General features: G+C 36.4%; 1 protein-coding gene across 1 annotated transcript; it reads right to left on the reverse strand.

Moving 5' to 3' along the window:
- Window positions 1–94,208: 94,208 nt before the first annotated feature.
- On the reverse strand, window positions 94,209–95,606 carry LOC307069327 (DDB1- and CUL4-associated factor 12-like protein 2; the record flags this gene model as incomplete). Its single annotated transcript, XM_079727616.1, has 1 exon — window positions 94,209–95,606. One exon carries the CDS (start codon window positions 95,604–95,606, stop codon window positions 94,209–94,211), a length of 1,398 nt encoding a protein of 465 aa, XP_079583742.1.
- Window positions 95,607–288,358: the final 192,752 nt, after the last annotated feature.

Here is a 288,358-nt window from a genome sequence, read left to right on the forward strand (position 1 = left end):
TGACTTTGCTACTTTGCTCAGAAAATAAGGTAGTTATCAGAACACTTGGTCACAACTCGTGGATTACTGATATTAGTATTTTGTAAATATTGTATAGTTTAGATATTTACAAAATAGAAAGAGAATTATCTGTTGCCTATAAAAGTCACAACTAGGGAAAAGACAGATGATACATATATGAAAGGTAGTTAGTAGGAAAGCCTTTAGTAAATTATAAGAACAATAACAATTTTATAGGTGGACTCCTTTCAAGTACAGATGTGCTCTGGAAAAGTGCTTAAAAACACTTTTTAAAAATCTCGCAGGATTCCTATTGGAAATTAAGAGGTAAAGAGGGTTTGGACAGATTATTATCTAAGGAAACTGTGTGGTAAGGTATTTTGAGAGTGAGTTAACCCATTGGAATGTGAAATATTACCGTTTTTAAATGAAGCTTTAGATTTTTTTTTTCACCAACTAGTATTAATGTTTGGGACTGTCATAATGTTAACATTTGAAAAGGGCTTTGTTCAAAAGGGAAAAAAATTAACAAGGCTTTGATGGTAAATATCCACAGTTCTCTATGCAGATTAGATTATTAGCAATAACATGCCACTCATGTTTTGCCTCACAAACTTTGCACTCACTCTTCCCACTGCTAGAAATAGTCTTCCCTCAAATATCGATATGAAGCTCCCTCTAATTTTATTCATGTCTCTGCTCAAATGTCCCGTTATCAGAGAAAACTTCTCAGACATCATACACATACATAAATATATACTATCCTCATCTCTCTACCTGTATTTATAGATATCTTTGACTCTAATTCAGCACCAAAGAATTTATTCTAGCCTTTCATCTTGCTTATTGGATCTTTCTCAGACTCTCATTATCTACAATATATTTGTTTATTTGTACATCCATAGTGTAGTTATAAGAAGTTTCATAATCATATGCTGATACCCCTGTGGGGTGAGGGGGACAGAGGACAACTAAAGCACATTATGTTTACAACTCCTTTTGTCTTTAGCTTTTTCATTATTCAATCAAAACTGAAGAGGCCATCTCTCCTGCAAGTTCCCTTGTGCAACCCTTTGTAATTAACTGCTCTTCCACCCTCAGACCATGGCTGCCACTGGTCTGTGCTCCATCAGTATAGGTCTACCTTTAAAAGAATGACATACAAATAGAATCATATAATAGGTAACTTTCTGAGTGACTTCTTTCATTAAGCGAAATGCATATGAGAGTCACTGATGTTGCTGTATCAACAATTCATTCCTGTTTATTGCTGAGTCGAATTCCATTGTATGGATGCCTGACAATATGCACATCTATTCAGAGTTTGAAGGACATTTGAGATGTTACAAGTTTTTGGCAAATATGAGTAAAACTGGCTATATGCAATTACATAAAACCTTCATGTGAACATAAATTTTCATTTCTCCTGTGTAATTGCTGAGGAGTGGGATGCTTGGGTCATATGGCAAATATATGATTACATTTATTAGAAACTGCCAAACTAGGATTGGAGCCAAGATGGCGGAGTAGAAGGACGTGCTCTCACTCCCTCTTGCGAGAGCACCAGGATTGCAACTAGATGCTGGACAATCATCAACAGGAGGACACTGGAACTCACCAGAAAAGATACCCCACGTCCAAGGACAAAGGAGAAGCCACAGTGAGACAGTAGGAGGGATGCAACCATAGTAAAATCAAGTCCCATAACTGCTGGGTGGGTGATTCACAGAATGGAGAACACTTATACCAGAGAAGTTCACCCACTGGAGTGAAGGTTCTGAGCGCCACGTCAGGCTTCCCAACCTCAGGGTCCGGCAACGAGAGGAGGAATTCCTAGAGAATCAGACTTGAAGGCTACTGGGATTTGATTGCAGGTCTTTGACAGAACTGGGAGAAACAGAGACTCCACTCTAGGAGGGCACACACAAAGTGGTGTGCGCATCGGGACCCAGGGGAAGGAGCAGTGACCCCAGGGGAAACTGAACGAGACCTACCTGCTAGTGTTGGAGGGTCTCCTGAGGAGGTGGGGGCTGGCTGTGTCTCACCGTGGGGACAAGGACACTGGCAGCAGAAGTTCTGGGAAGTACTCCTTGGCGTGAGCCCTCCCAGAGCCTGCCATTAGCCCCACCAGAGAGCCCAGGTAGGCTCCAATGTTGGGTTGCCTCAGGCCAAGCAACCAACAGGGAAGGAATCCAGCTCCACCCATCAGCAGTCAAGTGGATTAAAGTTTTACTGAGCTCCGCCCACCAGAGCAACAGTCAGCTCCAGGAACCACCAGTCACTCCCATCAGGAAACTTGCATAAGCCTCTTGGATAGCCTCATCCACCAGAGGGCAGACAGCAGAAGCAAGAAGAACTACAATCCTGTGGCCTGTGGAACAAAAACCACATTCACAGAAAGATAGACAAGATGAAAAGCAGAGGGCTGTGTACCAGGTGAAGGAACAAGATAAAACTCCAGAAAAACAACTAAATGAAGTGGAGATAGGCAACCTTCCAGAAAAAGAATTCAGAATAATGATAGTGAAGATGATCCAGGACCTTGGGAAAAGAATAGAGGTAAAGATCGAGAAAATGCAAGAAATGTTTAACAAAGACCTAGAAGAATTAAAGAACAAACAAACAGAGATGAACAATACAGTAATTGAAATGAAAACTACACTACAAGGAATCCATAGCAGAAAAACTGAGGCAGAAGAACAGGTAAGTGACCTGGAAGACAGAATGGTGGAATTCACTGCTGCGAACAGAATAAAGAAAAAAGAATGAAAAGAAATGAAGACAGCCTAAGAGACCTCTGGGACAACATTAAACACAACAACATTCTCATTATAGGGGCCCCAGAAGGAGAAGAGAGAGAGAAAAGACCCAAGAAAATATTTGAAGGGATTATAGTCGAAAACTTCGCTAACATGGGAAAGGAAATAGCCACCCAAGTCCAGGAAGCACAGAGAGTCCCATACAGGATAAACCCAAGGAGAAACATGCTGAGACACATAGTAATCTAATTGTGAAAAATTAAAGGCAAACAAAAATTATTAAAAACAGCAAGGGAAAAAAAACAACATACAAGGGAACTCCCATAAAGTTAACAGCTGATTTCTCAGCAGTAACTCTACAAGCCAGAAGGGAGTGGCATGATGTACTTAAAGTGAAGAAAGGAAAGAACCTACAACCAAGATTACTCTACCCGGCAAGGATCTCATTCAGATTCAATGGAGAAATTAAAAGCTTTACAGACAAGCAAAAGCTAAGAGAATTCAGCAGCACCAAACTAGCTCTACAACAAATGCTAAAGGAACTTCTCTAAGTGGGAAACACAAGAGAAGAAAAGGACCTACAAAAACAAACCCAAAACAATTAAGAAAATGGTAATAGGAACATACATATCAATAATTACCCTAAACATGAATGGATTAAATGCTCCAACCAAAAGACACAGGCTTGCTGAATGGATACAAAAACAAGACCCATATATATGCTGTCTACAAGAGACCCACTTCAGACCTAGGGACACATTCAGACTGAAAGTGAGGGCATGGAAAACCATATTCCATGCAAATGGAAATCAAAAGAAAACTGGAGTAGCTATACTCATATTAGATAAAATAGACTTTAAAATAAAGAATGTTACAAGAGACAAGGAAGGACACTACATAATGATCAAAGGATCAATCCAAGAAGAAGATATAACAATTATAAATATATATGCACCCAACATAGGAGCACCTCAATACATAAGGCAACTGGTAACAGCTCTAAAAGAGGAAATTGAAAGTAACAAAATAATAGTGGGGGACTTTAACACCTCACTTACACCAATGGACAGATCATCCAAAATTAAAATAAATAAGGAAACAGAAGCTTTAAATGATACAATAGACCAGATAGATTTAATTGATATTTATAGGACATTCCATCCAGAAACAGCAGATTACACTTTTTTCTCAAGTGCGCACAGAACATTCTCCAGGACAGATCACATCTTGGGTCACAAATCAAGCCTCAGTAAATTTAAGAAAATTGAAATCATATCAAGCATCTTTTATGACCACAACGCTAGGAGATTAGAAATGAATTACAAGGAAAAAAACGTAAAAAACACAAACACATGGAGGCTAAACAATACGTTACCAAATAACCAAGAGATCACTGAAGACATCAAAGAGGAAATCAAAAAATACCTAGAGACAAGTGACAATGAAAACACGACGATCCAAACCTATAGGATGCAGCAAAAGCAGTTCTAAGAGGGAAGTTTATAGCTATACAAGCCTACCTCAAGAAACAAGAAAATCTCAAACAATCTAACCTTACACCTAAAGGAACTAGAGAAAGAAGAACAAACAAAACCCAAAGTTAGCAGAAGGAAAGAAATCATAAAGATCAGAGCACAAATAAATGAAATAGAAACAAAGAAAACAATAGCAAAGATCAATAGAACTAAAAGCTGGTTCTTTGAGAAGATAAACAAAATTGATAAATCATTAGCCAGACTGATCAAGAAAAAGAGGGAGAGGACTGAAATCAATAAAATTAGAAATGAAAAAGAAGTTACAACAGACACTGCAGAAATACAAAGCATCCTAAGAGACTACTACAAGCAACTGTATGCCAATAAAATGGACAACCTGGAAGAAATGGACAAATTCTTAGAAAGGTATAAACTTCTAAGACTGAAAAGGGAAGAAATAGAAAATATGAACAGACAAAACAAAAGCAATGAAATTGAAACTGTGATTAAAAATCTTCCAACAAACAGAAGTCCAGGACCAGATGGCTTCACAGGCGAATTCTATCAAACATTTAGAGAAGGGCTAACACCCATCCTTCTCAAACTCTTGCAAAAAATTGCAGAGGAAGGAACACTCCCAAACTCATTGTATGTGGCCACCATCACCCTGATACCAAAACCAGACAAAGATACTACAAAAAAAGAAAATTACAGACCAATATCACTGATGAATATAGATGCAAAAATCCTCAACAAAATACTAGCAAACAGAATCCAACAACACATTAAAAGGATCATACACCATGACCAAGTGGGATTTATCCCAGGGATGCAAGGATTCTTCAATATATGTAAATCAATCAATGTGATACACCCTATTAACAAATTGAAGGATAAAAACCATATGATCATCTCAATAGATGCAGAAAAAGCTTTTGACAAAATTCAATAGCCATTTATAATAAAAACTCTCAAGAAAGTGGGCATAGACGGAACCTACCTCAACATAATAAAGGCCATATACAACAAACCCACAGCGAACATCATTCTCAATGGTGAAAAACTGAAAACATTTCCTCTAAGATCAGGAACAAGTCAAGGATGTCCACTCTCTCGACTATTATTCAACATAGTTTTGGAAGTCCTCGCCATGGCACTCAGAGAAGAAAAAGAAATAAAAGGAATACAAATTTGAAAAGAAGAAGTAAAACTGTCACTGTTTGCAGATGACATGATACTATACATAGAGAATCCTAAAAATGCCACCAGAAAAGTACTAGAGCTAATCAATGAACTTGGTAAAGTAGCAGGATACAAAAAGAATGCACAGAAATCTCTTGCATTCCTATACACTAATGATGAAAAATCTGAAAGAGAAATTAAGGAAACACTCCCACTTACCATTGCAACAAAAAGAATAAAATACCTAGGAATAAACCTACCTAAGGAGACAAAAGACCTGTATGCAGAAAACTATAAGACACTGATGAAAGAAATTAAAGATGATACCAACAGATGGAGAGATATACCATGTTCTTGGATTGGAAGAATCAATATTGTGAAAATGACTGTACTACCCAATGCAATCTACAGATTCAGTGTAATCCCTATCAAGTTACCAATGGCCTTTTTTATGGAACTACAACAAAAAATCTTAAAATTTGTATGGAGACACAAAGGAACCCGAATAGCCAAAGCAGCCTTGAGGGAAAAAAAACAGAGCTGGAGGAATCAGACTCCCTAAGCTCAGACTATACTATAAAGCTACAGTAATCAAGACAGTATGGTACTGGCACAAAAACAGAAACATAGATCAATGGAACAGGATAAAAAGCCCAGAGATAAACCCACGCACCTATGGTCAACTAATCTATGACAAAGGAGGAAAGTATATACAGTGGAGAAAAGGCAGTCTCTTTAATAAGTGGTTCTGGGAAAACTGGACAGCTACATGTAAAAGAATGAAATTAGAACACTCCCTAACACCATACACAAAAATAAACTCGAAATGGATTCAAGACCTAAATGTAAGACCGGACACTATAGAACTCTTAGAGGAAAGCATAGGGAGAACACTTTTTGACATAAATCACAGCAAGATCTTTTTTGATCCACCTCCTAGAGTAATGGAAATAAAAACAAAAATAAACAAATGGGACCTAATGAAACTTCAAAGCTTTTGCACAGCAAAGGAAACCATAAAGAAGATGAAAAGACAACCCTCAGAATGAGAGAAAATATTTGCAAATGAATCATCAGACAAAGGATTAATCTCCAAAGTATAGAAATAGCACATGCAGCTCAATATTACAAAAAGAAACAACCCAATCCAAAAATGGGCAGAAGACCTAAATAGACACTTCTCCAAAGAAGACATACAGATGGGCAAGATGCACATGAAAAGCTGCTCAACATCACTAATTATTAGAGAAATGCAAATCAAAACTACAATGAGGTATCACCTCACACCAGTTAGAATGGGCATCATCCAAAAATCTTCAAACAACAAATGCTGGAGAGGGTGTGGAGAAAAGGGAACCCTCTTGCACTGTTGGTGGGAATGTAAATTGATACAGCCACTATGGAGAACAGTATGGAGGTTCCTTAAAAAATAAAAATAGAATTACCATATTACTGCCAGACCCAGGAATCCCACTACTGGGCATATACCGAGAGAAAAGTATAATTCATAAAGACACATGCACCCCATTGTTCACTGCAGCACTATTTTCAATAGCCAGGTCATGGAAGCAACCTAAATGCCCATCGACAGACGAATGGATAAAGAAGATGTGGTATATATATACAATGGAATATTACTCAGCCATAAAAAGAAAAGAAATTGGGTCATTTATAGAGACATGGATGGATCTAGAGACTGTCATACAGAGTGAAGTAAGTCAGAAAGAGAAAAACAAATATAGTATATTAACACACATATGTGGGACCTAGAAAAATGGTACAGATGAAGTGGTTTGCAGGGCAGAAATTGAGACACAGATGTAGAGAACAAACGTATGGACACCAAGCGGGAAAGCGGCGGGGGTGGGGTGGTGGTGTGATGAATTGGGCGATTGGGATTGACATGTATACACTGATGTGTATAAAAATGATGACTAATAAGAACCCACTATATAAAAAATATATATATATTATTCAAGTCATCCAATGAATAATTAATTAAGTAAGTAAGTAATTAAAAAGAAAGAAACTGCCAAACTACCTTCCAAAGTAGCTGTACCATTTTGCATTCCCACGAGCAGATAAGAGAATTCCAGTTGCTAATAAATCTTGTAGTTTTCAGCATGCAGATAATGCATGCATCTTGTGAGATTCATACAGAAGCATTTCATCTTTGGTATTATTGTTAATGATGATGTTTTATTAATTTTGAATTCTAAGTTTTTTACTAATGTATAGAAATACATTTTATGCATATTAACCTTGTTCCTATGTCCTTGTTAAACTCACTGTTTGCTTTAGTATCTTTAGGGTAGACTTTTTGAGGATTTTCTATGTAAACATTTGTACCATCTGCAAACAGACACAATTATTTCCCTTTTCAATCTGTGTGCTTTCATTTCCTTTTCTTATTGCGTTGCAAGTACTTAGTACATAATGTTGAATAGCAGTGGTGATAGTGAACATCCTCGTCTTATTCCCAATATCATGGGGAAAGAATTCATATTTTCAGCATTTAATATGATGTTAACTGTCAGTATTTTGTTGATGCCTTTGGGTTAATCAAGCTACCTTCTATTCCTAGTTTGCAGGATTTGTTTGTTTGTTTTTAATCAGGACAGGTTATTGGATTTGTCCATTTTTTTTCTCTGCCTCTACTGAGGTGGTCTTATGGTTTTCCTTCTTTTGTGTGTTAACATTGTGATTTATATTGATTGATTTTAAGTACTGAACCAGCTTCACATTTGTCAAGATTTATTATCCTTTTTGTATGTTACTACATTTACTTTTCTAATATTAAGTTGAGGATTTTTCCATCTGTGTTCATTAGGGATATTAGTTGGTGATTTTTTTTTTCTTTTAATATCCTTGGTTAGTTTGCTACCAAGGTAATACTGGTCTCATAAAATGAGTTGGGAAATAGTCTCTCCTCTTCTATTTTCTGGAAGAATCATTTACAATTGGCATTATTTCTTAATTATTTGGTAGAGTTCAACTGGGTCTCTAGTTTTCTTTGTGGGAAGGTTTTAGACTACAAATTCAATTTATTTAATAAATACAAGTCTAAAAAGAGTATCTATGTCCACTTCCATGAACTTGGTATTATGGCTTTGAATGGATCCTTCCTTTCCATCTATCTTGTCAAACTTATGGGTATAGAACTGTTCTTAGTATATCCTTATTATCCTTTAAATGTTTGTATGTTTTGTAGTAAAGTTCTTCCCTAATTAATTCCTGATATTGGTAATTTGTGTCCTGTCTTACATGTGCTCTCTCTCTCTCTCTCTTTTTCTTGGTAAGTAAGGCAATTAAAACAAAAGGTTTTTTTCAAGGATCTAGCTTTAGGCTTCATTGCTTTTGTCTGTTTTTGTTTTCAATTTCACTGATTTCAGCTCTCATCTTGATTATTTCCTTTCTTTTGCTTGCTTTGGGTTTAAAATTATCTTTTTTTGGTTTCTAGTCTCTAAGTTGGGAGGTTAGATTACTGATATAAGGACTTTTACTCCTTTTAGTATAACCATTTAATTATATAAATTTCCTTCTTAGTACTGCTTCAGTTGCATCCCACAAGTTTGGATATGTTATGCTTTTGTTTTTATTTAGTTCAAAATAATTTTTTAATGTTCCTTGAGGCTTCCTTTTTGACACATGGGTTATTTAGAAGTGTTTTGTTTATTTTCAGTATATTTGTGGATTTTCAGATATCTTCCTTTTATTGATTTCTATTTTATTAATTTGTCAGAGAGCATACATTCATGATTCCTGTTCTTTTAAAATTTATGCTGTATTTTGTTCAATGTTACATGTGCCTTTGAAAGAAATATATTCTGCTCTTGCTGGAATGAGTGTTCTACAAATGTCCATTAGGTCATGTTGGTCAATAGTGTTTTTCAGATCTTCTCTATCCTGACTGATTTTCTACTTGTTCTATCATTTACTGAGAGAAGAGTGTTGATGGCTCCAACTACAACTGTAGATTTTTCTTTTTCTCCTTCCAGTTCTTTCAGTTTTTGCTTCATGTATTTTCAAACTTGTTGTTAGGTGCATGCACATTTAGAATTGTTATGTCTTCTTGGAGAATGGGCCTTTTTATTATTATATAATGCCCTTCTTTTCTCTGATAGTATTATTTGTTCTGAAGTCTACTTTGTCAGACATTAATAAGGATATTCCAGGTTTATTTTTTTATCAGTGTTTGAATTGTGTATATTTTTGTTCCTTTCTTTAAATCTGTCTATCTACTTATTTATCATCTATCTAGTGGTTTTCCCATAGACAGGATGTAGGTTGGTCTTGAATTTTTTATCCAAAATGGCAAACTCTGTCTTTTAATTCCCACATTTAGACAATTTTACCTTTAATGTGATTAATGATTTGGTTTGATTAAAATTGACCCCCTCCTTTGTTTCATCTTTTTCCTCTTTTTTGCCTTTATTTAGATTAATTGAGCATCTTTGTGATTCTATTTTATCTCCATTATTGACTTATTGTCTCTCTCTGTTAAAAAACAGTGGTTATCCTAGAGTTTAAAATATACATCTTCAATTAATTAGAGTCCACTTTAAATAATATACCACTTCATGTGTAGTGCAAGGTCCTTACAATTATATGCTCAAAATTCTTTCCTCCTATCTTCTGTGCTATTTTTGTGATAATTGTCACTTTACATATGTTTTAAAAACACAGTGCTAGGGTACTATTTTTGCTTTAGATAAGTAATGCAAAACATAGAAGTAATAAAGCAATTAGAATAAAGACAAAAATAATTTTTACCTACCTTTTTTTCAATTTCCAGTGGCCTTTATTTCTATATGTAGATTCAGACTTCTTCCTGATATCATATTCCTTCTGCTTGAAGAATGTCCTTTAACATTTCTTGTAATGTAGGTATGTAGCAATACATTCACTCAGATTTTGTTTTCAGGGAAATTATTTCTTCCTCGTTTTTGAAAGGTATTTTCACTAGGTATAGAACTATGGGTTGAATTCTTTTTAAATTCAGCACTTTTTAAGTGTCATTTCAATACTTTCTGTGTTATATGGTTTCTGACAAGAAATTTTCTGCAATTCTTATCATTGTTCTTCTGTATATAATGTGTCCTTTTTTTCTAAATGACTTAGATTTTCACCCGCTTGAACTTAAATCTAGTTTTGTGTGTGTATACCTGTGTACGTGCTTGTGTGTTAGTAATTATTCTACTTGGCTTAATCTGAGCTTCTTCACTCTGTCGTTTGTTGTGTGGCATTAATTTTGACAGATTGGTAAAGGCTGACTATGGCTGGAAAGATAATATAGAATCCCTGGGGGCACAGGTGTAAGGGTGTAATGAGTACACATTCATTACAGGCTCTTCTCCATGGGTGTCACTGGACACTCAAAACAAAGATTGGTGAGATCCTGACAAAGCATCCCTTGTAGTACAAAAGTCTGAGTGAGAGGAATAGCAGCAACAAATCCAATATTTCTCCAAATATCTTTTTTAACTCCCTGTTCTCTCTTTTCCTTTTTGGATTTTGGTTACACATATGATAGACCATTTGATATTGTCCTTCAAATTTTGACTGTTCTGTATTTTTATTTTCACCCTTTTTCTCTTTGTGTTTCTGTTTGGATAATTTCTGTGGGCATATGTTCAAGGTCACTGGTTCTTTCTTCAGCTGTGTCCAATCTACTGATGAGCCCATCAAAGGTATTGTGTATCACATTTACTGTGATTTTCATTTTTAACATTTTACTTGATTTTTTCATATACTTTGCATTTTTTTCTCCTGAAACTTGCCATCTGATTTTGAATGTTGTCAGTCTTATCTAGAAGAACCCCTAACATATTAATCATAGTTATTTTAAATCTTCTTTCAAATAGTTCCAACATTTCTTTCGTATCTAATTCTGGTTTTGTTGACTGCTTTGTCTCTTGACAGTATGTTGTTTTTTAATTGATTTTTAAAATATACCTGCTATTTTTGTTGTTGTTGTTGAAAGCTGGACATCTTATGTAAGACAATAGAGACTAAAGTGAATAGTTCTTATGTTGAGAAATTGGCATGCCTTTGTATTTACTAGGGTTTTAGCGTTTGTGTGTATGTGAGTGTATGTGTGTCATTCTAGTCAAGAGTAGATTGTGGAGTTTCTTGCTGCTGTTTTTAGTCTTGTTAAGAGGTGTGCCAGGCTTTAAATTCCTCAAGTGATACATTAGTTCAGGGTGGGTTCTGGTTGCCCAATGGTTTTTATCAATGTCTGCTCCACAGCTTTGGGTTTTCCTTTGGGCTGTGCCTCAGGAAGAGTCTTCTTTCAGGCTCTTATAACACTTTCATCATTATTTCACTGTCACTTATCACATGATTCTGATTAGCCTGATGATGGAGAGTGTTTTCTGTTGTTCTAATTAATCCTCTATCCTGGGCAAGAACTGTGTCCCTAGGTCTTGGAGGTGTGGCCTTCTCACTACTCTTGCCCCTCCCAGATATAGTTCTTGGCCCATCCTCTTGCTTTCCCCAAGGGTACAGTTTTGTTTTGTTTTTTTTCTTGTTCTCTTCTACCAGCTGCAGTACATTTTCACCAGTGCCCTAAGGGTGACAGTTTGTGTTGCCCTTTCCTCTCTCACAGTTTGCAGTTTTTGTTCCATAGATGAAATAAGAGAAACAGATCTGGGTAGGATTTGCTGCTGCTATTCCTCTCACCCAGACTTGTACTATGAGGGATGCTTTTTTTTTCTTTCATAGACTGAGGGATGCTTTCTCAGCATCTCACCAATATGTTTTCAGTGTCCAGTGACGCCCATGGAGAAGAGATTGCAGTGAGTATGTACTCCCCTTATACCTGTGCCCTCAAGGTTCTATATTCTCTTTCTAGCCATAGTCAGCTTTTACCAATCAGGCAATAATTTATAACAGTTTAAAAAAAAACTTTTAGTAACTTTTAACTTATAGAAAAATTGCAAAATAGTAGAGATTTCCTGTATATGTGCCATTCATCCAGCTTCCCTTTATGTTAACATCTTACATAACCATAGAACATTTATCAAAACTAAAAAATTATTCTATATAAAAAATTGTACTATACTATTCACTTAAAAATTGCTTAATTCTTCTTAGCAGTGTCTGGCTACATCCATCTTCACATAAGTGCTTGTATCTTATCTCTTATTGCCTGTCTTTCCTTAGATTTAAAGTTATTTGGTTGCCTTGTGACCTCAGCTTTCTGATAGGTTCAAGAAAATTATGAATTTGCAGGATATATGGCTTTGTTGTTTTTGTTGTAAAGGTAGAAGTGATGCTCTTTCCAGTTTTGTATATTCCAAGTAGAAATTGGGAGTTAACAAATATGTTTTAAATGAATAAATAACTGAATGAATGATCTGTTGTTCACAGGTAAATTTGATATACAATGGAAAACAAAACAACTTTTTAAGTATTAAGGTACATCAAGCAGACTGAGTATTTTCTAACTTAGTGTGTTTATGTACTAACGTAGTAATCCATTTGGGAATCCTTCATAGGCTAAATCTAAATGTAGTGTTTGCAAACTCTTTACAAAAACTGTTTCTTCATTTTTAAGTGGCCACCCTTTTTAGAGGATAGTTTTTTGTTTTATTTTTTTCAAATTTGAGATCGTCTTTTTTTTCAGTGGATACATCTACAGAGTGAAAATATAGAAAGCAATAGCTCTAGGTCCTTGAGCTCTGATTTGGAAATCTTTTGATAAAAGCTCAGATATGCTTCAGATTAGTCACAATATTTAAATGAGAAACTTCTCTCCTGACACAGAAAATAAATTACATAGATATGAACTGTGGTAATATATTGGTAAATCTGACCTTGTTACATGTCAATGTGCTGCAACCACAATGTGCATTTTTGAGTCTTTCTGTTTTGGCAAATAGACATTGGGTGTTTTAAGATATTGAAACACTTAATGTTGTCATTGTTATCACTTAAAACATTTTGGGGCACAACTATGGAACAGATGGATTATTTTTTTGAAGGCTCAAGAAATTGTACCCAAATTAAACATCTTTCATAATGTGAGCTATAATTCTAAAAAAATAGTTTCATGGTTTTTACAAATGAAAGGGATTTTAGAGATTACTTAATTCAATGTTGATGGAAAGGAGATCCACAAAAGCAAAATATCATAAAAGATCATATGTCCAATTAGGAAGGAATCTGTTCAAGTTTGAATATTGTCACAGCATGCCCAGGGTACTTTTTATCACATGCATTGCTCTTTTGTTTGAGTGCTTGCTTTAAAAAAGCCTACCAGAACTTTTATATAAAACATCTTTTAACATCTTTTGAAACTGTCTGTAGATTAATTTAGTAGTCACACAAGAATATCAGTCTCATTACTTTCAAGTCATGCCTCATACACTTAAATTGTTGGTAGAAAAAATATATAAGGAGAGATTTATATTAGCCAAATGCTCGCTTCTCTCTTTCTCTCTCTTTCTCTTTCATTTTCTTCCTCTCTCTCTCTTCTGTCTCTCTCTCTCTGCACTGTTGGCACAAATGACAAGCATCTACTGTGCATAGTTATTATACATTCCCTCAGATTCCTTGCTCATTAAACTTAAAGGGTATGTAGGATGGTAATTGCCACTTTATCTGCACTCTGTTTTGGAGGAAGGAAATTAACATATTTATTTTGCAAATACAGCAGTGGCTACAATCGAACTGATTTCACAAGACACTTTTCCTTATTTTAATGCAAACAACTGTGACAGATTTTAATATATCAAAAAACTCTTATAGAGAAAATATATTGCACAGTGATATTTTCCATTTTCTATCTTTTGTTTAAAGGAAACTATTCCTATTTCTTATGACACATTAGGCCTCAGATAATAGTATATATCTTTAAAATATTGAGTTTTTTTTAATGAAGACATACTATCTTTTGTTTACAAATAAAATATAAAAACCCAGTTGCTTCTAATGGTATAATTCTGTACAGTTTTATTCAACACATTTATTTTGCAAATAAAATCTACAAATCTACAGATCCAGGTAGGAGGTTCTAATAGTGAAAAAAAATGCAAAAATCCCTGCCATGCATTAATATGTCACTGGGCATTTGGTTGGATGTGGCTGAGTCATTCAATTAGAACAGAGTTTGAAAGGAGGACCTTGGTCAAGCTGCTGTGTAAAGCAGGCAGTGATCTTGTTGATGTAAACACTATACAGAGCATCTTCAGGAGGAGTGAGAACGGGTGTGGCTCTCCTACTACACAGTGATCAGGTGTAATAGCTGCCATGAGGGTGATATCAGGCATCTAATTAACCTCCCTACAACTATCTCATCACCCATGGTTAATGGGCAATGTTTCCCTTGGATGGATATCCTGTAGAGGTACACTCGCAATTGCAGTAGACTGCCAGAAGCATCTGCTTATTTGGAGAGATTTTAATGGGTGTGATTCCCACACTTACCTGCCCATTGGCATTGACCACCATGCCCTCCACTGGTGCCGACATACTGGCTAATCCTGCCCATTGGCATTGACCACCATGCCCTCCACTGGTGCCAACATACTGGCTAATCCTGCCCAGTCAAACCAGGTGTCAAATCCATAAGACATTAGTAAGGTTTCTTCTACCAGTAAGCCATAGACCATTGGTTAGACTGCTACAAAAGAAGAAAAACAATGTTAAATAACCCTTCTTCTGTTGCTTGGCAATATGATATCTTTATTTGAAAATTCTCAGTGGAATATGGCAGAAATCATATCCTCACAAAAAGAAAAGCCAATGGCACATTGTAATGCTTTTTGTTATCATTTCCATTCCCTTAATAGATTGGAGTAAAAGGTACTGGTTCTGTGAAGAGAGGAGAACCTGCATGCCCAACGTACAAGCTAGTCAGGATTTGGATAACATTGCAATTATTCAAGATGGAAAAGGAAAACATCAGCAAAACACTGATGTTGAAGGGGAAGTAAGGAAAACCCTGAATAGATTAAAAGGACACACAGAAGAAGAACCAAATGCAACACCATTGTAGGTACTTCAAAGAACTCTCCAACATGATGAAGAAGTCCTATTAATGCCACCAGAAAGAAACTCACTGAAGAGGTCATTGCATGGAAATGAAATTCCAGAGTAGTATAAAGTGACCAGACATGGAGAATGATTTCTTATGCACGATTCTGTTTCTCAAGATGAGGAAATAATTCTTATTTACACAACTTTGACAATATTCAATATTTAAGTAACAGTACATTATTCAGTGATAGCACCTTCAAGATGGCACTAATACAGTTCATTCAGTTATCTACTGTGCATGGTGTAGTATTAGGTTATACTATGTCATTGATTTATGCACTAAAAATGAAAAAGCAAGAGGACGCTTACATACATACATACATATATATATGAAAGTACTTGCATTTGCATGGAAAAGAAATCTCAACATTAATCTTTCATTGTGTATGATGGATTTCAAGGTTGCAAATATGAATGCGATTCAACTGTTCCTACCAAATGCCCAAGTAAAAGGATACTTATTTCACTTTTCATAGTCATTGTGGTGAAAAACATCTTCTTTGGGTCTAACACGTGAGTATACAACAATGAAGACTAACACCAGTACATGAGCATCCATGATGTTTGGACTTCCATTTATGCCTTTGGAAGATGTAAATGAAACTTTGAGTACATTGTGGAGAATGCAGAACAATATTTAGATGACCTAATGAATTATATCCTTGGAAGTCATGGCAGAAGCAGAGGAAGAGCAGAAGCTCCAAGATTTCTGCCAAAAACTTGGAATGTTTATATATCAGTACTGAATAGCAATCACAGGACAAATGATGCTGTGGAAGACTGGCATAGCAAATTTCAAAGCTAATGGTAGTGCATCATCCTTAAATTTGGAGATTTATTGGAGTGTTAAAAGATGAACAGCAAATGAACAAGTTATCACCCAGGTTCTTGGTGGTCACACTCAAATACAACCACCAACTTCACGATGATACCAACAAAATCAAATTCCTATAACTGAAATTGTTAACAAATATAACAAATATAAAGCTGATAATCAAGTTGATATATACTTGAGATCAGTTGCTCATTGACTTAAGACTAACCCTGCTAAACTTCATGATGAAGAAGAACAAAAATAATCATGAAATCCAAAATTCATCAGGAACTAACAATAAAAATAATGTAAATAAAACTCTAATGAAGTTAAATGTTTGTATTATTTAATGAATCATGGACCAAATATCTCATGGACGTTTTGGACAGGACCAAATTTTAAAGACCTTTTCATGTGGACCAGATGTCTCAATGGGCATTTTGGACAGGGCCAAATGTCCTACAAGCTTTCAAATAAATTATCTAAACCTACACATGGCTGTAGCTTAAGTACTATTATTATCATTACCAATGAGTAAAGTAAGGTTCATAAAATTTCAGTAGCTTGATAATAAGCTGCTAAGTATAGGTAATAAGTTGTATAAGCAAAATTAGAAACTAGTATTTGGTGTTTGACTTTCCAGCATGGGTATTGTGACACTGGGATCCCAGAGTTTCAGAGCCACATGGTTATGTGACTGGATAACAAGTTTTGAAGTTTCAAGTCTCTTTTTGTCTTACTTATACCAGATGCTAGCCAGACTCTGTGTTTGAAACTTTCTCAATAACTCTTGATTCTCAATTACTCAATCATACTTCTTGCCTTTCTTTCATTTAACTCGGAACCCAAGTTACCTAGGATAGGGAGGAACCTGAAACAGCAACTCCTGATGGCCAATAACAAAAGATGGTTTAAAGTATGTATGGGACTCCAGGCAGGGACACCTCATTGATTAATTTTGAAGATTACCTGTGGAAACACTTATGTTAAGGGCAAATGGAAACTTGTCTTCTCATTCCAAAGTAGCTTCTGATGTTTAGTACTATATAGAAATTTTTAGTACAGATATTTCAGAGACATTTTAGAGTATCAGTTTGTATTTCATTTGTTTTATCTCAGAACTACATGAAATTCAGGAGATAAATTTATACCTATATTGTTTCAGTCTATAGTCCTAACACCATTTTAATTGAAATATCAGTATTACAATAGCCCTATTATCCTATTTATTAACTATTCTCTAGAAGTTTATATTTTTTCACATATCCAATATATCATATTGAAAATAGTTAATTATATTCTCATCCAGTTATCTTTGCAGCCTCCTGTCATAAAAACCTGCTGTGATTTGCATGAATTTTGTTCCCTCTGGACTTTACTGTCAAGTTCTCTTGACAATTTGTATTTCTTATCTCATATAACCATACTGTTTGGTCGCTTTAGCATCTTCATTACTAAAACCTTTATCCTGTTTCTTTTCACCAGGCACTCTCATTGCATCCCCAAAGCCAATTCTCACTCCTTTGGTGTTACCTATGAGCCTGTGGCAGAGACTGGCTAACTACTGACCAAAATGATTGCTTTCCATTTAGACTGGATTTCTGCTAGATTGAATTTCTCAGCCTCTTGTGCAGTTAGGTCTAGCCAATGGAATGTGAGCAGAAGTAGTGTATGCCACCTCTCGGTTTGATCTATAGAATCCTCCATACAATCTTTCATTCTTTCCCTTTCTTTCCATCCAGAGACCCTGAGAACTTAGACAAACACATGAAGGAATGAACTTACACCCATGAATGACTATGAAAGCATAATTCTCATTCCCTCATAGTGCATATTGTCACAATGGCTAGTACTTATTAAGCATTCTACAAATGTTATCTATTTTGATCATTAAACCAGGCCGTATCTTTAAAGCATTTCCTTTTCTCTTCTACCTCTTAGGGCTACTGAAAGAGATAACTCATAGATAGGTAATGTTTAATTATTTCAGTTTTCATTAATTTTCTTTTTTGGTTCTCTACCACCATTACATTAAATTATATTGTCTTGGGGAAGATAGTTTTGTGTTGATATCTTGGGCTTACTTATAATCTTCATGAATGTGGATGTCCAAATCTCTCCCCAGATTTGTGAAGTTTTCAGCCATTATTTCTTTAAATAAGCTTCCTTCCCCTTTCTCCTTCTCCTCTCCTTCTGGGACTCCAATAATGCATAGATTATTTCTCTTAATGATATCTCATAGTTTATGTAGGCTTTCTTCACTCTCTTCCTTCTATCCTTCCTTCCTTCCTTCCTTCTCTGACTGGATAATTGCAAAGAACCTGTCTTCTACTTAACAGATCTTTTCTTCTGCTTGATTCAGTCTGCTGTTGATGCTCTCTATTGCTTTTTTGTTTTTTCATTTTATTCATTGTATTCTTCAGCTCCAGAATTTGTTTCTTTTTTTTAAGATTTCTGTGTCTTTATTGAACTTCTCAGTTTATTCATGTATTGTTTTCCTGATTTCACTGAACTGTCTTTGTGTTTTCTTGTAGTTCACTGAGTTTCCTTAAGACAATCATTTTGAATTCTTTATCAGGAAAATTACAGATTTCCATTTCTTTGTTTTGGTTACTGAGAAATCGTGTCCCTTTGGTGGTGTCAAGTTTCCTTGATTTTTCAGGTTTCTTGAATTCTTGCATTGCTGTGTTCACATTTGAAGAAAGCACTCACCTCCTCCATTCTTTACAGACTAGCTTTGGGAGTAAAATTCCTTCCATCAGCCCTGTTGGAATTCTGAGGGTCTTCTTAGACCTTTTCTGTGGGTGCTCTTGCTCCAGAGTTCTCGTTCCCTCTTGTGGCTGAATTATTAAGCTTGTATGCTTTCTCTCAATCCTGCAAACCCAGGCCAGGTACTGAGAGCATCCCTTTTTCTTTCCCTAGAGTGTTACTGAATGCTCAAGTTTGTGTAATTTCTCCCAGTCCAACGTACTTTGACCAGCTTTCTGTGCATGCTCACTACCCATTTGCAAAACCTTGCTCTTGCTGCCATTGGGCGTGTGCACAGAGATCCAGCTGTGGAGTGGGATATGTGTGCAGGTGAGCCGTATAGAGCTTTGAGTGTGTCCATGGGCCAGTGGAAGAATCTGCAGAGATTGCATACCCAGTAGCTTGTAGTCAGACTTCCTGATGGAGTCTGAAAACTGTTCAGCAAGATATGTGTCACTTTGATGACCCCTGAGAGCCCTATCTGCTGTTCTCCCACCTGCTTTCTGCTTTCTAGTCACACAGCACATGTCAGTATTCTGAATGGGGTGAGTCTCTCTGGTAGCATCCCACATAGCTGGAGAATCTGGGTGGTCATTCACATGCTTTCATTTCCCCCCCACAGGGAAATTGTGGGCTAAGTAGGTCTCTCTGGTCCTAAGCTGTACCACCTTGGAGGAGGGTGATGTGAGTAAAGTGAACCTTCCTCTTATTCTCTTCAGTGGTCTAATCTTGCTTTTTTTTTTCTTTTTGCTCCAGTGGTGTTCTTATACTTCTCTGCTGGACTCCTGGACTTTCAAAAAGACTCTCTTATCCATGGGTGATTGTCTAAATCACTGTTACTTGGGGAGAAGATTGTAGAAAACTCTTATTCTGCCATGATGATGACATAACTCTTAACTTTTTTTCCTGGTATTCCTTATACAGAAGTTTCTATCTGCAAGGTGAACTCTGTCCACATTTCTGTCTCCGTCTTACCTTATAAATATGAAAATAATATGTGCATGGATTATTTTCTTTTTCACTATTATTTATTTTTATAAACCTGACTTATTGATATATTTTATTTAATCACAAGTATTGGCAGACATTAACAGGGCTGATGATTCCAGTTAACACTTATCTCTCACTGCTTTGACTCTAATGCATCTATTGTTTCTGTTACTCAAATAGTACCTTATTAAGCAGCATTATTAATAACTGATATATTCTAAATAATTGGTGTACATGAAATCAGATTATAAACACATTAGATGGAGGTGCCTAATTTTTTGTTACTTTAGTTTAAGTTAGGATAGCACTATTATATTTCCAAAACACTTAGTGTACTGCTAAACGCATGGTAACAACTCAATTAATCATTGTTGATTGATTACAAAACAGATATTTAAGATCACCACAATGATGTAGGAAACAAGAGAGTTAATTATGTGTGTCTCCTTGAGAAAAATTTTTATATTTTCTAAGACAGCAAACATGTGTTGCTAAGATATCATGGAGTCTTCAAACATGGAAGAGTAAATAGGAAAAGAAAATGGTAAACGTTGCTAGTAAATCTTCCTGACCCAAGGCTTTAGTTAGTTATATGTAGTAGTTTTTCTTGCCAATATTGAAGAATGTTAGAGACCCTAAGTTAGAAACACATAGAAAAGTTAAAAAAAAAACTTGTGTTCAAATCAAGCTCTGCCACCTATTGTGAATGTGGACATTCTCTTAAGTTTCCTGAGCCTCAATTTTCTCATTTATAAAAAATGAAATGCCACCTACACCTACAATTAAGTGAGATGAGGAATGTTCCATTCAGGGTTAATATAGAAATATTTTCAAGTGGTTTTATGGTGCAAGTGTTGCTTACTTTCCACCAAAGATATAGGAAATTATTATTTATTTCATAAAATAATCATTAATTTTAAATATGGATTTCTAATAATATTTCTTTAAGTGCCTTTAAAAATCAGTGTGCTTTACTTTTTTGGTTTATGTAACCATTTGAGGAACATGGTTGTGTATATTTTGAATGTATGGAATTTTAAATACAAATTTACACATTTTATGAAATAAAGTAATAGCTGGTTCATAGTAACATTTCTTTTTCAGTTATTTAGGCATAATCTTAATAAAGTATACTTATAAAAAGAAATGTCTTTGAACTACAAAATAAATAGGCTTCTACGTACATCTATGGAAAACATTTTATAAATTAAATGTTATGATCTAACTAAGAGATAATCCAGGGAAGGTAAATCTAACCAACACATGAACCTTTTTGGGGGCAGAAAAGCCATCTCAGGTTCAATTCAATCAGAGGGCATAGGTAATTTCCCTAAGATTCCATCCAGAAATCATCTTGCCTCCAGTTTTACAAATTACTTTCAGAGACATTATGTGGAAAGCTTCACAGACTCCAAATTTGGATAGTAAGATAAGTAATTACCAAAATATTAATGTGCCACAGAGAAATGATTTAGGTTATTGATGTGGTCTGGCTATACACATTTGAATTTCTCCTTCCCACAAGAAAAGGAAATCACTGTGTAGCATTGATTCAAAATATACTTGAATGTATTATGTATAGTAAATTCAATTCAATTCAATTTAATGAAGACATACTATGCCAAAGTTGCATGTATTTAAAAAAAGTGTAAAATGAATCCCTGTCCTCAAGAAGCCTATAATTATACTAATAATTATAATACAAAGGAAATACTTTAGGTATAACAGGAGAAATAGAAATGCTGCAGTATCACTCTGGGAATTTAAAGGAGAAAAGAAGAGTGAGACCAAGAGAGAGAGAAAATTACTAATAAGATTAAAAAGGGCTTCATGAAAAAGGTCACAGAGAAAAGACTGTAAACCTACTAAACTTTTCCATCTTAGATATCTTAGATGTTTTCAAATGTAGGATAGACCAGTGTTATTCAAACCATTATATAGAACCTTGATTAAATTTCAATTTGAATTTTATCATTTAAAATATATTTTTACTATTTAAAAATAAGATACAAACTCAAATGTATTATAGATCTACATTTAGAATTCTGGAGACAACCAAAGTATTAATATGTGTTTTCAGATGAGGAATTTTTTTCATACATGAGAATAAAATCTATTGTAGCATCTTTGTGAATACATCTGAACTTCTTATGAATAGCATCAATTTAAACTTTTCTAATTCTTGTATCAATTTAGGAATTGTCTTTTTCATCTAAACTTTCAAATATGTTGGCATAAAGTTGTTTATAATATTCTTTTATGGTTTTTAAAAATATCTGTAAGTCCTATGTGAAGTTTCTTTTCTTTATTTGCTCTCTCTTTCTTTATCTCCCTCTGTGTGTGTGTGTCTCTCTCTCTCACATCACAGTGGATTTAAACTAAAAATAAAAAACAAGATAGCTGGAAATTCCCAAAATAATTGGAGATTAAACAACATAACACACTGCTAAATTGCTAAATAACACATGGATCAAGGAAGAAATATCAAGAGAAGTTTAAAAAACATTTTGAATTAAACGAAAATGAGAAAACAACTTATTGAAATTTGTGAGCTGCAGTGAAAGCAGTGCTTAGAGGGAAATTTTTAGCATTGAATGTACCTATTGGAAAAGAAGAAAGATCTAAAATGAATAATTTACCCTTCCACCTTAGGAAACTAGAAAAAGAAGATAAAATTAAATCCAAAGTAAGAAAAAAAAATATTAGAGCAGAAATCAATGAAATTTAAAACAGGAAATCAACAGAGAAGATCACAAAACCTAAAGCTGGTTCTTTGAAAACATCAATAAAATTGATAAGTCTCTAGCCAGATTAACCAATAAAAAGAGAAAATAGAAATTGTTAATATCAGAAATAAAAAAGGGACATCATTTCAGATTCATTGCAAAGTAAAAGGATAATAAAGGAATATTATGAATAACTCGATTCCCACAAATTTGAAAATGTAGATGAAATACCAGTTCCTTGAAAGAGACAACCTGCCAAAACTCACACAGGAAGATATAGACAGTGTGAAAAGGTCTATATCTATTGAAGAAATTGAATCAATAATTAATAACCTTCCAAAAACAGAAAGCAGTAGGCCCAGAAGTGTTATTTAAGTGTTTGGTAGCTGAAATCTACCAAACACTTAAAGAAAAAAATATACTAATTCTCTCCAAGCTCTTTCAGAAGACAGAAGCAGAGGGAATACTTCCTAATGCATTCCATGAGGCCAGCATTACCCTAATAGCAAAACCAGAAAAAGATGTTACAAAACATCTTTTATAACTACAAAAGGAAAACTACAGACCACTATCTCTCCTGAACACAGATGCAAAAATCCTCAACAAAATATCAGCAAATAAAATTCAATAATGAATAAAAATATTTATACACCACAAACAAGGTATCCAAGTATGCAAGATTGGTTAAAAACTTAAAAATCAACCAATGAAATTCATTGCATCAACGGACTAAAGAAGAAAAATAACATGTTTATATCAATAGATGCAGAAAAAGCATTTGGCAAAATCCAACACACATTTATGATAAAAAAAAATCTCAGCAAACTTGGAATAGAGGAGAACTTCTTTAACTTGATGTTAAAAAGCTACAAAAAACCCAACAGCTAACATACTTAATAATGAGAAATTTGAAGCTTCCTACTAGGATCAAGAACAAGACAAGGATATTCACTCTCACCAGTGCTTTTCACACCATACTGGAAGACATAGCAAATGCAATAAGAAAAGGAAATAAAAGGTACACAGATTGGGAAGGGAGAAATAAAACTGTCTTTTCTTGCAAATCACATGATTGTCTATGTAGAAAAGTATTCTACATACAAAATTCAACAGCTTTCTTATATACCAGAAATGAAAAAAATGGAATTTGAAATTAAAAACTCAGTACCATTTATTTTGGTGCCCCCAAAGATGAAATGCTTAGGTATAAATATTTAGGTATAGATAAAATATGTACAAGATATATGTGATGAAAACTACAAAACTGTGATGAAAGATATCAAAGAACTAAATATATGGAGCAATATTTCATGTTCATGGATAGGAAGACTCAGTGTTGTCAAAATGTCCGTTCTTGCCAACTTGATCTATAGATTCAATGCAATACCAATCAAAACCCCAGGAAGTTATTTTGTGGATATTGAATTATTGATTCTAAAGTTAACATGGAGAGGAAAAAGACCCAGAATAACCAACTCAATATTGAATGAGAAGAACAAAATCAGAAGGACACTACCAGACATTAAGACTTAGTATATGAGTCACTTTGCTGTACAGAAGAGATTGACACAACATTGTAAATCAACTATACTTCAATAAAAAAGCAAAATTAAAAATGACTTAATATAAAGCTACAGTAATCAAGACAGTGTAGTATTGGCAAAAGAAAAGACATATGGATCAAAGGAATAGAATAGAGAGCATATAAGTAGGCCCACATAAATAGTTATGTCATCTTAGATAAAGGAGAAAAGTCTTTTCATCAAATGGTGCTGGAAAAACTGGACATATGCATGCACACACACACACGCACACATACACACACATGAAAGAAACTAGACACAGACATTACACCCTTAATAAAAATTAACTCAAAATGGATCACAGACCTAAACGTAAAATGCAAAATTATAAAATTACTAGAAGATAACCTAGGAGAAAACCTAGATGACCTTGGGTATGATGTTGCCTTTTTAGACACAACATCAAAGTCATGACACATGAAAGAAATAATTGATAAGCTGGACTTCATTAAAATTTTTTTAAAAATGTGGTCTGTGATAGACAATGTCAAAGAAATTAGAAGACAAGCAACGGACTGGGAGAAAATATTTGCAGAAGATACATGTGATAAAGGACTGTTTTTGAAACTATACAAAGAACTCTTAAAACTCAATGGTAAGAAAATGAACAGCCAGTTTTTTTTAAATGGGCAAATGAACTAAACAGATACATCACCAAAGAAGATATACAGATAACAAGTAAACATATGAAAAAATGCTCAATATTATATGACATTAGTGAATTCCAAATTGAAACAACAATGAAATAGCATTACACATCTTTTAGAATGGCCTAATTCAAAACACTGACAACCTCAAATGCTGGCAAGGATTTGGAGAAACAAGAACTCTCATTAATTGATTCTGGGAATGCAGAATGTCACAGCCACTTTACAAGGCATTTTGATATTCTTTCAAAACTAAACATATTGTTACCACATGATCCAGCAATTGTACTCCTTGGTATTTACTCAAGTGAATTGAAAACTTATATCCATACAAAACATGTACATGTATATTTATAGCAGCTTTACTTGCCCAAACTTGGAAGCAACCGAGATTTCCCTTAGTAGGTGAATGGAAAATTAACTGTAGTACATCCAGACAGTAGAATATTACTCAGTGCTAAAAATAAATGAGCTATCAAGCCATGAAAAGACATGGAGGAAACTTAAACGCATATTACTAAGTGAAAGAAGCCAATCTAAAAAGGCTACCTACTGTATGATTCCAACTATATGACATTCTGAAAAAGACAAAACTCTGGAGACAGTAAAAAGATTAGTAGATGCCAGGTCTTAGTTGGTAGGGGAGATTGAAGAGACAGCACAGAGGATTGTTAGGGCAGTGAAATGATTCTGTATGATACTACATTGGGAGGGTGCATGTAGTTAGTTATACATTTATTCAAACCCATAGAATGTACAGCAAGAGTGAACCTGAATGTAAATTATGGACTTTGAGGGATAATGATGTATCAATGTAGGTTCATTGGTTCTAACAAATGTACCACTGTGAGGTGGGATGACCATATTGGGAAAGTTTGTGCATGTGTGGAGACAGGGAGTATATGGGAACTCTTTGTACTTTCTGCTCAATTTTGCTGTGAACCTAAAACTGTTCTAAAAAATAATGTTTATTAATTTTAAAAAAGAAACATATGGCAATCTTGGAACTGAGAAATAAAATATTTCAAAATAAGAACTCAATAGATGGGTTTAACAGCAGATTAGACACAATTAAGGAAATAATTTGTAGGTATGGATTAAATCATTGACAGAAACAAAAGAGAATGAAAACCCAGGGGAAAAAATAAAATGCATATAGGACAAGACAAAATGTTCTAAATACTTGTAATTAGTGTCCCAGAGGTGAGGAAAGACTGGGGAAGAAGCAATACTGGAAAACAAAATAGCTGATGGATTTCTATAACTGATGAAAGTTATCAAGCCACAGATTCAAGAAGTAACACAAACCCAAATAGGGTCACATAAAGAAAACTTTAACTAGCTGAATCATATTAAAACTCCTAAGTATCAAAGATAAAGAGAAAATGTTAAAAGCAGCTGGAGAAAAAAAGACAGTAATCTCAAAGGAGGGAAAATAATTCTGATAGTTGACTCAACAACACAGATTTTGAAAGCCAGTAGACAGTGGTCTGATCTCTTCACAATCCTGAAAGAAAATAACTGCCAATCTATAATCCCATATCCAGAAAAATATAGTCTTCAAAAAGGAAAGCAATTTAAATATATTTTCACACCTGCACCAAATGAAATACTGAAGTCTTTTTTGAAGGAAAGTGATCCCAGATGGAAGCATGTTAAGGTGTATTTTATGATCCAGAATGTGTTCTATCTTGAAAACTGCTCCACATGAGCTTGAGAAGAATGTGTAATCTGCTATTGCTGGGTGAAATAATCTATAAATCTCAATTGTATCCAGCTATATAATGTTGCTGTTAAGTTCCATTCTGTGCTTACTGATTTGATTTTCTGCCTGCTGGATCTGTCCATTTCGGATAGAGAGATGTTAATGTCTCCAACTATAATAATGAATTCATCTATTTCTCCTTGAAGCTCTCTAAGTTTTTGCCTCACATATTTTGATACGCTGCTGTTGCCACATATACATTAAAGATTGTTTGTCTTCTTGGAATTTTGGCCCCTTTATCATTATATAATGCCCCTCATTTTCTCTGATAATTTTCCTTGTTCTGAAGTCTGTTCTGTCTGAAATTAATATAGCTATTCCTGCTGTCTTTTGATTAATGTTAGTATGGTATATATTTCTCGAGCCTTTTACTTTTAATCTATATGTGTCCTTATACAGGCATACCTTATTTTATTGTGCTTTGCTTTATTCCACTTTGCAGATGCTGTGTTTTTTACAAATTGAAGTTTTGTGTCAACCCTGTGTCAAGCAAATCTATTGTCACCATTTTTCCAACAGCATTTCCTCACTCAATGTCTCTGTCACATTTTAGTAATTTTTGCAATATTTCAAACCTTTTCATGACTTATTTATTTATTTATTTATTTATTTATTTATTTATTTAATATTTATCCTGTTTTGTGTTCTCTAAGCTTCCTAGATTTGTGATTTGGTGTCTTAATATTAATTTGGGTAAATTTTCAATCATTATTGCTTCAAATATTTCTTCTGTTCCTTCCTTAATTTCTTCTAGTATTCCCATTACACATATGTTATACCTTGTGTAGTTATCCCACAGTTCTTTATTTTGTTCTTTTTTCCCTTTGCTTCTAAGTTTTGGAAATTTCTATTGTCATTTCCTTAATTCAAAGATTCTTTCCTCAGCTGTGTTCAGTCTACTAGTGAGCCCATCAAAGGAATTCTTTATCTTTGTTAGTGTTTTTGAACTCTAGTATTTCTTTTTGATTCTTAGACTTTCTCTCTGCTTATATTATCCTTCGTTTTTGCATGTTTTCTACTTTTTCCATGAAAGCCTTTAGAATATTATTCATAGTTTAAAAAAAATTCCTGGTCTGATAATTCAACATTCCTGCCACATCTGACTCTGGTTCTGATGCTTGGTTAATCTCTTCAGACTGTGTATTTGCCTTTTAGTGTGCCTTTTAATTTTTGTTGAAAGGGGACATTATGTAGTGGGTAAAAGGAATTGCAGTAAATCAGTCTTTAGTAATGCAGTGATAAGGTGTGGGGGGAGGGGAAGAATTTTATAGTCTCATGATTCTGTCTTAGTTTTTTGGTGAGCTGTGCTCCTGGGCTATGAACTTGACCAGTGCTTCTCAGTCTCCTCCCTTAGATGGGGCAGGATGGCTAAAGGGAGCTGAAGTTGGGCAACTCAGGTTGGTTTAGGCTCTAAAAAAACCTCAGTAAATTAGGCTCTGGCTAAATAGTTTTTCCTGAGGGCAGACTTTATTAAGAAGAACAGAATGATCTGGCATACTTCAAAATGGTTCCTTTTTCCCCTCCCCTGCCAGAAGCATGAGGAAAATTTTCTCCAGTATTCACTGTGAGGGGGTCCCTCTATGACTAGGTCCCCCTGGAGTTTTTATCTCTCAGACTTGTACAGACTGAGCCTTCAGCACTTCATTCATTACAGTTCAGGTTTTCCTATCCTGGCACTGGTTCCTGTGGAGATTTCTGCTCCTTGGTTTCTGTTCTGGTATGTAGTGATTCTCTGTATCTGCCTGTGTTTCCTTCCAGTTTTGGGGGCAGCGATTTGCTTGTGACCTCACTTTTCTGATCAACCTAAGAAGAGCTATTGATGTTTCAGTTTGTTAAGCTTTTTACTTGTTGGAATGGAGTGGTGACTTCTAAGTTCCTTATATGCTGAACTGGAAACCAGAAGTGCCCATATGCTTGTTATTTACAGCTTCCTATTCTGTACTGAAATTCTCATTTTAAAACTATTAATTACAGTTATTTAAAATTTTGTGTCTGGTAACCTCAACATTTAAATATCCTATACATCTATCGATAATTCTATTATCTAGTTTTCTGTTGATATTGGTCACCTGGTCTTATCTGCTAGTATGTTTATCGTTTTATTACATGCCAGAAATGGCATATGAAGTGTTTTAAAGATACTTTGAGGTTCAGAATTACAGTTCTTCCTCGACTTATGATGGGGTTATGTCCTGATAAATCCATCATAATTTGAAAATATCCTAAGTCGAAAATGCCTTTAATAACCTACCAAACACCATAGCTAGCCTACTTTAAACATGCTCAGAATACTTATATTAGTCTACAATTTGGCAAAATCATCTAACACAAAGCCTATTTTATTATAGTTGAATATGTCATGTAATTTGTTTAATACTGAACAAAAAGCGAAAAACAGACTGGTTGTATGGGTACAGAATGGTTGTAAGTGTATTGATTGTTGACCCAGCATCACAAGACAGTATTCTACCACATATCACTAGCCCAGGAAAAGGCCAAAATTCAAAATTCAAAGTATGGTTTCTACTGAATGCATATCACTTTTGAACCACAATAAGTCAAAAAATCATAAGTGAAACGATTGTTAAGTTTAGGAGTCTGTATAGTCTTTCTTAAGAGAGGATTTGCTTTTGCTTCTTACTTTCATTAGAATATGGACATAATACCTCCAGAAATTCAGTGACTGGTTACATTAGAAGCTGAATTTAATCCTTTATGTGGTCTTGTCTATGTCCAGTTCCCTGTTTTCCTGAAAGATGAGCCTTCAAAAGTCTAAAGTGAAAGCCAGGTGTGTTGAGAGATACTCCTCCTTATTGAGCTCTGAATTCTGGTTGTCTCCCTTTGACTCATGAGACTGCTCAAAGCACTGATGGTTTCTCAGCCTCTCAGAAGCCTTATAATAATTGGTTAATGCATTGAAGGGAAAATTGAATTGAAATCCCTTCCTTAAATTTTTTTTTTCCCTTTGTTTCTGGATTTTGGCCCTGCAGATTCTGGCTGCCTTGGCAGCTCACTCATGCCTTCAGAAATATTTTAAACGATATTTTCCACAGCTTTTCTAGTTGATTTTTGCAGAATGGCTTGTTTGAGTCAAGCTGATCTGTCACTTCTGGAAATGAAATTCTCCTGTATGTATGTATGTGTGTATATATATATATATATATATATATTTTTTTTTTTTTTTTTTTTTTTTTGCGGTACGCGGGCCTCTCACTGTTGTGGCCTCTCCCGTTGTGGAGCACAGGCTCCGGACGCACAGGCTCAGCGGCCATGGCTCACGGGCCCAGCCACTCCGCAGCACATGGGATCCTCCCGGACTGGGGCACGAACCCGTGTCCCCTGCATCGGCAGGCAGACTCTCAACCACTGCGCCACCAGGGAAGCCCCTCCTGTATATATTTTGATATGCTATTTGCTACATAAAGTTTCATGACTGAATCATTTAACCGTATTTGCAGTCTTCCTTCGTTGCAGGAGTTATTTATTTGTCTTGGGATTCAGGTTGGGAAGGAATATATTCTTGGTGTACTTTGTTGAGTATTTTACTCCCATGTCTTCTAATTTCCTCTTGCTCCTGTTAGCAATATCAAAGGGCCGATCAGTTCAAAAGGCTACTTTTTTTTCTACCTTCTAAAGATATAACACCAATACATAAAAAGCTTAAATTCGTATAATATTTTGAAATGGTAATAGATTTTTATTGATTTAAATTAGGTTTCATGGCTACAGTTGTTTTTTTTTTTTTTTTTAATGTATCACCTTGACTAGGCTACATTCCCTGTTTGTTCAAACATTAATCTGGGTGATGCTGTGAAGTTATGTTGCTAATGTAAACTCCCTAATCAGTTGACTTTAAGTAAAGGAGCTTGCTCTGGATAATCTGGGTGGGTCTGATTTAATCAGCTGGAAGGCCTGAAAAACAGTGCTGAAATTTTAGAGAGGTTGAGAGAGACGGAGAAAGACAGAGAGGTGAGTTCAGCCTGTGGACAACAGTATAGGCCCATGTCCGTGGGATCCATCCTGCCCTTACTTACAACCTGCCTATGGATTTTAGGTTTCCTTAGCCAGCCCCACAATTATGTGAGCCAAGTTATTTTAATAAGCCTGAAGATTTATTAGGAAAAAATCTGAAGCTTTCATATCTATATCTATACATCTTCTATTGATTCAGCTTCTCTTGTTGAATCCCAACTGATAATATGTCAATGAACATATTCTTCAGGAAAAAAATCAGGTCATATAGTGTAAATGAACACAAGAGTATGCCATAGCCATGAAATGGAATCTGTGGTATTATATTTAAATGGGTTTCTTTGTCCTGTATCTGACAGAAATGACTATAAGATACATAATTAAGTCAGACTTCTTTAATTAACTTTGGGAATAGACATGGAAATAGAAACACAATTAATGAATATGCAAATTTCACCCCATGAAATGTCAGGGGATAGGTGATCTTTATCAATGGCTTAAAAATGCATACCAGATTAAATTGATGATTCCCATAAATATATTTTTTCTAAAGAACAAAACATAAAAATGCTTTTTCAAGGTTAAACTTAAAACAATGGGAGACAGACATCAATTTATTATCATTGAGATTAATTAAATATGAGATATTATGAGAAAGTATTGACTAAATACCAGAAGGCTGTATTGATGCTATAAAAGGGTAGGCAGCTAATAATGATTCTTAATAATGCCCAGTGAGAATAGAATCCCACCACTCTCTATTAGTGAACACTGTTTGTTCTTTTTTTTGCAAAAAAGCTAGCATTACCATAATAAGCATGTAAAACATCATAAATAACTGTGTATGCAGGAATAAATTACTTCTGCTCTAAGAAACTATAACCGGAGGGAAAAAATATTCTTCTGGATTTGGGCAACCAAAGCTCTGTAGCAAAATGAAACATTAATTCCTTGGAAAGAATTTGAAGTTTTAAATTTGGAGTGATTCCCTTCAGAAGATTTTATAAATCTTCTTTTTTTTTTTGCGGTACGCGGGCCTCTCACTGCTGTGGCCTCTCCCATTGTGGAGTACAGGCTCCGGACGCGCAGGCTCAGCGGCCGTGGCTCACGGGCCTAGCCGCTCCGCGGCATGTGGAATCCTCCCGGACCGGGGCACGAACCCGTGTCCCCTGCATCGGCAGGTGGACTCTCAACCATTGCGCCACCAGGGAAGCTGAATAAATCTATTTTTAAGTGAATTATTTAAAAATAAATCGATCAGTAGTTATCTAAAACCTTCTTTTGAACTCAGTTAAAATGAAATCCAGTGTTCCTTAGTTGCTCAAATTGGCAGTTTTTGAAAAAGTGGGTTACTACTAAAGCTTTGGTTCACATAAAATTACTCTTTAAGCATATGCAAAAGACATCATTATCCATCTACCAAAATATATAAATAACATAATAAAATCATGTTTAAATAGTAATTTTAGCACATATGTCTGGGTTAGGCTTAGGTCCCATATTTTGTTAAGGGTTATAGTTCCAACTAAAATTTTCTTTTGACCTTCAAGTGTTTTAAACTAACCTCTACCTTCTGTAATGTCATTATTCATAGCTGTTAAGCAGTTTCATAATATTTAAGTGTATGTAGACTGATTTGACATCCTAACAATTTTACAAAAACAAAAAAGTAAAAGAGCCAAGTGAAAGTTGAAAAAAAATGTAACAATATGACAACCAACAGTCCACAGCATTTTTTTTTCTGGAGTTAACAGGACTTGAAGTATTATAACTTTGATGATTGCTATTATCATCATTTGCTCATTCAGTAGGAGGCCATGTATGGTACAATAGGAATTATCAAGAAAATACACTTCAAGTATGCTACACAAACTTGTTTAAAACAACATGGAATAAATGCCAGCTTGTATTTTACTATGATGGGGTTTTTATTAACAAGCACTGGTGAGACAGAGCCTTCTTTGAAAATAGAAATGCTACTGTACCTAGTTCAATTATTTAGGTCCAGGTTTCAATAATTTTTAATGTGTCTTAAAAGAAGAATTTCATGACAAAAGAGAATTTCAAATATCCTTTTTCTTTCTAAACTGCCCTTTGAAATAAAAGTAGTTATTTGATGTTTGAGAAATACTTCCTATCTTAGATAATAAGTTGGATTCTCTCCTACAAACATTTACCCTTGACTCACTGTTCATTTACTGATTTTAAAAGAAGACCCATTCCTGATTTATTTTGTATATTTGATTTCATTCTGGATTATATTTGATAATTAATGCAACCCCCCAAATCAACATACAATGTGTTGCCCCATCATGCTCCTAATTGAGGGGGCCAACTCTGTAGATTCTTAATAACACTCAGGGTATTGTGAGTATCTGAAGCATGTTGATTAATTTATCAAAAAAAGTAGCACTGTCTAAATGAATATTAGTATGTTGAAAATTTAGGAAACTAGGAGAACCAAGGCTCTATGTGTACAGTATGCTTTATTTCTCTCTAGAAAGTATGAAAGTCATCAACCTCAAAAAAGGTTGCCTATCTCCAGTATATACTATCTCCTCTCCAATACATACATATGTTCACAAGTCCTCACTTCCTTTGTTAAGTTTTCTAATTAAGTAACTTTGAGTTAACAACACCTTTCTAACATTATTTTCTAAATATCATAGATATACCACACAAAGATAACCCAATGCACCCAAAGTTTGTGTATTTTTAGTGCTCTATTATGTACTATTTTAATATAGCATAGGCATGTTTCTGCATGAACTATAAACCTGAGAACCATACCTTACCAATGTGTAAGCTGTTCTCTGGTAACAGAATGCTTCACTATCGCTTCTCTGGCACAATACTGGCAACTTAGGGATGCCAGACTTCAAAAGCCAGTTAACATGAAGTATTTCTCCTTTTATTAGGCATGATGAAAAAAAGAGAAATTCTATGTCAGTTTTGTCTTCGCTTATAGAAATAATAGAAAGGCCCAAGGTTGAGAGAGTGACTTTTTTTGGAAGAACGTCAAGGAAGACTGTGGCTAGAGCAAATATAATAAGGGAAAAATGGTAGGAAATGAAGTGAGAGAAAAGTAAGGGGGATGCAGAATATTGTTTAGTATTTAGATCATTGTAAGGATATTTGTTTACACTCTATTTGACATTGACAGCCATAGTAATGACAAGATCTGACTTAGATAAATGAATCTCTTTGTTGCTGTGTGAATACTAGACTGTGTGTATGGACAGAGGTGGGGAGTGGGAAGGGTGGGAGCAGATACAGCAGTTAGTAGGCTCTAAGTTGATCAAGAATGATGGTTTCTTGGATCATGGAGCTAGTAGTGGAAGTTGTGAGAACCTGTTATTCTCTAGATTTATATAGAAGTTGGAACCAAAAGAATTTGTTGATGGACAGGATATGGGGAGTGAGAAAGAGTTGCCACTGACTGAAATGGGAAAAGACTGTGGGTGTTATCTTTTTGGTAGGGAGAGGATAAGAAATTAGATTTTGGATATGTTAAATTTGAGTTGCCTATTAATAACATAGCTACTATGGAGAAACAATTTGAGGAGACCTATAGCATCTACAATCTTCATGTTTTCTGATACTTTATTATTAATATATCAGTCAAGATCTCATTGACAGTATTATAAATATTGGCAATCTTGATACTCATTATGTATTATATATGCTGTCTTATTGGGAAGTAAAATCTTGGGTTTAAAAAGAAGTCTCTCCTTGCTGTCATGGAACTGATCAGAAGTGACAAATGTTTTCTCCAACTAGAAACTAGTTTAACATTCAGAAAGGAATGGGTGGAAACATTTCTATCACAGGCATGCACCTCATCTTTCAAGTGGAAACTTAGAAACTCAAATAAAAAATTTTAAAATGGGAAAAACTTATGTGTCCATTTGTATTAAAGTACTGAAGGATGCAAAATCTTTGTGATACCCTGTCATCTAGCCTTATCCCTAACTCCCCAAACTTGCAAAAAGAATGTTACTAGCTGCTAGTGAGTGACACTAAATCTCCTATACCATGACAGGCATAATCCTTTGATAAAATAGGCTTCTTTATCTGTAATGTTATCAACTGTCAACCAAAGTGATGTGATGTCCCATCAAGGGCAGAATATAATATGATTTGGGTATGGATACCCTAAGTTTTCTTTTGCATGAAATAATCGGATTTAGAGATATCTGACAAGTACTGTAATTATTTAACGTACTTGTGACAAAGTAGCATAATTTGTCAATATTACAAACATACTTGCAATGTGAGTATTCAAAATAATTGTGATTAAACTACTCTTTAGACACTGTTTAGAAGAAGATAAAACAAGAATGACAAGCAACTATAGTTACTGTCATTTAGAACTCAGGGAGAATTTTCAACCTATCTATAGGGATTGCTTTCATGAAAAATGTTTTTCAGTCCTGATTCTGATGTTACAAAGGTATATGATAGCGGCTGTGCATTTATATGGGATTGTCAAATAAATTCTTTTCACATGATGTGGCATACAGCTTCTAATTACCATTCCATCACAATACATCACTCTAGAAGAACTTCATCAGTTGTCCTCTCAGATCTTCCTTTTGTTTTTCTTTAAAGAAACCTAGATTATAGGGCAAGTACATTTTCAAATATTTATGTTAATCTCCATTTGAGTCTACTTATGGATGTTTATTCTCAATCATTTTACTTAAACAATTGAACACTGATTTCAAATGAATATCATATTCTCATTTCTTATTTGCCTTATGCACTTTATCTGCAACATTCTATCAACTATGTCTCTATATTTACTTTGATTGTTTTGGCTGTTGCAAAGAAAAAGTTTTGTTTAGATGCATGGCTTGGATTGTTCCTCTTCTTGCCTTTAATTTTTAAGTTGTATCATACTAGCATAGGCTTGAAATTCATAAATACTGATTTATGAGTCCATGACCAAACACGTAAGGTCACTGAGTCTCCAAAAAATATATATAAATACGTATTTTTGTCATCTCAATGAACTATTGGCCTAGCAGACTGAACAATATGTAACATTAAAAATCAGTTAAATGCCTACTAGAAGAATCGTCTCCTTCTAATACTACACGAAAGTTGAGCATAAGCATTATTGTAGAAATATGAATATGAGCTTTAATAAAAGATCAGATCTCAAATTGTACAGCATCATTGACATAATCTTCCTTTGAGTAAAATGTATATATTTATTTATTACATATTTTTTTTATTGAATGTGTACCTTATAGGTACTCTAAAGATGGGACATACTCCACTGTGCTTCAAAAGGTAAATCATTCATGCCCAGGCCATCACATTCAGAAAATCATATTCACTGTTTCCTTCTTTTTAGAATTCTTGAAGCTCTAAAGTCTGATATTCGTTCACCTGAAGTTGTTTTTTAGATTATTGGTCTGACTCCTTTGTACTTTATAATCCTTGGTGCCTTCAATTAAGATCATGAATTACATTTAACTTACATTTCCATATTTTTACTTTCCTGTATAATATTATCATAAAACTTAGGTCATTGAATTCAGTGTTTCAAATTACATGTAACAATTGCATGACACTCTATAAGGTATTTCAAAATAAACTAAACAGTTCATAATAATTTGTGTAAATCCAATCCTGATTAGACACAAGCCCAAAGTCTATGGGAGTTCAATTTATGCCTAAAATTAAATATTGATATGGATAAGAACAAAATTTTTCAATCGAAGTCTTCATCTATACTAAAATTCATACATAATGGAAGCTTTAAAACTGGCTTGAATACATTATTTACATGTGGTACATTCCTTTCTTCATATTACTAATAACACTAATAGGTAAAATGGTATTCTTCTGGCACCTTAGTAGACATCCTTGTAAAATATAATAGACTGCTACTATTTGGAACACTTGTTCCACTTTAGCCAATTAGATCTAATTTAATAAATAAAATTGGATTTAAAATAAGTTTCAAGATATTTCTTCTATCTGACTCTACTACTCTTTACTGCAAATCAAGAAATTAGACTTGGAAAATAAGAGGATGGAATTCTCATATACCTTTTTTGGAACTTTATCCCAGTACTGTGCTAATTAAAACAAATACCTTGGAAAAGAGTCTTTAATTTAAAGCTATGCTTGATGTCATTCAATGGATTTGGCATCTTGTTTTTCTGTTCTCATTTCCATAAAATGATAGGGAATAGAATTTGGGAAGCTAAATAGCTTCACATGGCTGAGCTGATGGTCCAGACTTCAAAGACTGTTCTATGGTATTGCTGAATTACAGACTGCCCTTAAAAAATCCCCAACATTACGACCAGGATTCACTTGCAGTCTACTTGTTCATTCTATCGTGGGTATATATGAGGTTGTCCATACGTCCTGGATATTGACACTTTACTTTTTTAACCAGAGAGTGGAAAGAACTTGCTGGATATGGTGCTAAAATATAGCCGTGTCCATTTTTCAGAGAAAAAAGCTTGCAGAATACCACCTTACTTACCAGCTTCTCAAGGTAGAACTGATGATGAAATAGGAGATTATGCTTGACAGAGATGTTATTTAAACATGTCAAACATCTAACATCTAAATAAACATAGATGCGGCATTCTCAGACTACCTGAGTTGAGCTGATCAGATTAAATCTGATTTGCAAAATGGCTTTGGTAGAAATGTAGTCCCATCATATAGCAATTTTTAGGTCATTACATTCAGTTCTCTGGAGAGAGCCATATTTTCATCTGAATTTGCTGACAAGTTTGGACAGGCCTTTACAACTGTCATATGTTAATTAAATTGGTAATACTCATCATCATATAACCTTCCAAGTTGACTACATCACATGGTACCTGAGATCACTGGCTGCATAATTTCTAGTATGTTTGCTAAAAATGCCTTATTACTCCAGTTATACCTCAAGCTTCAGCACTTAAGCTTAAAGGATTGTTTCTAAGGAAGAATTGAGAAATCTCCATTCCTGATTTGTAGAAATAGTGTCATCATTTCTATTCAATTAATTAGTATATATTTCTATAATGCTAGTCCTTGTTTGATATACAAACCAAGCCAACTTAAAGTATTTTCAAGGTAAAGGAAGCTAGTTAAAAATGATTTAGTTACTTCTCTTAAATTATTGTAATACAGGTAAATAATAAGCCCAATATATCATTTTAGATGATATTAATGTAACCTTTGGAAACTACACATCCCCTCCAAACATGTTGAAACTTGATAGGAGCTATCCATCTGTCAAAAGTGAATAATTTTGCTTGTAATCTTTTAAAATATCTCATACTCTACAGTTTTAGATAACTGTAATTTTCAACACACAAATCTGCCCCCACTTGAAGAAAATCCTAACAGAACCTTAATAACACTTGTTATAATGACTGTTGTAATCTGTTTGGCATGAACGAGCCTAATAATACTCACGTTCTTTTCCTCTTACATCCCCCAATATATTTTAATTTCATTTTCCACTAGTGCTGCATTGTGTTTCGTTCAACAGGCGAGACTGTAAAAATAGCGTTCAGCAGTACTCTCTGGCAGGAAGTCAGAGGTTTTAGAGACATTGGACAAAGGATACATACTGTGTGCTATGTGGTTTAAAAATATGTATATTTAGAATGTTCAAAAAGCGTTAATAATGTAGTTCATATAATAGAACAGGGTGCGTGTTTTAGGAATTGCATATACAGCCTGTGACTTTTGCATTAGAAAGTTAGCCTTACTCTTGCTGAAAAGTAAGTCTTGGTCTTAATATATCACTAAATTAAAAGAACAACTATGTTCTACAAATTAGAAAGCATCAAGTAATAAATGTTAGGTTAAAATTGAATTTTTTTTAGGTTTTTAAATTCAAAAAAAGGAAAATTTCACTTTTGTGCAAAGAAATATGAAGAATACGTTACTTTAATAAACCATAATCACTATAAGAGAAAAAGCATGTACATTGGACTCAGACAAATCTGGTTTGAATTTGAGCTTTACAGTTTACTACCTGTGCGAGCTGGGACAAGTTACTCAATTTCTCTAAGCTTTGGGTTTCTAATCTGTAAATAGGTATGAGAAAATTTACCTCTCAGTTTGTATTGAAGATTAAGTGGGAAACTGAATATAGACTGATGTAACTCTGCATGTTTATTGTAATATGTAGTAGCTTATTAATATATGTTCTGTTAACTGATTTCATTCACTTATTGCAATGAGATTAGATGTCTGATAAAGCCCTATCCAGTTCAAGTTTCTTGTCCTTGTCCTGTTGCCTGCCTTTGCCAGATTTCACCCTTGACTACCTAATTTTACATTTTTTACATTGCGGTTTTCAGCTTATGAAAATTTATTTTGGAATTGAGTTTTCCTTCCATAATGTCCAGAAGTCACAGTGATTTAAGCTATTTATAATTTAGGGCATTCAAAATAAATATTTACCAACCTATGGTATGTTAAAATATGGACCCTCAAGTACTAGGTAACGAACAACAAAAACAACAAATCAGAAAGAACCTCTTTACCTTTTAATAAAGAGCCTGGAATCTTAGAGAACTAGACATAAGGTATGACATCAGGACCAGCTGGCCTACCATGCCTCTTGAAAATTAAAGAACAGAGTTAAATATGCAGGGATGAGGCAGCAGTGTGATGGAATGGATTGGGCGGGGATGAAACAGTAAAATAAATGCCTTGTAAATCAGAAAGTAGAAAATAAGGGATAGTAATGGGAAAATCTATAAAGCAGTGTCATGGGTGAGAATAGAAGGGCTGACCCAGCAGCGATCTCTTCAGCATCTGTAAGATGTCCACAGCATTTTTTGATCCATCAAAAATATGAAGCTCCTAATATTTTTTCTAACTATAGTATGCTCAGATTGTTATTTTTAACCCAGGTACAACCCAGTTACATGATTTTTATATAAAGGATTATTTGCTAGTTTTAAGCAGGTTCCCTCATAGTTTTTTCTTAGTTATATTACTTTCAAGTTAAAGATATGCATTTTGTAGAATATTGGCAGAAATCCCTAAAACTTCCCCAATACTGTGTGTATGTGTATTCAATTTCATTTAAATGTTGCTCCTTCTCATCCATTTTCTGCTCTGCATGGAATCTTTGAAATTTAGAACTTGCTAGGAAGACTTCATTTGGAATTGTGTGTGGAAATCATTAATACTTTCACCAATATTCCCATTCTCCTCTCCTTAGTGGCACAAGGCAGGATTGCATTTTCTGTACCACTTCCTTGTGGTTGGATGGAGCTATAACTAGTTCTGGCTTGAGTTGTGAGCCATTTACTTGCCAATGCAGAGCATTTAATTTGATATGAAAAACCTCCAGAGCTTCCTTTTTTCTTTGTCACAGTGACTGAAACTGTTCAAGCTGGTGGTGGTTCTATCTGCCTGGGTTTCAGAGTAAGGTGATTCGGAGCACAGCCCCCAGACAACTGTTAATAGACCGGTATTATGTGTGAGAAATACATCTCTGGTGTTCTAAACTACTGACATTTTGAAGTTGTTTATTACTGCAGTATAACTTAATTTATCATGAGGAAATTATGAAATTATTTTGAGCATCACATGTAAACATCAGAGGTATGCAGTCATGGTTATTCTAGAAAGAAATAATCAATACTATAGCCTCAATGATAAAATGCTTTTCATTTTTTCTCTAAATGGTATTCTTTCAGACAGGAGAGGGCTCCATGCATGAAGCTGTTTTAGATAAGCCCAGATTTTTAATGCTCAACATTTTATCAGATAAATACAAGAATTCATCAAGAGAATATAGATGTACAGTTCAGAAACAGACTTAAGTTCCTATATTGCCTGACACTGTATTTCTTTGGCTGAACAAAAATTATAATAGCTTCCAAACAACTTGCCTTCATTTTTTAAAAATCACCCAAGAACCCCAAAAGTCTACGAAAATAGAAAGAATCTCCTGACATAAAAGGTAGCTAATGACACTTAAAAGTATGTTTTCTCTCCCTTGGTGGGCAGGAGGGAACTCCTGAGTGCCTATCAAACAGCTCCAATATGAGACATCGAATTGTTACACAGAATCAAAAATTCCTTAGAGAGCCAAGAGTCACAATTAAGAGACATTAATTGCTACTACCTTTTCTTTTCTGCCTATTTTCTTTCCTCTCTCTGCCTTTACACATCTCCTTCACATGTGCTTATTCCCTACCATGGCTTTCTTTCAGTTTCCCCACATTTTCATTATATGTTGTAAATATTAAGTATTTAAGCATTTCTGGAAATAGTAACAGAAAGGTAATACTAATTTATTTGGGCTTATATGGGTTTTAAATTTCTGGTTTAAGGGATGTATGGAAATAATTAACTTAGACATTTTTTTACCTTCATCTGTATGGCTAGTTGGAGTTGATATGCTCTTTACCCAAGATTATTTGAAATACTCACCAGTGGCTTTCCTCAATGCCTGTTTGATATTTTGTTAAATGCAAGTTAACACACAAATTGGTAATACTGTTCAGAATAAGCATCATTTTTTAAAGTCTATAAAAGCCTGAGTAGGTACATCTTAAATTGCCTAAAATTCCCATTGCATTCACAAACAAGGAGACAATTAGAGAAAAGTCCTATTGAGAAGGCAGACCTTCTGAAAAGAGATCTGGCTTAGTGAGTTAAAAAGAACCAGGAGAATATATGGCTAGAGTTCAGAATTTTTTTAGTAGTTGTTTTTTATTTCCGATACAACTATCATGTAATTTCTGAAAAACCATAGAACAATCCTGATGTTTCACTTTTTTTTAACCAAGAAAATCTTTTCAAGTTACATTATTAAAATTTTTAGATTACTCTAGAACATAAATAGCATTGAAAACTACCTTACTCCACTGTTCTTTTCCCTCACACCTCACCAATAAACTTTGAAAGCAGATTTTCATTTAAGGGGAAGAATTGTAAATGCTATAGAATCACAGATGAGGAAAGGCTTCACTGTATTTAGGGAGGGCTTCAAAGAGGAGGCGGCATTTGAATGATAAAATGTAGTAGCTTCTCCTACGGTATGAAGTTTTACAGGCAAAAGGAATAGTACAAGCTGAGACACAGGCATTCAGATGGACAATGTGTTTAAGAACATGTGCTAGGGCAGAGCATATCACATTAGGGAGAAGTCATAGAAGATGAGGCTTGGAAGGAAAGCCTGAGCCAAGCTGGAAAACACCTTGTATATCAATATTAGTCAGGGTATAGTGCAGGAAGTACACTGCTTTAGGTATATTTTAAATTCCTTTCTCAAGAGCACACAGCTAAGAGTTAACCAGAATTGAGATTTGAATGTAGGCAGGCTTGTCTCCAGAGTTTGCGCTCTTAACCACTATGCTATAGATAAATGTACAGGTAACAGCTTTTATGAATAAAGTACAAGTTAAGGATCAGGAAGCAAGTGATAATTGTGTAGGGTGGCGTTCATTACAGTTGTCCTGGGGGAAGTAAACTTTAGATATTAATACTTGAAGTATGTTGTTTTCATGGTGAGCGGAGAGGAAACACAGGTAACAAAGAAGAGCAAATATTCTCATACCTCATTTCTCTCTTCTCTCTCTTTTTTTCCCTCCCCTAGCCTTCCTTCTCCTCTCTCTCTCTATCTCTCTCTTCTCTCTCTCTCTGTCTTTCTCATCAGGGGGCTGGGAGAGAGAGATCAGAATTCAAGTCACCAGGCCATTCTAACTTTGCTTATAGTTTAAAAGAATAAATAGTTGTTTCTGAGGTATATTTTGCAGTTAATAGACAAATAGAAACATACAATGTGCTTCTCGATCATATTTACAAGCAACAAGTGTGTGTGTCTTTATTTCTCTTTAGATTCCTCACTGTGTTGTTTTTATAACACATTGTGGATCTGCATTACAATTACATTAACGAAGAACTCCATTGCCATATCTACTTATTACACCCAATTATAAAACCTGAGCTGCTTGGCAAAGGTTTTCATTAACCTTTTCAGAGCTTATAATAGGAAAGCTAATCACATAGAGGTGGTAGACTGCATTCTGAGAATGAGTCTAGTTGTCATGTACAGTAAATTTTAATACCCAAATTCTCTGTGGATTGGGCAGTTTCATGAAATTGAATGAGGAGGATCTATTTAATCAGCTTAAAAGTATAAAATTTGAATTCATTTGCACTGTAAAAATAATAACTGTATCTGAGATAAATGCTAAAAGAACATTTTTACTTTTATTCTAATTAAAGTTCCTGTATTTTTTCATTTTACTTCCATTTAGATGTTTTAAGCCTTTTAAATTCTGATTGAAATTGTATATTCAGCAATAAACATTGTTAATTTGTGTCTCCTATTCCAACATTCTCTTAAAATGCAAAAAGAAAACTAAATATCTTGTTTTTAATAAACACCTTTACCTTAAGTCTCATATTGCTTCTGTAGTGTACAACATGGACCAGCTTTGGTGATTTACCATGTGTGGAGTAACTTTAATTCAAATTATTTGTTCTAAATTTTTAACATTGCTTGAATTGACACTACCACACTATACATAAAATTCCATATCTAAGAATGATTTAATAATCATAGTTAATTTCAGTATTCAAACTGCTTAGTTTCTCCACAACATTTGCCATTGTCAGTAAGTCCCAACTCCTAGGATGTTTCTTTTCCCTTGTTTTATAACTACTCTCTCTTTTTTCTTCTACCTCTTTGAACATCCTTTATTTGTTCCGATCGCTTACCCTTTCATTTAATTTTGGGCTTCCTTGAGCTCTATGCATGTCCATTTTTATATTCTCATTTTGACAGTCATTTCTGGAAAACATAATTTCTTCCCTTGTCCTCAGTTTTTATCTGTATGCTAATCAAATTTTTAATTTTTCATTTAACGGCTCTTTCATTTATTTAAGGAATATTTTGAGCAACTACTATGTGTTAACTATTTTGATGTGCATCGGGTTAAGCATAGTCCCTATCTTCTAAGAATTTAAAGATTAATGAAGGATTCAGGCAAATATATGTGGGGTCTTTTAGTCCAAGGCAAGGCTTTGGTAAGCACTTTTGTGGTTGGATCAAAGTGTATAGGGGTGGGTGTTGTGAGGTATAAAGTTCTTTTTAAACATTTGAAGAAATATTTTGCAATCAGGGGTTATTTTATTAAAACAATATTTAATCTGGATGTACATATACATATAAATATTTTATAATAGTGACAGAAATATCTTAATAGTAATATCCATTATTCACTTTAACAGCTTCTGAAAACCAAGTTCAGTAGCGCCTTATTAATTTATTCTCAGGATATTCAATATAGATATACGATTTCATGTGACAATGTTATTAAAAATCATGGACTTTAACATAGAGATGTAGTCACTGATTATCAGAGTGAGAGTTGTCTTGCTGTTAAGCATTTTAAAAATATGGGTTGGTGATAGATATAACATGTACTTATTCACTTGGCTCTTCACCTACTATATTCTTATTTTACCTATTACAGCTCATTTCATCATTAAATATTCTGAGAGTTAGTTCCAATGTAGAGATGCAGTTTGGGTTTAAGAATTCTTTGGGGAAAATGTTGGCATAGGAAAGACCCCACTAATATTATCTTGCTATAAAATACATTATTAAATGCCTGAAGCTATTGGTAATAAGTTCTAAAGGCCAATATGTGAACGGCAGAGACAACTACCTGCACATTTAAATATTCCTATTTCTTAATGGCAGTGCAAGAGAAGTTAAAAATCAGTCATCAAATGATGCTCTGAATCGTATCAGTAATTTCTCATGTAAGTGACATGGAAATTGGAGTATGGAGATGTGGATAATTTATGAATTTTAGCGCCACCTGTAAATGCAGTCATGATTTTTGCTATTTTATTCTATTTCACCTTTAGTTGACTAATGAAAGGATACAGATAACTAAAGGATTTCTTGTTAAAAGCAGAAGAGCAAGCCTATCTTTAAACATCAAGAAAACTAAGTGCTGAAGTACTAGCAATTGAGTTTTTAGCCCTGGATATTAATAAATGCCCCTGGAATAAATTTTGCTCATTATAGGGTTGAAAGAGATAATGTGGTCGAGAAGACAGACTCAGAAGCTAGACTGTATTAAATCAAAACTCAGCTCTCCCACTCATTGGCTGTGTTATCTTGAGCAAGTTATTTAACCTTTCAATGGCTCCATTTAGTCATCTACAAAATAAGGACAATAATTAGAATACCTACCTCATAAAGTTGTTGTGAGGATTAAAGAAGATTAACATAGGTAAAAGCAAGTATCTATCTATCATCTATCTATCTATCTATCTATCTATGGCATTCAGACTCTGCCTATATACAGATAAATATAATTGAATTCTTAAAACCACACTGAGTCAGGTACTAATATTATTCCATATGCCTCATAGGAATTTTTTATGGGTATAACGTTTTCCTTTATTTTATAGATGAGGAAACTGAAAAACTGAAGTACCAGTCACATACCTAGGGAATGGCTTAGTCAGGATTCAAACCCAAGTAACTTGGTTTCAGACTCTTGTTCTGTTATACATTATGGCATACAACTTCCCACAGGAACTTTTTAAAGAAAAACACCCTAATACAAATATATTGGAAATTTATTTATGATAAAACAATGAGAAATGGGATGGTAAGAAGAAGATGGACAAAGAGTAATATGGCCTGAACTTTCAGTAAGCTATTTAAGTCAATTCTTCTTTCTATACCTCCCAACTTTCTGCAGGGTGTCCATGAGAATCCATTAAAAAAATATAACCTATATATAGCTTTCATAGCTTTCCTTCATCCTCACTTGACCCTCTATCCATAGTATGTGATGCTGAGTAGGAGACTTATTTTCTTGAAGTAAAGTGAGATCTAAATTCATCGTCCTCAAAGTTACACTTATGGGAGGGTTATGTACAACTTGCCTTCACATATAATTGGTAACCGTGAGTAAACTCATATATAAAAATCACTGCATAGCGTTTGCAAGAATGATCTAGACAAGGCACATCTCCTTTCAAGATAATCTTTAGATTTTCAACCCCAAAGCTACACACATGTTTACAAAGATTGAATTCAACCTAATCTACCAAAGACCTGAATTCCAAAGTTCCAGTGGGAAATGTCAGTTGGGAGAATGGTAGAACATTTTCTTATGTCCCAATTTTAGGTTCTTCCTTATTTTCACATAATATTGGTAAAATTAGTTCCAACTCCTGAAGTACATGTAGCACTGGGTAATAGGTTTTATGTTTGTATTATTTTGTTTTACTAAGATAAATATTTGCCTTGTCAGTATTTTCTGATCAAAAATCTTCCCTTCATATATCATAAAGTCTATTATACAAGTCAGAGATTATCAGCAAAAATAAAAATGATCAGGGAATTGAGGACAATGGTAAGAGTGGAGTTGGAATGATTGGCTTTGTGCTGTGGCACGGGTATGGAGTGATTTAAATCCAGGAGATCGTTAAAGTAGTATGACGGTGGTCTGAATATTTCAATGTTTTTGAAGAAAAGGTTTACTAAGCGTGAGAAAGTGGAAAAGAGGTGATCGCCAGGCAAGGTTATCACAGATGTGTATCTAGGTTCCAGTAAAATCCTTTGTACACAGGAGTACTTCAATAAATATTTGTTAACTGAATAAATGAATAATGCTGTATATCTGAGTCATCAATATTGATCTTAGTGTAATTAAGGGTGTTGGTCAAAGTTAAGGTGGAAGATTCTGCATTTACTGTTTTTCTTTTCTCTTTTTTTACACAAGATTCCACATTCTAGTGCAAATGAGATGTTTTAGTGAATAAGATGCATCTCAAAATTCTCAAACCACCCCCATAACCTTAGTAATTACTCAATGCATTATCATGATCACACCTGAGTTTACATGTGGTAAATCACAAAGCATCAATCTATAGTAGCAATTAGTCAAGATAGTCAATGCATTTTAAAGATGCAGTAAATTGTTACTCAAGTTTCTTTATAATGAATAAGTCTGTTGTATTCCTTTAAGTAGGTATGATTTTGTAGAGAGTAAAAATTATTCAGTAATTCTCCTGGCACAATGTTCTGGTACAGTGATTATGTAAATTGTTTACCTATTGCTAACAAGTGCTGGAATGGTACACCACCAATAATTGTTGTAAGTTGTCATTAAACATGACAAGATTCCATCTGAACTCTGAGATAAAAGACACGGCTTGGAAAACACATTTCTTGGTACTAAAAAGAAGTGGAAATAAAAGAAGAATAGCATCTGAAGACAGGTTACAGAATCCACCTGAAAACATATAGTCTCACCATGATTCTTCAACGTGATGTTCAGAGTGATAAATATATATATATATCATAATTGGCTGTAATAAAGCCTAAAGTAAATTCTTTGAAAAGTCTAAATGGGTGGTATAGTATCTGAATCCTTTTGCATCTGAAGATTTACTTCTATTGCCTTCACACATGGAAGTCATCATGGCTGAATATAAAAGATGTCAAATCCTTTTGCCACCTCTAGATTTTGCCTCTTTAGATGTTGTTACATTGCCTTCAGGACTAAGATGTCACAGATAAATCCAGAGCCAGCTTTCTTTTTTCTAGATTATCTTTATTATATTTTCCCCTTCTCAGATGCCTGCAGGATTTTAAAATATATCCTTATAATGTAAGAAATTAACCAGAATACATTTAGATATGAGTTTCCGTTCATTATTTTTTCTAGAAATTTAGTAAGCCCTTTCAAAGTACATACATGGGTATTTTTTGAATTCATAAAAGTTGTCTTCCACTATATTTTTAATAACTTCTGTAACATTTGTTCCTCAGATACATCAATTATTCATAGGCTAGATCTCCATTTTCTTTCCTCCATAGCTCTCATTTTCCCTATCATTTTCCTCCCTTTTTCCTTTTCTCAGGACTCCAGTAAAGCTTCCTAAGTTTTTATTCTGCATTACTAATTTGATATTCTGCAGTATATTTCTTCTTTTTAGTAACTCCAATATGCATTTAATTTCCTAATCTTCTATTGCATTTTTAGTTACATTGAAACCCTTACTTATCTTGCCCATATCCCTTTTCACCTATTTTTGTTGCCTGCACATCTCAGAATGTTGTCCCTATGACTTTGTGCTTTTGTATCTCCAAGACATGTTTTTTCTCCCAACGTGTTTAGGATGGCAAAGAGTTTTAAGACATTTTCTTCTGGATCTTGTAGGGACTCATTTTCTCTTCTTTTGAAATTTATGTTCCATTTCCCCAGTCCTGTGTGATTTTTTTCATAACCAATGTGGTGAGTTTTTTCTCTTTACTCATTTTCAAATGAGGCAAGTTCTCTTCAGACAAAATATTTGGCAACAGAACCAGCGAGTTGTTTGCCTTTGGTCCCAGTCTTTCCCAACTCAGAGAATGGTTGAATAGCTTTTTTTGGTCCATAGTTAGAGGATAGGTTAATGCCCACAAATTTAAGTCCTATTTCCAGTTTTTAGCTACCATGTGCTTAACATAGCTTTGCTTTACTTCAGTAACTTTTTTCCTACCCTTAACCTTGTTCCATAATGTACAATAAACATTTACAATTTTTAGTCTCCAGTTATCGCAGTTTATTTGTGAGTCTTACATGTTCCCAGGATAAAATATACTACTATCAGTTCTGGGAGCTGCTGTCTTTCAATGAACATAGAAAAATGGATGAGGGTAGGCATACTCTTTTTGCCTCATAAAGTAGCAACTTCACAGTAGAGATATGGTTGTCCAGAGTTCTGGTTAGTATAGATCCTGGGACTCTGGGCCATCGGCCATAGTGTAGAATTGCAAAACCTCACGCATCTTACCCCTACCCCTCTTACTTTCATGAGGCAAACTTTTGCTCATAATTTAGTCTGGTCTCATTAACCCAGATACTGGCTTTTTTGTTTTGTTTTGTTTGTTTTAATCTTTCGATCTGTGTGTTCTCATCGTTTTCTATGGATTCATAATATTTCCATAGGAAGTTGGGAGAGACTTCAGCAGGGGCTAAAGTTCAGATACATTTTAACCAGAAATTGCCAATCAATTATTCAACATAGTATGTGTTACAGATGGATAAAAGAATTTGGCAGAATTGGTGGAAATTAATCATCACTACTGGGGGAAACATCTCAAAGCTCTGTTATTGGTTGTTTAATAGTTTCATCTTTTTAGATGGATAGGACATTACACTCACAAAAAGCTACCTTGATCAATAAATGAAAAAATAGTGTCTCCTTTCAAGTAGTTTCAGAGGAAAAATATAGCTTAGAAAATCTACTTACTACAGTTGTTTCAAGTGGTATGAGTATCTCATTTTTCTAACAAAATATAAAATATATAATTGGAGTTAATTTGCTTAACTCATGAAGGCTGTGATAAGATTTAAAGTTTAACCTTATAGTATTAACGAACAATTTATAAATTCATACTTTACCTTGACAATATGAAAGTATTGCTGAGTATATTAAAAATATATCCCTACACACATGAGTTTAGTTAACCAAAAACCTCAACACTTTGCTTACATTAGCTGCCTTTTCCTTACCATACCTAGAAAAAAATACCACTTTGTCTTCCATATGCCTCATTCTCACCATATCATCTGCTAAATCCAAGTTGGCATCATCATCAGATCGGAGTAGACTCCTTCAGTGCTTTCCTTGTACTTTGTGTTAGTAGCCAAACGCTCTTTTGCTTTGCCCAAATCATCAAGTCCATCTGCCATTAGCCTCTCCAGCTCATTATGCCATCTGCCAGGCAATGACCTATCACTCCCCTTGGTCTGGATGCCACATTGTATGTGTCTAGCATCTCCAAATAATCCCTACTGTCTCACATTCCTTCAGAATATAGAGAAATGACTCAAACTGACATTTCAAATCTAGCTAGAGCTGGAGCAAAAAGAACTGGTATTTTACCCTGTGAAGCATTCCAACTATTCAACGCAATAAGTATTTTCTCAAAATAGCAGTGGAGTGTTTCACTGTAGAATAAGATGGTCGGGATTTTTTCTAGGGAATACCAACCGAATGGGAGGCAAATATTCATTTACATTCAGTGACTTTTCTGAGTAAACATGAGAGCAGTTTTGAAAGGGGTATACATTTAAAAGCTTTAAGTTAAAATTTAGCCTTCTAAATACAGTGTTAACATTACTGGGAGACAGAACAGAGTAGAAAAGGAAACACAGGCTTTGAGGTAGGAGAGCAATGATGGAATCTCAGCTCTCTCTTACTAGCTCTAGGACCTTGGGCAATGTTTTTAGTCTTTCTGAGTTTTAGATTATTCATCTGCAAAATGGGGATAAAAACATATCTCACACGATTGCTGTAGGAATTAACTAAAGCTGTGAACCCCGATGCATTATGTTAATTTTAATACACTTAAAGTCACTCAGTTACCACTTGGTTGGTTTTTAGGGAGGCTCAACACTAAAAAACTTACTGACCTTACCTAAGTGACTAACTCCTAGAGAGTAACTTGGACACTGAGGAGAGAGCCCCCTACAGTGCAAATGAGCTTCCTTTTATTTTTCATATTGAGTTCTGGTGTTTAAATGGCCGTTAGGCAACAAAATATAATGATACCCCATCAAAACCATAAAACCCTTTATATATTGAAATGCCTGTTTCTTGGGCATTGGTATCTCTAGCTCAATTTAAAATTTGCATTCCTTCATTTTCTGATGGGTGGGGTATAAAAGAACCATTGAATTGAATGAGAGATCATTAACAGCTGTATCAAAGATAGCAGCAGAAAATCTTCAAATCAAAACACACACGCACACACAGACACACACACACATTTTAAAATGAGAAAATATACCAAAACGTTATTTTGAAACACACATTTATTAAAAAATAGCATTCATTATTTAAACATCATGAAAATCAATTCAATGAAGCTATGATGAACAAACTGTCATCCTGTTATGCTAGCATTCACTGAATAAAAAGATAAAAGAAGCATAAATCACCTACTACCACAAAACTCATTAAGATGAAAGTGATGTACAAACTTTTGCTTTTATATTGTAGCAGAGGAAAATTTTCCTGATGTGTAAAATGGCAGTTTGGTATTTTTATAAAATCATTGGGAAAATGATGACATATTTTAATGAACTGCATGCTAAACAGTCTCCAGTACAAGTAAAATGAATATACATGTCTAAGACCTACACAAAGACACATGCAACTGTATATAGATATGCGTAGACAGAACACTCCACTATTTTGTTTAAAATTTTTAATATTTTCCCTTTTATTTGAGCAAAGAAAATATTCAGTGTAATGTATATAGATCATATTCTATATATTCAACCTAAAATGACCAACACCAGCAAATATCTCTCACTGTCTTAGGTCCCATCTACCACAGCCAGAACTCTCAAAGACGCTACATTGAAGATGATTCCTAAAAATAGAAAACATTAGCTTGTGAGTACCAGAGATGAACAAGAAAAAAACAGTAAAAATTTAAAGGCAGCGTTTTAGACAGGCCTAGCCTGCCTGCCATAATATCTGCATATAGTTAACCCCTGTCCTGTACCTCCTTACATAATGCCTGAAAGTTTTGCTACATCTCTTGGCAATATTAAACACTATTATTAACTAGTTAAATCATATTGTTTTCTTAAAATTTCTTAACTCAGATCTTCGCACTAAGGGGATGAAAATATTTTTTAAATGATACGTTTTTCTGAGGGAAAAGAAAGTATTGATTAAAACTTTATTGAGACTTTTATGTTTTTAAATTACTTTATAACGTAAATATCCATATACCTACATATGAATATTATCATATATGTAGCTGCAACCTTTAATCTCCCCAGGATGTCCTATTTCTAATTTCCAAGTACTTTATAACCAATCTATATTTTTTTATTCAATGAAAGTATTTATTGAGCACCTACTGAATGTGGGACACTATACTTGGTGCTAGGAATACAAGAGAGAACAAAATGCTCACGGGTCCTGTCCTCATGGGGCTTGTAGAATTACTGTACCCACATTAAAATTCAAAGAAGAGACAAAATTGTGGTTTAGTGTGATTTTAAGGAAAATTTATATTAGAGTTTTCTGAATAATTGGCCCTAATACAGGGCCAATTGGTTTATAGTTGACTATGTGTTTTACAACATTCTCTGAGCACTTCATTGGGTTATCATACCTGACTATTTTTAGCCAGTCTGTCTCTTCTCATAAACAGAGCCAATGTGAATGTACAGATGTGACTTTATAAATAAAGCCCTAAGGGTTTATATTTGTCATCTGTCATTCTCAATGTCGAGAAGGAACCATATAAAGTATATTTGTGTAGGTAGCTATCTTTGTACCTATCACTCAATATAAACGCAGATGTCACCCCCATTTTAATGTTGTGTTTCCTAGGATCTCAAGGAGGGAGGCACCTTGAAGTTTTCTGATTCGATAATACAGAGATGTGTTCCTTTTTTGTGAAATTTTGAAGGCCTTTTTATCCTATTTACAGTATCATACAACTTTATACTTAGTAGTGCATATATATTTTGAAGCTTCAGGTTAATTATTGCTTCACTGTTATTGTGTTTATTGTTAGTATTTTATATTTCAAAGTAAGGAAGCATACTAAGAAACATAGAGAATGCTGCATTTAAATTTAACCCTATTAAGAACCTTCTACACAGTGTCTATTTTAAATCTTTCACAGATTCCCAAGATTGAGATCATATTTTAGACAGCTACAAATAATCACAGAATAACTATATAAAAAGATTTTCTCCAACTACATAGCATAGATACTTTATTCACTGAATGGTTGTTCAATTCTTTATAAATTATGTAGTATGATATATAGATTTATGAGAATAGATTGAAGTCTGTTATTTATAATTTAAGCATCCTTAATTTTTAATGTAAATATAATCATGAAACTAATTAAATATTTATTTAATTAAATTATAATACAATTACTTAGCAGTTACCTTAAAAGGTAGATAAAAAGGATATAGAAAATATGACTAGTAATTTGTATGTCTAGACATGAAGTGATATGAAAAATATAATCATGATATAATACTGATTTTAAAAGCAAGATAAGGGCTTCCGTGGTGGCGCAGTGGTTGAGAGTCCGCCTGCCGATGCAGGGGATGCGGGTTCGTGCCCTGGTCCGGGAGGATCCCACGTGCCGCGGAGCGACTGGGCCCGTGAGCCATGGCCGCTGAGCCTGCGCGTCCGGAGCCTGTGTCCGCAGCGGGGAGAGGCCACAACAGTGAGAGGCCCGCATACCGCAAAAATAAATAAATAAATAAATAAATAAATAATAAAAGCAAGATAAAACAGTATGTAAAGTGTAAGATTAATATGTAACTATATTTATACACATAGAAATATATTTCACTGTAGAAAGGCTGAAATCATACTGAAATATTAACAGTGTTTATCTTTGAATAAACACTGTAGGAATATGGAATTTTTTTTGTTTTCTTCTTCACACATTTCTGTATTTTCCAAATATTATAATGTGGTCCTGTATTTCTTTACAACTAAAATACATGTCAAACGTGACTTGTAAAAAGGAGATAAAAAGTTATATAGATTTTATAGTGATTCCTCTTAAAAGTGGTTATAATTAATCATCTTGGTGCTTTTAATGCTAAGTTGTATTTATCTGGAAAATCCACTTATGTAAACTACTCAATTCTCCACAAAGCCAAAATGAAAGAGACATTCGTATATTCAGAATTAGAGTCCAGATCGCCATATCCATAATGGTTCTAGTCAAGACTGTGGTGTATGGGAACACTCTATAAGCAAAACATTCCATTAAGTGTTCCTGTCCAAATATAATAGGCTACCAAATGAGACAAAACCTGCAAAAGCACTCTGTAGATTAGAGAGTGCTATACAATTGTTAGTCGTTATTAATTATTTTGACACATCAGTGTTCATTTAATTCAGTTAAAATTTATTCGAACAAAGGCACACTAGTAGAAGAGCATTTTCATGCAGAGTAGCTTTGCACAGCTTGTTTTATGTTTTACCTCCCTTCATATTCACAAGGTTGGATGCTTCTCATACCAGTTTTAAGAACTTCTTCATAAAGCTTAGAAACTGATTGGAGGATGGATGGAACAGGCAAGAGAGAGCTCTCACTTCAAATAAGTCAGAGCCTATTACTTTGTCAGCACTATGGCATTTGCTAGTTTGCTTTAAAATACTAAAATACAACATTAGCCTTAGGTTATGAACACTTGTAAAAGAATCTTTAAAAATATACAATATGGTCAAGTATGCATCCAAAAAAATAGTCCTCCATGATGCTACAGGCTTCAGAATTTATGAGATCAAGTTATTAAACTAGACTAATAATCAACTATCCTCCTACTGAGTGATCCTTAGAGAAATATTTTGCAGTCGGCCAAGCCAATAATAACTTTTATTTTAAAAGAGTTGTAAACATTTGTCCTGAGGTATCAGGAGCCCCATACCAACAGTGAAAGTGCAGCATAATTTTGATATATTTTAGAAATGAAAAATAATAATTAAAAAAGTAAAGCTCATAACAGCATATATTAGAGGAAAGGAATAATGAAAAACAAATATATATATATTTATATTTATATTCTCCCACCTCCCCACACGTAAACATTACTTACACATTGTAGAAGTCATCCTTTAATATTTTACTAGACATCTGCCTCCTTGTTGCTTTGTACTTTTGCATTTTCTATTGAAGTAGAATTTATATATAGCACAATGCATACTTTGTGAAGAAATTCTGTCTATGTATGGATACTCTTGTAATCTTATCTAGAGCAATATTGCATTTTCATCACCCCCAGAGATGCTGCTTTCCAGACAAGATCTCTCCCAGTAAATACTCCTCCAATGTTAACCACTATTCTGATTTCTGATACCATAATTAGTCCTTGTTTATTCCAGACCTCATATAATTTGAATCATATAACATATACTCTTTTGTACCTGGCTTCTTTTTTTGTTTGACATACTATTTTTTTTAGTTTCATCCACGATGTTCCATATATCAGTAGCTTGTACTTTTTATTGATGGATAGTATTCCATTTTGTGACTATACCACAATTTGTTTATCTATTCCAGCTTCGTGGATATTTGGGGTGCTTTTAGTGTTTATTAGTTGTTTTGACTATTATCAATAAAGTTGCTAAGAGCATGCTTGTAGAAATCTTTCCTTAGACACATGTACTCATTTTCATCTTTCTTCAGTATATACCTAGTAGTGAATTGCTGGGTCATGGAGTAGATATATTCTTAACTTATGAGATTGTCAAATAACTTCCCAAAGTGATCGTGTAACTGTTTTATACTCCAGTCAGCAATATATGAGTGCTGTCTCTGTTTTTAATTGCCTTAGTAAGGTTTTTAGCTAAAGTTATTAATGTAAGCATTACTTAAATGTCCAATTTTTAATTGTTTATTCACATATTTTGCCTACCAGATATCTTCTCAGAAATAAGGTAGAATATTAATAATAAGTAAATTAATATATAAGACTGCAAGTTCTTTGTAGTTGACTTTTAAGTGCTAACTTTCTGAACTCCTATATAATTTTCTCTGTACCATCCTTAAGGTACTTACCACTTTCTAACTTTATTCAGACTTTATGAAATCTAGACTAACTTTCTGAATATGCCTGCCTACAAGCATCAAAGTGGGTGAGGCCACATGGGACAAATGACCTCTCACCAAATCCCTAGGAATGCAGAACTGATTTCAGAAGGATAGAGGAAATGGGACAATGTAAACAACTGCTAGATTGGCCCACTAACAAGATTCAGCTAATAGAGTACACATGCAGTAGAGCAAATGTGCAAAGGGCAACAAGATTATGGAAGCTGTTGGTGAGAAACAAATCCTTTGAGGTCACTATTAATTTGATAGAATGGGCCATACTAATGCCGATAAACCTTCAATTACTGAGTGCTTACTATATGCTTATTTAATTTAATCTTCAGATTAAAGTTAGGAAGCAGCTACTGCTATGACCCCATTTTATATATGGAGTAATTAGCTAATGGAGGCTCAGAAATGTTAGGTGAATTACCAAAGGTCAAACCAATAGTAAGTGTTATAAACTAGGACTGGAACCTGGGCTATGACTCCAGGCCAGGGCCAGTGCTCTCTCTCTGACATAATATTGTCTCAGAGATGGCTTTGCTAGATTAATGTTTCTTAGAATTCCATAGAGAGACATACAAACCAGAGTGAAATCAGTTCATAATGAGTTACCAAAATAGACAACTGTGAAAATGTCAATCATAATGTATAATATAAATGTATAAATAAGTATTGATTATGTAGAGCAAGCTGTATGAATCAATGGTAGAGGGATACAAAATGTATACATATGATTTGTGCTAATTAAGGAAGAATTCTGCAATAGAATATTTTTTAAATCAAGATTTTAAAAGAAATCAAGTATAAATATGGCTAGGGAGAATAGTCATTGAACAATTAAGTGTAACCTGTGGAGGCAGATATAAGGAGTAAGAAAGTTTCAGTAGGGATGAGAAGTTACTTTTCTTGGCTGGAGAGCAGATCATGGTAGAGAGTATCTAAAAATAAAGTTGGTGAATTGTAGCATAATGAGATGGGAAAGTGAGAACTGATGGAGGCCACAGATACCTGATAAGAGAAATTTTACAAAAACCAGTGGTAAGGAACTACAGGCTTTTGAAAAGGGAAATGACATGGTCAAAATGGTTTTAAAGTAAGATGATTATTGTTTCACCGAGAAGCAGAGTTTTAGAAAAGGCAGAGGACAAGCAAACCAGCTACTCTTATTTTTCATAAAATTAAGTCTGAGGTTTTAATGTGCTTTAACTTCATCTATCAAATATATTTCCTATTACAAAATATATCTTGATCACAAAATGATTTAATGAAACCCAAAAGTTTAGAATGGCTAATTTTTAAAATCACAAATAGATAAAAGTCTACACATGTAAAAAGATAGTAGTCTTGTTATTGTAATTCTATATTTGATACATTTGCCCAACCCATAATGAGAAGGCTAAATTTAAGTATAATTTTAAAGTTTCAATTTAAGAAATTTAAAATATTTTTTTGGATATAAAAACCTCCAAAGGGAGGTTTTATTTATGTTATGTTATAGAACTGCTTTTAACTTTTGTGAAATATATAAATGCCTTCTAAGGAGGATACAGTTTGCAGGATCAGATGAGTGATGCTATGCTAAATAAAATCTGATGAAAATAAATTATATTGGTAGCCTGGAAATGCAATTAACTTTTTCCTAAAAAAATAAGATTACAATTTATTATATTTTCTGGATTAATACATTTCTTTATTTAAACAAAAGCCACTTATATTTCAGTAGCAAAATCGGAATAATGTAATTCACACAGCCAATATAACAGCAAAGCAAAGTTTTCATTTGGAAACTGATTCTTCGTTGGAAAACACTCTTCTAAAGTCATGGGTGACTTCACTGATGAAAAAAAATGAGAGAGTTAAAAGCACACAGTGCAGTACCAATTACGTTTGATTCTATAGATATTTTAAGCCTTCCATTTATAAACCTGAAAAGGAATGCAATAATGAGGCAGCTTGATCTGATTGGCAATAAGGGCCAGGTAATGACTACACAGAGAAGTGTATATCATGCCATTTATTTTGTAGATGGCATATAGAAACTACAGATGACTACAAAAATACTACTTTTGTCTCCTCAGCTTTTCATTATTTTTTTAAAATATAGTTTTTTTTCAAAACTGCTCACAAGTCAAATTTTGCAGGACTTAGAATTTAGTATCAAGGAAACTCTTGCCTCTCTAATCATCTTTTGTCTGACTTTTTTTCTTATTCTTTATATTAAATGTAGCTCTAATTTTTTTCATTCATTTAGTCAGCATTCATATACTGAGCAATTACAGATGCGAGGCATTATGCTAAGTGTTGCAATTATAAATATGAATAAGACCCCGAGCTATTTTCCAACATTATTTTCTTTCTTCTCTCTTTCTTCCTTGGCAATATGGCTCTGACCTTTCTCCCAAATTCCAGTCCTGTATTTCCAATTTCCTGATTGATATCTTTCTGGATGTCTCATTGATACCACAAGTTATACATATCCAAAACACAATTTATAATCTTTTTTAAAATTTTTATTTTATTTTTATTGGGGTATAGTTGTTTTACACTGTTGTGTTAGTTTCTACCATAGGGCAAAGTGAATCAGCCATATGTATACATATATCCCCTCTTTTGTGGATTTCCTTCGCATTTAGGCCACCACAGAGCACTAAGTAGAGTTCCCTGTGCTATACAGCAGTTTCTCATTAGTTATCTATTTTATACATATTAGTGTATATATGTCAATCCCAATCTTCCAATTCATCCCACCCTTCCTTTCCCCCCTTGGTGTCCATACATTTGTTCTCTACGTCTGTATCTCTATTTCTGCCTTGCTAACAGGTTTATCTGTAACATTTTTCTAGATTCCACATATTTACGTTAATATACGATATTTGTTTTTATCTTTCTGACTTACTTCACTCTGTATGACAGTCTCTAGGTCCATCCATGTCTCTACAAATGACCCAATTCCATTCCTTTTTATGGCTGCGTAATATTCCATTGTATATATGTGCCACATCTTCTTTATCCATTCATCTGTCGATGGACACTTAGGTTGCTTCCATGTCCTGGCTATTGTAAATAGTGCTGCAATGAACATTGTGGTATATGACTCTTTTTGAATTACGGTTTTCTCAACATATATGCCCAGTAGTGGGATTGTTGGGTCATATGGTAGTTCTATTTTTAGTTTTTTAGGAACCTCCATACTGTTCTCCATAGTGGCTGTATCATTTTACATTCCCACCAACAGTGCCAGAGGGTTCCCTTTTCTCCACACCTTCTCCAGCATTTATTGTTTCTAGATTTTTTGATGATGGCCATTCTGACCACTGTGAGGTGATACCTTATTGTAGTTTTGATTTGCATTTCTCTCGTAAGTAGTAATGTTGAGCATCTTTTCATATGCCTCTTGGCCATCTGTATGTCTTCTTTGGAAAAGTGTCTATTTAGGTCTTCTGCCCATTTTTTGATTGGGTTGTTTGTTAAAACACAATTTATCATCTATTGCATCATAATTGTAGTCTTTGTTAGTCATTTACTTGATTTCTATTTTTTATCTTCTTCACCTTTCTACTCATTCTATATATTCAATTATGACTCCTCTTAAAATATAACCCATCCTGCAAGCATATTCAAAATCACTGATGGGGACTTCCACTTCTGTCCATGATTCCTCTGTAAGTTAACAATGAGAAAACTGGGCAAAATATATGAAACATATGCTTTTCTATATTGAAATGTCAAAACCCAGAGGATTGGAACTCCTGCTTTGAGAAAAATGAAAATGGAAAAATAGGGAACAAATTTACCTTCCCACCTGGAACAAATAAAATTCTGGACAAAATGTATGAAACAACATTTTCTGGACATCAGACATTAGTCAACACAGGACAGTGATTCCTGAAAGGAAGGAAATAAATGAGGTGAGCCCTACAAGTGCCCCAGCTTACCTTCTGGAGAGAGGTTCCATGTTGCAATGCAGTGGCCAGAAGCTGAGAGGAACCTGACAGTCTCTCTGAGTTGAAAAGCTGAGTGGAGTGACCAAGCTGGTGAAAAAGGCTAGAGTTCACAGGATAGAGTAATGGAGAGGCAAAGGTTGCATTGAGAGAGTGCTCTGGATATCTGCAGAGGGTTCCTCTTGAGTCTTGAGCGAAGTATTGATCAGTTCCTGCATGTGCTAAAATCTACCTGAGGCCAAAAAAAAGCCACCCATAAGGAGCAGAGGGAACAATCGATGAAAACTGCATAGGGCCAAGAAAAGTACCTGTTCCCACCAGCCAGCAGAAATCCTTGTAATTCATAAGGAATTGGTACAGTACTCAGAAGAATATTGCCTCACTAGTGGGGCAAAAGTATCCCTAGACTAAAGGCTATTCTGGTCCCACCTAACAAACTTAAAAATAAGGCTTGAAAGAATCAAGCTGAATCTCAATAACTTAACTATGTCTCAGAATAAAGATCAAGAATATTCAGAGGAATACAAAAAATCTGGCACTCAGCAAGGTAAAATTTCACAATATGTGGCACACAATAAAAAATTACCCAGCAAGCAAAAAAGCAGGGAAATATAAGAAATAATAAGGTAAGAATGCAATCAATAGAAACAGATTTTTTAAAAGACAGACATGATAGGAGTCAAAGTCATTAAAAGAGTTACTATACACATATTTAAGAACGTAAAGGAAAGGTCAAGCATGTTAAGTAGAGACAACGAAAATATAAATATTCCAAATGAAATTCTGGAAATGTAAAACAAAATATCTGAGATAAAATATCCTGATAAGATTAAACAGATTAGACATTGTAGAAGAAAATATTAGCGAACTTGCATAACTAGTAGTAGAAAATATCCAAAATGAAACAGAAAGAGAAAAGAGTGGAGAATAAAATGAAAATAGCATTGGGGAGCTCTGGAACAACTTCAAGTAGCTTATTATATGTGTAATTGCAGTCCTCAAACGGGATGAGAAAGTGAGGGGCAGAAAAAAATATTTGAAGAAACTATGGCTGAAAAATATCCAAGTATGATGAAAACTATAATAAACCCAGTGATCGAGAAATTCAACGAAATCTAAATATATAACATCAATAGCATAATCCATAAAAGAAAAAATGATATATTGATTTTTATAAGAATTAAGATTCTCACTCTTCAAAGCTCATTAGAAGAATGAAAATACAGGTCAAATATTGGGAGAAAATATTTTGTAAATCTTACATCTGATAAAGCAGTGGTTCCCAACCTTTTTGGCACCAGAGACCAGTTTCGTGGAAGACAAGTTTTCTACGGACTGGGGTAGGGGTTGGGGGGGATTGTTCAGTCGGTAATGCGAGCAATGGGGAGTGGCAGAGGAAGCTTCACTTGCTCACCAGCTGCTCATTTCCTGCTGTGTGGCCCAGTTCCTAACAGGCCACAGACTGGTACCGGTCCACAGCCTGGGGATTGGAGACCCCTGTGATAAAGGACTTGTATACAGACTATAAAAGAAATCTCTCAAAATGCAATAATATGAAAGCACACCACACAATAAAAATTGCCTACATATTTAAACAGACATTTCATCACGTAACATATACAAGTGGTAGGTAAGCACATAAAAGATGTTCAGCATCATTATTCATTAGTGAAATGAAAATTAAAACCACAGTGTGATACCACTACACCCCAACCAGAATGTGTAAAGTTAAAAAGTCTAACCATATAAAGTCTTGGTGAGGATGTGGAACAACTTAGACCACTTAAAGGCTGCTGGTTGGAGTGTAAAATGTCACAACTGCTTTGAAAACACTGTTTGACAGTTCCTAGAAAAGTTCACCATAAGTCTTCCTACTGACCAAGGCATTCCACTCCTAGGTATATATCCAAGAAAACTGAAAGCACATGTCCACACAAAGACTTGTATGAGAATGTTCATAATGATTTTATTAGCAATACTCAAGAATTGAAAACAACCAAATGTCCATTAATATGAGAATGCATAAACAAAGTCTGGTGCATGTAGACAATGGAATATTACTCAGAAATAAAAATTAATTAATTATTAACATGTACCAATGTGGACGACTTTAAAAATAATTAGCCTGAATCAAAGAAGTCAAGCCAAAAAAAGAGTATATATGGTATCATCCCATTTATTTAAAGTTCTAGAAGTTGGAAACTATTCTGTAGTGACATAGAACATATCAGTGGTTTCCTAGGGTCTTGGGTAGGAGGAAGAGTGTGTGGAAGGGTTTCAAGGTATAAAAAGGAAACTTTTTCAGTTAGTGGAGAGTTTATTATCTTGATTGTGTTGGTAGTTTCATGGGTACATGCATATATCAAAACTTATCAAAGTTTACATTTTAAACATGTCAACCACATCTCAATAAAACTAGGGGGAAAAAACAACATTATCTATCATTATGTAGCAGACTGGACAGATGCCTCTGAGGCTATAGCCCCTTCAGCACCATCCAAAGTTCTTGTAAGCCTGAACTCTTCCCTCTGTAGTGCTGGTACGTGGGGCGAAAAGAAAATAAAAATGTAGTCCATAAAAGGACAACAAATGATGTGAGTCCTAAAAGTGTCCCTGGGTCACAGCAAGAGAGAGAAATCCCAAGCAGATAGCAGTGGTTTTACTTTGTTGGAAATTCAGAGAACAATGTTTAGTGAGATTGAGGCAGAAGACAAGAGAATAGAATAGCTATGCAGAGAAAAAGTTCTAAAAATCCACATAGGCATCCCTGAGTCTGCTGCTGAATACTATGTGACACATGCTTAAAATGAAATTCCACAAGGCTGGGTAAGAAACTACCAGTGAGTTGCAACCTGAGCAATTCCTAGAATTCACATAGGGCTGGGAATCATTCTAATTCCCACATTTTAGACTGCATAGTTTGCTTGAATATCCAGGGCATTTGGTAGAGACACCAGAAAGGTCACACCTTAGTAGTGAGGCTAAAATAACAGTAAATTTAAAGCTACTAGAGATATCACCATAACAAAGCTATAAAACAAGCCACAAAAGGATCAGTTTGACTCACAATTAACCTAACAACCTAAAAAACAATTTTCAATATCCCTTCAAGGGTGACAACAAAATCCAGAAATTGAACAACACAGCACTGCAATGTTTAACATCTAATCAGAAATTACTAGACATGTGAAGAAGAAGTACAGGAGAAAATATCATTCAATAGAATACATTATATTCAACACATGATATAGGTTGTATGGTTAACCAAATTTTAAAAAAAGGGTTTAAAGGAGCTATTAAATACGTTCAAGTTTTAAAGAAAAGTATGAACATAAGAGATAAATGAAAAATATAATAAACAAACAAAACACTGAGAACTAAAAATACAATATTTGAAAAAAGTATCACTGTATAAATCTAACAGCAAACTAGACATTGCAGAATAATGATCAGTGGACTTGAAGTTACAGCAATGGAAATTATCAAAAATGAAATGCACAGAGGGAAAAAAAAAGCTTTAAAATCCATGAACAGAGTGACAGTGACTTGTGTGATACTATCAAGCTGTCTACCATATATATAATTGAAGTCTAGAAAGAGGGAAAGAGGGTAGACAGTAAAAACTATTTGAAAAAATAAATGGCCCCTTTTCCAAATTTGATGAAAATAATAAACCCACATAACCACGAAACTCAACAAACACAAGTAGAATACATATGGACAACATGCCAAGTCACATCAAAATCAAATTGCTGAAAATCAGTGATACAGAGAAAATCTTAAAATCACCAGAGGAAAAAAGACATTATTATAAAGGAACAAAAGCAAGAATGAATGCAGACTTCTTGTCAGAAATAATGCAAGCCAGAAGACAACAAAACAATATCTAAACTGTTGACAGAAGAAACTGTCAACTTAGATTTCTATACAGAGGAAAGTATTCTTCAAAAATGAGAGTAAAATGAATAGTTTTTCAAATAGACAAAAGCAGAGAGAATTTTAGTGAACCTACATTATAAGAAATGTTAAAGGAACATTCTTCACTCTTTAGAGTGAAGAAAAATGATACTAACTGAAAATTTGACTATACATGAAAACATAAAGAATGATGGGAATGTTAAATATGTGGCCAAATATAAATTTTTTAATTTTTAAATAAATTTTAAACACATTGTTGACAATTTAAAGCTAAAAAAAAACACTGTATTGTGGAACTTATAAAATATGTAGCAGTGAAATTTTAAGTAACAGTAACACAAAAGAGTAAATGGAAATAGACTATTGTAAACTCCTAACGTTCTTAAATTAGATGTGAAATGCTGTATTATTTTAAGACATTATGATAAGTTAGAGATGCACATAACGATCCCAAAACAGACACTTACATGAAACAATGTGGAATAGCTATAAAGTAAAGAATGGAGATAAAATGGAATATTAAAAATGTAATAATTGCCCTCAATAAATGCAGGAAATGATGGAAATTTATGAACAAATAAGATACAGACAAATAGAAAAACATAGGAAAATGATAGATTTAAAGCCAACAGTATAAAAAATGGCATTAAGCGTAAAATTTCTAAACACTTGAATTAAAAGGCAGAGGTTATAAAACTGGTTTAAAAAGCAAGATCTAACTTTATGTTGTGCAGAGAAAACTCACTTTAAATATAAATACTGATGACTGGTTAGAAGTAAAATGATAGAATAAGACATACCATGCAAACTTTAATCATAACACAGCTAGATTGTGTAATGTCAGACAGAGTAAACTTCAGGACAATAAATATCACCGGAGGCTAAGAGGGGCATTTTATGAGTATAGCAGTTCAATTCATTAAAAAGATCTAACAGTCCTAAATGTGTATGTACTTAAAAACAGATCTTCATAATACACAAAATGGAAAAAAATGACAGAAAGAAAAGTAAAATAAACAAATCCCACTTACAGATGGATAATTTAACACTTGAAAAAACAGAAATCAGTAAGTATGTAGAAACATAGAAAACACTAGTGAAGAACTTGACCTAGTTGACATGTGTAGAACTCTCCAACTAAAAACAGCAGAATATGCATTCTTTTCAGGTGTACCTGGACATTCTCTAAGGTAGACCATGTTCAGAGCCACCTGGCAAGTCTCAATAAAGTTAAACAGATTGAAACCACGCTGTGTATCCCCATTCCCTCTGAACATGAATAAAACTAAATTAGAAACCAATAACTAAAAGTTATCTGAAACATACCCAAACATTTGGCAAGTAACCAGCACCGTCGGATCAAATAAGAAATCATAAGGGAAATTAGAAAATATCTTGAAGTGAATTATAATGTAAAAAGATATCAAAAGTGAAATATAGCTACTTTAGCTTTCAGAGGATGTTATATAGCATCATTAAATACTCATATTTAAAAAGAACTAAATCTAAGATAAATGATTTAGGATGCCACCTTATAAATGTATAAAATAAACAAGCAAAATAAACCTAAAATAGAAGGACAGAATAAAAATAAGAGACCCATGACAGAGAAAATGAATAAACATTAGAGGTAACCAAAAGCTGGTTCTTACAAAAATAATCAAAGGTAAGTAAAACTGAAAAGACTCTATTTAAATGAATTAAGAAATAAAGAGAGGAAACACAAATTAGCAATATCAGGAATGGAAAAGAGAAACTCACCAGTGATATAACATTTTAAAAGAATAAGGGAATATTATGAATAAATATAGTATTTATGCCAGTAAATTTGATAACTTTGATGAAACGGAAGAATTTCTTAAAAGTCTTAAAACTGATACAAGTAAACATAGGAAATACAAACACAAATACATCTATTAAAGAGAAGGAATTTGTAATGAAATATCTTCTCATAAAGAAAACTGTAGGCCAGACAGTGGTTTCAATGGTGAATTCTATCAAATACCAAGGAAGAAATAATATCAATCCTTTACAAACTCTTTTGGAAATATAAGAGGGGAGAATGAATTCCAGCTATTTTCATGAGACCAGAATTCACCTTACCAAATTTTTTGAAAATATAAACACCTTAAAAAAAAGAAAAATTAAGGAAGGCCTAAATAAGTGAAGTGTATCATGTTCATGATTTGGAGGACTCAATATAGTTATGATGCTAATTATCCCCAAATTTAACTTTAGATTCAATTCAATTATGAATGTATTGATAATCTGCATATAGAATTCATATGGAAATGCAAATGATCCTGCATAGCCAAAACAATTTTGGAAAAGAACAAATTGGATGATTGAACTACCAAATATCAAGACTTGCTATAAATCTACAGTAATCAAGACAGTGTGTTATTGGCATAGAATAGATGTATAGATCCATGAAACAAAATAGAGAGTTCAGAAATAGAAGCACACATATTTGGATAATTGGTTTTACTTACAAGGTGCCAAGGCAATTTGAAAGGGAAGTGTGGTAGGCAGGATTTTGGCCCTCATGACCTTTGCCCCTTCTTGTTACACCTGTGTATGTTATGTTTCATGGTAAAGGGACTTCACAGATGGAATTAAAATTATGGACCGTAAATAAGGAGATCGTCCTGGATAATCCACATGGGCCTAATGTAAACACATGGGTTCTTAAAAGTGAAGGCAGAAGTGTCAATCAGATAGATGAGACAGAAAAAGAGGCAGGAGATATTCAAAGTATAAGTGGTACTTGACCAACCATTGTTAGCACTGAATATAGAAAGAGGACACAGGAATGGGGGTGGCCTCTAGAAGTTGGTAACAACCCTCAGCTGACAACCAGCAAGGGAACAGGGGCCTCATACCTACAATCACAAGGAACTGGGCCCTGCCAACAACCTGAATGAACAAGGAAATGGATTCTCCCTTAGAGCCTCCGGAAAGGAACACAGGCCTGAGAATCCCTTGATTTTGGCCCGGTGAGACCCATGTCATGCTTCTGAACTACAGTAAGATAATAAATTTGTGTAGTTTCAAGCTCGTAAGTTTGTGGAAATTTATCACAGCAATAGAAAACTAACACAGGAAATAATATTATTTTCAACAAGTGGTGCTGGAACAACTGGTATCCTTATGTAAAAATTGTAGAAACCTCAAATTGTACCTCATGCCATACATAAAAATTAACATAAAATTAATCAGAAACCTAAAGATAAAACTATAATATTTATGGAAAAATAGCATATTTTCTGAAACTAGAAGTAGACAATGATTTCTTATATAGGACACAAAAGGCAGGAATTACTAAGAAACAAACACAAAAAAGTCAAAATGATAAATTGAGCTTCGTTAAAATAAAAAAAAATTCTGCTCTTTGAAAGACACTATTAGTAAAATAAAAAGACAAAATATGTACTGGGAGAAAATATTTGTAGAACATGTGTCTAACCAAGGACTTACATATAGACCACATAAAGGACACCTACAAACCAATAATGAAAAGGTAACTAACCCAATAAAAATGTACGTGACACAAAGATGTACAAGTGTTTAATAAGCACACAAATAGACACTCAACCTTACTAGTCACAAAGGAAATAAGGAGTTAGAATTTAAGTGCACAGGGGCATAAGGAGATGTTTAGGGCATTGGGGATGTTTCTTTTTTTTTTTTTTTTATTAGTTTCTGCTTTATAACAAAGAGAATCAGTCATACATATACATCTGTTCCCACATCCCTTCCCTCATGCATCTCCCTCCCTCCCACCCTCCCCATCCCACCCCTCCAGGCGGTCACAAAGCACCGAGCTGATCTCCCTGTGCTCTGCGGCTCCTTCCCACTATCTATCTACCTTACGTTTGGTAGTGTATATATGTCCATGCCTCTCTTTCGCTTTGTCACAGCTTACCCTTCCCCCTCCCCATATACTCAAGTCCATTCTCAAGTAGGTCTGTGTCTTTATTCCCGTTTTACCCCTAGGTTCTTCATGACATTTTTTTTTTTAATTCCATATATATGTGTTAGCATACGGTATTTGTCTTTCTCTTTCTGACTTACTTCACTCTGTATGACAGACTCTAGGTCTATCCACCTCATTACAAATAGCTCAGTTTCCTTTCTTTTTATGGCTGAGTAATATTCCATTGTATATATGTGCCACATCTTCTTTATCCATTCATCCGATGATGGACACTTAGGTTGTTTCCAGCTCCGGGCTATTGTGAATAGAGCTGCAATGAACATTTTGGTACATGTCTCTTTTTGAATTATGGTTTTCTCAGGGTATCTGCCTAGTAGTGGGATTGCTGGGTCATATGGTAGTTCTATTTTTAGTTTTTTAAGGAACCTCCATACTGTTCTCCATAGTGGCTGGACCAATTCACATTCCCACCAGCAGTGCAAGAGGGTTCCCTTTTCTCCACACCCTCTCCAGCATTTAATGTTTCTAGATTTCTTGATGATGACCATTCTGACTGGTGTGAGATGATATCTCATTGTAGTTTTGATTTGCATTTCTCTAATGATTAATGATGTTGAGCATTCTTTCATGTGTTTGTTGGCAGTCTGTATATCTTCTTTGGAGAAATGCCTATTTAAGTCTTCTGCCCATTTTTGGATTGGGTTGTTTGTTTTTTTGCTATTGAGCTGCATGAGCTGTTTATAAATTTTGGAGATTAATCCTTTGTCAGTTGCTTCATTTGCCAATATTTTCTCCCATTCTGAGGGTTGTCTTTTGGTCTTGTTTATGGTTTCCTTTGCTGTGCAAAAGCTTTGAAGTTTCATTAGGTCCCATTTCTTTATCTTTGTTTTTATTTCCATTTCTCTAGGAGGTGGGTCCAAAAGGATCTTGCTGTGATTTATGTCATAGAGTGTTCTACCTATGTTTTCCTCTAAGAGTTTGATAGTTTCTGGCCTTACATTTAGGTCTTTAATCCATTTTGAGCTTATTTTTGTGTATGGTGTTAGGGAATGATCTAAACTCAAACTTTTACATGTCCCTGTCCAGTTTTCCCAGCAACACTTATTGAAGAGGCTGTCCTTTCTCCACTGTACATTCCTGCCTCCTTTATCAAAGATAAGTTGGCCATATGTGCGTGGGTTTATCTCTGGGCTTTCTATCCTGATCCACTGATCTATCTTTCTGTTTTTATGCCAGTACCACACTGTCTTAATTACTGTAGCTTTGTAGTATAGTCTGAAGTCAGGGAGCCTGATTCCTCCAGTTCCATTTTTCGTTCTCAAGATTGCTTTGGCTATTCGGGGTCTTTTGTTTCTCCAAACAAATTGTGAAATTTTTTGTTCTAGTTCTGTGAAAAATGCCAGTGGTAGTTTGATAGGGATTGCATTGAATCTGTAGATTGCTTTGGGTGGTAGAGTCATTTTCACAATATTGATTCTTCCAATCCAGGAGCATGGTATATCTCTCCATCTATTTGTATCATCTTTAATTTCTTTCATCAGTGTCTTATAATTTTCTGCATACAGGTCTTTTGTCTCCTTAGGTAGGTTTATTCCTAGATATTTTATTCTTTTTGTTGCAATGGTAAATGGGAGTGTTTTCTTGATTTCATTTTCAGATTTTTCATCATTAGTGTACAGGAATGCCAGAGATTTCTGTGCATTAATTTTGTATCCTGCTACTTTACCAAATTCATTGATTAGCTCTAGTAGTTTTCTGGTAGCATCTTTAGGATTCTCTATGTATAGTATCATGTCATCTGCAAACAGTGACAGCTTTACTTCTTCTTTTCCAATTTCGATTCCTTTTATTTCCTTTTCTTCTCTGATTGCTGTGGCTAAAACTTCCAAAACTGTGTTGAATAAGAGTGGTGAGAGTGGGCAGCCTTGTCTTGTTCCTGATCTTAGTGGAAATGGTTTCAGTTTTTCACCATTGAGGACAATGTTGGCTGTGGGTTTGTCATATATGGCCTTTATTATGTTGAGGAAAGTTCCCTCTATGCCTACTTTCTGCAGGGTTTTTATCATAAATGGGTGTTGAATTTTGTCGAAAGCTTTCTCTGCATCTATTGAGATGATCATATGGTTTTTCTCCTTCAACTTGTTAATATGGTGTATCACATTGATTGATTTGCGTATATTGAAGAATCCTTGCCTTCCTGGAATAAACCCCACTTGATCATGGTGTATCATCCTTTTAATGTGCTGTTGGATTCTGTTTGCTAGTATTTTGTTGAGGATTTTTGCATCTATGTTCATCAGTGATATTGGCCTGTAGTTTTCTTTCTTTGTGACATCCTTGCCTGGTTTTGGTATCAAGGTGATGGTGGCCTCGTAGAATGAGTTTGGGAGTGTTCCTTCCTCTGAAATTGTTTGCAAGAGTTTGAGAAGGATGGGTGTTAGCTCTTCTCTAAATGTTTGATAGAATTCGCCTGTGAAGCCATCTGGTCCTGGGCTTTTGTTTGATGGAAGATTTTTAATCACAGTTTCAATTTCAGTGCTTGTGATTGGTCTATTCATATTTTCTATTTCTTCCTGGTTCAGTCTTGGCAGGTTGTGCATTTCTAAGAATTTGTCCATTTCTTCCACGTTGTCCATTTTATTGGCATAGAGTTGCTTATAGTAATCTCTCATGATCTTTTGTATTTCTGCAGTGTCAGTTGTTACTTCTCCTTTTTCATTTCTAATTCTATTGATTTGAGTCTTCTCCCTTTTTTTCTTGATGAGTCTGGCTAATGGTTTGTCAATTTTGTTTATCTTCTCAAAGAACCAGCTTTTAGTTTGGTTGATCTTTGCTGTCATTTCCTTCATTTCTTTTTCATTTACTTCTGATCTGTTCTTTATGATTTCTTTCCTTCTGCTAGCTTTGGGGTTTTTTTGTTCTTCTTTCTCTAATTGCTTTAGGTGCAGGGTCAGGTTGTTTACTCGAGATGTTTCCTGTTTCTTAAGGTGGGATTGTATTGCTATAAACTTCCCCCTTAGAACTGCTTTTGCTGCATCCCATAGGTTTTGGGTTGTCGTGTCTCCATTGTCATTTGTTTCTAGGTATTTTTTAATTTCCTCTTTGATTTCTTCAGTGATCACTTCGTTATTGAGTAGTGTATTGTTTAACCTCCATGTGTTTGTATTTTTTACAGATCTTTTCCTGTAATTGATGTCTAGTCTCATAGCATTGTGGTCGGAAAAGATACTTGATACAATTTCAATTTTCTTAAATTTACCAAGGCTTGATTTGTGACCCAAGATATGATCTATCCTGGAGAATGTTCCATGAGCACTTGAGAAAAATGTGTATTCTGTTGTTTTTGGATGGAATGTCCTATAAATATCAATTAAGTCCATCTTGTTTAATGTATCATTTAAAGCTTGTGTTTCCTTATTTATTTTCATTTTGGATGATCTGTCCATTGGTGAAAGTGGGGTGTTAAAGTCCCCTACTATGATTGTGTTACTGTCGATTTCCCCTTTTATGGCTGTTAGTATTTGCCTTATGTATTGAGGTGCTCCTATGTTGGGTGCATAAATATTTACAATTGTTATACCTTCTTCTTGGATCGATCCCTTTATCGTTATGTAGTGTCCTTCTTTGTCTCTTCTAATAGTCTTTATTTTAAAGTCTATTTTGTCTGATATAAGAATTGCTACTCCAGCTTTCTTTTGATTTCCATTTGCATGGAATATCTTTTTCCATCCCCTTACTTTCAATCTGTATGTGTCTCTAGGTCTGAAGTGGGTCTCTTGTAGACAGCATATATATGGGTCTTGTTTTTGTATCCATTCAGCCACTCTGTGTCTTTTGGTGGGAGCATTTAGTCCATTTACATTTAAGGTAATTATTGATATGTATGTTCCTATTCCCATTTCCTTAATTGCTTTGGGTTCGTTATTGTAGGTATATTCCTTCTGTTGTGTTTCTTGCCTAGAGAAGTTCCTTTAGCATTTGTTGTAAAGCTGGTTTGGTGGTGCTGAACTCTCTCAGCTTTTGCTTGTCTGTAAAGGTTTTAATTTCTCCATCAAATCTGAATGAGATCCTTGCTGGGTAGAGTAATCTTGGTTGCAGGTTTCTCTCCTTCATCACTTTAATTATGTCCTGCCACTCCCTTCTGGCTTGTAGAGTTTCTGCTGAGAGATCAGCTGTTAACCTGATGGGGATTCCCTTGTGTGTTATTTGTTGTTTTTGCCTTGCTGCTTTTAATATGATTTCTTTGTGTTTAATTTTTGACAGTTTGATTAATATGTGTCTTGGCGTATTTCTCCTTGGATTTATTCTGTATGGGACTCTCTGTGCCTCCTGGACTTGATTAACTATTTCCTTTCCCATATTAGGGAAGTTTTCAACTATAATCTCTTCAAATATTTTCTCAGTCCCTTTCTTTTTCTCTTCTTCTTCTGGAACCCCTATAATTCGAATGTTGGTGCGTTTAATGTTGTCCCAGAGGTCTCTGAGACTGTCCTCTGTTCTTTTCAGTCTTTTTTCTTTATTTTGCTCTGCATCAGTTATTTCCACTATTTTATCTTCCACCTCACTTATCCGTTCTTCTGCCTCAGTTATTCTGCTATTGATCCCATCTAGAGTATTTTTCATTTCATTTATTGTGTTTTTAATCGATGTTTGATTCATCTTTAGTTCTTCTAGGTCCTTGTTAACTGTTTCTTGCATTTTGTCTATTCTATTTCCAAGATTATGGATCTTGGAAATAGAATCTTGGATCAGCTTTACTATCATTATTCTGAATTCTTTTTCAGGTAGACTGCCTATTACCTCTTCATTTGTTATGTCTGGTAGGTTTTTATCTTGCTCCTTCACCTGCTGTGTGTTTTTCTATCTTCTCATTTTGCTTATGTTACTGTGTTTGGGGTCTCCTTTTTGCAGGCTGCAGGTTCGTAGATCCCATTGTTTTTGGTGTCTGTCCCCAGTGGCTAAGGTTGTTTCAGTAGGTTGTGTAGGCTTCCTGGTGGGGGGGACTAATGCCTGTGTTCTGGTGGTTGAGGCTCGATCTTGTCTTTCTGGTGGACAGGTCCACGTCTGGTGGTGTGTTTTGGGGTGCCTTTGGCCTTATTATGTTTTTAGGTAGCCTCTCTGCTAATGGGTGGGGTTGTGTTCCTGCCTTGCTAGTTGCTTGGCATAGGGTGACCAGCACTGTTGCTTGCTGGTCGTTGACTGAAGCTGGGTGCTGGTGTTGAGATGGAGATCTCTGGGAGATTTTCGCTGCTTGATATTATGTGGAGCTGGGAGGTCTCTTGTGGACCCGTGTCCTGAAGTTGGCTCTCCCACTTCAGAGGCACAGCACTGACTCCTGGCTGCAGCACCAAGAGCCTTTCATCCACCCGGCTCAGAATAACAAGGAGAAAGAGTAGAAAGAAAGAATTAGTAGAAGAAAGAAAGAGAGAGGGAAATAAAGGAAGAAGGGAAGAAAGGAAGGAAGGAAGGAAGAAAGAAAGAAAGGAGGGAGGGAGGGAGGAAGGATGGAAAGAAAGAAGGAAAGAAAGGGAGGGAGGGAGGAATGAAAGCAAAAGGAAGAGTGAATGGAAGAAGGGAGGGAGGGAGGGAGGAAGGAAAGAAAGAAAGAAAGGAGGGAGGGAGGGAGGAAGGAAAGAAAAAGAAAATGGAAAGAAGAAGGGTGGGAGGGAGGGAGGGAGGAAAGAAAAAGAAAGAAGGAAAGGAGGAGCGGAGGGAGGGAGGGAGGAAGGGAAGGTAGGAAAAAAAGAAAGAGCAGGTAAAGTAAAATAGAATAAAGTATGAAATATAGTAGCGTTATTAAAATTAAAAAGTAATTATTGAAAAAAAACACGGACCGATAGAACCCTGGGACATATGGTGGAAGCAAAGCTATACAGAGAGAATCTTACACAGAAGATTACACATACACATTCACAAAAAGAGAGCAGGGGGAAAAATCAAAATTCTTGCTCTCCAAGTCCACCTCCTCAATTTGGGATAATTCGTTGTAAAAAGAGGAAAAGGGCGAGAAGTCTGAAATCTTCCTAAGTCCACCTCCTTAATTTGGGATAATTCGTTGTAAAAAGAGGAAAAGGGGGGAAAGTCTTAAATCTTGTCCTCAAAGTCCACTTCCTCAATTTGGGATGATTCGCTGTCCATTCATGCACTCCACAGACGCAGGGCACATCAACTGGACCGTGGAGCTTTAATCCGCTGCCTCCGAGGCTGCACAGAGAGATTTCCCTGTCTCTTCTCTGCTCTCACAACTCCGGGGTCTCAGCCTTGGACCTGGCCCCGCCTCTGCGCGTAGGTCGCCGGAGGGCGTCCGTTCTTCGCTCAGACAGGACGGGTTTAAAGGAGCCGCTGATTCGGGGGCTCTGGCTCACTCAGGCAGAGGGGAGGGAGGGGCGCGCAGTGTGGGGCGGTCCTGCGGCGGCAGAGGCCGGCGTGACGTTGCAGCAGCCCGTGGCGCTCCGTGCGCTCTCCCGGGAAAGCCGTCCCCGGGTCCCGGGACCCCGGCAGTGGCGGGGTGCACAGGCCCCCCGGAAGGCGGGGCGGACAGTGACCCGCGCTCACACACAGGCCCCGCGGCGGCGGCGGCGGCGGTGGCGGCGGCGGCGGCAGCCCCAGCGTCCCACGCCCGTCTCCGAGGTCCGCGCCTTACCCGCGGCTCGCGCCTGTCCCCGGCGCTTCCCCAAGCAGCCCTCTTAATGCCCTCTCCTCGCGCACCAGGAAACAAAAGGGAAAAAAGTCTCTTGCCTCTTCGGTAGCTCCAGACCCTTTCCCCGGACTCCCTCCGGGCTAGCCGTGGTGCACTAACCGCTTCAGGCTCTCTTCCTGCCGCCAGCCCCAGTCCTCTCCCTGCCCTCCGACTGAAAGCTGATACCCGAGCCTCAGCTCCCAGCCCCGCCCGCCCCGGCGGCCGAGCAGACAAGCCTCTCGGGCTGGTGTGTGCCTGAGGGCATCGATCCTCTGTGCCAGAATCTCTCCGCTTTGCCCTCCGCACCCCTGTGGCTGTGCTCTCCTCCGCTACTCCGAAGCTTTCCCCCTCCGCCACCTGCAGTCTCCGCCCTCGAAGGGGCTTGTAGTGTGTAGAAACCTTCCCTCCTTCACGGCTCCCTCCCACTGGTGCAGGTCCCGTCCCTATCCTATTGTCTGTTTATTCTTTTTTTCTTTTGCCCTACCCAGGTATGTGGGGAGTTTCTTGCCTTTTGGGGGGTCTGAGGTCTTCTGTCAGCGTTCAGTAGGTGTTCTGTAGGAGTTGTTCCACGTGTAGATGAATTTCTGATGTATCTGTGGGGAGGAAGGTGATCTCCGTGTCTTACTCTTCCGCCATCTTCCTCCGGGTCCTGGGGATGTTTCTTGACGGTAGTAGTGGTTACATGGTTTTGGATATATGTCAAAATTCCTCAAATTATGGGTTTAAAATGAGTACATTTATGTATAAATTATGACTCCATGAAATTGATTTAAAATATGATTTACATGATAAAACAAACAATAACAATGACATCCTTAAATGATACTCAGAAGTTTAGCAGATTCTAAGTGTCTAATTTTGCCTTTCACGTCACTGCCCAGTTTCGCCCAAACCCACATTTCCATACTTCTCTCCTGCCACTGATCTGCATACACCGAAAGTGATTTCCAAGTGTCCAGGAAAACATGACTATTTATTGTTCTGATATTTTCTATCTTCTTTCCCTTTTTTTCAGACTCTTTATTTTTTCAACTTCTCTATGACACCCTTCCTGAATCCTCCCTTTATATGTACTTCTCTTGATCTGCCCAAAAGTTTTCTTATTGTATTTTCGTTATGTAAATCTTACTAGAACTAAGACATATATTTCTCTATCCATCACTGTACCTTGTCTGTTTTATTGCATATAATAGTCCCTATATAAATAATGAATACATGAACAAATGACTGAGTGAATATATGAATATAAAAAGGTATGAGAGGCAAAGAAAATTAGGGACAAAAGTGTTCACCGGGTCAACAAAATTTTCGGTTAAATATAATTTTTCTCTCCTATTTTTTGTCACGATTTGCAAGACGTAACTAAAAAATTCAGTCAAGTAGACACTAACATATCAAGTACAAATCGATAGTTGTCACAATCCAAAAGAATAGCTTTCAAATAATGAGCAAATCTCCTGGAAAATATGGTGGCACACTGACAACTATCTGCCTTGGAGAATTAAGTGGTCTTTTAAATATCCAAAATTCTTTATCTGTTTCATGCTGAAATGGGGAGCATTGCAAGATGCTATCATATATTATTACATTTTGGTCATTCTCCACTTTTCGGAGTTAAATACTATTACTATATTTCTTCTCTCACCCCGCATCCTCCTTTACAAATCCATTATGTTTGGAAGGTCTTTGACATTTTCAGTAAGTCTTTTTGCAAAGCTGAATGTGGAAACTATTTTATTGTTGCCATATCTTCCCTATTTCATTAAACATTAAGTGAAGACCCATGGGGTCTAAAGAAAATGTATTTCCATTTTTTCTCTTTGCTCTTGAGAATGATATATGAAGTACAAGTACATTCATAAACTGAGATACCATACCCTAGGGAAAATAGCTGGAATTTATTCCATTGTTAGTGGTTCACATTATAGTCTCTACCCAATTTACATGGTGAACTTAAATCATATTTAACCACGTCATGTCATCCCAGATGATGAGAAATAGGAAAAGCGATCTTCTATTTGTTATCCAGATCAAAAATTTTAGAGTAATTTAGAATCATGTGTCTATTTTACATGGTTGAATCTAAAATTATATCACCACAATGGAGTTCAGTTCATTAAAGGGTATTTATTCAGAGGAACAGCCTTCTTCCTGCTGTATTTTCATATGATTTGAGCTATTTATTCAGCTTATGTTTTCACAAAATGACACAGAAAATAACAGCATCACAGAATTGAGGTTGGTTTTTAATCTGTATTTATTGTACCAATCAGAAAAACCATAGCTTGGATTCTTTTTTAAACTTTTTAAATGTATGTGTATTAAGTTATGGTCATCCTGCCCTTGAATTTTCCATTGACTACAACATCATGATGCCCTAAATATTACAGGAGGGTAGGCATACTTTTTCACATCATCCAGAAGTAATTCAGCAATAATCTAAAATAGCTAGTACAATTCTCACTGTGATTACCAAAACTTTAGAGAAAACCTTTAACAAAAGCCGGGACCATTTAACAAATTGGTACAATTATCAGCATGAGCAGCCAAGGGGGAAACTGAATTTGAATAAAGTAGGCCTTTGATTTTCCAACCACCTTCTTTTATTCTATGCCCTTGTTCAAGGTCACTATCCAGATTAAAATCCTTCTTTGGTTTGTCATTGCCTATAAGTAGGGTTTGCTTGGGGCAATTCCAGTTTATACCTGTAGTCCTGTCATTATCATTAATAGTTCCACCATTCCATATCAAAAGTGTTCCAGCTTAGATGATATCAACCTATCCATAGGATAGAATCACTAACCCAATTTATGAACTTCTTTATAGTCTGGCCCCCGGCTGTACTTCCCACTCTATCTTTTCTACTTGTACTTTACCCTCCAGAAACAAGAAACTATTTACCCTGAAAATCCCGTGCATTGCTATACTTTTATATTCTTGCACAAATAGTTCTTTCTGCCTGAACTGTACTTCCTCTGCTTTTTTCACATAATGATCTTTTATCCATTCTTAGAGGCACAAACATTAAGTTCTCTGTGACAACTTACCTAATTACCCTAGGCTAAGAATCAGAAAGCAGTTTCAACTTGTTTTGTTACAAATGGATTGTTAAAGCATATTTCAGTTTAGTGAGAAATTGCCTGGAGCCATTAAGAAAGGAGTTCTGGCACAGGCAAGGGGGAATATGGCAGGTGAGCCTGCTACTTACTATTCCTTCCCTAAACAGTGTTTGATGCCCCCTGCTGTGTGGTTTGGGGTACTGAATTTATTTATATATTTTATATCACTGTGCTAAGCAGAATTCTCACCTGGACTCCAAGATTTCCACTCTCTGGTGTATATGCTCTGTATAATCCTCTTCCCTTGAGTGTGGACAGGGCCTGTGAATATGATGGGATGTTACTCCCATTATTAGGGCACTAACTAGTTAAACTTGAGTTCTTCAAAAGGAATATTATCCTGCACGGCCTGACCTAATCAGGAGAGCCTTTAAAAGGGACAACCTCTTCAATAAGTGGTGCTGGGAAAACTGGACAGGGACATGTAAAAGTATGAAATTAGATCACTCCCTAACACCATACACAAAAATAAGCTCAAAATGGATTAAAGACCTAAATGTAAGGCCAGAAACTATCAAACTCTTAGAGGAAAACATAGGCAGAACACTCTATGACATGAATTACAGCTAGATCCTTTTTGACCCACCCCCTAGAGAAATGGAAATAAAAAGACAACCCTCAGAATGGGAGAAAATATTTGCAAATGAAGCAACTGACAAAGGATTAATCTCCAAAATTTACAAGCAGCTCATGCAGCTCAATAACAAAAAAACAAACAACCCAATCCATAAATGGGCAGAAGACCTAAATAGACATTTCTCCAAAGAAGATATACAGATTGCCAACAAACACATGAAAGGATGCTCAACATCACTTATCATTAGAGAAATGCAAATCAAAACTACAATGAGGTATCACCTCTCACCAGTCAGAATGGCCATCATCAAAAAATCTACAAACAATAAATGCTGGAGAGGGTGTGGAGAAAAGGGAACACTCTTGCACTGCTGGTGGGAATGTGAATTGGTACAGCCACTATGGAGAACAGTATGGAGGTTCCTTAAAAACTACAAACAGAACTACCATATGACCCAACAATCCCACTACTGGACATATACCCTGAGAAAACCATAATTCAAAAAGAGTCATGTACCAAAATGTTCATTGCAGCTCTATTTACAATAGCCAGGAGATGGAAACAACCTAAGTGTCCATCATCAGATGAATAGATAAAGAAGATGTGGCAACATATATACGATGGAATATTACTCAGCCATAAAAAGAAGCAAAATTGAGCTATTTGTAATGAGGTGGATGGACCTAGAGTCTGTCATACAGAGTGAAGTAAGTCAGAAAGAGAAAGACAAATACTGTATGCTAACACATATATATGGAATTTAAGAAAAAGAAACGTCATGAAGAACCTAGGGGTAAGACAGGAATAAAAACACAGACCTACTAGAGAATGGACTTGAGGATATGGGGAGGGGGAAGGGTAAGCTGTGACAAAGCGAGAGAGTGGCATGGGCATATATACACTACCAAACGTAAAATAGGTAGCTAGTGGGAAGCAGCCGCATAGCACAGGGAGATCAGCTCGGTGCTTTGTGACCACCTAGAGGGGTGGGATAGGGAGGGTGGGAGGGAGGGAGACGCAAGATTGAAGAGATATGGAAACATATGTATATGTATAACTGATTCACTTTGTTATAAAGCAGAAACGAACACAGCATTGTAAAGCAATTATACTCCAATAAATATGTAAAAAAAAAAAAAAAAGGGACTGAGCCCTTCCTGAAGTCAGAGAGATTTGAAGTGTAAACCTGAATGATTTTTAGAATGAATCCTGAGCTCCAGATCCAAACATAGTTCCGCCAACACCTTGATTTCAGTCTGGTGAATTCCTGATCAGAGGACCCAGCTAACCTGTGCCTGGACTCCTGACTTACCGAACAGTGAAGTAAGAAATAGATGTGTGATTAAGTTGTTAGGTTTGTGGTGATTTGTGGTGTAGCAATAGAAAACAAATATAATCACTTAACACATTGATTAATATTTACTTTTATTTAGCATTATGTAGTTTAAAAAAAATAATTGCTTAGTAATAATTGCAGTGAGTTTCTTGAGGACAGGGACTATGTTTTATTTTCTTTATTATACTCAATGCCTATCAAAGTCTGTGTACTAAATGAATATTTGTTAAACAAATGAATGACAGTGCCCAATTTCCTCTTGTCACTTAGGGCCCCAAGATAGAGCTAACCACATATGTCCAATTAGTCGAGGAAATGCCCCACATCCTAGATCTCTCCCTCCTACATTCTCCCATATCCAAATTTACCTGCTGGCAGGGTCTGGTTATTAGAAACCTATTCTCTGCTTTTCATATCAATAGCTGCTACCCTTTCTCAATTGGGTCCTAGAGAGAGAATTAAAATTAAGCACAAATGCCCTAAGGCATTCCTTGTATGTAATGAAGTAACTCTACTTGTGCATCTAGAATAGTTCTAGTTCCATTCTATCTTTGGGGAAATCTAGAAAAGAATCACTCAGGTAGTTTTTTTTTTAATGTTCTGTGTTTTAGATGAGGAACCCATTCACTCTAAACATGAATGGCTTTATGTGTTATCCCTCCTAGTACCATTTTTTTAAATCAAGAATTCCTGTTTCCACTGTAATGAACATATTGAAATCATGTCAAGCACCATGCAAAGTCACCCATAAACTGTTTTGTAATAGCATTCAAATTCTTCAAATAATTGTACATAGTCCACTTCTAGGACCAGCAGAAAGTTCCAGACCTTTACATCCAAAATTAAATAATAATAAATTCAACAGCCCTTTCCACTTTGTGAATGATGATATTTGTACATATTTTTGCACAACTTTAATTACTTCTTTAAGATATAGAAGTAGACATGGTGTGATGTACATTGCAGAATTGTCCTCGAAAAAGGTGGCAAAAATTTAACTTAGCACCACACTGGGCCTAAGGTTTCTCCAGTGAGAAAAAGAGAGCCCAAGGTGAACATTCAGCTTTTCCAGCATTGCAGGACACTTCTGGGGAGAACCAACTTGGTTTTCATCTCACAGGGATCTTGGGGTAATCTGTGGAGCTGGACCATGTGGGATCAAATAGAAATAGGGATTACAGCAACCGTGCTCAGATCTTGGCAGACCATGTTCTGGCAGGTGGTGGCCCCCAAGTTGAGAACGCAGCCAGTGGCTTGGCCCATTTGCAGAGCTTAATTGGTGGCTTTGTCTGGCCAGGGAGCTCAGTAGGTGGTTCTGCCTAGTATGGGTCTCCAGCTAACATATCATACTGGCAATGGAGCCCATTCTATATACAGTCCTCCTCAGGCAGGAGAGCAAGTTCACTGCCCCATCCAACTGCTTAGCATAGCCTCTGGTTCACCCCAACAGGAAGCCTAGCCATAGATGTCTGGCAGTCGTGGAGCACATTCTGTGGCCCACCTGGACAGGGAAATGAGTTAGCAGCCCTTCTCGTGGAGCATAGTACCCAGTCCTGCTCTACCAAGAAGCTTAGCCAGAGTACCACGGCAGCTGCAGAGCTCTTCCTCCAGCCCTGCCTCACAACAGAGGACAGCCTACAGACTAGCACAATTTCTGAGCAAAGCCTGTGGCCTTGCCCAGACAGGGATACCAGCCCTGGTATCTCACTTTTTTTTTTCTTTTTAAAATAAATTTATTTATTTTTATTTATTTTAGTTTTGGCTGCACTGGGTCTTTGTTGCTGCACGCGGGCTTTCCCTAGCTGCAGCGAGCAGGAGCCACTCTTCACTGCGGTGCACAGACCTTTCACCACAGTGGCCCCTCTCTGTTTCAGAGCACGGGCCCCAGGCATGCGGGCCTCAGCAGTTGTGTCTCATGGGCTCTAGAGCTTAGGCTCAGTAGTTGTGGTGCACGGGCTTAGTTGCTCTGCAGCAAGTGGGATCTTCCCGGACCAGGGCTTGAACCCATGTCTGCACTGGCAGGCAGACTCTTAACCACTGCACCACCAGGGAAGCCCCTCACTTTTTTGAGAAATTGTAAGTAGTATTGTATTTTAAATTTCGGTGTCTACATGTTGATTGCTAGCATGTGGAAATACAATTAATTTTTGCATGTTTTCATATAGCCTATGATCTTGCTGAAATCGTGTGTTCTATGATTTCTTTTTGTAAATTCTCTGGGATTTTCTATACAGACAATCAGATGTCATCTCCAAATAAAGACAATTTTACTTCTTCCTTTATGATTCATATTTAATTAATTTATTTATTTACCTTGCAATGTCTAGGATTTTCATCACTATGGTAAGTGAGAATTGTGAGCGAGGACATCCTTGCATTGTCCATGAACTTAGGAGAAAGCTTTTTCACCATTACGTATAACGTTAGATGTGGTCTCTTTGTAGATAGTCCTAATTAAGATGAAGAAGTTTCCTTCTATTCCTATTTTTCTGTAATTATTTATCATGAACGAGTATTGAATTTTGTCAAGTGCTTTTTCTGCATTGATTGATATGCTCATGTGATTTTTTTCTTTAGGCTTTTAATATGAATTATACTAATTGATTTTCAAATATTTAAGCAGCCTTGCATACCTGGAAAAACCTTACTTATATGGTCATGGTGAATAATTTTTTGTATATATTGCTGAATTCTGTTTGTCAATATTAGTTAAGGATGTCTGCATGTATATTCATGAGGGATAATGGTCTGTAGTTTTCTTGTATTCTCTTTGTCTGGTTTCGGTATCAGGGTATTACTAACTTCAGAAAATGAATTGGGAATTGGTGTTAATTCTTCTTTAAACATTTGATAGATTTCTAGATTTTGGGGGGGGAGTTATTAAATTACCAATTAAAGTTCATTAATAATTATGCTTCTATTAAAATTGTATATTTCATATTAAGTAACTTGAGGTAGTTTTTGTTTTTCAAGGAATAGGTCCTTTTCACCTAATTTATCAAATTTATCTGTGAAGAGATTTTTGTAGTTTTCTCTTATTATCCTTTGATGTCTTTAGGGTCTGTATTGATATTCTTTGTTTTATTCCCAATGTTGATTATATGTATCTTTGCTCTTTGTCAGTCTTGCTAGACGTTTGTCAATTTTATTGAACTTTTCAAAGAATCAAATCTTTAGTTTCACTGATTTTCTCTATTGTTTTCCTGTTTTCAATTCCATTTAATTTTAAAATCTTTATTATATTCTTTCTTCTATTTTCTTTGGACCTATTTTGCTCTTCTTTTCCTAGGTTTTTGAGATGGGAGCTTGATTGTTGATTTGAGACTTTTCTTTTTTTCTAATGTACATGTTCAGTGCTATAAATTTCCATCTCAGTACTGCTTTAGCTGCTTCCTACAAATTTTGATAGTTTTTACTTTCATTTTCATTCATTTCAATGTACAGTTGACCCTTGAACAATACAGATTGGAACTGTGTGGTTCCCCTCATGCATAGATTTTTTTCAATTGTAAATACAACAGTACTATAGGATCTGCGGTTTGTTGAATCTGCAGATGCGGAACCGACATATGGAGGAACCATGTGTACAGAGGGCCGACTATAAGTTACATGTGGATTTTCGACTACTTGGAGAGTCAGTGTCCCTAACCCCCGTGTTGTTCAAGGGTCAACTGTATATTTTATTACCCTATGAGACTTCCTCTTTGACACATGCATTACTTAAATCTGTGTTGTTTAGTTTCAAAGTGCTTGGATTTCCCTAATATCATTATGTTATTTAATTTAGCTTGATTTCACTGTGTTTAAAGAATACACTCTGTATGATTTCAAATGTTTATATTTGTTGAATTCTCTTTTTTGTCTGCAGATATGGTCTATCTTGTACATATTGTATGGAAACATGTAAAGAATATGTATTCTGCTGTTGTTGGGTAGAGTATGCCATAAATGTCAATTAGATGCTGTTAGATGATGGTATTGTTTTGTTCTATGTCCTTGCTATATTCTACTTAGATATTTTATCAGTTGTCAGGAGAAGGGTGTTAAAGTATTGTGGATTTGTCTATTTCTTCTTTCAATTCTATGAGCTTTGTCTCCTATAATTTGCATTTCTGTTGTTTGATATATACACATTTAGAGTTTCTATGTGTCCTTGGGGTATTGACTCTTTTGTATAATATCCTTCTCTGTCTTTGGCAATTTTCTTTGCTCTGAAGTTGACTTTATCTGATATTAATATAGCCAGTCCTGCTTTCCTTTGATTAAATTTTGCATTTTATATATATATATATATGTATGTGTGTGTATATATATATATATATATATATATATATATATATACATATATATTTACATTCAACCTGACTATATTACTATATTTGAAGAAAGTTTCTTGTAGACAGAATACAGCTGGGCCAGGCTTTATAAATCCATTGTAATAATCTCTGAGTTTTAATTGGCATATTTAGATCATATACATTTAATATAATTATTGATATCTTAGGGCTTAAGTCTGCCATTGTATTCTTTTGCTTATGTCTTTGTTCTCTCCACTTTTGGTTGACTCTTTTACTTTTCCTACCTTGCTGTGGGTTATTTGAACATTTTTTACAATTCCATTTTGATTCATTTATAGTATTTTTGAGTATCAAAGGCTCAGTAAGACATGGTCCCTGCCCTTGAGGGAATCATAGCAAACAGCAGTAGTTCTCAACCCTGTATGAACATCAGGGTAACCTGTTGACATATATATATATATATATATATATATATATATATATATATATGTATATATATATATATATACATGATAGATGATAGGTAGATAGACATTATAGAGACATTATATATTATATCTCTAGCTCGCTCTATCTATCTATCTTCCTGTATCCTGCATAGTGATTCTAATTTTGTGGGACTGAGTTACGACCCAGGGTCTGATGTTTAAAACCTCCACAATTCAATTCTTTTTGTTGTTTATAACAGCTTTACTGAGATATAATTCACACATCATAAAATTCACAACTTTAAAAGTGTTTAATTCTTTGGTTTACAGTATATTTACAGAGTTTTGCAACAATCAGAACTATCTACTTTCTACCTCTATGGATTTGCTTATTCTGGACCTTTCATATAAATAGAGTAATAAAATAGGCGGTCTTTTGTGACTGGCTTCTTTCACTTGGCATTTTTTCAAGGGTCATCCATGTTATAGCATGTGTTATACTTTATTCCCATCTACTGTTGAATAATATACCATTGTATAGATATACCATAAGTTGTTTGTCCATTTTTCAGTTGATCACTATTTGGGTTATTTTTACCTAATGGCTATTATTAGTAATGTTGCTATAAGCATTCTCGTACAAATTCTGTGTGGATACAAAGTTTGATTCTGATATCCTACTAAAACTGTGAACCAATAATCTAGAGCATCACTGTCTATTATAATCTTCTGCAATAGTGGAAGTAGTGTGTATTGGCAACATCCAAAGCGGTAGCTGCTGGCCAGATGTTATTATTAACCACTTGTCGCAACTGTGGTGAAATTTTAATTTTATTTCATTTTAATTAGTTTTAATTTTATTAGCCACATGTCACTAGTGGCTACCATACTGGACAGCATAGAAGAAGACCTGGATTTAGGAAGGTAAATATTGACAATAAAATATGGATTGTAAAGAATGAGGATGTAGGACAATATAAGAAATTATTTAAAAATTCCATTTTGAGGAGACAAGGGTCAGAACTAGGCCAGTAGTAGCAGGAAATAACCTGAGGAGAAAAATCCAAGAGGCATCTTAGACTAGACATGAATAGGTTAATGATTTAGGGGAATGGAGAGGGAGGAGTCTAGCCTTAAGCCCTGCTATATGTCTAGGCCTCACCTTGATATGTGTACATCTGTTTAGGCTTGTTTGTTAATGTTTAGCAACATAGAGGCATTCCCTCTAAACTCTGCCATTATTCAATTGACTAAAATCTGGAACTCATTGGTAGAAAAAGTGTATTCACTACAGATGTGGACATGTTAACAGTTACCATTACAATTTTAAGGATTGCCATTCTTATTTTTTTATTTAATTAGAAGTTTCAATATTTATTTTTACATAGAAAAATACACTTAGCATGCAATGCTTGTGCTATTATTATACTGAATAAATAACCAAGGAAAAATCTGTGACTCTTAACTTCAGAGATGAATTTGTAATCTACAGAGGTTTTCCTATCACTATTGTCTAAAGATGGATATTCTTCTATTTTATATTTGCAAAGCATATGAGGAACTTGGGTAGCAGTTATGTAGTAGCTACTATAAAATAGTACTGAATTCACAGTACATGTTTATTCTTTCAGGTTCTATCATTATGTTATTTAATTGTTAATGGAAAGAGAATTAGGGAACAGTGCATGCTTGCTTTGACAGTGGCAGCTCTAATGATTAGTAAAAATGTAGTCAATAAGACACATTTTATGAAAAAGCAATGAAATACATAATTATCCCTTTCCTCATCTCAACCATGTTTTTCTCAGCTTGTCTCTCAGCTGTAGAATATACTTATAGTACAGTGATAAACAACGTACAGTGATGTAGATGTAAGACGTACATTCCCTTTATATTTATTGAATAACTAAGATAAAAGCTTTTTCAGTGGGTTTTCAGAAGAGTGATATATCTCATTTTATTAACTCAAACGTTTAATCCTTGTTCTGCTTCTTAATTAGCTGTATGACATGAGTAAACACATTCACTCTGGTTTAACTTTAATCCTCTATAAAATCATCTGGTTGCTAGTAAACAAGGATATTCAAATTACAAAAATAACATGTCATATTTTATCCACAAGACTGGAAAAAATGAAAATATTTAAAAATATCAAGTGTTGGTGAGGATATGAGACAAAAGAAAATTTTATACACCATTTACAAGAATAAAACTTGACACAGACAGTGTTAGTTTTCTATTGCTGCCCAACAAATTACCACAAACTGAGCAGCTTAAAACAATCTCCATTTATTACCTCACACTTCTGTAGGTTAGAAGTCCAGGCACAGCATAACTGGGTTATCTGCTTAGAATCTTACAAGGATGAAATCAAGATCTTGGTCTGCCTTGTTCTTGTCCAGAGACTCTGGGGAAGAACCTACTTCTAAGCTTGTTCATGTTGTTGTCAGAATTCAGTTTTTTGTTTATGTTTTTGTCCTTTTTTGTGTGTGTGGTTGAAGGACTGAAATTCCCATTTTCTTGCTGACTGTTGGCTGAGGGTCACTATCAGCTCCTATAAGCCACCCACAGATCCTATTAATGCCACTTCTCCATCTTCAAAGCCAGCAACAGAGAATATCTCTTGTGTCAAAAACCTCTTGTGGTTCAATTTTCTTCTCTCCAGGAAGAGCCCAGTCCCTTTTAAGAGTTCACCTGATTAAGTCCACCCCAGATAATCTCCCTATTTTAAAATCCACTGATTTGAGATTTTAATTATATCTGCAAAATCCCTTAACAGCATGATTATTTCTTGTATTGCTGGGAGAAGTTGTATGTATACCTGAGGCCAGCCATCCTTGGGGTCATCAGAATTACTCTTACCCCAGGAAGCTTAGAGTTCTGTTTTGGCAGCATGAAGCAAATTGAAAATGCACACACTCTGTAAAATGACAAGTCCTCTTCATTTAAGAAAAATCTAGAGTAGTTATCTCATGTGTGCATCACAATATTTTTTAAAATGTGTGTATTGCAACATAGTTTGAAACACAGAAAATTTGGTGGGAACCCAATTGTCCATTGATATAATACACCAATTGTGGTATATTCATATAATAGATGACCCAGTGGTGAAAATAAACTAAATAGATACATACACATATCATTAGAAGATTGTAATTACATAATATTGAGTGAAAAAAAGAACAAATTGCTGAATAAATTCAGTATATAATTTATGTAAATTTTGTAATGCACTCAAGATTAATAAAAGTCATTCTATATATTATAGATGGAAACATTTATATGTATGGACTGACTCTGGATATAACTCAGCATCTTATCGCCTCTTATGACCTTGGGCAAATTATTTAATTATTCCTTTGTAAAGTGATCATCCATAAAATGTGGATTACTATGAGGGTTAAGTTAGCAAATCTTTGGAAAGTGTTAACTGTCTAGCACATGCTAGGTACTTAAGAATTTGTTAAGTAAATATAAATAGATAACAGTATAAAACTTGAACTGGACAGATACTTGCTGAACTGTTATAGTGAGTGTTTACCTCTGGGGAAGTGAGAAGGTAATTTATAGCGTTCAAGGAGGGCTTCTACTTCATCCATGGTTTTACTTTCAGTTAATTCTAGAAGTTAAAGACATGAGTTTTTGTTACATTATGTGTACATTTTGTCATTTTAAAAATTATAAGTCAGGAAATACATTTAAAATGACCATTATAGAAATATCTTGATCCTTAAAAATCAGAGTGTTATACTATATGATCTTTAATGTATAGACCTACACCTACCTATTCTTGACCATATATTCTGTAGGTGCATACTCATAATAACAGATGAATAAATTGTCATATTTATTTACCATTTTCTTTATAAGAAGTGACCTTAGGAAAAGCTTAATTGGTAGTATAGATTCTGAAAGGTAGTCACTTCCGTCATCTGATTTCCCATAAGCACTGCATAATGAACAGTATACACTTTGTACCTTGATATTTGACATTTACAATGTCAGAACTAATTGCTGTTATCTGAGCAGCAACTCAAAATATTGAGGTAAAATGAAGACTTGGTTATTACTTAGATTTGAAGTTTTGAGATTTTTTAAAATGTTTATATATTCTCAAAGAATGGTGGTGCCAAGTTGTCATTCATTACTCAATGCTCATACCAGCAAATTGGAAAAAATACAACAACAGTAACAGACGCCGGGGGTGACTGCAGTGCTCTGCCATTAGTTTGACTTGTGTTTTTCATTTTGAGACTGGGTGGATCACCCACAGAGAGTTATAACGTAAAACAAAGAAGATTCAAGATTTTAATAAGACATTACCTTGAGCTCCTCACGTTGAAGATAGTTTATCTCTGTCTGGATGCAAGTGTTTATATATGTGAACACTCACACAAAGATAGAGACCCCAATAAACAGGCATAGTAATGAAATCCCGTTGCAAGTGAAGATGAAATACTGGCTACTACTTATGTATATAGATGTGACACAAGGATCATTATTCTACTGAGATCTTGAAGGTCAAATATCTGTCTCTATCTAATGCTCCTTCTCAGCAGAAGGTTCTGATCCTACTATGATGTCTCTGCTTCTTTGCTTATGGGAAGTTGCCTTTTAAAAAGGGAATTATTTAATGCATGATTTTAGTCTTTTATCTTCTTCTATAGAGAATATTTATTTGGTTTTCCAGAACAATATTGTATTCTCAGGTTGCCAAATTGAAAACAGCTAGATGGGCTGGCTGAGGAAGATTATTACTGTTAATAGTTGGTGATTTGACCCACATTAGTCTAAATCACTGGTTTGAATGATTCTCAATGAATCAACTCATCTATTTATAGTTACATCAATCAGCTATTATGTTGTGTGTCAATATCATGAGTAATTACTGGGTAAAACCTAGTGAAAAGCAAGACAAATGAGCAAATTTATGTATTATATCTCAGTTTTGCTTTATATTCCCAATGTTAAATATTTGTGATATTTAATCCTTTGTAAGTGAAAGTGTCTAGATTTCAGAAGACCTCTGATTAACCATAGAGAAGTATGTGCAGCAAATATGTTCCCACGTGTTAACAGTGCTCAAGTCCTAATATTGAGGAAAAAAAAGACTTTATGAATTATGTTTCTCCCCCATCTGTGACTATAGACTCAATACGCCTTTTAAAAGTTCTTAGCGATTATTTTTCTCCTAGCCTCCTATAAATAATAAAACCTCATCAGAGATTAGATGAATATAGTGTAGGACTGGCCTTATTATCAGTTAAGGTTATCAGAGATGGGAATGGATTTAAGTGTTACAGCATTTACTGAGAATATACCTTGGTCTATTCCAAAGCTAAAATTCACCTCTCCCCCATAATTATAGTTGGGAATGTGGAGCTAGAGAAGATTAACGGACATTTAGGTGTTAAGACTCAAACTAAAATTGTGGCATATAATAAGCAGGATGTTTTGGGGGAAAAAAATGAGTATCCAAAAAAACTGAAAGTCTCTAGTGTTAGAGGTTCTTCAAATTAGCTTCTGGCTATGAATTATATATACATATATATGTATATATAATTCATATATATATTACATTATAATTATTATTATAACATATTATAATTTTAACCAGGAAAGGCTAAAGTACAACACAGATTCTTGAAATTGGTAGGTGCTGGGTCATGTCTTCTCTTTGCTCCGCATCTGGATCAGGAACATTTAATCACTATTCTGCAGACACTGTGAGGTAGTGCCTATGTAACTCTCACCCTACTTGTCCGAAATCAACTGGTTTGAGGAGATGAGAAGAAGTAAATAGAAAACCAGTCTGTCAGGTATTAATGGGACCAAGGGTCCCATGGTCAATTTTGAAACACACTGAAATCTTTATCCTTCTTGGAGAGCATGCAGTTGATTACTATTGCAATTGCTCTGGCAAAAGGCCTCTGTGGACTTCCACACTACATGAAAACGAATTTGTCTCATCTTTAGTGTCTTGCTGCATTGAGCACCATTGATCATTTCCTCCTCCTCCCCTCTCCAACCAGGCCTTTTAAAATGTGTCTTCATTGTTTTTTTTCCCCTTATGTTTACTAAAGAAATACATGTCAGTACAGACTGTTCAAATATTACATAAATATATAAAATAAGAAAAAAGGCCCCTATTATACCATCTCTTAGAGACATACAGTTAACGCTTTTGTATATATTCTTATATATACTGTATGCTTATTCCTCTCATCTTCCTCCTCCTAGTCGAAACAAAAATGGGATTATAGTATGCCTCTGGTTTGCAATTTGCTTATTTCATCTAACATTATCAAGGCTACTTCTCCATGTCAGTGAATCATCAACTCCAGAATTGTCTAGTATTCCATCATTTGGAGAAGGGTCCAGCTAGCCAAGCCCATCCATGGACAGTTCTCCAACTGTGCTTGCCATTTCAAAAATCACTCCTGCTATTGATGCTCTTTTGGATTTCTTTTTTTTTTTTTTTTACAGTCATATCATCTGCAAATACTTATAACTTCTTTCTTTTCCAATATTTATACTTTTTATTTTCCTATCTTTTAAAACTGCCATATCTGGAATTTTTATAATAATATTAAATACTGATGATGATTTTTAGAATCCTTGTTTTGTTCCTTACTTTCATAGGAATTCCTCTGTGAGGAATTTTATTGTTCTATTTAATTCTATTCAATGTTGTACCATTAAAGAGGACTATGGTTCAGGTTTGAAACACAACACACGTACACACTCACCACGTGAAGATTATATTTCTTCATACTTTACTAAGGACTTTATCAGAATTGTAGTAGGGTTTTATTAAATTATTTGTTAGAATTTATTAACATGAGCATGTGTCTTATTTGACCTGTTAATATGATACATTGAAATAATAGATTTCTCAATAGTGAACACACTTTGCATTCAAGGAACTAGCTTCACTTTGCCAGGGTATGGTTTCCTTTTAATACACTGATGGATTATAGTCAGTGTTTTTAAAAGACACATTTCATTTATTTATCTATATATGTAAAACTGGTCTCTTCTCATTTTGCACAATTTTAGTCAGGTTTTTTATTAATACTATGCTGGCCTCACATAGAAAAGAGTAAACTTTTCTCTTTGGGCCCTGAAGTGGCTCAAAATGAAATATTCCTTGACAATGTGAAATAATTTATTGGTGAGACCATCAGGCTGAGCATGCCTATTATACGTTTATATATTTATGTGTGTGATTTTCTTGGAGGAAAGGGAAGATTAAACAAGATAGCATTCACAGTTTTCTGTTCTTGTTTCTCATTTCTTCTGGGAAAAAGTTTAGTTATTTGTATCTTCTGATAATTTCTTCACTCAGATTTTACAGTTACCTGCCTTATAAATAAATCTGTGCCTGTGGTTATTTTTTCTTTTTCACCTCTAATTCTCTGTATTTGTGCTTTTGTGATCCTGATGCTGAGGAAAAGAGCATCCTCTGCTGGACACCCCATTTGTCCTTTGGTAGAATGGGAAAAGTGGCAGAGACCTGCACCTGTGGGATTGAGGCAGGAACTCAAACACAGGCTAGTAGCAGCTGGTGATGAGGTGATACTCCACCTCTGTGAAGCTGCCAGGGCTTTGGCATGACTGCCAGGCATACCGGTGCCAGCAGTAAAACTGGCCTTTTGTGACTGAGGTGGAGACTCAGAAGTTATTATAATTATAAAATAATTAGAAATATTTGTTGTCTCATGCTGATGAGATCATGGCATTTGAGTAAAATAAGCCTCTTCTATTTTATATCCCACCCCCCTTTTAAAGGCTCTTCTATTCTGCTTGCTCCTAAAAGGGAGCGTTTCCCAGTGTTTCATATCACTCACCTTCCCAGCAGTGAGAAATTTCATTCTGGAATATAGAACCAGTTCTTCACTGGGTGTGTTCTCCTGATGCCACATAGGCACCGCAAATTCAACATGTCCCCATTTGAGTTAATCACCCTCCACGTGTATCATCTGTGGCTATATTTTCTATATTCATTTGTTGCCACTATTCATTTGCATTCAATCTCAGAGCCTTAGAGTCCACCTAAATTCTTTGGCTTTCTTCACCCTTCACGTGAAATACCAAATACTGCTTGTTCACTTAATTTTCCCCTCATTTTTCTAATACCTTCCTCCCTCTCCACACTTACCTCAAATATCCTAGTGCAGGCTCTCATCATCTCCTTCTTGGATTTTCTTCAGTGACATGTGATGCATTGAATACAAGTGAAACCAGGGTGCAATAAACCAGGAAACGCTACTAGCTCCAGCTAAGCATTTAAGAAATGTAGTCTTTTATAATCCACCTGCAGATAGGTGAACCTGAACTGTAGGTGTTCTCTGCCTTTGGTTTGACAGTATTTTTATTGCTTGCCCTCATTTCCTCATATTCTTGATCTTTGTTTCAGAACCTACTTGGTACTCTGACCACAAATCTAGTTAACTCAGCCACAGTGGCTTAGAAACAAAGGATCAAGATCAGGTGGATATCTGATTGGCAAAGAGCACAGAATTTGATGACACACTGTTGGCAACAGTGTGGTAAAGCAGGCTTGCATACATTACTTATGGGAGGTTAAGTTGATAGGACCTCTTTGGAGGGTAATTTGGCAATGGCTATTAAATATAAAATTGACCCAGCAATTTCATTTCTAGGAATTTATCCCTGCAGATACACTTACACATGTGCATGAAGATGTATGCACCTAAGTAATCACTGCAGAACAGTTCATAGTAACAGAAAATAAGAACCAATATAAATGCTCATCAAAAGTGTAATGAAGAAATAAAATATGTTCCAGCCATATTTTAGGGAATAATATACAATTAAAATGAATTAGGTAGATATGCATGAGAATGACTCTAAGGTTCTGTGATAAAAAAAAGGCACAGGTATGTAAAACATGTGCTACCATTTGTGTAAAAATTGCATACACACATACATATGTGTTTATATATGTATAGACTATCTCTAAATGGATAGACACACAAGATGTACTGCTTTTGAGCTATGGGCAGATCAGGGAACTTGGGGAATGAGACTCACTTTTCACTATACACCTTTTATAAAGTATGATTCTTTTTTCATGTGCAAGTATTACTTAAGTTAAAATAAAACAAAACAAAAATAGAGACCAAGTGGGAAGTCTTGATAGATGTAGTTTAAAATATATGAAATATCTGCATATGTAAAATGGCATACATCTATGCCTTTTCCTCATATGGGAAGTAACATATACATATACACAAATACACAGTATATGTGAGTAGGTGGTTATAAGCACAATATGTATGTTTGTGTAAATGAAAAACAGTGTGTTAAATCATCTTAAAAAGCACAAGACCCCTAACTGTCCTAACCTGTAGCAAGTATATTTAGATAAGGTATTGAAGATGTCATTTAATCTTTTAACCCATAATAGAATAAGTTTGCTGTTCAAAAGCAAACTTACAGAGTACTGTGTGCATAGGTGATATTTCAGCTTCAGTTTCTCCCCTGGAAGATTTTGACTTTGATAAATATATTCCTAGAAGGACAATTAAGAAAAAATAAAGTATATGTTTAAGCATTCAAAAACTTTAGCCTAGCACTTAATTACTAAAATGCTGAACATGTTTTATTTTTTTCCTGCAATACATCATATACTCAATCCAGATAGAAGACTTATCCAGGTATACAATAAAAAATTGTCAACACCTGCATTGAGCACAACAGTCAGCCTTTCTCTGTAAACGGCTGCCTGGATAGTGTTACCTGAAACGTAAAGAAATGTTTACCCCAGAAAGTACCTCCCTGATTGTCCTGCCACATATAGGCCAGTTTTGATTAGCTCTGAAAGTCTGTAGCATAAATGCTACCCAAGGAAGCAGGCCATAATATAGCAGATTTAAACAAGAAGGCTGAGGGCCTGGGGGTACCGATGCTAAATTTCTACTAAATAATCAAAACTGTGATTAATAGGATGAACATCATTGTAAGATTTCTTAACGAAGAGAACATATTTTAAGGTATTTTATATGCCAACAATATACAAACAACAAACACTGAGTTTCCAACCTCCAAATGAAACATACCCCAAATGGTGGCAATCTAGAACTTGAAATGCATTTTCTAATTGGAGCAGGCCTATAAACCTGCTCTGTTACATGATGGGTAGTTCCTCAGAACAGCCCAAAAGACACTTTTTAGCACACATTTTCCAGAAATACATCTGAAATGTGTAAAAGACCTGAACATACTGTTGAAATACTGATAAAACTAAAGTACTGAATTGTTGTCAGAACCATGACTACATCAGCCAAGAGAAAGAGCATATGTGAATCACTCAGAGAGAACACAGTTAAGGATTAGTCAAAATTCTTTGTAAGAGAGGCAAAAAAAAAAAAAAAAAAAAGGTGATATTGGAGGAGGTGCAGAAAACTCTGAAAGCCAAGTTTTGATTGCCCAAGAGACCACTTTTGCCTTCTGTTTCTTTCTCTCTCTTTGCCTAACACACTGAGCAGAGGTAAGTTGGGCCCTTTCCACCTGGAAGATAAAAGCCACACAGAGTAACAGCACAAACACAGAGTGAAGGAGGAAAGCGAGAGGGAACTGGAAGGTGTATCTGGGCACTTTGAGGACGCGGAGGCCATCCTTAGCTCCAGAGGCCGGCATAGTTCCCGTGGAGGCCGGAAGGGAGAGGCCCCCCAGCGACGAAGAGCTTCATCTCGGGCCAGTTGTAGCAGTGAGTGTAGAGCGCGTTGGGGAACTCGCCGATGCCACCGAAGTAGTTCACCCACAGGTCATCGTGGTTGAGCCAGCCTCTGCCACAGGTGAGCTTGAGCTTCCTCCCTGCGGGCCCCGGAGAGAAGTGCGGGCTGGCCGAGGCCCTCTCCTCCAGGAACTTCTGCGCGCGGACGTCATAGAAGAGCAGGGAGCCGTGGCCCGTGCCCACGGTGACGATGTGCTGGTAGAAGCTCAGCGAGCGCACACCCGTGCCGCCCTCTCGGGAGCACAGGGGCCGGATGTTCTGCTGGCGCTGCCGCGGATCCAGGAAGGAGACGTGGGACTGGGAGCCCACCGCGTACAGGGACAACTCGTCGCAGTAGGTCAGGCACACGTTCTCTCGGCAGTAGGGCAGCCTGATGGACAGCAGCCTGGACAGGTTGCTCCGGGCTTTCCACAGGTGGAAGTAGCCGTCCAGGGACACGGCTCCCAGCTCCTGGTTCTGGTCGCTGAAGGCCAGGGCCCGCACCTTGCGGTTACTGGGGTTGGTGCTGGCCCTGGGGATGGTCTCCACGTCCCTGGGACGGATGTGGGCGTACAGGGGGAGGCCCGCGTCGTTGTGCCAGGCGATGCTGCCGTGGAACATGTCGGGGTCCATCCTCCAGAGCGCCACGGTGCCGTCGCGGGAGCCGCTCACGGCCACCGTGTCGCTCATCCAGGCGATGGCGAAGATCCAGTCCTTGTGGCCGTGGCGGTCGCCCAGGCACACGGGGTCCAGCGTGGGCAGCTGGTAGACGGCCAGGCTGTTGGGGTTCTGGCCCCCGGTGGCCAGAAGCGTCTTGGAGGGATTCAGCTGGATGGCGTGGATGCCGCAGCTCGGCTGGGCGCGGGCCGACCCGGGCCCGCGGTCCCGCATCAGGGGGATGCGCGTGATCTGGCCCGACTGCACGTCCACCACGAAGAGCGTGTTGCACTTGGAGCCGCACACCACCTGCCTGGCGTTCAGCCACTGCGACGCGAACACCTTGTTGAGGGTGCCCAGCGCCAGCTCGCGCTCCCTCAGCAGCTCGGGCAGCTTCTGCACCGCGTAGCCGCGCAGCTCGCCCTCGAAGCCCGGGAGCCCGGCGCGGCCCCGCGCGCCCACCTCGCGGCCCTTCAGGTAGTGCAGCAGCGAGCGCCGCGCCGCCGGCCGCTTGGGCTTCTTGGGAGGCAGCTGCCCGTCCCCGTCCCCCGCCGCCACCGCCGAGCCCAGCGACGACGAGCCCGCGGCGGCCGCCTCGAGCGCCGGCGCTTTCCGCTTCCTGCTACCTGTTTGCCTCGGGGCCATGGTGGGCGGCGGGCGAGTGGCGGCGGCGGCGGGGGACTGGGGCGGCCGCGGGGCGCGGAGCCAACAGAGTCCGGCGCGCGGCGGCGACGGAGGCGAGGGCGGCCGGCCGGGCGAGGAGAGGTGGCCGGGGGGAGCGGAGCGCAGGCGGCGCGCGGCGGCGAGGGTGGCGGCGGCGCGAATCGAAGCGAGGGCGGGAATCGCGGCCGGCGGCGCGGCGGGAGCGAAGTCGGTGTGGGACGAGGACGACGCGGGGGGCGAGTGTGAGGGGGCGGAGGCGGCGGGAGGAGCGGGCCTCGGGTGCCGGATAGCACACGCCGGACTGGGAGGGGTGGGATAGGTGCGGGAGCGAGGGGGGGAAATGGAGCCCGCGAGGAGGGGGAGACTCACCCAGGACCAGCGCTTCGGGATTCCCAAGCCTTTTCCGTGTGGACACATCTGGTGCGCCTGCCCATGCCCCCTGATATCCTACTTGGGGTGTTTCACTACCCTCTGGACAGCAACCAAGTAGCCTTCTTAAAATCCTTACTTAAATAATTCTGAAAGCTAAAATACAGTCAAGTATGAGGCTAGAAGGAGCGCTGAAGTTATCTGTCGAAGAAACAAATGTGCCCTTGGTGCAATTTTGTGAGACTTTTTGCTGCAATTAGATAGTGAACTTGACCGGGGATGGTAGTGTTTGGCAGAGGCAAAGAGGCCCTCCCCATTAGGCCTCTCCTGCAGCCCCTCCTGTCTCAGCCCCTCTACTGGTGTCTTAAAAATTTTCAACCTAGTTTTTAAACCAGTTTTTCCCTGTATTTCTCAAAGTGAGTCCCCTGAGCTCCTGCACCAGAATCTTTGAGGGGTGCATTCCAAATGTAGTTCCCCAGGCTCCACTTCCCGCCGGGGTGGCGTTAGGACCCTGTGGTCAAGAGGGAAGCCTCAGGATCTGAGGGGACGGCACTGAGGATGGGCGTGGGTGTTCAGGCTGTTGACTTCTCTTGAACCTCAGAGCCCTCAGGCGGTGGAGCTGACTGGAAGAGGGCTAGGAGACGGAGGGATACCCCTTCCTCTGCTCCAGAGAGGGAAGGGTCAGTCCTGCTGTCAGTCTCAGGAGGAGCCCCGGGAGCCTGGGCAGAGCCCTGTCACGTGTGAGAGGCCCCCTGGGACACTGGCGCAGGGCCCTGAGGGGTGCACAGGATTTCCAGAATCACAGATAGTGAAGAACTTTCCAAAAGGATATAACCACATAAACACAGTGGTGAAGAGTAGGAATTCAGAGCATGCACTTAGCAGTCTAAGGATTTGGATGGTCCATACGCGGCTCTGCAGCTTCAGAGCAGCCGCAGTGGCAAGCCCATATCCAGGCATGCTCAGTTACGCAGAGTTACAAGTGGCTGGTGGCTGATACCAACTCTGCACACACCCCAATCTTCTGCTATAAAACCGTGTTTGCTCAGTGGGTGCATATGGGGAGGGGAGGTGGATTAACTTTTCTGATCCATCAGTGGAAAGCATGGGAGTTACTTTGTTGCTGCTTTTATGCCCCTTCACCAAGCCCTTTTTGCGACCCCCACCTCAAATGCACAAACTCCAAGTACGTAAACCGTGGGTCCTTCCCACCACTCCAGTCCAGCTGCGAAGTCCCAGTGCCCACTCCTCCCCCATATTCCTCCCCGTGTTTAATGCGATATCAAGAGATGGGTGAGGATGGTGGATAGGGAGTGACCTGACAATGAAAAGAGTGCTGACAACTTCATAATTAGAACTGATGTTACTCAAGAATAACTGACTGCAAATTCCTTTAACTTAACCTACCATGATGTTTTCCTTTTTTTTTTTAATTCAACCTTAGAAAAATGGATATTATACAGTAAGACTTCATGGCATATTTTTTACTGTTGTGGTAGAACAAATAGTCTGAACGTTTGGGGATATATATATTATATATATATATATATAATATGTATATATATGTAGATAGATACAGACATATTTCAATTGTAAAAATAATTCTTATAACAGCTATTATTTATTGAGAGCCTATTTGTGTCATGGGCTGGAGGGCTGTGCTAAACACTTCGAATGCTTTATGTGCATTCAGTCTCACAATAGCTTGGTGAGGTAGGTTCTATTTTTATAGCCATAATTTAAAATGAGAGAACTGAGGCCCAGAAAGAGTAATGATGACTCCCCCATGGTCACACAGCTAGTAAATGGTAAAGTCGGGTTGTGAATCCCGGTCTGACTCCAAAGTTTTTAAGACTAACGACTACTCTATATTATTCTATAAATACAATTTTTCTATTTCTGCCTCTTTAAAAACCATGTAAACTACCCCATCATGGAAATTTTACAGGTGTTGCATCTTGTGTATTTGAGAGAGAGAGCCACAGTTTCTAAAATACATGAATAAATACTGAATGCAAATTATGTATAACACTTTCCGTAGAGTATTTAAAGGCAAAAATACGATCTCTGAAGCACTTTTTTTTTTACAAATTCTTTTAAATTAATATTTATGAAATGTAATAATATATGCCTACTTTTTTTGTTTTTTGTTTGGTAAAAATAACACCCATATAAATTGTCCTGGTATGTCTCTCCACTCTTTTGATAATATACGTATGCAATATTTATGTATAGTAATGTGTTTGTAGTCAGTGTGCAGATTACTATTTTGTATTGATAAATGAAGTGTGTTAATTTCATCTGGAATACAATACATGAAACGCATTTCATTTCATTTATGTCTACACTTTCAAATTTCTCTGAGCTTTGTACTTAAAGATGTAAAACTTCCAGACCAGAGCCAAGTTATGTTGAGAGATTTACAGTTTTTTATATCAACTTACAAATTTGAACCTTTATTTACATTTTATTGCTTCCATTTTTAGGAAAACACAATGTCTGATAATATATAAAGTCATGCACAATACATTTATTATTAAAGCAGTAGATGTAATGGCCTGATGATAAAATTTCAGATGTCTGCATGGCCTTCTGAGTGTCAGGGTCTCCATTACTTTTTGTTACCTGTGAAGACCGCTGTGTGTATGAGTGTAAACATCTTGTCAGTCCTTACTAATCTATTTGTACATTCATTACTGCTTTGTGCTAGTAACATATACCCGGATAAATTTGTATTAGCCTCACCTATCTCCCCTACACGATATTCCCCTCCATTGGATAGGGGCTTTTATGTGTGGTTTCAGGGCACTGTCTTATCCTGTTCTCTAATCACTTAATATGTTTAAATGTTATTTTCTTAATCAGATTGTAAACTCCTCAAGGGGTTAGGTAATGTTTCCTACTTCTTTCACACCATCACATCCTTCTAGATATACACTAAATGGTTTGTAAAACTTGATTGTCCTGTTGATAAACTAATAGAAGAAAGGAGAGAAAACAAATTGAAATATCAAAAAATTACAAGTAAGATATTTTGAAATCAAATTACTTAAGGGAGAAAGTGAAGGATTTGAATTGATTTGTAATATTGCCACATAACTTGTTTGAAGTTATATATATATATATGTATATATATATAACTTCAATATAGGTATCTATATTGATCTATATATCTCTATATATTCAAACAAGTTATGTGGAATTATTATCTATATCAATTTATCTCTCTATATTTATGTGTGTTTCTTTTCAGCCTACTGGATAATTTTATCAACTGTGTCTACCTTTCTAATCTATGAATGAAGAAAAGGATCTGTCTAGCGAAAAAATGTTAGATTACCAGTTTAAAATTAGTTAAGGCCAAAGATTGGTTACTTTACTGTGATATAATGAACATAAACTTGGTTGTTAAATATGACTCAAATTATTTTGAAAATATTACTATTTTTCACTTCAAAACTAAAACAGTCTCAGGACAAAGGCACTGAAAGAGAAAGGCAGGGTAATAAGAAAATTGGAAGGTTAGCAACAAGTCTTTTTGAAGAAGTGTTCAATTCTGAAACTTTCTTTTCACATTCTTCTATTCAAAAATAGATCTTACAGATACACGCTTTAGAGATTGGAGCACATTCTCAGGTATAAATGCATTTGTCTTCAGAAATGGGGTTTATAATTGTTTCTGATACATTGTATATAGGTGTAAAGCAAGACTATCCTCAAGAATATTTTTGACATCTTGTCTATATTTGTATGTACAGCTTTTCCATTATCTCTATCAACAAGTATAAGGCACTAAATAAAAAAAGAAATATAGTTAATTAAGCTTGTTTGAAAATAATATATGATAATGATACCCTGTTGTTTGTAACAGACACAAGGCAAACTATGCTTGAATTATTAAATTGAATAAATTTTCACTTAATCTCTGATTATAATACAGCCATAGCATTTCAAGCTGTGACCTTGTCAAGCCTCCTAAGATAAGCAGCTGTGAACCTGGTTTGTAGTCAGATGGGAGGCTTCCTCCAAACCTCATGATGCAGAAACTGGTAGAGATGACTCAGCAGGCTATGTTTCCCCCAACAAAGGCACTATTAAAGGCATATGCTGTCAGATGGGGGAATAACGGAAAGATTTATCACATTATTTCATTTACTAGAAACAGAATTATAGGGAAAGAGGCAATTTTGACTCTATGACCTCTTCCTTGCCCTTTCTCTCTCTATCTTCTCTAAGAGGAAGGAATGTGTCAGAGCCCAAGCTTGGACTTTGTTTATTGAGAGGGTAGATTCGGTGCTGGTTATATGTTTTATGGGAGGCACAACAGCGTAGTGGTTAAGAGAGTAGACTTTGAAGCCACATAACATGGTTTGATTCTGTTTCTGTGGTTTTCTGGTCTTGGAACTGGGTCAGTTAGTATACCTTCTTTGGATTTATTCCCTTATCTATAACCATAGGATAATAACACCTATGTCCTGGGGTAGTTTTGATGATTGAATGAGTTAATACATAAAACCCACTAAGAACAGTGTCTGGAAGACTATAAGCTCTTAATAAATTTCTCTTAAACCCTAATGGCTTTCCCTCCTTTCCCTTATTTAAGTTTATGAAGACACCTTGGAAGCTGCAGAAAGGGTTTTTTTTTAGTGTGAACGGCAGTGCAACACACACTTATACACTAGTACACACAGGGATAAAATATTTGGAGAGCTAGCTACTTGTCTACTCACATACAGCTCATCAATCTCCATTATCTATCCAACCTATAGATAAACATTCTGTCCAATCTATAGGGTTAGTGTTAGGGTTAGGGTTATCTATAGAGTTATAGATAAATATTCATATGGGAAGAATGCATTGTAGGGACAACTTTATAGTATGCTAGTAGATGATCAAAGGATAGTTTGAAAGGTTTCATTCTATGAACCAGCCAGATTGGGGTTCCTACTGCTAATAGATGTGAAAATAAATATGAACCACTGTACAAAAAATAGATCTTTTCTTTGACTGGGGGCATTGCCCACTGATGATAGTAGTTAAATTGGACAGAAGTGACTGTAAAAATGTATATAGATCACACTCTAATATCACATGGGTACATAAAGGAAGCCCGTGAAGTTCATTGATAAACAATTCTATTCCATGTTCTATAGTGTCTTAACTGGATAGAGATACCCAGTTATTATTTTCCCTAACTTAGATACCCACTTACACCTAGCCTCAACTACACCATATATACCAATGCCTCCCAACTTTTTATCTTTGTCCCAAACTGACATGGCCAACTTTCTACTTGACATTTTGGACATCAAGAAAGGACTTCAAACTCAGCATGTATAAGCTCAAGATCTTGAATTTGACTCCCATGCACCTGATCTTTTATTGTTTCCTATCTTAATGAATAGCACCACCATCCGTCCAGCTGTGTAAACTTGAGTCCTAAGAATTATCCTTGAAACCCAATGCTCCTCATCTTCAGGTCCCATATCTATCTTCTAACATTTTTCAAATCCACTCAATTCTCTTCCTCTCCACTGCTACCACCCTTTCCTGAGCCACTGTTTCGTCTTGACTTGACAACTACAATAGCCTAACTGATTTTCCTGCAACCACTTTTGCTCTCCTCCATTAAACTCTCCACACTGCAGCCAGACTGATATTTTCAAAATGCAAATATGGCCATGCCACTGATCTGATTTAAGCAAACCAGTGTTTTCCTACTGTCTTAGAATAAAGACCAAAATCTCTAACACAGCCTACGAGACCCAGCATGATCTGACTTATGTTCTCCAGCTACATTTCTACCTTCTTTTCATTGCTTTTTCTGCTCCAAGACACACTGGCCCTTTTTAATTTCTTCAGTGACGTTACATAACTTCATGCCTCAGATCCTTTTTTGCATGCTGTTCTCTCTGCCTGGAAAGCTTTCTACCTGCAGGTCTTCCCACCTTTTACCCCCCAGAGATACCTGACCTTGTTAAGTTCTTATCCTTCAGATTTTAGGTAAGTTATCACTTTCTTATGGAAAATCTCCTTGACTACCCAGACTAGGTCTGATCTATTATACATTGAGATTCCCTTAACTTTATTTCATGGCATTCACCACAGGTGAAATGGCATGGCTATTTCTGTGACTCTTTGTTTAATGTCTGTATCTACCAAAATATTGAATGAAAACTTCGTGAGGACAGAGGCAGTATCCATTGTGCTCACTACTGTATCTCCAGTATTTAGCATGTCATAGAAATAATCGGTGTTTGTTGAATAATACTGACAGAAATTTTAGAGACCCTGGACCCCTGTTTAACTGGTACATCAGAACCCCAAAACTTCATGCTGTTTGATCAACCACTTCTAACTGAACACAGCTTGGAGGGAAGAACTTTTGCTACCATCAAGTCAGACATTACCTTCTCCACTATGATCACTTCTTTGACTCTACCAGATAGGCCAAAAAGCATCCTTTTTGTACAGTATGTACATACTTCCATTATAGCAATTAACTTACTTCATTACAGGCATTGACTCATCTAATTCTAAAATAAGTGCAAGCCCCTTTGAAGTAGAAATATTTTTAAAAATATATTTGGATCCCCAGAACCTAGCACACTGCCTGGCATATAGATGGCCCATGCACTTTTGCTGAATGAATGAACAAATGAATTCGGCCTCTATCCAAACCCTTGCTAATAAAATATAATAGGGGCTTCCCTGGTGGCGCAGTGGTTGAGAGTCCACCTGCCGATGCAGGGGGCACGGGTTCGTGCCCCAGTCCGGGAAGATCCCACATGCCGCAGAGCGGCTGGGCCCATGAGCCATGGCCGCTGGGCCTGCACGTCCGGAGCCTGTGCTCCGCAACGGGAGAGGCCACAACAGTGAGAGGCCCGCGTACTGAAAAAAAAAAATATATATATATATATATATATATATATATATATATATATATATAAAATAGCATTCTGAAGGCTGATTCACATACTTTCAGTTTTATTCTTGAATCACCTTAGGCCACCAGGAGACTGTATCATAGGATCATATTAGCTTAGTATTTGCTGAATCAGTTTCACTCGCTTGCACTTTAATGTTATGCTTTAGGCAGTTATCAAAGGTCATTAAAAAAAATAGCCAAACAGCTATACGGTTATTCATTCTGCATTTATTGTAAATCTGTTATGAAGGGCACTGTTCATCACATTGTTTAATGTCCCCTTTATACAATGTCACACAGAAAATTAATTTTATAATATAATGACAAAAGCCTTTATCTCTGGAATTATTATATTTCCTCCTTTCTGACCTTGAGAACTATATAAGACTGCAGACTATGAAGTCAGAGAGTCCTTGGATTTGAATCTTGGCTCCACTTAAGGGTTTAGTTTTGTGACACTGGGCCAGGTAATTTTTCCAACTTCAGTAACTTCATCTGTAAGATGAGGATTATAACACCTACTCTCCATGGCTGTAGTGAAGATAGATACAATGTCAGTGCACCTAGCAAAGTTCCTGGCACACAATATGTGTACAGTATATAGTAAAAATCATTTAATATTTTTCCCCTTGGCTGCTAGGAAGCACAGAGACAAACTTGATACTTAACTGTAGAAGCTATATCAACTTTTCCACTTTTTCTTGACCTGATTTTGATTTTCTTTGAATTTTATTTTTAAAAACCACTTCAATTAATTATGGAAAGGAGGCACATAAAATATATAAAAGGGTTATTACCTGTGAACTCTGAACTACAGCAACAACAAAAATCTCCATTAGTTAAAAACCCTAAAGTTATAATTATCATAGACTAATGTAGTATAGGAAATGTCGAGATTTAAGGGACAGAGAAGAAAACCCCAATATTTCTACAAGTGCCCCCCTTTAGGTGCCACAATGTATTACATCTCATCATTAGGGATTCCTCTCCCAGCAGGGCTCTTGAAATGTAAATACATAAATATACATTAAACTATTACTTACTTGTCATCAGAATCAGTAGGATCAAAGACAGGAAGGATTGCTTAGAGGAAAAGGACATGAGGACGAGAATAGAAGGGGAGAAAATGGTTAAAATATTTTGAAAAGAAAAAAAGCTGGAAATGAGGGAAGAATGCAGAATACTGACTTTGCTCATATCCTAATTTCCTTCAGGTAGACCATATCATACTGTTCTTTGGGATATAAATTAAAGAAGAAACAATTACTTTACAATATGTCCTCTAACTAAAGAGACCTATTATGGAATATGCATTTGAAATGATCACAGATATGCTTGTGAAAAAAATGGAAAAAAGTGGGCAAGATGCTAGGACAATAAGGTAGATTGCAGTGTGAATGATTAATGATTAATGGTTGTATTTATTCAACAGGATTTATTACATGCCTGTGATATGCTAGAAGGCATTAGATATTAGGAAATACAAAGATTAATGGGACATAAAGTCTTTCCCTTCAATGAATTGTCATTCTAGTGTGACAAAGAGACAGAATGGAAGGATAGGAGACCAAACTCATTCACCAAACACTTACATGGATAACTACTATGTATCGGGAACTTTGCCAGGACCTGTGTGTACATCACATATATTTTTTTAAATTAAAAATTATGATTCACATATATTTGCATCTATTTAAATAGATATATGATATATATATCGTACATATAAAATACGATATATATCGTACATATAAAATATGATATATATATCATATATGTATTTGTTTATAATAGCTTCCAGGTTTTGATAACCTGTGTTGCACTACAGATTTTACGTTTATTATCTCTATACTTCACAACGAATCTGTGTAACAGAGGGCATTCTTTCAATTTTATAGCTGAAGATACTCAGGTTTAGTGAAGTAAAATAGCTAGTAAGTGACAGAGGCGAGATTCCAACCAGGCCAGTGTCCTTTCCCCCATCACACTGTGTCCACTACAATATTCTTTTCTGGGCCTTTGCCAGTACCATAAAAGGGGTGAGTGTGGCATGAGGTAAGTCAATATGCTACAGTCTCGGTGCCTGGCCACTGAGTGATTTGGAAAACTACCCCAATCTGGGTGATCCCCAGCCTTCCTATTTTGCCCTGCCAGCATCTTGCTAGTTGTGGTACATAGCCTCTGAGATGGTCCCCAGTGAGCTCTGCCTCCTAGTTTCTATACCCTTATATAATCCCCACTAGGCATTCGACTGGCCTAGTGACTTGACTAGCCAATTTAATACGGCAAAGATGATGGGATGTCACTTCCATGAGTAAATTACAAACGACTGTGATGTCCATCTCCCCCCTTCTTCTCTCACTGGCTCACTGTGAGAGAGAAGCCAGCTGCCACGTTGTGAGTTGCCTTTTAGAGAGACTCACTTGGTAAAGGACTTAATGTCAGCCTGCCTACAGCCACATGAGTAGGAGTGGATTCCCCCTCCCCTGCCCCCAGGTGAGCTATGAGATGACTCCACAGCCCAGGCTGACATCTTGATTGCAGCCTGATGACACACTCTCAGCCATAGAAATGCACGTAAGCTGTGCCCAGATTTTTCTGATCTACAAAAACTGTGAGATAATAAATGTGTGTTGTTTTAAGTTATTATGTTTTGGGGTAATTTTTTGCATAGCAATAAATAATTTATTCATTGGGGGAAAATGTTTCCCAGATTTGTAAATAGTTGATTCAACCAGAACAATGGCTGGGCTAGTGACTCAACACGGTAACAAGTACATGACTTGAGCTCTTGAAACATTAGAACATTTACTGAGCATTTACCAAGCACCAGACCCATAGAAGATTATCTTAGTTCTTAAAACAAGTCTATGGAAGTACTGTATTCAACCCCATTTGGCTGATGAGGAAACTGAGGCACAGAGTTTTCCAAGTTTGCACAGCCAGTAAAGTAGCAATGCTTTGATTTGCACCCAGTACTGACTCTAGAGCAAGCATTCTTAAATAGATAGCCATGTTGTCTCAACTCTGCTATAATATTCTCAGTACATTTCCTAGAAGTTAGCTAAGTGGTTCTCTCTCCCAGTCTTTTTTTTTTTTTTTTTTTTTGATAAGGACATAAAAGGAATATTGATGAAATTTAGAGATGAAATTAAACTGGGAAGCAGAATGAATATGAAACATAACAAACATGATTCAAAAATCTCAATAGATTGGGGCAATGTTCCAAATCTAGCATGGTGACACTTAATGGGAATATGTGCTGAATTTGCATATTTAAAATTTTTAAGTATAAAAGCAAAATGACATGACTTCACACTTAGAAATCCATGTTAAAGGACTTTGGGATTTTATTTAATAATAATCCCAAAGAGTGAATAAGAAAGGTCCTCTGATTTTAGACTGCAATAATAGAAGTGCAGTATGTAGAAGAAGCAAAAGATAATTTTACTCTTTATGAGTACATTATATTACATACAAAGGGCTGCATTCAAAATTAGTCACCTTATTTTAAAAAACTTTAGACCCGCTGGAAAAGGGCATTGTGGGGGTGGCTGCTGACCCCCAGGGGACACTTTGAAAACTTGGAGTGATTTTTGTCTTAAAAAAGTTTTTAGTTGTAACTTACACATTGCAAAACATGTTATTTATTATAAATCTATTTCATTCAATTTCTCATTTATATTAAAGTTCAAGAGTTATATAGACTTTTATAGGTGATATGTGTAGGTAGGCTATATTACCTATGAGTTTAATTTCAGTAAAGGGAATGTAGCAAAATATGGTCATTAAATCTGATAAGCTTGATAAGAACAGCACTGGAACATATTTAGGGCAGAACAATCAGGGTGGTGAGGAGACTTGGAACCAAATCATTGGGAAACTGGAAAGAGTTGAAGTGTTGTGACAGAAGAGAAATATTACTGTAGGGTAGCATGAGAGTTATCTTAAATACTAATGGCTTGTCCTGCAGAACAGATACTAGGGATGTTTTATAGTGTTCTAATAACTAAAATGAGATAAACAAAGGAAATCCCAGAGAGCATATTTCAGTGAAATACAAGGGAGACCTCTCCAACAAGGCATTATCTGATAGAATGGGCGGCTTCACGCCATCGAGAGTTCCGAGTTACTACATGTAGTCAAGTACTATCTGCTTTAGTGACTAGTACATGTGAGGTGTTCAGTGACTATGTGTTGAATAAATGAATAACTTTCATATAAAAGATTCAAGCATTAGATTGGTCATTTGAATTAGATAAACTCTAAGGTTCTGTCCTACTCTGAAAGTTTGTGATTAAGACTGGAACTGAAAAATATAGGTATGTTATATATCTTTGTAAACTATGAATTTCAGAATGGGAGGCTACACATGTGATGATGAAAAGAAAAATAATAGCATGTCTGATCTGTATGCTATAGAAATGTCAACTACCACAGTGTAAAATAGATGATGACTGTCAATCTACACAATATACAGAATCTCAAAATTGCCAAAGTCTGTTTTTGTTTTGTTTTGGCTGTACATGGGCCTCTCACTGTTGTGGCCTCTCCCGTTGCGGAGCACAGGCTCCAGATGAGCAGGCTCAGCGGCCATGGCTCACGGGCCCAGCCGCTCCACGGCATGTGGGATCTTCCCGGACCGGGGCACGAACACGTGTCCCCTGCATCAGCAGGTGGACTCTCAACCACTGCGCCACCAGGGAAGCCCGCCAAAGTCTGTTTTTAAAGCATAAATTATTAGCTCAATTTTGGTAAAGTTTTATAAATTGACAGGCTATATTAAACAAGGAAACACTTGTGTTCTCCTGTTAAATTAAATGATGGAAGAAGGTGTACATGGCAAGTGTGCTCATTTGCTGGGTGGATGGTCTGATGGCAGTAAGTCAAAAAATCAGAAGTGAAATTTAACTCATTTAACTCTCCTTATCAATAAATATTGACAGTTTCTTTATCAATAGATATTCATTGAGGATCTAGTACGTATATAATGATATTCTCGGTTGTGTAGAACATCTGCAAGAAAACAAATAATGGCCCATGCCGTCCTACTTTGGTTAGGAAGATAAGATGAAAATAACGTAACATTTATAATAATTTTTAACATTCACGACTATAAAATTAAGTGCCAACACAAGGAGTCATAAAGGAGGGTTGTGAAGGAAATTACTCAGTACAGGCTGTGGCACAGAGGGAAGAATTCATGGAGGAGCTGTAACCTTCTTGAACCTTGAAGGTTATTTGGATAACATGAGCAGCACAGTGTAGAAAATAGCCTGATGAAAGCGGAGTAATTGTGTTATGGAAAAGTGGGAAATTGACTTGAACATTAAGCTAAGGGTCATCCAATTATAGAAGGTTTTGGAAGTCATGCAGAGTAGTACTGGTAAATAGGGAAACACCATAGGTTTTTGAGAAGATGAATGAGATGATGGGTGTATCATTTAAAGGAAATTAGATTAGCCATGGTTTACTGAGTGGGCTTAATCAGGGAGAAAAAAGACTGTAGAGACAAGTAGCCTGTAATAATCCATTCACAGGGGAATAGTGTTTTAGAATGACATATTTTCTCTGGAAATGAAAGTTAAGGTATAAACATGTCTAAATAATGCTAACAAGACTTGAGTATTGCCTGAGCATAAGAGATGGAGAAAAACTACTCAAGTGGCTACAAAATTCTAAGCTTAAGAATTGACAGGGAAAAGAAAATTTACAAAGAGAAGACAAAAGAAAGTGAAGATGTGGATTTCTAAATTGATTCAGTATTGAACAAATGAATTTAAGATGGCTCAGTTAAAGAAAAACAATGAAAGAAGCACATCCTCCTGACTTGAAAAGTTCCTTTGAGACATACCTATCTTCTGATTTCCTCATAATAGCAGTCACAAGTACAAAACCTTAGTATTCTTTGGTTTCTTGTACTGGAAGATATAAAGGATAAAGTAGACTGTAGAATTTGTAATTTAACAATGCTAAAAATCTTGTTAACAATTCCTAAACAAAATATGGTGGTAGGTATTAGGGAAGGCAGGAACTACTGTAGCACCATCATAACTCCCATTCTTTAGAAACTTCGTAAAAGATAAAAAATATAGAGGGATGGAGGATAGAGCATTGAGAAAGGTAGAGGATGGAATGCTGGTTGTAATTTCATCTCATCCAGATGCTTTTATTAACCATTTCTTATCTTGGCAAGGAAAACTGTTCTGCTTATAAAAACAACTGCCTTCAGCATCATTGCTTTTTGAAGGCAGATATATATAATCTCCACAGATATCGCTTGTGCTCAAGCGATAGTGGAAATATAAGGAGTTGACATGGTTTGCGAAAGCATCCTCTATGCATGTGGGAAACTTGAAGGGAAGTACCATATTCTTTCATATGCAAATGTTCTAGGAAATTGCTAATGGGACAAGAAAACCCCAAGAATAAATAAGAAAAACTCAAGAAATTTGAACTTCAAGAACTTAGTTCATGTCTATATTATGTCAAAACAACTGGTTAAAAATTCCAAGAAAATTGCATTCAGACCAATTTGATGTTATATTTGACTGGGGTGGATTCTAATGTACTGCACACAGTAGCTATTCAATAAATATGAATAATAATACTAATGATTTAATGAAATTTTAAACTTTTTATCCCATTGGGTTGGTAAGTAGCTAAAGTCTTACTCTGTTGTAAAAACACTAGGCAACTAAATTAACAACTCTAATTGATTATACTGGTCACCTCAACCCCTTTTAGTTGTACCCTTTGACCAGCATCTCATCCACTTCCCTGCCCTGGTATCCACTATTCTACTCTCTGCTGCTATGCATTTGACTTTTTTAGATTCCACGTATAAGTGAGATCATGCAGTTTTTCTTTTTCTGTGTTTGGCTTATTGCCCTTAGTGTAATGTCTTCCAAGTTCATCCATATTGTCAGAACCGGCAAGATCACCTTCTTCCTTAAGGCTGAATAATATTCCATTGCATATATATGCCACAAATTCTTTATTCATCAACGAATAGACACTTAGGTTGTTTCCATGTGTTGGCTATTGTGAATAATGCTGCAATGAATATAGTAGCAATCCTTTCACTATGCATATATATATCTAATCATCACGTTGCACATCTTAAACATATACAATCTTTATTAAAAAAATAACAGAAAAGAAAATTTTAAAGAAATTGAAAAAAAGAAAAAAACTGGGATGCCCTGCCTCCCCTTTGGACTATATTCTGGGTCACACAAAGGGAATTGGAGAAGAACTTTCAAGTTTTAAATATTTGGTTCAGTGTCTTTTTTCTTTGTACAAATTGGCATGTTCAAGAGGAGAAAGAATGAAAAAAAGGTAATAGATGGAAACATGTCATTGGTAACGAGAGAGATCTAATGATTTACTTTAAAACTTTCTGAGCTTTGAAACTAAGGAGAGCTTAATTTACATCTACAGAACTTATGTACTTAAATGAGCTATTTTTGTTCGCTTGCACGCAATCTCCCTCTTCTGTTCCTGCTGTGTTACAGAGACAAATGAAAATAAATTTACGGTAATAAAATTAAGAGCTTAAACATGCTGTTCTTGTGTATGTTCATAAAGTTGTTCCCCCACCACCACACCTATTGCGATTTGCCCTGGGGTTTCAAAACCTCTTTATTTGGTTGGTAGATAAGCTATTTTATCACAAAAGTACAAAATGTCATTTTGAAAGCCTACTAACTTATTTATTTATTTATTTATTTTAGTTTTGGCTGTGTTGGGTCTTTGTTTCTGTGCGAGGGCTTTCTCTAGTTGCGGCGAGCGGGGGCCACTCTTCATCGCGGTGCGCGGGCCTCTCACTGTCGCGGCCTCTCTTGTTGCGGAGCACAGGCTCCAGACACGCAGGCTCAGTAGTTGTGGCTCACGGGCCCAGTTGCTCCGCGGCATGTGGGATCCTCCCAGACCAGGGCTTGAACCCGTTTCCCCTGCATTGGCAGGCGGATTCTCAACCATTGCGCCACCAGGGAAGCCCAAGCCTACTAACTTTTAAAAAATTACATTGCCCACCATAGAGAATTCAAGAGTTTGTGGCTGTTAGAGGAATGTCACTGAAGGTATTGAGTTAACATATGCAAACAGCAACAACTTTCTTTTCTTCTTTAACTTTCCAGTCAAATAAAAACATTTTTGCAAGTTTTAGATGAAATCATGTTCTGCAATTTAAATCATATGCTTTCCTTGGCATGAGAAAGACTACTGACCTTCTTTAAGTACATAAAGCAGGGTGTCTCGTGTTGTTTGAAGATATTTTGAGTTTGCTTTTTAATGTGAGCCCTATGTGAACAAGGAGCTTTGCTTGAGCGTGTTTTGAAAGTGGAGGGAGTGCCAGATCCCAGTTCTCCAGTGGAGAGCTGGCAAGTTGCCCTACTCAATATTCATCCACTGAGCAGAAAAATATTGATGTTCACAGAATAAAAGAATTAAATATGCATTTTAAAAGTGTAAATAAAATGTGTCACTTTATAAGCATTGGAGGATTAGGAGGAATCAGACATTCTAACTTTTATTGACACATTGACACCAGCAATGGTAAAGAAAAATCATGAGATATTTCAAGACACTTATTGTGTCTTGAAATTCTCAAACTAGTAAAAGTATTATTACTGGAAGCATATAAAGGTAGGAATTATCTAATTTCACAATCTCTGCCAACAAAGCAGAGAACTAAGGTTAAAATATTATCCAGAGAGAGGGATATAAGAGGCATTTATTGGTTTTTTAGTCTTGTACTTTCCTTATGGATTAATTTCATCCCCTCTGAGCTATTGACTAATTGATTTACAAAACTCAGGACATGAAGGTAGGGAATTTCTTAGAATATTTTGTTTGCTTGACCAGATAAACAGAGGTTATTGGGATAAGTTAAAACGACCACATACGTATATTATCGTTAAGACTCATATTTCCTGTAATATGTAAATTGGTCCAAGATGTCACATTGAAGTTCAACTATCCAAAATCCTTTCTGATTTTGGTAATTAACAGTGTTGACAACACTTTGTCACTAAGCAAAACTGGGCAGATGGTGACTTTCAATATACATTCATTATACAGCATGAATGAGTGTAAATAACGTTGCTCTTTGTTTTGGAGCATTTGAAAGGGATTCTTTTAACTAATATTTTTAAGTTGACATAGAACTTTAAAGATGAAAACCTAGAATGCTTAAAGACTTTTAGAAAGTAAGTCCCTTCTATTTTATGAGCGACTGAACTTTTGAAGTAGATATACACCTTTTTTTCTTTGTTCCCATCTTTCTATTAGACACTCAATAAATACTTCTTGAATAAGAGAATGAATTAATTTCCTATTAGCTTCTAAAGGGAAGGAAACATGATTTAAACATCTCTGTGTCCTCAGAGTCCAGGAGAGTGTTTGACACAAATCCTCAGCAAAGGTTTATTCCACATTTACTCTAAAATATAGAATAAAAGTATGAATACATCTCAAGCTTATCATTAAATCCCTCCCTATAACCCTTAAGCTCTGCAAGATATCTCTGATCTTGAATTCTTTTTTTTTACATCTTTATTGGAGTATAATTGCTTTACAATGGTGTGTTAGTTTCTGCTTTATAACAAAGTGAATCAGTTATACATATACATATGTTCCCATATCTCTTCCCTCAGCTTTTCCTTGTCTGTAAAGGTTTTAATTTCTCCATCAAATCAGAATGAGTTCCTTGCTGGGTAGAGTAATCTTGGTTGCAGGTTTTTCTCCTTCATCACTTTAAATATATCCTGCCAGTCCCTTCTGGCTTGCAGAGTTTCTGCTGAAAGATCAGCTGTTAACCTTATGGGGATTCCCTTGTGTGTTATTTGTTGTTTTTCCCTTGCTGCTTTTAATATGTTTTCTTTGTATTTAATTTTTGATAGTTTGATTAATATGTGTCTTGGCGTGTTTCTCCTTGGATTTATCCTGTATGGGACTCTCTGTGCCTCCTGGACTTGATTAACTATTTCCTTTCCCATATTTGGGAAGTTTTCAACTATAATCTCTTCAAATATTTTCTCAGTCCCTTTCTTTTTCTCCTCTTCTTCTGCAACCCCTATAATTCGAATGTTGGTGCATTTAATGTTGTCCCAGAGGTCTCTGAGACTGTCCTCAGTTCTTTTCATTCTTTTTTATTTATTCTGCTCTGAAGTAGTTATTTCCACTCTTTTGTCTTCCAGGTCACTTATCCGTTCTTCTGCCTCAGTTATTCTGCTACTGATCCTATCTAGAGTATTTTTAATTTAATTTAATGTGTTGTTCATTGTTGCTTGTTTCCTCTTTAGTTATTCTAGGTCCTTGTTAAATGTTTCTTGCATTTTCTCTATTCTATTTCCAAGATTTTGGATCATCTTTACTATCATTATTCTGAATTCTTTTTCAGGTAGACTGCCTATTTCCTCTTCATTTGTTAGGTCTGGTGGGGTTTTGCCTTGCTCGTTCATCTGCTGTGTGTTATTCTGTCTTCTCATTTTGCTTATCTTACTGTGTTTGGGGTCTCCTTTTTGAAGGCTGCAGGTTCGTAGTTCCCGTTGTTTTTGGTGTCTGTCCCCAGTGGCTAAAGTTGGTTCAGTGGGTTGTGTAGGCTTCCTGGTGGACGGGACTAGTGCCTGTGTTCTGGTGGATGAGGCTGGATCTTGTCTTTCTGGTGGGCAGGTCCACGTCTGGTGGTGTGTTTTGGGGTGTCTGTGGACTTATTAGGATTTTAGGCAGCCTCTCTGCTAATGGGTGGGGTGGTGTTCCTCTCTTGCTAGTTGTTTGGCATAGGGTGTCCAGCACTGTAGCTTGCTGGTCATTGAGTGAAGCTGGGTGCTGGTGTTGAGATGGAGACCTCTGGGAGATTTTCGCAGTTTGATATTATGTGGAGCTGGGAGGTCTCTTGTGGACCAGTGTCCTGAAGTTGGCTCTTCCACCTCAGAGGCACAGCACTGACTCCTGGCTGCAGCACCAAGAGCCTTTCATCCACACGGCTCAGAATAAAAGGGAGAAAAAGTAGAAAGAAAGAAAAGAAAGAAAGAAAGAAAGAAAGAAAGAAAGAAAGAAAGAAAGTAAAATAAAATAAATATAAAATAAAATAGTTATTAAAATAAAAAATAATTATTAAGAAAAAAATTTTTTTAAAAAGAAAAACAAAACAAATCAAAACAAAGGACGGATAGAACCCTAGGACAAATGGTGGAAGCAAAGCTATACACACAAAATCTCACACAGAAGCATACACATACACACTCACAAAAAGAGGAAAAGGGGAAAAAATAATAAATCTTGCTCCCAAAGTCCACCTCTTCAATTTGGGATGATTCGTTGTCTATTCATGTATTCCACAGATGCAGGGTACATCAGGTTGATTGTGGAGCTTTAATCCGCTGCTCCTGAGGCTGCTGGGAGAGCTTTCCCTTTCTTCTTTGTTTGCACAGCTCCCGGGGTTCAGCTTTGGATTTGGCCCCGCTTCTGCGTGTAGGTCGCCTGAGGGTGTCTGTTCTTTGCTCAGCGAGGGAAGGGTTAAAGGAGCAGCTGATTCGCGGGCTCCGGCTCACTCAAGCCGGGGGGAGGGAGGGGTACGGAGTGCGGGGCGAGCCTGCGGCGGAAGAGGCCAGCGTGACGTTGCACCAGCCTGAGGCGCGCCGTGCGTTTTCCCGGGTAGGCTGTCCCTGGATCCTGGGACCCTGGCAGTGGCAGGCTGCACAGGCTCCCTGGAAGGGAGGTGTGGAGAGTGACCTGTGCTCGCACACAGGCTTCTTGGTGGCAGCAGCAGCAGCCTTAGCGTTCCAAGCCCGTCTCTGGGGTCCACGCTTTTAGCGGCGGCTCACACCTGTCTCTGGAGCTCCTTTAAGCAGCGCTCTTAATCCCCTCTCCTCGCGTACCAGGAAACAGAGAGGGAAGAAAAAGTCTCTTGCTTCTCGGCAGGTCCAGACTTTTCCCCGGACTCCCTCCCGGCCAGCCGTGGTGCACTAACCCCCTGCAGGCTGTGTTCACGCCGCCAACCCCAGTCCTCTCCCTGCGCTCAGACCGAAGCCCGAGCCTCAGCTCCCAGCCCCGCCCGCCCCGGTGGGTGAGCAGACAAGCCTCTCGGGCTGGTGAGTGCTGGTCGGCACCGATCCTCTGTGCGGGAATCGCTCCGCTTTGCCCTCCACACCCCTGTGGCTGTGCTCTCCTCCATGGCTCCGAAGTTTCCCCCCTCCGCCACCCCCATCTCCGTCCACGAAGGCCTTTCCTAGTGTGTGGAAACCTTTCCTCCTTCACAGCTCCCTCCCACTGGTGCAGGTCCCGTCCCTATCCTTTTGTCTCTGTTTATTCTTTTTTCTTTTGCCCTACCCAGGTACGTGGAGACTTTCTTGACCTTTGGGAGGTCTCAGGTCTTCTGCCAGCATTCAGTAGGTGTTCTGTAGGAGTTGTTCCACGTGTAGATGTATTTCTGGTGTATCTGTGGGGAGGAAGGTGATCTCCGTGTCTTACTCTTCCGCCATCTTCCCCTCGTCCCTTGATCTTGAATTCTTAATTATTTGAGGAATCCCAGTTAGAGTTAGCGATATATTTAACAAAAACATTTATATGCGAACTATACAAATAGTTCCTGTACAGGGAAGCCTACAATATCAAAGTAACTTTTTCCAATTTTTTTGAAGTATAGTTGACAAATAAAATTGCAATATTTGTAAAGTGTACAACATGATGGTTTGATATATGTATATGTTGAGAAAGGATTCCACCATCAATAAAATAACTCTTTTATTGACTGTTTACATGACTTAGGAAGAAAAAGCAAAGCCTTAGAGGACAAGACAGATATTCGTTTGAATACTGGCTCCACCAAGTTACAAACTGCAATCTGAGGTAAGTTATTAAAACTTTCTGAGTCTGTTTCTTCACATATAAAATGTGGTTAGTAATATTCATCTTAGATAACTAAATAACAGATATGACAATTCATTAAGATATAAATAATTGGATAGAACAGATACTCAGATACAACAGTTTCTCAAATCTATGTTTTCTGAATATTTTGTTTCTTAACATGCATAGTTTTGTGAATAAGGTACTTTTAACAAAAATGAAATTATCTGATAAATGATATTTGAGTTTTGACAAGTGTGCTTCGATATTTTTCTAGTTACAAATTATAAGTTTTTGGATGTGGCACTATATTTTAGTATTAAAATTGCAGTGTTTGGAGGCAAAAGATCTACATTAGAATCCTGGCTCTTCTACTTCCTAGCTCTGTGATTTTGGCTGAGTAATCTAACCTCTCTGAGTTTTACATTCCACACCTCTAAAATAAGGATAAAAATACCTACCTTACCTGCTTCTAAGGTGGTTCTAAAAAAAATGAGATAATGGGTGTGAAAATACTTTGTAGAGTGCCAAGCACCATGCATCTGCTAGGTATTTATTATTATTGCTTTCTCTGTGTTAGATTTGACTTGGTAGTTGCCTTCATTGATTTGTCAGAAGCGGTTATTCAGTGGTTAAGAGAATTGACTGAGAATAATGGCAGAAATTCCTTAAGAAACACATCGCACGGAACCTGCAATGATAAATTTTTGTTGCAGTCTCTATCGTAGATATAATACGTGACCTTGAAAAAAATTACTTTTTCATTTCCCAGTTCTAAAAATGGGAGCCAGAATTACCCCAATTAGTGCAGATTAATATAAGGATTGCTAGGGTAATAACACATACTGAGATACTGGATTAAGAGGAACACAGTAATTGCAAATGTAACAGGGTGTTTTCTATTGTCAGTAAGGATTTTTCATTATCCAATCTGTTTTTTTGGCTAAGAAGGGCATTGAGTCAGATTTTCCCCTGCCGTTAAACTACTATGTTAACATTTTACTAAATGGAACTGTGGTAGTTCCAAAATATCAGTATAAGTAGCTCACTCCCAGGCAGTAGCTTTTCCATTGTAAGAATCTGGTTTATTCATTCATGATAAGAACACCCCAAGTATGAACCTTAAAATTCTCTAAATGTATAACTATTTAGATTTAGAATTGACAGAATTGTCACATATAATGTCTTTAAACTTGAGTGATACGTTAAAAATCAAAGAATTAATTTAAAATAAGCTGACAGCCCCAATCCAAACAAAAATCTGAAATGGTGTTTTATTGTCAAGTAACAATTTTTCTGATGGCAGCTGGGTGAAGGGTGGTGGTGGAAGGGGTGGTAGAGGTCTTGAAAGGATGGAGCTCTCTTAGCAATAGAGACATTTAATCAAGAAACTATTGCAACTAATAATTGAAAAATAAATCTTTACCTATTGTAATCAGACTCTATATGTAGATACGGGATTTGTATGGGTGACAGAAAGATTGAAATCACTAGAAGCTTTCAGCCATGAAGGAGTTGTACGCTGTAAACACTCAAATCAAGATCTTTCATCCATGACAGAATGGCTTGTTACTTTGCACAAAGGACAATAAACTGGCTTATAAGCAAAGTGAGTAATTTTTTAAAACACTCTATTGCATGTATAACAATCCTTGTAACATATCTGTCAAGCACATCATTTGTAAATACAAAAGGAATTTGAAAGTAAATCTTAAAGCCAGAAAATCAGGGAGAAAGACTTTGGTGGAAATCAAATGGGTCCAAGAAATACATAATCACAAATCCTGACAAATTACCTTTCACAAATTACCTTCTTGGTGATGTACCTCCAAAATGGAAAATATTACTGAGAGATGGCTGTGTTTACTGAGAGGGAGAAGAAATCCAGGAGCTAGAATTTTTGTCTTTATTTTTTTTCCATCTTACTGATGAGCCCTTAGTGAAAATTAAAATGTAAGTCACAGGCTTTGATTTTATTTTCTGTAGATCCAAATGACTCACAGTTAATGGTACAAACAAAAACATGTTTGTTAGAGTAAGAGAATGCTCCCATAACACAATTTTGAATGAAGATGTAATTTTTGTTTTCCAGTGAAAGTTAATGTTCTTTTCTCTTTAATAAGATGCTGCAAAAGAATCTTTAGCTAACTCAAACCACCACCACCACCAACAATAATAATAGAAGCCAAAATAAGGGTTCTGAAATGGAATAAGAAGTCACAATAGGAAAAAACAACAACAAGAAAACTTGCACTCCTTAAGAATTGATTAACTTTTATTTGAATTATATCAAGCGTAATAAAGGCTGTTTTCCAAAAGTTGTTCCATATTTAAGGAATTCAGTTATGCTTGAAATAAACTATACTTTTAATAGGTCAATATATGTATTGTTTACTACAGAAATTTTTTTCAAACCTAGCCTCAAATTAAAATTTAAGGAAGTCTCACTAATTTATATATTGGTGGTTAGGCTAGGAATGAAGAGTTAATATACACTTCCCTTCCTTGAATTTTAGTATACCTTACTTATTTGACTTGAATTCTCTCCTCAATAAAAGTTAGTGTTTTTTCTCCCTCTCTCCCTCTTTCTCTCCTTCCCTCTATCATGTTTGCAGAAACACACATATACACACATACACATGGATATAGGCACAGACATACAGACACACACACATACACACACACACACTCACACATACCATTCTTTTTTTTAATTAATTAATTAATTTTTGGCTGTGCTGGGTCTTCGTTGCTGAGTGCGGGCTTTCTCTAGTTGCGGTGAATGGGGGGCTACTCTTCGTTGTGGTGCGCAGGCTTCTCAGTGCAGTGGCTTCTCTTTGTTGCAGAGCACGGGCTCTAGGCCCGTGGGCTTCAGTAGTTGTGGTTCTCAGACTCTAGAGCGCAGGCTCAGTGCATGGGCTTAGTTGCTCTGCAGTATGTGAGATCTTCCCAGGCCAGGGCTTGAACCCATGTCCCCTGCATTGGCAGGCGGATTCTTAACCGCTGTGCTACCAAGGAAGTCCCACACATACCATTCTTTCAAGGAAACCAGTCACTGTGAGGACAGTGTTTACAATCTATATAACACCATCATTTTTGGTCAAGACAAAGAAGTTTCATATGCAAACTTAAAAATTTGTGAAAGAATAACTTCAGGAGGATATTATAAAGTGATACAAAAGAAAGTGAAATCATAAATGATAGACATAGAAAATTAGCTGTCAATAGATTGTTTTGTAATTGATGCCTGACTTCTGATATGAAAATGCACATTTAAAACATCTTGAAGCATATTGAACTTAGTAAAATTTCAATTAATAAGAATTAATAAAAATGGTTGAGGAATGCAGGTTTTAGTTTTTGTTAGCTGCTGGTTTTTGATTTTGTTTTGATTGACCAAGTCTTAAGAAGAAAGTCTCTTGTTTCAATCTCAGATGTTGAAGACCTTTTTAAAAATTTAATTTAGTTTAATTTTTATGTATATTTTTAAGCTGAGAAGGTGAAATTTATTTTTTCCAGCTTTAATGAGGTACAATTGACAAATAAAAAATATAATAGATTTAAAGTGTACAACGTGATTTTATACACACACACACACACTGTGAAATAAATCGATAATGAGGAAAACTGGAAAATTCACAAATATGTGGAGATTAAATAGCATGCTCCTGAACAGCCAATGGGTCAAAGCAGAAATATATCTTGAGACAAATGAAAATGGAAACAAAACATACCTAAACTTACAGGCTGCAACAAAAGCAGTTCTGAGAGGGACAAACGCCTACATTAAGAAAAAAGAAAGATTTCTAATAAGCAATCTAATTTTACACCTCAAGGAACTAGAAAAGGAAAAAACTAAGCCCAGAGTTAGTAGAGTTGAAGAAAATAACAATCAGAATGGAAACAAAGGACCGAGAGACTAGAAAGACAATAGAAAAGATCAACAAAACTAAAAGCTGGTTTTTGAAAAGATAAACAAAATTGGCAAACCTTTATCTAGACTAAGAAAAAAAGAGAGAAGACTCAAATGAATAAAATCAGAAATGAAAGAGGAAACATTACACTGACACCACATAAACTAAGGATCATAAGAAACTACTATAAACAATTATACACAAACAAATTGGATAACCTAGAAAAAATGGATAAATTCCCCAAAACATACAACCTACCAAAACTGAATCATGGAGGAATAGAAAATCTGAACAGACAGTAAGGAGATTGAATGAGCAATCATAAATCTTCCAACAAAGAAAAGCCCAGGACCAGATGGTTTCACTGGTGGATTCTACCCCACATTTAATGAATGCCTTTCTAAATTGTATAGTCTCTATGCCTTTCTTGGTAACTTATTGTGGGCATAAAATAATCAGGTCATAAATGTAAACCATGGAGTACCTAGAAATTAGTTTTACATAGTAGTTCTCATAGTAGAACAGTGTGGAGAGAGAAAATATACTCTAGCTATTACCTGAAAGTGGGTTTTTAAAATAGATTCCTCCTTTGTCATAAATTAGGTGCCCATATGTGCATGGGTTTATCTCTGGGCATTCTATCCTGTACCATTGATCTATATTTCTGTTTTTGTGCCAGTACTGTACTGTCTTGATTACTGTAGCTTTGTGGTATAGTTTGAAGCCCAGGAGCCTGATTCCTCCAACTCCGTTTTTCTTTCTCAAGGTTGCTTTTGCTATTCAGGGTCTTTTGTGTTTCCATACGAATTGTAAGATTTTTTGTTCTAATTCTGTGAAGAATGCCATTAGTAGTTTGAAAGGGACTGCACTGAATCTGTAGATTGCTTTGGGTAGTATAGTCATTTTCACAATATTGATTCTTCCAATCCAAGAACATGGTATATTTCTCCATCTGTTTTGTCATCTTTGATTTCTTTCATCAGTGTTTTATAGTTTTCTGAGTACAAGTCTTTCACCTCCTTAGGCAGGTTTATTCCTAGGTATTTTATTCTTTTTGTTGCAATGGTAAATGGGAGTGTTTCCTTAATTTCTCTTTCTGATTTTTTGTTGTTGGTGTATAGGAATGCCAGAGATTTCTGTGCATTAATTTTGTATCCTGCAACCTTACCAAATTCATTGATTAGTTCTAGTAGTTTTCTGGTGGCATCTTTAGGATTTTCTATGTATAGTATCATGTCATTGGCAAATAGTGACAGTTTTACTTCTTCTTTTCCAAATTGTATTCTTTTATTTCTTTTTCTTCTCTGATTGCTGTGGCTAGGACTTCCAAAAATATGTTGAACAAGAGTGGTGAGAGTGGACATCCTTGTCTTGTTCCTGATTCTAGTGGAAATGCTTTCAGTTTTTCACCATTGAGTATGATGCTTGCTGTGGGTTTGTCATATACAGCCTTTATTATGTTGAGGTAGGTTCCCTCTATGCCCATTTTCTGGAGAGGTTTTATCATAAATGGGTGTTGAATTTTGTCAAAAGCTTTTTCTGCATCTATTGAGATGATCATATGGTTTTTATTCCTTAATTTGTTAATGTGTTGTATCACGTTGATTGATTTGTGTATATTGAAGAATACTTGCATCCCTGGGATAAATCCCACTTGATCATGGTGTATGATCATTATAATGTGTTGTTGGATTCTGTTTGCTAGTATTTTGTTCAGGATTTTTACATCTATGTTCATCAGTGATATTGGTCTGTAATTTTCTTTTTTGGGGATATTTATTTTCTGGTTTTGGTATCAGGGTGATGGTGGCCTCGTAGAATGAATTTGGGAGTGTTTCTCCCTCTGCAATTTTTTGGAAGAGTTTGAGAAGGATCAGTGTTAGCTCTTCTCTAAATGTTTGACAGAATTCACCTGTGAAGCCATCTGGTCCTGGACTTGTTTGTTGGAAGATTTTTAATTACGGTTTCAATTTCATTACTTGTGATATGTGTGTTTATATTTTGTAATTCTTCCTGGTTCAGTCTTGGAAAATTGTACCTTTCCAAGAATTTGTCCATTTCTTCGTGGTTGTCCATTTAAAGACAGCCTCTTCAATAAGTGGTGCTGGGAAAACTGGACAGCTACATGTAAAAGAATGAAATTAAAACATTACCTACCACCATACACAAAAATAAACTCCAAATGGATTAAAGACTTAAATGTAAGACCGGACACTATAAAACTTTTAGAGGAAAACATAGGAAAAACATTTTGACATAAACCACAGCAAGAACTTTTTGGACCCACCTCCTAGAGTAACAGAAATAAAAACCAAAAAATGGGACTTAATTAAACTTGAAAGCTTTTGCACAGCAAAGGAAACCATAAACAAGACAAAAAGACAGCCCTTGGAATGGGAGAAAATATTTACAAATCAAACAACAGACAAAGGATTAATCTCCAAAAATGCAAACAACTCATGGAGCTCAATATCAAAAAGACAAACAATCCAGTTAAAAAATGGGCAGAAGACCTAAATAAACATGTCACCAAGAAAGACGTACAGCTGGCCAAGAAGCACATGAAAAGATGCTCAACATCACTAATTATTAGAGAAATGCAAATCAAAACCACAATGAGGTATCACCTCACACCAGTCAGAATGGCCATTATCAAAAAAGCTAGAAACAATAAATGATGGAAAGGGTGTGGTGAAAAGGGAACCCTCCTACACTGTTGGTGGGAATGTAAATTGATACAACCACTATAGAGAACAGTATGGAGGTTCCTTAAAAAACTAAAAATAGAACTACCATTAACCCAGCAATCCCACTACTGGGCATATACCCTAAGAAAACTGTAATTCTAAAAGAGACATGCACCCCAATGTTCATTGCAGCACTATTTACAATAGCCAGGACATGGAACCAACCTAAATGTCCATCCACAGATGAATGAATAAAGAAGATGTGGCACATATATACAATGGAATATTACTCAGCCTTAAAAAGAAACACAATTGAATTATTTGTAGTGAGGTGGATGGACCTAGAGTCTGTCATACAGAGTGAAGTAAGTCAGAAAGAGAAAAACAGATACCATATGCTAACGCATATATGTGGAATATAAAAAAAAATGGTACTGATGAACCTAGTTGCAGGGCAGGAATAAAGAGGTAGGCATAGAGAGTGGACTTGATGACATGGGGTGGGAAAGCGAATCTGGGGCTGAGAATAGCATCGACCATATATACACTACCGAATGTAAGATAGTTGGCTGATGGGAAGCAGCAGCATAGCACAGGGAGATTGGCTCAGTGCTTTGTGATGACCTAGAAAGGTGGGATAAGGAGGATGGGAGGGAGGCTCAATGGGGAGGGGATATGGGGACATGTGTATGCATATGGCTGATTCACTTTGTTGTGCAACAAAAACTAACATGGTATTGTGAAGCAATTATACTCCAATAAAGATCTATTAAAAAATAAAAAATAAAAGTAAAATAAAATAGATTCATGATATCTGGTTTCCTTTATAATTCTTTCTCCAAAAGAAGAGAAGGGAGTTGTTAAATTTTGCTCCCTAAATAATATAATCTAAACTTGTAAGCTTTGAACATTTATTACTACTATATTTTTTTAAATAGAAGAAAATAAATAAATAAAAGCTTTTTATAATAGTTTCTAGAAACTTATACCATAATACAGAAACACTGAGGATATTATTGTGTTAAGAAAACCCAGTAATCTATGATTTGTGAAATGTGACCACCTGGTCACTGGGTATTTTATGTAACAGTTTTATTTATAGGTCATATACTGTAAACCTCTATTTTAAAAATCATATCCTCTGCATTTTATAAATTACTTATACTTCCAAACATGGCAAATTATTTTTTTTTAATCTTTGTAATTTAAATTGCAAAACAAATTCATATTTTTCCCAAGATGGTAATAGTTCTATTTAGTTAAATTTCTGTTTGCACAACTGTAGGTCACATAAATGTGTATAAAATGTTGCTTTGATTTATGAATCACATTATAGATCTAAAGGTTTCAATTCATTAGCAGTGAATATAATGACTTTGGAAGCACTGAGGTGTCTCATGTCATATGTAGCTATCTAATGTCCAAAAGCTCTGCAGTAAAAGTCTAATATCCACTGGATAGGAAATTTATATCAGACCAAAACTTTTTAAGAATAAAAATGTCCTTAAAGTGGTTTTGCCAAATGAATGAAAGCCATCATCCTTCTGAAATGCAGGGCTGTACTGATCTTTTTATTTTTTTTTCTGTAAAGTATGGATATTATACCACTTTGCTTTCAGCTTTAATCTGTTGTATTGTTTATATAGTAGGGGTACTGGAACATAAGATTGGGATCAGATGCAAGGTTATATAGCCATTACTATATTCTCGTACAAGAAACAGATTCATAGACAATTTTGTTTAGGTAAGAACGTTTTTCACATTTCAAATTAATAGACAGATTTCCAATTTCTACTTGAATATCCTTTAACCAGTATTTCATATTACTTAATTTATAAAAATTTAATATTTTCCATTAATGAAAATAATTTAAAATCATATAATTTGGACTCTGTGTACATGGCAGTTCTAAAACATTTTAAATTAGAAAGGTTTTGGTAAAATAGGTGATGTGATAGTCATTATAACAAAATTTTAAGAATGATTTGGATAATAAAGTCAATTTCAAGAGTGCCCATACCACCATCTATACATGTATGCTAATACTTGATTGCCTAAAGACAGATAGTAATAGCATATTTATGGAGTGCTTACTATGTGTTAGGTACTGATCTAAGCATTTTACATTATTATCCCCTATTTTATAGTTGATAGATCTGAAGCAAAAAGAGATTATATCACTTGCCTAAAGTCACTTGACATGTACTTGCTGAAAGCAAATATTTTAAATCTAGAGCCAACACTTTTAAACTCTAGACTTTACTGTCTCTAATGATAATCTGCAGTACTGAGGGAAGCAATACTAAAATACTTCAGTTTTTAAGTTTTTCTGCTGATATGGGGGTATTGGATCTTACTGAGGCTCTGAAAATTACCAACAGCTCACCCTTGAACAAGTCATATCACCCCTCTGAGCTTCCTCAATTTCTTCATCTAGAAAATGAGAGTCTGAATGAAGTAGAAACTACATTTCCTTCAGTTTTGCAATTTTATGTTTATATGATTTTACTCAGAGTTCAAAGAGGTAGAAATCAATGCATTGACTACTTACAATGTAGAGAATGAGAAAAAAAGGACCATTGATTCTTAAATTTATTTTCACTGATGCCATGCAAATGGACGTCAAGCAAGCTTATGAACACAATCTTTGGGTGTTATTCTTTCTATTTAGAAAACATTCTTTCTCGATTCTTTCTTTGGGTTACTTATACTTTCAGATTTCTGTCAACCTTTACCTCATTCAGGAAACCTTCTCTTTTCTTCAGGAAGCATTCTGTTTTTCACTGCCATATCATACATTAGGAGAGGTGACCTTCATTTTAATCATATCTGTGACTTAAAACCCCTTTCCCTGCTGCTCTATGAAGCTCCACATCTTTTTTTTTTTTTTTTTTTTTTTTTTTTTTTTTGCCTGACTGTCTTCTACTCACATTTTGATAGACATTATCTCTTCAAGTATTTCTTCATTGGCCTAACCTCCTCCTCAAGCTGGTTTGAATGTCCCTATTCAGGGTTTCAGTATCATCCTACACATATCTCAGAATGCTCAACAGACTGTATTAAAATGATGTATATACTTGGCTTCCTCAATCATTATATGATCTGAGAAGACAAGGGTCATGTTGTATTCATTTTTATAAACCTAGAGACATTGCCTGGAATGGAATTTGATCAATATATATTAGATACACTGAACTTAAATGGTGATTCAATGAAGAGGTAGCCTTGGGGTATTCCTTTACCACATACTAAAGGGAGGGCAGTCACATCTTACTTATTTTTACCTTATAGAAAATTATGAGAATTAGTGAGTCAAACTACTAGTTTGAGGTCTTAAGACTAGATGATATACAAAGATGCAACACATAAGCCAGCTACCATTATGCCTAATAAACATATGAGCACTGATAACATTTCTGATAACAGTAAGTTACATTTCACAGAGATGGATTTTTATTTTTTAGGATACAAACACTAAAAAGGGTTATAGTGAACTTACAGGGTGAATCTCATATGTAAGTCAACTATTAAAATAAAGTGAAATTAAATTAAATTAAAGCTTATTGAAAACAAGTTAGTATATTATGCTGGCTGTTAAACTTTCCCCATTGGTGTTCTCAGCAGCTATGATCTGGGGCTTAAATGAAAGTTAAATACACTAAAGAGGCTGCTGATGAATTAATGAGGAATATGGGCATAGCTCAGTAATAAACTCTTAAGTGGAGACTAGCATAAGAAAGAGAATCCAAACTTGAAGTATTTTATCAAAATCCTTAGTGCCATATAGCAAACCATGTTTACACAGGGCAGTAGACCAATTTCTAGGCTGCTGTGAAACATAACTCTTCTCTCCCTTGCTCCCTACCTTCCAACATTCAACAAACACAGGCACCTTGATAGACCCTAAAAGGAGGGTTGAGATTAATATATAGTCCCTCGGGCTTCCCTGGTGGCGTAGTGGTTGAGAGTCTGCCTGCTGATGCAGGGGACATGGGTTCGTGCCCCGGTCCAGGAGGATCCCACATGCCGCAGAGCAGCTGGGCCCATGAGCCATGGCCACTGAGCCTGCGCTTCCAGAGCCTGTGCTCCCCAGCGGGAGGGGCCACAACAGTGAGAGGCCCGTGTACCGCAAAAAAAAAAAGTATATATATATATATATATATATATATATATATAGTCCCTGAATCTTCTCAAACATGATGAAACTTCTAGAGACACTCAAAAGTGTAGTTCACTCTAAGGCTAACAGGTCCAACAAAATTAGCTACTTTGCCACTATTATAGCCATAGCTTTACCTGTTTATACTTTGAAAATCCAGAATCAATAAGATAATTGTCATCTTCAATAAGTCAGTCCCATTTGGTATGAATATAAACATTACATATCAATTCATTTGGGAGTGATCTGTCTTTTGTGGCAAATATTTTTTTATTCAAGTTTTTAATTTAATGAAAAACATCCCATTATTAGAGACTACAGGGGAAAAGTGTGAATACTTTTCAACTTTCTTTTCGTATCTACATGTTTTGTTAGATTTAAGTTTAGGGACTGATAATGCATCTTTAAATGACACCTCTGATTATATCATTCCTCTGATACAGGCAGTGTTACTCAGTGCAGCGTAACATTCCAAAGAAATGTCAGACTACGTATTTCAAAAATGATGAATTAACAACATGAGGATTAAAAGACGTCATGATGGAGTGGACAGAAAGCTGTTAAGTATGACCCCATGATATGAGCAAATATGGACATGATCTGTTATTAGAATAATACTAGAATTGTGAATATTTTTTAATAAGTAACATTTAACGTTGTCAATTATACTCATTTAGCACCAGAGCATCATAGAATCGCTATTAAATAAAGTAGAAGATTCATTTTGCAATTCACATTACCATTTGTGGTATATCAGTGACATTAATAATTATTACCTTAGGCTATTGCAACATCAAAGAGAAAAAAATAACCCTGTGTGGTTCATTTCATAATAGAAGACATAGAGTCCTTGGAATTGAGATACCACACTTGAGCACATTTAGTGTTCAGCAAATAATTTCTGAATGTCACTGATCCTAGATCATTTTTAAAAAGCTACTTCCCCTTACTTTGAAAGACGTGTTATGCTGCATTTCATTACTTTTCTCCTTACCTCGTTCTTCTTTTGTTTTAAAATAAACGATGAGGCTTTCGGTGAAGATTAAGCACTAGCAGGCAGTAACGCAATGGCCCAAACAGGGTTTTAATTGGAACTTCAAATCCTGTGGAAAAATAAGAAATTAAATCATTAATAAAATGCATTTCCCAGAAGACACTACATTGATATATGTTATGCTAGGAAGCCTTCATTTATTTTTTCCTATAAGATTCTTATAGACACACTTGTGAAATCTAAAATTCACTAGCCATGCCACATTAAGATTATATAATGAAATTCCAGCCCTTTCAAAGTTCCAAATATCAAGGAATAAATAAGAAATCCATAACAATTTTCCTTTTACGAATGTTAGCATTTTTATGTCAACATTAATCCTCATGTTTCCTTACAATGTTACAATACATTCATTACTTAAAGCAATCTTGGAAGTACTACAGAAATATTTCAATATGACCCAAGCAAAACCATGGCACAGTGTTAAACAATTCAAGCTGCCACATAGCTGAAAGTTTAGAATGAAATGTCTTTTCTCTAGAGACTTGCAAAGACTCTAATTACAAATGCCCCCATTAAAGAAAATCATAAGAATAGTCTTCTAGTGAGTCATAGGTTATACCAGTTATGTGACTAAAGCACATTATAGAAATAAAAATGCAGATGATAAATTGTAGGGTACAAGATTTAGGATCCTGTCTAAAAGACACTTTATTATGCGTTTGGTCAACTAACAATTATTGAGAAACTCTAGACCAACTTTTGCTTAAGAGTAATGCAAAAATAGTTTATATTGAAGAGCTTAAATCTAGTTGGGGGAACCAATTGCAAACGTTACAACTACATATTAATCCATATATATTGAGAGTAATGATTCTAAGGTCATGATTTACCATTCAAATGGCATAGTATTATATTTCATAATTGCTTTTGGTGATCTCTTTTAGGGGGTAGGAGTTTATTTTTGTAAAGAACATGTTTCTCTATTTTATAAGTATTCAGATGAGTATGTATATATAAGATACACACTACACTCCTATACTGTGTTCTATAAAGAGATGCACATGCTACTTTTATATGTCACCTTTTACTGTTTGGTAGTAAATGTAAACAATGACAAATTATATATAGTATAAACATCTAAAATCTTCTTTACTTCCCCTTGCCTCATTGATTTCAAAAGGCTTATTTACTTGGTAAACCTTAGTGCAGATAAATCCAAAGCCTATATATTGGCATTTAAAAGGTTACACATTTTTCAAGAGTATTCTATCAATTATAACTTGCTACTCTACTGCATTTATTCTATCATATGCTGATGAGAGCATGTATCCCAAAGATTATCAACAGGATGGCAATTCTCCTCGGCTTCTGTCTTCTGTCTCTAATATACTATTTTAGTAACTGAACAATACTTTGCATTTTGATAAACACGTTCTTGCAACAAATATTTATTGATCACTCAAAATATTTTGCTAAGTGCCATGCAAAATACAATGAAATAAAATAAAAAGTTGAAATAGACATGACCTTTACCTTCAGGGTGCTTTATAGTCTTGTAAGAGAGATGACAACTCATTACTAAAAAGAAGATGATGAATATCATAAAAAACATAGTGAGTGAAAAAGCTACACTAGTTCAGAGGAGGAAAGTTTGCTTCCAACTGTGAGGATCAAGGAAGATTCTGTACAGTATGTGGTATTTCTGCAGGTCTTTAAAGGATTTGGACAATTAGAGATCAAACAAAGCATTTGGTAGAGAGAAAACTGTATGGGAAAAAGACTATAAGGGGAAAGCGCAGGGCAGATTTGGAAATTAGTGGGCAGCTTTAATTAGCTGAATTACATGGAACTTGGATTGAGGTAGTAGAGGTAAGGCCTGAAGGGTAGATGATTATCAAACAATGCAAAGTCATCTGCTTTAGCATCAATTGTTACAGTATTTATGAGAACTAAAGAAGCTATTGAAAAATGTACAGATGTTTGTTGGAGTTGTCCCTCACCTAATGGACTAGAATTTTTAAGTAATTCATTTGATTTAGTTTTGTTGTTGTGGTTGTTCATTTGTTTGTTTTTGCCTTCTTTCCTATCAAGTTGTCAATTGTCACTTATTGATGAACTGGTATAGCAGGTTCTGGCAGCCTCTTCATTCCCTTCAGATTTGGTGCTTATAATCTACTACTGATTGAGGAATGCCATAAAAATTCACTAGACTTGTGTCTAAAGTAAAAGTAAATATAGTCTAAGTAAGGGCCAATAGGACTTGGTTAAATGCAAAGCACAAGAATCATAGTGCTTGGATTCTGGCTCATGTGTATCAATGGACCCACACCTAGAGTAAATGGGTTCAGAGTGTGGCTTCAGGGTTTCTGTGGTATTCTGGAGGTTATGCCTCTGTTTTTATATCCTAACCCCAATAGTGATAAAATGATTAAAAGTTAAGCGTGGAATGAGGGACCTAATATAGAATTTAATACAATTTAGGAGCCAACTGATCTAGGTACTAGATAGAGTCATGAGCCTTTGAGAAACCTATAAAATGATTATGAAGACAAAACAGACACACATACATGCATATATACACATATGTTTTCCAGCTTCCTAATCAAAGGCCTATAAAGGTAGAGATTTTTAAAAAACTGACTCTTAAGAGATATAAATTTTCTCTAGATCTTGCTCTTGGCCCCTGTAGATTTCAGTGTTCCAAAACATAAATGAGAGGGTTAGGCTAGATGGGCTCTAAGGTTGCTTCCAGCTCTAACATTCTGGGAAAATGTGACTGTCAAGATTTATAGAAATGCCCAATCTCTGAGCCAGGAAAACATTTTGAATTATAAAATTTGATGTTTTGATTTGAATTTTTCTAATTTGAAGCTAAATAACTAAAACCTAAGAGGAAATATGATCTTTCAGAAACTAACTGGAGAATAGATCAGTGGGGCTTAATTAACCTATTAAAGAAACTTGTCCATCACCTTAATTCTTTCCAAAGGCCAAAGGTGGTAACTAGACTGTTTGTGTCTACTTACTTAGGTCTTTTAGTAGAGCAAATCCAGTTTGATCATCAGTAAAAAATTCACGTGATGGCCAACAAAATGGAGATATTTGGTTGAATGTCTTAACTGCATTATTCAAGTGACTAAGAGATAAGGCAATCTTAATTTCCTAAACTAATATACCGTATACTGAGAAAATGACTGGGGAAAAAAGAGTAAAAAGTTGGTAGTCTTTGCATTTTTCGTCATTACATGGACTGAAAAAGTATCAAAAAAACTCTAAAGCTATTTGCACAACAAATTATTAAACCATATTCAGTGTCCTCTCTCTGTGCAGAACTAAAATTAAGTCTCAAATAATTAGACTTAATTTAGTCTCAAAAAGCTGGGAAATCATCGCAAATAGCAGTTAATATTTATTGAGCACTTACTATGTGTTGGTCACTGTTTTAAGTGCTTCACATTCATCCCTTCCATTAATTATCTCAAAGGCCCAGTGAAATGAGTGCTATCATTATCCTGATTTTAGAAGTAAGGTGATGGAGGCGCAGCAACGTAAATAAATTGCTCAAGATCAAATAGCTGGCAAGTGGTGAAGTCAATACTTGAGCTTTTAGATTATTAGATCATATTGAGCTGAAGTTTACCATTGTGTTTCAATAATGAAGATCCTGTTTGAGCAAACTAAAATAAAAGTGTAAATAAAACAGAAAGAAAAATATTTACCCTACTTGGAATAAAAGTAAGTTGTCTTAAGTATATCATTAATTTGTAGGTAAGCAGGTCAATTATAGCTGAGTCTTATCTGTTTCATGAATTAAGATTTTATAGGGCTTATATGTAAAACTTTTAAGTCAAAACAGTTTGACATATATACCTGAAAGCTATATTTATATAGCTATATCTATCTATATATGTATATATGTACATATATTTCATTTCAAATTGCTATAATTCAGTCTTTCTTACTAATTCAAATAAGCTTTAGCTTGAATTATTCAATCAAAGTAGGATTCCAGTATGCACCGTCCTGCACTTAAAGGGGTCCTTTTCTTTATTAAGAATGATTTTTTCTTCAACCTTATTGAGGTATAATTGTATACAATAAAATGCATCCAGGGGGGACCCGGAGGAAGATGGCGGAAGAGTAAGACGCGGAGATCACCTTCCTCCCCACAGATACATCAGAAATTCATCTACATGTGGAACAACTCCTACAGAACACCTACTGAACGCTGACAGAAGACCTCAGACTCCCCAAAAGGCAAGAAACTCCCCACATACCTGGGTAGGGCAAAAGAAAAAAGAATAAACAGAGACAATAGGATAGGGACGGGACCTGCATCAGTGGGAGGGAGCCGTGAAGGAGGGAAGGTTTCTACACACTACAAGCCCCTTCGAGGGCGGAGACTGCAGGTGGCGGAGGGGGAAAGCTTCGGAGTAGCGGAGGAGAGCACAGCAACAGGGGTGCGGAGGGCAAAGCGGAGAGATTCTGGCACAGAGGATCGGTGCCCTCAGACACACACCAGCCCGAGAGGCTTGTCTGCTCGGCCGCCGGGGCGGGCGGGGCTGGGAGCTGAGGCTCGGGTATCGGGTTTCAGTCGGAGCGCAGGGAAAGGACTGGGGCTGGCGGCAGGAAGAGAGCCTGAAGGGGTTAGTGCACCACGGCTAGCCCGGAGGGAGTCCGGGGAAAGGGTCTGGAGCTACCGAAGAGGCAAGAGACTTTTTTCCCTTTTGTTTCCTGGTGCGCGAGTAGAGGGCATTAAGAGGGCTGCTTAGGGAAGCGCCGGAGACAGGCGCGAGCCGCGGGTAAGGCGCGGACCTCGGAGACGGGCGTGGGACGCTGGGGCTGCCGCCGCCGCCGCCGCCGCCACCGCCACCGCCGCCGCCGCCGCCGCCGCCGCCGCCGCGGGGCCTGTGCGCGAGCGCGGGTCACTGTCCACCCCGCCTTCCGGGGGGCCTGTGCACCCCGCCACTGCCGGGGTCCCGGGACCCGGGGACGGCTTTCCCGGGAGAGCGCACGGAGCGCCACGGGCTGCTGCAACGTCACGCCGGCCTCTGCCGCCGCAGGACCGCCCCACACTGCGCGCCCCTCCCTCCCCTCTGCCTGAGTGAGCCAGAGCCCCCGAATCAGCGGCTCCTTTAAACCCGTCCTCTCTGAGCGAAGAACGGACGCCCTCCGGCGACCTACGCGCAGAGGCGGGGCCAGGTCCAAGGCTGAGACCCGGGAGCTGTGAGAGCAGAGAAGAGACAGGGAAATCTCTCTGTGCAGCCTCGGAGGCAGCGGATTAAAGCTCCACGGTCCATTTGATGTGCCCTGCGTCTGTGGAGTGCATGAATGGACAGCGAATCATCCCAAATTGAGGAAGTGGACTTTGAGGACAAGATTTAAGACTTTCCCCCCTTTTCCTCTTTTTACAACGAATTATCCCAAATTAAGGAGGTGGACTTAGGAAGATTTCAGACTTCTCGCCCTTTTCCTCTTTTTACAACGAATTATCCCAAATTGAGGAGGTGGACTTGGAGAGCAAGGTTTTTGATTTTTCCCCCTGCTCTCTTTTTGTGAATGTGTATGTGTAATCTTCTGTGTAAGATTCTCTCTGTATAGCTTTGCTTCCACCATATGTCCCAGGGTTCTATCGGTCCGTGTTTTTTTTCAATAATTACTTTTTAATTTTAATAACGCTACTATATTTCATACTTTATTCTATTTTACTTTACCTGCTCTTTCTTTTTTTCCTACCTTCCCTTCCTCCCTCCCTCCCTCCGCTCCTCCTTTCCTTCTTTCTTTTTCTTTCCTCCCTCCCTCCCTCCCACCCTTCTTCTTTCCATTTTCTTTTTCTTTCCTTTCTCCCTCCCTCCCTCCTGTCTTTCTTTCTTTCTTTCCTTCCTCCCTCCCTCCCTCCCTTCTTCCATTCACTCTTCCTTTTGCTTTCATTCCTCCCTCCCTCCCTCCTTTCTTTCCTTCTTTCTTTCCATCCTTCCTCCCTCCCTCCCTCCTTTCTTTCTTTCTTCCTTCCTTCCTTTCTTCCCTTCTTCCTTTCTTTCCCTCTCTCTTTCTTTCTTCTACTAATTCTTTCTTTCTACTTTTTCTCCTTGTTATTCTGAGCCAGGTGGATGAAAGGCTCTTGGTGCTGCAGCCAGGAGTCAGTGCTGTGCCTCTGAAGTGGGAGAGCCAACTTCAGGACACGGGTCCACAAGAGACCTCCCAGCTCCACATAACATCAAGCAGCGAAAATCTCCCAGAGATCTCCATCTCAACACCAGCACCCAGCTTCACTCAACGACCAGCAAGCTACAGTGCTGGTCACCCTATGCCAAGCAACTAGCAAGGCAGGAACACAACCCCACCCATTAGCAGAGAGGCTACCTAAAAACATAATAAGGCCAAAGGCACCCCAAAACACACCACCAGACGTGGACCTGTCCACCAGAAAGACAAGATCGAGCCTCAACCACCAGAACACAGGCATTAGTCCCCCCCACCAGGAAGCCTACACAACCTACTGAAACAACCTTAGCCACTGGGGACAGACACCAAAAACAATGGGAACTACCAACCTGCAGCCTGCAAAAAGGAGACCCCAAACACAGTAACATAAGCAAAATGAGAAGACAGAAAAACACACAGCAGGTGAAGGAGCAAGATAAAAACCTACCAGACATAACAAATGAAGAGGTAATAGGCAGTCTACCTGAAAAAGAATTCAGAATAATGATAGTAAAGCTGATCCAAGATTCTATTTCCAAGATCCATAATCTTGGAAATAGAATAGACAAAATGCAAGAAACAGTTAACAAGGACCTAGAAGAACTAAAGATGAATCAAACATCGATTAAAAACACAATAAATGAAATGAAAAATACTCTAGATGGGATCAATAGCAGAATAACTGAGGCAGAAGAACGGATAAGTGAGGTGGAAGATAAAATAGTGGAAATAACTGATGCAGAGCAAAATAAAGAAAAAAGACTGAAAAGAACAGAGGACAGTCTCAGAGACCTCTGGGACAACATTAAACGCACCAACATTCGAATTATAGGGGTTCCAGAAGAAGAAGAGAAAAAGAAAGGGACTGAGAAAATATTTGAAGAGATTATAGTTGAAAACTTCCCTAATATGGGAAAGGAAATAGTTAATCAAGTCCAGGAGGCACAGAGAGTCCCATACATAATAAATCCAAGGAGAAATACGCCAAGACACATATTAATCAAACTGTCAAAAATTAAACACAAAGAAATCATATTAAAAGCAGCAAGGGAAAAACAACAAATAACACACAAGGGAATCCCCATCAGGTTAACAGCTGATCTCTCAGCAGAAACTCTACAAGCCAGAAGGGAGTGGCAGGACATAATTAAAGTGATGAAGGAGAGAAACCTGCAACCAAGATTACTCTACCCAGCAAGGATCTCATTCAGATTTGATGGAGAAATTAAAACCCTTACAGACAAGCAGAAGCTGAGAGAGTTCAGCACCACCAAACCAGCTTTACAACAAATGCTAAAGGAACTTCTCTAGGCAAGAAACACAACAGAAGGAATATACCTACAATAACGAACCCAAAGCAATTAAGGAAATGGGAATAGGAACATACATATCAATAATTACCTTAAATGTAAATGGACTAAATGCTCCCACCAAAAGACACAGAGTGGCTGAATGGATACAAAAACAAGACCCATATATATGCTGTCTACAAGAGACCCACTTCCAACCTAGAGACACATACAGATTGAAAGTAAGGGGATGGAAAAAGATATTCCATGCAAATGGAAATCAAAAGAAAGCTGGAGTAGCAATTCTTATATCAGACAAAATAGACTTTAAAATAAAGACTATTAGAAGAGACAAAGAAGGACACTACATAACGATAAAGGGATCGATCCAAGAAGAAGATATAACAATTGTAAATATTTATGCACCCAACATAGGAGCACCTCAATACATAAGGCAAATACTAACAGCCATAAAAGGGGAAATCAACAGTAACACAATCATAGTAGGGGACTTTAACACCCCACTTTCACCAATGGACAGATCATCCAAAATGAAAATAAATAAGGAAACACAAGCTTTAAATGATACATTAAACAAGATGGACTTAATTGATATTTATAGGACATTCCATCCAAAAACAACAGAATACACATTTTTCTCAAGTGCTCATGGAACATTCTCCAGGATAGATCATATCTTGGGTCACAAATCAAGCCTTGGTAAATTTAAGAAAATTGAAATTGTATCAAGTATCTTTTCCGACCACAATGCTATGAGACTAGACATCAATTACAGGAAAAGATCTGTAAAAAATACAAACACATGGAGGTTAAACAATACACTACTCAATAACGAAGTGATCACTGAAGAAATCAAAGAGGAAATTAAAAAATACCTAGAAACAAATGCCAATGGATACACGACGACCCAAAACCTATGGGACGCAGCAAAAGCAGTTTTAAGGGGGAAGTTTATAGCAATACAATCCCACCTTAAGAAACAGGAAACATCTCGAGTAAACAACCTGACCCTGCACCTAAAGCAATTAGAGAAAGAAGAACAAAAAAAACCCCAAAGCTAGCAGAAGGAAAGAAATCATAAAGATCAGATCAGAAATAAATGAAAAAGAAATGAAGGAAACGATAGCAAAGATCAATAAAACTAAAAGCTGGTTCTTTGAGAAGATAAACAAAATTGACAAACCATTAGCCAGACTCATCAAGAAAAAAAGGGAGAAGAGTCAAATCAATAGAATTAGAAATGAAAAAGGAGAAGTAACAACTGACACTGCAGAAATACAAAAGATCATGAGAGATTACTACAAGCAACTCTATGCCAATAAAATGGACAACCTGGAAGAAATGGACAAATTCTTAGAAATGCACAACCTGCCAAGACTGAACCAGGAAGAAATAGAAAATATGAATAGACCAATCACAAGCACTGAAATTGAAACTGTGATTAAAAATCTTCCAACAAACAAAAGCCCAGGACCAGATGGCTTCACAGGCGAATTCTATCAAACATTTAGAGAAGAGCTAACACCCATCCTTCTCATACTCTTCCAAACAATATCAGAGGAAGGAATACTCCCAAACTCATTCTACGAGGCCACCATCACCTTGATACCAAAACCAGGCAAGGATGTCACAAAGAAAGAAAACTACAGGCCAATATCACTGATGAACATAGATGCAAAAATCCTCAACAAAATACTAGCAAACAGAATCCAACAGCACATTAAAAGGATCATACACCATGATCAAGTGGGGTTTATTCCAGGAATGCAAGGATTCTTCAATATACGCAAATCAATCAATGTGATACACCATATTAACAAGTTGAAGGAGAAAAACCATATGATCATCTCAATAGATGCAGAGAAAGCTTTCGACAAACTTCAACACCCATTTATGATAAAAACCCTGCAGAAAGTAGGCATAGAGGGAACTTTCCTCAACATAATAAAGGCCATATATGACAAATCCACAGCCAATATCGTCCTCAATGGTGAAAAACTGAAACCATTTCCACTAAGATCAGGAACAAGACAAGGCTGCCCACTCTCACCACTCTTATTCAACCTAGTTTTGGAAGTTTTAGCCACAGCAATCAGAGAAGAAAAGGAAATAAAAGGAATTGAAATTGGAAAAGAAGAAGTAAAGCTGTCACTGTTTGCAGATGACATGATACTATACATAGAGAATCCTAAAGATGCTACCGAAAAACTACTAGAGCTAATCAATGAATTTGGTAAAGTAGCAGGATACAAAATTAATGCACAGAAATCTCTGGCATTCCTGTACACTAATGATGAAAAATCTGAAAATGAAATCAAGAAAACACTCCCATTTACCATTGCAACAAAAGGAATAAAATATCTAGGAATAAACCTCCCTAAGGAGACAAAAGACCTGTATGCAGAAAATTATAAGACACTGATGAAAGAAATTAAAGATGATACAGATAGATGGAGAGATATACCATGCTCCTGGATTGGAAGAATCAACATTGTGAAAATGACTCTACTACCCAAAGCAATCTACAGATTCAATGCAATCCCTATCAAACTACCACTGGCATTTTTCACAGAACTAGAACAAAAAATTTCACAATTTGTATGGAAAAACAAAAGACCCCGAATAGCCAAAGCAATCTTGAGAACGAAAAACGGAACTGGAGGAATCAGGCTCCCTGGCTTCAGACTATACTACAAAGCTACAGTAATTAAGACAGTGTGGTACTGGCATAAAAACAGAAAGATAGATCAGTGGATCAGGATAGAAAGCCCAGAGGTAAACCCACGCACATATGGCCAACTTATCTTTGATAAAGGAGGCAGGAATGTACAGTGGAGAAAGGACAGCCTCTTCAATAAGTGGTGCTGGGAAAACTGGACAGGGACATGTAAAAGTTTGAGATTAGATCATTCCCTAACACCATACACAAAAATAAGCTCAAAATGGATTAAAGACCTTAATGTAAGGCCAGAAACTATCAAACTCTTAGAGGAAAACATAGGTAGAACACTCTATGACATAAATCACAGCAAGATCCTTTTGGACCCACCTCCTAGAGAAATGGAAATAAAAACAAAGATAAAGAAATGGGACCTAATGAAACTTCAAAGCTTTTGCACAGCAAAGGAAACCATAAACAAGACCAAAAGACAACCCTCAGAATGGGAGAAAATATTGGCAAATGAAGCAACTGACAAAGGATTAATCTCCAAAATTTATAAGCAGCTCATGCAGCTCAATAGCAAAAAAACAAACAACCCAATCCAAAAATGGGCAGAAGACTTAAATAGGCATTTCTCCAAAGAAGATATACAGACTGCCAACAAACACATGAAAGAATGCTCAACATCATTAATCATTAGAGAAATGCAAATCAAAACTACAATGAGATATCATCTCACACCAGTCAGCATGGCCATCATCAAGAAATCTAGAAACAATAAATGCTGGAGAGGGTGTGGAGAAAAGGGAACTCTCTTGCACTGCTGGTGGGAATGTGAATTGGTACAGCCACTATGGAGAACAGTATGGAGGTTCCTTAAAAAACTAAAAATAGAACTACCATATGACCCAGCAATCCCACTACTAGGCATATACCCTGAGAAAACCATAATTCAAAAAGAGACATGTACCAAAATATTCATTGCAGCTCTATTCACAATAGCCCGGAGCTGGAAACAACCTAAGTGTCCATCATCGGATGAATGGATAAAGAAGATGTGGCACATATATACAATGGAATATTACTCAGCCATAAAAAGGAACGAAACTGAGCTATTTGTAATGAGATGGATAGACCTAGAGTCTCATACAGAGTGAAGTAAGTCAGAAAGAGAAAGACAAATACCGTATGCTAACACATATATATGGAATTAAAAAAAAAATGTCATGAAGAACCTAGCGGTAAAACGGGAATAAAGACACAGACCTACTTGAGAATGGACTTGAGGATATGGGGAGGGGGAAGGGTAAGCTGTGACAAAGCGAAAGAGAGGCATGGACATATATACACTACCAAACGTAAGGTAGATAGATAGTGGGAAGCCGCCTCAGAGCTCAGGGAGATCAGCTCGGTGCTTTGTGACCGCCTGGAGGGGTGGGATGGGGAGGGTGGGAGGGAGGGAGATGCATGAGGGAAGGGATGTGGGAACAGATGTATATGTATGACTGATTCACTTTGTTATAAAGCAGAAACTAATAAAAAATAAATAATAAATAAAAGAAAAAAAAATCAAAAAAAAAGCATCCATTTTCAGTATACAGTTTGCGTTTTTTTTGTTTTTGTTTTTGTTTTTGTTTTTGCGGTACGCGGGCCTCTCACTGTTGTGGCCTCTCCGTTGCGGAGCACAGGCTCCAGACGCACAGGCTCAGCAGCTATGGCTCACGGGCCTAGCCGCTCCATGGCATGTGGGATCTTCCCGAACTGGGGCACGAACCCGCGTCCCCTGCATCGGCAGGCGGACTCTCAACCACTGCGCCACCAGGGAAGTCCAAGGCAGTGAAAATTTTAGGGCGTTTCTCATAGCTTAATCTGAGTAATATTGTCAGCTCCCTTAGTCAACTACTCGGCTCCTCCACACTACCAGTTACATTCCCTAAAATCATAGACTATCAGATATAAGAAGTTTCCCCACAGATAATTAGGGGGAATAACTGACTATCAACCACACAATAATCATCAAAAACTTTAAACATCTTGAGGTTCCACAAGATAGTATTGTTCAAATTGTGTGCTGCTATTCTCTAGGGAAACAATGTATGCAGTATGATTCTAAGGTATCCCAAGAGCATCAAACAGTGTCTGGCACATAGTAGGCTTTTAAATCCAAATATTGCTTAAATGAATGGAATGAGATATTGATAATGAAAATAAATGTGGGAAAGCAGTGTGGAAACAAATGTAGATATATTACCACAAAGAGGTATTCAAGGTATTTGAGAATGAAATCTAGAGATTAATGATGAAGAGTTTCCCTAAAAGTTACCTGCAGAGGCATCTAAATTGGAACAGAAGAAGTAAAATTATCTCTATTTGCAGATGACATGATCTTATATGTAGAAAACTCTAAAGATTCCACAGAAAACTGCCAAAACTAATAACTGAATTCGGCAAAGTCGCAGAATATAAAATCTACACTAAAAAATCATGTTCCATTTCTATACACTAATATTGGAATAATCCAAAAATGAAATTAAGAAACAATTCTATTTACAATAGCATCAAAAAAACAATAAAAAATACTTAGGAGTAAACTTAACCAAGGATAAGACATATAAACTGAAAAATACAAAATATTGCCAAAAGAAAATTCGAAGACACAAATAAATGGAAAAACATCTGTGTGCATGGATTGGAAGACAATATTGTTAAGATGTCAACGCTACACAAAGTGATTTATAGATTTAATGCAATCCCTCTCAAAATCTCAGCGACAGTCTTTTTTTTTTTTATTTTTTTTATTTTTTTATTTTTATTTTTTGCTTTATCACAAATTTAATCAGTTATATGTATACATATGTTCCCATATCCCCTCCCTTTTGCGTCTCCCTCCCACCCTCCCTATCCCACCCCTCCAGGCGGTCACAAAGCACCGAGCTGATCTCCCTGTGCTATGCGGCTGCTTCCCACTAGCTATCTACCTTACGTTTGGTAGTGTATATATGTCCATGCCGCTCTTTCACTTTGTCACAGCTTACCCTTCCCCCTCCCCATATCCTCAAGTCCATTCTCTAGTAGGTCTGTGTCTTTATTCCTGTCTTACCCCTATGTTCTTCATGACCTTTTTTTTTTCTTAAATTCCATATATATGTGTCAGCATACAGTATTTGTCTTTCTCTTTCTGACTTACTTCACTCTGTATGACAGACTCTAGGTCCATCCACCTCATTACAAATAGTTCAATTTCATTTCTTTTTATGGCTGAGTAATATTCCATTGTATGTATGTGCCACATCTTCTTTACCCATTCATCCGATGATGGACACTTAGGTTGTTTCCATCTCCGGGCTATTGTAAATAGGGCTGCTATGAACATTTTGGTACATGTCTCTTTTTGAATTATGGTTTTCTCAGGGTATATGCCCAGTAGTGGGATTGCAGGGTCATATGGTAGTTCTATTTGTAGTTTTTTAAGGAACCTCCATACCGTTCTCCATAGTGGCTGTACCAATTCACATTCCCACCAGCAGTGCAAGAGTGTTCCCTTTTTTCCACACCCTCTCCAGCATTTATTGTTTCTAGATTTTTTGATGATGGCCATTCTGACTGGCGTGAGATGATATCTCATTGTAGTTTTGATTTGCATTTCTCTAATTAGTAGAGATGTTGAGCATCCTTTCATGTGTTTGTTGGCAGTCTGTATATCTTCTGTGGAGAAATGTCTATTTAGGTCTTCTGCCCATTTTTGGATTGGGTTGTTTGTTTTTTTGTTATTGAGCTGCATGAGCTGCTTATAAATTTTGGAGATTAATCCTTTGTCAGTTGCTTCATTTGCAAATATTTTCTCCCATTCTGAGGGTTGTCTTTTGGTCTTGTTTATGGTTTCCTTTGCTGTGCAAAAGCTTTTAAGTTTCATTAGGTCCCATGTGTTTATTTTTGTCTTTATTTCCATTTCTCTAGGAGGTGGGTCAAAAAGGATCTTGCTGTGATTTATGTCATAGAGTGTTCTGCCTATGTTTTCCTCTAAGAGTTTGATAGTGTCTGGCCTTACATTTAGGTCTTTAATCCATTTTGAGCTTATTTTTGTGTATGGTGTTAGGGAGTGATCGAATCTCATACTTTTACATGTCCCTGTCCAGTTTTCCCAACACCACTTATTGAAGAGACTGTCCTTTCTCCACTGTACATTCCTGCCTCCTTTATCAAAGATAAGGTGACCATATGTCCGTGGGTTTATCTCTGGGCTTTCTATCCTGTTCCATTGATCTATCTTTCTGTTTCTGTGCCAGTACCATACTGTCTTGATTACTGCAGCTTTGTAGTATAGTCTGAAGTCAGGGAGCCTGATTCCTCCAGCTCCATTTTTCGTTCTCAAGATTGCTTTGGCTATTCGGGGTCTTTTGTGTTTCCATACAAATTGTGAAATTTTTTGTTCTAGTTCTGTGAAAAATGCCAGTGGTATTTTGATAGGGATTGCATTGAATCTGTAGATTGCTTTGGGTAGTAGAGTCATTTTCACAATGTTGATTCTTCCAATCCAAGAACATGGTACATCTCTCCATCTATTTGTATCATCTTTAATTTCTTTCATCAGTGTCTTATAATTTTCTGCATACAGGTCTTTTGTCTCCTTAGGTAGGTTTATTCCTAGATATTTTATTCTTTTTGTTGCAATGGTAAATGGGAGTGTTTCCTTGATTTCACTTTCAGATTTTTCATCATTAGTATATAGGAATGCCAGAGATTTCTGTGCATTAATTTTGTATCCTGCAACTTTACCAAATTCATTGATTAGCTCTAGTAGTTTTCTGGTAGCATCTTTAGGATTCTCTATGTATAGTATCATGTCATCTGCAAACAGTGACAGCTTTACTTCTTCTTTTCCAATTTGGATTCCTTTTATTTGCTTTTCTTCTCTGATTGCTGTGGCTAAAACTTCCAAAACTATGTTGAATAAGAGTGGTGAGAGTGGGCAACCTTGTCTTGTTCCTGATCTTAGTGGAAATGGTTTCAGTTTTTCACCATTGAGGACGATGCTGGCTGTGGGTTTGTCATATATGGCCTTTATTATGTTGAGGAAAGTTCCCTCTATGCCTACTTTCTGCAGGGTTTTTATCATGAATGGGTGTTGAATTTTGTCGAAAGCTTTCTCTGCATCTATTGAGATGATCATATGGTTTTTCTCCTTCAATTTGTTAATATGGTGTATCACGTTGATTGATTTGCGTATATTGAAGAATCCTTGCATTCCTGGGATAAACCCCACTTGATCATGGTGTATGATCCTTTTAATGTGCTGTTGGATTCTGTTTGCTAGTATTTTGTTGAGGATTTTTGCATCTATGTTCATCAGTGATATTGGCCTGTAGTTTTCTTTCTTTGTGACATCCTTGTCTGGTTTTGGTATCAAGGTGATGGTGGCCTCGTAGAATGAGTTTGGGAGTGTTCCTCCCTCTGCTATATTTTGGAAGAGTTTGAGAAGGATAGGCGTTAGCTCTTCTCTAAATGCTTGATAGAATTCGCCTGTGAAGCCATCTGGTCCTGGGCTTTTGTTTGTTGGAAGATTTTTTATCACAGTTTCAATTTCAGTGCTTGTGATTGGTCTGTTCATATGTTCTATTTCTTCCTGATTCAGTCTTGGCAGGTTGTGCATTTCTAAGAATTTGTCCATTTCTTCCAGGTTGTCCATTTTATTGGCATAGAGTTGCTTATAGTAATCTCTCACGATCTTTTGTATTTCTGCAGTGTCAGTTGTTACTTCTCCTTTTTCATTTCTAATTCTATTGATTTGAGTCTTCTCCCTTTTTTTCTTGATGAGTCTGGCTAATGGTTTATCAATTTTGTTTATCTTCTCAAAGAACCAGCTTTTAGTTTTATTGATCTTTGCTATTGTTTCCTTCATTTCTTTTTCATTTATTTCTGATCTGATTTTTATGATTTCTTTCCTTCTGCTAACTTTGGGATGTTTTTGTTCTTCTTTCTCTAATTGCTTTAGGTGCAAGGTTAGGTTGTTTAGTCGAGATATTTCCTGTTTCTTAAGTTGGGATTGTATTGCTATAAACTTCCCTCTTAGAACTGCTTTTGCTGCATCCCATAGGTTTTGGGTCGTCGTGTCTCCATTGTCATTTGTTTCTAGGTATTTTTTTATTTCCTCTTTGATTTCTTCAGTGATCACTTCGTTATTAAGTAATGTATTGTTTAGCCTCCATGTGTTTGTATTTTTTATAGCTCTTTTCCTGTAATTGATATCTAGTCTCATAGCATTGTGGTCAGAAAAGATACTTGATACAATTTCAATTTTCTTAAATTTACCAAGGCTTGATTTGTGACCCAAGATATGATCTATCCTGGAGAATGTTCCATGAGCACTTGAGAAAAATGTGTATTCTGTTGTTTTTGGATGGAATGTCCTATAAATATCAATTAAGTCCATCTTGTTTAATGTATCATTTAAAGCTTGTGTTTCCTTATTTATTTTCATTTTGGATGATCTGTCCATTGGTGAAAGTGGGGTGTTAAAGTCCCCTACTATGATTGTGTTACTGTCGATTTCTCCTTTTATGGCTGTTAGTGTTTGCCTTATGTATTGAGGTGCTCCTATGTTGGGTGCATAAATATTTACAATTGTTATATCTTCTTCTTGGATCGATCCCTTTATCGTTATGTAGTGTCCTTCTTTGTCTCTTCTAATAGTCTTTATTTTAAAGTCTATTTTGTCTGATATGAGAATTGCTACTCCAGCTTTCTTTTGGTTTCCATTTGCATGGAATATCTTTTTCCATCCCCTTACTTTCAGTCTGTATGTGTCTCTAGGTCTGAAGTGGGTCTCTTGTAGACAGCATATATATGGGTCTTGTTTTTGTATCCATTCAGCCAATCTGTGTCTTTTGGTGGGAGCATTTAGTCCATTTACATTTAAGGTAATTATCGATATGTATGTTCCTATTCCCATTTTCTTAATTGTTTTGGGTTCGTTATTGTAGGTCTTTTCCTTCTGTTGTGTTTCTTGCCTAGAGAAGTTCCTTTAGCATTTGTTGTAAAGCTGGTTTGGTGGTGCTGAACTCTCTCAGCTTTTGCTTGTCTGTAAACGTTTTAATTTCTCCATCAAATCTGAATGAGATCCTTGCTGGGTAGAGTAATCTTGGTTGCAGGTTTCTCTCCTTCATCACTTTAATTATGTCCTGCCACTCCCTTCTGGCTTGTAGAGTTTCTGCTGAGAGATCAGCTGTTATCCTGATGGGGATTCCCTTGTGTGTTATTTGTTGTTTTTGCCTTGCTGCTTTTAATATGATTTCTTTGTGTTTAATTTTTGACAGTTTGATTAATATGTGTCTTGGCGTATTTCTCCTTGGATTTATTCTGTATGGGACTCTCTGTGCTTCTTGGACTTGATTAACTATTTCCTTTCCCATATTAGGGAAGTTTTCAACTATAATCTCTTCAAATATTTTCTCAGTCCCTTTCTTTTTCTCTTCTTCTTCTGGAACCCCTATAATTCGAATGTTGGTGCGTTTAATGTTGTCCCAGAGGTCTCTGAGACTGTCCTCTGTTCTTTTCATTCTTTTCTCTTTATTTTGCTCTGCATTAGTTATTTCCACTATTTTATCTTCCACCTCACTTATCCGTTCTTCTGCCTCAGTTATTCTGCTATTGATCCCATCTAGAGTATTTTTCATTTCATTTATTGTGTTTTTAATCGATGCTTGATTCATCTTTAGTTCTACTAGGTCCTTGTTAACTGTTTCTTGCATTTTGTCTATTCTATTTCCAAGATTTTGGATCATCTTTACTATCATTATTCTGAATTCTTTTTCAGATAGACTGCCTATTACTTCTTCATTTGTTAGGTCTGGTGGGTTTTTATCTTGCTCCTTCTCCTGCTGTGTGTTTTTCTGTCTTCTCATTTTGCTTATGTTACTGTGTTTGGGGTCTCCTTTTTGCCGGCTGCAGGTTCGTAGTTCCTGTTGTTTTTGGTGTCTGTCCCCAGTGGCTAAGGTTGGTTTAGTGGGTTGTGTAGGTTTCCTGGTCGAGGGGACTAGTGCCTGTGTTCTGGTGGATGAGGCTGGATCTTGTCTTTCTGGTGGGCAGGTCCACGTCTGGTGGTGTGTTTTGGGGTGTCTGCAGACTTTTTATGATTTTAGGCCATCTCTCTGCTAATGGGTGGCGTTGTGTTCCTGTCTTGCTAGTTGTTTGGCATAGGGTGTCCAGCACTGTAGCTTGCTGGTCGTTGAGTGAAGCTGGGTGCTGGTGTTGAGATGGAGATCTCTGGAAGATTTTCGCCGTTTGATATTATGTGGAGCTGGGAGGTCTCTTGTGGACCAGTGTCCTGAAGTTGGCTCTCCCACCTCAGAGGCACAGTACTGACTCCTGGCTCCTCAATTTGGGATGATTTGTTGTCTATTCATGTATTCCACAGATGCAGGGTACATCAAGTTGATTGTGGAGCTTTAATCCGCTGCTTCTGAGGCTGCTGGGAGAGGTTTCCCTTTCTCTTCTTTGTTCTCACAGCTCCCGGGTCTCAGCTTTGGATTTGGCCCCGCCTCTGCGTGTAGGTCGCCGGAGGGCGTCTGTTCTTCGCTCAGACAGGAAAGGGTTAAAGGAGCAGCCTCTTCGGGAACTCTGGCTCACTCAGGCCGGGCGGGAGGGAGGGGCACGGAGTGCGGGGCGAGCCTGCAGCGGCAGAGGTCGGCGTGACGTTGCACCAGCCCGAGGCGCGCCGTGCGTTCTCCCAGGGAAGCCGCCCCTGGATCCCGGGACCCCGGCAGTGGCGGGCTGCTCAGGCTCCCGGAAGGGCGGTGTGGACAGTGACCTGCGCTCGCACACGGGCTTCTTGGCGGCGGCAGCAGCAGCCCCAGCGTCCCACGCCCGTCACTGGGCTCCGCGCTTTCAGTCGCGACTCGCGCCCGTCTGTGGAGCCCCTTTAAGCAGCGCTCTTAATCCCCTCTCCTCGCGCAGCAGGAAACCAAGAGGGAAGAACAAGTCTCTTGCCTCTTCGGCAGCTCCAGAGTTTTCCCGGACTCCCTCCCGGCTAGCTGTGGCACATTAGCCCCCTTCAGGCTGAGTTCTCGCCGCCAGCCCCAGTCCTCTCCCTGCGCTCTGACCGAAGCCCGAGCCTCAGCTTCCAGCGCCGCCCGCCCCGGCGGGCGAGCAGACAAGCCTCTAGGGCTGGTGAGTGCCGCTCGGCACCGATCCTCTGTGCGGGAATCTCTCCGCTTTGCCCTACCCAGGTATGTGGGGAGTTTCTTGCCTTTTGGGAGGTCTGGGGTCTTCTGCCAGCGTTCAGTAGGTGTTCTGTAGGAGTTGTTCCACGTGTAGCTGTATTTCTGGTGTATCCGTGAGGAGGAAGGTGATCTCCGCGTCTTACTCTTCCGCCATCTTACCCGGAAGTCTCAGCGACAGTCTTTGCAGAAATAAAAATATTCATTCTAAATCTTAAATGGAATCTCAAGGGACCCCAAATAGTGAAACCAATCTTGAAAAGGAAGAACAAAGTTGGAGGTCTCTCACATCCTGATTTCAGAACTTGCTACAGAGTTACCATAATTAAAACAGTGGTACTGTCATAAAGACAGACATTTGGACCAATGGAATAGAATAGAGCCCAGAAATAAACCCTTGCATATACGGTCAAATGATTTTCAACAGGAGTGCTAAGACCAAAGGGGAAAGGTAGTCTCTTCAACACATGGTATTGGGAAAATTGATATCCACATGTAAAATAATAAAATTGAACACATACCATATAGAAAAATTAACTGAAAATGGATCAAGGACATATATGTAAGAGCTGAAATTATAAAGCTCTTAGAAGAAAGCAAAGGAAAAGCTTCATGCCATTAGATTTGGAAATGATTTCGAGATATGACACCAAAACACTGCCAACAAAAGAAAAAATAAATAAGTTGGAATTCATCAAAAACTTCTGTGCATCAAAGAATGCTATCAACAGAGTTAAAAGGTAATCCATGAAATGAGAAAAAATATTTGCAAATCTTGTATCTGAAAAGGGATTAATATCCAGAACATATAAAGAACTCCTATAATTCAGCAGTAAAAAAAACACCAAACAACACTATTAAAAGTAAACAAATGACTTGAATAAACATTTCTCCAAAGAAGATAAAGAAATGGCCAATAAACACATGAAAATATGCTCAGTAATTAATCATTAGGGAAATGCAAAGCAAAACCACAGTGTGATACCATTAAGATGGCTACTATTAAAAAAAACAAAATATGAAACAGAAACAGAAAATAACAAATGTTTGTGAGAATGTGGAAAAGTTGGAACTCTTGTACATTGCTGGTGGAAGTGTAAAAGAGTGCAGACACTGTGGAAAACATTATGGTGATTCCTCAAAAAATTAAACATAGAATTGCCATATGATGCTGCAATTCCACTATCGCATGTATACCCAAAGGAAGTGAAAGCAGAGGCTTGAACAGATATTTGTAAACCCATGTTCATAGCAGCAATAGCCTAAGGAAAACAATGGCAGATTTTTTTGACTAACTAGATATTCGAAGTACTAAAGAGAAGCTGTTTACATTTGTTATTGAAGAAAAAGCTCAAAGAGAAGTTAGTGAAAATAAATATTTATTATTTCACTTTCTATATGCATGGGCTTTTTGAATTCAGGTTAAGAACCATCAAGATAAAGAAAAGAGCAAACAGAATCCAACAGCACATTAAAAGGATCAAACACTGTGATCAAGTGGGGTTTATCCCAGGAATGGAAGGATTCTTCAATATACGTAAATCAATCAATGTAATACACCATATTAACAAACTGAAGGAGAAAAACCATATGATCATCTCAATATATGAAGAAAAAGCTTTTGACAAAATTCAACACCCATTTATGATAAATACCCTCCAGAAAGTAGGCATAGAGGGAACATACCTCAAGATAATAAAGGCCATATATGACAAACCCACAGCCAACATCGTTCTCAATGGTGAAAAACTGAAAGCATCTCCTCTAAGATCAGGAACAAGACAAGGATGCCCACTCTCACCACTCTTATTCAACATAGTTTTGGAAGTTTTAGCCACAGCAATCAGAGAAGAAAAAGAAATAAGAGGAATCCAAACTGAAAAAGAAGAAGTAAAGCTGTCACTGTTTGCAAATGACATGATACTGTACATAGAGAATCCTAAAGATGCTACCAGAAAACTACTAGAGCTAATCAACGAATTTGATAAAGTAGCAGGATACAAAATTAATGCACAGAAATCTCTTGCATTCCTATACACTAATGATGAAATATCTGAAAGAGAAATTATGGAAATACTCCCATTTACCATTGCAACAAAAAGAATAAAATACCTAGGAATAAACCTACCTAGGGAGACAAAAGACCTGTATGCAGAAAACTGTAAGACACTGATGAAAGAAATTAAAGATAATCCAAACAGATGGAGAGATATACCACGTTCTTGGATTGGAAGAATCAACATTTTGAAAATGACTACACTACCCAAAGCAATCTACAGATTGAATGCAATCCCTATCAAACTACCAATGGCATTTTTCACAGAACTAGAACAAAAAATTTCACAATTTGTATGGAAAGACAAAAGACGCTGAACAGGCAAAGCAATCTTGAGAAAGGAAAATGGAGCTGGAGGAATCAGACTCCCTGACTTCAGACTATACTACAAAGCTAGAGTAATCAAGAGAGTATGGTACTGGCACAAAAACAGAAATATAGATCAATGGAACAGGATAGAAAGCCCAGAGATAAACCCATGCACATATGGTCGCCTTATCTTTGATAAAGGAGGCAAGAATATACAATGGAGAAAAGACAGCCTCTTCAATAAGTGGTGCTGGGAAAACTGGACAGCTACATCTAAAAGAATGAAATTAGAACACTCCCTAACACCATACAGAAAAATAAACTCCAAATGGATTAAAGACCTAAATGTAAGGCCAGAAACTGTCAAACTCCTAGAGGAAAACAGAGGCAGAACCCTCTGTGACATAAATCACAGCAAGATCCTTTTTGACCCACCTCCTAGAGAAATGGAAACAAAAGCAAAAATAAACAAATGGGACCTAATGAAACATAAATGCTTTTGCACAGCAAAGGAAACCATAAACCAGATGAAAAGACAACCCTCAGAATGGGAGAAAATATTTGCCAACAAAGCAACTGACAAAGGGTTAATCTCCAAAATATACAAGCAGCTCATGCACTCCATATCAAAAAAACAAACAACCTAATCCAAAAATGGGCAGGAGACCTAAATAGACCTTTCTCCAAAGAAGATATACAGATGGGCAACAAACACATGAAAGGATGCTCAACATCACTAATCATTAGAGAAATGCAAATCAAAACTACAATGAGGTATCACCTCACACCGGACAGAATGGCCATCATCATCAAAAAATCTACAAACAATAAATGCTGGAGAGGGTGTGGAGAAAAGGGAACCCTCTTGCACTGTTGGTGGGAATGTAAATTCATACAGCCACTATGGAGAACAGTATGGATGTTCTTTGAAAAATGAAAAATAGAAGTACCATATGACCCAGCAATCCCACTACTAGGTATATACCCTGAGAAAACCATAATTCAGAAAGAGTCATATACCACAATGTTCATTGCAGCACTATTTACAATAGCCAGGACACCTAAGTATCCATCGACAGATGAATGGATAAAGAAGATATGACACATATATACAATGGATTATTACTCAACCATAAAAAGAAACAAAATTGAGTTATTTGTAGTGAGGTGGATGGACCTAGAGTCTGTCATACAGAGTGAAGTAAGTCAGAAAGAGAAAAACAAATACTGTATGCTAACACAGATATAGGCAATCTAAAAAAGAAAAAAGAAAAAATGGTTCTGATGAACCTAGGGGCAGGACAGGAATAAAGACGCAGATGTAGAGAATGGACTTGACATGGGGAGAGGGAACGGTAAGCTGGGATGAACTGAGAGAGTAGCATGGACATATATCCACTACCAAATGTAAAATAGATAGCTAATGGGAAGCAGCCACATAGCACAGGGAGATCTGCTTGGTGCTTTGTGACCACCTAGAGGGGTGGGATAGGGAGGGAGGGAGGGGGATGCAAGAGGGAGGGGATATGGGAATATATGTATACATATAGCTGATTCACTTTGTTTTGCAGCAGAAACTAGCACAACACTGTAAAGCAATTATAGTCCAATAAAGTTGTTAAAAAATCTATTAAGAAGGGAAATAAATAAGTTAAAAAAAAAAGAAAGAAACTGTTTCAATTCCAATAGAAAAGAAGCTGCAGTGCTGGCAACTGTTAAAATAAACACTGTATATTTTCAAGAACAGGCTGGGTGTCACTGGCATTTACCTTAAGGTTGTAACAGGGAAGAACATATCTGACTCCATATTACATCAGTTTCTTTTACTTTAACCTTTGCATTCTAATGCTTTTGCTTCGAGTTAAGAGTGTTGCCTATAACCTGAAATATACAGGATAGCCTATTCTCAAGGCTCTGACCTTTAAGCATATAACACGTTTACATTCATATAGAGATAACAAAAGTTGTAGAACAGAGAATAACATTTGTCTTGTTGGAGGTTTACAGAAACATCATGACCTGACCTACGTGGACAGGTGCAAGAACAAATGATTCCTACACCCAGAAGCCTGCAACAACCAACAATGCCCCTCCCTCATCTTGCCTGTAAAAATGCTTTGATGAAACCCTTTGGGGAGTTCCTGTTTTTTTGGGCATGAGCCACCCATCTCCTTGCTTGGCCCTGCAATAAACCTTTATCTGCTCAAAAAAAATGATAAAGCAAAGGAACAATGATGGCTAGATATAGGAGATAAGGGAGATTAAATAATTCAAAATAATTTCAAATTTTTTTCCTGATTAATTGCCAGCTTTAGTTAGTTCTCTGTAGACAAAGATAGGTTCTTCAAAAGGACTACTACACTTAGTGCTATGGTCTGAATATTTGTGTCACTCAAAATCCATTTGTTAAAATTCTAATCCCCCAAATGATGGTATTAGGAGGTGGGCCTTTGGGAGGTGATTAGGTCATGAGGACAGGCCTCTCATGAATGGAATTAGTTCCCTTATAAATGAGACCCTAGAGAGATCCCTAGCCCCTTTCACCATGTGAAGACACAGAGAGAAGTTGGCATTCTAGAACCCAGAAGAGGGCCTTCACCAGAATCTGACCATGCTGGCACCCTGATCTTAGACTTACAACCTCCAGAACTTTAAGAAATACATTTCTGTTCTTTATGAGCTACCACATCTGGAGTATTTTTTTATAGCAGCCTGGAAAGTCTGAAAAGACTAAGGTACTTGGGGATTAAGAAATGACACATAAGAACTTCCCATGGGACAGAAATGTGAGACTAGATGCAGGCAAGACATAGACTAAAGATAAACATCAGAAAGTAATTTCCACATATATAAAAATTGAAGCATCTGAATGGTCAACATTCATTTGAATAAGGGAGAGTAGAGTTGCACAGCATATGATAGTTTAAGATATGCAAAAGAGGAAACAGATTTTTCCATTTGGAAAAATGGAAAAATCGGCTGGGGAAGTTATTTCCTCTTCATGAGGAGATTAAATAAGATGATCTATAGGTTTCCTGCCATGTTTTATTTTATAATATTACCAGCTTTAGAGAAAATTAAGGATAGAACATGTTAATGTTCATGTTAAGGAGAAAGATCAGGCAATAAAGCAAACATGTAAGATGTGGTCACAGAAGTGGGAAGAGAACCAAGGATTTAAGAGGTTAAGGAAGGAGGGAGTTTAATAATGAAGGATATGTTTAGCTGTAAATATCTCAAAGATAGAGAAGAGATACTTCAAGATCTTCTATAAGACATATCCATCCGAGTTGTAAGGGGCAGGAGACTGGTTGTAAGCAATGCAGAAGTGATAATTTGGTGAAAAGAATGAGGCAAGAAATGTAGATTATTTTTTGAGAAGATTGCTGTCCATAATACTAAAAGATGACTTTGATCAGCTCCCCAGTCTTAGCTTTTGTTTCTCTTTACTCTCATTCCGCCTCTTAAAATCTGTTGTCTTGCTTGTATTTTCCTACATTTGTCTGGTTTGTTCACACTTACCATGCTGTTTTTGTCTCCCTTCACAATAAGGTGCTTCTGAATAGCTAACATAGTGACTGGAACATGTGGATGCTTTATAGTTGTTTGTGTAATGGGTACAGTGATGAATGTGTGATAGTAGAATAAGGTAAATTTGTACTGCTCTTCATATGTGCTGATCAGTGGATCGATGTCAGTTTATGTGGAGGTCTCCTCACATGTTGCCAGGATCTGAATTTGGTCTTATCTTGGTCAACACTTATATCCATAATCCAGGTTATCTAATCTGCAAGTAACACAAACCTGGAGTGGTAACTAGATGTTTGTTAGATGATAGACTGAAGATTCACAAAGCTCTCAAGATCCTGTGATTAGGTGATGAAAGGAGATACTTCTATACACACAATATTTGCATGTAACTTCAGGGGCTAGAGTGATGGACTAAAAATTAAAGACAGAAAATAGTAATAAAAGTCAATTTCACAGGGAAAAATGTAAAAAAAATGAAAAAAAAGATGAAAAAATATCAACATCATGTATTTTGATTGAGGAGGCCTGGCTTGACAGCAGTCTCTGTACAAAAGACCTGGGATTCAAAACCACAAACTGATAAAGATAAGTCCGTACCATCCTTGCCTGTACTGATAAATATGTAGTGTCCAGACTAAAATACATATGTAGTGTCCAGACTGCAGGGGGTTGGGCATCAGTCCAGTGGATGGGTTACAACTCTCTGCAGTGGAGTACTGAATCATGCACACCATGCTCTAGAAGGGACATCTGACAAGGGTGGTGAGGATGGTGAAGGGAACCTGGTGGTACCACTTGTTATGGGTTGAATTGTGTCTCCCCTCAAAAAAGATATACAGGCATACCTTGGAGATATTGTGGGTTTGAAGACCACTGCAATAAAGCAAATTTCACAATAAAGTGAGTCACATGAATTTTTTGGTATCCCAGGGCATATAAAACTTATTTTTAGGAAATTCCCTGGTGGTCCCATGGTTAGGACTCCACAACTTCATTGCTGAGGGTGCGCTTCAGTCCTTGGTCAGGGAACTAAGATCCCGCAAGTCCCGCAGCTCAGCCAAAAAAAAAAAAGAAGTTATATTTACACTATACTGTGGTCTATTAACTGTGCAATAACATTGTGTCTAAAAAAATGTACATACCTTAATTAAAAAACACTTTGCTGCTAAAAAATGCTAACCATCATCTGAGTCTTCAGCAAGTTGTAGTAAGAACATCAAAGATCACTGATCATAGATCACCATGACAAATATAATAATAAATGAAAAAGCTTGAAATATTGCAAGAATTACGAAAATGTGATACACAGACACAAGTGAGCAAATGCTGTTAGAAAACTGGTGCTAATAGGCTTTCTTGATGCAGGGTTTCCATAAACCTTCAGTTTGTAAAAAACAATATCTGCAAAGCTCAATAAAATGAAGTTTGCCTGTATTGAAGCCCTAACCCACCCATACCTCAGAATGTAACCTTATTTGGAGGTAGGGTCTTTGCAGAGGTAATCAAGTTAAAGCAAGGTCATTAGGGTGGGCCCTAGTCCAGTGTGACTGGTGTCCTTATAAAAAGGAGAAATCGGACACACAGATGAAAAACCATGTGAAGAAGTCATCTTGTGAAGATGGAGGCAGAGATGGGGATTAAGCTTCCAAAGCTAAGATGCTTCTGGGGTTTACAGAAGCTATAAGAAGAAAGGGAAGATCCTTTACCTACAGGTTTCAGAAGGAGCATGGCCCTGCCAACACCTTGATTTCAGATGTCTAGCCTCCAAGACTGTGAGGCAATAAATTTGTCTTTTTGTAAGTCACCCGGTTCGTGGTACTTTGTTATGGCAGCCCTAGAAAACTAATAAACCAGTGAAGAGCCATTGGGGATCCTAGGGAAGAGCAGCTTAGTGGATAGAAGGATTGTGGTGGCCACCCTTCAGTGTTTTTGGTCAATGATTCTTAGTAGCAGTTCTGGCCCAGAAAAAGAAAATTACAACTTCAGAAAATAAAGGGAAAAAAGTAAAATCTTTAGTTTCCTGCTCTGGGAGTTATTTTTGGCTCAAGGATTCAAGAAGAGTAGAATTTAAAAGATGATTGCCAGTTAGCACAGGGAATTATTGATTTGTTTGGTTTGATTTGGTTTTTAATCTTCACCTTCTTTTCTGTATACTGTTTCCTTCATTATATATCCTGTGTTTGTGCCACTGACATACTCATATTGGTATATATATATACACCATAATAATTTTTAAAATATTTATTATTTTTCCCCAGAGTTATACTTATTTATTTTCTACTTCTATAATAAAAATAAAAATTATATTCACACAGTTCTGATTTTAGGGGACAAGGGCACAAAGGATGCTCTGTACATAGCTGTAAACCTGTGGCAGCATTAAACATATTCAGTAGTTCCACACATTTGAGTAGTTACAATCTGAGTCTGTTTAACTCTGGCTGATGCATTTTTAAAAATTTCCTAGGTGAAAAAGGAATCCAGGAAAAAACAGGCAGGCAGCCAGTCAGTAAGCTAGTGACATCCATGAAATATCTGTTCATCTTGGCAGTCATTCTGGCACTGTGCTTGTCTTCTGACAGTAGGTGTCTGACAGGTATTCTTTTGATGTAACCAATGAATGAAATGCTGTTGGTAGCCACTATGCCATTAGTTCTTGCCTAATTAATATACCCAACCAACCATTGATTCCTTTGAGAATATATAGGGCCTATGGACCAGGAGGTAGAGTGAGTAAAGTAATGAGTGTGGTTTTCTTAAAGAACACTCCAGAATTCAAACACTCAAGTGACTGTTAGCCCATTCAAAATAGTTGTCTTGGAAAGCTAACCTGGATACTCCATATTTTTTTTTTAAATGCATACATTTTTGGAGATTGTCAAGGTAGGCCAAATGGAAACAAATCCTGTGAAGAGCCATTCCAGTATATAACTTAGTCTGAAAGGCCTGAGAGGCACAATTACCAGTTGTTTTGCCTTTCTAGGCCCACTATCTGGGAACAAACTGGGAGACCTGCAGAAATAGAATTGAGATGCTAGGACTCTCTCTAGTCACTCAGTTGGGCGGGGTGGTCAGCCTACATTGTCGCTATGTCCCAACAGAGCATGCTGTACAGCTTCTTCCTCAAGCCTCCAAAGCTGAATAATGCCAACAAGGCCCCAGTTGGGGCCTCAAGTGAACACGGAGGCACCTTCCCCCTTTCCCCAGCAGAGATGCGGCCTGGAGCAGCCCAAAAGGAGGGCCCAGGCCAGGCCTGGACACCAGCCTCGGCGGTTTCAGGAACTGGGGAGGGAGACTCGCTTCTGAGGCTTGGAGGTGTGCGGCCAAGCCTGGGGCTCTGAGGAGGTGAGGCTGCACACTGGCTTGAAAGAGTGTAGCGGCTGAGTTTGTAGCATTGGAGTGGGTGATGTATATCATCAACAGGGTAGGATGAAATAGACTTCAAGAAGAAGGGCTGGTGGGAAGAGAATGGGAAAGTTTGGAGGAAATGCTTTGGCCAGGTTGGGGGCTGGGTGGAGGAGAGGGAGCTGTGAGCTGCTGGGGATGAGGAGGAGAAAGGGGAGATCGGAACACACACACACACACACACACACACACACACATATACACACCCTTGGGTCTCTACAGTGGTTTGCAGGCATTTCAGGGCCTGGTGAACATCAGTTGGAATGTAGGAAGAAAATATTGGAATTTATATTTAATTTTAATCTTTTTAGAAAATCTTATTTTCGTGGAGCTTTATGATGTACTTAATAATTAGTATACTTACTACATGCATATAACTCATAAATGAATAAAATCCATATATTGAGTTATAAGTTCATTTGTAAAATGTGGAAAATAGTAGTAACTAATTTATAGGATTGTGTCAAGATCAAATGAGTTAATACATGCCACATACTTATAAGAATGCCTGGAAGACAGTAAACACTATATAAGAATTAACTATTGTTATTACAGTGTTCAGTTGTAGGAGGTTTGGTGAACTTGGCTCCCAAGAATAAGAGGAGATTGGTACTCAATAAACGTTAGCTATTATTATTATTGAAACAATTTCTAAACAGTTTATATTTCCAAATCCTATCAAAATGACAGCAAAAGTATAAAATAAGATTAAATGAACACTGGAAAACTGGGCAGGTGGCATTAATGAACCAGAAGCCCTGATAAATGTCTGCATATTATGAATTAGATGATACCAGGTTGACAGTGAAAACAAGGCCAGGGAACTATAATACAATACACTTGAAACAGAGACTGATGGAAAATGAGTTTTCACAGGAGAATCTGTACTAACCCCCAAATTAGAGACAGAAATGATTAGTTATGAGGGCATAGATAGTTTATAGGGATGATCAAGGGGGTAATTAGTTTTAAAAGTGCTAGAGGTTTGGCGGGGGGGGGGGGGTGGTTCTTACCTACAGAATATGCCACAAATGGCACACAAGCTCCATAGCTTCAAGGCAAGGTCCTGGGTATACTAAAGGGAGGCGCAAAAGTATACCTCAGTCACTCATTTGAGTCACAGCTCCAGCAAGTCTCACCCCAATTCACAACTAGAGAAAGAGTTAATATCACAAGTGCTAGGAAAACCCACTCTAGTTACTAACTGTGGTCGAATAAGACCCTCATTTGTGAAAATGAGCAGAAAATCACGATTCATCACACTTTTGAAGGAAAACAGCAGAAATAGAAGAAGGCACATATTGATCAGAGAAACCAATCCCTAAGCAAACCAAGTTATCAAATAAATAAAACAGATGAGAACTTTTAAAACCACTGACTGTGTCTGTAAAGTCAGGAGAGTATTGAGCTCTAAAATGGGATTCTATGATAATGAAGCAAGCAGAAAATTCTACGTAAATATGGGAAATTAAAAACATGATAGCTGATATATTAAAAATCAGTAGGAGGGCTGAAATGGCAGAACTGGCATACATGACTACTGATATCGAAGACCGGACCAGAGGATTCTCCTGGAATGCATTGCAAAAAGATGATGAAAATTATCTTTTTAAAGAGAAGACTTAAGAAACATAGAAAGTATATCTTAGACAGAAAAGAAAGGAGAAGAAGAAAAAGAAAATGGAGTTGAGGGAAGGGGAGGGAAGGGAAGAAATTAGTTTTCTTGAAAGACTTTCTTTTGGCTTCTGAGAAAATACTGTTTTCTGCATTTCTACTTACTTTATTGGTTACTCCTCTGACTCACCCTCTTCCTTACCTTTGATATTGGGATATCCTACAGTTCAAACCTTTGTCTTCTTATTCTCTTCTCTATCTAAGCTCATTCCTTAGATGACTTAATCCTGTTCCAAGGATTTAAACACCATACATATGTGGATGATTTCTAAATTTATATCTTCACCCATATTTCTTCCCTGAACTCATATATTTTATTGTTCACACAACATGTGTACTTGAAGGTATAACGGACATAGAATATTGCACATGGCCAAGCTAAATATTTGCTTTCTCCCACTAAATATGCTCCTCTTGCAGTGTTCCTGAACTCAGTAAATGACTTAGTCAATTGATCAGACCGCAAACCTGGAAGTCACTATTGACTCTTTTTTTTCTTACCTCCCCAAAACCAAACTTGCAGCAAATCTGTTGGATTCTACCTTCAAAATTTATCCAGAACTATGTACTTTCTCTGCCTCAAATATGGATCCAGCCATTTCTTTAAGAAATCCTGGCTCCTTTCAGTGGGGGAATGTAACTTAAGCACTAAAACCTTGTTAGAACATTACTCATTGCTACTGGGGTGTCATTGTTCTTAGGCTTTTTAAGGGAACAAAACTAAGAAGTACCACTTTCCATATTTGTATTTCCTTTATTCCACAGTGAGAATCCTTCCTCCCAATAATATCAATATTTTCTCTATCCTAGAATATACACAGTTTCAGAATACTAAACCAGTATGAGGGGTGGGATAGGGAAGGTGGGAGGGAGACGCAACAAGGAGGAGATATGGGGATATATGTATATGTATAGCTGATTCACTTTGTTATAAAGCAGAAGCTAACACAACATTGTAAAGCAATTATATACCAATAAAGATGTTAAAAAAATAAATAAATAAACCAATGTGAGTTCTGAAAACAAACATTAATAAAGTTCAAGTTTTCTATATATATTTTAGTGTGTTTAGACTATATCCCTGCCAGTGTAGAGCCAGAGTATTAATTTAAATGTTATTTGAATTAAATTTTTTTTCTTGATGTGCTTGTTTTTTTTTAATTAATTTAATTTATTTTTTATACAGTAGGTTCTTATTAGTTATCTATTTTATACATATTAGTGTATATATGTCAATCCCAATCTCCCAAGTCATCCCACCACCAACAACAACAACACCCCCGCCGCTTTCCCCCCTTGGTGTCCATACGTTTGTTCTCTCCATCTGTGTCTCTATTTCTGCCTTGCAAACCGGTTCATCTGTACCATTTTTCTAGATTCCACATATTTACATTAATATACAATATATTTTTTCTCATTCTGACTTACTTCACTCTCTATGACAGTCTCTAGGTCCAACCACATCTCTACAAATGACCCAATTTCATTCTTTTTTATGGCTGAGTAATATTCCATTGTATATAGGTACCACATCTTCTTTATCCATTTGTATGCCGATGGGCATTTAGGTTGCTTCCATGTCCTGGCTATTGTAAATAGTGCTGCAATGGACATTGGGGTGCATGTGTCTTTTTGAATTATGGTTTTCTCAGGGTATACGCCCAGGAGTGGGATTGCTGGGTCATATGGTAATTCTATTTATAGGTTTTTAAGGAACCTCTATGCTGTTCTCAATAGTGGCTGTATCAATTTGCATTCCCACCAACAGTGCAAGAGGGTTCCCTTTTCTCCACACCCTCTCCAGCATTTGCTGTTTGTAGACTTTCTGATGATGCCCATTCTAACTGCTGTGAGGTGATACCTCATTGTAGTTTTGATTTGCATTTCTCTAATAATTGGTGATGTTGAGCAGCTTTTCATGTGCCTCTTGGCCATCTGTATATCTTCTCTGGAGAAATGTCTGTTTAGGTCTTCTGCCCATTTTTGGATTGGGTTGTGTTTTTTTTTTAATATTGAGCTGAATGATCTGTTTATATATTTTGGAGGTTAATCCTTTGTCTGTTGATTCATTTGCAAATATTTTCTCCCATTCTGAGGGTTGTCTTTTTGTCTTGTGTATACTTTCCTTTGCTGTGTAAAAGCTTTTAAGATTCATTCGGTCCCATTTGTTTATTTTTGTTTTTATTTCCATTACTCTAGGAGGTGGGTCAAAAAAGATCTTGCTGTGATTTATGTCAAAAAGTGTTCTTCCTATGTTTTCCTCTAAGAGTTTGATAGTGTCTGGTCTTACATTTAGGTCTCGAATCCATTTTGAGTTTATTTTTGTGTATGGTGTTAGGGAGTGTTCTAATTTCATTCTTTTACATGTAGCTTTCCAGTTTTCCCAGCACCACTTATTGAAGAGGCTGTCTTTTCTCCATTGTATACCCTTGCCTCCTTTGTCATAGATTAGTTAACCATAGGTGCGTGGGTTTATCTCTGGGCTTTCTGCTCTGTTCCATTGATCTATGTTTCTGTTTTTGTGACAGTACCATACTGTCTTGATTACTGTAGCTTTGTAGTGTAGCCTGAAGCCAGGGAGTCTGATTCCTCCAGCTCTGTTTTTTTTTTTTTTTTTTTCCTCAAGATTGCTTTGGCTATTTGGGGTCTTTTGGGTCTCCATACAAATTTTATGATTTTTTGTTCTATTTCTGTAAAAAATGACATTGCTAGTTTGATCTGGATTGCATTGAATCTGTAGATTGCTTTGGGTAGTATAGTCATTTTCACAATATTGATTCTTCCCATCCAAGAACATGGTATATCTCTCCATCTGTTGTGTCATCTTTGATTTCTTTCATCAGTGTCTTATACTTTTCTGCGTACAGGTCTTTTGTCTCCTTAGGCAAGTTTATTCCTAGCTATTTTATTCTTTTTGTTTCAGTGGTGAATGGGATTGTTTCCTTAATTTCTCTTTCTGATCTTTTGTTGTTAGTGTATAGGAATGCAAGAGATTTCTGTGCATTAATTTTGTATCCTGCAACTTTACCAAATTCATTGATGAGCTCTAGTAGTTTTCTGGTGGCATTTTTAGGATTATCTATGTATAGTATCATATCATCTGCCAGCAGTGACAGTTTTACTTCTTCTTTTCCAATCTGTATTCCTTTTATTTTTTTTCTTCTCTGACTGCCATGGCTAGGACTTCCAAATCTATGTTGAATAATAGTGACAATAGTGTGCATCCTTGTCTTGTTCCTGGTTCCTGATCTTAGAGGAAATGCTTTCAGTTTTTCACCATTGAGAATGTTGTTTGCTGTGGGTTTGTCATATACGGCCTTTATTATGTTGAGGTAAGTTCCCTCTATGCCCACTTTCTCAAGAGTTTTTATCATAAATGGGTGTTGAATTTTGTCAAAAGCTTTTTCTGCATCTATTGAGATGATCGTATGGTTTTTATTCTTCAGTTTGTTAATATGGTGTATTACATTGATTTCCGTATATTGAAGAATCCTTGCACCCCTGGGATATATCCCACTTGATCATGGTGTATGATCCTTTTAATGTGTTGTTCTATTCTATTTGCTAGTATTTTGTTGAGGATTTTTGCATCTATATTCATCAGTGATATTTGTCTATAATTTTCTTTTTTTGTAGTATCTTTGTCTGGTTTTGGTGTCAGGGTGATTGTGGCTTCATAGAATGAACTTCGGAGTGTTCCTTCCTCTGCAGTTTTTTGGAAGAGTTGGAGAAGGATGGGTGCTAGCTCTTCTCTATGTGTTTGATAGAATTCACCTGTAAAGCCGCCTGATCCTGCACTTTTGTTTGTTGGAAGATGTTTAATCACAGTTTCAATTTCAGTGTATAGTGAAACTCCAGAATATCTCTAATTGTAATGCCTATTGTGCTTAAGAAAGATAATTCATTCGTTTTTGTTTTGGTGTTGCACTAATCTGAAGGGAAATGTATTAAATGACTTCTATATATCTCCTCCAGTTCTCTGATTCTAAGATGTTCATCCTTTTGTATGTTTGCAGTATTTTAAATGAAAAAGAAGTCTTAAACACAGCATTACTATTCTTGATTATAAAGCAACTATTATTTCCATTTACAACCCTGCACGGGTTCTTTATTTGATGAAAGTTGGTCAGATTTTTCCCTAAGCATTTTTATTTCAGAGAACTGATGGATGGATGGGGCCAAACTCATAGAATATGAAATTCACCACTGCATAATATCCATTCAAATGGTAATAATAATTCTCAGGTACCTATCTTCCCCATTTTTTTGTAATTTATTCATGCCTCCTATTTTCTTTTCCTACTACTGTTCACTCTTTGGCTTACTGTTCATTAACATATCTAACACATAGTGAACAAGAAAGGCAAGGAAAATAAGTTGAAATAAATCAGATTGTTTTATTATTCATCACCAGATCTCAAAAAGCAGCTGTAGGAAGAGATTGGAAATTAATTTTTAAATGGATATTTTGTATTATCTCAGTCTTACCTGATGCCTATGTATCACAAAAACTAATCAACTTTATTATTGACAAAACCAAATCTAGTGGGTTTTTTGGTTTGTTTTTTGTTTGTTTGTTTGTTTTGCGGTACACGGGCCTCTCACTGCCGTGGCCTCTCCCGTTGAGGAGCACAGGCTCCGGACGCGCAGGCTCAGCAGCCATGGCTCACGGGCCTAGCTGCTCCGCGGCATGTGGGATCTTCCCGGACCAGGGCATGAACCCGTGTGCCCTGCATCAGCAGGCAGACTCTCAACCATTGCGCCACCAGGGAAGCCCTAGTGTTTTTGATCTTGTATGTTTGCTAGACCGCTCTTTCAAAGGGCAGTTTGCAGAATATTTCATAAATATTTCACTGTCTTTCCATTCATCAATATTTATTAAATTTTTAAAAATTTCTGTAGGTGTAGAATGCCTACTACACAGCTAGAAGAAACAAAAGATGCATTTGATATGGTTTTTGCCCTCAGGGAGTTTACGAACCAGCTAGGGAATCTGGCTTACACACCTAAAACAGATAATAAGAAAAGACAGCAAACTATTATTCAACATCAATGAAAAAGGCAAAATCTATACTGATGAATAAAATAAGAAAGTATACAATTTATTTGACACACTCTATCTCATTTCTGAAATTAACTATTATTGGTACTTCCATTCTAATAATGACTCCATTAGTAACAGACTCTAATGATTAGAGATAGTTTCTTTGTCCTTATCAAGCATGGGTCAACTAAGACTTTGCTGAATGGCTCAAATTATATTTTTATTATAGAAAATATCATTGGTTTGACAGTTTATATATGTTTAGGTTTTTGATGTAGTTAAATGCTCTGACCTAACTTTTTTCTTCTAGGGAGCAAACTCTTAAAACAAAGACAAATAAAACATCAGTAATATGCCAACATATTTTTTTCCTTTGAATTTTTCTTGAGTATAAAATTTGTCATTTGGCTTGAGACAGCAGTATGTTGGTGAAATATGATTTACAGTAGTATTTTCCTAAGTTATTTGGTTAATAGGCCACATTGCTTGGACAAAATTCTGCATAATTAATACATATAAAAATCTATCATATACCTACTATGTGAAAAAGATTCTTTGTGTTATATATCCTTCCCATTTCCCCTCCTTTTAATGAATAATAGACTAATATTCCTATAGTAATAAGACAAACATTGCTTTCTGAGAAAGCAATAAGAAAATGCCCAAAATTTTAAAATTATAGCAAAATTATGATTACATATCAAAGAAAATGATCACATATTGTCACAAGGTAAGAAATATCTGAACTTTGACACATAGAAGAATTTTATTTTATTTTTTAAGACTGAGACTTCTGGTGATTGTGTTCTCTGAACTGAGAGTGTTTATATATGATGATAAAGAGGGCCAGGTGATAGAGTCCATCCAGCTGTTGGTTTGTCACAAAGAGAGATCTCCAGATACCTAAAAAAACAATTTTCTGCTTTTTAACCTTCCTCAGAAAGTGTAAACAGCTTGGTTGAAATCCTTCCCCACACCCCTCTTTCGGGAGAAACAAGTCACATTTTATAGTGATACCTATATCGTCATCCACATTAAAAAATAAAAATAAAATAGAATAACAAACAAAAGTTAGTACAACAATCACCGTGTATTCATTGAGACTTACATTATATAATTTCCTTTAACATTCTATTAAAATTACTGGTTGGTTCAGTTAAAATGATCTGCTTCAAATTACCCAATTAAAAAACAAACAAATATGTCTTGTATTATTTCTAAGTCTGTCTACACGAAGTCTAAACAACCCATAGCAAAATGAAAAGTTCAATCAGTCCCACTGTTTAGGCTATACGATGCCAAATTACCAGTTTGAATTTTCCCCACTGAATTGGCCAGATGTTTTAGCATTTTGCAGACACAGCCTAAGAAAGTATTCAACCACTTGCTACTGATGATTGTATCAGAGGATGGGAATTCACATGCCTAGCCACACCCATACAGGCAGTAATACACCCTTTGCATAAAGTGAAGCACACCGTATAATTTTATGATGTTATGTCAGCAGTCATATTTTATCTTGCACAGAAATTATGAGGACATACTGCAGTCATATAAAACAGGATTTTGTTTTACCTAAGCTCTGATGAATTAAGGTAATTTATTGTGCATAGTTTTTGCATGTGTTTAAAATGCCTAGAATATGTAGTTATGTATATACTTTTTTGAATTAGTGATCTGAAGATTTTTCTAATGATAGAATTGTGAGCTCCAGGCTGAATTTTTTTTAAAAAAATGTGATGATAGATTTACAATTCAAAGGAACATAACTGAACAGAAATGCCCTAAAAAAAACTGTCTACCTGACTGATCTAAGAAAATGAACACTGAAAACAAACTGCCCTATAGTAGACTTCGTGGTAAAACTGATCACCCTGAGCATAATGAATTTATTTTCTTTTGTGCTTATTATGAACTTGGCAAACTGTCTCTGGTATAATTATTTGACTGTAACAATGAAGAGAAACAGCAAAAGCCCAACATCCAAGAGGGAGCTAGAACTGCTTCTTGGAAATTTGAGGACTCTGAGAAAACTTACTTTCAATTTGCAATTCTTCTTTTGCAATTAGAGTTAGGAATCTCTTTATCCTTAAGTTTCTGTTAAGCCTAATTAAAGGACGTAAGTGTCATTGTGGAGTACAAGGGAAAAGAAAAGGAAGTGAGAGAGTGAGAGAAATGGTGGTTGGGGAAGGATAGAAGAGAAGGAGTGAGGGGAAGAAAGAAGAGAAGGGAGGGAGGGAGAGGAGAGAAGAGAGGGAGAGGCATCAGCACAGTAGTAGAGTAGTGTTGGCATTCTTGAAGTGTGGTGTAATAAGTAAGCATGACCTAAGCTGTCAAATGAAATCAGGTTTACCCTTTTCAAGCTAGTCAAGGAGTCTTGAATATAGAGCAAGGTTAAATGGTTTCTGGTGATTCCATATGCAAAAATAGTCAACATGTCCATATTTCTTCTTGAATAACACCATTTCCCCAAGTTTTCTTGGTTGCATACTTGCTAGCACCATAATATGCTAAAGGCAATTCCTTTAAGTAAATCTTAAAGCTCTGTCTTTTTTTTTTGTAAATGACATTGCTAACAAGGAACCTTTTAGAGCAAAGGAAAATGGGCTCAGTTAAACATGTTAGTGCTGTTCTACAAGACTCTGGTATCAGAAATTCTAAATTACAAAAATTTCCATTAGTGCATCTGTTTATAAGCAGCCTGTATGGAAAAATGAGTGAACCATAAAAAAGTCAATATCACGGCCTGATCTTATGTAGCAAAATTCAGCTAGTGAGGTCTATGATGCTTAGGAGTGCCAAGCAATTACATTTCTGCCATATCTTGTTCCCCCAGAAAAGATTTCAGCTGCCTTTTAACAAGAGCTACAGATGCATTATAATCATTGCAGCCAGCAAAAATAGGCAACAGCAAATAATAGATGGAGATTGGTGTGGAGGTGGGAGAGATACTTACCTTCCTGGCAATCAAAGTAAAGAAAGGAGAAATAATGGACTAACTCCCATTCTCAAATAAAAAGAAGCAACACAGATTTTCAGATAAGACAAACTTTCTGTCGAAGGCCTCATCTTTGAAATAAAGTATTGGTGTGATCCTTCATGTAAGAAGTATTAGGCAACAAAATACTGTATTGGATAATTTTATAAAATAAAAGCATAAGGACAGTCTTTATGTGTTTTTCAATAGTGAGTACAGGTAAGAGTAAAGAGAAAACATGAAACTGTGTATTTACTGAGGCATTTCTATGGGGAACTATAATAGTATTAGTTAAATTTGCAGAAGTCTGACGATCTGATTTGATAGAAAGCTACAGCATAGAGATTCTGACAACTTCATTATGTCAGTGGCTTTTAACTGAGCTAGTCATTAAAATAATCTGGAGATCTTTAAAAATATACGTCTGGTTCTGATTCTCTAGTATGCCATTTAAATATGTTTGTATTTTTTAAATATCTATTTTTAAATGTCTCTTTCTGGTTGGCTCTTCTGAATATTTGACATCCTTATTCTCTGGGTTTCCTCACAATGCAACCAGTATATTTGTGCCTGCTGTAAGTTAATGTTTTCCTGATGCTATTTTATTATCATTTATTTCTTTTCCCTCTGGATCCCAAGAAGATATATTATAGACATTTTTTTTCCAGGTGACATCTAGGAAACCAAACTTTCAAAACTGTAAAATTTTAACTGATAGGTATAGCATTGGCCTGAGTTCCTGGAAACTCTACATGGTGGCATGGCTTAAAATTTTTTTCGTCTAGACAGACAAGTACAACAGTTAACGGATAAAGAAGATAATTAATTTAAATACATTGAGCGTCTACCCTGTGCCAGGAATTGTATCACTATATGTCACTTTATATATGTTATCCCATTTAACCACCGGAGCAATTCTGGGAGAGTTATAACCCCCATTTTACATATGAGAAAACTCAGGCTCATAGAGGTTAAGCCTTGCCCAAAGTTACACAGCTCAAAAGTGGTGGAGCTGAGATTTAACCGTCCTTAAAACCAATGATCGTTCCACTCTCCCATGTTGCTTCTATGGTAGGTTATATTATACGGTGTGCTACATCCTGTGAGTTCATGATGATAACTGATGGCATGGCTTAAAATCAGGCAAAAAGGTATATAGTGCTCCTTCTTACTAAGCAAGAGCAAAAATAAATTATTTGTTTGATTCTTAAATTTATTTATGAGTCCATTGCTCTTCAAAGCCTATTGTAACTAAGATTGCTTCTCTATCATGGTGCCGATGATCCTCTGGTCATTTTATGAGGATAGAGATTCTCTTTTTGCCACTGAGAAATGGAACCAATAGATAATATCCAGGTGTTAAAAATGAAAACACACAGCAAATAAAAACCTTGATTGAAAAAATTTTGAAACACCAAAAAAAGGAATCTTAAAATCCCATTAATAAACAACTACCAAAGAGCCAGAATTTAAATAGATCTTATTAATTGTGTTTATCTCAGTGTGAAGCCATGTCAGAAAGTCTAAAGCAAATGTATTTTGTTAAAAGTACTACTGGCACAGCAGGCCCTGAACATTAAAAAGGAAGCTTGTCATTATGGGGCTGCAACCGAAAGAGGAGACTAACATGGGTCTAAATTGTTAATATTACATCTTAAACTTGAAATGCTGCATTTTAAAGCTGTTTATGTCCAACAGAATTCCCTACTACCCTGCATTTGTCTTAAGACTACTTGAATTGAGCATTTATAATCTGTTGAACATCAAGTGAATCACAACTTAGGGACTTGGCTTGTTAGTTATATTCAGAGTTGTAATACTAGTGTGCTTGAGACTATTACCAATATTAATTGATATAAAAATGATTTTCCCTTTGGATAGATTACTGGATGTCTATCGTGTAACACAGATAGAGTCCTATAATCTGAGAAGTAAGAATGAAAATCTTTGATAGGGTATCTGGTTCAAGATGATAGACAGCACACATTTATATCCTCTTTTTTGGAAAATCTTCTGAATAATAGTAGTGAAATATTAAAGATAGTAAATCTGTAAATTCACTGAAAATAAGAAACTCATTAAAAGATCAGGGCTATGATACATATTCTAGAAAATGGAAGAAAGGTGAGACCATATTAATGGACAATCTACGAAGGTGAGAGCCAGAGCTCAGGGCCTGCACAGAATGCTGCAGCAGAGGTTAGAGGTGCTTTCACCAGAGAGGTGGAATAGGAATAGAATTATACAGCAACAGTATTGATGATCTATAGTAGTGGTCTCCAAGGTTGTGTGTGCTCATCCTAGGGGGTGCGCAAGATGATTCCATGTGGTACACAGAAAAAATAATGAAGTTTCCATTTCTACTTGTTTTCTATCAAAAAATAAGAAATATATGGTGCTTATCAATATTTTATAAACAGATTTATAAACACAGTAGTCTGTGTATCTGATTAAGCAGTATATATAATATATATTTTGATATATTAAATATATAGTATTTATTTATTTATATAAATTGATACAAATAAAAATATAAATTTATATTTATATAAATTTTTTTTCACACACACACACTGTGTTTTATTTTTACAAGAGATAAATAAACTGACACCAAGCATTGTAAATGGATGACCACAACAAAAGCAACAATGATTGCAATTACCAAACACGAAACACACTCATACTATGGCATAATATTGACATTCAGTCCAGTAATCCTCCACTGTAACAGCTCCTTTACTTTGCAGTGAAATTTGATTTGTATATTTTTTGCCTCTGAGTCCTTGTGGGATTTTTTCTTTTTTTATTCAAACAGAAAGTCACAAAAATTATAATCATCCTCATCAGTTCACTCAGTCCCATGTAATTAATTTTTTTTCATCTTGATCTTTTGTTAGCACTTTTATGAATTCATCAGTTTTCGTTTAGAGTTCTGAAAATGCTTATTCATTCAGTTCAGCAGTATAGTCAGTTACCAGAAACCTGTACTTGTCAGAGTCTTTTCCATGAATTCCTTGAAGATGAAACCCTTTTATAGGAACATTTTTGCAAAAGCATCAGAGTACACCCAGAACTGTCTGTAAATGACAAAAGACTTAAAAATGACCATGGTTAAAGATTTGATGAAAGTTCATAATAATGCAACTGACAAGGAATTTTAGTTATTTCTGAGATATAAATTTTAAAGTAATAACTAGAATTATGACTTATAACATTATACCAGAACATATAAGATTTTTAGAAATTTCATGTAATGTCTGAAACATTTATATTAACATATTTCCATACAAATAACCCTAAGGAAGTTTAGTATTAGTTGTTTTTGTTTGTTTGTTTGTATGTTTATACTGCAGGTTCTTATTAGTCATCAATTTTATACACATCAGTGTATACACGTCAATCCCAATCGCCCAATTCAGCACACCACCACCCCCACCCCACCGCGGTTTTCCCCCCTTGGTGTCCATACGTTTGTTCTCTACATCTGTGTCTCAACTTCTGTCCTGCAAACCGGTTCATCTGCACCATTTTTCTAGGTTCCACATACATGCGTTAATATACGATATTTGTTTTTCTCTTTCTGACTTACTTCACTCTGTATGACAGTCTCTAGATCCATCCATGTCTCAACAAATGACCCAATTTCGTTCCTTTTTATGGCTGAGTAATATTCCATTGTATATATGTAGCACATCTTCTTTATCCATTCGTCTGTCGATGGGCATTTAGGTTGCTTCCATGACCTGGCTATTGAAATAATTTATTATATATATATATAAAATTATTGATGGATGTCCTTTTTTGTAACTGATAGAGTCTGCAGAATGGCTGTGGGGGTCAGCAACACCCCTATACTGGCCAAGATGCTATTTTCTAAAGAAATAAATGATCTACCAGGAAGGGGTTAGTGCTCTTGTTATGGTAGTTGATACCTCACAGAAGAGCCATCTCATTTTGGTATACAGAAGAGTGACTGTGTGCCTGTTTTCTGCCATAAGCACTAAAATGTAATCCACTTGTTTGAAGTTAGATCTGACTTTCAGGAACAAGGCTTGTGGAAGAAGACCTTTAGAATGGTAGAAGAATTGCTTGGTAGTGACCTATTATAATCCACCTAGTCCTTCATTTGTAAGTACGAATAGAAAACCAAGCATCATCAGATATTTGAGAAAGACTGGAAACATAAAATAAGCACAACTAACTCTGGAAAAACTAGGAATTTGGAAGAAAATAACTTTAAAAAATTATAGTAATTAATATTCTTGAATCAAAAGGTTCCCACATTCATAAAATAAGAGCAGATGACTATAAGAAGAATAGCCAGAAAACAAGGGAAATTTAAATTTGATTAAAAAGAAAGTCAACAGAATAAATTCAAATTGAATGTAAAATGAATTGCAAAAATATTGGATATCACATAGATGATGAAAGTTTTATTGGCAAACAGTAAGAATCACATGGCAGAGCCATTGGTAAATGAATATCTAGTAAAATTAGATCAGTTCAAAATTGAAAGAAGAAAAAAATTGATAAATATAATGACATGGTAGGTGTTTCACAATAAGATAATTTAAATATCAAAATATTAGGGAAATCCTTTTGGAAAATGAATGAAGCCTTCAAATATTTTTGCAAAAATGACCTTTATTTTCATGCAGTGAAGTTTAAATGCAAAATGAGGAATATAGTAGAATGTTATAATTTAGTTGGGAAAATTCTTTCCCAGACCCCAGTAAAAATTAATACTTTCATTCATTGTTTATTCTAAGAAATTAATGCAAAGTTTTAATTAAAACATAAATGTTATTAAATATAAGTTAAAGAAATGTAAATTTTATTTTTTTTCCAGGCAAGTTCTCAATAAAACCTTTACTTTCCACTATTTTCATAACTGTGAAAGTTTGGTTCTGGTTTTCAGCATTTTCACTTTAAGTAGAATTTTTTAAAAACATGTATAAGGAAGTCTTAGAATAGTATGATTTAAGAAGGTTGATGATCTAAGTCATAAGACAAATAAGACATACATTTCTTATGTCAACAGCCAAAAAGGGAAAAAAAAATCCCTGACCTGTTATTCTAGGAAAAACAAGCTCTATAAGGATGTAATGATCCAAAAACAAAGCAAACTAAAATGTGGCATGATTTTGAGCATTAAATGGAGTGTAAATGCATTTGACTTTGATGCTTGAAGCATCTTCCTTTAAGAGAGTATATCATTTTTCTGTAGATCCAGTCATACCATTTGGCCGTACAGTGAAAAATATTCACATAATTCTAATATTGAAAAGTATAATATACATATTTACATAATTTGAACAAACAACCTATAAATTTGGAAATTTTAATTATATTTGAAGTGCAGGTTTATGTCATAAATCTTGTCAATGTAAAAAGAAAAGGTCATGTTAAGTTAGGATGTAAAGGGGAAGAAGAAGATTGCAATTTTTCTCTGACTTAGTGGGGGAATCAATGGCTATAATTTAAAATCAATAAATTAAGAAGTAAGGCTTTGTAAAGATAATCAAAAGAAGAATTATAAAAACAAAATCTATCTAACAGATATTGGGAAGACTGGGGAAAAAGGGTCTATTAATTGAGCTTAATTCATTATATTTAAATACTCTTTAAATTTTCATTTGAAGAATGGGAGTATAAGCATATTATTTAGAGTTTTTGACATGACCCCCAGAAAAGCAAAAGAAATAACTCCTAAGTAGTGGGACTGGTAATGTCAGAATGGGGTGGATTTTTAAAAACTTTTTATTTAATACACTTCGGTAGTTTTGAAATTTTATTTCCATGTGCATGTATAATACCCTCTTCTTCCTCACTTTCTAATTCCTTCCTCCTGAAGTAACCAATGGTAAAAATTTGATATACCTTCATTCACACCCTTACATCTGCTAATTTTCTCTATTCTCTCTCTCTCTCTCTCTCTCTCTCTCACACACACACACACGCACACACACACACATGCATACATGCATACATACATATTAGTGCTTTTTGTCTTTCTGTAGGTGAGATTCTCAAAAGAGTGATTATGGGGCTTCCCTGGTGGCGCAGTGGTTGAGAGTCCGCCTGCCGATGTGGGGGACGCGGGTTCGTGCCCCGGTACAGGAGGATCCCGCGTGCCGCGGAGCAGCTGGGCCCGTGAGCTGTGGCTGCTGAGCCTGCGCATCCGGAGCCTGTGCTCTGCAGCGGGAGAGGCCGCAGCAGTGAGAGGCCCACATGCAAGAGTGATTATTACGCCAAATAATATGCATATATTTATCGTAATAGATTTTGCAACATTGCTTTTTTAAAAAGTTGTAGCATTTCATAATCCCAGCGTCAATAATGAGAATGCCTTTTCCCGTATCTCTGCCAGTACTGGATATTATTATCCTTGTTAATTTTACCATCAGATGGGTAAAAAAAGTAAGTACATTGTTGTTTTACTTTGAATTTCTCTGACCACTGATGAGATTGAGTCTCCTTTCATATGTATATTTACATTTCGATTTTCTTCTTCTCTGGATTGGCTGTTTGTAACCTTTATACATATTTCTATTTAATAATTAGTCTTTTCTTCATTAAGCATAGTATCTTTTGCTAATTAGTCACATTAACCCATAGTCAGAAAATTTAGAAAATATTTGGGATATGAGTATAATTTTTAAATGATTGTTTATCTGAAATTCATATTTAAATGGGATTCCTTTGATTTATCTGAAAGACTACCCATAGTCTGTTATTTATTTGATTTTGTTTATGATATCCCTTGCCAAACAATTAGGTAATTGAATTTACTAATCATTTTCTAAAGGCTTCTATTTTCCTGTCTATATTAAGAAGATATTCCCCACTCCACGGTAATGTGAATATTTCCTGTTATTGCAAAATGTTTCTTTTTTTTCTTTTTTTTTTTTTTTTTTTGCAGTACACGGACCTCTCACTGTTGTGGCCTCTCCCGTTGCAGAGCACAGGCTCCGGACGCGCAGGCTCAGCGGCCATGGCTCACGGGCCCAGCCGCTCCGCGGCATGTGGGACCCTCCCAGACCGGGGCACGAACCTGTGTCCCCTGCATCGGCAGGCGGACTCTCAACCACTGCGCCACCAGGGAAGCCCTGTTTCTATTATTTTACTTGTTACATTTAGGTCTTTATATGGAATTTATTTTTTGATTATGTCAAGTAGTAGACTTTTTTCTCAAATGAAATCATTTTTTCCAGCACCACTTATTAAATAAATTATGCTTTGTCAACTGAATTAAATGCCAACTTTGTCACATTTATAATATATATTAGATTTAGACACTTATGCTTTACAACTAATCTATTTGTCCATTCTTATCCACCTGACTTTAGAGTAAGTTTACTATTTGATACAGAAGGTCTTATATCACTGCTACTGCACTATCAATTTTAATATAATATTCTACGCATTTGATGATCTTTACTATTCTATATAAAATTTTATATCATTTAATCCAATTCTAAAAATTTGGAATGAGTAAAATTATGTATTCATTTGCAATAAATTGAGGTGTTCATGCTATTAACTACCCCTGTGCAGGAAATGCTATTCATTCCCACTAGTTCTGATATTTTTTATGTTGGCTTATAAAACTTTTTTTTAATTTAATAAAATGACTTACTGAGATAATATTCAAATACCATAAAATTTACCCCTTTAAAGTATTAAATCCAGAGGTTTTACTATATTAACAAAGATGCAACCATAACCACTATCTAATTACAAAAAAAATCATTACCCCCAAAAGAAAGCACATACCCATTAGCAATCATTTCCATTTCCTCTCTCTCCTCAGTCTTTGACAACCACTAATCTAATTTCTGTCTTTATGGATTTGCATATTTTGGACATTTCATGTAAATTGAATTACATAATGTGTTGTACTTTGAGACTGGCTTCTTTTACTTAGCATAATGTTTTCAAAAGTCCATCCATATTGCAACACATATCAGTATGCTATTTCTTTTTATTGATGAATAGTATTACATTTTATGGATATACCCCACATTATTTATCCACTGTTCAGTTGATGGATATTTGAGTTGTTTCCACTTTTTGGCTATTATTATCAATTCTGCTGTGAACACTCATGTATGAGTCTTTGTGTGGATATTTGTTTTCATTTCTCTTGGGTATATACCTAGGAGTAGAATTGCTGAGCCATAGGGTAACACTATGTTTAAATGTTTGAGGAAATGCTAAACTCTTTTTCATATAGGCTGTGCCAGCAAGATATATAGTGCATATCTTCATCAACACTTAGTATTGTCTCTCTTATTTATCTGCCACTCTAGAGGCTATGGAGTTGTATCACATAGTGATTTTCATTTTCACTGCCCTGATGGCTAATGATGCTGAGCATCTGTTCATTTTTTTAATTACCATTTATATGTACCTTCTTTGGAGAAATGTGTTTTCAAATCCTATGCTCTTTTTGAAGTGGACTGTAGACTTTTTATTGCTGAGTTAGTAGAATTTGTTATATATTCTGGATACTAAAACCTTATAATATATATGATTTGAAAGTATTTCCACCCATTATGCTTTTTATTTATCCTGTCCCCAGAAATCTTCCTAAATTACGTTATCTGCTTTGGTAAGTTTTTTAAAAGTAGACTTTCCTAGGTTGTCTACATCAATAATTAAATCAACCAAAAATAAGAAAAATATATTAATTGGTTTCTAATATTTGTGCTAATTATTTCAGTCTCTTATATTGGATAAAACTAAAACAAGTCTTTTTTAATGAACTTATTTATTTATATATTTTTATTTTTGGCTGCATTGGGTCTTGGTTGCTGGGCATGGGCTTTCTCTAGTTGCGGTGACCCGGGACTACTCTTCCTTGTGGTGCGTGGTCTATCTCATTGTGGTGGCTTCTCTTGTTGGGGAGCATGGACTCTGGAGCGCAGTTTCAGTAGTTGTAGCACACGGGCTTAGTTGCTCCGTAGCATGTGGTATCTTCCCGGACCAGGGATCGAACCCGTGTCCCCTGTATTGGCAGGCAGATTCTTAACCACTGCACCACCAGGGAAGTTCTAAAGCAAGTCTTGTTAACATGGTAGTTTATCTCATTGACTTATTTCTAATTTATTGAAATTGGCTCCAGTATTCTTCAACTAAAATAATATTTGATTTTGGCTTTTCATAAATAGTGTTTTTCATAGTTACTAGTCCTATTTTATTAAGAGTCATATGGAATTCTTTTGGAATTCTATTAAATGTCATTTCAGTATTTAAAATATAACCTATGGTTTTCTTCACTTTCTTCACTTAATTTGTTAATGTAATGACCTTTGTTCATATATTTCTTAATGATTAAAACGATGAACCATCGTTACAATTTTGTAATTAACTAAGAGTGATTCTTGTGTATTATTAATAGTTAGATTCACTTATGATTTTGATTGTTAATATTTCATTTAAAATTTTTCAATGACATTAACAAATAATTTTATATCAAAATGAAAGAATCACTAAAAGCCCAATTCAATTATCATTTTCTTATCCCTAACACTGAGCTGAATCTTTTAGATTGCTTGTACTATCCACAGTCTCCCACTTAACTACTTGAATTTGCTAAATATACTTTGTATTCTTAGTTCCCAATACCATTAGCTGTAATATTAGTACATATATTTTGTTTTAACAATTCTTGTAAGAACAACAACAAGAGCTGTAATAATTATGAGGAAGAGTACAAGGAAAAGGAAGAGAAGATATAATAGATGATGGGTTAGTTAAGTCATAAAAAGAAACAAATGGTGATTGTTCTCTATTATTACTGAAAAATGTTCCAGAATAAATAACTGAATTATATTAATGAGAGAAAGAGATACAGCGAGACAAAGGAGGAAACATAAAGCTTATCAAAGAACATAATAGTTAGGCAAAGGGAAGAAGGGGGATTCTTTTGTTTCCGAGATGAATGTGTGCCTGTTAACAGTGAATTACATCATTGGACTATGGCCTAACTGTTTTGATCAGTTCTGTGATTAGTATCAGTCGTAGACACAAGTATTATGCATTTTTTGGTAGGTATGGTTAAGGGGAACAATATGATGTGAATATACTTTTTAAAAATATCATCCATCTTGCATTATTAGAGTGGAATTAGCTTAAATATAGTAAGTTAATTCCTAAAGTAATTTTGGGTCCATCTATCTGATTTTAAACTTTGAACTTTGAGAGGTTTTAGTTGTTCCTGTTGTTGTTGCTGCTGCTGTTTTCCTTTTTATTTTGAAAGAATTTTAGGTTTATGGAAAAGTGATAAAATCATACAGAAGTCCTACATTTCCGTCACCCAACTTAGATTTTCTAAAATGAAGATCTTACATAGCAATAGTAAAATTATCAAAACCAAATAATTAATATTGGTACAATTTGATTAATAAGCTGTAGAACTTACTTCAATTTTACTAAAGTTTCAACTATAAGGTTTTAACTTTTTGTATTTCAGGATTCCATCTTGAGCTTAATCTCCAATCTCTCACAATTCCTCATTTGTTCCATGTATTCCATTACCTTGACAATTTTGAAGTTCAGGTATTTTGACATAGATTACTTTTTTCTTTTGTAAGTTACAATACAAAATAAAATGATGGAAACTACATGCCCCTCCTATTCTACAAAGAAATACCCACTAAGTCCATAGAGTTCCAAAATTAAATGACTGATATCATAAGTCTACAGGCTATTTATATCTGGAAGTTCTTCCCTCAGAGTGGAGACAAATGGAAAGAGATTGGAAATTTGATGTGCTTCTGAATATTTGCACTGGTGCATTCTCCAGAATATTCAGAACCTAGTTATTTTCTGCATATAAACTGAACAACTCAGTTCTGATCTGAATGGAAAATGGATAATATTCTCTCAAGATTGAAGTATAGTAATTAAACTGATCAGGGAATAATTCTTTCATTTGAAAAGGAGTGTGAAAATGAATATGAAGATAACCATGTTTACATATTCAGAGAATGACCCATCTTATTAGATTCATTATTCCCAAATAAATGGTAAAGTTATTAAAAACCAGTATTCTTTTAAAAAGCCTGACATTTTAAAAACATAATAATAATGATGAAGTATAGAAAGATTTCATGAAAGCCCTGTAATCATATTATTGTTGAGATGGGAAATAATTACTCATTATAAAAAATAAATGAGTCATAGACCTTAAAAACAAAACTATGGTTAGGGAAAGTCTATTTTAAAGAAAACAGTCTATTGGAAAAGGATCTTCAGACAACTTTCCCCCTTGATTTATTACAGCAAATTACTCTCCCTTTGCTCAATGTCTATTAAGCACACTAAACTAAAATCACATAATTTTTTCTACGTTGATATAAAATAAATTGTTACCTGAGGGAGTCTGGATTTTTGCAATTTGTATTGAGATATAATTCCCATCATCTAATATTTACTGTTTTAAAGTGTTTGATTCAGTGGTTTTCAGTATATTTACAAGGTTGTGCAACCATCACCACTATTTAATTCCAGAATATTTTACCTCCGCAAAAAGAAACCCCTTACCTATTAGCCATCACTCCCAGCTGCTACCTCCACCCATCCCCTTACAACCACTAATCTAATTTCTGTTGCTATGGGTTTGCTTATTTTGGACATTTCATATAAGTGAAACCATACAATGTGTACCCTTTTGTGCCTGGCTTATTTAATTAAGAATGTAGGGCTTCCCTGGTGGCGCAGTGGTTGAGAGTCCGCCTGCTGATGCAGGGGACACGAGTTCGTGCCCCGTTCCAGGAGGATCCCACATGCCGCGGAGCGGCTGGGCCTGTGAGCCATGGCCGCTGAGCCTGCGCGTCCGGAGCCCGTGCTCTGCAACAGGAGAGGCCACAACAGTGAGAGGCTGCGTACCGCAAAACAAAAAAACAAAAAAACAAAAAAACCCCAACAGTAATAAGAATGCTAACTGAACTGGGGGAAAGATAGATGAACACGTTGAGAATTTTAACAAAGAAGTGGAAAATATAAAAAAGTCAGAGCTTACGATTACAATAACTAAAATGAAAAATAGAGGGAATTAATGGCAGATTAGGTGATATGGAAGAACACATATGTGATCTGGAAAACAGAATAATGGAAATCAAACAATCAGAACATCAAAAAGTAAAATAAATTTTTAAAAAATGAGAATGGTTTATAGGACCTCTGGGAAAACATCAAGCATACTAACATTTGTATTATAGGGGTCCCAGAAGGAGAATTGAGAGACAAAAGGGTATAAAATGTATTTGATGAACTTATGGCTGAAAACTTTCAGAACCTGAAGAAGGAAACATATATTCAGGTCTAGGAAGCACAGAGTTCCAAACAAGATGACTCCAACGAGACCCACACCAAGATATATCATAATTAAAATGGCAAAAGTTAAAGAGAGAATTCTAAAGGCAGCAAGATCAAAACAAAGCATCTACATACAAGCAAACCTCAACAAGGTTATCAGCTTATTTTTCAGCAGAAATTCTGCAGGGCAGAAGAGAATGGCATGATATATTTATCATGTGCTAAGAGGAAAAAAATCTACAACATAAAATCCCCTACCCAGCAAGGTTATCATTCAGAATTGAAGGAGCGATAAAGAGCTGCTCAGACAAGCAAAAACTAAGAGTTCATCAATACTAAACCAACCTTACAAGAAGTTTACAGGGTCTTCTTTAAGTGAAAAAGAAGAGGCTACAACAAGAAATTATAAGAAATTATAGGAAGGGAAAAATGCAAATCAAAACCAGAGTGAGATATCACAGCACACCTTACTGAATATTCCAATCTGCCTGTCTCCTTAAGGATACTCTAGTAAATATCCTCCAACCTCCTTGCTGTCACATATAATAAACAATTTCTAGCTCTTTTTTGATCTCTTAACAACATTTGAGTGTTGCCCATTGTTGTTTCGCATTGCTCCCTTACCACACTCTGCTGGTTTTCATTCTATTTATGTAAATTTTCATATTCATCTTACTCATTCTCAATTTTCTTTGCTGGCTCCTATTTCTCTCCATATATCATTCTTTGGTAGGTCCATAGCTTATCTCAGTTTGGTTAACCTTATCCACTTGCATGGTTTCAATTACCTAATTCTGTATCTCTAGCCCAGAAATTGTTCTCCTGAGTTCCGGACCTATATATCTATCTACTTAACGCCCTGTTCACCCGTATTTTGATCAGTCAACTAAATCTCAAAAGTTACCTGCTGCTTTGACAGGCCCACTTTGATGAGATCAGACTATGTATGGCAAGCACAAACATTTAAAAAATATTTTTAAAACAATTATTTTATACTTTAAATGTATACTAAATGTAGTTCATACAAGATTCCAAAACTGAAAATATATACAGTGAAAAGTGAGTCTCTCTCACTGCCCTTTCCCCCATTACTTAGTTTTCCAACCCAGGGACAACCACTTTACTAGTTTCTTAGAAATCTCTACAGACATATTCTGTCTGTATGCAATACGTTCCATTGAAGAGCTCGTTGTGTTTCCCCCAATATTTAAACATTCAGCTTTTTGTTTTTATTGAGTTGGTGCTATGAGCACTTTGAAGTTATGATATGTGACTTCACAATCTTTGCATCCCAATTCCTAGTACAGTGTATGACACATAGTAGGAACTCAGTGCATCATAATTAAATAAATGATAAATTATGCACTGTACTAAAACCAGACAACATAACAATAATCAGACAGACCAAATGGCAATTACATTAACACATAGTGGATTTTCAAAAGCAACTTCCCAATTTTAATTGTATTAATTTTAATTTAGCTGTTCATTTATTAAATCTTACTCCAAGCTGTATGTAATTTGATCCATAGTGCTCTTTAATGTTTATCAGTAGTTCTGTTCACTGGTAATTAGTTTTATTTGAAAAAAAGCATAATTAAAAGAAGAATCATGCTATAATCTTTGATTCAGGTCAAGTTTATGGGAAATCTAGAAGTTCAGAATACAAGCTCCCTGAAGTGTAGTCTTAGTAGCTAGTGGGATAAAATAACAGCTTCAGGAGTATGCTGGCCTCAGAAACTAAAAACCCATAGAGTGATGACAAATACCAATTTTCTTAAGAAGATAATCTGAACTGGCCTAGTTAGCATATGTTTCGATGTTCAGTAAGGCATCTGATTAAATTTGTCTTTCTCCTTTATTTTTCATGTATAATTTAATTTACTTTTATAGTTACAAATCTGAAGAAAAAGCCCTTTAGTATTCACCTGATTCTTTTCAGGTCACATAGTGAATATAAGGCTATAATTCTACCTAAAAGGTTCACAGATAATAAACCTCAAGAGCACAGGTTTTTGTAAGCAGTTAACCCTCCATTCTTCCACCTCCCCAACTCCCCGTAAATTATTTACTTTTAAAATACATCATGTTGGCAGAAAAAGTTCATAGTGCAAGAAACACATAAAGAGAGAGGGCAACAGCATATTCAGAAGGATGAAAAAATTGCTATTTGAGGACAGAGATCACTTGGAAATGCAAAAGTACAGCTGTTCCTAATGCAAAAAGTACATAGAAATTATTTGTGTTAAATGAAGCTTCCAAAGTTCCATGGAGACCTAAGGACCCTACAGTCTAGACATTCCACTGAGCTGTATGTCACCCAGACATAGCACAACTTGACCTCATTCTTCATTACACCAAATGTGACTTTTAAAGTGCAGTCTCAGTTAGCTCAGGGAACAAAAATACTAATTTTGACTTTAACCCACTGTAGAGGACCAACAGATGCCAATAATTATTTTCTAAATCATTTTTTTTGCCTTTTCCCGGATCCTTTTCTTCAACCTGACTTTTCCCTATCCAAATCTATGTTCCAAAAGAAGCAAAACAAAACAAACCACACAAAATATCTCAGTTGGGGCTTAAAATTATCATGTCAGCTCTACCTGAAGTTAAATTTTGGTCTTTATGAAATGCTAGAGTGCAATATTTTCAACTGCATCTGAATTATGTGAAATAAATGATAACAGATTCAGTGTGTATTATGTGTGATATTTGTTCTTTTGGTATGTGTTCTAAAACAGTTCAAGTAAAATGAAAATGTAAGGATACTAAATTACAGTGGTGTCCAGTGTGACCATGAGAGAAGAGGGATGCCATCTTCTACAGTAGTCATGTGCATCTCATCTTTTTCTACTAATTTTTCTGGGTGCTCAATCTGTATCATTTACCTGGTTGCTTCCCTTAGAAAAATTTTATTTCAGCTAGGAAAAATATGCTGGGTTATTCAGAAGCAATCTATATAGATTTCAATTCTCTGTATATACTCCAATGTTAATTCTAGTCTAGAAAGAGGCCAATGTTGGGGAAAGGAGTACACTTCAGAGTTACCATTCTCTCAGTGTGTGTGTGTGTGTGTGTGTGTGTCTGTGTCTGTGTGTGTGTGAATAGTTTGAAAAGGGTCATCAGGAGATTCTAATAGAGTTCCTACACCACCACCCTCATCCAATTATTTGTCCATGTTCAAGTCTAAAGTAGTGCCATGGAAATTGAATGTATTGCTCATCTTTGTAGATAAATAGAGGAAAACAACAGATACCTTTGTGTTATTGAGAGATAACTGGGCACGAACCAGGCTCAAAGCTGAGCATGTCCTACATACTACCAGCTCTGCAAAGGTTTGAGGAAGAGAAATGAAGGACAATTCCAATGTTTCCTGAGGTAAAGAAGTAGGTCACAGTTGAAACTTAATTTTTCAAAATAAATACTAATGTTTCAAATTTCTATTAAAAGAATCAGGGGTTGGTGTTGAGTTGAGAGACTATTGCAGTAATATGGGTGATAGATGACTGGCTTGGACCAGAGTGGTAGCATTGGAAATGGTGAGAATTGGCCATATTCTGAACATAATATGAAGGTAGAACCAAAATATTTGCTGTGAGATCTTAGGTGGAATATGGAGGAAAAAATGAATCAAGGATAACTCCAAGTTTTTGGCCTAAGAGACTTAAAAAATGCAGTTGGCATTAACTAAGTTAGGAAATCCTAGTGGAGGAGCAGGCTTAGGGATGGTGATATGGAGTTTAGTTTTCATCATGTTAAACTTGAAAAGAGTTTGACTTTTAATTTGAATAAGTCTATTCCATTTATCTGCATAACAATCAATCTTTAAACTTAGTGAATTAAAACAGCAACAATTTAACTATATTTTATGATTTTCTGTGTCAGGAACTAAAATGAGGCTTGGCTGGGTGATTTTTCTGGTCCATGTGGCATTGATGAATGTCACTTGTTGCCATTCAGCTGGCAGATGGGATGGTTTGGAGGTTCTGCAAAAGGTTCCCTCACATGTTGGCACCTTGGTGGGGATGGGTGGAAGGCTAAGCTGAGCTAGGACTGTCAACCATAGCACAGCAAACTCAGGACATTTAGATTTCTTACATGCCAGCTCAGAGCTATGAGAAACTATTCCAGTGAACAAGGTAAGACCTGCCTAATCTTTCATGGCCTACCGTTGGTAGTCACATAGCAGCATTCTGCAGCACTCTACTGGTCAAAAGAGACATAAGCCCACTCAAGGTGAGAGGACATATATTTCACCACTTGATGGGAAGTGTTAAAGATTTTGCAGTATGCTTTAAAGCTACCACAAATTCATTGGAGTGTTTCGAGAAGAGGATCAGCCCAATGTGACTTAGGTTTAAAAGGATAGCTCTGAATGCTGTGTGGAAAAAAAGACTCTAATGGGGAGAGGGTAGAAGCAGGGAGAGCAATTAGAAGGCTATTACAGTGATTCAGGTGAAAGATGATGGCTTTGACCCGAGTGACAGTAGTGCAAGTGGTAAGGAGCTTTTTAATTTCAGATACAGTTTGAAGATAGAACTGATGGAAATTCGATGGGAAAGATGTAAGGAAAAGAGAGAAGCCAAGGATGATGTCCAAGGCTAAGTCTAAGCAACTGAGTGCATTTACCTTTATGTGGAATATTGCAGGAATAACAAGTTTCAGAATGGGGGAGTAGAAATCAACAGTTTAGTTATTTATCATGTAAGGGTTAAGATACCTATTAGATATCAAAGTGTTAACTGGATGTAGAAGCCTGGAGTTGAATCAATTGCTCATGGCTACTTACATAAATTTTCAAAATACAGATGACATTTAAAAGCATTAGGACTGTATGAGATCATCAAGGAATTCAGTCTAAATAGAGAAGGTAAGAGGACACATGATGACAGACTCCTGGAGAACTCCAATATTTAGAGGTTGAGAAGAGGAAGAGAATTGAGCAAGTGATACTGAGAAGGAGCAGCCAGTGAGATAAGAGAAGGACAAGAAAAATTTTATGTCCTGGTACCTAAGTAAAGGAAGCGGATCAGTGATCAACTGTGTCAAATATTAGTAATGGATCTAGTGAAACAAAGACTAAAAGTTGATCCAAGTTTTTGGCAATTTGTAGGTTGTTGTTGACTTTGAAAAGAATGGCTTTAGTGTATTGATGGGGATAAAAATCTGTCTTTAGATTTTTGAGTTGGAAGCAAACGACGACTTCTGAAGAATTTTCTATGAATGGAAGAAAAAAATGGAGATGGCTGAGGATATGTGGAGTCAGGTAAATAATTTTGAAGCATGGTAGATATAGTACTTCTTTGTGATGAAACTAAGAAAGAATGAATTTATGCTCAATCAATCCATGTAATCATTATAATGTTATTTTTAACATTTTAGCTCATATTTTAAAGGTATATTTGAATTTACACACATATTATTAAGGTGAAGTTAGGGGAAGCAGTCTGTGTCCTTAAATATTACAAAATTCAACAAAAATTAACTCATATTATTAGACAAAACTGTGAATATAGAGTGAAGAAGGTGCATTCCACTCAAACATGTTTAGCAGAAAATTTACTAACTGGAAGTGCATAATCTTAGAAAAGAGGATTTCAGGGGATGTTAATGGGGACAGTATTTCTAACATTGTTCCCTTTATTTCAATTCCCACTTTCATCACCTAATTCTGGTGTTCTTTATCCCTTGCCTGAATTATTACAGGAGAATATTTACTGATTTTACTCTCTATCCCTATACGAACTGATCTAATACTTGGCTGTAAATGTATCTTGACTGGCAGAGTTCTAACTTGGATGTTTTCTGCCTGCCACAATCTAACCTAAGTGAGCTTTTAGCTATATCTCTCACTATTCTTCTATCCTCCTGCACAATATACCTTTATACTCCAAATAATAGTGACTAGTCATTTCCAAAACTAACCTTAAATTTCCCTAATTTCATGCCTTTCCCTATGACCACTGCTTAAATAAGTTGAAACCATATTTATGAGTAGCAGTGTAGGGAAGTGGAAATGAAGGGGTTGGGGGAGGGGAAAGGGCAATCTGTGTAGGCTGGTTTCTTAATGCTAGATCTGCTACTCTTAGGTGTATGACCATTGGACAAGGTTTTGGTCACTGTGAGCCTTTGTTTCCTGGAGTGTAAAATAACTTGTTAGCATTATTGTGAGGATACAAGTGGTATGTATAAAGAGCATCACAAATATCTATCTGGCAAGCTGAACTTGCTCAAAGGTGGTAGCTATTACTGTTATTACAGACTTGATATAAATGAAGCCTTCTTCCATGAAATCTTCCCATATCCTTTTGCTGTGTTTCCACAGTACTTTGTTGACATCTTTATTATTGATATGTCACAATCACTGCTGAACTGTAGTTATTTGCACATGCATCTTTCTTTCTCATTCCAGGAAATATAGTGTAGTAACATTCATTAAAAAGTCTGTCTCTGGTGTCAGAAAGACCTGAATGAAAATCCTAGGTCCTCTACTTACTAGCTGTGAGACTTCAGATGAGAAACCTCTGCCTGAGTTTCTTCACCTAAAAAGTACAGATAAAAATAGTAGCTAACTGATGAGGATTTTGCTAATAAATGTAAATGCCAGGACGTGTGTGAAACATAGTAAAGGCTCAATAAATGTAAAATGTACTTGGTTTTAAGCTCTTAAAGGATGGGAAACGGTTTTGTTACCTTTGTTCTTTCCCCGCTATGTCTATTAGTGTAATGTTGCACATGCTAGGTATTCAAATACTTGTTGAATTACAATGATATTGATGAAGACAATGCGAAATATACCAAGATGATTCATCTTTTGGCTTTGGAGCAGAGAGGAGAATGGTTGAATTAGTGCTTGAACCAGGAGCCTGACCTATGTATACTGTATTAAAGATGTTCTTTATACCTCATAATGTGGGCATGGCACAGTACCTTATACTTAGTAAATGTGTAACAGATATATTTATCAAATGAGTGAATGATCTTTATTTTTAGATATCAATTGCAAAGTAACATTGTTGATTGTTGTTTAGTAGTAAACAATAGAAATTTATTTTTCAGTAAAATAAGTTTGGAACCAAGGAAAGGAAAAGATAAAACAATCCAAAGTAAAATTTTCATAGAACCGTTATGATACTGTGAATCAGAAAACATACCTCTATATTTGTCATCATTTAACTTGAGTTCATAACATAAAGCTTGACTTTTAAAAAATATCTATATACTTACCTGTTAGACAATAGACTTGTAATTGTGATAGTTGCCATGTGAATACGAAGTAACACAAAGACATGGCAAATAAGCTTTTCTTGGGTGTGGAGGACAGAGAGAAGTGGAAATGACACAGTGGCCTATTAATTGCATGGTTTCCTCAAGGTATCCATAAGAGGAATTTTAATGGAAGAGCATCACAAATGTGTGTTTGTGTAAGTGAATGTAGTCTGTGTTTTTGCAAGAGTATGTGAATTAATAGGGTTCTATCTCTGTGTAGGTCTAAGTAAAGAACAAGTAATGTGGAGAATGAAACACAAAAGTTAAAAAGTGCAACCCAGGGCTTCCCTGGTGGCGCAGTGGTTGAGAGTCCGCCTGCCGATGCAGGGGACAAGGGTTCGTGCCCCGGTCCGGGAAGATCCCACATGCCGCGGAGCAGCTGGGCCCATGAGACATGGCCGCTGAGCCTGCGCATCTGGAGCCTGTGCTCTGCAACGGGAGAGGCCACAACAGTGAGAGGCCTGCATACTGCAAAAAAAAAAAAAAAAAAAAAAAAGTGCAACCCATTTCTCAAGCCAACTCTGATACTTTCTGTAACTACTGCAAGATTCAGTTTCCCAAAGTACAATTATGATCACAATGCTACCATTCATTCATTCATTCATTCCTGCCTTCAAAAATGTGTCTTGAACATCTATTATGTATTAGGCTACCTAGACAATGAGGATAAATAAATGTATAATACTCAAAGGGCTCATAGTCTAGTAGGGGAGACAGACAAGTAAAGTGACTATGGGATTTTCAGACATAAAACTCAGGAGAACATTGGTTTGGAAATGGATACTGTAAAATTCTAAAGATAGTGGTGGTAATTGTAGACAAAGGAATAGGTGAGATGCTCCAGGAAGAATATGAAGAAACAACAACATTTAAGGGGTAAATAGGGAAAAGACTTTGTGAAGACTAAGAAAGAACAGCCAGAGAGGTAAGAGGAAAACAAGACGTAATGGTGAGGAAACAGTTTCAAGAGGAACTGGTATCATTTTCAAAGCAGCAGAGATAAAATAAACAACAAACAATATTCAGAAAACATTAATGGTTCTCCAATTCCTATTAGTATGCATAAACTTACCAGTGTTATACGAAAAAATTCCTTACAATGCTTCCAACCTACCTTCCCCACAAGCATTTCTCTATTTGTCTCCTTCACTTCTACTCTTGAAGGAGTTGGAATACTCATTGCACCATGAACATGATGAGAGCTTGCCTGCCTCTGTGACATGATTCATGTTGTACCTCTAAACTGAGTGATCTCCTCCTGGATGAGGCACACCTATCCACAGTCTAGCAATACTTCTAGGCCCATATTTTCTATGAAAGCTCTCTTGGTAATCTTTCCTCCTTTTATTTTTTCTTTTTTTTAAATTTTTTTTCTTTTTTTTTTATTAGTTTCTGCTTTATAACAAAGTGAATCAGTCATACTTATACATCTGTTCCCACATCCCTTCCCTCATGCATCTCCCTCCCTCCCACCCTCCCCATCCCACCCCTCCAGGCAGTCACAAAGCACCAAGCTGATCTCCCTGTGCTCTGCGGCTGCTTCCCACTATCTATCTACCTTACGTTTGGTAGTGTATATATGTCCATGCCTCTCTTTCGCTTTGTCACAGCTTACCCTTCCCCCTCCCCATATCCTCAAGTCCATTCTCAAGTAGGTCTGTGTCTTTATTCCCGTTTTACCCCTAGGTTCTTCATGATATATTTTTTTTAATTCCATATATATGTGTGAGCATACGGTATTTGTCTTTCTCTTTCTGACTTACTTCACTCTGTATGACAGACTCTAGGTCTATCCACCTCATTACAAATAGCTCAGTTTCGTTCCTTTTTATGGCTGAGTAATATTCCATTGTATATATGTGCCACATCTTCTTTATCCATTCATCCGATGATGGACACTTAGGTTGTTTCCAGCTCCAGGCTATTGTGAATAGAGCTGCAATGAACATTTTGGTACATGTCTCTTTTTGAATTATGGTTTTCTCAGGGTATATGCCCAGTAGTGGGATTGCTGGGTCATATGGTACTTCTATTTGTAGTTTCTTAAGGAACCTCCGTACTGTTCTCCATAGTGGCTGTATCAATTCACATTCCCACCAGCAGTGCAAGAGGGTTCCCTTTTCTCCACACCCTCTCCAGCATTTATTGTTTCTAGATTTCTTGATGATGGCCATTCTGACTGGTGTGAGATGATATCTCATTGTAGTTTTGATTTGCATTTCTCTAATGATTAATGATGTTGAGCATTCTTTCATGTGTTTGTTGGCAGTCTGTATATCTTCTTTGGAGAAATGCCTATTTAAGTCTTCTGCCCATTTTTGGATTGGGTTGTTTGTTTTTTTGCTATTGAGCTGCATGAGCTGTTTATAAATTTTGGAGATTAATCCTTTGTCAGTTGCTTCATTTGCAAATATTTTCTCCCATTCTGAGGGTTGTCTTTTGGCCTTGTTTATGGTTTCCTTTGCTGTGCAAAAGCTTTGAAGTTTCATTAGGTCCCATTCTTTATCATTGTTTTTATTTCCATTTCTCTAGGAGGTGGGTCCAAAAGGATCTTGCTGTGATTTATGTCATAGAGTGTTCTGCCTATGTTTTCCTCTAGGAGTTTGATAGTTTCTGGCCTTACATTAAGGTCTTTAATCCATTTTGAGCTTATTTTTGTGTATGGTGTTAGGGAATGATCTAATCTAATACTTGTACATGTCCCTGTCCAGTTTTCCCAGCACCACTTATTGAAGAGGCTGTCCTTTTTCCACTGTACATTCCTGCCTCCTTTATCAAAGATAAGTTGACCATATGTGCGTGGGTTTATCTCTGGGCTTTCTATCCTGTTCCATTGATCTATCTTTCTGTTTTTGTTCCAGTACCACACTGTCTTGATTACTATAGCTTTGTAGTATAGTCTGAAGTCAGGGAGCCTGATTCCTCCAGCTCCGTTTTTCGTTCTCAAGATTGCTTTGGCTATTGGGGGTCTTTTGTTTTTCCAAACAAATTTTGAAATTTTTTGTTCTAGTTCTGTGAAAAATGCCAGTGGTAGTTTGATAGGGATTGCATTGAATCTGTAGATTGCTTTGGGTAGTAGAGTCATTTTCACAATATTGATTCTTCCAATCCAGGAGCATGGTATATCTCTCCATCTATTTGTATCATCTTTAATTTCTTTCATCAGTGTCTTATAATTTTCTGCATACAGGTCTTTTGTCTCCTTAGGTAGGTTTATTCCTAGATATTTTATTCTTTTTGTTGCAATGGTAAATGGGAGTGTTTTCTTGATTTCATTTTCAGATTTTTCATCATTAGTGTACAGGAATGCCAGAGATTTCTGTGCATTAATTTTGTATCCTGCTACTTTACCAAATTCATTGATTAGCTCTAGTAGTTTTCTGGTAGCATCTTTAGGATTCTCTATGTATAGTATCATGTCGTCTGCAAACAGTGACAGCTTTACTTCTTCTTTTCCAATCTCGATTCCTTTTATTTCCTTTTCTTCTCTGATTGCTGTGGCTAAAACTTCCAAAACTAGGTTGAATAAGAGTGGTGAGAGTGGGCAGCCTTGTCTTGTTCCTGATCTTAGTGGTAATGGTTTCAGTTTTTCACCATTGAGGACGATATTGGCTGTGGATTTGTCATATATGGCCTTTATTATGTTGAGGAGAGTTACCTCTATGCCTACTTTCTGCAGGGTTTTTATCATAAATGGGTGTTGAATTTTGTCGAAAGCTTTCTCTGCATCTATTGAGATGATCATATGGTTTTTCTCCTTCAGTTTGTTAATATGGTGTATCACATTGATTGATTTGCGTATATTGAAGAATCCTTGCATTCCTGGAATAAACCCCACTTGATCATGGTGTATGATCCTTTTAATGTGCTGTTGGATTCTGTTTGCTAGTATTTTGTTGAGGATTTTTGCATCTATGTTCATCAGTGATATTGGCCTGTAGTTTTCTTTCTTTGTGACATCCTTGCCTGGTTTTGGTATCAAGGTGATGGTGGCCTCGTAGAATGAGTTTGGGAGTGTTCCTTCCTCTGAAATTTTTTGGAAGAGTTTGAGAAGGATGGGTGTTAGCTCTTCTCTAAATGTTTGACAGAATTCGCCTGTGAAGCCATCTGGTCCTGGGCTTTTGTTTGTTGGAAGATTTTTAATCACAGTTTCAATTTCAGTGCTTGTGATTGGTCTATTCATATTTTCTATTTCTTCCTGAGTCAGTCTTGGTAGGTTGTGCATTTCTAAGAATTTGTCCATTTCTTCCAGGTTGTCCATTTTATTGGCATAGAGTTGCTTGTAGTAATCTCTCATGATCTTTTGTATTTCTGCAGTGTCAGTTGTTACTTCTCCTTTTTCATTTCTAATTCTATTGATTTGAGTCTTCTCCCTTCTTTTCTTGATGAGTCTGGCTAATGGTTTGTCAATTTTGTTTATCTTCTCAAAGAACCAGCTTTTAGTTTGGTTGATCTTTGCTATCGTTTCCTTCATTTCTTTTTCATTTATTTCTGATCTGATCTTTATGATTTCTTTCCTTCTGCTACCTTTGGGTTTTTTTTGTTCTTCTTTCTCTAATTGCTTTAGGTGCAGGGTCAGGTTGTTTACTCGAGATGTTTCCTGTTTCTTAAGGTGGGATTGTTTTGCTATAAACTTCCCCCTTAAAACTGCTTTTGCTGTGTCCCATAGGTTTTGGGTCATCGTGTCTCCATTGTCATTTGTTTCTAGGTAGTTTTTTATTTCCTCTTTGATTTCTCCAGTGATCACTTCGTTATTGAGTAGTGTATTGTTTAGCCTCCATGTGTTTGTATTTTTTACAGATCTTTTCCTGTAATTGATGTCTAGTCTCATAGCATTGTGGTCGGAAAAGATACTTGATACAATTTCAATTTCCTTAAATTTACCAAGGCTTGATTTGTGACCCAAGATATGATCTATCCTGGAGAATGTACCATGAGCACTTGAGAAAAATGTGTATTCTGTTGTTTTTGGATGGAATTTCCTATAAATATCAATGAAGTCCATCTTGTTTAATGTATCATTTAAAGCTTGTGTTTCCTTATTTATTTTCATTTTGGATGATCTGTCCATTGGTGAACGTGGGGTGTTAAAGTCCCCTACTATGATTGTGTTACTGTTGATTTCCCCTTTTATGGCTGTTAGTATTTGCCTTATGTATTGAGGTGCTCCTATGTTGGGTGCATAAATATTTACAATTGTTATATCTTCTTCTTGGATCGATCCCTTTATCGTTATGTAGTGTCCTTCTTTGTCTCTTCTAATAGTCTTTATTTTAAAGTCTATTTTGTCTGATATAAGAATTGCTACTCCAGCTTTCTTTTGATTTCCATTTGCATGGAATATCTTTTTCCATCCCCTTACTTTCAATCTGTATGTATCTCTAGGTCGGAAGTGGGTCTCTTGTAGACAGCATATATATGGGTCTTGTTTTTGTATCCATTCAGCCACTCTGTGTCTTTTGGTGGGAGCATTTAGTCCATTTACATTTAAGGTAATTATTGATATGTATGTTCCTATTCCCATTTCCTTAATTGCTTTGGGTTCGTTATTGTAGGTATATTCCTTCTGTTGTGTTTCTTGCCTAGAGAAGTTCCTTTAGCATTTGTTGTAAAGCTGGTTTGGTGGTGCTGAACTCTCTCAGCTTTTGCTTGTCTGTAAAGGTTTTAATTTCTCCATCAAATCTGAATGAGATCCTTGCTGGGTAGAGTAATCTTGGTTGCAGGTTTCTCTCCTTCATCACTTTAATTATGTCCTGCCACTCCCTTCTGGCTTGTAGAGTTTCTGCTGAGAGATCAGCTGTTAACCTGATGGGGATTCCCTTGTGTGTTATTTGTTGTTTTTGCCTTGCTGCTTTTAATATGATTTCTTTGTGTTTAATTTTTGACAGTTTGATTAATATGTGTCTTGGCGTATTTCTCCTTGGATTTATTCTGTATGGGACTCTCTGTGCCTCCTGGACTTGATTAACTATTTCCTTTCCCATATTAGGGAAGTTTTCAACTATTATCTCTTCAAATATTTTCTCAGTCCCTTTCTTTTTCTCTTCGTCTTCTGGAACCCCTATAATTCGAATGTTGGTGCATTTAATGTTGTCCCAGGGGTCTCTGAGACTGTCCTCTGTTCTTTTCATTCTTTTTTCTTTATTTTTCTCTGCATCAGTTATTTCCACTATTTTATCTTCCACCTCACTTATCCGTTCTTCTGCCTCAGTTATTCTGCTATTGATCCCATCTAGAGTATTTTTCATTTCATTTATTGTGTTTTTAATCGATGCTTGATTCATCTTTAGTTCTTCTAGGTCCTTGTTAACTGTTTCTTGCATTTTGTCTATTCTATTTCCAAGATTATGGATCTTGGAAATAGAATCTTGGATCAGCTTTACTATCATTATTCTGAATTCTTTTTCAGGTAGACTGCCTATTACCTCTTCATTTGTTATGTCTGGTAGGTTTTTATCTTGCTCCTTCACCTGCTGTGTGTTTTTCTGTCTTCTCATTTTGCTTATGTTACTGTGTTTGGGGTCTCCTTTTTGCAGGCTGCAGGTTCGTAGTTCCCGTTGTTTTTGGTGTCTGTCCCCAGTGGCTAAGGTTGTTTCAGTAGGTTGTGTAGGCTTCCTGGTGGGGGGCACTAGTGCCTGTTTTCTGGTGGTTGAGGCTCGATCTTGTCTTTCTGGTGGACAGGTCTACGTCTGGTGGTGTGTTTTGGGGTGCCTGTGGCCTTTTTATGTTTTTAGGCAGCCCTTCTGCTAATGGGTGGTGTTGTGTTCCTGCCTTGCTAGTTGCTTGGCATAGGGTGACCAGCACTGTAGCTTGCTGGTCGTTGACTGAAGCTGGGTGCTTGTGTTGAGATGGAGATCTCTGGGAGATTTTCGCTGCTTGATATTATGTGGAGCTGGGAGGTCTCTTGTGGACCCGTGTCGTGAAGTTTGCTCTCCCACTTCAGAGGCACAGCACTGACTCCTGGCTGCAGCACCAAGAGCCTTTTATCTACCCGGCTCAGAATAAAAGGGGAAAAAGTAGAAAGAAAGAATTCGTAGAAGAAAGAAAGAGAGAGAGAAAGAAAGGAAGAAGGAAAGAAAGGAAGGAACGAAGGAAGGAAGAAAGAAAGGAGAGAGGGAGGGAGGAAGGATGGAAAGAAAGAAAGAAAGAAAGGAGGGACGTTTGGAGGAATGAAAGAAAAAGGAAGAGTGAATGGAAGAAGGGAGGGAGGGAGGAAGGAAAGAAAGAAAGAAAGAAAGAAAGACAGGAGGGAGGGAGGGAGGAAGGAAAGAAAAAGAAAGAGTGAAAGGAAGAAGGGTGGGAGGGAGGGAGGAAGGAAAGAAAGACAGACAGGAGGGAGGGAGAGAGGGAGGAAGGAAAGAAAGAGAGAAAGAAGGAAAGGAGGGGCGGAGGGAGGGAGGGAGGAAGGGAAGGTAGGAAAAAAAGAAAGAGCAGGTAAAGTAAAATAGAATAAAGTATAAAATATAGTAGCGTTATTAAAATTAAAAAGTAATTATTGGAAAAAAAACGGACAGATAGAACCCTGGGACATATGGTGGAAGCAAAGCTATACAGAGAAAATGTTACACAGGATACACATACACATTCACAAAAAGAGAGCAGGGGGAAAAATCAAAAATCTTGCTCTCTAAGTCCACCTCCTCAATTTGGGATAATTCGTTGTAAAAAGAGGAAAAGGGCGAAAAGTCTGAAATCTTGCTCTCTAAGTCCACCTCCTTAATTTGGGATAATTCGTTGTAAAAAGAGGAAAAGGGGGGAAAGTCTTAAATCTTGTCCTCAAAGTCCACTTCCTCAATTTGGAATGATTCGCTGTCCATTCATGCACTCCACAGACGCAGGGCCCATCAAGTGGACCGTGGAGCTTTAATCCACTGCCTCCGAGGCTGCACAGAGAGATTTCCCTGTCTCTTCTCTGCTCTCACAGCTCCCGGGTCTCAGCCTTGGACCTGGCCCCGCCTCTGCGCGTAGGTCGCCGGAGGGCGTCCGTTCTTCGCTCAGACAGGACGGGTTTAAAGGAGCCGCTGATTCGGGGGCTCTGGCTCACTCAGGCAGAGGGGAGGGAGGTGCGCACAGTGTGGGGCGGTCCTGCGGCGGCAGAGGCCAGCGTGACGTTGCACCAGACCGAGGTGCTCCGTTCGCTTTCCGGGGAAAGCCGTCCCTGGGTCCCGGGACCCCGGCAGTGGCGGGGTGCACAGGCTCCCCGGAAGGCGGGGTGGACAGTGACCTGCGCTCGCACACAGGCCTTGTGGCGGCGGCAGCAGCAGCCCCAGCGTCCCACGCCCGTCTCCGTGGTCCGCGCCTTTAGCCGCGGCTCGCGCCCGTCTCTGGAGCTTCTTTAAGCAGCCCTCTTAATGCCCTCTACTCGCGCACCAGGAAACAAAAGGGAAGAATAAGTCTCTTGCCTCTTCGGCAGCTCCAGACTTTTTCCCGGACTCCCTCCAGGCTAGCCGTGGTGCACTAACCCCCTCAGGCTCTCTTCCTGCCGCCAGCCCCAGTCCTCTCCCTGCGCTCCGACTGAAACCCGATACCTGAGCCTCAGCTCCCAGCCCCGCCCGCCCCGGCGGCCGAGCAGACAAGCCTCTCGGGCTGGTGTGTGCCTGAGGGCACCGATCCTCTGTGCGGGAATCTCTCCGCTTTGCCCTCCGCACCCCTGTTGCTGTGCTCTCCTCCGCTACTCCGAAGCTTTCCCCCTCCGCCACCTGCAGTCTCCGCCCGCGAAGGGGCTTCTAGTGTGTGAAAACCTTTCCTCCTTCACGGCTCCCTCCCACTGGTGCAGGTCCCGTCCCTATCCTTTTGTCTCTGTTTATTCTTTTTTCTTTTGTCCTACCCAGGTATGTGGGGAGTTTCTTGCCTTTTGTGGGGTCTGAGGTCTTCTGTCAGCGTTCAGTAGGTGTTCTGTAGGAGTTGTTCCACGTGTAGATGAATTTCTGATGTATCTGTGGGGAGGAAGGTGATCTCCGCGTCTTACTCTTCCGCCATCTTCCTCCGGGGTCCCCCTCCTTTTAAACTCTCATAGCACTTTTTACAATAGCTTCCTGGACACTTATCATATTACATATTGGTTTATAGCTATTGGTACACTCTATATACTTTTCCTATTCTCTCTATGCGTTTTTATGGAAGAGTCTGTGCCATACTCATATTCAAAACCTCAGCATAGTACCATGCATATATAGATGTTCAATAAATATATTCTGAAAGCTGAGCAAACAGATGCTCAAGTACCCCTAGAAACCAACAAAATTAATGACACAAATATCGAGAATACACATCGAGAAACCAGCAAAACAATTTCCCATTATTTAGCCTTCAAATTCTCTTTCTGACTTTCTTTCAAGCACAAAGTGTCTATTATCTTTTTTTTTTTTTTTTTTTTTTTTTTTTTTTTTTTTTGTGGTACGCGGGCCTCTCACTGTTGTGGCCTCTCCCGTTGCGGAGCACAGGCTCCGGATGCACAGGCTCAGCAGCCATGGCTCACGGGCCCAGCCGCTCCGCGGTATATGGGATCCTCCCAGACCGGGGCACGAACCCGTATCCCCTGCATCGGCAGGCGGACTCTCAACCACTGCGCCACCAGGGAGGCCCAAAGTGTCTATTATCTTTATGGGTAATATCTCTATGAGAACATTTTAGGCCGGTGTAGAATACCTTGACTCATATTTCTATATTAACTGCAGTAAGCATTCCATATTAATTGAATGGTTAATCTTAAGTATGTGTTAACTGTGACATAGGGGACAACTATTTCATTATAATGAAAATGTTCATTGCAAAAATTATCAAAAATAGATTGCAGTGCTTGATAAACCAACAGTCCGCAGTATGCAATGTCCTTGTGCAATGCTTGGTTCCCAGACTCAAAGATAATTTGTCAGGAAGGGTGGCAGGTTATTCTTGGTTCACAAAAGAATTCTATAAATGATTTTACGCTCATTTCAGTTGAACTCTGTCCATTTCCTTCTTCAAGATAGAGTAGAACTTAATATTCTAGGGTGCTGCAAACTCTGAACACTAACACTTTTGATTTATTGCTGTAAAAATGAATTTACTTGAAGAAACAATGGGGGAAGACATATATCACAAGAAAAAAAGTTGTTGCAGAATGTATTTCTATTATGAAATAAATGTGGGATTTGAGGTTGTAGGTTATTTAATATTTCTTTTCAGGGGGATCCCTTCAATTTTTTTAAGAGAAAATATTTGATAGAACAATGTTATAATACCTCATGAAAACCACACTTCCTAGAAAGATAATCTTTTGTGCAGTTCAAAATGATTTTGGTAGATGAGCATAAAATTTGCATGGGGGGTGGATGTATTGATCATTTAGATTCTAAACAGCTTATAAGTACCTCAAATTTGTTTTAAAAATGTACTGAAGAGACATTATGAAAGGTGGAATAAATCATGTTTTTTTCACAACTCTCCCAAATATTTATTTGCCTAAAACAGGTACAGAAATCTGAAAGTAAACATATGCATTGACATTTTCTTGACAGACTCATAACCCTATAGTTTCCAAAACTTTAATGTTCAATAACACTTCATTAGTATACTCCAGTGTATTTATTACTCTGCATTATTAATACATATAGGTGCCTAGGAGATGTACAATTTGTAATTATTTTTCCTTTCAAAACATAATAGCTTCACACTGGGCTTGTTGCAGCTGTGATATTTCATCTCTGAATTCTCCTTCAAACTTTCTGGGGCTGTGACAGAAATGTGTATTTGTACAGAAAAGCTGTCAAGAAGGTGCTGTGGTACTATCCATCACATTTTTAATCCTGACCATACTTAGATGCTACTGAGGTTGGCTGTCCAAGACACTAAACAAAGATTGAAATTACGCCTTCTGTTCTTACACATCAAAGTAGCACCATTATACCAAATTCAATAGGCCTGTATTACACTCTATTAATTTCCTATTAGTTCTCAGCTATGCAAAATCTAACCATGGTGTCACTATGGTTTAGACATGCAACCTTGATTCCAGCATCAAAAAAATGGAACCTGTCACTTTTAATAATTTTACAGGAGATTCTACAAATGTAAATCCTTTTTCATCTTGTCATTCTTTCATGTCTTTAATGAGTTTGCTCACTAACAGTGTAGAATCTTAATTTAAGTTTCAGAAATATTAACAGCTATTATAATTGAGCATCTCTAGGAGTATACTAATTAAAGTGTAATAAAGAGTAATTTATAATACCCGAAACATTTGCCTTTTAAAAATCCCATCAATATTTAACTGTATATCAGAAAGAAAACAAAGACAATAGTGAACTCAAGATTCCTAGCCAAAGTGCTTATTTTGAGAGAAAGCATCATGTAGCATAACTGGATCATCTACAAGTTAAACTCAGCCATTTGTAAAAACAAGCAAGCACCATGTACTTAAAAAGCAAATTAACCAGGGATTACCATGTTAAAGTTACATCACAGAAAATAGTTAACTCTTGGGAATAGGCACCATGATCAGTCTGACAAGTACTTTACATGAAATATTAGTATATTCTCTCATAGAAGTTTATGCTTTATTTAGATACGTTGCCTTTTTCTGCTATTGCTGACCTTTAAATCTAATTAAAGTCCCTTAAAATCCAGATCTACATCCTTTTATCTCTCTTGACAGCTTTTTATTTGAATGTCTGTAATAAAGTCCACTAAAATTCATAATGTATCAGTAGTAAAAATAGCACTTGCTGTACTAGGGTCTCAGATATAATACTTTAAGCTGAAAGAAAACAATGACTCAAAATTTTTAATTTTGAACCACAAACTTCATTATTAAATTTTCTAAAGATTAAATGGAGTGGGTTTGATAGTAGAATTATATTGATTTTTTCCTTTAATCTATTTCCCCCATTCCATGTTGTTGAATTATTTTATAAGCAATAATATAACATCGATTTTTTATAGAGAATCAGAGAAACTTATTCTGGTGTTCCAGAATTCTACATTCAAGGAGTCTGAAGCCTTAGGCATTTGGTTGGGGAAGTAACATTACACAAGTCAAGTCTGCCAAACCGCAATTGCTCAAGTAATCCAAGTCTTGGCTTTCAGATTTAACTGTAAATCTTAACTGCTTCAAACTGTGCTTCATCATGACACAAGAAATTTTTTTCTATATACATTGGACACAGAATACTTTATTCATTTCAATCTTTTCTGTCCATTACCATTCTAGAAGAGCTAAATTGCTGAAAGTCTGCTTTTATCTCAGTTTCAGCTGCCAGGGTGACAATTTCAGCATAAGTCATGATATGTAGTAGTACAAAGTGCACATGATATGTAGTAGTTTCAAAGTACATTCAATGAATGTGTATTTTACTATTTGTCAACACAAAACATCTTTGTCTACAATACTGAACCCTTCTGACTTAGCATTTATATTATGGTTTTTACAAATAGGAAGAGCATTCATAGCAAATAGCTATCAAGTATTTATGTCTTGGGCACTAAGTGAAGCCCTTTACATATATTATCTCATTTTAATTTTTGCCTTATCATTAACACTGTATAACATATAAAGACACAAATGCAGAAAATAGTTAACAACTTTTCCAAGATCATATAACTTGTAAATGTTAGAATTAGGATTCAAACTCTTATCTTAACTACCATTACTACTCCCCTCGCTGGTAATTAAAAGGGTGAAATAATATCTTTTAAGGGAGATCTATTGTTCTGGAGGTTTCAAAATAAGATATTTTCATGACACTGGTGACTATAATTGGGAAAACATAAATCTGAACACTTAAGGTCTGTATATTGTATTTTTATGTATTATATATTAATAAAATGGAAATCAAATTTCTTCCTGAATTTAGCTCCTTGTCTAAACTAATCAAGTAAGACTAGGGAGTCAATAAAGAAATCTTTCCCAGAGAATTTTCACCCTCTTCTCCCTTTCATTTGTGGGAACAGAATGAATTCAAGTAAGTTTCAGCTACATTACAAGGTAGAGAAGGAATTTTTGACAAAGCATAGTCCTCTTTCACAAAGGAAGCTTGTTTAGGGGCATCCCCTATTAATTTCCCAACAAGAGTATTATATTAATCAAGTATAACTAAATTTATAATATTCAGATAGAAACAAATCAATACTTGCATAAAAGTTCACTTTATAAAGGAATTTATTTCAGAGTCCCATTTAAGTAATGTTTTCTTCTTAAGAGTTGCCACATAGGATTTAATTTATTGAAATTAAATTTACATGTAATTGTTCAGGAATATAATCACTAAATAAAGTGAGGTATAACTCTTCTTTGTTTAAAATTTCTTTTTCCTTCTTGGGAACTTTCATGTATATTGTCTTTTCATTATGTACAATTTGAAGCGTTTAAAGTTATACACACCATCTTTTGGCCTTTTTCTAAATGTGCTTTTTCTTGATAGCAGCATCATATTTAAAATTACCACTTAGCCAAGAAGTTCCTGAGGGGAAAGGTGGAAAGCAATCTTTAGAAATGGTGTGAAACGGTAGATGACTGGGGCAGCAGGGAGAAAAAGACAGGCCTTTTGTGAGCAACCAGACTTGGGAATATTGATGTTCATAGGAATTGGAGAGATTCAATACTAAGGGTGAAACTTTATACAATATTGTAAGCTAGATAAATGGTCTGACAAATCTCACCCATGGAGATGGGGTCATTATGCACATACCTGTGAATTTCTGGGCCATAAGGGCTTCCTTTATATGTAGCCAGATGGGAAAAGTGCTATTTAAAAAACAAAATGTCTGCTTTTCTGCTGCATTCTAGGGGAAAATCAACAATCTCCTTAATGTTGACTATCACCTTTTTTCTTTCTTTTTTTTTTTTCAGGACAAAAAAAACTGCAATGTACTTTGAGGAGTCTTTTTGGTTGAAAAAGTTAGAATCCAGAGCACTAAAAGAGATAACTTTATAGTGCTGCCTCAGAGAGTAAAAAAGATTGTGAGTTCATGCAGGTAGCTTGAAGGAAAGGGCAAAAGGACACCAATGTGGAGATGAAAGTGAAGGAAGCAAGTCTTGAAAGAAAGAAAGAAACCTGAAAATGTGATAGCCTACGGAAGAGATAGAGCCACCAAGAAGCTCTTAGTGGCAGGGAAGGCCCAGTAAAAATTTAGGGCAGTGATATCTGATGCTAAATTTTAAGATGTTTTCTGCTGTGCTATAATCCCACTGTATTACTCCAAACCTTCTGCATAAACCTGATATATGTAAAATACTTGATAAGTGTTGCTTGGTAGAGAGTGAAAGTAGGGAATGAAGGAATAGGCATAAGAGGATAAGAGGTACCCAGGAAAAGCATCAGCCTTCCACTTCCCAGCTCACCCAAGAAAACTTAGAGACATAGGGAATAGTGTTGTGACTAAGCTGCTATATTTGATTAATAAAGAAAAAGTGAAGCCAGAGGCTAGAGGACTAAGGGACACACACTTATTAATCACACATGAGTTAGGTGTATGTGTAGAAAATGTTCACATTGCTATTAGTAAAAGTTCCTGTGTGTTTCATACAGTATTTTCCAGCTGATATTGAGTAACATCAGAAATCATTACATAGTTGAATGTATGAAGCACTTCTGTCTATTAAGTGCAATATTCACAAGTATGGAAACATTGGTGTTAAAGCAAATTACTGATATAGTGAATACCATATAACATATTTGGAGATAGGCTTCGTGTAGGTTCTGTGAAAAAAAGAATCACAGAAGCATCCACAGTTGGATGCCTGAAATCACATTTTCTGTGAAATGTGAAGTGTTATTCAATAATATTTTAGAAGTTGGAGGTTAAATGTTACCCAACTGCTAATATGTCCCTATGGCAAAGAAAAGAACAACACAAATGATGGCCCATGTTGTTATGTAGGTTGTTATGCCTGTAACATCTGAGTCATCTCATTTTAGAAATCTGGTAAAGGAGGCAATAATTTAATAATGTGGACTATGTATTCCTACAAAGTCAAGGAAATGGATCCTGGTAATGATGTGTGCTCAAATTATGGGTCCCTAAGTAAGAATATTTGAACAGGCTTCTATTCCACTTCCTAACTGCAAAATAATCACTGCTTCAGGGAAAAGTTCTGTTTGGCTCTCATCATTTCTGCCACCTGCACCCAGGCGAATAAGAAGGAATTAGGTTGTGACCCTGGGACTGCAGACTATCCCTACATGTGGAAATACGTGTGTGTGTGTTTGTGTGTGTGTGTGTGTGTGTGTTGTGTGTGTGAGGTATTCCATAGTAGGACATCATCCTGGCTTAATAAGCTATGTAGAATATGATGAATTTCAGGATTCAATAAACATATAGATAGATAAATTCTAGGTCTTAGCTGCATGTTGGAATCTAGTTTTATGTAACATATAGGGCTGACTTCTAACAGGTCACACTTTCAGAAGGGTTTGTTCTAATTTCCACATTTATTGGAACTCTGAAGTAGCTGCTACTCTGGATTCTATTTTTACAGATCTTTCCCCAAATCCACTAAATGCCTGAGATAAGTTCCATCATCTATCTTTTCTTATGTGTTGTCTTGGCTTGCTGAAACAAGTCCCTCCTCCAGTATCTGAAGGCCTTGCTTGAACTGCTGACCTTTCCCTTCACTTAAGTAAATCAATATCAATTCAAATCTCCCTTTCCAGTTTCTTTCTTTTACCAACTTCTTATGTATACATTCTCCCTATTGTCCTGGAGTCTGTCAACAAATGCTGAGTCCTTCAGGAAATGAATATCTTTATCACATTTTTGTGAACAGTAGAAAGGGGTCACAATTAAACAACACATTGTTCAGGACAAGGTGCATCAAAAAGGGCACCCTTTTTTCATGCTCTCTTTCCTTCTTCCTATCCCATCTTTATAAATATATGATAAAAATTAATAATGTAACAAATAAATCTATAATTATTAAATATATTAGAATTATCAACTGACACAATATTAGATCTAGAAGGGGACCTTAGAAATCTTCTACTTTAATCTTCTCATTTTATATTTGAATAATATGACGCTCATAGGGTTACAGCAAATTGCAAATGTCAGAGTTAGTGAGCGGCAAATCCAAGTCTCAGACCCCATTCTCCTGACACCCAGTTTAATTTTCTTTTTACTATACCACTGTGCTATAATAGACTTGACAAATAAACCTCCAAAAGATGGGCTGATATTAACCAAAATAAACTAGTAAAAATGGGAATAAACGTGTGCATGTTGTGTATTATAGGGATAGCGAGTATTTGAATGACTGCTCAGTGTGTATTCAGTGTGTAGTCTAATAAAGTAATTTTAATTAGTTATATGGAAATAGAGATGATAATCACATTTTTGAAACTGTCATTCAATATTACTCCCAATAGGTAAGGAAAATATAACAAAAAGAACAATATTAATTAGAAATGACTTATAAATATTGCAGGTTTTTAAGTATCAAAACTCTAGTTCACAAACTTAACCTTTAATAGTTTTTGCTGCATAATAAACTACCCCCAAACTTAATGACTTAATGCAATATCCATCTATTAAATTCACAGTTCTGTAGATCTACAATTTGGCCTGGGATTAGATGAGTGGGTCCTTTGGTCTCAGCGGCACTCATTCAGGTATCTGCAGTCAGCTGGTAGTCAGGTAGGAGCTCTGCTTCTGGAGGTTGGCTGGCTCTTCACTGGATTTACTAGGGCAACTGGGACAGGTGCATCATCATACAATATGCTAACCTGGATTTGTTCACATAGCAGCTAGGCAGGGTGACAGGAAAGACAGCAGAACAGTCAAAGCCTCTTGAAGCCTAGGTTCAGAACTAGCCCAGTGTTTTTCCTGCATTCTATTAGCCTAAGCAAACCTCAAGACCAGCCCAGATTCATGTGTTGAGGAAAAATACAGTCTGATAGTTAAAGATAAAAGCTGAAAAATTACATTGCGAGGGGCACAGATATAGGGGGAGGAATAAGTGCAATTTTTAAAAAATCTATGTCACCCAAACAATTAACAACAAGCAATAAGCACATTCTCTCTCTGTCTCTCCACATATAAATCTATTTAATACACTTATATGTACATGAATACAATTATATAAACATTTGTGTAAATTCATATAAATGTATATATGTATATAAATTTAAAATATAGCTTTATATAAATTTAAATTTAATTTAAATTTTTTTTAATTTTCAATTTTTATTGCCATTGATGTTGATTATTTTATGCTTATATTTATACTACACGTTATTATAAATTACGTTTCTAACCTATTTACTGTTTTTTAATAAACTTTTAACAATTTTATAACAGTTTTATATTTGTGAACATGGTCCAGAGAGTTTCCATATATCTCACAGCCATTTTCTCCCTTTATCAACATGTAACAGTAGTATGGTACATTTGGTACAATTAATTAACACATTATTTATTAAAGACCACATGTTATTCAGATTCACTTAGATTCATTTGTTTGTTTCAGGCAGATAGGGCTCATTTTACTGATTTATCTGTGTAATTGTTGAGGCTAGTGTGTTCACACAAGAGAAGGGGAACTTTATTTCTTGGTCTCTTCTTCCTTGGGCAGAGGTTTGATTTCCTCCTTCTTAGCCTGGAGCCAGTCTTCCTTGGTTTTAGACCCGTGGGCGTCACGCTGCTCAGCCAGGAGCTTCTTCTGAGCTTTGTTTCCTATATTTCCAGCTTACTGGAAGTTTGCATCACAAATGAGTGTTGGATTCTATCAAATGCTTTTTCTACATCAATTTATATGACCAAATGGTTTTTCTTCTTTAGCCTCTTGATGTGGTGGATATTGATTGATTTTCAAACGTTGAACCAGCTTTGAATCCCTGGAATAAATCCCACTTGATTTGAGGGTAAGATTATTGTCAGATATTATTGGATTCAATTTCCTGATATTTTGTTGAGAATTTTCACATCTATATTCATGAGAGATTCATGAGGCCTGAAATTTTATTTCTTGTAATATCTTTTTATGGTTTGGCTATTATGGTAATACTGATCTTAAAGAATGAGTTGTGGGGCTTCCCTGGCAGTCCAGTGGTTAAGACTCGGCGCTTCCACTGCAGAGGGCACAGGTTTAATCCCTGGTCGAGGACTAAGATCCCACATCCTGTGCCGCCAGAAAAAAAAAAAAAAAAAAAGAATGAGTTGGGAAGGATTCCCTCTGGAAGAGACTATGGAGCATTGCTATCATTTCTTCCTTAAATGTTTGGTGGAATTAGCCAGTAAAACAATTTGAACCTGCTTTATTTTTTGAAGGTTATTAATTAATGATTCAATTTCTTTACTAGATATAGAACTATTCAGGTTATCATTCTCTCCTTGTGTGAGTTTTGGTGGTTTGTGTCAAGGATTTGGTCTATTTCATCTAAGTTGTCAAGTTTGTGGGCATAGAGTTGTTCATAGTATTCCTTAGCAGGCATGCCTCAGAGATTGCAGGTTTGATTCCACACCACTGCAATAAAGCAAATTTCTCAATAAAGTGCATTGCATGAATTTTTTGGTTTCCTAGTGCATATAAGTGTTAATGTTTACAACGTATTATAGTCTACTAAGTGTGCAATATTATGTTTTTAAAAGAATGTACATACCTTAATTAACATAACTTTGTTGCTCAAATATGCTAACCATCAGCTGAGCCTTCAGCAAGTCATAATCTTTTTGCTTTCTGAAATATTGCAAAAATTACCAAAATGTAACATAGAGACACCAAGTGAGCAAATGCTATTGGAAAACTGGCACTTATAAACTTGCTCCATGCAGGTTGCCAAAAGCCTTCAATTTGTAAAAACACAGTGTCTGTGAAGCACAATAAAGCAAAGCATAGTAAAATGAAGAATGCCTGAATTATACTTTTCATGTTTATGAGATCTGTAGTGATGACACATTTTCATTTCTCAGATTAATAATTTGTTTCTTTCTTAGCCTAGCTAGAAGCTTATCAATTCTATTGATCTTTTCCAAAAACCAGCTTTTATTTTCAATTATTTTCTCTATTGTTTCCCTGTTTTCAATTCTGTTGGTTTCTGCGATAATTCTTTTTTGTTTTTAACATCTTTATTGGAGTATAATTGCTCTACAGTGGTGTGTTAGTTTTTTCTGTATCACAAAGTGAATCAGCTATACGTATACATATATCCCCATATATCTTCCCTCTTGTGTCTCCCCCCTACCCTCCCTATCCCACCCCACTAGGTGGTCACAAAGCACCGAGGTGGTCTCCCTGTGCTATGCAGCTGCTTCCCACTAGCTATCTGTTTTACATTTGGTAGTGTATATATGTCCATGCCACTCTCTCACTTTGTCCCAGCTTACCCTTCCCCTCCCCGTGTCCTCAAGTCCATTCTCTATGTCGGCGTCTTTATTCCTGTCCAGCCCCTGGGATCACCAGAACCATTTTTCCTTTTATTTTTATCCATATATATGTGTTAGCATACAGTATTTATTTTTTGCTTTCTCACTTACTTCACTCTGTATGACAGACTCTAGGTCCATCCACCTCACTACAAATAACTCAATTTTGTTTCTTTTTATGGCTGAGTAATATTCCATTGTATATATGTACCACATCTTCTTTATCCATTCATCTGTCAAGGGACACTTAGGTGTTCTGGCTATTGTAAATAGTGCTGCAATGAACATTGTGGTACATGACTCTTTTTGAATTATGGTTTTCTCAGGGTATATGCCCAATAAATGGGACTGCTGGGTCATATGGTAGTTCTATTTTACATTTTTTAAAGAATCTCCATACTGTTCTCCATAGTGGCTGTATCAATTTACATTCCCACCAACAGTGCAGGAGGGTTCCCTTTTCTCTACACCCTCTCCAGCATTTATTGTTTGTAGATTTTCTGATGATGCCCATTCTAACTGGTGTGAGGTGATACCTCATTGTAGTTTTGATTTGCATTTCTGTAATAATTAGTGATGTTGAGCATCCTTTAATGAGTTTCTTGGCCATCTGTATATCTTCTTTGGAGAAATGTCTATTTAGGTCTTCTGACCGTTTTTGGATTGGGTTGTTTGTTTTTTTGATATGGAGTTGCTTGAGCTGCTTCTATATTTTGGAGATTAACCCTTTGTCAGTTGCTTCGTTTGCAAATATTTTCTCCCATTCTGAGGGTTGCCTTTTTGTCTTGTTTATGGTTTCCTTTGCTGTGCAAAAGCATTTAAGTTTCATTAGGTCCCATGTGTTTATTTTTGTTTTTATTTCCATTTCTCTAGGAGGTGGGTCAAAAAGGATCTTGCTGTGATTTATGTTATAGAGTGTTCTGCCTACGTTTTCCTCTAAGAGTTTTAAAGTCTCCGGCCTTACATTTAGGTCTTTAATCCATTTTGAGTTTATTTTTCTGTATGGTGTTAGAGAGTGTTCTAATTGCATTCTTTTACATGTAGCTGTCCAGTTTTCCCAGCACCACTTATTGAAGAGGCTGTCTTTTCTCCATTGTATAGTCTTGCCTCCTTTATCAAAAATAAGATGACCATATGTGCGTGGGTTTATCTCTAGGCTTTCTATCCTGTCCCATTGATCTATATTTCTGTTTTTGTGCCAGTACCATACTCTCTTGATTACTGTAGCTTTGTAGTATAGTCTGAAGTCAGGGAGCCTGATTCCTCCAGCTCCGTTTTTCTTTCTCAAGATTGCTTTGGCTAGTCGGGGTCTTTTGGTTTCCATACAAATTGTGAAATTTTTTGTTCTAGTTCTGTGAAAAATGCCATTGGTAGTTTGTTAGGGATTGCATTGAATCTGTAGATTGCTTTGAGTGCCATTGTCATTTTCACAATGTTGATTCTTCCAATCCAAGAACATGGTATATCTCTCCATCTATTTGTATCATCTTTAATTTCTTTCATCAGTGTCTTATAGTTTTCTGCATACAGCTGTTTTGTCTCCTTAGGGAAGTTTATTCCTAGACATTTTATTCTTTTTGTTACAATAGTAAATGGGAGTTTTTCCTTAATTTTTCTTTCAGCTTTTTCATTATTAGTGTATAGGAATGCAAGGGATTTCTGTGCATTAATTTTGTGTCCTGCTACTTTACCAAATTCATTGATTAGCTCTAGTAGTTTTCTGGTAGCATCTTTAGGATTCTCTATGTATAGTATCATGTCATCTTCTGCTATAATTCTTATTATTTCTTTTCTTCTGCTTACTTTATACTTGAATTGCTCTTCTCTCATTTTTAGAGTGGTACTTAGGTTATTGAGTTTAGATCTTTCTTCTTTTCACATATATACACTTAATTCTATAAACTTCCCTCCAAGCTCTGCTTTTGCTGCATCTCACAAATTTTGAGTAGTTGTATTTTCATTTTGCTTTAGTTCAAAATATTTTTTTAAAATTTCTCTTGAGATTTCCTCTTTGGCCCATGGATTACTTATAAGTGTGTGTGTGTGTGTTAGTTACCAAATAGTTGTATATTATTCAGCTAACTTTCTGTTACTGATTTCTAACTTAATCCCATTGTGATCTCAGAAAATACTTTGTATGATTTATTTTCCTTTAAATTTGTTAAAGTGTGCTTCATGGCCCAATATGTGGTCTATCTTGAATGTCCCATGTGAGATTAAGAAAAATGTGTATTCTACTGTTGTTGAATGGTATATTCAATAAATGTTATTAAGATCAAGTTGATAGATACTGCTGTTTGGTCATCTGTATCTTTACTGATTTTCTGCGAATTTGATGTACCAATTAATTATGGAGGGGTGTTGAAGTCTTCAATTACAATAGTGGATTTTTCCATCTCTCCTTTCAGTTCTATTTGCTTTTCCTCATCTAATTCAGCACTCTATTGTTAGGTGCTTACACGTTTAGGATTGTTGTATATTCTTTGAGAATTGCACCCCTTTAACATTATGTGTATTCCTTTTTTATCCCTAATAATCATCCTTCCTCTGAAATCAGCTTTGTCTGAAATTATTAATAGTTACTCCAGTTTCTTTTGATTAGCATTAAAAAGGTATATTTTCATTCATCTCTTTACTTTTAACCTATATGTGTTTTTATATTTAAAGTAGATTTCTTATACTATATACTATATACTATATATATAGTATATACTATATACTATATATTTCTTATACTTATACTTATATACAGCATATAGTTAGATTTTTTTTAAATGAACTCCCATAATTTTTGTTTTTCTTATTGTATTTAGACCATTCACAGTTAAAATTATTATTAATATAGTTAGATGAATATCTACCATACTGGTATGTTTTCTATCCATTGCACTGTTCTTCATTTTTTTCACCCCTCTTTTTTCTGCCTTCTGTGGTTTAATTGAACATTTTTATAGTTTGGTTTTTATTATTTTTAGGGTTTTCCTCTCTTAGCATATGAATTTAGTAAAAGAACACTTCTCTTACTAAAACTAAGTTAGTGTTTTCCATAAAATTTACAATATACTTTTATAACCAATCTATGTCCACTTTCAAATAACACTATACCATCCCATGGTATTGCAGCTACCTCATAAAAGAGTTTTCCTAATTCTTCTTTCTCATTTCTTATGACTTTGTTGTCATTTATTTCAGTTATCCATACTCTATAATCTCTCAATACATTGCTGTTATTGACTATATTTCTTATGTGTGCTGTATATTATATTCCTGTGACTTATTTATTTTATAACTGATAGTTTTTACCTCATAATCCCCTTTACATATTTTGCTCCTTCCCTCACCCCTCTTCCCTCTGGCAACCACTAGCTTGTTCTTTGTGAGTCTGTTTCTGTTTTGTTATATTGACTCTTTTGTTTTTTAGATTCCACATACAAGTGAAAATATACAGTATTTGTCTTTGTCTGACTTATTTCACTAAGCATAATATCCTCCAGGTCCATCCATGTTGAAGGATAGCAAGATTTTAATCTTTTTCATGATCAGGTAATATTCCATTGTATGTATGTATGTTTGTATATATACAAACATACATACATATTATATATATAATATCTTAATTACCCATTCATCTGTTATGGACACTTAGGTTGCATCCATATCTTGACAATTGTAAATAATGCTGCTATGAACACTGGGGTGCATATATCTTTTCTAATTAAGGTTTTCATTTTCTTTTGGATAAATATCCAGGAGTGGAGTTGCTGGATTGTATGGTAGTTTTAATTTTCTGAGGAACTTCCACACTGTTTTCCATAGTGGCTGCACCAATTTACCTTCCCATCAACAGTGTGCTAGTGTTCCCTTTTCTCTACATCCTCACCAACACTTGTTATTTCTTCCATTTTTGATGGTAGCCATTCTGACAGGTGTGAGGTGATACCTCTTGTGGTTTTGATCTGCATTTCCCTGATGATTAGTGACGTAGAGCATTTTTCATGTGTCTGTTGGCCATCTGTATGTCTTGTTTGGAAAAAGTCCTATTCAGGTCCTCTGCTCATCTTTTAATTGGATTGTTTATTTTTTTGATGTTAAGTTATTTGAGTTATCTACATATTTTGGATATTAACCTCATGTCAAAATATCATTTGCAGGTATCTTTTCCCATCATCTGTGTATGATTATGTTCCACATAGTTTGATATTTGTGATACAGAGATGATTAAAATATTACCCCAAGTCACATAGTTTGATTATGGCTATTTGGTATGATTACATAATAAAGTGTTCATTTCCCTCATTTTATAGTTGAGGAAAATTAAAATCAGAAAAGTTAAATAACTTGCCAAGGTAACCAAGCTAGATAGTACTCCAGTGAATAAATATTTGCCACATATACCATAACATATTTTCAAGTTTTAAAAATTGTGCTATAAAAGAAGCATTTAGTTTAAAAATATTTTATGTAATACAATACTTTTTAATTTAAAATTTATAAGATATTTTTAGTGCCTCAATTTAGTTTTAAAAATTATTATTTGAACTATAGTGATGTGAAAATGATACCTTTTAGAATTTATTGTACTATAATTGATAAGGGGCCTAGGACACAAAATGGCAAGGTTTAGGGAAATGGAAATGAGTTTAGAGTATCCAAAAAACTTTTTTACATAACTCCTAGACTGTGACATAACATGTTAATTGGAATTACAAATGGCATAAAGCTCTGAAAATAATAAAAAATATAAAATTTATTAAATAATTTTATTTAGCACTTTCTACTTGCCAGTTTTGTTATGAATAAGCCCTAAGCATAACTTCTTGGTTCTATCATGCAATTTCAATTTTACCATAGATTCCTACAAACTACGTAATAGTCAGGCCCTATTCTCAAACCTTGTTATCATTCACAGAACCATCAGAGTGATATTTCTAAACTGTCGAATTTGGTCATATACACTGATTTAAATTTGTCAAAAGCTCTTCATTAACTCCAGGAAAAATACAGACTTAACCAACATGATGCTTCATGAATAGGTCACTCTCAATCTATCCAGCCTCATCCAAGCAGTCATCCTATCCTCTCTGAGAACTTCCCCACTCACCCACAGGAGCGGTTTGAAGAAGTTTGAACAGTGCCATCCCATCTGTAAGGTCCCATCACTGGCTTGTGCTATGATGATCAGAATATCTGACCTGGTAATTTTGAACTTGGAGTCAGATCTTATAATTAAGGAGTTAATGCCTGAAAGTCATAGCTATCATAATATCTGAGATTTAATGAGTGTTTCGTATTTGTAAACTACTGTACAGAGCACTTTGTTTTAAATTTTCCAATTTAATCCTCAAAACAGCTTTATAAGTACCAATTATCCTTGTCTTACTGATGAGGAAACTGAGTCCAGTGAGATTAAATAACTATTCATGTTCACTATACTATTTTGTCATCAGAGGGTCATCTGTCTTTGAACAGGGGTGACACCTTAGAAAAGGAGAATGCATTTCTAATGATGAAACTTTAGGTGTGTATTTGACTGAAGATCTTAAGACTGACATATTGCTGCTTTTCCATTCATACCTAAAAGTTGATCTTCAGGTCCACATATGATTAAAGTCAGTTTCTTTAAGTTATTATTCAACAATGTAGGTAAATCCTGACATTCTGCTTGATTTTTGCTTCCTACCATCTTACCCCCCAAAAAACGAAACATGGTAACTATGTTGATATATAATATCAGGATCAGACATTTGGTAACACAGCCAATTAAATGACATTTACTACGCAAACTGTCTTTTCTCCAAAAGGATTATCTAAAGCAACATTCTTTAATATTTTCTGCATGTTTGGGGTTTATTTAAATTATATTAATAATTAATTTTTATATTCCATGGTATGCCATTTTATTTTCAGTATTAGAATATAATTTATAATATTGTGGAGATGGACAATAAAGATTTAACCTAAGACAGCTAAACTTGAAAAACAATAGTCCAGCCACCAATTATGTCTTATATCATGGAATACCTATACTTGTATTAGAGTCCTGTCAGGAAAACAGAAACCACACTAAACATTTCAACAGTTATAATTTAATATAGGGGGTTGATTACACAAGTATTGGAGGACTTAATAGGCAAAAAAGTAACATTGAGATAACACATATGTAATAAATATAGGAAGTAGCTACATTCCTAAGAAAGAAGGAAAGAGACTAGGTTATTAGAATCTAGAAGCTTGGAGAAAGGGCTCTCAGTACGGGTTTTGGAGCTCTGATGAGCAGCTGCTACTTAGCTAGAGCTGATTGATGTCTTTGAGAAGAAATAGTGAGAAGTAAGATCTGGAAGTGCCAAACAGTAGTTGGAAACTAGAAGGAATAACTGCTCTCATAGTGAAGTGCTATTCCCAGGGTATTAAACAGCAAGCAAAACAGGAATGTTCAAGTCCCCTTTACCCTTTTCATGCTTTCCAGTCTCTCTCTAGTTACCTGTCAGCCTCCAACCCCATTCTTTGAATTTAACAATGAATCAGCTGGCAAAGGATAAATATAAACTGCAGAATCATAGCTCTTACACTATATAACTGAGTATAGTAGGGTGACGGTGGGGTTGAAAGGCAGCAGGTTAGTTTTTGGCACAATACTTATGAGTAATCCTTAAGACTCCTTTAAAAATTATAATTATGGGCAATCTCCATTTTCATTTTTTGAAGAACATATTTCTGAAATTTTCAAAGGATCACTAAATAGCAAGGGAAAAAAGGGGACAAAGACCAGAAATCAAGACTATAGTAATTAGTATTAGTCTATTGATAGACAAAAATGAACAATGGAACAGAATAGAGAGTTCAGTAAGAGACAAACATACACGCTATGTCACATACATACACACATACTATATAGGCAAATATATATACTATGACAAAGGTGACAATTTGCTCAGTGGGGGGAAATGGTCTTTTCAGTAAATGGTTTGTTCTATTAGAAATCCATAAACTATTCAATGCATCTCAATCGAACCTCATACCATATTCAAATATCAAGTCCAGATGGATTGCAAATCTAAATGTGAATGTTAATAGGCATTAAAATAGAAAAGATTAAAAATACCAAGTTATGATAATGATGTAGAACAACTGAAACCCTGATAAACTGCAGGTGGTGGGAGTGGAGATTGCTACCACCAATTTGGAAATCTGTTTGACATGATCTACTAAAGTAGAACATATTAAGTCCCATTTCCCAACAGTTTCACTCCAAGTGTATACCCAGAAGAGATGTGTGTATTTGCTCACCAGAAGTCATGTACTGGGATGTTTATAGCAGCATTATTCACAAGAACCCCCAAACTGGAAACTAGCCAAATGTTCATAAATGGTAGAATGGATAAATTGTGGTATTTTTACACAATGGAATGCTATATAGCAAAGAAAATGAGCAATGTACAACTAACCTGAATAATATGGATAGATGTCTCAAATACATAATGTTGAAGAAAATAATCCACACCAAAAAAAGAATTCATACTGTATGATTCATTTTATATAAAGTACCAAATAGGCAATACTAACCTGTTCTATTAAAAGTCAAATTAGTGGTTACTCTAGGAGGTTGGTGACTAGAAGGGAATTGGTCATTTTGTGATGCTAGTAATTTTCTGTTTCTTTAATCTGGGTGCTGCTTACATAATTGTGTTCAGTTTGTGAAAATTAAGCAAAAGGTATGATTATATTACATGTACTTTTATGTATGTATATTTATGTATGAGGTATATATTATACTTCAATAAAATGGTCAAGGATAAAGTCCCTCATTATACTTCCTCATTTATGCATTTTCAACAAATAGAGTTTATAATACTTTACAAAACTTCAAATATTTTTATGAAGAATATATCTTGAAAAATACATTTCTTCACCATAACAGACTATAGTTGTTTCTTCAACAGTGAATGCTTTGCTAATCATTGTCTTTTTCCTGGTGGAAACTATAGCTATATAATATAACAGTGATTAAAGAACTTGCTCAGGCATGGGTCTTTTGTCTTTTTCATCCACTAATTTCTACATCTAATGAATGCTACTCTGCCGTTAACCGCTGCAGACATTCTATGTCACACAATATCATGGCTCTGGAAGTCAACCCTTTAAGCAAGTACCCTAGTTGTCAAACAGAAAATAGTGACTTGGATAGTTACAAAATAGTATTACACAAGGTATTATGCAAAGACATATGCATGAGCTTGTTTCCTAATGTTTCAATGACTAGGAAGCTAAATTTATAAATGCTGTTTATTTACTACCAAAGACACTTGACTATGTTTTTCCTCCAGTTCATTTTGCACAGTCTTCCTTATGATATAATTGCATGCACCATTTTCAACTGATATGGGAGATTTAACAGAAAACATAGATATATAAAATATTTTGATACTTATATCTTCAGCTGTTTATTTAAACATCTGAAAGTATACTTAAACACCAGTGTTAATAATATCGTAGTGATATTGCTCAGTATGAGAGCACAACACGTGCCCGCCGTATATCCATTGTCACCACTAATTCAAAATGTCGATCATATGTATCATGGATATAGGATTTTTTGAATTCAAAAATAATTTTCATTTTCATCTATATAGGATGGATGTGCAGAGAAATCCTTGCTAGTATAGAATACTTAAATTTTTTTTCTCTCTCTCTGTATGTGTGTTTGTGGATAGTTTCTTTTTATTAAAAAGCATGGCTAAGTTTAAGAAGGCTAGACATGGCAAGATAGTTCTATTACATAGAGGTAGTCAAACTCTAGAGCAGGTGTTTGCCCTGAGGGTGTATGAAGGACGTCATTTGCCTAGAGACTGGGTTTTAATGGGATAGGTTTAAGAGGAGATGGGGGGAGGTCTGATGAGACCCCCGCATAATGCCTAGACCCACAATTATGACACTGTCAGTGGATGAAATTGAAAGAAAAAAAAGATCTCCCCATAAAGGAGAACCGTAAGTGTCAGAGCCAGTTTCAATCTTTATTCTTTTAACTAATGTAGGTGACAGTTTTCCTAAATATGTGAAACAAAAAATGAAAACAGTAAGTAGTTTGGTAAGCATATTGCAGAAAACCATGACTTTCGGATTACATGGACTCCAATGTATTACTTAAAAAAAAAGTTTCCCTAACATTAAAATAATACTGACATACAGTGAATAATTAAAGAATGCATGTGAAATAATGGCCTGGATAACTCTCATGCATGGTGGAAAATGTATTTTAGGGTAGCAAACATGCATCAAACTTAACAGGATCCTATAACCAATGTAAAAGCGCTTGCATGTGAGATACTCATTAACAGACGTCTTAATGTTATTTGCTGTAGATTTTCTTGTCAAAGATCATAATTGCCACAATATGACACATTTCTCAAATTCTGACTGGAACTAAATCTAGATATATAAAGAAACATCTAGTAAATCATAAAGTTCCAATGTACCACATGATTTTTGAGCATGTACTTTTTGTAAAGAGTAATCTATCAAAAGATAGACAGATTTTACATATGTATTTACATCTCACATCTATTGCAGCTTGAGTGAAACAAAAAGAATATAGAGGAATGATTCTTAAAAAGTGTTGAGGTGGAAGAGTTGATCTACTATTCTAACCCCATCGAAGGAAAGAATTGCAAACGGTAATAACACAATTTTTGATTCTCATAATTGAACTGTTTAGTATGGAAATGTGCAAAGTGAAATGTCTTGAGATTCTGGAAGGGACAATATCAATGTGAAAAAAATGTATTCAGAATAATGCTTCCAGAAACAAAATAGGAAACAAATCTTCAACAAAATGTAATTACCCATACTTTAGGGAGATATTATCATTTTAGCTAATGAAGTAAAATGCCGACAAAGAAAAAGAAAATAGAACTTATTCAGAAAGATTTGGGGGACCCCTGCAGAGAATGCTTCAAAAATGAAATGTTGTAGCCAGTCTGGTTGAAAACAGATTATGCGTGCTCATCTAGCAACTTTTCACCTGAAAGTAGGTAGTAATCACCTTTGAGGAAAAACCATCTATGAAAAAACTACCAGTTTTCTCTCACCAAAAGTCAAATTAAGGAATATATATTGACTCTTGTGTATAATAAAGCATTTGTGTGTAGGATGGTTTACATAATTTATTAGTCTGGGAGAAACCATGTGGTTTTAAAGATTTTGGATCCAATCATAAATCTAATATTTAATTTGATCACTGAATAAAAAACCAAGAATCCTTTGAAAACATTATCTGTAATGCAGTTATTATTCAGTGACACCCAATTTTCCCTTCACTAAAGTTGTTTAAACATAAATAAATGTTGCTTGTTAAAATAGTACAAACAAAATTTTTGCCAGAGGCTTTGAAAATGTCCCTGAATCTGTATTGGGGGTTTTCAACTCTGGACAACATTCATCTCCTTTAAACTTAACCTGAGTGTGCTGCTTTGAGGAAGAAACTATTACTATCATGCTTAGATGTGATTACAAGGTCAGGATCAATAATTTTGGAGAAATCCTGGAAAACAGAAGTCAGAGACAGCTCAAATCCACTAATTCACTAAAATGGGAAAAGATAGATATTGATATTTAAACACTTACTTGTTTGAAACATATTCCCAGAGAAAGTAAAGTTGTAAAATAGCTAAATATGGTTTATAAACATTAAAATATAAAAGAATGTGATGATCACCACTAACCATTAAAGGTTCACTAAGAAGTCATGGCAAACTAATATAATTTAATTTTTTATTACAGAAAGATTCAAAGAGAATAAAAAGTAGAGAAAATACTAAAACCAACCCCATGAGCCAGAATGTGTTTTTGCCTGTGTTTAGGGGCAACAGCGTTTGTTGTTTCTCTCCCCTGTTGCTTAAATCTTTGCCTTCTTTTGAGAGGTTAATCTAACCTCTGCCCAGATTAGATTAACCTCTAATAGGTTAATCTAATAGGACTGACACTATGTGGCAAAGGATCACCTACTGTGCACCTGTACCAGAAAGCAGGACTTTGTATGTTCTCTTAGCCTGCCCCAATCTTTCTCATGAGCACTTGGCAGACACCCATGAAAAATGCCTTTGAGTGCAAACTACCTCTGTGTCTCGGCCCCATAGCTATCACAGACTGATTTACCAGCCTCCACATTTCTTTTGTTTTTTTTGTTTTTTCTTTTGCGGTACGCGGGCCTCTCACTGTTGTGGCCTCTCCCGTTGCGGAGCACAGGCTCCGGACGCGCAGGCTCAGCGGCCATGGTTCACGGGCCCAGCCGCTCCACGGCATGTGGGATCTTCCCGGACCGGGGCACGAACCTGTGTCCCCTGAATCGGCAGGCGGACTCTCAACCACTGCGCCACCAGGGAAGCCCCAGCCTCCACTTTTTTCATAACAACTTGTTAAGATTTTAGCTTATAGCTACTTACCAGCTTGTGTGGCAGCCACGTCCTCCTCTTGAGCTCTGCCACAGGTAAGCCTATGTATGCATTTCATTTCTCTTTGGAGAGGCTTATCCTTTTCTGAGATTTAAGCTGTTTTTTTGGCCTGAAATTTCAGATCTCTGATAAGGTCAAGAAAAGTTAAGATTTTCTAGTTTATCTGGCTTTTTCTTACTGTTAGTTTGGGAGCAACACTCCCAGTTTTCTACATCTCAAATGGTAAAAGGAATTCAAAGTCCATTACTTTGTATTTAAAATAATCCACAATTCAATAATCCCCTTTTATGGCTGTTAGCATTTGCCTTATATATTGAGGTGCTCCTATGCTGGGTGCATAAATATTTACAGTTGTTATATCTTCTTCTTGGATTGATCCCTTGATCATTATGTAGTGTCCTTTGTCTCTTGTAATAGTCTTTATTTTAAAGTCTATTTTGTCCGCTATGAGAATTGCTATTCCAGCTTTCTTTTGATTCCCATTTGCATGGAATATCTTTTTCCATCCCCTCACTTTCAGTCTGTATGTGTCCCTAGGTCTGAGGTGGGTCTCTTGTAGACAGCATATATATGGGTCTTGTTTTTGTATCCATTCAGCCAGTCTATGTCTTTCGGTTGGAGCATTTAATCCATTTACATTTAAGGTAATTATTGATATGTATGTTCCTATTACCATTTTCTTAATTGTTTTGGGTTTGTTATTGTCGGTCTTTTCCTTCTCTCGTGTTTCCTGACTAGAGAAGTTCCTTTAGCATTTGTTGTAGAGCTGGTTTGGTGGTGCTGAATTCTCTTAACTTTTGCTTGTCTGTAAAGGTTTTAATTTCTCCATCAGATCTGAATGAGATCCTTTCTGGGTAGTGTAATCTTGGTTGTAGGTTTTTCCCTTTCATCACTTTAAATATGCCCTGCCACTCCCTTCTGGCTTGCAGAGTTTCTGCTGAAAGATCAGCTATTAAACTTATGGGGATTCCCTTGTATGTTATTTGTTTTTTTTTTCCCTTGCTGCTTTTAATATTTTTTCTTTGCATTTAATTTTTGGTAGTTTGATTAATATGTGTCTTGGCGTGTTTCTCCTTGGATTTATCCTGTATGGGGCTCTCTGTGTTTCCTGGACTTGATTGATACCTCATCTTCTTTATCCATTCATCTGTTGATGGACACTTAGTTTGTTTCAATACCTTGGCTGTTGTAAATAATGCCTCTATGCACATTGGAGTATGTACCTTATCAAATTAGTGTTTCGTGTTTTTCAGATATATACCCAGGAGTGGAATTGCTGGGTCATATGGTATTTCTATTTTTAGTTTTTTGAGAAACCTCCATACAGTAACTGTACTAATTTACCTTCCCATCAAGAGTGTCCTAAGGTTCCCTTTTCTCCACATCCCTGTTAACATTTGTTATTTGTGTTCTTTTTGATGCTAGCTATTCTGACAAGTGAGAAGTGATATCTCATTGTGGTTTTGATTTGCATTTCCCTGGTGATTAGCTATGTTGAGCATCTTTTCATGTGCTAGTTGGCCATCTGCATTTCCTCTTTGGAAAAATGTCTATTCAGTCCTTCTGCCCATTTTTTAATCCAGTTGTTTGTTTTTTTGATGTTGATTTGTATGAGCTGTTTGTATATGTTACAAACAGCTGTATTCCTATCAGTCATATCATTTGCAAAGATTTTCTCTCATTCAGTAGGTTGTCTTTTCATTTTGTTGATGGTTTCCTTTGCTGCGAAAAAGCTTTTAAGTTTAATTAGGTCCCTTTTTTTTTTTGCTTTTATTTCATTTACTTTAGGAGATGCATCCATTGTTTTACATGTAGCTGTCCAGTTTTCCCAGCACCACTTATTGAAGAGACTGTCTTTTCTCCATTTTATATTCTTGCCTTCTTTGTCATAGATTAATTGTCCATTGATCTATGTGTCTGTTTTTGTGCCAGTATCATACTATCTTAATTACTAAAGCTTTGTAGTATCGTCTGATGTCAGGGAGCATGATTCATCCAGCTCTGTTCTTCTTTCTCAAGATTGTTTTGGTTATTTGTGTTTCTTTTTGTTTCCATGCAAATGTTAAAATTATTTGTTCTAGTTCTGTGAAAAATGCCATTGGTATTTTGATAGGGATTGCAATGAATCTCTAGATTGCCTTGGGTAATATGGTCATTTTAACAATATTGATTCTTCCAGTCTAAGAACACAGTATATCTTTCCATCTCTTTGTGTCATCTTCAATTTCTTTCATCAGTGTCTTATAGTTTTTGGAGTACAGGTCTTTTGCCTCCCTAGGTAGGTTTACATCCTAAGTATTTTATTCTTTTTGATGTGATGGTAAATGGGATTGTTTTCTTAATTTCTCTTTCTGATACTTTGTTGTTAGTGTGTAGAAATGCAATAGATTTCTGTATATTAATTTTGTATCCTGCAACCTTACCAAATTCATTGATGAGCTCTAGTAGTGTTCTGGTGGCGTCTTTAGTATTTTCTATGTATAGTTTCATGTCATCTGCAAACAGTGACAGTTTTACTTCATCCTTTTCAATTTGGATTACTTTTTTTTTTCTTCTCCAATTGCTGTGGCTAGGACTTCCAATACTATGTTGAATAAAGGTGGTGAGAGTGGGCATCCTTGTCTTGTTCCTGATCTTAGAGGAAATGCTGTCAGCTTTTTACCATTGAGTATGATGTTAGCTGTGGGTTTGTCATATACAGGCTTCATTATGTTGAGGTCTAGTATTTAGTTTTTGTACCCAGTTCCTAAAATCGCTTCAGAACATCAGTGGTTAAGGTGAAAGAAGCATCTTTAGGTATTCATAGCCAACACTTTTCAACCACAGCTGAGTTTATATTAATGAGGTGACTTTTGGAAAGCCCCTAAAGATGGAGGACTGGTTGCCAGGGGAATCAACCATGTGATTAGAGTGTTGAAATTTTCAGTCCCACTCAGTAACCTCCAGAGAGGAGAGACACGCTGTAGATTCAACTAATCACCAATGGCCAGTAATTGAATAAATCACGCCTGCATAATGAAGCCTCCAAAAAACCCTTAGTGAAGGGGTTCAGAGCTATTCCTGGCTCATGAACACATCTGCATGCTGGGAGGGTGGCGTGCCCAGGGAGGGTGGCTATACTTACAATGGACAAAATAGAGTATAAGTCAAAAACTGTCTCTAGAAACAAAGAAGGTAATTATATAATGATCAAGAATCAAATTGAGAGAAAGATATAACAATTATAATTATATATGCATCCGACATCAGAACACTTAAATATATAAAACAAATATTAACAGATCCAAAGGAAAAAATTGACACTAATTTAATATTAGGAGGCTTCAGTGCCCCACTTTCAGCAATGTATAGAACTTCCAGACAGAAAATTAATAAAGAAACAGCAGACTTGAACAACCCTACAAAACAAATGGACCTAACAGACATATTCAGAGCTTTCCACTCAATAGCAGAATACACATTTTTCTCAAGTGCATACAGAATAATTTCCAGGATAAACTACATATTAGGTCACAAAACAAGTCTTAACAAGTTTAAGATGATCAAAATAATTCCAAATATTTTTTCCAACCACAGTGGAATGAAACTAGAAATCAAAAACAGTAAGAAAATGGGGAAATTCATAAAAACATCAAAGCTTAAAAACACACCCTTCAACAACAATTAGATCAAAGCAGAAATCAAAAAGGAATTTAAAAACTATTTGAGACAAATGAAAACAAAACCCAATATAATAAAACTTATGGATTGCACAAAAGGCATCTTATAAGAAGGAAGTTTATAGCAGTAAATGCCTACATTATAAAAGAAAAAAGATAGCAAATAAGCAACCTAAACTTACACCAAATAGAAGAAGAACAAACTATTACCAAATTTAGCAGAAGAAAAAAAATAATAGAGATTACAGCAGAAATAAAGCAAATAGAGAATTTTTTAAAATAGAAAAAAATCAGCACAAAAAAGAGTTGGCTTTTTGAAAATAAAAACAAAATTGACAAATCCTGAAAAAAAAAAATTACCATATGACCCAGTAATCTCACTTCTGAGTATTTATCCAAAATAATTTAAACCAGGATTTCAAAGAGATATTTGCATTTCCACATTCATTACAGCTTTATTCACAATAGCCAAGAAGTGTACCTTAGTAAGCTCAGGCTGCTCTAACAAAATACCTTAAACTGGGTTTCTTATAAACCACAGAAATTTACTTCTCACAGTCCTGGAGGCTAGAATTCTGAGATCGTCAGCGTGCCAGCATAGTTGACTTCTGGTGAGAGCCTCTTCCAGATAATAGGTTGCTGACTCTTCCTTGTATCCTCACATGGCAGAAAACAGAGAAAAGAAGCAAGCAAGGCTACATATACCCTCATGACCTAATCTAATCCTAATTACTTCCCAAAGGCCCTTCCTCCTAATACCATCACTTTGGGGCACAGGATTTCAACATATGAATTTGGTGGTGGTGGGGGCACAAAAATTCAGTCCATAACAACATAGAAACTAGCTAAGTGCCCACCGAGGGAAGAATGGAAAAAGAAAATGTTGTATAGATATAAAATAGACTATTATTATTCAGCTATTAAAAAGGACATGCAGTCACATGCTACCACATGGATGAACCTTGACGACATCATGCTAAGTGAAATAATCCAGTCACAGAAGGACAAATACTGCGTGATTCCATTTACATGAGGTATTTAAAGTAGTCAGACTCATTGAAACAGGAAGTAGAGTGGTGGTTGTCAAGGGCTAGAAAGAGGGGGCAATGGGGAGTGCTTTTCAATGGGTATAGAATTTCAGCCATGAAAGATGAAAGAGTTCTAGTTATTTGCTGCACAACATTGTGCTTATAGTTAACAATACTATACTGTACCTTCATTGAAGTTAGATCTCATGGTATATGTTTTTACCACAATAATAAAAAATAAAAGCTTATGTCCACCAAAGACTTGTAAAAAAATAAAAGCTTATGTCCACCAAAAACTTGTAAAAAAAAAAAAGAGAAAACAATTAATCTACAGTAGCATCAAAAATAATATTTAGGAATACATTTAATCAAGGAGGTAATATTCAGCTATAGAAGGGAATGAAGTATTGATACATGCTACATACAAACATGGATGAACCTTGAAACATTTTGCTAAGTAAATGAAGCCAGACACAAATGACCACATATTGCATTACTCTGTTTATTTGAAATATACAGAATAGGCAAGTTCATAGAGAAAGAAAACAGATTAGTGGGTGCTAGCAGCTGGGGACAGGCGAATGGAGAGTGTCTTAATGAGTTTCCTTTTGGGGTGATGAAAATATTTTAGAACAACATAGTGGTGATGATAGCATATCATGACTATATAAAATGCCACTGAATTTTACACTCTAAAATAATTTAAATGGTACATTTTTAAGTACATTTTACCACAATAAAAAATTGAAAAAAAAAGCAATGTAATACTGAGGTATTACATTGGTAATACAACATAGATGAACCTTGAAAACATAATGTAAAGTGAAAGTCAGGCACAGAATGCCACTTATTGTATAATTCATTTATATGAAATGTCCATCATAGACAATTCCATAAAGATATGCTTTAGATTACCAACAGCCAGGCCCTGGTGGAAATGAGGAATGACTGCTAATGAGTATGAGGTTTCTTTTTGGGACAATGAAAATATTTTGTAATTAGACAGTGGTGATAGTTGCACAAATCTGTGAATGTACTAAAGCTATCAAAGTGTGCACTTTAACAAACTCTATTGGGCATGATTTTAACTATGTTGTGTTATTAGGTAGCATAACATAGGGGTTAGGTTCACAGGCTTTGGAATCAGACAGACTTTAGTTTGAGCCTGATCTCCAAAACTTAAAAGCTCTTTGACCTTGAATAATTTATTTTCCATCTCTAAGCTACCTTTTCCTATGTAAAAGGGAAATTACTATAATTTGTATTTAGATTGTTTCAAGAGTTGGTGATACAATCCATTTAAAGCACTTAAAACAGAGCCTGGGGTACTTGGAGTTCATGGAAATGGCAGTTATTGTTGCTGTTGTCATAATCATCTTTATTATTATTCCATACATCTACATAGAAAAATGCCTAGCTGGAAATACATATCGTTGGCTAAAAAATTATCTCTAGATGGTAGGATTATGGATGATTGGTATTTCATTCAAAGTTTTGTTTATTTTATAAATATTCTACAATGGGCATTTTAATTTGATAATATAGCTAGAATGAACTTTATTATTATTGAAAAAATGAAGCATTTCACCTTAAAAAAGAAGCAACCTGTTGTGAACCCCAGAAAATTCTGCCCTATGATCTACTGTGAGGTGTTTGCTTAGTTTGTTGGGTGTGGTTTCTATTTGGGGGAAATAACCATGGCAACCGACATCTCAACAGTACCATGATGATTTGCAAATGGTCCAACAGGTGGTACTATGGATGACTGTATGGACAGTCAGAAATAACAAGACCTGAGGCTACTGCATCAGGCAACTTTCCAGATTATTAACAGTAGTTATGTGATGGAAAATGTGGAAGAGAATAGTGTCAGACCTGCAGATGTAGTGGTCCACTGACGTTGTTGATTGGTTGCATGACCTTTTAATTGTAACCTAAGTAGACTGGAATATTTGTTTATGGAAGGTTTCTAGGACTGCACTCTTTCGCATACATCCTTTTAGCAGTATATACTTTACAGCACTGCACCACTGGTCGATTTATGGCTTTCTTTGGAAGAGATTGTAAATCTTGCCTTGCAAAGTTATTGATTCACAGAATTCCAGTTTGATGATAAAAAAAAAAATCTCCAGCATTTGCCAACATATATATTCTGTTTTTTATGACTGTAAGTCATACAATATTTGTAGAAGAAGAAAGGTATAAATACATTTAATTTTATGGTTCATAGGATAGTACCATCATTGCAAAGATGGAGCAATTCTTATATAATATCTGAAAAACAGTATGAAGCTTTCTGTTTTTCACCAAGTATATTGTGTATGTTTATTTTCCCTGTTGTATATCTTTCCTTTTGCCTTAAAAGTCTTTAACTGATAAATTAATCTACAGAAACATTTTGGATTATTCTTCTTTTGTTTGAGTGAAGAAATGTACATTTAAAAGTTACTTCAGAGTTTTATTTATAAAGAACTTTTAAACTGAAATATTCATTTCTAACCTGGGCAAGAAAATCTTGTAGATTTCTACAAGCCTAGTTCTGCTCTAACACTAAAGGAAAATTTCCTCACCCCATGAAAAGGAAAATCTCCCTTTTTCTAACTTCTACTCTTCAAATTATTGCTTTCTTCAGGCCTCTCCAAGCTTGCCTATCAGAACACTTACTCCTAAACACAGAGATTGGGTCAGGAGTGGGTCAGAGATCTAGATAGTGCCAACCTAGACCTAACGATAGTGACTGACTCAGGGCATTAGGGCTAAGTTGATCTGAAAATAAATCCTGTGCCTTCTTCACATACTACCAAGAAGACAGAAGTTGCAGTTTGCCATTGCAATGAGATGGCCTACAATAGAGTAAAGCCTTTGTGAAGGTAAGCAACTCCAAAAATGGGATCCCAATGAGATTATTTTAGTCCCTGATTCTAGCTGTTTGTGAAGATGATAATCCCCAACACTTTTTATTTTCTTTAAACCGGGGTTGGATTTTCTGTCATTTGCTACAGAAATAATACTAATTGAATTAGAGCGCAAAATGAGAAAGGGACAAAAAGAAATGAACGACTAGAAAGTTGTCCCAAAGAAAGTGCCATTTACATTTAGATGATGTACTAAAGGACATGTATGTTTCATGTGATAGCAAAGAGAGGGAAGGAAATTTCCTGCATAAGAAATAGTTGTGCACAAAAGCATGAAGGTATGAATGTGCATGGTGTGGTCAGGGAATGGCAAGTCGACACCATACAAAAAAAAAAAAAATGGGGCCTCCCTGGTGGCGCAGTGGTTGAGAGTCCGCCTGCCGATGCAGGGGATACGGGTTCGTGCCCCGGTCTGGGAGGATCCCATATGCCGCGGAGCGGCTGGGCCCGTGAGCCATGGCTGCTGAGCCTGCGCATCCGGAGCCTGTGCTCCGCAACGGGAGAGGCCACAACAGTGAGAGGCCCGCGTACCACAAAAAAAAAAAAAAAAAAAAAAAAAAAAAAATGACAGAGTACCTCCATAGTCTTAAATTAGTGACAAGACTTAGTAACCTAACAGAGTTCTGGGAATATAAATTAATACTTTGTCAAAGTACCAAGTGGAGGGGGATGGATAAATGTTTCAGTATTCAAGTTTACATCCCCTCTCACCCATTTAAGGCATTACAACAAGAAACACAGTTTTATTTTTTTGTCCCTTAAAAGAGAAATTTTATGATGTCTAAATTCCAACTGTGGAATCTGATATAGGGTGATAATGGCTTTACACACAATTTTCAGAAAATGGAAATTCACTTTCTGTAAGATACAAATCAACTATTAGGTTGATAAGAAAGATGAGTTGAATGGGATTTCTCTGCAAACTCAAAAGTAATAGATAATTTAAGCAAATCTAAGATATGAAGCTTTTGTTTTATTTTTCTGATTATAATGATAATAAAAGCTCTTTTTAGAAAGTTGGAAAATATAGGACAATTTTAAAGATTAAAATTAAAGGAGCATAGTCCTATGATGCTGAAAGAGCTACTGTTATATTTCTTTCCATTATTATGTTTCATACAAATTTTTATTAGGAACCACTATTTGTGTTTTATACAATTGGGTTATAGTCTTATATTCTGCTTTCTATACCTCAAATGAATTTGCAAACTTTCATCACACTATTACTTTTAAAATATATAATAGCCTATTTGATGAATGTGGTATAATATCTGGTTATTGTTGGTAATTTGGGTAATTTCCAATTTTTCATGTTACATATAAATATTCAATGAGTTTTTTGGACCAATAAAGTTAATGGCATCTCTTTCTCCTCAAAACTGATTCCCTCCCCCACTCAAAAATAGGGAGGAGAACTTGGTCGAAAAGAATGATTCCTTTAAAATATTTTATGCAAACTATCAAAGTGTCCTTCCAAAAATATTACCAGTTTAAACTTTCATTAGCAGATTAAGACAGTGTTTATTTCATTACACTTCCAAACACTACTTATGATAATTAAAAAAAAAGGTTTTCAAATTTTACCATGGCAACATAGTCGCTTATTGCTATTTTAATTAGAATTTCTTAGTTTATTAGTGAGGTCAAACATTCTCAATTTGCTAGCCTTTCTGTGTTTCTTATTCTGTGAATAATTTAGGGCTTTCATTGATCTTTATATAGTAAGACATTTTTACTTTGTTTGAATGTTTTTCTCAAATAATTTTTTTTTTAATTTCCTTAGTGTATTTGACCAGCAGTACTTTACATTTTACATGTTTATGTATAAAACATTTCCTTTTATTGTCCTTTGTGACATATTTGTTTTTAATCTAGAAAATTTTCTCTGGACCTGTTATCTGAGATATGATAAATATTTTACCTCCCTTTCTCTGCCAGCTATTTTTATATTTTATAGTTTTATAGTTAGTTCCTCAAACACTTATAATTAATTTTGCTGTAAAGGTATACTTTATTTTCTTTTTAATAATTGAACAATTATTCCATAACCATTTGTTAGGCAGCCCTTCCATTTCCCAGTAATTTATGATACTTCTTTTATAATATTATAAATTATTAAATATATTAGGGTCTATTTAAAAGTTATTGTTTTCAATAACATCTTTCATTATGTCAAGAGAAGCTGATCACTGTAGAAAAATAAATTATTAGATTGAGGTATAAAGAAAATATCCCATTTATAATTCCACCAATCCTCATTTAATTTTCCTTTGGAATATATTCATGTGTATGTATATGCATATGTATGTATGTGCATGCATGTGTACATGTGTATGCACATTGAGTATGAATTTTTCAAATTTATAAAATTCACATAAACCAGCCATATTGTATTTTACTATAAAAATCCTGCTTTTAAAGATTGTATCAATTTTCCTCATATCATGAAATTCAAAATTAAAAATGTAAACAGGTCCATAGCATTCCATCATAGAGTTGCAGCATAATTTATTCACCCATTCCTATAACTTAGGTTATGTTTATAACATTAAATATTATTTTAAAACACTTTTAAGTAGCTGTATAACAGCTCAACAAAAGTGTTTTTTTCACCGTATTTTATTTATTGATTTACACAATTTTTTATGTTTAGGTGGTCACGTAAGGGGTCAAGTTTTTGCTAATATGAGTGAACCTGCAACAAAAAACCTTTCTTATAAAGATTGTTGATGGAATCTTGACTGTATTTAGTATAATTCCACAAATGTGCAATTACTAGGTCAAAGTATATGCACTCTTGGTTAGTTATTTTGTTTTAATGCTCTATTTGTTGAATCTGTGCCAGTGCCAAATGGCTTAAACTAATGCCGATATATATATATATATATATATGAAAAAATACACATTATATATACTTTACTTACCATATATATGTGTATATATATATAAAGGCAAGTTCCCTTTTAATACTCTTCTTTGTACAATTTTCTTAGTTTTTCTTACTTTGTTATTTTTATAGAAGTATTTTATTTTATTTTATTTTATTTTTTTTTTGCGGTACGCGGGCCTCTCACTGTTGTGGCCTCTCCCGTTGCGGAGCACAGGCTCTGGACGCGCAGGCTCAGCGGCCATGGCTCACGGGCCTGTGGGATCTTCCTGGATCGGGGCACGAACCCGTGTCCCCTGCATCGGCAGGTGGACTCTCAACCACTGCACCACCAGGGGAGCCCTAGGAGTATTTTAGAATCATTTATCATTTTAAAATATGTAATTGAAATTGTCATTGGAATTGCTTTAAATTTGTAATTTAATTTGTGAAGAAATAACCCTTACAATAATGCTTCTTTCTATCCAGATATGTGAGATCTCCTTTGATTTATTCATTTTATTTTATGTCACTCAGCAAAGTTTCATCTTTTCTTCTCTTTATGTAGGTCCAGCACATTTCTTCTTAAAGGATTGTTCTTAGATATTTTATACTTTTTTGTTTCTTAGTTTAAATACTCTTTTTTTCTGTAAATACTCTATTTTCCAGTGATTGTGTCTGATATATTAGAATTCTAATCTAATTTTCCTATAGTGCTAATTCTTTTATTTCTCTTGTTAGTACTAATTAGTATTCTAGGTAGTGATATGGCCTATAAATTATGATAATTTTGCCTTTTTAATAATTATTCATTTTATTTTTGTTTAAAATCTTGTAGCACTTGGTTGAAAATCTATAACAATTTTAAATTACAATTTTAAATCAATTTCTAATTTCAACCAGAATGTTTCCAGTGTTTACTGTTAAACACATCATTCATGCTACAAAAATGTTTTTTAGATTACCTAGAAAGGTTTTTTTGCACATGTTATTTTTATCAAATGGCTTATCAGCATCTTTTGAGATGATTAAAGTTTTCCTTTGATTTATAGATGTGAGGGATTTTATTGGTAATAATGAACTAGTATTTATGTAGCCACATAAATGAAATTGGACCCCTATCTTAAACCATACACAAAAATCAACTCAAAATGGATTAAAAGACTTAAAAGATCAGAAACTTTAAAACTCCTAGAAGAAAACATAGGAAAAAAGATTTCATGAAGTTGGCATTGCCAATGATTTCATTGGCATGACAGCAAATGTACAGGCAACAAAAGCAAAAATAAACAAGTGGGACCACATCAAACTAAAAAGCTTCTGCACACCAAAAGAAACAATCAACAGAATTAACATGCAGTCTACAGAATGAGAGAAAATATTTGCAAACCATGAATCTGATAAGGAATTAATCTCCAAAATATATAAGGAACTCTTACAACTCAATAGTTTAAAAAAAATAAAGATCCATTTTAAAAATGGGCAAAGGACCTGAATAGACATTTCTCTAAAGAAGTCAGGGGACTTCCTTGGTGGTCCACTGGTTAAGACTCCATGTCCCCAATGCACGGGGCACAGGTTTGTTCCCTGGTCAAGGAACTAAGATCCCACATGCCACACAACACGGCCCCCCAGAAAAAGAGAATAAGTCATACAATAGCCAACAGTTATGTGAAAATATGCTTGGGCTTCCCTGGTCGTGCAGTGGTTGAGAGTCCGCCTGCCGATGCGGGGGACATGGGTTCGTGTCCCGGTCTGGGAGGATCCCACATGCCGCGGAGCGGCTGGGCCCATGAGCCATGGCCACTGAGACTGCATGTCCGGAGCCTGTGCTCTGCAACGGGAGAGGCCACAGCAGTGAGAGGCCCGCGTACTGCAAAAAAAAAACAACAAACAAACAAACAAACAAAAAAATATATATATATATGCTCAACATCATTAATCACCAGGGAAATACAAATCAAAACCACAATGACATATCCCCAACACACCTGTTAGGATGCCTATTATCAAAAAAAGATAAAAAGATAAGAAGAAAAAAAGGTTAAGTGTTGGTAAAGATGTGGAGAAATTGGAACCTTTGTACACTGTTGGTGGGAGTATAAAATGTAGGTATATTATTAGGCAAGATTAGGCAAAAGTTTTCATATTTCTTCTTTTGTTCCACGTACCTCACAGGTTTTCTTATCCAGATTATTCTAACTTCATAAAAGAATTAAGGATCTTTCCATATTTGTAAAGAATTTATTATCATTTCAATAAGAGTTATATCCTTAAGATTTTGACATATTAGTAGATAAAACTTTTGGATCCGTAATCTTTTGAGGAAAGTCACGTTTGGACTACTTTATAGATCTCTTTAATGGCTATTATTCTTTTCAAATTTTCCATTTCATCTAGTTTCAATCTTAGCTAAATAATTTATATATTTCAAAAATGTATGGTATTCATATGTAGTTTAAAATTTATTTCCCCATATTTCTTCCTACTATTTATTTAAAATTATTTACTCTTGTCCACATTCCAGAAGACTGCTAGGAAAGGTTTAGATTTTATTCATTTATGTATTTGTGTGAGAGTTATAAATCCATGAATTAATATTATTTTTCACCAGGAAATGTTCAAACTGAAGGCAGAAACACTCTCTCAAGCAGTACATGGCTGAAAATAAATGTAGGGAATTTGGATTGTCACAGGAATTTTGTATTTTATAAATGAGACAAGATAAGTAGCATCATTTGGGAAATTGGCTTTACCGGAAAAACACATTGTACTCTAAAATAAAGTCCATTTTTAGGGTTGGGAGGGGAATACTAGAAAGAAAATTATGCACGTTTAAGTGAATATGATGGAAATCACCTTTCAAACTTTTGGATTTATAAACTTGGCTTTCCTGGTGATATCTTTTATGTAACAACTCACAAAAAGGAAAATGGATGTCTAATCTGGAACAGCTAGATAAATTCACCATGCTTGGCAGTGTGAGGAACAATTACTTGGCTGTATTTGTCTGAAAGACTTTGTACTTGACCCTGGTCTAGGAAAATAAGAAACACATAGAATTTGGAGTTGCCATTTAAAAGTTTTTTAAATTAAGCAGTCCTTTAATGAATTTGTCTGTTGTATGTTAATGTATCTGTATTTAGAGATGATGTGACTGTGAAAGTATGAATGTAAATAATATATATGAATTTGATATTTGAATTCTTGCCTATACTAGTACATTAAAGGTTAATCTGGTGTGGGAAATTGGCCTGCTTCCTTAACCGTATGATTGTAGACTAAAAATAAATTACTCTAAAATCCATCTAACTTTGGTCTGGAGGAGTTGTGCTGGATTGCAAAATGTATGAGCCTGAAGCACACCAAGATAACAGCCCAGAGCAAGTTAAGTTAAACTAAACACTTAGGCAAAGGGTAAAATATATTTGAATTGTAATTAATCATTTTGTCTCTGGTTATACATAATTGAATTTGCTTTTTTTGGTGGTAGCATGAGCTGGCATGTTACCTTTACTTCTAATAATCTAAATACATTTTATTTGTTCCTTTATATTAATCAGTATAAGTTAACATATATAGTTACATTTGGGTTTTATAGGTTCTATGACATATTTCTTTGTAGGCAGTGCTTATATATAACCATGTGATATTTTGAATGGGCTTCTGAATGCAAGCTGGCTTCGTAAAACTATAATCTTTTATAATCTATTTTATTTTATACTACTGAATTTTGCATTTTCAGCCTAGTCAACTGAATTCTTTATAGGTATAATTTCATTAAATAAGAAATTGATTAAATTTAAGTTTTATGGAAAGAAAATTGGAAATAAATTGAATGATATTAATTCTAATTGAAAATAGTCCACTATTCTGAAATTAATTTATTTGGTGATGTCATTTCTTCAGATAGGAACTGTCATTGGTAAGTGTGGTCATTATTATGGTATTTCATGTTATGCTGATTGGTGGTGACACCTTTTCATAAGTAAATCACTGGTAATAAAATTCTTGGGCTGGCTTTCAAATGCAGTCCAATGAATATAATACAAAGAAGCCAGCATATGGCATATTTAATCCATATGAATGATTACATTTATACACAGAAAGCACTTACAGTCATTTTGAAAGCTAGAGCAATTACAAGCTAAGCATGTGGGATTATATTCAGATCTGAAAAAAGAAATTCTAGGACAGAGCAATGGCAGTTAATTTGACAAAAGTCAAATACTATCTGTTCTCTAAAGTCTATCATGGCATCCTCCCTCTTAGCCATTATTCACATCTTTATTATGTAGTCACTATCTGTTTACCTGTATTTGTCTTCCATATTAGCTTGATGGGCTTTTGGAGGAGAAAGAACTTGCCGTAATGATATTGGTACCACTATGTCATCATCTAGAGCAAAGCATTTGTTCCAGAACCCAGACAAATGACAGATAATATATTTTTTAAAGGCTGTGACTTAAAACTGCATCATGGAGTGAGCTGGGGAAAAAACAAAGGGTGAAATAATAAGAAGCAAATTCTAAAATAAAACAGATATAGAGAATTTCAAATTCCATTGAAGAATGCAATGACTTTAGGGTTCTTTAAAACTCAGGTCCCCTAAAATATCAGATCCTTTGAGATCTTGTCTTTCCTCTCAATTTATATCAAAGATGACTGATTCATTGAATAACAAACTACCTGTAATATATTTTCTCAACTGTAGGACTCACACTCTCAGTAACCACTGTGGGGACCCACTTGGAACCCCAGAGTTGGTATGAAGATTATACTAAACTGAAGACATTTGAGAATCAACAGATGTAGAAAGAAGCCTTCTGAAAACCTTCCATATCTGACTAAAAACAGAAACTTGTGGGAAATGGGGCTGCCATAAATTCCATTTTTGGGGTACCTCTACTCCCAGGAGAGAGAACAGTGCAAGCCTACCATAAAGACCCTCTTGGGGAAGTTTCAAGGCCAAGAAGAAGTCAGAAAGACCACTTGCACCTGCATAAACAAACATTATTACAAAATTTCTTATCTCCCATTTGCTCTCCTAAAACTTAATTTGTCTTTCCTGAAGAAATCTTATTTGTTCTTCCCATAGAAGAGAAGCCTTTTCTTTTCCCTCCCTTTTCCCTACTAAGTTAGGTATATAAACCCTTAACTTTAGCCATTTAACAGGCTGGCTACTTCTTTTGTTAGCTACCATACACATAGGAAAGAACTATTTTTTTTTACTTGTTAATCTATCTTTTGTTGGTTTAATTAGCAGACCCCCAAATGCGAAACCTTAGGAGGCAGAGTAGAACATCACTGGTTTATAGGACATTTGGGTAGTCAAATATTCACATGGTGATAGTGAGATAACAAAGGTAATCAAAGTGGCCACTGAGATACTACAAAATCTAAACCACATAAATTTCTCATTTCCTGAAATATTTAGGTAAACTACCCCATGTGGAATAGACTGATTTTGGTCATCAAAGTTTGTATTAGGAACAGTTTTGAAAACATAGTTAATTGTACTGTAAATATGATTTAGTGAGTGTAAATTCATATTCCAGTCAGCACCTGGGAGGCTGCCTTTTACCAGCTTTTCAACCCAATGTTAACTGACTTGAATTTTGTGAAGCCCAGGATACCTTTGTATAATAAGGCAGATCATGTTAGTGAGGACACTAGTCCCTAGAGTAAGAGAAAGCAGCACTTTGGAGGGGAATAAGTACAAAAGAGCCAATCATATTTTGTTTAGTAAATATTGCTCTAGTTGTTCCATTGCAATGAAAAATGACCTTATACATGGAAGTTTACTACTACTAAATAGAAAGAAAGAATAATCTTCCGTGGATCTCTTGGTGATTTTGCTAAAAGTATTATAACTGTTATTTTCATTCCTAAACTAAAGCTAATATTACACGTTGGCACATTATTTGGTTTAATTACTGTTCACAGAATTATTGAAAATGCTAATTACATGAGTGAAGCTTGTAGTTTTTAGGTTACTGTTTATTGTATTAGGTTTGGTGTAATGTCTCAGATGACACTGGAGGCAAGTTCGAAAATTAACTGAGCTCATTATGAGATTTAATTGATTTGTGTCAGTAAACTGAGGGAACTTTGACCTTGCAGCAAAATCTCATCCAAGCTGTTTGCCAGAAGGATGTAATTTGATAGGCAACTCTAAGCCACTAGAAGACAAGTTAAAAAAAAGTATAGCATCGATATAAATGTTCTTAGGCTGATGATATCCTGAGGCTGGGAAACCACTTCCTCCATCTTGACTTTTTTCACTTCTTCAACAGGCATTTTATGACTCATATTTACCTGAATTGCATTTAGATCCTTTAATGGTTTCACACATCTAAAGTTACTGGTCTAGAGAGAGAGGGGGAAGATGGCAGAAGAGTAAGACGAGGAGATCACCTTCCTCCCCACAGATACATCAGAAATACATCTACACGTGGAACAACTCCTACAGAACAATTACTGAACGCTGGCAGAAGACCTCAGACCTCCCAAAAGGCAAGAAACTCCCCACGTACCTGGGTAGGACAAAAGAAAAAAGAATAAACAGAGACAAAAGAATAGGGACGGGACCTGCACCAGTGGGAGGGAGCCGTGAAGGAGGAAAGGTTTCCACACACTAGAAGCCCCTTCCAATAAAGTTGTAAAATAAATAAATAAATAAATAAATAAATAAATAAATAAATAAATAAATAAAATAAAGTTACTGGTCTAAAGAAGCCTCTTTTCCCACTCATCTCTATGACAGATTGTACTCTGAGAACAATTACGTTGGAAAAAATGTACTTAAAAGTATTCAGAATTTTATTTTATTTTTTTGAGAGCCAGTAAACTTTTAATTAATGAACAGATGCATGCATCAGACCTTTAAAGAATATATTCAGAATTTTAAAATGAAACAACAAAAAACTTTACCTGAAGCCTTACTCCCTTTTCCATGTAATCCTTTAATCAGCCTGGGAATAAATATATTTAATTCTATGAAACATTTGAGGATAGTTTAATACTTGAATTAGCTATTTACACATGAAAAAATTACAGAAGTAATTACGGATATTCAGATTAATTAAAAGCATTAGGAGGTATTAAATGTGAAAGAACAGATTTTTAAATTAAATCTTTCAAGTTTTTCTTTTCAAAATCTTCTATACTTAAAACAGAGGTAGTAACAGTTTTATCTGAATCAGTTATGCTAGAAATAGCACAAGTCAAGTATTAGACATTTTTTAAAGTGAACTGGTTATAATCTTTTGGATTCACTTAAAGTTCTGTTTCACTTCTCACTTATTAAAAATGTTTTAGTGAGATGAGCCTTCATTGCTATTAATAAATGTTTTACTAACATTGGAAAAACTCAGAGGCCCGAAGGTTTAACTTGAAAATTTCCCAAAGAGACATACCTGCAGGAAGGATGGTTCTGAATGAGCTGACCACAGTGTTCTTTTTGTAGTGAAATTGGTGAATTCCATCTATGCATCAGTGTAAAGAAGATAGTCAAGAGACTGGAGTGCTAAGCTTTGGAAGCAGCTGACAAATGCTAATAGAAAAGCCATAGTAGTAAGTCAAAGTTAATTTTTAGATAAAGCAGGGAATAGTTCATTCTCCTCCGAGTAAGACTGGGCTGATGGAAAAGAATATCTGTGGAGCTGTTGAATAAATGACTCTTTAAGCTTACAGTCCTCGCAGCTTCCTAAACTTCAGGTGTAAGTGATGAGAGAGCTGTGAAGTAAAATTTAAATGCCAACAATTTTTTTCTTTCCATTAAACGGAAATCATTAAACTCAAATTTGGAGTATGCTGCCTTTGCAAAAATAAAAAAAAAAAAGCAAAAGGAAAAGCAAAATCATCTTTGTTTGGAGAAGAAATCCAAGAGGATTTGGGAAATGAACATGGTCCCATGAAAAGGACTACTCTATCACATCAATTGCTCTTAGAAAAATATGAATATTAGAGTTAGATAGTGACTCATAGACAACTCTTCTCTCACTGCACTATTTAACAAATTTCATTAATATTCTTCAAAAACATGATATTTAAATATTGTTTAATATTTCACAGTAGGAATATATCATAATTTACTTAACCATTTCACTATTGTTGGACATTTGTACTTTTTCACATATCACCGTAATGAACAGTTTTGTTCACTAATCTTTGCCCACATATTGATAATTTACTAAAGTTTGATTTCTAAAACTTTAGATGCTAGACGAAGGCAGGGAATGTTCTAAAATTCTTGAAGAGTTTGCTAATTTACATTTTCGCCAACATAGCATGAAAGTGCTCATCACTTTGAGCAAAATACTGTATATTACACTTTTCAATTATTGTTAATTTGATAGTCAAAAAGTTATTTCTTTTTTTAGTTAAATTTCAGGATTTGTTAAAAATACAGTATAATTTAAGTTACCAGCAAAGGTATTTCAGATGGCTGTTATCATAAATAATAAAGGTACACTTAACTCACAAGTAACAAATCACCCCCTCAGGAGATGGGGTTGTCTCCTTTCTTTTAACCATTCTTTACTTTTAATTTATTTTTATTTTTTTAATTTTTAAAAATTCTTTTTAAATTCTTTATTTTTTAAATTGAAGTATAGTTAATTTACAATGTGTGTTAGTTTCAACTGTACAGCAATTGATTCAGCTATATATATATGCATAACTGAACGTATATATTTTTTCTTTCAGATTCTTTTCCATTATAGGTTATTACAAGATACTGAATATAGTTCCCTGTGCTATACAGTAGGTCCTTGTTGTTTATATGTTTTATATATTGTACTGTGTATATGTTAATTGCAAACTCCTAATTTATCTCTCCCTCTGCACCTCCCCTCGCTATCCCCTTTGGTAACCATAAATTTTTTTAAAAAAATATTTGTTTGTTTGTTTGTTTATTTGTTTATTTGTTTATTTATTTATTTATTTATTTTGGCTGTGCCGGGCCTTAGTTGCAGCATGCGGACTTCTTAATTGCAGCATGCGGACTCTTAGTTGTGGCATGCATGTGGGATCTAGTTCCCTGACCAGGGGTCAAACCCCAGCTCCCTGCTTTGGGAGCATGGAGTCTTACTTACTGGACCACCAGGGAAGTCCCAGTAGCCAGAAGTTTGTTTCCTATGTCTGTGGGTTTATTTCTGCTTTTTTAAAATAAGTTCATTTATATCATTTTTTAGATTCCACATATAAGTGATATTATATGATATTTGCCTTTCTCTGTCTGACCAACTTCACTTAATATGATAATCTCTAGGTCCGTCCATGTTGCTGCAAACGGCATTATTTCATTCTTTTTTGTGGCTAATATTCCACTGTGTATATATACCATATCATCTTTCTCCATCTGTTGATGGACATTTAGGTTGCTTCCATGTCTTGGCTATTGTAAATAGTGTTGCCATGAACATTAGGGTGCATGTATCTTTTCAAATTATGGTTTTCTCCAGATATATGTCCAGGAGTGGGATTGCAGGATCATATGGTAACTGTATTTTTAGTTTTTTAAGGAACCTCCAAACTGTTCTCCATAGTGGCTGCAACAATTTACATTCCCACCAACAGTATAGGAGGGTTTCTTTTTCTCCACACCCTCTCCTGCATTTATTATTTGTAGACTTTTTAATGATGGTCATTCTGACTGGTGTGAGGTGATACCTCATTGTAGTTTTGATTTGCATTTCTCTAATAATTAGCGATACTGAGCATCTTTTCATGTGCCTGTTGGCCATCCATATGTCTTCTTTGGAGAAATGTCTGTTTAGATCTTCTGCCCATTTTTTTGGTTGGGTTGTTTGTATTTCTTTTTATATTAAACTGTATGAGCAGTTTTTATATTTTATATAAAATAAAGTAAAACAAGGAAAATTAATCCCTTGTCGGTAGCATCATTTGCAAATATTTTCTCTCAGTCCATAGGTTGTCTTTTCATTTTGTTTATGGTTTCCTTTGCTGTGTAAAAGCTTTTAAGTTTAATTAGATCCCATTTGTTTATTTTTGATTTTGTTCCATTACTCTAGGAGACAGATCCAAAAAAACATTGCTGTGATTTATGTCAAAGAATGTTCTGCCTATGTTTTCCTCTAGGAGTTTTATAGTATCTGACCTTACATTTAGGTCTTTGATCCATTTTGAGTTTATTTTTGTGTATGGTGTTGGGGAGTGTTCGAATTTATTCTTCTACATGTAGCTGTCCAGTTTTCCCAGCACCACTTATTGAAGAGACTGTCTTTTCTCTATTGTATATTCTTGCTTCCTTTATCGTAGACTAATTGACCACAGATGTGTGGGTTTATTTCTGGGCTTTCTACCCTGTTTCATTGATCTGTATGTCTGTTTTTGTGCCAGTAGCATACTGTTTTTATTACTGTAGCTTTGTAGTATAGTCTGAAGTCAAGGAGCATGATTCCTCCAGCTCCATTTTTCTTATAAAATACTATTTTACACTTTTTCATTATTGTTAGTTTGATAGGCAAAAAGTTATTTCTATTTGTATCTACTTTATGATTGAGGATATAACAAAAGGATGTAAAATAGAATAGGATAAAATGTAGGATAAGTGTGCATATTTTGTTTTAGCTCTGTATATTCATCATTGATTTATCATGTATTTATTGAACTTCTATATCACTTTTTTGGATCTTGAATCAGTATATGTGAATCATGCTCTGTTAGTCTTTAAGAAACTCATAGTGTATTTGTAGAAATAGGTGTATAAACGAATAGTTATAGCATATTGAGGTAACTTCCAAAAACTAATTGTAGAAAGCTCTTTAGGAAGAAAAGAATAACTGGGGGCAGATGATGGAGAGACTAAGCTTCACAGAAATAGTAGCATTTGAGTTTAATTTTGGTGATTGAGATTGCTTGATGTACAAGTGCAGGAGGGGAAGGGTGTTTCAGAATAAAGAAGAGGGCTTCCCTGGTGGCGCAGTGGTTGAGAGTCCACCTGCTGATGCAGGGGACACGGGTTCGTGTCCTGGTCTGGGAAGATCCCACATACCATGGAGCGGCTAGGCCCATAAGCCATGGCCACTGAGCCTGCGCGTCCGGAGCCTGTGCTCCGCAACGGGAGAGGCCGCAGCGGTGAGAGGACTGCATACCGCAAAAAAAAAAAAAAAAAAAGAATAAAGAAGAGAATGTATAAATTCAGGAAGTATGAAAGAAATGGTGAATTCACAGAACTGCAAAGAGGTTAGTGTGATAAGAGTATGGAGTTCATTTTGGTGAGTGAGAAATAATGAAAGAAAAGTGAACTGTAGTCCGATAGTGAAGGATCAGTCTCTGACCTTCAACATAACATTTTAACTAGTGAAAATGTTTCTACTATATATTTTCATAGTATTATGAACATCTTCTCATAACACACCACGTTTTAATTACTTATTAGTTTCACTGTCTTTAGACTCTGACATCCATCATGGCAGGGAGTGTACCTGTCAGACTCACCTTCATATCGCTAGTTTCTAGCACAGTGCCTGATGAATAAATAAATGGATGAATGAACTTTATAACATAGGCATCAAGGATTTGTTAAACAAAAGAATAACTATATATAAAATTTGTTATAAATAAATATATATTTATATAAATATCATGGTGGGTTGAAGAGTGGCCTCCGAAAAGTTATGTCTAAGTCCTAACCCTACAGCTCCAGTGAACGTGACCTTATTTGGAAATAGGGTATTTGCAGATGTACTTAAGGATCTCAAGATGAGATCATACTAGATGTAGGGTGGGCCCTAACTTCAAGGACAGGTTCCTTTATAAGAGAAAGGAGAGGGAAATTTGATACACAGACACACAAAGGTGAAAGCCACATGAAGATGGAGGCAGAAATTGGAGTTATGCTTTCACTAACCAAGGAGGCACCACAGCCTGGAAAAATTAAGGGATTATTCTTCCCTAAAACCTTCAGAGGAAGCGTGGCCCTGCCAACACATTGATTTTGGTCTTTGGGCCTCTAGAAATGTAAGAAAATAGATTTCTGTTGTTTAAAACCACTTAGTTTGTGGTAGTTTGTTACAGCAGCCCTAGGAAACTAAAATATAACATTATATACCTGTATTAGTCAATTATATATGTTTAACCACTAGTAGGAAAGTGAGGAATGGAATAAAAGAAGAAAGGCTGAAGATAGGATAAGAATTAAGGAGGGCATTTATTGTTAATGGACCAGGTCAGAAATGATAGGAGAATGAAAAAAGTCTGTAACAAGGGAGCATATCTTGTATATTTAGAAGATAGAACTTATAGATATATTGGATTTCAGGGGGAATAAGTAACTAAGAGAAGATAAAGATGAGTCCTAGATTTCTCCACAAGCATTTGATTGACTGATCATTTTATTAACAGAAATAAATAATGCAAGGGGAATCATGGATTTGGTAGATCTGCACCTTAAATTGAGGTATTATTTGTCATATGTAGCCAGGGAAATATCTTCGACCTTAGCTTAGTGGTCAGCTATTTATTTATACAGTGATTTCATAATATTATAAGTCTTCCATTTTTTTACCTAGGGACTCTGTGTGCATGTTGGTGGACACTTTTAATATTCTGCCATGAAACTGACAACTGCACTTTAGCCCTCACTTCCTGCTTGTACAGAGTCTCAGTGTGATTAGCCTGTTGTGTGTCCCAACTGTTACCTACTGCTTCAGACAGCCATGAATTTAATCAATTGCCTGTAACCATTTTTGACAAACACCCATTGGGAAAAGTCTTTTTACTCCTGGTGACCTCCAAATCAGATCAAATAAGACAGCCTCACAAGTATGGTATTCCAGGGAAATACCAGACAGGTCAAATGATGTGAATTCTTCGGGAATGAGGCTCTGAAGGAGCTCCAGCTCCATTCTGCTCCTTCTGGCAATCACAAGGCCTGAGTTTTCATGGTGATTTCATGGTGAATGTGGGCTGGTTGGTTCTCAAAGCTATGGAGAATCTGGAGGTGGAGATTGGAATAGGGCAAATTAAAATGCCACAAAACTTGTTGCTGTTACTGAGATTCCCCTGTTTTTCTTGAATAACTTCTCCCTGAATTGCTGCAAGCCTTTGGTCGATTTCCAGATATCTAAAAAATTTGTTTCTGATAAGTTTTGCCAGTTTTTCTATTGCCTTTAGGGAGGAGAGAATTTTAGAAGGTCCCTACTCTGTCATTTTTGCTGACATTACTTTATGCTGGTTTTCATCCCGTATTTACATTTGATAAGATTTTTTTTTTTTTTTGGCCACACCACATAACTTGTAGGATCTTAGTTCCCCAACCAGGGATTGAACCGGGGTCCACTGCAGTGGAAGCACAGAGTCCTAACCACTGGACCACCAGGGAATTCCCAATAAGATTTTTATATTAATTCCAATAGATCCCAATTATTGCTTTTATTTTTATTATTACATGTGTACTGAGGTAATATGCTGCTAAATAATATAGCCAAAGATTTTCAAGGACTGTCTTTAGTAGAAAATGGCTTGGAGAATAAAGATCCCTTTAGTCTACTTCAACAGTGACCTTGCTCCCTATTCAGACCCTCATTATGTATATATGTCAAAATCAATCTTTAAAACTGCATTTTATTTACAACCTCTGAAAGTTTCTTGATTGTATATAGTAGCAGTTGAGTGACATTTTAGCTATTGTTCTTACAAAATATATCAAAGAAATCCTCACAGTAGTTTTTCTTTTGAACAAAAATATCCAGTCTTCCTCATTGTCTCTAAAAGAATTCCATCACTGGATAAAAGAATTACTAAGATTGCTAGCTGGGCAAAATCATAGAGTAACTATAACAAGAAATAATAAAAGAGAAGAAATACCTCATGTCAACAGCATAGAAAAAGACAAGTTAGAATTACTCATATTTTTTAACATAGCTGTATCTTCTATATTAAAAATCACAGTTCTACAGAGAATAATAAATAGATTTTCCAAATGTGTTTTCACCTTTTAGGAAATAAATAAGTAAATAAATAGGTTAATCAATACGTGGTGACTGAAATTAAGGCAGACAATTGACTTTAAATTATTTCTGTGTGGATAATCCATACATGGCCTTACTTTCCTTGTATTTTGCCTCCATATCTCTCCTTGTTCTCTTGATTTACTAACACTAGGGAGGAAAACTCTGGATGGAATGTCTAAATATGATATTTGAACAACATCATAAAGTGAAATATAATTTATTTGGGATTAACTGTTACTCTATAATACTATGCCATTTACCTCTCATTGGAATATTTGTACATTATGTATATAAAGGCAAAAAATTGTTTCCACAATAGTATTTTATTGTTAAATTTATATATTTATACTTATTATTATTCAGCTAGTTTTAAAATCATAGATATTTCCCTATGAAAGAGACTGTTAAGATGAAATACACATATCTCTCACTCTGCCTCTACCAGTCAACACATATCTTCAACATTTTCTCTGGGCATTCCTTTTCCCGGCTTGCTGATATAAACTTGACCATCTCCATAAGATGCCACTTCTCTGGAATTTTTGTCAAGTGGTACATTCTTTCATGTCTCACGTATTTTAGGTTGAGTTAGTATTTTACTTCCTCCCTTTGAAATAATTATTACCCTCTTATCTTACCTTCTTGTTCAATAATTATCTTATCTTCTTGTTGAAGCAAATAAAACAAAAGTTACACAAAACCATTTCACTGAGGATGTGTCCTATTCAAAGATCTGGACTTTTGCTGAGATTTCCAGTTCAGGATTGCCTCACCTTGCACAAGCCTAAGGTCTAATTTCTCAGTTTTTTATGGGATAGGCCACTTATCCATGAAGCTCCAGCTTCATATTCCAGCCCATATTTCATTTAGCACACTTGTTTTAACTCCCTATGTCATTTTTGCAGCCTTGGGCATTTCTCTTTCTTAAGACATCACCAATATACTTAAAGTACATTTTTTATACTTTAAACAACATCTGTGTGTTTTACACTGGAATTTTCCTTTTTTTTCTTCAGGATGTCTAGTTCACTGTTCTATGGTGAGCATAAATATGGACTTTTATTTATGTTTTTAATTTTTTTAACATCTTTATTGGAGTATAATTGCTTTATAATGGTGTGTTAGTTTCTGCTTTATAACAAAGTGAATCAGTTATACATATACATATGTTTCCATATCTCTTCCCTCAGCTTTTCCTTGTCTGTAAAGGTTTTAATTTCTCCATCAAATCTGAATGAGATCCTTGCTGGGTAGAGTAATCTTGGTTGTAGGTTTTTCGCCTTCATCACTTTAAATATGTCCTGCCAGTCCCTTCTGGCTTGCAGAGTTTCTGCTGAAAGATCAGCTGTTAACCTTATGGGGATTCCCTTGTGTGTTATTTGTTGGTTTTCCCTTGCTGCTTTTAATATGTTTTCTTTGTATTTAATTTTTGACAGTTTGATTAATATGTGTCTTGGCGTGTTTCTTCTTGGATTTATCCTGTATGGGACTCTCTGTGCCTCCTGGACTTGATTAACTATTTCCTTTCCCATATGAGGGAAGTTTTCAACTATAACCTCTTCAAATATTTTCTCAGTCCCTTTCTTTTTCTCTTCTTCTTCTGGGACCCCTATAATTTGAATGTTGGTGCATTTAATGTTGTCCCAGAGGTCTCTGAGACTGTCCTCAGTTCTTTTCATTCATTTTTCTTTATTCTGCTCTGCAGTAGTTATTTCCACTATTTTATCTTCCAGGTCACTTATCCGTTCTTCTGCCTCAGTTATTCTGCTATTGATCCCTTCTAGAGTATTTTTAATTTCATTTATTGTGTTGTTCATCATTGCTTGTTTCATCTTTAGTTCTTCTAGGTCCTTGTTAAATGTTTCTTGCATTTTCTCTATTCTATTTCCAAGATTTTGGACCATCTTTACTATCATTATTCTAAATTCTTTTTCAGGTAGACTGCCTATTTCCTCTCCATTTGTTAGGTCTGGTGGGTTTTTATCTTGATCCTTCATGTGCTGTGTGTTTTTCTGTCTTCTCATTATGCTTATCTTACTGTGTTTGGGGTCTCCTTTTTGCAGGCTGAAGGTTCGTAGTTCCCGTTGTTTTTGGTGTCTGCCCCCAGTGGGTAAGGTTGGTTCAGTGGGTTGTGTAGGCTTCCTGGTGGAGGGGACTAGTGCCTGTTTTCTGGTGGATGAGGCTGGATCTTGTCTTTCTGGTGGGCAGGTCCATGTCTGGTGGTGTGTTTTGGGGTGTCTGTGGACTTATTAGGATTTTAGGCAGCCTCTCTGCTAATGGGTGGGGTGGTGTTCCTCTCTTGCTAGTTGTTTGGCATAGGGTGTCCAGCACTGTAGCTTGCTGGTTGTTGAGTGAAGCTGGGTGTTGGTGTTGTGATGGAGATCTCTGGAAGATTTTCGCAGTTTGATATTATGTGGAGCTGGGAGGTCTCTTGAGGACCAGTGTCCTGAAGTTGGCTCTCCCACCTCAGAGGCACAGCACTGACTCCTGGCTGCAGCACCAAGAGCCTTTCATCCACACGTCTCAGAATAAAAGGGAGAAAAAGTAGAAAGAAAGAAAAGAAAGGAAGAAAGAGGATAAAATAAAATAAAGTAAGATAAAATAAAATAAATTATTAAAATAAAATTAATTATTAAGTAAAAAAAATTTTTAAAGTAAAAAAAAAAACACCAAAAAAAATGGACGGACATAACCCTAGAACAAATGCTGAAAGCAAAGCTATACAGACAAAATCTCACACAGAAGCATACACATACACACTCACAAAAAGAGGAAAAGGGGAAAAAATAATATATCTTGCTCTCAAAGTCCACCTCCTCAATTTGGGATGATTCGTTGTCTATTCAGGTGTTCCACAGATGCAGGGTACATCAAGTTGATTGTGGGGATTTAATCCGCTGCTCCTGAGGCTGCTAGGAGAAATTTACCTTTCTCTTCTTTGTTCGCACAGCTCCCAGGGTTCAGCTTTGGATTTGGCCCCACTTCTGCGTGTAGGTCGCCTGAGGGTGTCTCTTCCCGCTCAGACAGGACGGGGTTAAAGGAGCCGCTGCTTCAGGGGCTCTGGCTCACTCAGGCTGGGGGGAGGGAGGGGCACGGAGGCGGGGCGAGCCTGCGGCAGCAGAGGCCGGCGTGACGTTGCACCAGCCTGAGGCGCCGTGCCTTCTCCCGGGGAAGTCGTCCCTGGATCAGGGGACCCTGGCAGTGGCGGGCTGCACAGGCTCCCCAGAAAGGGGGCATGGACAGTGACCTGCGCTCGCACACAGGCTTCTTGGTGGCGGCAGCAGCAGCCTTGGCGTCTCATGCCCATCTCTGTGGTCAGCGCTGATAGCCGCGGCTCACGCCCGTCTCTGGAGCTCCTTTAAGCAGCGCTCTTAATCCCCTCTCCTCGCGCACCAGGAAACAGAGAGGGAAGAAAAAGTCTCTTGCCTCTTCGGCAGGTCCAGACTTTTCCCCGGTCTCCCTCCCGGCTAGCCCTGGTGCACTAGCCCCTGCAGGCTGTGTTCACGCCGCCAACCCCAGTCCTCTCCCTGCGCTCCGACTGAAGCCCGAGCCTCAGCTCCCAGCCCCGCCCGCCCCGGCGGGTGAGCAGACAAGCCTCTCTGGTGAGTGCCATTCGGCACCGATCCTCTGTGCAGGAATCTCTCCACTTTGTCCTCCGCACCCCTGTTGCTGTGCTCTCCTCCGCGGCTTCAAGCTTCCTCCCTCCGCCACCCGCAGTCTCCGCCCGCGAAGGGGCTTCTAGTGTGTGGAAACCTTTCCTCCTTCACGGCTCCCTCCCACTGGTGCAGGTCCCGTCCCTATTCTTTTGTCTCTGTTTCTTCTTTTTTCTTTTGTCCTACCCAGGTACGTGGGGAGTTTCTTGCCTTTTGGGGGGTCTGAGGTCTTCTGTCAGCGTTCAGTAGGTGTTCTGTAGGAGTTGTTCCACGTGTAGATGAATTTCTGATGTATCTGTGGGGAGGAAGGTGATCTCTGCGTCTTACTCTTCCGCCATCTTCCCCCTCTCCCCTATGTTTTTAATTTAATGCCCGCATGTACTGTTTGAATTTTTTTGTATTTTGTGCTCATGTTTATTTTATAATACAAACATATATACATTATTACATATAATGGAAACCAATACAATTTATTCCCCAAAGATTTCATGATTTTGATATCAAAATCTTGTTACAATGCTATGCCTGCTCCAAATGAAAATATGTATGTTCACATACACACACACACACACACACACACACACACACCAGAAAAAAAACGCAGATTATTTATTGGTGAAACACTAGATATATTCTCCTGAAAACAGGAACAAAGTATGTCTACTGTTAAAATTATTTTATAATGTTTCAAGATACCATTGCAACACGTTTAGACTTCTACAGATGATGATGTAAATATCATCAGAATTTTATTTTTGGCTGTTTAGCTTCAAAATAAACCTTGATTCAGTTGACTTAATTCATCTTTGCTATTTGTGGATTTAACATTGTCATTACTTTAATGCTAACTATACCTCAGAGCTGTTATATATTTCTCTGTCTTAGCCATTAACTACACAGTAAGTATGGTATGCTCATTTTCCAACCTTTATTACCATGAAGGAAGAAAACTTTGGTGGCCTGACACTGAGGGCCACTATGTAAGAATTGATGCTTGAATGATGCAATTGCATTATAGAAAATATTTCCACATCAAGTAAGACATAGATGACAGTTTGTTAATTTGATTTCACCTCAAGAAAGATGTTCTTCAGTATATATGCTATTGTTGAATTTTAATTTATAATTTATAAAATTTTTATTAAAATTCTTGCTAGGTTATTTCATGTCTCTGGTGACCAGACCTACCACTTCTTTATCCTTGTAAATGCATGTTCCAGATCCATTCTTTGCTTTGGATATTGTAGTTTCTCTATATGTTATGTGAAACTTTGGTTGCACATTTTTAAAGAATATGAAGAAACTGGTGGTTTTTTTCAGAGAATAAGAGAAATAATTGGTATAATAGACAATATATTATTTTTAGAATGTTAAAGGAATTAAGGTTGTTTAGCTTACAGAATTAAGGGTTAAGGACTAATTAGATTACTATCCCTAATATTATAAGAAGCTTGTAAGAAGAAATATTAAAGAATAAATGTGCATGTGTTATTAAACAAGAAGAGATTCCCTTAAGTGGAAATGAGAAATATGATTTTTAGAGAAACAGAAAATATTGATAAGATACTGAAGTGCATTATAGGCTTCTTGAGATCTGCAAGACAATAGACAATCATCCATCCTGAATGGTTTAGCCTAAAGAAAAAGGGATTAGGTCAGATAATGCCACAGCTTATCTCTCTCATTTTGTAAATTCTTCTATGACTGATCTCATCAATAGGTAACGCTAGCAGTTGGAAAAGGCCCCTTTTGGCATCTACTGTAATTTGTTAGCTTTGGATGAGATGTTTTCCCTTTCTCTAAGCATGGGTAATTCTAATTCACTAAGAATGAAAGAACAGATCTTCCTCATGGTCAGAAGGATATTTCATCCTCCTTTTTTCCCCCTGGGTATTATTTCTAACTGTTTCAACATTAAACCAGATTAACAATGAAACAACTCTCTGACCTTTGTTGGACTTTTGACCTACACCGATATCACTAATAATGTATACATGAAATAAATCTACACCACAAGCTTACAGAACTTTGCTCTGCCCAGAATGTGTCCCAGCTGTTGGATGATAAAGCCACTGTTCACTAATACACAGAATAGACCAGAGGCTAACATGTCTATATGCCAAATTGTCTATAGTTCAAAAGTATATTCCACACAAAGCAATACCCTTGCTCTCTACCTTGCATCCCCTTAGCTCTGTAGCTGAGAAAGCTCTATTTAAAAACATTTCCATACTGAGATAAGCTAAACTAACGTTTATGGGCAAAGACTCTAGTCAACACACATATTTTACTGTACCATAAAAAATTGTCCATAGAACATGACTTTTCTGACAAATTATAGTACTATTTTTTTGCTTTTTTTTATGTTTTTGGTCTTTGGTTTTTAAATATTTTTGGTATTCCTGGCCAGTGCAATTTGTATTATCCACAAATTAAGTTTTTAATGCATGTATTTTAATCTGGTGTCTAAAATACTATTTCTAAAAGGCACACTGACATATTAAGGCATGCCAACCTAGGTTTTCTACAGGTGAAATTGATGTTTTACCTGTGCAAAACAATAAAATGGTATTGATAGTTTTGATTGAGCAAAATATTGAGCTGGTAAAATGAAAGGATCTGTTATTGGAGTATATGGGAAAGTGGTATTTGATCAAAAGTTTTAACCTCTTTATCCCCAAATCCTCCCATAATACACTGGGTCTGGCATATTGAAGTTAATATGACACATAGAAACATGTCAAGGATTAAATGTCCCATGTAAGTGTGCTAAGAGTACAAGCTTTGATATTACAGATGTTCCTCTCTTTATTAACAATCAAAAATAAGAGTTTATAAAATGTATAAATGGAGTAGTAAATACATAAGGATTTGCTGCAAAGCTCTTTTCTAATAGTGAAATGAATTTATATAAGGCATTGCTTAGAGATATGCTTATAGAATGCAGTTAAAATCAATAGTTCGTTGAAGATTCTTCTGGTATAAAATGAGGTGCAACCAATATTTAAAGTAGGTCAAGGGAAAATGAAATTTATTTTTTTCAGAAAGGTGGGTGTCTCTCTCTCTCTCTCTCTCTCTCTCTATATATATATATATATATATATCAATAATATGTACTTTATTCAGCAGCTACACATATTGAGAATTTAGAACCATGTGAAATGGTATAAATTCTAGAAGGTTTATTAGTTTACCACTAATCATATGGAGGCAGGAAGTAGACCTTTTTGGAATGACATAACAAGTGAGGGAAGCAATAAGGTAAGAATGATTAGGAAGAGCCTGGTGAAATGTTGACAGAACATTGATAATTGCCAGACTTTGATATCCTACTTCCTGTCTCTATTTCCTAGGTCTAACTTTTTCTCACTGCCACAAGGATAATCTTTTCAAACATTACTTGCATAAACATCTTACAGATGAACCTTATACTAAATTCTTCAAGCTTGACTTAAATTTCCCCTGTATGCCATATCTATTACCTCCATTTCCTTTGATTCCAAATACAAGACATGTAATATATTGTACCCTCCCACATAAAACTCCCTCTTAAATCACTGTGTTATTATCTGACCCATCATATTTGCTGTGAATATTTGGGTGCTTATCATCTGAACTCCCATGTGGATGAACTTTTTACGTCATGAATTTTGGCAGGAGAGAGAGCCCACTTTACACGATAGAAACTGAAAAAAAAAAAAAGATACCCACTTCTCCAACCTACCTTTTAGCTAGTAGATAGTCATTTGACTAAGTTTGTCACCCACTTAAATATTGAATTTGATGTTACTGCCACTGCTTCTGTCACTTACAATAGAATGTATTCTCCATTGTACCCTTGCTCCCTTTGTCCTGCTCATTTCCCAGACCTCGTTTTTCATCTTCTTTGTGATTGCACGAGCTATCAAATAGATTTCAATAAAATATGTTTTTTCCCTAAGTGATCCTAAAGTAGTTTTGGTTGCCTGCAATTAAAAACCTTGACTAAATCATCTTGTATACCGGCCTCATGGTTTTGTTTTTAAGATTTCAACTATAAACCTTTATGAAGAAATGTTGGATAGTTTTCCCCTTCTAAAGTATGCACTTTTTTTAAAAAGACATTTTCTATAGTCCAGAAAAGTAATACTGTAATTTCAGGGATTCAAGCATTTGTATGAAAGTTTGCGGAGAAACTAATCTGAGGCAAAGGGATATTTCCACATTACTTACTTTCAAATCACAATTAGAGGTGGCTTACTTTCCATACAGCCACTTCCAAACATATCAGATGTCATGGCATCCAAAATGTTTCACAATTCTTGGAATTGCTGTAGAGCTTTTTTCTTAAATGTGTATCTAACTTATTTTTTAATTTTAAATGGATTGTGTCCTAAAAAAATGTTAAAATAACACATAAGCCTACCCCTCAAATCAATGTACTTGAGGATATTTTCTTTATTACATTTTCTTACGGAATTTAAAAGGTTGTGATCATGCTATTCATTCAATTTTGTATATTGTTCTTTCTTTACTTAGTAGTATATGCAAACTATTTCTCATCTAAAGTTACAAGTAGAAAGAGAACCAAAATTACTAATAAGCTGCTCTGTTTTTGTTCACTACAACCACTCTTGAATGGAATACTCAGGGTTTATTTGCCCTGTAAGAGAGCAAACTAACTGAAATAATTTTCTAAGAAAAACAAATAGCAGACTGGGTCAGAATCATAGTTCATACAGCCCAGTAAAACACAAGAAATCCAAAGAGAAGCATGACTGACTTCCCTTTGTTCCAGGGACTCTAGGACAATCCTGCAGAATCAAGTGCTTTCTTGGCTATTTTCCACCGGACAGTGAATTCTTCATCTGGGAGCATAAGGATTTGGAAATATTACTAGGATGTCATAGTATAGCAAAATTTAGGCTTTTCATCCCAAAGAAATAATTTCTTTATGTTATAAATGAGGAATGGAAGAGATCATGGGGTGTTCCCTAGCCTTTATGGGTTATGTTATAAATACCATGAGAAGTTCTGTATACATGCTAATTTGTAAACATCTCTGTAATTGTAGGAAGCTCTTGTCTCAATGCTTAATTGAGGAAAAATTATAATTGAGTGTCTTGACTAGCAGTCAATTTAGGCATAAAAAAGGGAGGTAGATTTTGTGAAAGGAGAGGATCAGGGAGCAGACCATGCCCGTAATGACTGACCACAGACAAACCACTTTTAGGCTAAGGCAGGAGACTGTTTTGATTCTCTGCTTGGACATTTGAAACAGTTAAACATTGGTTAGGGAAACCTCATCACTGGAGGAGGGCTGAGAAGCCAGGGTGGATAATAACTGGTTGTTGTTTAATATTATCCTAAATAGAAAATAAAGAAACTTTATGGAAATCTCTTTGGAGCAATGTTTATCTCTGAGAGCTCAGAAATTGTCATTCACTGCCTTATAGAAAGAATCTGTTTATTTGGATCCAGCTGTGGAGAGAGAAAAAGTCTCTTTCCCTGACATTTGGGCCAAGATTTCCTCTAAAATATCTTCTTAAATATTTACCTCAAAAGGCTTGGGATATCTTTCTTTTTTTAATTTCATTGAGGACTAATTGGCAATTGTAATTATATGTTTAAAATATGCAGTGTGATGATTTGGTATACATATACATTATGAAGTGATTACCAAGGTCAAGATAATAAACACATCCATCACCTCACGTAAACTCTTCTTTTGTGTGTGTGGTGAGAATGCTTATGATCTGCTCTCAGCAACTTTCATGTATACAAAACCATATTTTTAACTTTAGTCACCATGCTATATATTAGATCCTCAGAACTTATGATTCTTCTGACAATTTTTATTCTTTCTTTTTTTTGATATTTCTTTTTATTTTTTTTTTATTTTATTTTTTTTATTAGTTTCTGCTTTATAACAAAGTGAATCAGTCATACATATACATCTGTTCCCACATCCCCTCCCTCATGCATCTCCCTCCCTCCCACCCTCCCCATCCCACCCCTCCAGGCGGTCACAAAGCAACGAGCTGATCTCCCTGTGCTCTGCGGCTGCTTCCCACTATCTATCTACCTTACGTTTGGTAGTGTATATATGTCCATGCCTCTCTTTCCCTTTGTCACAGCTTACCCTTCCCCTTCCCCATATCCTCAAGTCCATTCTCAAGTAGGTCTGTGTCTTTATTCCCGTTTTACCCCTAGGTTCTTCATGACATTTTTTTTTTTTTTAAATTCCATATATATGTGTTAGCATACAGTATTTGTCTTTCTCTTTCTGACTTACTTCACTCTGTATGACAGACTCTAGGTCTATCCACCTCATTACAAACAGCTCAGTTTCGTTTCTTTTTATGGCTGAGTAATATTCCATTGTATATATGTGCCACATCTTCTTTATCCATTCATCCGATGATGGACACTTAGGTTGTTTCCAGCTCCGGGCTATTGTGAATAGAGCTGCAATGAACATTTTGGTACATGTCTCTTTTTGAATTATGGTTTTCTCAGGGTATATGCCTAGTAGTGGGATTGCTGGGTCATATGGTAGTTCTATTTTTAGTTTTTTAAGGAACCTCCATACTGTTCTCCATAGTGGCTGTACCAATTCACATTCCCACGAGCAGTGCAAGAGTGTTCCCTTTTCTCCACACCCTCTCCAGCATTTATTGTTTCTAGATTTCTTGATGATGGCCATTCTGACTGGTGTGAGATGATATCTCATTGTAGTTTTGATTTGCATTTCTCTAATGATTAATGATGTTGAGCATTCTTTCATGTGTTTGTTGGCAGTCTGTATATCTTCTTTGGAGAAATGCCTATTTAAGTCTTCTGCCCATTTTTGGATTGGGTTGTTTGTTTTTTTGCTATTGAGCTGCATGAGCTGCTTATAAATTTTGGAGATTAATCCTTTGTCAGTTGCTTCATTTGCCAATATTTTCTCCCATTCTGAGGGTTGTCTTTTGGTCTTGTTTATGGTTTCCTTTGCTGTGCAAAAGCTTTGAAGTTTCATTAGGTCCCATTTCTTTATCTTTGTTTTTATTTCCATTTCTCTAGGAGGTGGGTCCAAAAGGATCTTGCTGTGATTTATGTCATAGAGTGTTCTACCTATGTTTTCCTCTAAGAGTTTGATAGTTTCTGGCCTTACATTTAGGTCTTTAATCCATTTTGAGCTTATTTTAGTGTATGGTGTTAGGGAATGATCTAATCTCATACTTTTACATGTCCCTGTCCAGTTTTCCCAGCACCACTTATTGAAGAGGCTGTCCTTTCTCCACTGTACATTCCTGCCTCCTTTATCAAAGATAAGTTGGCCATATGTGCGTGGGTTAATCTCTGGGCTTTCTATCCTGATCCACTGATCTATCTTTCTGTTTTTATGCCAGTACCACACTGTCTTAATTACTGTAGCTTTGTAGTATAGTCTGAAGTCAGGGAGCCTGATTCCTCCAGCTCCGTTTTTCGTTCTCAAGATTGCTTTGGCTATTCGGGGTCTTTTGTTTTTCCAAACAAATTTTGAAATTTTTTGTTCTAGTTCTGTGAAAAATGCCAGTGGTAGTTTGATAGGGATTGCATTGAATCTGTAGATTGCTTTGGGTAGTAGAGTCATTTTCACAATATTGATTCTTCCAATCCAGGAGCATGGTATATCTCTCCATCTATTTATATCATCTTTAATTTCTTTCATCAGTGTCTTATAATTTTCTGCATACAGGTCTTTTGTCTCCTTAGGTAGGTTTATTCCTAGATATTTTATTCTTTTTGTTGCAATGGTAAATGGGAGTGTTTCCTTGATTTCATTTTCAGATTTTTCATCATTAGTGTACAGGAATGCCAGAGATTTCTGTGCATTAATTTTGTATCCTGCTACTTTACCAAATTCATTGATTAGCTCTAGTAGTTTTCTGGTAGCATCTTTAGGATTCTCTATGTATAGTATCATGTCATCTGCAAACAGTGACAGCTTTACTTCTTCTTTTCCAATTTGGATTCCTTTTATTTCCTTTTCTTCTCTGATTGCTGTGGCTAAAACTTCCAAAACTAGGTTGAATAAGAGTGGTGAGAGTGGGCAGCCTTGTCTTGTTCCTGATCTTAGTGGAAATGGTTTCAGTTTTTCACCATTGAGGACAATGTTGGCTGTGGGTTTGTCATATATGGCCTTTATTATGTTGAGGAAAGTTCCCTCTATGCCTACTTTCTGCAGGGTTTTTATCATAAATGGGTGTTGAATTTTGTCGAAAGCTTTCTCTGCATCTATTGAGATGATCATATGGTTTTTCTCCTTCAACTTGTTAATATGGTGTATCACATTGATTGATTTGCGTATATTGAAGAATCCTTGCATTCCTGGAATAAACCCCACTTGATCATGGTGTATGATCCTTTTAATGTGCTGTTGGATTCTGTTTGCTAGTATTTTGTTGAGGATTTTTGCATCTATGTTCATCAGTGATATTGGCCTGTAGTTTTCTTTCTTTGTGACATCCTTGCCTGGTTTTGGTATCAAGGTGATGGTGGCCTCGTAGAATGAGTTTGGGAGTGTTCCTTCCTCTGATATTGTTTGGAAGAGTTTGAGAAGGATGGGTGTTAGCTCTTCTCTAAATGTTTGATAGAATTCGCCTGTGAAGCCATCTGGTCCTGGGCTTTTGTTTGATGGAAGATTTTTAATCACAGTTTCAATTTCAGTGCTTGTGATTGGTCTATTCATATTTTCTATTTCTTCCTGAGTCAGTCTTGGTAGGTTGTGCATTTCTAAGAATTTGTCCATTTCTTCCAGGTTGTCCATTTTATTGGCATACAGTTGCTTATAGTAATCTCTCATGATCTTTTGTATTTCTGCAGTGTCAGTTGTTACTTCTCCTTTTTCATTTCTAATTCTACTGATTTGAGTCTTCTCCCTTCTTTTCTTGATGAGTCTGGCTAATGGTTTGTCAATTTTGTTTATCTTCTCAAAGAACCAGCTTTTAGTTTGGTTGATCTTTGCTATCGTTTCCTTCATTTCTTTTTCATTTATTTCTGATCTGATCTTTATGATTTCTTTCCTTCTGCTAACTTTGGGGGTTTTTTGTTCTTCTTTCTCTAATTGCTTTAGGTGCAGGGTCAGGTTGTTTACTCGAAATGTTTCCTGTTTCTTAAGGTGGGATTGTATTGCTATAAACTTCCCCCTTAGAACTGCTTTTGCTGCGTCCCATAGGTTTTGGTTCGTCGTGTCTCCATTGTCATTTGTTTCTAGGTATTTTTTAATTTCCTCTTTTATTTCTTCAGTGATCACTTCGTTATTGAGTAGTGTATTGTTTAGCCTCCATGTGTTTGTATTGTTTACAGATCTTTTCCTGTAATTGATGTCTAGTCTCATAGCATTGTGGTCGGAAAAGATACTTGATACAATTTCAATTTTCTTAAATTTACCAAGGCTTGATTTGTGACCCAAGATATGATCTATCCTGGAGAATGTTCCATGAGCACTTGAGAAAAATGTGTATTCTGTTGTTTTTGGGTGGAATGTCCTATAAATATCAATTAAGTCCATCTTGTTTAATGTATCATTTAAAGCTTGTGTTTCCTTATTTATTTTCATTTTGGATGATCTGTCCATTGGTGAAAGTGGGGTGTTAAAGTCCCCTACTATGATTGTGTTACTGTCGATTTCCCCTTTTATGGCTGTTAGTATTTGCCTTATGTATTGAGGTGCTCCTATGTTGGGTGCATAAATATTTACAATTGTTATATCTTCTTCTTGGATCGATCCCTTTATCGTTATGTAGTGTCCTTCTTTGTCTCTTCTAATAGTCTTATTTTAAAGTCTATTTTGTCTGATATAAGAATTGCTACTCCAGCTTTCTTTTGATTTCCATTTGCATGGAATATCTTTTTCCATCCCCTTACTTTCAATCTGTATGTGTCTCTAGGTCTGAAGTGGGTCTCTTGTAGACAGCATATATATGGGTCTTGTTTTTGTATCCATTCAGCCACTCTGTGTCTTTTGGTGGGAGCATTTAGTCCATTTACATTTAAGGTAATTATTGATATGTATGTTCCTATTCCCATTTCCTTAATGGCTTTGGGTTCGTTATTGTAGGTATAGTCCTTCTGTTGTGTTTCTTGCCTAGAGAAGTTCCTTTAGCATTTGTTGTAAAGCTGGTTTGGTGGTGCTGAACTCTCTCAGCTTTTGCTTGTCTGTAAACGTTTTAATTTCTCCATCAAATCTGAATGAGATCCTTGCTGGGTAGAGTAATCTTGGTTGCAGGTTTCTCTCCTTCATCACTTTAATTATGTCCTGCCACTCCCTTCTGGCTTGTAGAGTTTCTGCTGAGAGATCAGCTGTTAACCTGATGGGGATTCCCTTGTGTGTTATTTGTTGTTTTTCCCTTGCTGCTTTTAATATGATTTCTTTGTGTTTAATTTTTGACAGTTTGATTAATATGTGTCTTGGCGTATTTCTTCTTGGATTTATTCTGTATGGGACTCTCTGTGCCTCCTGGACTTGATTAACTATTTCCTTTCCCATATTAGGGAAGTTTTCAACTATAATCTCTTCAAATATTTTCTCAGTCCCTTTCTTTTTCTCTTCTTCTTCTGGAACCCCTATAATTCGAATGTTGGTGCGTTTAATGTTGTCCCAGAGGTCTCTGAGACTGTCCTCTGTTCTTTTCATTCTTTTTTCTTTATTTTTCTCTGCATCAGTTATTTCCACTATTTTATCTTCCACCTCACTTATCCGTTCTTCTGCCTCAGTTATTCTGCTATTGATCCCATCTAGAGTATTTTTCATTTCATTTATTGTGTTTTTAATCGATGCTTGATTCATCTTTAGTTCTTCTAGGTCCTTGTTAACTGTTTCTTGCATATTGTCTATTCTATTTCCAAGATTTTGGATCTGGGAGATAGAATCTTGGATCAGCTTTACTATCATTATTCTGAATTCTTTTTCAGGTAGACTGCCTATTACCTCTTCATTTGTTATGTCTGGTAGGTTTTTATCTTGCTCCTTCACCTGCTGTGTGTTTTTCTGCTTTCTCATTTTGCTTATGTTACTGTGTTTGGGGTCTCCTTTTTGCAGGCTGCAGATTCGTAGTTCCCGTTGTTTTTGGTGTCTGTCCCCCGTGGCTAAGGTTGTTTCAGTAGGTTGTGTAGGCTTCCTGGTGGGGGGGACTAATGCCTGTGTTCTGGTGGTTGAAGCTCGATCTTGTCTTTCTGGTGGACAGGTCCACGTCTGGTGGTGTGTTTTGGGGTGCCTGTGGCCTTATTATGTTTTTAGGTATCCTCTCTGCTAATGGGTGGGGTTGTGTTCCTGCCTTGCTAGTTGCTTGGCATAGGGTGACCAGCACTGTAGCTTGCTGGTCGTTGACTGAAGCTGGGTGCTGGTGTTGAGATGGAGATCCCTGGGAGATTTTCGCTGCTTGATATTATGTGGAGCTGGGAGGTCTCTTGTGGACCCGTGTCCTGAAGTTGGCTCTCCCACTTCAGAGGCACAGCACTAACTCCTGGCTGCAGCACCAAGAGCCTTTCATCCACCCGGCTCAGAATAACAGTGAGAAAAAGTAGAAAGAAATAATTAGTAGAAGAAAGAAAGAGAGATTGAAAGAAAGGAAGAAGGGAAGTAAGGAAGGAAGGAAGTAAGAAAGAAAGGAGGGAGGGAGGAAGAATGGAAAGAAAGGAAAGAAAGGAGAGAGGGAGGGAGGAATGAAAACAAAAGGAAGAGTGAATGGAAGAAGAGAGGGAGGGAGGGAGGAAGGAAAGAAAGAAAGAAAGACAGGAGGGAGGGAGGGAGGGAGGAAGGAAAGAAAAAGAAAGTGGAAAGAAGAAGGGTGGGAGGGAGGGAGGGATGGAGGAAAGAAAAAGAAGGAAAGGAGGAGCGGAGGGAGGGAGGGAGGAAGGGAAGGGAGGAAAAAAAGAAAGAGCAGGTAAAGTAAAATAGAATAAAGTATGAAATATAGTAGCGTTATTAAAATTAAAAAGTAATTATTGAAAAAAAACACGGACCGAAAGAACCCTGGGACATATGGTGGAAGCAAAGCTATACAGAGAGAATCTTACACAGAAGATTACACATACACATTCACAAAAAGAGAGCAGGGGGAAAAATCAAAAATCTTGCTCTCCAAGTCCACCTCCTCGATTTGGGATAATTCGTTGTAAAAAGAGGAAAAGGGCGAAAAGTCTGAAATCTTGCTAAGTCCACCTCCTTAATTTGAGATAATTCGTTGTAAAAAGAGGAAAAAAAAAAAAAAAAAAGAAAAAAAGGGGGGGAAAGTCTTAAATCTTGTCCTCAAGGTCCACTTCCTCAATTTGGGATGATTCGCTGTCCATTCATGCACTCCACAGACGCAGGGCACATCAAATGGACCGTGGAGCTTTAATCCGCTGCCTCGGAGGCTGCACAGAGAGATTTCCCTGTCTCTGCTCTCACAGCTCCCGGGTCTCAGCCTCGGACCTGGCCCCGCCTCTGCGCGTAGGTCGCCGGAGGGCGTCCGTTCTTCGCTCAGACAGGACGGGTTTAAAGGAGCCGCTGATTCGGGGGCTCTGGCTCACTCAGGCAGAGGGGAGGGAGGGGAATGCCCTCTCCTCGCGCAGCAGGCAACAAAAGGGAAAAAAGTCTCTTGCCTCTCCGGTAGCTCCAGACCCTTTCCCCAGACTCCCTCCGGGCTAGCACTAACCCCTTCAGGCTCTCTTCCTGCCGCCAGCCCCAGACCTCTCCCTGCGCTCCGACTGAAAGCCGATACCCGAGCCTCAGCTCCCAGCCCCGCCCGCCCTGGCGGCCGAGCAGACAAGTCTCTCGGGCTGGTGTGTGCCTGAGGGCACCGATCCTCTGTGCCAAAATCTCTCTGCTTTGCCCTCCACACCCCTGTTGCTGTGCTCTCCTCCGCTACTCCGAAGCTTTCCCCCTCCGCCACCTGCAGTCTCCGCCCTCGAAGGGGCTTGTAGTGTGTAGAAACCTTCCCTCCTTCACGGCTCCCTCCCACTGGTGCAGGTCCCGTCCATATCCTATTGTCTCTGTTTATTCTTTTTTTCTTTTGACCTACCCAGGTATGTGGGGAGTTTCTTGCCTTTTGGGGGGTCTGAGGTCTTCTGTCAGCATTCAGTAGGTGTTCTGTTGGAGTTGTTCCACGTGTAGATGAATTTCTGATGTATCTGTGGGGAGGAAGGTGATCTCCGCGTCTTACTCTTCCGCCATCTTCCTCCGGCTCCTTTTTATTTTTTAACTTGGGGGTATAGTTGCCTTACAATGTTGTGTTTGTTTCTGCTGTACAGCAAAGTGAATCAGCTATATGTATACATATATCTGCTCCCTCTTGGACCGACCTCCCACTGTCCCCCCATCCCACACATCTAGGTCACCTCTGAGCTCCCTGTGCTATACAGCAGGTTCCCACTAGCTATCTATTTTACACATGGTAGTGTACATATGTCAATCCCAATCTCCTAGTTCATCCCACCTCCCCTTCTCCTCCCCCTGTGTCCACATGTCCGTTCTCTACATCTGCGTCTAATATTCCTAATTTCTGTTTAAAAATCTACAATGGATGTATCACTCTTGTAATTATGTTTCTTTAAACTATTTGTATCATTAGCATATGCCTTTTTATTAGTAATTCTGCTTTATTTTTTATGTGTAAAATGGTGAAGTAACATTTAATAAATTCCCATTAAATGTCTAGAATAAAAATAATATCTCATTTAGCTCCCAAAACAAGTTATAGTCATTATCCTTATTCTTTAGGTGAAGAGATGGGATTCAGAGACAAAATAACTTGCCTAGAGCCACACAACGGGTAAGTGTTGGAACTCACTCTCACTCAAACCTGTTTTACTTCAACATCCGTGCTCTCTTTGGTCAGCCATTCAATCTCCTGTGGAAAATAATTTTTCTTTCTCATGGTCCTAAAAATACCTGTTTCACGCTTTCAACATTGCCCCTAGTTTTATAAAACAAGAACCTATAGAGTAACACTTCACTGGAAAATCCTAGTTTAAGGTTGTTCTTCTATGGCAACATCTCCTATTCTGTGATTATTTAAGTTTCTCCTACCCCATTCTGTGGGGTCTTCCTTGTGATCCAGTGATTGTAATTGCACGTAGTTCCAGGTACAGATGTTCTGTGGTTTTGCAACCTAGGATATGTGTTGGTCTCCTCTGCATAAGAAACAGTCAACAATGACTTCCAAATCCCCATTCTGGGATTTGATGGATATTTCAGAGCCAGTCATTTAAATGTGGTTTAGATTAATTTTCTCTAAATGCATATGACCCATTTGGAGTTTAAAGGAAGTTGAACAATTTTATAAAACCTGGTCCATACTATTTATGTGCCAAGTGGCTTTGTCGTGTTAAATAGATACTTTTGCATTAAGCTGAACTGTGATTTTTAAGTTAGTTGTTAAGTATATGTAAACACATTTATAAAAGCAAACAAAAAGAAAGAGGAAGAAGTTTACAAGTATCACAACATTTTGTAGCTTCATATACTTATACAAGTAAGAATTCTTAATTGTACAGAAATACATTTTGTGAGCCAAACAGATCTGGAGTCAGGCAGCATCAGAAGGGCACAATTTTCTTCCTGCTTGTGAGAAAATATTAAAGTGGAACTCTGAATTTGCTAATCAGTGACAACTTTAAGAAGAGTCTGAGAAGGTCTCTCCTTGAAAATTTCCCCTTTTTCTTTGATGCAGTAATAATATTTGGAGGTTTTTTTTTTAGTATCCTCTAATACAGATAAAGTTATGCAGAAGTTTTGACCCAGTTGATTAAATATCTACTTAGACATGAATTTCTCCCAACTCCTTAGTTGAATCTTGTAGTTTGCTACAATAAAGAGTAAATGATAACTGATATTGCCTAGTCCATCATTGCCTCACCCTTTCTTCCTTCTTCCCTTCCTTCCTTCCTTCCTTCCTTCCTTCCTTTCTTTCTTTCTTTCTTTCTTTCTTTCTTTCTTTCTTTCCTTCTTTCTTTAGGTATAGTTGACCTACAATACTATGTTAGTTCCAGGTGCACAACATAGTGATTTGGTATTTTTATACATTAGAAAATGATTTCCATGATAAGTATAATTACCATATGTCACCAAAGTTATTACAATATTATTGACTAAATTCTCCATGCTGTACATTTCATCCTCATGAATCATTTATTTTGTAAGTGGAAGTTTTTACCTCTTAGTCTCCCTCACCTAGTTTACTTATCCTAACTCCCAACTGGCAATCATCTGTTTATTCTCTGTATCTATAAGACTGTTTCTCTTTTGTTTTGTTAGTTCATTTGTTTTGATGAAATTGTAAATGGGATTGTTTCCTTAATTTCTCTTTCTGATAGGTTGTTGCTACTGTATGGAAACACAACATATTTCTGCATATTACTTTTGTATCCTGCAGCTTCTTTGCTCAATTCATTTATTACTTCTAGTAGTTTTTTGGTGGCATCTTTAGAAATATGTGTGTGTGTGTGTGTGTGTGTGTGTGTGTGTGTGTGTATACTAATCTACTCTTTATTCCTTCTAGTGTATCTTTTAGTTCAATTATTATATTCTTCAGCTCTGTTTGGTTCTTTATATTTTCTAACTCTTTGTTAAACTTCTCATTGTGTTCATCCGTTCTTCTTCAAGCTCTTTGAGCATCTTTATGATCATTACCTTGAACTCTTTATCTGGTTGATTGCTTATCACTACTTTGCTTAGTTCTTCTGGGATTTTATCTGGTTCCTTTATTTAGAACATATTCCTCTGTTGCCTCATTTCACCTAATTCTCTGTTTTTATTTCAATGTGTTAGGTAGGTGGTTTACATTTATGACTTTGGAGAAGTAGCTTTATGTAGGAGATGTCCTGTGCGACCCAGTAGCACACTACCCTCTGGTCACTGGAGCTGTTTCTCTAGGGGTGTCCCCATGTGGGCTGCATGGGCCCTTCTGTTGTGGTGGGGCTGACTACTGCAGATGCACTGGTAGGCTGGACTGGCCCCAGCCCAGATAGTTACCCAGCCCTGCCTCATGTGGATGCTGTTGGCTACTGGTGGGCAGAGCCCTGTCCTAGCATGCTAGGTGTGGTGCCCAGGGTATCCTAGTCCTATTGTTGGCTTACTGGTGGGCAGGGCTGTGTCCTGAAGTGGCTAGCAGTAGGGCCTGGGGGTTCCTGGGGCTGGTCCTGGCCTGTTGTTGGGCAAGGCCAGGTCCTGGTGGGGCTATTAGTAGGCCCTGGGCATTCCTAGGTCTGGTGCTGGCCTACTGGCAGGTGAGGCTGATTCCTGGGCCTTCTGGTAGGTGGAGCAGAGTCCCAGAACAGCTGGCTGTGGGGCCCGGGGGGCCTGGGGCTGTTGTCAGCCCCCCGGTGGGTGGGTAAGCTCCCAGCGCTAACAGGCTAGAGGGAGGACTCCAAAATGTCTCTTGTCAGCACCAGGGTTCTCATGGTAGTAGGAGCTCCCCAAAATGGCTGCCACCAGCATCTGTGTCCCCAGTGTGAGCTCCACTTGCCTCCTGCCTCTCTGGAAGGCTCTCCAAGACCAGTTAGTGGTTCAGACCAGGTTCCTTTCAAATTACTCCTTCTGCACTGGGTCTTGGAGTGTGTGAGATTTTCCATGCACCATTTTATGAGTAGAGTCTCTGTTTCCTACAGCCATATGGCTTTCCCGTATGCAAGCCCCACTGGCCTACAAAGCCAGATGTTCAGGGGCTCATCTTCCCGATGCAGAACCCCAGGGATAGGGAGCCTGATGTGGGGCTCAGATTCCTCTCTCCTTGGGGAGAATCTCTGCAGTTGTGATTATCTTCCCGTTTGTGGGTCACCTTCCTAGGGGTGTGGGTCTTGACTATACTGGGTCTCTGCCCCTCCTACCCATCTTGTTGTGGTTTCTCATACATATACATTTTACTAAGTGAGAAAGCCAAGGTTTGGGCCCAGTTTTGTCTGTCTTCAAAGGTTATACTCTGTTAATTATATCATACTGTCTAAAGAAGCCAGGTACCTATTTTGAATCTTAAACATTTTAAAGAGAGACAGTTTCAATGACTTACTAACATTTCTAGAGATTTAGATAAAAAATAAACTCATTTGTCTGACTTTCTGTCCATTTGGGGAACTGCTAATTGACAATGTAGCTTGCTCTATGTCTTAGATCACTTATAAATCTCTAAAGTTTCCTTAGATCATACCTAGTTGTTGAAGATCATTTTTTTTTCTGGATGGTTAAAAAGCAGTAAACTCTGGTTCTTCACCATAATTAATTAGGGATTCCAGGGCACAATGGGACATTTTACTTTAAAAATAAATTTGTATTGAAACAGCTGCCTCTCTCATTACCAGGAGATCTGTGCCCTTTCAGCTTCCAGTGCTGACATTTCTGTTTCCCCATTTCTCTACAAAATGAGCATCTCTAAGAATTCTAAAGGGTCTTTTCATGATTAACTTGCAGTGGTATTTTAATAGGGCTTTTTGTGCACTTTATATCATACGAAATTATGTAAAACTCAATGGCTAGTAACTTCCTGGACTCTATTTTGGTCAGTGATTCAAATTTTTGGAACTTTTTGAATTTCTCTCTTTTTGTATAGCCAGGTCAAGTTTAAGAAGTCAGCCTTGCAAATCTATAATATTTATAAATGCAAAAAAGAATGTGTAAAAGAAAATAGCAGCGAGTAAAGAAGAAAGCTAGCAAAGCTGTGAAGCATAGGTCTCTCCCTTATGATAATCTGCCCTGTATACCTTTGAAAGTAAACAGATTTCCTTACCCCAAGATACCCATGACCAGGTTTTTCAATCCTAGGTACTGTTGAGGAGGGACTTTGCTGATATAATTAAGGTTGGTAATCAGCTGACTTTAACATAGGGAGATTATCATGGATCTTGAAATATCCAGGTGGGCCCTGAAAAGCAGAAGGAAAGGACGAAGTCAGAAAGATGGGGCAGAAGTTGATATAAGAGAAATTCAAAGTGTGAGAAGGACTTGACCCACCATTGCTGGAGGGTGGCCACATGGAAAGCAATAGAAAATCCTTATTCAGCAGTTAAATAACTAGCTTTGACCAGCATCGATTTCTTGTCATTCAAACATTCACCTTTGTGTACATGCACAAATACTAACTGGAAAACCTTTAAGAAAATATCTTAATCTTCGAGTACTGGGAATACTATAATATAATGATGATGCCAAAAGGAAAAAGAAAAAGGTACATCCAACCCTAGGTAATACTGTGAGTCAGCACAGTATATTCCCAGTTGCTTTCCAATCCCCATTTTCCCGGTCCCCATTTTGGTAACCTTATTTTTGCCTTCTGTGTCTTGACTTAGGGACTCAGAATCCTCATTCTGCACCTTGGTAAGAAGTCTCTCACTAGAGTTCCACTGAGTTTGTTTTTGCTTATACAGGTGCTCATAATATCACATGCTTCTTATTAATAATCCTTAAATAAAACTAAATTTTGCTTCCTAATTCCCTCTTTCTGTTAAATGACAACAAATATACTCATTTTTATGATTGTATCTCATTTACTTTTATGATTAAATATTTGTTGAATTTTGAAAAGAGTATAATGTCTAATAATGCCTTAATGGATCACCTTACCAGGATAATTTTATCTTAATAACAAACCAGAATGTCAATACTGTACTATAAGTATTTGCTGAATAATTCCAAGTTTTTCCTAGTAATTCTAATATTTCAAAGGAAATTAAGTAGAGGGGAAGCCTAGAAGAAGGAAAAGGAATGCCTTCCATTGAAACTGTGGCAGTAGCACAGTAATTCGTCACATCCCCCCTGAGAAAACAAGGTGGAAAACTGCCAATTGATGTACCACAAACTTTTAGGATTTCCTGTTAGTTAAAATAAGAGGGGACCAGGTGAAGGAAGAAGGAAAGAATAGAACCCTGAACAGAAAAATGCTTCCTATAAAAAAAAAAAGTCTGAGAAGTAAAGTGAGCCAATTTCAGTGGTACTTCTTAAAGTTTAAAGAAGAAGGCTGATTGCTAGAATGGGCCAAAGAACATTGAGGGGCATACCACATTAATGCTACCTGACCTGTGTTCATACACAGCATCTAGACCTATAATTAGACCTGGGGGAAAGTGAGATTAACTGAACTGACAGTGAAAGCCTACTGGAAGCCAAAAGTCACTGCTACAGGCAGCATCACTAAGAAGCTGGAGACTGCCACGACTTATTCTTGGTACAGGGAAGCTGATTATTGTGGGCTTGCTTCTAGTGCTTGTTTGCACTGAATTTGCATAGCACAGTGGCAAAGTTTCCTACTTTGTCTGTTCAGGGCCCTGGATCCTTTCTCAATCCCTCCAGATTATGAAGTCACTAACAATATAAATTTACAATAATTATAAAAATTCCCTCTTCTTTGCATCTAGATCTGAAAAATTTATGCAAAGATCTATACCAATTTCTTACAGAATCTATCTCAATTTCTACTGAACTTTGGCAAAGTAATGAACACCATAGATATTCTGATGTGAAAAATTTTAAAGAGAAATGGAAAAACATCACCCAATATATGAAAATATGCTGCAGTTCCAACAAAGGAAATTATCAAGAGCCAGAAGAGTATTCAAGTAACAGAAGAGCATTATGGAAGTTTTAAGATTTTTTTCAACAGGATTTAAGAATATAATGGATCCAAAAAATAAATAAAACAACACTAGAATGAGTAATTATGAGAGATGAATAGCAATTACAAACACACACACACACACACACACACAGATTTTTTTTTAAGTAGGATTGTTAAATTTAACACTTCAAAGAAGTACCATATAATAAGCTAATAATTGAATTTAAAAAGTTGCATATGGATTCAAGAAATGCATTTGGAACTCTGAGGAAATGGTAAATTGGTGAAACACAGTAAAAGAAAATATGAGAGACATTGTGGACAAATTCAAGGAATCCAATACACAGAAAGTAGGAATTTTAGAAGAAGAGAACAGACATGATGTAATAAAAGCAAAGAACAGTGGAGAGAAATTTTCCTGAGCTGAACAAATATTTGACTTTTTAATTTGAAAGGGATGGCTAATAGTTAAATTTACTCTGTGTATGTGTGTAGAGGGGATGAGGGGAGAGAGGAGGGAGAAGTGTAACACCTAGACATATTTTGGTAAAAATTTTGAATTTCAAGGACAATGATTGCATTAAACCAGAAAAATATAGTAAATTTCAAAACAAATGTTAGAGTTCAGGACTCAAAAGCTGTAATGTACCAAATGAAATAACCTTGCAATGTATTTTTAAATAAATACAGCTATAAGAAAAATCAAGAGAAACACATTCATAGCAGGATACTTAAAAATGTCCTGCAAGTATTTTATAGATCACATTAACAGAAAAAATAAATAAATCATGATATAGAGGAATTTAATGTTATAATTAATAAGTGATCTTGACAGAAAGATGACCCAAGAACTAATGTCTTGATCCCTTTTCCAGGATCTAATTGAACTGAAAGAAAAACAAAAATGGTGGGGGGATCCCTTGCATCCAAGGGGCCAACCACTGTACAAACTCTGAGAGATTTCTGTGACCTAACTTACAGTGGGAAAAAATTGAAAGAAGCCACAAAGGTCCCAAACACGATTACAATTGATAGTGTCAATAGTGGAGTCTGGCTTGGGAGTGGGGAGGCATTGGGAATCTGGATACCACTAGATACCACATGTGACTCTACACAACAATCAAGGCTGCAGTTTCAGGACTGGTATAGCATTACATCAAGCACGAAGCAGAAGAGATTTTCTCTGAGCTGACTTTATTCACTCATCCATTGTTCATTCAGCAAAAAATTCTAGAACATCGATGTGTACCAAGGATTGTGTTAGATGATGGGGAAAAAGCACTGAAAAAGATAATATTCTTTCCTTCATGATTTTTCTATTCTGACCGGGGAGACATAAACAAATGTAAAATAAAATAATTTCAAAAAAGTTATATGTGCTGCAAAAGAAACAACCCAGGGCAATGTGATCCAGAGTTTGTAGGTGCTGGAAGTAGGAGTTACTTTAGATTGGGTGATCAAAGAAAGGTTTTTTCTCTGAAGAAGTCACATATAAACTGAGATCTGAACATTTACACTGAGACATTTAAACTGAGACTTTAAAATGAGCCATTGAAGAGAAGGAGAAAAGGTGCTTTAAGCCGAAGCAATAGCATAAACAAAGACTTGGGGGAGGGCGGGGTGGTGGTGGTGGTGGGTAGGCTTACATAGATGGCAAAAACAATACTCCTCACTATGGTAAAGATATCAATACTTCCAAAATTAGTTGATGGATAATTGCTGGGAAAATAACAATGATTATTTTGGGGGGTGAAGGAGATGTGAGACTGTGATATTAATGACTATGTAGAAGAATAAACTGTTAGAATAGCTGAGGAAATATGCTACAATGAAAATTAGTTTATTACTAATGCAAGAATATAGAGACATGGGAAAAAATAGTTCCCAAATAGCCACCAATGTAAGTACAAATTTAGCAGTTTATAAAGGTGGCATTATATTATATTAGGGAAAGAAGCAGTTAGCCAATAAACAGTGCTAGGGCAATTGGTTAGCTGTTTACCAGATTTTTTTTTTTTTTTTTGCGGTACGCGGGCCTCTCACTGTTGTGGCCTCTCCCGTTGCGGAGCACAGGCTCCGGACACGCAGGCTCAGCGGCCATGGCTCACGGGCCCAGCCGCTCTGCGGCATGTGGGATCTTCCCAGACTGGGGCACGAACCCGTGTCCCCTGCATTGGCAGGCGGACTCTCAACCACTGCGCCACCAGGGAAGCCCTACCAGATTTTAAATAGTCACTTATCAGCACTCACCAAAACATGGATTAGAGAGTTAAATGTTTAATAAATAATTAAATCTTAAAACAAAGCATAAGTAATTACCTGTGCAATGTTGGAGTGAGGAAGACATCTTGAAGCAACAATGAAGGAAATCTTAAAGAAAAAAGCATATTGCATTTGGTGATGAATGATTGCTTGCCTTTTAAAATATTTTGCATTTTCTAAGTCATCTATATTGAGAAGGTTTTAATTTTAGAATCAGAAAACTAATGCTTATTTTAGAAAAAATCCGAAACAATTGCTTCAAAAGAAAATTGAGGGGGCTTCCCTGGTGGCACAGTGGTTAAGAATCGGCCTGCCAATGCAGGGGACACGGGTTCGAGCCCTGGTCTGGGAAAATCCAACAGGCCGTGGAGCAACTAAGTCCGTGCGCCACAACTACTGAGCCTGCGCTCTAGAGCCCATGCTCCACAACAAGGGAAGCCACCGCGATGAGAAGCCCACGCACCGCAACGAATAGTAGCCCCTGTTCACCGCAACTAGAGAAAACCCGCGTGCAGCACCGAAGACCCAATGCAGCCAAAAATAAAATAAATTAAATAAATTTTTTAAAAAAAGAAAATTGAGGGATTGTTTTACAAAAGAGGTGTACCTGGTGCCTCTAAAACCATGCCTGAGGAAAGTCACCTTCTCTGTTTATTTGGTAACCCAGCGTTACTCTTAAAATTTTTAGACAACAACTGCTGTTGTGTTGTTTCTTATTCTTTAATTTTCAAGGGATGGATTGTGCAAAATTATTTTAGCCTTTTAGTCTCTTGCTTTAAAAACACAGCCAAATATTGATCTTACCGCAAAGATCTGATAGGAGATGAACTTGGGATCTTCCCCCCGGACTAAAGAGTCCAAAAGAGACCTGATAACACATATTTTATCATTGTTTTCCCAGGCTTACTGTGGGAATCCTGTCTGATAAAAAATAAAAATCACAACCCTGTTTGATCCTTTGGTGCAGAATTTTCCCTTCTCTCTGTCTCATGAAAACAAAGTTCTCTCTCTCTCTCTCTCTCTCTCTCTGTCTCCGGACTCAGACACTTTTGCTTTCATTAATCCCAGAACAGCAACTTTTTTACCCAGACAAAATGGGTTCCCTGGGAATTACCAGCCTTATCATTATTTAAATAAAATTACATATGTATGTCAATTCAATTGTCTTCAAATATCAGTGGTATTTCTCAGTCAGCAAGTAACCAGATTGTAGACTTTTTGCATTTTCATCTACTTTAAAGTGCTAGTGCTAAGCTAATGAAATCACTGTAGCCCAGCAGAAAGCTCAAGTTTGAAGAAAAAAATGTTTTTTCTTTTTCAATCCAAGGTTATTGTTGTGTTTGTGTGTGTGTGTGTGTTTTTTAATGACATCCCTCTGTACTGAAATGTTACTACAGGCACACCTTTGAGATATTGTGGGTTCGGTTCCAGACCACCAAAATAAAGCATCTATAGAAATAAAGTGAGTCACATGAATTTTTTTGGTTCCCCAGTGTATATAAAAGTTATATTTACACTATACTCTAGCCTATTCAATATGCAAGAGTATTATGTCCAAAAAACAATGTACATGCCTTAATTTAAAAATACTTCATTGCTAAAAAATGCTAACCACGATCTGAGCCTTCAGCAATTCATAATCTTTTGCTGGTGGAGGGTCTTGCCATGTTGACAGCTGCTGACTGATCAGGGCGGTGGTTTCTGAAGGTTGGGGTGGCCAGAGCAGTTTCTTAAAATAAGACAGCAATGAAGTTTACCACATCGACTGACTATTCCTTTCAGGATGTAGCACTGTTTGACAGCATTTTACCCAGAGTAGAACTTCTTTTGAGATTGGACAGTCCTCTCAAAACCTATCTCTGCTTTGTCAACTAAGTTTGTGTAATATTCTAAGTCTCTTGTCTTTTGAACAATCTTCGTAACGTCTTCCCTTTCCTTTCTTATCCATAAGAAGCAACTCCTCATCTGTTCAAGTTTATCATGAGATTGCAGCAATTAATTCACATCTTCAGGCTCCACTTCTAATTCTAGTTCTTTTGCTATTTTGACCACATCTGCAGTGACTTCCTCCACTGAAGCCTTGAACCCCTCAAAGTCATCCATGAGGGCTGGAATCAGTCAGCCCTTGAACAAAGTGGCAGTTAGGGGCACCGACCCTCCACGCAGTCAAAAATCCAAGTATAACTTTAGGGTCAGCCCTCTCTATCTGCTGTTCCACATCCACACAAACAGCTTTGGATCATGTAGTACTGTAGTACATATTTATTGAAAATAATCACGTATAAGTGGACTTGCCCAGTTTAAACTCATGTTATTTGAGGGTCACCTATACTTTGCCCAGGTCCATCAGAGGAATCACTATCTAGAGCAGCATAGCTTCATGAAATTTGTTTCTTAAATAATAAGACTTGAAAGTTGAAATTACTCCTTGGATCCATGGACTGCAGAATGGATGTTGTGTTAGCAGGCATGAAAACAACATGAATCTCATTGTCTATCTCCATCAGAGCCCTTAGGTGACCAGGTGCATTGTCAATGAGCAGTAATATTTTGAAAGAAATCTTCTTTTCCTGAGAAGTAAGTCTTAATAGTGGGCTTAAAGTATTCAAATGTGCTGTCATCCAAGCTTTGTTGTTCCATTTATAGAGCACAGGCAGAGTTTATTTAGCATAATTCTTAAGGGCCCTAGGATTTTTGGAATGGTAAATGAGCATTGACTTCAACCTAAAGTCACCAGCTCCACTGGCCCCTAACAAGAGAGTCAGCCTGTCCTTAGAAGTTTTGAAGCCATCAAGTTCTTCTCTCTAGCTGTGAAAGTCCTAGATAGCAACCTCTGCTGCCTTCAAACTTTTTTTCTGCAGCTTCCTCACTTCTCTCAGCTGTCATGGAATTGAACAGTTAGGACCTTGCTCTAGATTAAGCTTTGGCTTAAGGAACGTTGTGGCTGGTTCGATCTTCTATCCAGATCACTAAAACTTTCTTCATGTCAGCAATAAGGCTGTTTCGCTTATTACTCAGGTGTTCATGGGAGTAGCACTTTTAATTTCCTTCAAGGATTTTTCCTTTGCATTCACAGCTTGCCTTTTTGGTGCAAGATGCCTAGTTTTAGGCCTATCTAGCTTTTCCACATGCCTTTCTCACTAAGCTTAATCATTTCTAGCTTTTGATTTAAAGTGAGAGATGTGTGATTCTTCCTTTCACTTGAACACCTAGAGGCCATTGTAGGGTTATTGACTGGCCTAATTTCAATACTGATGTGTCTCAGGGAATAGGAAGGCCCCGAAAGAGAGAGAGGTGGGAACAGCCGGTGGATGGAGCAGTCAGAACACACATAACATTTATTGATTTAATTCCACGTCTTATATGGGACAGTTTGTGGTGTCTCCCAAAAATTACAATAGTAGCCTCAAAGATCACTAATCACAGATCACCATAACAAATATAATAATAATTTAAAAGTTTGAAATATTGTGAGAATTACCAAAATGTGACACAGAGACACAAAGTGAGCAAATGCTGTTGGAAAACTGGAGCTAATACACTTGCTTGACACAGGGCTACCGCAACCCTTCAATTTGTAAAAAACACAATATCTGCAAAAATCAATAAAGCAAGATATGCCTTTACTCGTTGTGTTTGGTACAGTCCAGTGCTGAATCTGTAATTCTATCTTATGGGAAAATATTTCTTTCTATCTTTTCAATCTTCGTGAAGTAGCTATTCACAACCTCATGCTTCTGGGAACTTTGTAATTTGCATATTGTTAGCAAAATGTTCAAAATTCTTAGGGGGCCTGCCAGATACAGAGTGGAATAGAAGACTGGTCCAGAGCCCTTTCCCTGGATCACAGCAAGGTGACCCACCACTGGAGGAGGGTCTCATTTGCTCCAGGTAGGCTAGAGAGGCTCAGGTTTTACCAGGATTGTGAGTGAAGGTCTCAAGTTCGGGCCTCCAGCCTACAGCGTCAGGCCAAGTCCATTGGCTTTGTGAGCAGGCCTCCCCAGGGCCCAGACTTTGTTGGGGCCATGGCAGGGTGGACGCCTAGGGCTGACTGCTGCTGGGTGAGACCTCACAACATTGGGACTTTGTGGGCCTGGGTCGCCAGTACTGCATGGTGTCTACAGGTGACTGGTGGAAGTGACTGTTGAAATCTTGAAGTTGTCATCAAAAATGCTGAAAGCAGGGCTTCCCTGGTGGTGCAGTGGTTGAGAGTCCGCCTGCCGATGCAGGGGACACGGGTTTGTGCCCCGGTATGGGAAGATCCCACATGCCGCGGAGCAGCTAGGCCCGTGAACCATGGCCACTGAGCCTGTGCATCTGGAGCCTGTGCTCCGCAACGGGAGAGGCCACAACAGTGAGGAGGCCCGCGTACCGCAAAAAAAAAAAAAAAAAAAAAAATGCTGAAAGCAAACTGCTTGGAACCGTAGACCAAGTGCTGATCCACAGCCTGCTCTGGTCCATGGGGCTGTGGAGGAACCATTTTCTTAAAAAAAAAAAAATGTATGCATACACACACACACACACATATTCAAAATTCTTAATGGAAATTCAGAGAACCTGGAGACTTCTGAACAACAAAAATAAATTTAAATGGAAAGAGATTAGTTCTTTAAATATTTTAAATTGTCAGTCACATATTCTTGATTATTACAAGGTTAAAGAGTGACTACTGAAATCATTTTGAACACTGCCTCTCCCTTTCCACATTCTACAGATGGCTTCTAGGGTCCATCAAGCGTTAGGTTGAGGAGAGTCTATTTTACCTTCCACTGTAATTTTGTTTTCCATTTTCTTGTTCTCTCTTCAAATGGGGTATCTTCTGTTATACAGATCACAGTAAATACTTGCAAAACTTGCCTTGCCTTGAGCAATATGTTGCTTGAGATTGAAATAGGAAGCTAGTCTTGTATAAACGTCTGAGTTCTCTTTGGCTTATCTCATATAATTGGGGTATTTAAGCCTTATCCCCATCTCTTGGTCCTAATATTTCTAGTACTTATCAAGGAAACTATTCATTCAAAATTAAGTGATTTGAGAAAGCAGGATTATAATCTTGTTTTAACTCTATGGAGTCTAAAGATGTCAAAGTTTGTGTGAGGTGGGGAAGATGGAAGAGACTCTGAACTCCCACACCCATGTCTCACTGAAAGCAGTTCTAACTTTATCTGTAGACTGCTATAAATGGTGTCTTGCACGTAGTTAATTACTCAATATGTTTTAGCTACTAATGTTTCTTCTGCTGCTGTTGCTATGCTACTTACAGCTAAAGATTGTGTCAATACTGCTGATCTGTACTTCATAAATGATTTTCAGTGTTCAAAGTCATATTCCCAGGGCCTAATGTAGCCTGCCTGACACACAGTTGACGCTCAATGTAAATTGAGTGAATGAATGTGTCCTTTGATTATTACATGAGACACAGGATAGGAAAATGTAGAGAATTCATTGGAAACTAGTCCCCACTTCTGAGGACTCAATTCACAGAATTAGAGTCATTATGTATTTTTTTCTCTCCAGGGAAACATTGAACCTTCTCAAAACTCCCTCTATAATTGTTTTCTGAGTGATAGCCAAGGGATAATTTCTAATACTGTAGCATTCCTATAAGGACTAGCAAAATATTAATGATGAATATTAGGTTCTGTTTCATAATAAAATGATACATTTTTCATCACTTATGAGATATGAATATATAGACTGGGGAATCAGGGTATGAAATGATGGTTAAAAATACTATACATATTTATTTCAACAAAAATTTTTTTAAAGGGCTTCAAATGCTTGGCTTTTTATTTATTTATTTATTTATTTATTTTTGGCTGTGTTGGGTCTTCATTTCTGTGCGAGGGCTTTCTCTAGTTATGGCACGCGGGGGCTACTCTTCATCGTGGTGCGCAGGCCTCTCACTATCGCAGCCTCTCTTGTTGCAGAGCACAGGCTCCAGACGTGCAGGCTCAGTAGTTGTGGCCCACGGGCCCAGTTGTTCCGCGGCATGTGGGATCCTCCCAGACCAGGGCTCGAACCCATGTCCCCTGCATTGGCAGGCGGACTCTCAACCACTGCGCCACCAGGGAAGCCCTCAACAAATTTTTTAATATGTGAGAGTAATTGTGTTATGTGCTTAGAAAATGTAAGGCTACATAAGACATCGCTTTTGTTATCAAGGAGTATATAAGATACAAAAACGCATAACAATTTAAAAATAAAGATTCTACTGAAGTGAGGTACAGCTATACATATATAAAAAAACATGTATCACTGATTAAACAAACTTTATCTCCATTTTCCAGAGCCTGACTGCATACAACTCAAAATCAAATGGGTGTCAGACAAATAAATAGACAATTTCAGTAGAGCCTGATGATTTTTTTTTTTTATAACACAGGAGCATAAGATTCTATGGGAACACAGAGAAAGGGATGAACAGCAGTCCGGTTTCTAGAGGTATCTCTAGAGCTGAGGTCTCAAGAAGGAGAAAGAGTTAGCTAGAATATGGAACAGGGAGATCAGCGAAGATGTTACAGGCAAAATAAGCATATTGTGTGAGGTTTTTAAGGTTTGCTATGTCAAACTTCATGCATGAAGGTAAATATGACCAGAATGTGGATGGATATAGGCAAGAGACAGAAATAATAGAGGCAGAGAAATGCTAGATAATAAAGAACTTTGTATTCTAAACTAAACAGCTTGCATTTTATCACCTAGGTTATGGGAAAGTCATTGCAGATTTTTGTAACAGCAAAAGTAATGCAAATTCACCATAAACATTCAAATAATACAGTCGTGTAGAAAGTAAAAAGTGAGGACCTCCAACTTCGTAAGTATATTCATATGACTGATGAGTGTGCCTTTAATGACATTTAAACCAGTTTTATTAAAATTAAAATGGTGTTTTTACTTTACATTAAAAATGTAAAGTATAGGGAAGAATTTAAATAAAAAGTAAAAATCCATTCTACTGTGCAGATCTCTACCTCCAATTCCACTTGGTAGGAACAAAATTGTTAATAATTTCTGGCTTTTAATACTTTTAAGCTTTCCATTTTAACTGCAAATAATATACCTATAAATCCATTTCCTACTGAATCCCCGCTAAAAAAGATGAGGTGTAAGGATGTTATAAATGGAGAAAATTGTCAGATTACCTATCCTCTAAAAGCAAAGTCAGCCAAAGTAGCCTCACAGAGTGAATTCTATTAACACTATAAGCAAAAGATGATTCCAATGTTATTAAACTGTCCCAAAGAATAAAGTTAGAAGGAAAGCTTTCAGGTTTTATTCTTCTTTCAAACAACACACATTAATGCTTGAGAACTCACAAAGAGAGCTTGGTAAAGAAAACTACAGCTTTATAGCACATGGAACTATATTCAATATCTTGTAATAATGTATAATGGGAAAGAATCTGAAACTGTACACCTAAAACTAATACAGTATTGTAAATCAACTATAAATAAAATTAAATCAAAAAAAGAAAACTACAGCTTCATCTGACTTATGAATATTGAAGCACAAGCAGTGACTAAAAATCAAATTAAGCATAGTATGAATTAGTCCTAAAATTCAGAGTTCAATCTGGGAATGCAAGGATGGTTCAGTATAAAGAAATACCTAAAATAATTTATTATAAATAGTATACAGAGAATGGTAATAAAAGTGTGATTGGAGCCTAGAGTTCATTGGGAGATTGAAGATGATAAAGTTGGCAAGATAGATTGGGAAATGGATCATGAAGTAATTTATATACAGTGTGAAAAATATCTGTGATTCTAACCAACAGGAGAAGGAGAGTTAATATTTTTTTTCAGTTTTTGTACAAGGAAAGTAGTAAAAATTCTGTTTAGTTTGATAAAACAGTTATTCCCATAACTCACTTTTTATAAGCATCAAAACATTATTAGCGGGCTTCCCTGGTGGCGCAGTGGTTGAGAGTCCGCCTGCCGATGCAGGGGACACGGGTTCGTGCCCCGGTCCAGGAAGATCCCACATGCCGTGGAGCGGCTGGGCCCATGAGCCATGGCTGCTGAGCCTGCGCGTCCGGAGCCTGTGGTCCGCAACGGGGGAGGCCACAGCAGTCAGAGGCCCGTGTACCGCAAAAAGAAAAAACAAAAAACAAAAAAAAACATTATTAGCGGCATATATCTGAATATATATAATAAGTATATGGAATAAAAAGTATATACATTGTATCCAGTATGCATTTTTAGATGTTTTACACAAAAATCACATCATTAATTTTTTCTTACTCAGATTAATATCATATTTTATATAAAAATATAAATATTAACAAATGAATAATCATATAATTATATATTAACATGTAATAATAGCTAGCTTTTATTGTGTTCCCTATGTGCCAGGAAAAAAATGTACACATGTAAGTATATATGTTTAAATAAATGTATATATAATGAAGCCTCACAACAGCAATGAATTAATTGCATTATCCTCATATTAGAGATAGGGAAACAAAGGCCCACAGGAAGCTTTCTGATACTAAAATCTCTGTGTTTAATCCACCACATCCTGCTATCCCTGCATAGTACACTGTGGAAAGACAATGTTTAGGAACTTTCTAGTGAGCCAGAATCTTTGAACATGAGTGAAAAATTGCCCAGGAATAATCTGCAAAATGAAACCCATATGCAAATAATCTACACATTCAAAAACTATCAATCCCATCTAAAGAGTAAAGTTCAGTTTAAACAACAGAAAAAGTAGCAAATAATGAAATAACTTTATTCAGACTTTTTACTCGAAGTAGAACATTTGTTTTGAATTAGCCTTTAGACTTGAAGTAGTCATAACATGAAAAATTTTGGAATGTGAAGTTCTGTGTTTGTTCCCAGGGACTGTGCACTTTGCTCTTTCACATTTGAAAACTTCTACAGGTGTGTCATGGGATTAACCCTGTCGTAATAGTTTGAGAATATGAGCTAGACAATGAGTGAGCCTTACAATAAGTAGAGACCAGTGAAGGAGGACCATGTAGCTGAGGTAGCTTCTAGTGTAGAGCAGCGGTCCCCAACCATTTTGGCGCCAGGGACCAGTTTCGTGGAAGACAATTTTTCCATGGACGGGAGTGGGGGGCGGGGGGTGCGGGGGTGTGGGGGGAGGTGGTTCAGGCAGTAATGCGAGCGATGGGGAGCGGCAGATGAAATTTCGCGCACTCGCCCGCCCTCACCTCCTAATGTGCTGCCCGCTTCCTAACAGGCCACGGACCTGTACCAGTCTGTGGCCTCGGGAGTTGGGGATCCCTGGTATAGACTATTCAGTGTCACATTGTAGCGCTAGTTTCAGGCAGTAGTGAATATGTGAGCCGGGATAATACATACCTTGTTAGGGAGGCTTGCAAATAAATAACCAAAAAAACCTTCTACTTCTAATAATCAGTGCCTCTACATAGTCAGTCTAATTTTAGTTTCATTGGAGAAACTGAGACAGCCTATTAGACCCAAAAATATTGACTAACGCTGGTACCCTAAGGCAAGAAGCATTGTTAAATTAAATGTGCTAATAAAAAAGCGGTCCTCTTATATATATAAATGATAACTATTCATAGAATCAAGGTAGAGCTACTTAATTAGCTTTTGGATTTAAAGTATAATCTGAAAAATAATTATGGATTTTAAAAATGTGTTTGACTCTAGCTGAGGATGGCATCCATTTTAAACAAATGACCCATTTTGTACATGTGCTACATGTGCACACATGTGCACGTGTGTTTATTTGTATATGTGAGTGCATATATTTTCTTGAAAGATATGGTTTAAGAGAGAAGTGACAAGATCCCTCTCAACATTCTACGTGTTGAATCCCAGGATTCATTCTATACTCACTACCTGATGAGATCTGACGGCACGAAATTCAGTTGCAAAGCCACATAGAATGCAAGCAGGCTGTAGCATTGCACTGTCTTGCTGGAGGCTAATCACTTTATAATGAGTTTAGTGAAAAGTACCTATGCAATAAGTTGTTGTTGACAGCAGCCCAAGGGAACCTCTAAGTGCTAAAAATTAGCAGCTGAGAGATGTTGGACTGCATCCTTTTGAAGATAGAAAACAGATTCCTTTCTAAAATACAAGCAGTTTAAATTCGACATAAATCAAACAGATGGTAAAAGAAATATCTTGTTGCTATGGGCTTTATCCTGTTTTTGTTCTCACTGTTTTATGAAATAAAAGAAGAAAAAAGTCAGGCTTCTAGTGTTCCAGTTTGAGGAAACAATATCTTAACAGCACAGAGAAAATGATTATTTTTTTACTGTGGTATTATATATTTGACAGTTCATGAAAAAAATTGCACCAAGCTATATTTAAAGAAAATGGTGAACATGCATTGAACAGTCAGCTTCCTTTTAAGTGATTCACTTTCATTGTAGATTTTGGATATTAAATAATCAATCTGGACTGAAGAACTTATAATAAAACTCAGTCACTACTATTTATAAGACTGTTGCAGAGCTGGGTTGCTATAAAGACCACTATGCATCAGAGGAAGTATAATTTTGGTTAGACTGTACTGATACTATCGATAAGCATCAAACCCATGCTAATTTTGCCTGCAAGAAAGATGCAGCATAAGATATAAAGAAAGAAGGTTATGGCACTGCTTGGTAGGAAGAAATCTATAAAATAATGTTTTAGCTTTCCAACTTGGCACTAGAAATGACGGAGAACAAAACAGAAAAGAGATACATTTGACACAGTGCCATGAAATGCATTTGACACAGTGCCACGAAAAACATTTCTGAACTTCAGTATATTTCCTTAAATCGAAGGGCACCCACTGTATCAGGGTTTTACAGAGATCAAAATAATCAGCAGTGTGACAGTTGTAATTGACAAATACATTCTCTAAACTACTTGTGCTTCTATAATAAGTACTTGTATTAAAATGATATATTGAGTTAAGTATCAGACAAAGTTCCACAAATGTGCTAGGTAGGAAATGTAATTTTACAAAAGGATTTGACAGTACCACCTACAGTTGCTAAGAGGTAGCGGGAGAACACTATGGAGTGATGCAAACTGGTAAGTCTTCACAGTCTTTGTGGTTTCGGTAGGGGTTTGATGATAGGGTAGAAGTTAAATCAGCGGAGAGAGAGGGGAAGAGCATTTGTGCAAAGCAGAGAGATATAAAGATTTTGACCAGATTGTGGGGAACTTTAAATGTGAAACTGAGGAATTATAGGTTTATTTGTTAGGCAATTAACGGGCCATTGAAGGATTTAAACAGAGGTTAATGTGTACAAAATAGTGTTTTATGAAGATTTACTTGTCAGTAAGTGGGGAAAGACTGAAGGCAAGGAAACTAGTTAAGAGATCATGACAACCATCCAGGGAAGCAGTGATGAGGGTCTGAACAAGGGTTGTGATGGGGGAATGAAAGGAAAGGCTATTACAAAAGAAAAAGAACACACTGGGCTTGGCGATTGATGAGATGCAAGGGAGGGAGGGATGAACCAACATTTGTGATAAGCAGGGTAATGAATTTTGTAACCAAATTTTTAAGTCTCTCCAGAAAGAAAAGAATCAAGAATGATTTGAAAATATAAGCCTGAGGACAGAGAAAAGGATAATTTCATTAAAAAATACATATATGAAAAGGGGAAATATTCTGAAGAAACAAATTCATTATATTTTCATTACGCAGAGGTTTCGTGGAATGTCTTTGGTATTGTGTTGATACTTTTATAATATTAAATGTAGTTCAACCTATGGTTTATTATTTTATGTTCTTGGAGTATATATAACATATTTGACCAAATTTATTTGTCATGTGGTATTTAATCACGTAGATACGACCTGAGCTGCTAAGTCTGATCTTGATAACTAACCATTTAAAATTAGGAATAATATGTATATTTAGAATATAATAAATGATATATATGTTATGTTGTCAAAGTTTCATGTTGTTAAGAACATATTCTTGATGTGTGTCACTGGTAGACCTGATCTACACATTTTCTATTATAAAATGGAAGCAAACCAAACCACTGTGATTACAAACTGGCATTAGTAACAGTTTATAATCACAATTTAAAAAAAAAATCAAGCTTAAGCAGTTACTCATAGAAATCAAATCAGTGTTTTTAAAAAAGTAAAGAAAAATTTTAGATATAAGAAATCATTTGCATGTCCTAATGCATTTTTATTGACAGGAAATACACATCCAAGTCAACACATCTGGCATATATACTCGTCTCCTGAGAAACCATAGATTCATGTTTAAATTTTCTTCAACCTCTTCTTGTTAGATAGCAGACTGCCATGAGTGAGCCCTACAATTGCGGTAAATATAGTAAGTGTTTTTATGTCAAAGTTCAAGCAGAGCTGTTTCCATTTAAAAGAAAATCAAAACATTATGGCTCATTTTAGTTTCTCTTAGATAGGACATTGGGCAATATGTTTCTAACTCCATTTTATTACCTTGCTACTTCTCTTTATCTCTATCCATGAATTGAAAACATAATCTTAAATGCCCTTATAGGAGTTTGTTTCCAAAAACTGATGCATCTTTATAGCTAAGTACTCTGACACTGTTTCTCTTTAAAACCTGCTTTTCAATAAAGGTCTTATTTTATTTTAAAGGTGGAGTAGCAACCATATCGTACCTCCAGTGAAAAGTGTACTTTCTATTCCTTGATTGAGGATGGTGTACCAATGTTCTATTGTGTCTTCTTATCTAAACCTATTCTTATTAAAGAATCAGATCAAGTTATGTATACTAAGGTGTAAAGATTAAAAGAATATCATGAAGTACACATTTATTGAACTAAATTGTTAAAATTTAACAATGGTAACTATTATGACTAACAGTGGTCCAGGCACTGTGATAAACACTTTTTATAATGATTTTTTTGACACAACTATTCCACCAAGTGTATATGTAGAAGATCCTTGCTAGCCAGGCATTGATAATGTTACTACTGGTAGTTATAAGTTTTCTTGAGAAGCAAACATAATCAAAGTACAAAATTATTCACTAATAAACTACATAAAATTAATACCCACTTAATTATTCCATCATGGTAAATACTACTTTCCCTCTCTTTCCATTATATCCTAGTCATAATCCAGTGTTTTAATGCAGACATATTCAAGTTCATCACAATATAAAATTGTAAATTTTACAAAAGATGCAAAATTTTATGAAATGAATAAAAATGATACTGGAAATTACCTGTGAAACCAATGACAAATGGGAATCATGCAGAGACACATCAGTTAGTACTTGAATAGAGAACATTTACCGGAATGATGAAGACAGAGTCCTTCAGAAAACTGATGAAGCCCTTGTATATTTTTCCAGAAGCGACCCTATTAATTAGTATGCAGACAAAATAAAAAATAAAGTTTGGCATATAATATTATGTTCTTATACAATTTTTCAGGAAAAATTACACACACATACAAGAAAAATCAACATCAAATCAATCTTTGTTCTGAGAAGTAATGCATAGTTCTAATTATAAATAAAAATTTGTTAAATGTAAGATAAATGCTTTATATAATTTTGATTATTTTTTCAAGCTTTTGTCCCAATCAAACCTTTCATTCACAATTTACAAAGTATTTTCAGTCCTCTTTTAAAGTACATTCACATAAGTGGACTTTTCTGGTGCTATTTACTCTTGGAAAATGAGAACTTCCTGCATTGTTGTCCCTATGTTTAGATGAGGAAACTGAATTTCAGGGAAATATAATAGCTTGCTCTAACAGTCAGGGTCCAGCCAGGGGACAAAAACCACACTAGTTTTTTGTGGGTTTTTTGTTGTTGTTGTTGTTGTTTGTTTTAATAGATCTTTATTGGAGTATAATTGCTTCACAGTACTGTGTTAGTTTCTGTTGTACAACAAAGTGAATCAGCCGTATGCATACATATATCCCCATATCCCCTCGCTCTTGAGCCTCCCTCCCACCCTCCCTATCCCACCTCTCCAGGTCATTGTCGCAAAGCACTGAGCTGATCTCCCTGTGCTATGCAGCAGCTTCCCACTAGCTATCTATTTTACACCTGGTAGTGTATATATGTCCATGCCACTCTCTCACTTCGTCCCAGCTTACCCCTCCCCCTCCCCGTGTCCTCAAGTCCATTCTCTAGTAGGTCTGTGTCTTTATTCCCATGTTGCCCCTAGGTTCATCAGAACCATTTTTTTAGATTCCATATATATGTGTTAGCATACGGTATTTGTTTTTCTCTTTCTGACTTCACTCTGTATGACAGACTCTAGGTCCATCCACCTTACTACAAGTGGGAATGTAAATTGATACAGCCACTATGGAGAACAGTATGGGGGTTCCTTAAAAAGCTAAATATAGAACTACCATATGACCCAGCAATCCCACTACTGGGCATATACCCTGAGAAAACCATAATTCAAAAAGAGACATGTACCACAATGTTCATTGCAGCACCATTTGCAATAGCCAGGACAAGGAAGTAACCTAAGTGTCCATCGACAGATGAATGGATAAAGAAGATGTGCCACCTATATACAATGGAATATAACAGTTCATTTTGATCTTGTCTGCTAAATTAGCCATAATATTGGAAAGCAAGAGAGCTAGAGCAAGTGAGCAAGAGACAGCAAGTCAGATGCATTTTTGGAATATTCACGCGCAGGAGAGACAGATTAGTATATGGCTTATGTTATTCAGCACCTGGACAATACATTTGTTGTTGGAATACTTCTGAAGAAATTTAAAAATTTTATGTTTCCTATATCATAATAAAAAACATTATGGCCTGCTGCTCCTGGTGAGATTTTCCACCTACAGCCAGCTGTGTGCAAATGATAGATTTTTAACTCATACTGTTCAGCCTATTTTTCTTTTTACTTGTAAGCAGATGAGAAACACAAAAATCACAACAACTCATGAAAAATTGTTGTTTATTTTTTTTCTGGAGATGAAAAAGTGTATAAATTTTCTCTAGCCATCAGGAAATACAGTAAGAGGATAGTATGTGTTGGAAAGTTAGACTTATGTTTTATAAGGTATAATACTCTAATTATTTCACTAAAAGTAAGGTTTAAAGGCTAAGATAAATGTTTGAGCAAGGTGAGGAAAGGAGAATAAAGAATGGAGAATAAAGGTGGAGTTAAAGTCACTGTGTCTAATTGGTTGGCTGTGTTTTGTAGTAATAAACATTTATGAAGTCCCATATCAGTGGTGTGAGTTGTAGGGCTTTCTGTCCTTAAGCTTTCCTACTTGGGATTATTATCAGTGTTAAGGGAATCTTACCTCATATTTTCTTTTAAGAATGTTTCTCTGCAAGGACATGTTTTATTGTTTTTAGGCATTTCTAATTTATTTGAAAGAACTTGTCTAGCATTATGACAGCTTTAGCCACATGTTTATGTCTTTATTATGACCGTATACTTTTTACTGTCTTATCTTATAATTAAGCAATATTTTAGGTTATGTTACATTTTTATCTTTCCTATCAAAAGTCCCTGTCACATAGTAAGTGCTCATTACATAAATTGTGAATGAATGAATGGTGAAGGATAGAATAGACAACCTCTTTGAGAGAGGGACTGTTTCATTTATCCATGTATCCTTGAATTTCACACAGTGTCTATCACATAGTAGGTGCTCAGTTAAATGAATGGAAATGAGGAGGGGATTTAAGGGATAATTATGAAGAAAAAGCCAGCATGATGCATTAGAAAGAATACTGATTTGGAACTCAGGCAGTTCTGGGTTTTAAGAAATAGTTCTACCAGACTATGTAATTTTAAATAAGTTGTTTTACATACTTGAACTTCAGCTTCTTTCTATTAATGGCAAGAATATATTTTTCATAGGGTTCTTATGAGGGTTAAATGATAATGAATGTAAAATACCTAACAGCATTCTGTACAAAGTCGAGTTTTTCAAGGAGTTGGATGATGAAGGCCCTATAAACAACTAAGAGACAGGAGTTCAACTGCCTTATTGGATAACTGAAGGAAAGGATGTGACTTTTAGCATGACAGGCTTCCTTACCCATAGTCAAGCAGAGTCAATGGGCAAATTAAATGTTGGGAGGATTCTGGCAAGAATAAAAGATTACATATAGACTGTATCATAATTCTTATATAATACCAATGCATTTTTATGATAATTCATTAGTTCCAATATTTTCTCTTCTATGACACTGCTGAAGAGCGCTAATGAAATGATTATTGTTTGGGGATATTCTGATCCAGTTTTCATAATCATATGTATTTGGCTGGTGGCAAACATAGTGTGCATCATTTTTTGCATGTTTTTCCTTTAACACTTTCCTCTGTTATTAAACAGCCATAAAGTTATTTTAATGATTATATAACATATGTGTAACATCACTTACCTATCCGTTCCTATATTGAAAATTTTTTATTATTTTTTCATAAATATAAACAACAATAATAGAGCATCTTTGTGCATTATTTCCTTGTAGTAAATTTCTGGAAATAGGATTATTGGATCAAAGCATTTAAAAATTTTGTGGCTCTTGCCAAATGTCTTTCCAGAAAGGTTACCAACTTACTATATACGACAGTATTTAAAAGCCTGTATATTATTTTCTCTCCATAAGTGTTCCATTTCTCTAGCTATGATATTTTGGGTTGTGTGTTTCTCATCGGTACCTTCCAAAGTATTCTGCCTCTGTTTTGTGGCAGTAAATTCTTGGTATGAATTCTAGGCTTCATCTTCTTTTTCATATTTGTTTTGCAGGTCTCAGGCTAGTAACCTTATCACTCTTATTCCTTTACATAAAGTGTTCAGTTTGAACACTCATATCTGATTTATTCTACCTTAAAAACTCATGTAGAGGTTTTAAATTTCCTACCCAACAATACAAAGATGACACCTTGATTTTTATAAATTGAGGTAGATCTTATTGGTTTAATTTTATTCTGTTTCTCTTTCTTTCTTTTTTAAAAATTTATGTATTTATTTTTGGCTGCGTTGGGTCTTCGTTGCTGCGTGCAGGCTTTCTCTGGTTGTGGCGAGTGGGGGCTACTCTTCGTCGTGGTGTGCCGGCTTCTCATTGCTGTGGCTTCTCTTGTTGCAGAGCACGGCTTCAGTAGTTGTGGCACGTGGGCTCAGCAGTTGTGGCTCATGGGCTCTAGAGTGCAGGCTCAGTAGTTGTGGTGCATGGGCTTAGTTGCTCCACGGCATGTGAGATCTTCCCAGACCAGGGCTCGAACCCGTGTTCCCTCCATTGGCAGGCAGATTCTTAACCACTGCACCACCAGGGAAGCCCCTGTTTCTCTTTCTAATGAAAAGATAGAGAACTGAGATCAATAGTACATAAGCAAATATAAATAATTTTTCCAAGAAAGACATTAACAGGACTACATGAGGATTTCACCTGCCACATGGACCTCATCAGCAACTTACTCTAATAAAAAACTAACCTCATTCAGGTTAAAAAATCATGGTTTAGACTCTTCCACAAAGGAATGCAGGAAAAGTTAAATGTAAGCATTATTTTAGGTTATAAGTAGGTCAGGGATCTCTTAGAGATTGTGGGCAGAGAAAAGGAGTAAGCACCTCTTTAGTCGACTTTGAGGCCCTGGGAGAATGGTAAGAAATAAAACTTGGGAGGCCAGGATGAGTAAGATTGGTAATGAATAACAGGGATAAATGGTAAATATAAGGGTTACTGTCAGTCGTTAAGGGTAATAAATTCAGTCATCTCAAGTAAACATTGGCACAGAGTTGATGTATAGTGTGAGTTCCATGTAAGCTTAAATGATCCAAGCCAGGCTGAATGAATATAGAAACAAGGGAAGATGCAAGAGTGAGGAACAGATAATGAGAACAAGAGTATGCAAGGACAAAGACCTGAAGGAATTCTGTTTCTAGAAGAGCTCATTATTTCAGTTGTCTTTTATTCTAATCAGTTTTTTGTAATGTTCCTGCCCCAAGGCCATTAAGATACTACACAGTTTCCAACATATTATAGGTTCTTATTTTATGTAATTTAAGACTTGGTTCCCCCAGCCTAAATAAAAACATTCATAGGGACAAAATAATAATTTCCTTTGACAGATGAGTCTTAAATACAGTAGCACCGGAGATTGTTAAATAGGTAGTCTAAAAATAAATTTGAAAAGGATTACTAAAAATTTGAGTTGGCAATCGTGATCATTTAGAGCTTATTTTAGTAAGGTAATTTTGTTCTTAACGGCTTTTCTGTGTAATTGTTTACGCTGGTTATTCATGTTTGATAAAATATATTAATTTGGAAAATGATGATTGGGGAATTAAATGACTCATCTAAGAGACTTTTTATAAACCCAAATCACTGTTTTATGATAATTGAAACATCGCTAATAATTATGTGTATACATACTTTACATGTGCAGATTAGGACTTCAACTTTACTGATCAGTAATTTAGCAGAATATAAAACAAAGTGTAGTCCTAATCGAAAAGATTCAATACATTAAAAAAAGCAATTCCAGGGCAAGTAATCTAAAAGAGTTGGTCTCTATTGCTTCCCCCAAGTCACTGGAGGAACTCCAACATTTCCGTGGTAGACCATGAGGATTAGAAGTCCTAAATTCTGACATTAACTTGTCAAGTAATCTTAGACTTTTGTTTTCTCATCTTTTAAATGTAAGAAGTAACATGTGCCATCGCTATTCCATAGTGTTATTATGATTATCAAATGAATAATGGATGTAAAAACATTTCGACAATTTTAAAGTAGTATATTTCTGCAAGGTATTATTGTTTCTGAAATCTAGCACACTAATATACTTGATACAAGTTACCATGTCACAGGATAATGCATTCAGATATCAAGGAAAACACAAATAATTTAATGCAAAAGATACAAAGATCCCATAAGAAATTATTTTAAAATCATGAAAAAAATGCGTAATTCGATATTAGTGTCAAGACAAAGATGGAAAACGACAACTGAATTACTTGTATGAGAGAAAACATCTAATTCATAGAATGAGCAGAGAGATACGTTTCAAAAATTCATGTTCACATTATTTTGTTATAAGCACACTATAAATTTCATTTCACAGATTTTAGTATTCCTGGTAAAAAAAATGTACATTTTAACAATACTAAAACACCTTTTATTTTATTTTAGGACAGCCTTTACAATTCTGTTAAGATCATCTTAACCACATGACACATACTGACATTAGCCTAACACTAACCGAATTTGCACTGTATAATCTAGACTAATGAGAATTCTAGCTAGACTAAGAGTTTTAAAAGAAAAAAGAAAAGTGGGTGATTGCTATCTTTAATGAAAAAAGGGTGATCTAATTTTAGTTTCAGTATGTGGGAACAATTTAACTCGAGGAAAAGTTATCAAAATTAAAGAAGGCTATTCACATTTATTTGTGAATATTTAATTGGTGCACAGAGTACTGGCACAATTTCAAGCTGTTAATCACAGATTTCTAAATGCATATTAGCTAATGGATGTATAAAATTATGCTTATCTTGTCTTAGATAAATGCCTAATTAAAAATCCTTTGAGGGGAAAAAAATCTTCACATCACACACACAAAAAAGAAAAGAACATTAAGTAAAGCTGTATATAACTTTAGAGAGAGAACTTAAGACTTTTTTTCACACTAGAGTACTTTGCTGGATATCTAATATCCAAAGTTTTCAGACCAGGTAAGAATTTTAGGTGTTTAAAAAATGATTTTGCAGCATACAGTGTACTGCCGTGATTCTCAGAGATGAATTTTGTTTATTCAGATTTACATGTGAGCCTACTAAAGCATGAGGCGATTAAGTACATTTCTCATACAGTGATTTGTTTCATTTTCAGTAGTAATAAAAGCATGAGTCAAACTTCAGGATACTCGAGGACTTAGGTTAGTTAAAATGAAATGCTCCTATTCAAAGTTACACTACATGTTCAAATCTTAACTGAGCTATATAAAGATAAACTTAGAAAAAATAAGGGTGCTATAGCATTTATATTTGACACTTTGTTTAGATGGGCTGAAAGGGAGGATAACTACAATTGCTTCTTGATTGTCATAGACAAGAATTTTTTCTTTTTTTAATCCAGTACATCTGTTCTATATCCCATTACATCCTACAAGCTCCGGTCTTAATAATATGGAACACCCAGTTCCATCAAAGCTACCAAAAGTTTGTTAGATCTGCCTTCGTAGAAATATATACACCCCATTTTAAGGAAATTTAGAGTACACAAATCCAGTTTTAAAACAGATAACTTAGGGGTGGTTATTTTGTAAAGAGAACTGCCTTATTACAAAAGATTCACTACAGCTTTAAAATCATCCCGTTTCCTTGCTTATTGCATTTAAATGCTTTATATTAGGTAAAATTCACTTCCATACAATATTTAGGAAGACATTTATGGGGTAAAGCAAGTTACCCATGCATTTACTTAGACTATAAATATAAAAGCTATGAAGGACAAACACATATAGATACTCCATCTCCTTCTGTAAAGACACAAATTTTTTTTAAGCGTGTAAATTGAATGCACTTAAGTTAACTGAGGTTCTGCTACTAGATGACTACTGAAATACTAGAAAAATCTCTAAAGAAACATGAAAAGCCAAGTCACTCAATGTCCTGGCAACATTCTATTTCTTAACTTGAGTAGTAGCTACATGGGTGTTAACTAATGTGATAATTCATTGAACTGTACAATATTTTGTGTCTTTTTCCGTAAGTCTCATACTTCATTTTTAAAAATGAGTCAACTTACTAAGATTGTAATTGTATAAATTTAAATTTATCATTATGAGACCCTTTCAGGACCTGTTCCTCAATTTTAACATGCAGAAATTAGTCCTTCAAAAATATAAGCAAAAAAGAATCTTGTTTTTATAGAATGGGTCAGGAATATTCATTAGGCTAAATGATTTTCCGTATAAACAAGAATTGCAGTTTTCTGCCAAGAAAATGTACTCTAAATGTTGGAAAGAAACTTAAGGATTCTTATATTTCCCTGTGGGCTGAATTTAGGTCAGTGGAAGCGGGGAGGCAGGAGGGGAGGAGGAGGCTGGAGCGGAGGAGGAGGAGATGAAGTTGAGAAGTAAACTTAACTTCATGGGAAGAGAAAATCAAAGCAGATTTTCCCCGAAACCATAATTTGGGTGAGGACAGAAAGATAGTTGGTGAGATTATTAAATAAAAAGCTCAGAATTTAGTGGCATCTTATGTACTAGAGTATTTCGGAATCGATGAAGTGCAGCGAGACACCGAGTACTGTGATTTGTCACTTCCAATTCAGAAAACCAACATTTTGCTCACTTAAGTTACAAGAAACTGTGAATTTGATGTATTTTATTCTGCTTACAATTATGAGATATTTTTTTCCCTCTAAGAGCAAACGGGAAAGTCATTTGAATTCAAATGACCTGTGTTTTTTAAAACCCTAGTTGCTTTCCTGACCAACTGTGAGATCTTCTTAAAGATCCTAATGTCTCCAAGCCTGTAAAACCAGAATCGTAGCGCCTAGGTTGCATGCAAAAGTACCCGATAAACATTAGCTTTTGAGCAACTGTTATCTGATTATTTCTTTTTGAAGAGAGAATGGGAAGACTTCCGTTGCTGGCTGAGGTGAAATACGCTTGCTACAACATAACTCTCCAGTTGATTACAACTAAAAACCATGGACAAAATATGAAAAACAAAGATATGAGATCTCCGAGATGTAAATAATAGAGACATTGGGGAGGGAAGTCAAAATCTGTAGAAAGACCAGTGATAATTTTCTTATTTTGCTTCTTTTTTTCCTTTACCTCCGGGGTTTTATCAGAACACAAAGCCGTCTTGGGGAATTGTGCAGCGGGCACAGGCAGCCAAAACTTCAAGAGGAATCTCTCCTTCTGACCACAGTCCACAAAGGAACCCATCAAGCCACAGAGTAGGGGGAAAATTCCAATGTTTTCTTTTTTCTCTCCTACCCAGCCTGAGGCCAGCATCAGCTGCTGAACTGCACTGCTGCAACAGAAGCAGAGGTATCTAAAACTCCAAGAGAAAACCCATCTCTCTGGATAAAGGGACCAGGAAAAGGAGGCTCTGTTCTGCAAAGAGTGCCAGTTATCCCGTGATTGCTTTTTTTCTCTCTATCCTCTTGCTGCTTCTCCCTGAAAGCAGGCCCATTCACATTGAACTGCGGACCTGTGCAGGTGGCTACAACTCTGAGAGAAT

This window comes from Hyperoodon ampullatus (assembly GCF_949752795.1).
Source record: "Hyperoodon ampullatus genome assembly, chromosome: X".
NCBI classification, from domain to species: Eukaryota; Metazoa; Chordata; class Mammalia; order Artiodactyla; family Ziphiidae; genus Hyperoodon; species Hyperoodon ampullatus.